Source organism: Azolla caroliniana, unplaced genomic scaffold, assembly GCF_043228905.1.
Source record: "Azolla caroliniana isolate FFs.n. ecotype wild unplaced genomic scaffold, voAzoCaro1.0.p SCAF_3, whole genome shotgun sequence".
In the NCBI taxonomy this organism is placed as follows: Eukaryota; Viridiplantae; Streptophyta; class Polypodiopsida; order Salviniales; family Salviniaceae; genus Azolla; species Azolla caroliniana.
Genome location: NW_028230438.1, coordinates 25,530,275 through 25,815,192, shown reverse-complemented (window position 1 = coordinate 25,815,192; position 284,918 = coordinate 25,530,275). Strand labels below are relative to the sequence as shown.

Below are 284,918 nucleotides of genomic sequence, written 5' to 3'. Positions count from 1 at the left end.
CATATTGATGTGAACCACCATTTGGAAGTTCAAACAGGGAGTTTTGCATATGTAATTTGCATTAAATAAGTCTGTTCTCAATGAGCTGGGATAAGGTGTGCATGCAAAATTATGGATTCCTTATCATTCTATGTTAGATTTGTTATTGGAAAATTGTATCAGAAGTGTGGATGAGTGTTCCAAATTGGTGCAAGAGTTTGAATATAAGTGTTTCTAGTTCTGACCTGTAAGATCGTACGATGTCTTTGCATGAAATAAGTTCTATTTTTAAATGAGCAATCGTAAAGTGTATGCTGTGCTTCTATAATAACAAAGCCAGTCATGTTACGTAAAAGCCACTCCAAAGGATTTGTTAGCATTCTGATGCTAATTTTGCACTAACGAATGTTATTTATATCAATAAAAGAATATTTTTTGAACGTTCTGGAGCTAGATTTGTGCTGAAGATGTGTATTCCTACAATAAAAACCAAATATGACAGAATAAGCTCATTGGATATGAAACTTATTTCTATACATAAAAGGGTTTGTTACCATTTCACACTGGGTTTCTATGGAAGAAAGTTAATGTATGGCAATAAGCACCATTTATGATTGCTATTACTGAAAGAGTTCACTTTAGTATTTATATCATTAACAAATGATTCGCTGTTTTGATTTGTCAGTAAACCCTAAACACCCCACAGAAATTGGTGTCGTTTGATTTTTAAATCATATATAGCATATGTAAAAAATGTGTGCATTTGAACTCACAAAGAATAGTTATGACATGAATTTGAAACATCAAAATAATAGAGCACAAATGTTATGGGAAACATGACAAAAATGAAAGAAATGAATCAGAAGTTGATGGCTCAATATTTTACTTATATAATTAATTGAGAGTGTTTGTAGAACCAAATTCTGAACCAATACAATAGGACCCTAGGTTATATGGTAAAGAGCCAAATTGCTAAGAAACTTTTGGAATTTATGAAGACGGAAAGCGAGTCAAACTTTGGGTAACTTGCTATACGGCAAATGTTGGATTATATGAAGAGAAGTCTAGAGTAGATGAAGAAGTGTTTCAAAAGCTTTGACAAAGTGTACAAGTCTCCAAAGTAGTTTTCTTTTATTGTAACTACGTATCAATAGACGAGCTAGAGTAGATATTATTGGCGAAATAAATGTTGCATAATGGTCGATGAAATCTTCCACACACATTTTACTCCTTATTTCCAAATGACTTTTTCAACTAGAAATCAGAATACATGTAATGTGAATTCTGGTTGGCCTTTATGGAGATATAGTCCAAGGAGTTTAAGATCCGTTATCATCCTTGTGGATCTTCACCAGGGTAAACTCCCTTTCTTCTATCCTCTCTCTAAGCCAAGGATGTCCTTCCATTAGTTACATAAAAAGGTCATAACGGCTACAACAATACAAAGTATTTTTTCCCCAAGCCCGTCTTGTGTAAGACAATGGCTGAGGAAACAAATCTACGTACTCCAAAGTAGAGAAAACAATCCACTAATGGGAAGCTATTCCATAGACACATTGCAAGCTATCCATATCCATAGACAACAACAAAAGTAGCTATATTCGGAAACAAGCACTTGCAGGTCATAGTTATGAACCATTTCAATACTTCTTCAACCTGCGGTTGTTCAACATAATCTTTATCCCAAAAACCGAATGCTACCACAAGCTTTCAAGGTAGATAATAGTGTATTCCATGCATGTACATCTTGGATTTGAAGGCGATCAAGTACGTTATCTGCTTTTTCAAGAAAACCACATTTCACATTCGTGAATGTAAACGCAACAAGTATGCTTTCTCTTTCTACATCAACCATCTTATCGGATTACCACCAACAAATTAAGTCAAGTGTCCTCCTCTCCTCATGAGTTTATGCTTCGGCCGCCACACCATCATCACTCATCCTTATAAAAAATATATAAATTGCTTCGTTAAATATTCATCAACCATCTCGTCGATTACCACCAAATTCCTGCACATAAACAATAAAATGAGTCTAGATTCCTCATCTTCTCATGAGAATAGGCTTCGGCCTCCACACCAACATCACTCATCCTTATCCAAAACATAAATTCTACTTCATTAAGTCCACATCAACCATCTCGCTGAATACCACCAAAATCTTGCACATACAACAATACAACGAGTCTTGTTTCCTCATCTCCTGGTGAGAATATGCTTCGCCCCCTACACCCTCATCACTCATCCTTATCCAAAAAACATACATGCTGCTTCATACCGCCAAAATCTTGTACATACGAACAACTATATGAGTCTAGTCTTCTCAAGAGACTATGCTTCAACCCCACACCACCATCACTCATCCTTATCAAAAACATGAATTGTGCTTCATTAATCCACATAAACCATCTCACCCTCGCTGATTTACCACCAATATCGTTTACCTACATAAACAAAATGACACTACTCTACTCTTCTCCTCATTAAATTATGTTATAGCCCTCAACACCATCATCACACATCCTTATCCAAAATCAGAAGATGCTTCATTTTCCCCATCCACCATCTCACCCCTATCACCTCACAAGACTACCCCTATCACATTTGCCTCTTTTATGTCCTTCCTGTCAACCTGTAAGTTAAAAAGGAAAGAAGAAGTTACTATATACCTCACAATTATCTTTGAAATAAGAGGTAGGAGGCATTCTTTGTAAGGTGGATGACACTTCGATTGTCACAATGCAGTCTGATAGTTCTTTTGTGGCTTCGACAACAACCATATACTCCACTTTTGTGGTCGATAGAGCCACAACCTTCTGCAACCTCGACTGCCAAGAGACCGCCCCCCTTGCATATGTCATCACGTATCCAGACGTGGACTGGCTGGTATCAACATAAGCCGACCGTCTGTAAACCCTTCCAACACGTGGTTACTTGAGCCTTATATATGGTGAGAGCCTTATTCGTCCTGTCTATGTGGGATATCTCATAATTTTCTCTTTTTCTTTCGCAACTTCTTACCCACATAAGTTGACACTTAGATGTCCGTTTCTTATGTAGTAAAGTGCACCTCTTCAAGATCTTCGTCTTTTATACTAAGATATTAAACTTACTTAGAATTAGTATATTCACTATTATTGTTTAAATGATTGACACTTGATTTTGAACGTTTTATGTGATTTTCACACCATTGCCGAAAATCTTCACGACAACGTTAGCTAGACGGTTACAACCTTATCTTTCTGAATTGATTCATGATTCTCAGATAGGTTTTATACAAGAGCAAAGTATTTTTGATAATATTATTCATTTTTGGGAAATGGTAGCTTTTGCTGAAGGGCAGAATCAAGAGTTGGCAATGCTATTTCTGGGTTTCGAAAAAGCTTATGACAGAGTGGATTGGAATTTCATGGAGGGTACTTTGCTTAAGATGGGTTTTCCAAACAAATGGATACGAGGAGTTTCAACATTATATCGTAATGCACATAGTTCGGTTTTATTTGCAGGGGATATTGGTAGGCGTTTCTCTATTTCAAGATCAGTAAGACAAGGATGTCCACTTGCTCCTTTTCTGTTTTTATTAGTATCTGAAGCGTTTTTTGTACACTTAAATTCTCAACATGTTAATATCAAAGGTCTAACATTTCCATTTGCAGATGTTGGTCTTGTTAATGAGTTTGCTGATGATACAACTCTTTATATTCACGCCTCACAATTTAACTTGTTGCAGGTTCAAAAAGCTGTGGATGACTTCGCAGATGCATCGGGTGCGTTGATCAATTGGGATAAATCATCAGGTTTTTGGGTGGCTTCGGGAAATCCTCCATTTAATGCTCCTAGCGCAGGTTTCACGTGGATTCCTAAAGGGCACTCCATTAGGTATTTAAGATGTAGAGTAGGGTTAGGATTAAAGGTAGATGATATGATTGCGCCCTTATTCTTAACATTAAGAAATAATCTAATATATTGGAATAAGGAAAAGTTATCCTTAGCAGGACGTGTAGTTGTTGCTAATTCTGTGCTTTTGTCCTCCATTTGATATATAACGTCTACATGGTTGTTTTCTAGATCAACAATGCTTAAAGTTCAACGACTAGTGTGAAATTTTATTTGGGAAAATGATACGGTACACAATACTATAGCAAAGGTAGCTTGGTCGGTTCTTATACAACCCAAACAAAAAGGAGGTTTAGGTTTGATTGATCCTTTTATGCAAAGTAAAGCATTACTTGTTAAACATGTTGTTAGGTGTTTATTGCTAGGACAGGACTTATGGAAAAAGTTTTGGATGTGTCATTTATATAAATTTAAACCATCGGTTGGTGGTCAATGGCATGATAGTCTTAGATGGTTCTTTAACTAAGATTTTCCGTTGTCTAAATTGACAGTTGGGTCTTTACGTTTTTTTAATGGAATTCTAAGGGCATGGGAAAGTATTCGTCGAGCACTTGTTTTCTTGCCACCAAAAACATATCATCAATTAATGCGTCAACTGTTGTTATGGCATCCTTTGTTTATTGATGAAGCGGCATGTGTTTTGGGTTTACGACCTAGGTTATCTTGGGCTGCAATGGATAACAGACCAACTCGTACGGTTGCGGATTGGATTAATTTCCTGCAGACTTCAGTGCAAGACCAAAAGACTAGGGTGTCTAATTTCAGAGGGGCAAACATTATGCTCTCTCAAGTGTCAACGGTGTACCAGGTAACACTACCAACTTTGCGTTTTGGTCATTTTCTGAATTGGTATGATATGTTTTCGAGACTGAATATACTTATAGGAGCTCTTTTTTATACTCAAAATGGCAACCTCTACTTTTATGAAGTTTTGGATAATGGTAGGTTGTTGTTAGTGGAGGGTGAGTCTTCAATTATGTCTTCTGCCAAGCAGCTGCCAGTGAGAGTAATTGCTAGGTTAGATAAAAAGATATTTATAGATCCTAATCCATTAATTGCTAAGTATTCATCTCATATGTGGGTTTTACACTCTAGACCAATTGCTGATCTGCAGTGGGATCCATTAGATTATGGTTGGAAGTTACCCATGTCTGACAATACGCAAGCGAAAGTTCTTCCATTTTTCGCATATTCTGTGTCATTGGGTAGAAAGGTTTTGTTAAATGAGATAGACTCAATTCTTGTGGGGAAAAAATATTAGGAGGAAGGTAATGTGTCATCTTCATATATGTTGAAGTTCTGGAAACAGTTTTGGTCACTTAAATGTATGAACAAGGTATTGCACTTTCGATGGTTAATGATTCATTATGCATTGCTAGTAGGAGCTTTATTGAGGGGAACAATACTTGATCGATCATGTGGTAGGTGTGGTTTTGCATCTGAGACATTGCATCATACTTTTTGGGAATGTGTTACGGCCAAATATTTTTGGTCTCGTATTCTTAGGCTTTTACGTCGTAAGTACAAGGCTACTAAATTCACGTGGGGTACAATGTTTTGGGGTACGTTGGCTCAAGAAACTATTTTTTATCATCATCATAATTCATCGTTGACTTTACCTGTGAAAAGTTTTCAGGTGTACATTACAAATAGCTCCTTGCAGGGAGTCAAGTTCTTTTCTAGGTGTTATGTTTGGAACATTATTTCCTTTTTGGCCTTATGGATTATTTGGAAAGCAAGGTGTTCTAAAACATATAATGATGAACAAACTAATGTTGTGGATCAAGTTAAATCTTTCTGGGAATTATTGGTAAATACGGTTAAAGGTGAATATGATAGCTATAAGGGTTTTGGAAATGTGTCTAACCGGAAAAGAAAGAGAATTAGAAGAGTCTGGTCAACTATTCCTATTTTCTTGGATGTAGCAGGTGAAGATGTAAAGTGGAATTATGTTCCACCTCGGTGGTTATTTTCGCCACCAATGCCATTTATATTGAATACAACATGATTAAATAGGAAGTCCACATTAATTTGTCATTAGGTCAGTAGTGCATTAAGTTTGTTTGTAGTCATGGAAGTATTTATAGTTGGTAAGGATGTGTTGAGAATCAAGCTCAACTTGGTCTAGTGTGTGAACTCACCTTGAGAGTGAAGAGACACTCCAACAGTCAAGAGTCACCATTATGTCACCACAGTCTTTGTATTCTAGCATTTAGTATGAGTCATAGAATCATATTCTATGACACATAACTTATGAGCTTTCACATTCCCCATGCTCCATGAGGCTTGTAGTTAATGAAGAGAGAGGGTGACTACATAAAGCACCCTCCTCCCACCTTGTATAATGTAGAGTCTTTCTCCTTTGCCAATATACTTTTAACCTTGTGTATACTTTGTGTCTCTCTCTCTTTCTCTCTCTATCTCACACACACACACAGTTCACACCTATTCCGCTTCACAAGAATCAATCTCTTGATTCTTTACATGGTATCAGAGCGATTTGGTAGCTCGATCTAGCCCATTCGCCTCATCGTGATCGTGTGTTGTGCTCTACGCCGACGACCAAGAACTGGCTCATAGCTATCGTAGCGTCGCTACATAGCTCGCATTCGAAGAGAGAAGAAGAATCAACATAATGAATACTCAAATGAGGAGCGCTCTCCCTACCGAGAAGTTGGTTCGAAACAACTTCGCATCTTGGGAATACAAGATGCACCAATACCTTGTCGGACAAGGCTATTGGAGCTACATCAAAGGAGTGCATGAAGACCGACCCGCCGAAGCGGCTCCCGGGTACGCGACATGGGAGCAAGCCGCAAACCGCGTGATGTATTGTTTGGTGACATGTGTTCACGACCACATGCTCGGTTACATTCGAGAAGCCAAGACGCCGAAGGAAGCGTGGAAAAATCTACGAAAGATTTTCGGCGCCAACACGACCGCGAGGAAGCTTCAACTCCGCCAAGAGTTGAACAACATTCAACAAAGGGACATGTCCATCACGACATACACCTTGAAGATCAAGGAGCTTTGCGACTCGCTCGGCTCAATAAACGTAAGTATAGATGATGATGAGATGGTTCAAATATGCCTCGGCGGCCTCGCACCACGGTTCGGCGCGATGTGAACCGCCGTTCTAGCACGGGAGAAATCTCCCTCCTTCTTCGAGCTCCAATCAATGCTATTGGTCGAAGAAAACCACGAGCGTACGAGGAGCAATGAGTCGGAAGGCCACATGCTCTACACGCACTCTAATGGAGGAAGAGGATGCGGACGAGCGAGAGGCCATTTCGGCCAAGGACACGACGGACGAGGTTCGACCTATGACAACAACTCCCAATTTCGGCCGCAAAACGGAGGCCAATGAGGAACCTTCGCAAGAAGGGGGAGCTTCCACTCCGGCCCGAGCCGTCAAAACGCAACCGAATGTGGATATTGCGGAAAGCTCGGCCACCACGAAGAAGAGTGTCGAAATAAGATGCGTGACTCGGCTTCCACAAGCTGACAACTCACGAATTACGCACACAATTCCGACTACGAAGAGTATAGCGGAATGTACGGGAACAACTCCGACTACGAAGATTGTGGCGGAATGTATGCACGCAACTCCGACCGTTGCGGAATGTTCATGATGAAACATAGAGCAAACTCTATGTCAGCCTCTACCTCAACTAGTGTCCTCAATCCGGAGGACGTATGGTTTGTAGACTCCGGAGCCTCAAACCATATGACATCCCATAAAGAATGGTTTCTCGAACTTCGAGAGCCGGAGCAACCCGGTTATGTCGAAACCAGAGATGACACTACGCACCCGATTCGGCACATCGACAATGTCCCGTTCGGCGAAAGAGGTAAGCAAACATACATTAAAAATGTCTTGCATGTTCCCACCATCACGAAGAATTTGGTCTCGGTCGTCCAAATGGTTGAGCAAGGGATGCAAGTACGATTCGATCAAGAAGGGTGCTTCATCGAAAAAGAAGGCCGAATCATCGCACACGGAAGAAGAGAGGGCCGAATGTTCATTCTCGATTCGCACGAGATGAAATCCGCCATGTTCGCGAAAAGCTCGAAAGCTGACTCCGACATAGAGCTATGGCATAAGCGAATCGGCCACATCAATCTAAACAAACTCAAAGCAATGAAATCGAAAGGAGTCGTCATTGGACTCTTGACATTCAAAGAGAAGGAGATTGAAGGTGTATGTGAAGCGTGCCAATTCGGCAAGCAACACCGACACCCATTTCTGAAGGAGCGGAACATGAGCAAAGGCGTACTCAACGTAATTCATTCCGATGTATGGGGTCCGGCCCAAACGACGACATTCGGCGGATGCCGATATTACGTGCTCTTCATCGACGACTTTTCTAGGCACATTTGGATCTATCCGATGCGGCAAAAGAGCGAAGTGTTCGGACACTTCCAAAAGTTCAAGAATGAAGTCGAGAAAGCCAGGGGCCGACATGTACGATGCCTTCGATCGGATGGCGGCAAGGAGTACTTCTCGGATGATTTCACGGCGTATCTCCGAAAGGAAGGAATTCGGCGAGAATTCACTTGTCGACACACTCCGCAACAAAATGGAGTAGCCGAGCGCAAAAATCGGCACATCCTCGAAGTAGCGCGGGCCATGATGAACAAGAAGCATATGCCCAAGTCATATTGGGCCGAAGCGGCAAATACGGTAGTCTACCTAATGAACCGGTGCACAACATCCGGCGTGCACGAGGTCACTCCGCACGAAAGATTCTTCGGAAAGAAGCCGAACCTATCACATGTTCGGATATTCGGCTCCATTGCGTACGTGCACATCCCCGACGAGAAGCGTCAAAAGCTCAACCCGAAGTCGGAGAAATGTATTCTCGTAGGATACTCACTGGAGCAAAAGGGGTACAAGTGCTACAACCCCTCAACTCGAAAATCTCGGGTAAGTCGAGACGTCGTTTTGACGAGTCCGCATCCTGGTACGCACCAGAGACAACTTCGCCTCCGACTCCGCTCGACCCGAAATCCACCGAACAAGAGATAGAGGATGAAGATCATCTTACGCGCATGTTCGAAGAAAGTCCGATCACGACCCGACTGAGCGGACCACAAAAGCCTTTGAGCGATCAAAGCACATCACGGCCTAACCCGAAGATGGACAAAGGCAAGGCGAAAATGGCGGAATATGAAGACGATCGCTTCGACGACAATGAATCGACTCACTCACTCGACAGTGAGTTCGGCGGTTTCGAGGTACCAATCGGAGCTAAGAAAGCCCTCATCTCTGCAAATGAAAAACTCTGCCGATCCACTCGTGAAAAGAACCCCGTAAGCCGATTCGGCTACAACGATTACATGGATTACCATTACGCCTTTATGATGAAGGTAACGATAGTATGGGAGTCGGAAACCTTTTAGGAAGCCGCGAAGGACCCGCGATGGATCGAAGCAATGAATGAGGAGATGCAGGCAGAACGGAAGAATGAGACGTGAGATCTCATTCTCAGCTCACCACACAAAAAGGCGATTGGATGCAGATGGATCTACAAGGTGAAGTATAACGTTGATGGCTCCGTAAACCGCTACAAAGCTCAAATCGTTGCGAAAGGATACGCTCAGACACATGGCGTCGACTACGAAGAGACCTTTGCCCCGATGGCAAAGATGACGATGGTGCGGACCGTAATTGCGATTGCCGCGGCGAAAGGGTGGCACCTCCATTAAATGGACGTCAAGAACGCCTTTCTACAAGGCGAATTAGAAGAGGAGGTGTACAGGATCCAACCACCCGGCTTCAACTCGAGCACTCATCCAAAAGCTGTATGCCGACTCAAGAAGCCACTCTACGGCCTCAAGCAAGCACCGCGTGCTTGGCATTCGAAGATAACGCAATATCTTCATCAAATCGGCTTCCGTATGTCAAAATCGGACAACTCCCTCTACATACGAAGCGATTCCGCAAGTCCGATCGTCATCATCTTATATGTGGATGACCTAGTAATTGGAGGTGAGCATCTCGTCGAAATCAATAAGGTCAAATCCCTCCTTTCCGACAAGTTCGAGATGACGGACATGAAGGAGCTCCACTACTTCCTCGGCATCGAGGTAATTCGGACTCCGGCCGGAATCATGATCTCTCAACGACACTACATCCTCAACCTGTTATACAAGTTCGGGATGGCTGAGTGCAAATCCGTGGCAACCCCACTCGATCATAATCTCAAACTAGATGCGCACTTTGGCACCAAAGCGTGTGAGCCGACTCAGTATCGACAACTCATCGGGAGTCTCATCTACCTCACGATCACTTGAGCCGATCTCAGTTATCCGGTCGGTCTCCTTAGAAAGCCAATTCATGCAAACACCGCGTGATACTCACTTGGATTGCGCTAAGCGAGTTCTACGATACGTGAGTGGCACAATGGATTGCGGCATCCTCTACAAGACTGCGATGCCAATACGACTCGAGGGGTACACCGACGCCGATTGGGCCGGCTACAAAGCCGATAGAAGATCAACCTCCGGATTTGTTTTCTCCCTCGGCAACGGAGCAATATCCTGGAGTAGTAAGAAGCAGCCTACCGTCGCTCTTTCGAGTACGGAGGCGGAATACAAGGGCGCAACCATAGCTGCGTGTGAAGCCGTATGGCTCAAGTGGATTTTGAAGGATCTGGGCGTACCCATCAAGGATCCGACTTCCCTTTACTGTGACAACATGAGCAGTATCTATCTGGCTCGGAACCCGGTGTTCCACGCGCGGACAAAGCACATCGAAGTGCACTATCACTTCATCCGAGAGCGCGTTCTGGCTGGCGATGTCGCCCTACAACACATTAGCACCAATCTTCAAACGACCGACATCTTCACTAAAGAAGCCTTAGGAGCCGACAAGCTATGGCAATTCATGACCGATCTCGGATTGACGATCCCTGACCTGCCAAGCTTGAGGGGGAGTACTAAAGACACTATGCAATAACGCGTGGATTCTGCAACCACGCAACGAAGTAGCGGAGAGCCGATCTACCGCGCAAAGCTGCGAAGAAAGACGCAAGCCGAAGCACAGACTTCGCAACTACGCACGCAAGCCGAAGCACAAACTTCGCACAACGCAAGTTGGAGCACGGATTCCGCAACTCCGCATAAAGCGAGCCGATGCGAGTCGAAGCGGATTTCGGATACCGTATGAAACCGACCCGACTTGAGCTTGAGGGGGCGTGTTGAGAATCAAGCTCAACTTGGTCTAGTGTGTGAACTCACCTTGAGAGTGAAGAGACACTCCAACAGTCAAGAGTCACCATTATGTCACCACTTTGTATTCTAGCATTTAATATGAGTCATAGAATCATATTCTATGACACATAACTTATGAGCTTTCCCATTCCCCATGCTCCATGAGGCTTGTAGTTAATGAAGAGAGAGGGTGACTACATAAAGCACCCTCCTCCCACCTTGTATAATGTTGAGTCTTTCTCCTTTGTCAATATACTTTTAACCTTGCGTATACTCTGTGTGTGTGTGTGTGTGTGAGATAGAGAGAGACACACACACACACAGTTCACACCTATTCCGCTTCACAAGAATCTATGTCTTGATTCTTTACAGGATGAATGATGGTGTTGACGGCGGGCTGAAGTACATTTTTAGGAGGGGATGCACACAATACATTTACGCTATTGTTGTTTGTACAGGTTTTAGGTGGTGAACGAACAGATGGTTGATGTAGAAATGAAGCACATTGTGGATGTGGAAAATGAAGGGGATTAGGAGTCATTACAGGTTTGAAATGGTATAAATCGAGATGGGTGATGAGGTATTGAAGCAATTTGTCTAGTTTTTAGAGACGAGAGAATCATGGTGGTGTTGCGGGCTAAAATAAGGTTTGATGCGGGGGCAAGTTGTATTTTCATTATGATGATTCATGATGGTAGTGAGAATTGAAGCATCATGTTTCTCGTGAAGAGAGGACAAGTGAAGATGGTGCGACGACAGAAGTATATCATGGTGGAGATGGGGAAATTATTTACACCTAAATTTTGTTGTTATTTTCTTACAGGCCCTTCATGGTAAGCGGTTAGATGTTTGATGGGACTGAATGAAGCAGTTTTTTATGTGATAAGGATGAGTGAAGATGGTGGGGTGGTCGAAGCAGAATAGCATGAGTAGGTGAGGAAACATTTACACTAATTTCTGTTGCTAATACAGGATTTTAGTGCACATTGGCAAATTGCTTAGTAGCAAGATGGTTGTGTAGACTGAATGAAGAAATTCATTTTTTTTATGATAAGGATGAGTGAAGATGGTGGGGGGGTCGAAACCGACTATGATGAGTGGGTGAGGAAACTTGTAAACTGTTTTTGTGTTGTTAATACAGGTTTTGCGTGGACATTGGCAAGATGCTAATCGACGAGATGGCTGATGTGGATTGAAGGAATAATTTTTATGAGATACGGATGAGTGAAGATGGTGGGGGGGTCGAAGCCGACTATCATGAGTGGGTGAGGAAACTTTTATACTAATTTCTGTTGATTATGCAGGATTTTAGTGGACATTGGCAAGAATCTGCAAGATGCTAATCGCTGAGATGGCTGATGTGGACTGTATGAAGAACTTTTCTGTTATAAGGATGACTGAAGATGGTGGGGGGGTCGAAGCATACTATCGTGAGTAGGTGAGGAAATCTTTAGACTAATTTCTTGATGTTAATACAGGATTTCCGTGGACATTGGCAACATGCCAAGATGGTATACAAAGAGTCTGACAAACAATCTCTACATGAATTCACCAAAAGGATGGGGTTTTATTTCAACTACATATAGATGGAAGTGTTTTTGTACCACATGGTGGAGTTGAGATGGGACAGGGATTGCATACCGAAATTGTATAGATTGCGATTACTTTATTTAGTAGTCCTTTGAGTTCACTGCTTATCTCTGAGACAAGCACATAAGGTTCCAAAGGCTTCTCCAACAACAGCTTCAGCAAGATCAGACTTGTATGGTCAGGCAGTTTTAAATGCATGTGAAGAAATAAAGTCTCGCAGGAAGATTGTGGCTGAGAAGGGAACGTTTTCATCAGTCGCAAAGTTGGCGAGTGCTTGATATTTCCAACGTATTGATCTGTCAGCTCATGGATTTTATGCTACTCCTGATATTGTATTTCTTTGGAGCATTGGCAAAGGAAAACCCTTCAACCAAAGGAAATGGTTCACTTGAAAATGGGTGGTAACAAGTAGCATGACTGAGGTGGAAAGAGGAAGCATTAGGTTTGTGTTTACAAACGTTGGAATTTGGTGGTAACCAAATGTGGAAAGAGGAAGCATTAGGTTTGTGTTTACAAACGTTGGAATTTGGTGGTAACCAAATGTGGAAAGAGGAAGTAGATGATTGATGTGTTTACAAACGTGCATAAGGAACGTGGTTGTCTTGAAGAAGCATAACATGGAATACATTGTTCTCTACCTTGGAAGCCATTTACAGAATAATTTTCAGATTGGTTGTTCTATTTATAGAATAATTTTCAAATTAGTTGTCTACCTTCGTCTATTTTGGAGTTCAAAGTTTTGTTTCCTCAACCATCGTCTTATAAAGATGAGTTGGGGAAAATTTTGTATGTTGTTTTTATGACTTTTCTGAAAACTAATGGAAGTATATTTCTTTTGGAAAAAAAAAATACGCAGAAAACCCCATGTGCTTTGATGGCCATAGGTTACCCATACTTTGCCTTGAATAAGTTGAAAAGCCATATAGTTGGATGCATTCCCCACTACATTAGCCATTCACGACCTAAATAAGTAGAAAACCCCATGTGAGGGCCTAGTGTGAATACACACACACACACACATACATACATACATACATACATACATACATATATACATACGTACGTACGTATGTACATACATACACGCACACATACACATACACATACACATACACATACACATACATATACATATACTGTTATACGTATATACTGTGGATACGGTTTAAAGTGATGAAAGCAGCTCACTAAATAAGACTCGGTCAGCTGGGTTGTCTTTTCTTGGTCTTCGGTTTGACTTTAGCAACACAGAGAGATGAGATATTCAAATTTCAGACAATATATCTGCACATCCAGAGTCCAGACATGCTATAAGTCCAAACACAGAGATTGTCTGAGATCCGATCCGATCCGATCAGACCACAGAATCAGAGAGAGGATAAGCGGCTGGGAGATTTTAGCCCCAGAAGACAAGAAGAATGCCTCGTGGAAAGCTCGAATTGTTGCTTGTGAGTGCTCGTGGTCTCATGTCCGCCGATTTCTTCTGTAAGATTTATCTATCTACCTGTATATCTTTCGTCTGTCTCTTTTCTTTTCCCTATCGTTATTGCCTTCCTTTTGTGTAATAAACCTATGGTTTTCTCTTCATACATTCACCACTACTGGTTTCTGCAGCCAAGTCGGATCCGTATGTCATCGTAAGCTGCGGGAACCAACGCAAGAAATCCAATGTTGCTAGTAGTAATTTCTTCTTCCCCTCTCTCTGTCAATATGTATATGTATACATAATATGCATATGTATAAGTATATATATGTGTGTGTACGTACACATACCTCTACATGAACCCATACATACCTATATGTGCACATATATGCATAAATACCTATACGTGTACATGTACCTACATATACGTATACACGCACACACAGACATGCATACGCATAGACATAGAGCATACACATAATCTTGAAGTATATCCTCAATGATTTGATGCACTTGTTCTATTTTTCCATTAGACTGATGCTGCATTGTCGAGCCTATGCTCAAGGTAGTTTCTAGTTCTTTTTAAAAGACTTCCATCGGTAACCGGAAATTTGGAGCAACTCAGTAATGAAATGGAAAGTCAAGTCTGAAGTCACAATCTATTAGTTTGCTTGTTTCTTTGTTCAGAAAGGCCACATTTTATACCTATTATTGGTTCTTTTCTACATCTGATCAATTTGTGCAGTAGTTAAAAGAAGTAATGGCGATTTTGAAACTATGATTTTGTGTTTGAGACAACCATATACTCTTTGAATTTTCTTTTTTGCATATGATATATTTATCTATTTGTTTGTTTTTTGTTGTTTTCTTTATTCAGAAATCCTATAGTTTTATCTGTTATGTTTTGCTCTTTTTTTTTCCAAATCATGCATTGAGTTCCCTTGCTCATTTTGATCCATGTCTTTGTTCATAAAGACCAGAAATGTATCGCTGTTTCTTTACAGATTCTATTGATTTTTGCATTATGACCTTTTATTCATCTTTTTTTGTTTACTTAATATCTATATTATTTTTCAGATCAAGGCAGTAATCCAACCTGGAATCAAAATTTTGAATTTCATGTGGATGAAGGGATCACTGAATTATTGCTTGAGGTCATGGATGAAGACTTTGGATCAGCAGATGATGAGCTCGGCCTAGTCACGTATGTCTCTTTTGTCTTCATCTTCTTCTTGTTTAATCTCGTCAACGATAATTTATATTCCTATTTTTCTACTCAAAACTACTGCTTCCTGATCTTTTCATTCAAATGTTTATGTCAATTTACTCACTTTCTTATTTCAAAAATTATTGTCTTCTTCGATAAGCTTAATGATCCAGTTTTTTGTTTTTTCAATCTCTCTTTCTAAGGACCAAAATATTCCTAATTTGAAATGTTTCATATGATTTTGTTTAAAAAATGTGCTGTTTCCTCTTAATAATCTTAAAGATCTTCTGTTTTATTTATTTTTAATCACTCTCCTGAAAATCTAAATATTGCTCTTTATATGCTAATCGGAATATTGTGTATGCTTTTATTTGAATTCTTAAGGGTTCCTTTGGATGAGGCCTTCAACTGTGGGAAGATCACATCAAAACCTTACGGTGTCGTCCTCAAGAATGGAAAGTTCAAAGGAGAGGTCAAGCTGTCTTTATCGTTCACTCCTGAGTAACAAGACTCGCTGTTCCGCCAATCCATGGAGAGGTTCTTCTTTGTTCTTTCCTTAAAAAGATTTCTGTAGAAATGCTAACATGTTAACCATTTCCTCAGGATCCCGTGTGCCTGTGTCTGCATATACCTAACTTAATCTTCGGTCATCATTCTTCATCTTCTTCTTGGATTATTGGCATTACATGTATATGTCCATTCTTATTACTTGTACCAGTATTATTTTTTCATTTTGTTGAGAAAGTATTTTTATGGGAGATTTGAATGTGTTTATGGATTGTATGCTACTTTGTACATATATGTAATGGCACCCTTGTTGAGTGCTTAGATTATATATGGCTCATCCTCGTAGTACGTAATATACTCGAATGCATTGGCAAACATTCTTATGTTTTATTTTACACTTTTTACCCTAACTTTCTTACCTTTAAAAATAAATTACCTTATAATAAATCATGAATACAAAAGTATGGTATTTACCATACTTCGAGGGTGTTTACCATACTCGAATGACTGAAACATTCTCGAATGCAAAGGCACATATGTTACTTATGGTTCATACTATGATATGGCTATTTTGATTGCCCGCTTAATTTGTATATGTAATTTGCACTCATATCATTTTGTTCGAGTCCATAGATTATATAGGTTTTGATTGCCATTCCAGAAAGGTTGTGACATTTTTAAGTCTGACATCTTTGAAGCTAATATTAAGGAAAATCCCCGAAATATACCTTGAGTGAGTTTCACATTATTTCCCCAAATACTCTTGTCTACAACCCTTGCAAAAGAGGAAAGCCGGTGTTTAACTAGCCATATTAATTGCTCAAAAACACATTATTGAGAGAAGGGCGATGGATTTACCAAGCAACTGCTCAAATAGCACGATAATCTTGTCAAATAGTTTTCAGTCTTCTCTTCTCTTCTCTTGGGTATGTAATATCCAAACATAACACACAACCAATGAGAATCATATTAAACCTTGAAATGGTGAATTAGATGTTCGAAATATTGAGAATTGATTACATAGGTATATAGAGTTCACCCATGCGCTCACACCTTAGAGCTTAGATGGGATCTGGACCATCTCACTACAAAATTAGTGGGGACTGATGATCAATCTGACCATTGTGTAAGAAAGTGGATTATATTCTATGTTTGGTCTGAGTATAACATTAAGTGTGGAAATCAGTTGATAGTAGTGGAGATATTCCTTTTTTGTCAACTCCCTAGACACAGGCTAGTGCTAGATAGTACTTATCTTGAAGTTAATGGCACATACTTCAAGATTATGTACATTGTAACTTGCCCACAAAATCTTCTAGTTGACCCGATTAGCCAATCCTATTACCTATTTCGCTCTTTCCATTGTGCCGTACGCATCTATGGTTTCCTAGATTAATACCTTATTGAGCCATTTGGTCAAGTTGTACACTAGCTGCTCCTCATTTGGGGCGATATCACAAAATGTGCACTCTAAGAGCACATATGTGGATATATTTACAACTTGGGGCTGATCATTGATTTTATCTAACATGCCACCTCAATGGTCAACTCATTGAGTTCACTTGGAATTGGGCAATTTTTTATGTCAAACAGTACTCAAGCTCCACACTTCTCATCATTTATTAGCTCCCACACATAGTGATATTGAATCTCTTTGTGTTTAGTTTTTGCATGAAATACAGGGTTCTTGGCAATGGCCATGCAACTCTGATTGTCACACCTCAATACCGTTCTCGTCCTTATTGGAACCGCCACATCCATAAGGATTCTTCTTAGCCAAACTACCTCACATTCTACTTTGTATTCTACCTCCGTTAAAGATAGTGCCATTGTTGGTTGTTTTTTACTACTCCTTGAAACAACTCTAGAGCCTATTGAAAAACAATATCCAGAAATTGATTTTCTGGAATCAGTATCTCCAGCCTAGTCAGAGTCGCAATACCCACTAAGGTACCCACAATTTACTTTAATACACGTAGTGCAGCTTTCCGATGAGTCTCCTTCGGCTTGTTGCTGAATGGACTCACCACACTGACTGCAAAACAAATATCCGGCCTAGCGTTGCATAAGAAAATTAGACTTCCTACTAGTTGTCTATATTTCCTTATGTCAACTATTGGTGACGAGACTTCTTGGGATAACTTGCAATTTGACTCCATTGGAGTCAACTTCGACTTGTTGTCCATCATCCCAAAGGTCTTCAAGAGCTTTGTTGCATACTTTCTTTGTGACATGAAGATGTCAACCGAGGTTTGCCAAACCTCAATTCCAAGGAAGTAGTGTAGAATCCCCAAGCCTGTCATTTCAAACTCAGTTTTCAAACACTCTTGTGTTTGGCCATTACAGTCTTCATGGTCACCAGTAAGTACTAGATTATCCTCGTAAATTATGATGATGACTTGTTTCCCATCCTTCATTTTGACATATATACTTGCATTTGGAGCACATTGCTTAAAGTCGATTGATCGTAAGAAGTTGTATATCCTCTTGTTCCAAGCTCTTGGTGTGTACTTTTTACCAATTTGCATATAGTGCCATATACTCGTTGTAGGCATAACGAGTGACTTGGGTCTTCACGTGTGATGAGCGGCGGAGTTTCTCGTTTGTCGATGTGAGTGCCTTCTTTACTCCGGGTGTCCTCATGATGGGTACACCGAACTCATTGTCTAGTGAGCGAGCCGAATCATACGAATCATGGTCGTCGGGGTGGTCGTCGACTTCATATTTGGGCATCTTACCTTTGCCTTTGTTCGATGTCGGACTTGGCCGCGACGTGTTTTCATCGCGTGGAGGTTCTTGTGGGCCAATTAGCTCGGTAGAGCTTGGATTGTCCTTCGGTGGACTTGGCTGAGTTTCGTCGTCCGAGTTGGCGTTCAACTCTTCCTCAATCGGGTCAGATGGAGTCGCATCGGGCTTATACCAAGATGCCGATTCGTCGAAAACAACGTCGCGACTTATCTACACCGCTTGGGTTGAAGGGTTGAAGCACTTGTACGCCTTTTTCGCGGACAAGTATCCTATGAGGATACATTCTTCCGACTTCGCGTTGGGTTTCTCTCGACTTTCGTTCGGGATGCGTACATTCGCAATGCTTTCGAACAACTTGAGATACAAGAGGATGGGCTTCCTTCCAACGAAGATCTCGTATGGAGTAAGCTCGTGGACTCCATTGGTGGTGCACCAGTTCATGAGATAGACGACCATGGATGCCGCTTCCGCCCAATAGAAGTTCGGCATGTGCTTCTCATGCATCATGGCGCGTGCTACCTCGAGAATTTGCCGATTCTTTCTCTCGGCTACTCTGTTTTGTTGGGGAGTGTGTCAGCATGAGAATTCTCTATGAATGCCTTCACCTTGGAGGTAGGAGGTGAACTCATCGGAAAAGTACTCCTTTCCTCCGTCCGATCGTAGGCATCGAATGTGCCGACCGGTTTCTTTCTCCACTTTGCTTTTGAGCCTTTGAAAGTGGGAGAGCACTTCACTCTTCTTCTTCATCGGGTATATCCACGCTGTCGTGATGTGGCATGTCTAGTGCGAGAAAAAGTAAAAAATTGAGGATCCACACACATTTCACGAATACTTGTAAAAATGAAAATAAATAAACCTAGGTCACAATGGCATTGAGTGCATGTAGAGGGTTGCAAGTAGGATTTGAACCTTGCACCTCTAAGATAAGAGGCAATTACCTTACCACTAAAGCTACTACTAAGTGCTTTAGATGTTCTATATTTCTTTCTCATATTCAGTATTCCATAGGAAACAAACGTACAAAACCATGTACACAAAACCACGGTTTTAAGCCCATGGTTTTTTGCATGTCACAAAGCAAAACTGTGTGCACAGAAACCATGGCTCCAAGCCCATGGTTTTGTGCATGGACAAACCTATAAAACCCCTAGTATGGCTTGTGTAAAGGGGGGGGCTCAATATGATATGACCATCATCATCACCATCAATAATATAAGCTTCTATTTCTTCTTCTTCGCATCTATCTTGTAATTATTTATCTACTTCTCAAAGTGTACAATCTTCAATCTTCTCAAGTGTAATAGGTCTTCCTCCAATCTTACATTCACATTGTCCTCTTCTCAATACCTTGACGGACATCCTCCTTGGTCCAAGACCCCGATGGTCCCGCTCAAGCGAAGCACGCTCGCACACGCATCTTCGCGACATTTTTGGTGAACCCGACGTGAAGAGCGGTAGGGGAGGATGAAGCTGGACCGATGAGGTTGGAGTACTTTTGTCGAGTGGTGGCTGAACCGATCTTCGAAGAGATTAAAGAGATTCAAAAAACTCACGATTCGTGGGTGTCCTTCAAAGAAGCTTTACGAGAATCATATGGTTACGAAGAGCAAAAGGGACGAGGTCTGTATGAGTTTCACGAATGGGTGTCATCGAGAAAGACCCACCAGAGTGCTATGCATGCATTCGTTGAGTTTGAGTATCGCTTCGCTCAACTCTCGAACCGGGATCGAAGATTGGTGGGGGTGAATAAAGTTCTGATGTTTGTAAAGTCAATCGATCAGAATGAAAGGAAGGCCATTGGAATCCAACTAGAGGATGACAATGGTGAAAATGGCCTCACTGAGGATTGGGCCAAAGTGGAAAGGGTATGCTGACAACACGATAAGAGGGAGCTGAGACTCTCATCGACAACAACACGACCCACAAGGGATGTTCAAAGGAGAATGGGATGTGGCAATAAAAACCCACTGAAGGAAGAAAGCTCGAAGAGGGAAGCTTCGATAGAACTCAACATAGAAGCCTTGATGAGAGAGGCATTAATGAACTTAAAGGCACAAGTCGAGGTTGACGAGAAGCTGAAAACAAAACCGAGGAAAAAGGTGATCGACGAAGAGGAGACCTCCCAACAAATGCAGACTAATGGTGTGGCCAATACGAAGGCCCAGGTTTGGTATGACAGTACCATGGGAGAAGGTGTGAAACAAACCACCTTCTCGACTTATGGAGGAACGACGGTCAAGAGAAAGGCCGAAGACTCGAGAGTAGGAAATGCTGCTTTAAGAGTGGACGAGCATTTCGGAACACATGTTGTGTCCGAAATATCGAGTAATGAAGGTGCAAGCATGAGGGAAGCTTGTGTGATCAAGGGATGTAAAGAGTGCAAGGTCGACGTGATTGAGGTGGTAGCCACGAGGAACGACATCGAGTCGCAGATGGCTAAGGAAGAGTCCACGGTGAATGACCGTGTCGAGACTTTCCCAACACTTGATCTAGAGACTTGGGCAGTTGCGTCCGAGAGCCAACATGAGACCCAAGAGACGGAAAGTGGTGGGGAAGAAAATATTGAAGACAATGTGAATAACAACATTGAGCGAAAGATGGCTACGGATGAGAAGACGGTGACCGATGGTGTCGAGGTTCTCCCCACAATTGTTCCTGAGACTTCGGCAGTTGTGCCCGAGTGTCAACGTGAGACCGGAGAGACGGAAGGTGGCGGCTGGAAATCGAAGGACCAAAACAACGATGAGGAAGATGGCCACAGACGACGGAATCCCTCCACACCGATTCTGGAGACTTTGGCAGTTGTGCCTGAGAGCGAACATAAGACCGAAGAGATGGAAGGTGGCGGCGAGGAGATGAGGGTCGACGCCAGCGCATACAGAGGAACGGTGGCCAACAAGGACGCCAAAAACAAAGCTACAATAGAGTTCGATGAAGAGCCAGATAGCGGCAAGAAAGGAAGAACCAGAATAGAATCCGGATGGAAGATGACGCGGTTGGTATTCCGACCCGAACGGAAGCCGACCCGAACGAGAGTTGATCAAACGGGCCCGACCCAACCGAAAACCGGATGGAAACTGACCCGGACGAAAGTCGATCGTCTGAGTCTGATTCGGCCGAATGTGAATCCGGAGGAAGGCTGACCAAGCTAGAAGCTGATTGGTCGAGACAGACAAAAGTTGAACCGGCCTAGGCGGAGGTCAAAGCAGACGAGTCGTGACACCCGGTTGAGGCTAGTGAGCATAAGGAAAGGCAAGCATGAGACGAGAAATGATGATAAAGGAAAGTTAGGTGACCAAGGAGATGGTCGAGATGAAGGTGGCACATGCATGAGGCATGAAGCGTTATGCTCGGGAGGAGCAAAGGGAGCCATGACAACTAGACATGGCAATAAAAAAGGTGAGCGAACGATATGGTGGATCGGATGGCAACGACAGTTCGAAGTATACGACAAAAAGACGGTGCGGACGAGGCACAAGAAAGGAGGAAATCAAACACCAACCACCTTTGACCCTTCCACATCACTCTTTTCTACTTGGCACATACCGGAGGATGTGCGGTTTGGTGGGGGTGGATGTCGTGATGTGGCATGTCTAGTGCGAGAAAAAGTAAAAAATTGAGGATCCACACACATTTCACGAATACTTGTAAAAATGAAAATAAATAAACCTAGGTCACAATGGCATTGAGTGCATGTAGAGGGTTGCAAGTAGGATTTGAACCTTGCACCTCTAAGATAAGAGGCAATTACCTTACCACTAAAGCTACTACTAAGTGCTTTAGATGTTCTATATTTCTTTCTCATATTCAGTATTCCATAGGAAACAAACGTACAAAACCATGTACACAAAACCACGGTTTTAAGCCCATGGTTTTTTGCATGTCACAAAGCAAAACTGTGTGCACAGAAACCATGGCTCCAAGCCCATGGTTTTGTGCATGGACAAACCTATAAAACCCCTAGTATGGCTTGTGTAAAGGGGGGGGCTCAATATGATATGACCATCATCATCACCATCAATAATATAAGCTTCTATTTCTTCTTCTTCGCATCTATCTTGTAATTATTTATCTACTTCTCAAAGTGTACAATCTTCAATCTTCTCAAGTGTAATAGGTCTTCCTCCAATCTTACATTCACATCGTCCTCTTCTCAATACCTTGACGGACATCCTCCTTGGTCCAAGACCCCGGTGGTCCCGCTCAAGCGAAGCACGCTCGCACGCGCATCTTCGCGACAATGCGTAGCGCGAGTGGTCTTCGATGAAGGTGACGTAGTAGCCGCATCCACCGAGCGTTGGCGTTTGAGTCGGTCCCCATACGTCCGAGTGGATTATGTCAAGGAGTCATTAGCTTGCAGAGCTCTCCTTCGGGAATGGGAGTCGATGTTGTTTGCCGAGTTAGCATGTTTCACACACTCGGTCGACTCGTTTCGATTTGAAGGTCGGAAGTCCGATTACGACTCCCTTTGATTGCATTCCGCGAAGCCGTTGGAGGTTTATGTGGCCAATTCGGTTGTGCCACAACTTGATGTTTGTCTTGGTCTTGAGACCTTTGGCGTACATGGCCGATTTTACCTCGTTCGAGTCGAGGATGAACAAGCGACTGTCTCTCCGTCCCTTAGCTATGAGTCGGTCGTCTTTCTTGATAAAGCAACCTTCATTGTTGAAGCGGACTTGCATGCCTTGCTCCACAATTTGGCCGACCGAGACCAAATTCTTTGTTATTGTGGGCACGTGCAAGACATTCTTGATGCAAGTTTGCTCGCCTTCTTTCCCGAATGGGACATCGCCGATGTGCCGAATGGGATGCAGAGTGTCGTCTCCAGTCTCTATGTAGCCGGGTCGATCTGGCGTTCGCAAGTCGCGAAACCACTCTTGGTGCGACGTCATGTGGTGTGAGGTGTCGGAGTCTACGAACCACGCGTGTTCGGAGTTGGAGGTGCTTGCGGAGTTTGCGGGATCGGAGGCCATCATAGAGTTCACTCTATGCCTCATCACGGAGAGTCCGCTGTAGTCCGCGTATTTTGCGTTCGCGACGTAATTTGTGAGTTGTCGGCTTGTTGAGGCCGACTCACTTCGTCTTTTTCGGCACTGCTCTTCGCGATGGACGATTTTGCCGCATTAATTGCACGTAGGTGGCCTCTTTCGCCGACCTTGTTCGGCGTGGAAGCTCCCCCTTCTTGTGAAGGTTCCTCAATGGCTTCCGTTTACTTGCCGAAATTGTGAATTCCCTTCTTGGGATAGGTCGAATTGACCTCTTCCGCTTCGACCTCGTCTATGGGTACCATCCGTATCGGAGAAGAGAATTTGTCTTTCCGATGTGTTGGTCTTCGATTGAACGTGGTTTTCTTCGACCAATAGCATTGATTGGAGGTTGAAAAACGAGCGAGGGGTATCTCTCGCCAAGATTGCCGTTCTCAACGTGTTGAATCGTTGTGTGAGGCTGCCCAAGCATACTTGCACCATCTCGTCCTCGTCGATGTTGACGTTGATGGAGCCAAGAGAGTCGCAAATGCTCTTGATCTTGGCAGTGTAGTTCGTCACGGACATTTCTTTTTGTCGTATGTTGTTCAACTCTTGCCGTAGTTGAAGCTTGCGCGCGATATGTCCGCGACGAAAATCTTCTTGAGATTTTCCCACGCCTCTTTGGGCGTCTTGGCGTCACGAATGTGGCTAAGCATGTGGTCGTTTACACATGTTGTCAAGCACTACATTACCCGACTTGCGCCTTGCTCCCACGTTGGGTAGTTGGCGTGTGTGATTTCGAGTTTGTTTTCTTGTGCGTCGTTAATGTAGCTCCAATACCCTTGGCCGACAAGGTATTTATTCATCTTGTACTCCCAAGATGAGTAGTTGCTTCAGTCCAGCTTTTCGCTAGGGAGTGAGCTTCCCATTTGTGTGTTCATGTTGATTGTTGTGTGTTTTGTTTTGTTTTTCTTCTCTTGGTCACGTACACGTCCTTCATAGCGGCGCTACGGTAGCGGATAACGGATAGTCGGGATTTTCGTCGGCGTCTCGAACACACAATCACGAATAAGCGGTGGGCTTAGTGGATTTCCTAAACCACGCGCTTTGATACCATGTTAAGTAATTATGTAATTAACTTGGGTTATTTACAGACTAATTATATGGTTACGTTAAGCAGCGGAAGATTAGTATGATATGCACGTGAGAGGGTGTGAGACGAAGAGAGAGAGAGAGAATGTTACAGTTATGAACACGAAGATAAATGGGGGATGATTGACTATATTGAAAAGTGTCATCAACATACAAAAATACCCACAATGAGGTATATATACAACCCATGTGCAAAGGTGCACATGTGTGGGTAGAACATAGGTACTTATGTGTAAGTCCTACATTAAATGTACTAAGGAGTGGAGGATCTAGAATATCCCACTTCAGTACAAGGTCCTATTTAAAGGCTTAAGGTCAACACATTAACTAGATTCGATCTAGGTAACTACTAAGTTACATGTGTTGACTAACTAGATTAAACTATTTGAGCTTGATATCTTAACACCCTTCAATTTGAGAGCATCCTTGCGCTACTAGGATGGCCTTAAATTTCTCCAAAGAACCATCAACTTTTTACTTTACTTTCCACACCTACTTGGTGCCTATCACCTTCTTCTTTGTTGGCCTCTCTACCAACTCCCGTGTCATTTTTCATGATGTTATCGTATTCTGATATCATAACCTCTTTCCACTTCGGATCGGCCATGGGTTCCTCCACCGAGCTCAGCTCACTCACTAAGCCTATGATGTCCACCATCAGAGCCATGTTGACAATGTGATCAAAGGTTCTCCCTTACTCATGTATTCTTCTTTATCTTCGTAACCCATCAGTTGAAATTTCAGGAGACTCAACTTTAGAAGTATGGTCATTGAAGAGTTGTTTAGCCCACTTAGGTATTTTCTTTACATGTGGCACTGACATAGGCTGAACTATCGAGCCACTACCATCAAATGGTTCAGCTTCCTTTTCTAGACAATGAATCAAGATTGGGTGGAATACTTCTTTGGTTGATGAGATAACTTGGGAATCGTTGTTCTCAGTTAGCTGTGGTCGTTCCACATCGAACACCACATCGCGGCTTGTCAAATGGTTCAACTTCCTTTTCTGGACAGTGGATCAGGATTGGGTGGAATATTTCTTCGGTTGATGAGATAACTTGAGAATCGTTGTTCTCAGCTAGTTGTGGTCGTTCCTCATCAAACACCACATCGCGGCTTTTCAAATGGTTCAGCTTCCTTTTCTGGACAGTGGATCAAGATTGGGTGGAATACTTCTTTGGTTGATGAAATAACTTGAGAATCGTTGTTCTCAGCTGGTTGTGGTCGTTCCTCATCGAACACCACATCATGGCTTGTCAATATCTTTCTTGCCTCTTGGTCGTAGAGTCGATAGGCCTTTGACTCTTCACTATATCTGAGAAAGATACACGTCTTACTTTTAGCATCCAACTTCTTTCTACTCACATCTAGAACATGTGCATATCACGCACACCCAAAGGTTCTGAAGTCTGAAGGTTTTACCTTGAAGTGCCTTCGTGTAGCTCTGATTGAGGATGTAAACTGTTGTATTCACTGCTTCAACCCAGAATGGGTCGGGCAACGCTTGTGCCTTCTACACCTAGCCATCTCGACAATGGTTCGGTTTCGATGTTCGACAACGCCATTTTGTTGTGGGGTGTAGGCAGTTGTAAGTTGGCGCTTAATTCCATGCTCTTTGCAATACTCACATAATTCTATTGATAAGAATTCTCCACCTCGATCAGAGCGTTGTCGCGGAGATCTGCGAGTATGTGTCAAAAGGGGCGTGACCACGAGGGTCTCGAATGAGGAAGAGATGGATGTCAGGAGACCGACCCTCTCCGGTCCTGACTGCACTGGTTGTGGCGCAAACCAGAACGATTCCGGACGCGTACTGGAGGCTATCTAACATGAGAGAGAGAGAGAGAGAGAGAGAGAGAGAGAGAGAGAGAGAGAGAATACGTGCAACACCGACTCATCGCACACTACCTATGTACAGAAAAGGAAAGAAGAAACTCTGAAGACGCAGACACAGACATAGATGCACATAATTTCTCTATATATGTACAAGGGCAAGATACAACTCCAGCTTCGAGCCGGACTAAGGGAGGTTAGGTTACAACAACAGTCTGTTGCCAAGCCGCCGATCGGGGAGCTCTCGGGCTCGTCGCATCGAGCAGGGTCTTGCACAGGAGAATGGCAAAAGCCTAAACCCCTTAGGACATACGAGCTCCTAACTAGACTAAACCCTAAACAAACACGAAGACTCAACCCACACGACGAAGAAGAAGAAGAACTCGAAGAACCCTAATAGAAAACAAGAAAGTAAGAAGAAGAAAGATTATCACACCTTGGACCTAATGGTATACCCTCCTAACTCAAAATGGGCAACCCTTTACAAGGGGCACTCCCTTCCTTTTATAGAACAAGGAGAGGGATGCGTGACAATGTGGGATAAATCCCGTTGTACATGGGATCCTCTGTCCCGAATTAACTCCTATTCGGCGCCATAAAGGGTAAGTGCACATGATGCACTTCGCCGATGCCAGTAACTTCTCTGGTTTTCTCACTATGGTCATGAATCTTCATGACAACGTAACTCATTCACTAACTTTCTAGACTCCCGCTCGACAAACTTATGCCATCTTTTGAGGATTTTAAAAGCTTTAGCCTTGTAAAGAATCGGATGGATTCTGTGCAACAGAAGAATTGTGTCTGTGTAGAGAGAGAGAGAGAGAGGGAAACATTACAAAAAGAAGGAGAAGGTGCCTATGTAGTCACCTTCTCTCTAGATTCTCTCACTAGAGTCACCTCTTGGGAAGAGGTTGAGTCTTAAGTACTTAAAGAATATGTGTCATAGAACATTAACTTCTATGACACACTAGTTACTATACAAGGAGGTGAGGTGTTCACACACTTGAGTATCCTAAAGTGTGTTCCCACACTCAAGAAGTTGAGTTTGATTCTCAACAAGCCTTCTCCTGAAGGAAGTAAACCCACATCTTTCTACTAAAGTCGTCAACTACTACCATGTAGTAGAGAGATCCACCCATTGCAAGAGTCACCATTTTTTCAGAGAGGTTGATGTGTATTAGTTGTAGAAGAGTCTTTGTCCGATTTTGACTATCTTTTAGAATGGGTGATCTTTGATGCTTGCCCATCATACAAGCATCACAAACATGTCTTAAGTCAAATAGGGTTGACAACCCAACTACCATATTCGACTTCTTCATCTACTTCAACACAACATTGAGATGCCCAAATCTCGCATGTCATTGCTTTGTATTAATACTTGTGTTGTGGTATGTAGAAATTGTAAACGCGCTCAGCTCATAAAGATTGTTGCACCTTACCCCTATTCCTACAACCTTGCCAGCAAAATCTGTTATTTCTACACCCAACTTCGTGAATCGAACATCAAGACCCTTGTCGGTTAGTGTAGAAATGGACAATAGATTCTTCTTGAGATCTGGTAGGTAGCAATGGGCCTGGTTCGGTTTGGTTTCTTGGACTTGAAATCAAACCAAACCATTTATTTATAATAAAAACCAAACCAACCCGTTTACAGAAAATTTAGAACCAAACCAAATTGGTTTATTAAAAATTAAAACCAAACCAAACCATTTTTTAAAGATATTGATTATCATACATATTATGAATTTGTGTGAGAAAATCATCATAAATTTGGTTATCACACTTATTATAAATTTGGTCATTATACTTGTCATAAATTTGGTCATCATACATATTATAAATTTGGTTATCATACTTATCATAAATTTGATAATCATACATCAAAAGGACACTCTACTTATAATGCTTATAAAATTTAATAAGTTAGAGCCTAGAGGTTTTTAATTAAAATTTGAAAGTTAGAACCTAGTGATAAAAATTTAAGAATATTTTTAGCTTATAAACCTTTAAACCGGACCACATAAACCGAAACCGATAAACCATGAAATTCAAAATCGAACCGAACCGAAACCAAACCAAATCATAACATTTGAAACCAAACCAAACGGTTTATTTATCTTTGAACCAATAAACCGTTCGGTTCAGTTTGAGTCGAAACCAGGCCCATTGTTACTGGCAAGTACACCATTTGAGAGAGATGCTTTGTCCCGTCGGTCGTTGTTTTGAGGGAGCTGGTTCTTGTTCCTTTGGATGGACATCAAGCATTGTTCTCGACCACAACATTGATGGGCTCTTGTAGAGGTGTCCAAGAGTTGTACCAGTCACGATTACTAGTCATATGTCAGGATGCTCCACTATTAAGAATCCAAGAGTCGTCGACAACTTGAGTGTCAACTGAAGAACACACTTCTTCAGTTGCAACCCATAACTCAAACTCATATACGACATTGTTGGCGGACTCGTGCTCTGTCCAAGAAGTCTTACTAGAACCATTCTTCTCATCCCCCATCTTCTTTCGACAAACCTTGATTGTGTGACCCTTCTTGTCACAGTAGAAACACGATCCATTCAACTTCTTCTTCTTTGGTATCTTATTCGCATTGTTTGAATTGGATGCCCCTTTACCCTTAGTCCTAGAGACAAATGCCGAATCTTCCCTTCCTTCTCTTGTTACAATGCCATCATACTTGGAAGGAAGTAATCGAATGCACCGTCGAGCTATATCCTCTCATCTTTGATACCATGTTAGAAATATTGAGAATCGATTAGATAGGTATATAGAGTTACAACCACAAAGATAGATATATGAAAACAAAACTTCTATTAAATATGAGAGTAGCCCACAATGGTAGTTTACCTATGCGCTCACACCTTACAGCTTAGGTGGGATCTGCAGCTCACTACAAAATTAGTGGGGACTGATGATCAATCCAACCATTGTGCAAGAAAGTGGATTATATTCTATGTTTGGTCTGAGTATAACATTAAATGTGCAAGTCACTTAATAGTAGTGGAGATATTCCTTTTCTATCAACTAACTTGTCATTTAATATGACCCAACTCCCTAAACACAGGCTAGTGCTAGATAATATTTATCTTGAAGTCAATAACACATACTTCAAGACTATGTACATTCTAACTTGCCCACAAAATATTCTAGTTGACATTATTAGCCAATCCTATTACCTATTTCGCTCTTTCCTAAATCCATTGTGTTGTACGCATCTATGGTTTCCTAGATTAACACCTTATCGACCCATATGGTCGAGTTGCACACTAGTCGCTCCTCATTTGGGGCACTATCACAAAATGTGGACTCTAAGAGCACATATGGGGATAGATTTACAACTTGGAGCTGATAATTGATTATATCTAACATTAGATGCATACACATGTACTAAAAGGTTAGCCTAAACTATTCAATTGATAAAGTTTAAGCCTAAGATGCGATAATAGATCAAACATGTTTCAATGATGTTAAAGGAGCATACATGGAGCACACATGAGGTTTTCTTGAGATGATAGCAAGTTTAAATAAAATTTTAAGGCTCTACGAGATGTATTTAGAGATGGCAACTTTGAATGAAATTTAAAGACCCTCAATTGTTAGAACAATAGCTAAAAAATAATGGTTTAGGTACCAAACATATAGATGGGTGTTGCCACATGAAGAGATTGGAAAATGTCTTTGTTGAATTAGGGATGTATGAGGCTCACGTTGAGGGTGTGCGGCTGAGTAATTGTATGCTCATTGGATGATGCAGTGATTATGAGTTTTTTGTCGATTCCTTTATATATATTGGTTTCTTTGTAGCCATGCAAGTTTGCCTGTAAGATATGAGTTGTATATTATCCTATGTACATAGACTTAACTAATGGAAGTAGTAATTTCTTTTGGAAAAAAAGAAAGAGTAATGCTTTAACCTTGAAAAGTTGAATTAGACACATGCACATATATTGTACTAAAAGATGTGTAACTATTGAATTGATAAAGTTAAGCCTAAGATGTGAGAGTACATTGAAAGTGTTTAAACGAAAATTTAGGAGTCCACTTTATGTTTTTTTAGATGAAAGCAACAAGGTTCAACGGAATTTGAGGCCACTATGATTAGAATGTAAATTTACTATAATGCTTGAATAGTGACAAGCGTCAAGAGACCTTGCAAAAACATAAATTACTTCCCTTACATAATTGGATTTGACGAGACATTTAGACATGTTCCTTACATCATTTTTGGATGGCTTCCCTTAGTACCTCCTTTCTTTTCTTTATTCGATCTACTAGAATCACGTGCATCGTCACTCTATTTGTTTTTCTTGAATCTAAGAAAATAAGCTTGGTAACGATGAGTTTGTACAAGTCTAGTCTACACTTATATTCCGTGCAAGGTGTGATTGGATGTCCTTGCCTTTGACTAAACAAAACACATGTACATACTTTCACACTTTTGGACATAAGAATAAAATACATGGTAACGAGAAATCCCCAATACATTTGTGTGGGAAGTAATCATGTGCATAATTTAATTGCACATACAAATAGCAACCCATGATAACATTTCTGAGAATTAATTCTCCATCACTCTCTATGTTTTTCTACCTTATCAACATCCTTGCAAAGAGCAAAAATGGCATTGCATGGTATGTTAAACAAATTCTTGGGTCTTCTAATCAATGATAACAAGATCATATTGGGAAGGGAAACATATGTCATTGTTTTTTCTTGAGGTTATTTTACAAATGGTTATCACACAAGAAGTTGGTGATTGTTTCGATAAAGATGTGTGTGAGACCATAATTATATGTTTGGAGTTTCATGTGAATTGTTTAATGTGACTAAAGTGCAAGATTGTAATAATTGTAACGAAGTAGAGAAAATGTGAAGAAATCAACTAGATATGCTTAGGATAATGTTATTGTCCAGTTTCCTTTTCATGCATGTAATATGATTTATGATTAGCTTTAGATCTTGGTGGAAACTTTTTATGCTTTCATCAAATTTTGTTTTCATTTTGCATTTCTTTAACCAATTAAAAATTTTTAAAACCGAACTATTTAAACCGTTAAGCCGTGGTTTCGTAGTTCGGTTCGGCTCAAACTGAACCGTTGTCGATTGTTACTCTCAAAGGAGGTTACATGTTCCATGTTACACATTTATTAATAAGTTTATTCGGTATATGGCACTCTCTTGTTACTCTTTGAATTTGAGGTAAGAAGACCCCAAACTTTTTGCACTTTGTCAAATCCACTCATATGATATGAGTCACCTTGAAGTAATATATTTGAATAAAATCAACTGTATCACTTTTATGATGTCAAACATCCATACACACTAGTACTCCAAAAAAAGCTTCCATTATGCAAGGACAAATAATGATAAACAGTTGCAAGAGTATGCTACAAAATGGTTTCGGATAATGACTAGATAAGCATTTTGACATACACATTGAGGAAATTTTACATATAACCAATATAATATAAAAATCTCTTCTCTTAACACATTCCAAAGCATATTGGTTCATCAATAATTGGAGTCATAATCACAAAGAAGGTGTTTGTTGTCATGCTTTGTGGCCCTTATAAAAGCTTGTTCACAAGTTGAGGGAGTGTCTCCGGATGTGATAACATTTTCTTTGGGTTTCAAGCTTGCAATGGCATAGAATCCATTGATAAAGGCCAAGAAATCCGTAGTCAGCCTGTAAAAGAGGGGTTTTTTTAAAACCAATGTTGTTGGTGGCAATTCCTTGCTTGATATGGATGCTAAATATGGATGGGTTGTTGAAGCTACATGAGTGTTCAACAATTTTCCAATTAAAGATGGTGCCTCGTGGACATCACTAATAACAAGATATGTAATATTCATTGTAATAGTGGACTATTTTGTATATTGCCTCTTCCTACCTTAATTTTAATACCAATGGAGGATATTTTTTAATATCAATAGTGTTGGTTGTCCTATAAATATGTAAATTGTGAATATTTCTTGTCTTCTTAATATATCACATGCTTGTGGATATGCAGTATGAGAGTGTAAGAGTCCAAACTCATTCTGGATGATGGTCTAAATTAACACTCATTACGATGCATCTTGTCATAATACATATTGACTTCGGAGAAGGACCATAATAAGTCTTTCTCTGGGACATCCACATAAATATGAAAGATTCTTTTAGATGTCTAAGTATCAAATGAGGGGCATCGTGTCTCCACGAATCGTCTTATTCCATTCTGATGTGATAACTATTGAAGAGGTGAATCAACCTCTATTGCTTCATTTTAGTGTTTGTAGAAGTCTTTCTGAAACTCTACCTTAGGTTTGCTATCAAATACAGGGGAATATATGTCCTCTTGGACACTCGTATATTCAGATGCCACTTATAAATACGGCTACAAATAAAGCTAATTGCCTACTTTGGTACTACATTCTCTAGGCATTAAATAGATTCCTTGCCATGTCATATATGCTAGTATTGGAAACTAATCACATTCAATGTATTGTTAGGTCATCAATGAGAAAGGATGCTTAATGGTGAGTAATAACATGTATCTTAAGGGTTAGTCTTCTCACGCAACGTATGCAGTGGTGTTTAACCATTTGTTGACTAAGTTTATGCGAGGAAATGAAGTTATTCCTGCAAATCGCCACGATGTTGTTCCAAGGCATTGTGATTATATACTCCTTTTAGGGCCCATGTTACTTGTTCCCTCGAGGGACTTACTTGTGTAAAACACAAATGTAGAAAGGTTGAGGCTATTGAATTATTGGTTTTAATAACTATCCTATGATATTGTGCGTCGTAATATACGAACTACCCGACATATCGGTGCCATTAATGTGTGTGGGACATGTTTACATTGCCTGCATTTTTTTAAAAGCTAATAAAACTTTTAGTTACAAAAAGCATCTTTCCTGACACTAAAGTACACGTTTCGTTCTCACAAGTTCCCTTTTCTTATCACGCGCCATAACCCATCATCATACAAACATAGAGGCATGCACACACACACAAATGTAAACTTGTATTCGTACATGTGCAATCAAACAAAAGGTGACAAGCCTAAACAGGAAAATTTAGCCATTATCGAGCCATGAACTTGCAAGAGTTGGATTTACATATGCTCAAACACATAAATGGATTAAGTTAAACATTTCCAAGTAGTTGGTGGAAATTTCTGGAGCTTGTCCTACATTGCATATACACATGAATATTTTGAAGTCTTACTTAGCAAATTCATCATAGGGTTTGGGGTTCCCCTTTCCAAATAACTGCAACACCGTAATTTTTGTTAAGTATCTATGTTTATCATTGATTGTTTAGGGAAACAATTAAATGCTACATAAGCTTTATATATCTAGTGGGCTATTATAGATAAATAGACCTAACATATATAAAATGAAATCGTTTTATTCATTGATACTACATTTATTGTAGCAACATTTTGAGACTTCAACTATTACGAGAGAATCCGACAATATATTTTACTCTTTCAGCTCTAAACTAACCTCATAATAATACTCTATGATAATAAAGAACCCCCAACAACAAAATGTTAGCAAGCAAATTGTTGTAAAGTGTTAGCAAAACAATATGTGAATAATGGCACTCAGATAATAAAGAGACTTCAACAATAAAGAGTTGGCAAATCATACATGCATTAAAGAAAGTGTTTGGAAAGCATAATATGGCATGTTCTTCTTGTGCTAGAAGTGTGAGCCATTTCGAGGACTCTATGTTGCACAAACATATCCATCTACATCTAGCCCATATTATTATGTCATGATATTTTGTGTGAGTGACGGTGAATCCACCTTTATCCTAGCAATGCATGCATAGTGCCCACCATATAGTATACTATCTTTTAGATTTTTCATTTACCAAGCAAATATGTAAAATAAAACATGGCTCTCAGACGGGCAACAACCAAATTTACAGCCTCTTTAGTCCTATGTTGGTCCAAGGTGCTAGGCTTGACTCCCCACCACTCAAGTTTACATGTTTTATGCTACATCACGTCTTCCTAGAGGTGTATGATCACTACATATTTTCTCGTCATCATTCTCCCACGAATATTTATTTCCAAAAGCAATGTTAGCATTCCAGTCAGAACATCTTTTGTTGAAATCATTTCCATTACATGTTTCACTTATTAGAACAAGAAAAGGTGAAAGTGTCACTATCTCGAAAGGTAGCCTTGATACTCGTGTTCTAAAATACCATTGAGCCGATAGGATTCGAGAATATCTACCGCACCGTATTCGAAACAAATGCTACAGATATGAAGAGGGGGGGAGCTTTTAAAAGCCTTGACTACTTGGCATCCGAAGTTTTCTATTTCTTTTTATGGGTCCCTCGAGATATTTCTAGGTCGTTTGGATTCAATACACACAACTGGAGTGGGTGGTAGGAGCACAACATGGGATGGAGGGGACCTTTATCGGTCATCCTATAGTTGATAAGAGATGAAGAAAGTAATATATTATGTAGTGAGCTAGATACACATAGAAAGGGAGTATGTAGTTGATTTTTTTGCTCCTCCATACAACAACAATAACAAGCAGCATTCAATGCACTCATGATGCACTTTCGGTTGCTTTACAACTGCTTCCTAGCCTTCCCTCCTACACTCTAGTCTGAACAGGAAAACACAACCCTTTTTATTTTAACCTTAGTGTATCAACTCAAATAATGAGACGATTGTGATGGAGTAGTTAGTTAACAAGGAAGAAATATTTTGATGGAGACAACACACACACACACACACACACACACACACACACACACACACACACATACATACATACAAATGGGATCTCTATAAATTCAAAGAGTATATAGTGACCATTTTATGAGCTAGAGTAAAACCCCAGTGTTCTATAGAGGCACCAATTTTTTGCAGCAGGAGCAGTAGAGCAGCAACAGAAGTATAGTGTAGGCTGCTACTTAGAAACATATTCTCTATACATGATGAAGAATATGGAGATGGTGGTGTTCCATCATTGTAAGATCAATGGATTATTTTTAAATGTAGGATTAATGGTGGTCATCATAATGTGCAACCCTTGCATAGTGGCTTTTAGCTCTACTAGTCCATTAGATGATGGTAGCCTGATGGTTAGTACCAATACTAGCTTTAGGACACCCTCGGGAGGTAGACGTCCCTCGGCAACATTCATATTCGGAGATTCACTTGTAGACGTGGGTATGAACAATCACCTCCCGGCATCGATTGCAAAGGCCAACTTCTTGCCCAATGGTATCGACTACCCAGGCCGCACTGCCACCGGCCGTTTTTGCAATGGTCGACTCATCTCCGACTTCCTTGGTAACATTTCCTATACCATTTAATGAATGAAATCTGATTTGCAATGTTTTTCACTACATTCTGTTTGTATAAGTCTTAAGATATTATCATTGTAAGTTTAGTCCATTAATATCCATGCGTCAATTGGCTTGTAATACTCGGCTCGTGTGGACATAATACTTATGTATAGGTGAACATTGGGGCATGGAGTCACCACTAGCTTATACTGATCCGGCCAACACCGGAGAAATGTTGCTGCGTGGGGCCAACTTCGCATCCGCAGGAGCCGGCATTCTCAACGACACCGGCTTTATCTTTGTATTGACTATAACCCAATTTATTTCGAGGCCAACTTAGCTTGATGGTTGAACTTACGAGGACAATCACATGCCATGTTTTGCTATATAGCTTCACAATGTCACCAAAAGCCTTCTGTCCAAACTTTAATAAAACACAACCAATTCCCATCCACATCTATATCATTTAGGTCTAAATATCCCACCCCTTATAAAGAAAATCACTATAACCAAAGATAAAATTCACTAACATCACTAATGGGCTCATCAGGGTTAACTATTCATGAGATGATATATGCAACACAATGTTGTTAGTGTTTAGTCGATCTAGCCACCATAACTTTTTATGCATCTAGTCATAATTCATGTTGTGAGGGCACCTAACGTGTGAACCTGCTCATGGTACCAATGAGCCCACATGCCAACACTAAATTCTTGGGAAAGTTCTGAGATGCGGTGGAAAGGGAAAACACTAGCCTTTAGGGCAAAGGTAGAAAGAAACCAAAGGTGTCTTGGTGTAGATAGAGAGTCATTTCTTACAAGGTTGGCTAATATGTAGGTAGATATGTAGTTATTTCTTCAATAGCTGGGTGTAGGTAGATGCACCTTAGTGATAAAGGATAAAGGCAACATAAGTGTACGTACTTAGAGCACAAATTGAGTGTCACCTTTTTTACTGAGCCCAATTTGTGTTTCCACCTCATCTCGATTGCTTGTTGTACACTTACCGGTTAAAGGTTTTCTTTTCTTCCAATATTCATATTTTTAATTAATAAGCTTTACAGGATTGTAGAAAGTAAAAATTCGTTAATGCAAACGGAAACTCTAGAGTTTTTAGTGCCATCGACCGAAGCTAAGTAGACATTATTACGTAGAACTCTATCCATCTCCTGGAATTAAAATGCATAAATCTGAGGTTAGAAAGCACGTGCATTGGATTAGTAGAGCAATGTTGATCGTGTTTTTCTCGGCAGACAAAGAATGTACGTGTATGTATATTTACAAAAAAACGTATGTAATTTATATAGGCATCGCTTTTACGACTTTGCTTTAGGGCGTGTTTTGTTTTTTTGCATAAACATCTGGATTCTTAGTTTTCATTTTTACTTACATGAGGCATGTGATGTCAAATTGTTTTTCATCTTGGGTATTCCATTATGTTGAGGGGTATATTGTAAAACTTTGTATGTATACTTATTGAATGTTATGTCTTTGCTAGATCCAACGTTTCCCAATGGCCAAGCAGGTGGAGTTAATGGGCGAGTATGTGGGGAAGTTACAAGCAATGGTGGGTGAGGCACAAGCATCAAACATCGTGCGCAATGGTTTTTTCTCCATCACCATTGGAGCGAATGATTTTCTTAGTAACTATTTTGTGCCTCCGGCCACCCCTCGCAAGCTTGAGTTTACACTTCCGGAATTCCACGATTTCCTTATTACCAAGCTTAGCCAACAAATCAAGGTACTAACTTTATAGGGATGATATTAATGTAAACATATCATTTCTTCTAGTTACAGTTCTCATGGTTTATCATGTAGATTGGTGTCATGATTAACAATCAATCTTGATTATAATTTCTTTCATGTGGTTAATCAATTAATAGGAAATATATGGATATGGAGCGCGCACCATTGTAGTTGTTGGATTAGGTCCGATCGGATGCATGCCTGTCATCATAGGCCAACGTTTCCTCGTCGATCCCAATGGCCAGTGTATTGACAACTTTCAACAGGTGCCCATTTATATGTTTACTTAAATGGACAATATTAATTATTATCATTTCCATCATTAATGCCTTTTGAATATTCTTCTAATAGGATTTCAATACTACCGAAACCTTACTTACAAGGACTAGCAATAGTTAGCTAGTTACAAATAGAAGCATGTAATGTTTGTTCATATCCCCCCATGTTTGTTCATATCCCCCCATGTAATCGTAGTGGAAAACATGTGAAAGCATTCTTAGGGTTGTGCAATGCCAACTTTTGTAGGATGGGTGCAAGTTCAAGCACACAAAGGCTCACCAACTACGAAAAGTGAAAACCTTAGAATGACACTGTAGAGATGATGACATAAGTTATGAAATGAAATCATTGGCCTCTTCGTAGTCATGATAGATGTTTTCAAGAAGATTCTTGTAATAATTTTGGCTATCATAATTTTGGACGTACTTCCCCTTGTGTTTCAATGCATTGCTAACCACACCTTCATATTTTTCACATTTACCACAACCTCCACTAGCATTGCTTTGGTTGATTTCACTATTGTTTTAAACTTTCACTATTTAAGATGTAAAGCAACAAATATTTTTTGCATATATTCTCATGTTTCACATGAATATTGAACCTTAATTTCCTAATAGGTGGCTATCACCTTCAACCAAAAACTCATATCAATGGCAAATGAGTTGCAACAAGAGCTTCCAGACTCCCTCTTTCTCTATTCTAATGCATTTGACGTAGCCATGGATATGATCCAGAATGCACCAAGCTTTGGTATGTAGTTAATATTCATTTTACAATCTTTAAATCTTATAATTAACAAAGAGACTAAAAAGGACATAAATATTTATGATGTTAATCAATATACATGAATATCGAAGATATATTTAACATATTCAACTAACTTAGTTATACAAATGGATTAATAATCAATAAATACACCTTGCTAAATACTAAAAAGTATGGCCTTGATTTAAGACTAATTAGCTATATGATATGAATTCAACCAACGATTTAAAGATAGGTGTGGTTAGTTAGTGATTATTTTATTAGAATCATGATCGATTCGGAATGAATGCAGGGTTCCAAAATGTGAACACAGCTTGTTGTGGACGAGGAACTCAATATAGGTCTCTTGTGCCTTGTAGACCCCAGATGAAAATTTGTGAGGATAGAGATTCATACATTTTTTGGGATCCATTTCATCCAACAGAACGCGTGAACAAAATCATCGCTCAACGCGCCCTTTTTGGTCCCCCTTCAGACATTAGCCCCATTAATCTCTCACAATTATACTCCTAAATACCAAATTGCAATGTCAATGTCCTTGTTTATTCATTATAATTTCACCACTATCCTTGATCAAATCTTTTTGGTACGATGCATTTCTACCAATGTGCACTACCTAGTGAGTGAAGTTATTCTTCCTAATGAAACTAATTTTGCTTTTCTAATTGTCAAATATCCATGTTGTGATTATGCTCACTTATACAATCACTCATATTCTTTATCCCCTCCCATGTTATCCAATGGGCAAATTAATGAGTTGTAACTCTTGAACAACAAGATCTTAATATAACCCCACAACAACTTTTAGGCAATTTAATTACAATGAATGAAATAATTCCTTGAACCCTATGTATGGCCATAAATAATAGCCATTAAACGCAATCAACCTCATCCAAAGGCCTTTGAAATAAAAAAATTGACCACATAAATAATTCATAGTGTTGTTTTTAATTTGAAGCTAAGGTCTAACCCCTACAAACCAAATTATTGGCCACATAAATTGTCTTTAAACCAATATTGTGGTTTAAAATACAGCTATGAGGCCCTCGATCACAAAATGTTGAATTGCTTGCTATGTATTGAAGGCCATACTATCCCAAGTAATAATTTCCAACACACACACACACACACACACACACACACACACTGACGGTAGGCATGTAAGGATTGCAACATGATTTTCACTTTGTCAGTTATCTTTGGGACGTGATCAGCATTGCAAGAAAGAAAACAACCATCATCATCATGGGAAAGAAAAGCAGCATAATGAATGCTTACAACAAACAGAAGTACAAAAATAAGGATTCATTAAAAATAACAATGCACTCTAGAGAACAAAAAATATGCATTAAATGAGGCTGATGCAGTCAGCAATATATTTCAATTAACCAATGATGAATTCCAATGTTTTCTCAAGTAGAAAGGGAGAACAATAAACCAAACATTCCAAACATGACATTTATATGTGGCAACCATCAGAACTTTGTCTTTTCCATTTAAATCCGAAAAAGTATACATGTTCCCATACAAAAGATATATATCTACATGCACACATGCACATATAGATATCTATTAACCACAAATTTTAAAAACATGTGTTCCAAACTGGCCATGATACCAACAATCTCATGGATATTACATGTATAATATCAACATAAACTTAATACTTGCTACATGAGACCATCTTCTCTTGGGAACCATTAACAAACTCCAAACCGCTTTTGTTCCAACTTCTAAAGCAAAGCAAGTCTAATGCTTAGACAGATATTAGCCAAGGCATACATATATCTATATTGCTACTACTTGTACATATGTGTATCTATCCACCCATTTATATACACTTTGGAGTTGCTTTCCATATGGTTATGAGAAGACATCTTGATTGTATCAAACATCACTTTCTGGACCAAAGTGAGAATGACTTGGTCTTTTCTAGCAACATGAGATCAAAATGGTACACCCCTAAAACTTAAAAAACAAGAGAATTATATATAAACTTTTAAAATTATGGTAGAAATAACAACTTATGAAGCTAAACTAAATTCTCCTTTTACACGCTTCATATAATCAAGAACGTGAGCACCAATGAAAAGTTTGCATGATCCAGATAGCAAACACCAGCGAAAACTTTGCAGAATGAAAAAGGAAAAAGTGAAGGAATGAGAAAAACCAAGATTTCAAGCTTACCATTGAGGGTGTTTCGCTTATCTACATCATCAAAATCAGCTACGGTTAGAACGTTGTGCAAGTGTACTTTTATTTTTATTTTTATTTTTATTTATTTTTAAGTCAAGATTCATCGTGGTATTAATGAAAAGATGCCCAAAGGCTACAAAGGCTACAAAGTATCCATACAATCTATTACAACCCTCCTACCCACATGAATGGACATGTCTAGTAGCCGAAACCCTCATACATGGTCTTTTTAAGACAGGGGGCGGAAAAAGCCATCTTGGTGGAGCATATCTCCATTTTATTCTGTCCCCAAAATAGGTGAAGACCTCTGCCTTTATCCAAAATTCTCGAAATTGTTGTTGCTTGCGAAACACAACATCAAGCTCACCATGTATTGCCTCATATTGACCTGTTAGAGTATGCACGAGCATCAACCATATCTCCTTGACTAACTCAACCGCATTTGGTTTGACATTCTGAAATACACACTTATATCTTGCCTTCCATAACATCCAAACTACTAAAGAAGATATAGTAGACCAAACCTTGTCTTCTTCCAAACAATGGATTTGGTGTAGTATAAGAGGCCTCCAACACATGTCTTCCATCAGAGAGGAGAAGAAAATCAACACATGTGCAAGGGTACTTTACTCCCCTCCTATATTGAAAAGCAACTAAATAAATCCATAAGCTATAAACATAAAGGAAATTGAAAGACAATAAGAGATCTATGGTGTTTGGACCGCCATTGAATGCATGTCAACTAAGTAAAACTTTCTTTTCCATAATACACTCTTGTTAATGGTGGTATTCTACTCAAACATAAGCATAAGCAGAAGGGGGGTGTTCTACTCATGGCTGTCAAATCTTAACGCACCAACAAACTCAAAAATCTTAAGGATGGAGATGAGGAGGAGTATTTCCAACAATTAATAACCAAGAAAATGTAAGGAAAATTAATGAACTGAAGGAGATGAGTAAACAAATTGAAATGGTATTGGCTATTAGCTAATAATATGACATTGATCAATCACATATATTTTATGATCATACTCCAATTTCTGACTTACCCTAGAAAGAAAGAAAGAAAAATATTATACGTATTAACGTCTTCTAAAGGCTATATAATACCAAAATTGGGCCTTCTTCATGGGTTAAAACTTAAAACAATTCTATTCAAATATGTACAATATCACAACAGAATAGGTGCTGCAGGAAGCCTGCGTCCACAACAGAACGGATCCATGAAATCGTGGAGTTTCTTCTTCCTCGGTTCTGCGCTAAGGGCGAGGTCATGAAGATCATGGCAGTACAGAGTCCAGACGCAGAGCAGATGACTCGTTCCAAGGCGTTCGTTGTTGTAGGGGGGACATCCATCAATGGACACTTCGTTGGCAAGGAGATTTGGCGACCGCCATTCGAGGCTCCATCACCATGTCCAAGCTCTCTGTTATCCCAATCCGTCGTGTATAGCCACTGTTCGGCTTGCCCCTTGCTGGGGTCTAAGATCTGCTCACCTCCTCTCGAGGATCCGCTAAGACTCTCTGCAATTTTGTCGAGGTACTTCCATCTCCCTCCTTTTCCCATCTCTTCTCTTTTCCCAACTGGCTATTCATCACTAGACCAAGCAAACGGCATCATCATGAGAGGTTGTATCACCAGATCAACAAAATGTTAGCATCATGAATGACATGAATAAGGATTTGATGATGATGATGATGATGATGATGATGATGATGATGATGATGGGTTTGATGCTATGAATCAACTTAAATGCTCAAATCATTCCTGCCAATTCTGTCTCAAGGCTGAAAACATACAAAGTCCCAAAGTATGAAAGATCTGAGGCGGGGTTCAGCAAGGTCTGTGGTTTTTAGTGAACATTATGCTTGTATGTGTATATGTACGGGCAGGGCAGTTATAGGAGACTCTTCCTATGTTAAGGTCACAATCATCTCCAATATGGGCACCATCTGGGATAATACCGGTTGCCATCCTCATCTTCTGCTGTAAAGTTTTTCCCGGGATTTTCTCTGGTAATGCCATATCAAATTTGTGGTATTTTCAGGCTTCAGCAACAGAGGCATCACACTCATGCCTCCTGGGCTCTATTGCTTTGGGTTTGTTCTCGTTGGTTGAGTATCTTTCTTGTGCGTGGCTCCTCAAACAGCCTCTTTGTTACAAGAATGTTTGCTTCAGATGGCAGGTACTAATATCTTTTTTTGTCTATTCTCCTGTCTTTCATTTTTTCTCTGTAGGCATTTTTGTTATTATCATCAATGGGCAAAGAAAAGAGCTTATGGAATATAATCCTTTTTCATAATCATGAATATTTATTTATTTATTTATTATGCCCAAACACTGTGTCACACTTCCTTTTATTTGTCACTGATATTTGGAATGAACAAGACAAAATGATGTGTTCATGGTTTATGTATCTATTTCTAAACAATGTATCAGCACTTTATTTAAATAATCTTTCCCATATTTATAATGAACAAGAGAATTTTGCCTATGAATTTTATTATGTCCAAACAATGTCACTTCCTTCGATTTGTCACTTATTTGGAACATGCTTTTTTTACCTAAATAAAATGCACCCTTTTGTTCCTATTCGTTCCAAATATACTTTCATTTTTATGTTATCCATTAGATGCAGCTGTGCTCATCTGAATTAGTTTATTATGATTCATTTCATTTGTAGGATGCTAGAGATGGCACTCTCGCAGTCAATACATTCCATGATGCATTGTGACTTTTTGTTGCAGTACCAATTACAACAATTATTGCTGGAACTGGAAATTCTATTGTCCTCTTTCATTTTCTCTCTCTCTCTCTCTCTCTCAAGATTCTCTACATTGAATCACTTTGTTCAAGTTTGGTCAACTTGGGTACTTTGTGATTTATCAGCAATTGTTTGCTACACCTCTCATATTCTCCATGTTTGGAACTTTTTCGATGATGATTTCCAAACATTCTTCATGGGAAGGAAAAAAAACTGCATCGAAAGAAACTAAAGCTATAGTAAATCACCAACTCCTTGATACAAAGAGAGATAGTACAGCATTTCCAGCCTCCTGATAACAGATGATCTCCCATGCTTATTGTGGTCAAACAAATCTGGGATGAAGCATGGTAAAACAGGAGGATAAATATATGTTATCTATAAAGCTGAAGCTAGCCATTTGATCTACAAAGCCCTGCATTACAGTCATAAGGACTGCTATGAAGTTAGTCAAAGTTTGGCATTGGGTGGTGGTGTTTCATGTACATATACCCCCATTATCAGCTGTTATTTTGAGGAAGCAGGTGCATTTGTCTTCTACTTAATAAAGATTATGAGGATTTGTAGGACGAGGATTGTTTTTAGCCCACAAACTTAGAGCAATAACGTGACTTGTCCACTATGAATAAAATTTAAGGATGCAATTTATTCAGTTTTCAGGAAAAGGATCTCTTGCAGTTCTCTTTGTCTATTGGCTAATGGGGGAGTAAATTTCTCATTAATTCATGTAATATGTGATCGAAACTTGTATCTTTTTCTGCATTGCCGTACTTCTCCTGCAATTCAAACTTTTTGTATCTCACAAATTTAGTGAATCATCTACCATGTACTGATATTCTTTTGGATGTCAACAATTTTGATTGTTTGGTAGGCACAATATTCTTTTCTTTGGGATGTGCAAATTTTGTTCTGTTTTTGCCTCTTTTAAAGAGGCACTATGAACATTCTTCACAGAGCAGCATAATAAGCCATTTCCAGGGTGCTTAAATTTAGACATAATAAACCATTTTAATGGTTAGAGACAGACAAACAGACATACCTACATACATAGACACATTAAATAATATATATATATATATATATGTGTGTGTGTGTGTGTTACTTATTGCGACACACATTGATGGTATGTAAGCAATGCAAGTAGCAATGTAGTTAACAATGTGTTTTGGTGTCGTGAAAGTATACCCTTACATTTATTTCTACGGTTTAATCATCTTCAAGCGGAGTCAAATATCTACTTTTGCAAGGATTGCTGAAAATCTGGCGTGGTCTTTAGAAAAGCAAATGACAAGTACCTCTCACTGAAAAGCAATGACAATAGCAATGTAGTTAACAATGTGTTTTGGTGTTGTGAAAGTATACCTGTACATTTATTTCTATGGTTTAATCATCTTCAAGCGGCCAAATATCTACTTTTGCAAGGATCTTGATACCTCTTGCCGAAAATCAGGCACGGTCTTTAGAAAAGCAAATGACAAGTATTCGTAGCCCTTTAAGTGATATTGCAAAGGAAAGATTATGGATCAAAACCATAATCAAAGAACTTGACACCCTAAAGCTCATTAGTAGAGAATTGTTTCAAAATCAATGTTGCTACATTACACTTCTACAACAATGTGGATGAACTTCTTAACTAAACCGGTGTCACATTAGAAACATCGGAACTATTGTAAATTGTTTTAGTATGTTACTTTAAGTTACTACTTTTAGGAAAATTAAATAACCCTTCACATGACAAGGTGAACACTTTTGTAACTTCTAAGAATCTACATCTTATCATCATTCTCCTTTCTCCACATTTGAGTGTAGGACATGTGCCAACCTAAAATGTTGATCAAGCAAGATTTTATTGAAATAATGGGCATTAAAATGTTAGATGAAGCAGGTCATGAGATTGTCGACAATGTTAAGGGGATAGTGGAAGACACTAGTGGAGGATGAGGTTGTGATCTTATGGCCATGGTTTATATATGAAGTGGATCCCACGCAAATTAAGGCAAATACAAAGGATATATCAAAGATGGACAATAAATCACACACACTGACACAAACATACACATCTCCAAAGAAAATGTCTCTTAGTGATATCATTTGGCAAATGCGGAACATCCTAATGTAATTGCTTACAATCTCCTCAATCATGGTTGCATATATATATATATATATATTCTTAAATGTCTGACCCGGAATATCCCGACTCAAGGTTTTTAAAGCCTTTGACAATGTGATCACAAGTGGGTCTTAAAATGCTTGGATGTTTTTGGACATTTTTAGTTTATATCTCTATTTTATTAAGAGTTTGTTTTTTGGTTACTTTGGTCATATTTCTCCTTTTCTTCTCCCCTATCATTGGTTGCATATAACCATTTGCCTTACAACATAGTCAACATCGTTCTATCCCTTTTGGGTTCTCAATAGTGATTTTGATCATGGATGCCCTCCCTATATTTGCGTCTTCATGGTACTCACCATTTTGTTACGTCTCTCAATTAATGTGTTCATGTTCATGGTGGCGGAAGATGAGGAAAAGCATTTTGGGTAGATGAACAAATTATTCAGTGGGAATTGATTGTCTATTGTTGGATGGTCAAATAATTGAGGATTCTTGTTACACATTAAAAGATTTGTTGTCATTCTTGTGTAGACAAGTCATGTGGTCTTGAATTTGGGGAGAGATCAAGGGTTGTCTTGTGAAATGAAACAAGGAATAAATTATTAGTTCCTATATGAAGGATCTTCCATTACCCTTAAAATTCCACAAAGAGTGATTCATAAATCCTAGTATATACATATATATAAACCGAACCCTAACAGTAGTTTTAGAAATTTAAAGTGTGATGGTAAAGCACTAACCCTATCTTTAGACACAACAAAAGGCTACTCTAACCTTGTCCATTTGTGAAGATAAAAAAACACTAGCCCTAACTCTTGTGCATAATCCCTTGGAAGATATCTCTTTGGCCTTTGAAGCAAGAGCCTTGAGTCGTGACCCTAACAAGTAAAACCTTAAAAAGATATCCAATGGTTCATAACCCTAAAATCTTATATTCAATCCCAACCAGAAACACACCCTACAAAATATGCTATATTGGTGTATTCTATTCTATTCTATTTTTTATTTTACTTTCGATGAATGGGTAAATACCCCGTTCTTGTTGTGAACCAATTGTCTCATGGGCCAATTTTGGTCTTAGAAGACATTAATATATCTTTCTTTCTTTCTATCATTATGAGCCATTGTTAATACCTCTACACCACCACATAGACACATAGACATGCCCATCTACATCTAGCTCTCATACCATCATGTGAGGATGTATTGTGTGAATGTCGATGAGGTCACGTTTGTCCTGCCAATATACATATGTAATCCGCATGCAAAATATTAACTGTTTTACACTTTTACCAAGCCAATATGTATGTGAAAGCAAACATGGCTTTGAGATGGCTATCACTAAATTCCTAACGTGCTAGTTACTACTCCTACTAGTTTACGTGTGGTACGTTAGGACGCGTCCTCCTGAATGATCAGAATCGAAATATATTAATCTTCTACCACGAATATTTATATCCAGAGCCAATGATGAAATTCTAGTTCAAATATCCTTGTCCAAATCATTGCTACTATAGCCGGTCTGGCCTCTTCCATATACTTTTAGGTCATTTTACACACAAATGGAGTGAAAGGTAGCGAAACCTGCTAACTTTATGTGAACAATATGTACAGTAGACATTCGGTTAAGTGCGCACTTTGAACGCAAGGGAAAAGTGCGCACTTAACCGAGCTGCGCATTTAGGGCTTTTTTAGTAATAATAAAAAAAATCCCAATTTTTTCTTTCCTGTTCTAATTTTGAGAGAGCCCAACCCCAACAGCCATCGTTGAGGCCCTCCTTGCTGCTATAATCGCTCCCACGTTGCTGCAATCCATGTCACTCACCACGTTTCTTTCTTATGTCTATTTTTTGGTGTCTATGCTATGAATACGAGAGAAAGATTCGGAAGAGAAGGGAGGTCTTGTGGATAGTTTAGATGGCCTGATTCTCTACATATTTTAGATTGTAATCGTTTAGAGATTGTGCGTGATGTCGTTAGTTTGAATTGTGGCATGTGGTTTAGGAGAAACGATCCACGTACTTGGTTGAGATAGTGCTACAAAAATACCTAAGAGTAGCGAGCTATCAATCGATTAATAGTTTTTCTTTTATGTGAGTCCACATAACAAGCTATTAATTGATTAATAGCTTTCCCTTCATGTGAGTCCACATAATGAGCTATTAATCGATTAATAGTTTTTGTTTTATGTGAACTCACATAAAAGAAAAACTATTAATCAATTAATAGCTTTCCAGTAATGTGAGTCCACATAATGAGCTTTTAATTGATTAATAGTTTTTCTTTTATGTAAGTCCAAATAACGAGCTATTAATCGATTAATAGTTTTCCCCTAATGTGAGTCCACATAACGAGCTATTAATCAATTAATAACTTTCCCCTAATGTGAGTCCACATAATGAGCTATTAATCGATTGATAGTTTTTCCTTTATGTGAGTTCACATAATGAGCTATTAATCGATTAATAGCTTTCCCCTAATGTGAATCCACATAATGAGCTATTAATTGATTAATAGCTTTCCCCTAATGTAAGTCCACATAATGAGCTATTAATCGATTAATAGTTTTTCTTTTATGTGAGCTCACATAATGAACTATTAATCGATTAATGGCTTTCCCTAATATGAGTCCACATAATGAGCTATTAATCGATTAATAGTTTTTCCTTTATGTGAGCTCACATAATGAGCGATTAATCAATTAATAGCTTTCCCCTAATATGAGTCCACATAATGAGCTATTAATTGATTAACCAATCGATAGTTTTCACTTCATTGACCCTCACCCAACCTATGCAATGGTAGGAATGCAAGATCTAAGTTCAATTCATTTTGTGGTTCACAACATCAATTTTATTAAATGTTGATCATTTTGTTGTTTTTTGAATGTTTAGAATATAGTTTCAATTTGGTTTTATGTAATTTCATCATGAAATAATGAAATTTTTATGATCTCTATTTTGACCTCTATAAAAAGCGCACTTAATAGAATGGCACATTTAAGTGGGCACGCACTTAACCGAATGTCTACTGTATATGATCCCAAGAGCTCATAACAGGTAAATAAAAAAGAAAAGCAAGGTATTATGTATCGGGTGAGGTAGATATACAGCTAAAATGAATTTTTAACTTATGATCATTTCTGCAGAACAACAAGAATTGAATGCACGCAGTATGTACTTTCGGACCCCGGTAGAAATCTGAGAAGAGAGAGAGAGAGAGAGAGAGAGAGAGAGAGAGAGAGGAAAGTATTAGCAAGAAATGCCATCCCTCTTTATTTTTGAACTTAAGTGAATCAACTCAAATAATTGTGAGACAATTGTCTTGGAGTTTTGTTAGCTAAATTCTACATACATGCATATACGCACATGCGATACATACATACATACATACATACATACATACAAATGGGAACTCTATTAATAGAAGAGTATATATAAATGACCATGTGAAGTGGAGTAAAAACCCATTAGTCTTAGAGATAGATAATAGTGGTAGTACTAGTAAATAGTATAGTGTAGTCTAGTGTATATAGTTAGTTACATACATATTTTTCTCTATGTCATGATTAACATGGAGAGGGAGTTCCATGGACGTGATAGGAGGGATTTGTTGTTTGGAAGTGTAGGATTAATGGTAGCCATGATAATGATAATGTGCAGTTCTTTCATTGTGGCTATTAGGTGTGCTGGTCCCTTGGATGATGATAGGATGGTTAGTACTAACAATAGAAACTATACAACACCCTCAGGTGGGAAACGTCCCACGGCCATTTTCATATTTGGGGACTCTCAAGTTGACGTGGGCATGAACAATCACCTCCCCAAAAGCATTGCAAAGGCCAACTTCTTGCCCAATGGTATCGACTTCCCGAGCCACACTGCCACCGGCCGTTTTAACAATGGTCGCCTCCTCTTCGACTTCCTCGGTAACTTGTTGTGAACTCTATTATAGTTTTTTTTTCAATCCATTCCTAGCATTCATTTTAGACTGTTACAATTGTTCATATGGATTATGAGAATTTGCAATTTATTGTCCGTTTAATCGAGTCTCAACTGTATGTCTATCGCATATATTATTACTTGGGTTTTACATCATTATATGATGGATTTCATCATAGGTGAGCATTGGGGCATGGAGTCACCACTAGCTTATACCGATCCCACCAACACCCACGAAATGTTGCTTCGTGGAGCCAATTTTGCATCGGCTGGAGCTGGCATCCTCAATGACACTGGCTTAATCTTTGTATTGACTAGAACCCAATTTTTACACATACTCAGAATATATTGGTGGTTTAACTTGGATAATCGCATGCCATTAGATACAATTTGCATTTGCATCCAATCACTTCCCTCAATCATAAATGTTTACGAAGACAATTTCATGTAAAGACCCCAAAGACCCCACCCAAAGTCCCTCTTACTTCCATTTATGACTTTAAAAACCCTAACAAAAATTAAGATTCACTCACATCACTAGTGGTTTAATGGTGGTTAACTATTCATGAGAGAGTATGCAGCAACATTAGGGTTTAGCCTTACTAACCACCATAATTTAAACACCTAATCATAATTCATATTGCAATTATGGGTGCACCTAACGTCTTGAACTTGTTCATATTCCCAATAACCCATATGCCAACCACTAGGAAGGTACAAACTTTTGGGATGTCCAAGATATGATGAAAAAGAAAACATTTGCCTTTTGGTATTAATATCAAAAGAACAGCGTCTTTGGTGTGGATAGATATTTAATACAAGGTTGGCTATAGGTAGATGGTTGTTATTTCTTAAAAGTTTGGCTATAGGTAGATAGATAATGGTAAGGTATGAAGGCCAACATCCGTACGTGATATGACCATTCCTTGACAAACCCAATATGTAGTTCCAAATCTCAAACCACTTTATCTCCATTGTTTGTTCAACCCTCACCATTTTAAAGTTTTCTTTTCGTCAAACATAGTTTAAAATTTTCTGTTCTTGGAACATTGTTATATATTTTGCCGTTCATCAGCTTTTCAACACTTGATTATGGAAAGCGAATTTGAAACTTGATTTTTTTTTTTAAGAGTTTCTAAGCATCATTCACCAAATCAAAGAAAACATACCAAAGGTTGCTTGGAACCCATCATTTGGAACTTAAATGCATTACCATAAGGTTAGGAAGCACAAGCTCTACTATTAGACATCAATTATAGTGTTTTGCTAGAGAGAGAGAATGAGGGCAAAGCATATATATACAGAAGTTCTTAATATCATTTATAAAGGCAATGCTTTCACATTGTGCTTGAGCATAAAATGTTTTGTTTGTGGCTATAAGATGTTCATTCTTAGTAGACATTGGTGCATAGCTACTTATGTAAGGCAAACAATGTCCGACTATTTTTTCTCTTAGCTACTCCATTAGTTTGAGGTGTATGCCACATAACCTTATAGGTAAACTTAGTGTACATTATGTCATGTCTAGATTCAATGTTTCCCAATGAGCAAGCAGATGCAATTAATGGGTGAGTACGTGGAGAAGTTACAAGCGATGGTGGGTGAGGGCAAGGCATCAAACATTATAAGAAATGCCTTTTTCTCCATTACGGTCGGAGCAAATGATTTTCTTAGCAACTATTTTCTGCCCCTAACCAACCCTCGCATGATCGAGTTCACAATTCCAGAATTCCAAGATTTCCTTATCTACAAGCTTAACGAACAAATCAAGGTAAAAGTTTATAAGGATTCTTTCGGATATTTTATGCTTAGGTTTGCAATATGGTTAATCATGTTAACTTGGATAATAATATTTTCTTTGGATTATAATTTATTTCATGTGGTTAATGAATTGATAGGTAATGTATGGATATGGAGCACGCAATGTATTGATTGTCGGATTAGGTCCAATTGGATGCATGCCTCATGTTATCAGCCGACATTTCCTTGGTGATACTACGGGCCAATGCATTGAAATGATGCAACAGGTGCCAAATTTTATGTTAAATAGGCAATATCAATTGGCATCATGGTCATTATTACTAACTTTTGAACCTCCTTGAATTAAGCTTTCAATATACTGTTAGATTTGAATCACCTCTCTATGTGCATTCAAATTGTAGTGAAAAACATGCCAATGATTTCCTCCAGCGTCAATATCCCAATTTTTGTATAATGGGTGTATGTTCTAGCATGTACAACTCACCAACCACGAAAAACCAAAAGGTTACAAAGTTCAATATTGTCCAAGGGTTATAACATAACATGAAATCATTGGCATCCTTTTCATGATAAAATATTTTCACCAAAGATTTGCATAGGTAGGTTGGCATTAAAACATTGCAAGGGATTCAGTGGACATGCACCGTTTTGCAAGCAAAGCGCACAAGAAGTGAGTGTCAATAATTCTTGAGAGTATCAAACCAACAATTCTGGGCTACCTAAGTGACTCCCTAATTTTATCATCCTTGCACAACTAATGAAGATAACAACAAGATTAACTTAAAAGATGACTTGACCCACACTTAAATTTAAAGAAAGCAACAAGAAATCATATATCAACTAATCATTGTGTTAATTCTGAACTAACCATGCTGATAATAATGGATCTTAAAACTTCCACTCAAAAGTGTTAAGCTAGGATTATCAGAAAGAGAAGATACCACAAGACACGAGTGACAAGCACTCTTGAGCATGTGCAAGTGAACCCCTTGATTGGCTCCTTCCTCAGCTAACAGAGATAATAAAGAGAGTAACTAAAGAGATGAGTTAAGCACTCCTGAATACTATAAGGGTGTACTTCCCCTAGTTAAAATTGCCATGCATTGATTACTTAACTTCAACATTTACCACTCGATTGAATATCATTGCTTTTGTAGATCTACTAGTGCTTCGGAAATTCACTATTTGAGACGGAAATCTATTGATATTTTTTGCATAAGATATCATGCTCACGTGAATTTTGAACCTTAATATCCTGGTAGGTGGCCATTACCTTCAACCAAAGACTAAAATCAATGGCAGAAGAGTTGCAACAAGAGCTTCCTGGTTCCGTCTTTCTCTATTCTAACGTGTTTGGCATAGCCATGGATTTGATCCAAAATCCATCAAACTTTGGTAAGTAGTACTTGATGTTCATTTGACAATGTTTTAATCCTACAATTAATAATGAACTCAAAGGATATGATTGAAACACTTATCGACTAAATAACATCTTATTGTTGTGAAACCAAATATCCTAATTGTGTTAAGCAATAGGATATTATAGATGAGATTACCATGTTTAATAGATTCATAAATGAAGAAAGAGGATTTACTAAAAACGAACTACTATATTTGGAACAATAAAAAAGGTAGAATTGAATCAAGACTCATTTGATAATGTCACAAATTGATTAAACTTTTAAATGGTTTAAAGGTATTTCTTTCATTAGATAGTGAAATTTTCGTTACTATCATGATCAATTGGGATTGAATGCAGGATTCAAAAATGTGAATACAGCTTGTTGTGGATCAGTAACTCGCTATAAGGGTTTCTGGCCTTGTCGACCCAAGACACCTGTATGTGAGGATCGAGATTCATACATTTTTTGGGACCCATTTCATCCTACAGAGCGAGTGCACAAGATCATCTCTCAACGCAGCCTTTTTGGTTCCCCTTCTGAAATTAGCCCCATCAATCTCTCCCAAATTTACTCATAAGCACTCAAATGCAATTTCAACATCCATGTTTTTTATTCATTATAATTCCATTACTCCTATGTGGAATCCTTGTCCATAATTGAGTGCACTACCTACGTAGTATCGTTAGTTTCTTCAGGGAAAAACTATCAAATTATCAAATATCAAAACTTCCAATTATTGATATAATCATTCATTTTCTCCCTTGTTAACCAACCTGCAAAATAATGAGCTCTAATTCTTGATCACCAATGTCTTGAATAGAATCTTAGCCATCTACTAAGGGGATGTCAGCCTACTACACATTGTCCACAATTTAGCCTGTTGAAGTCATCAGAATTCACACAATTCGATCACCAATGATGCACATTCACTTCAAGATCTTCACAAACATCACATAAATACATTGACATACCAAATTTTGATGCCCTTGGGCCACTCCCCGTGTTGCACCACAAAGTAGTATTTAAACTACCCACAAGAATCACAGAATAGTTTTCACTTTGCCAACTTCCATTGTAGTGTGATCAACATTGCAGGTAAGAGAAGCACCGTCATCATCATCATGGGAAGAAAGAGCAACGTGGTTACAATGAAGGAACATAATTAACGGTTAACAATGAAATAAGCATGTACCATGAGAAACAACACAATGCATGACCAAAAACAAATGCACCAACAAATATTGGGCATGGGATGTAATCTACTAGGACATCGTATTTTATGATTACAAATTACAAACACTAATGTTGTGTGTAATAAATTGGAACAAAATAAACCAAGTATTCTGAACATGATGAGACCAGGAGAAGACATGTCTTCGAGATTTTTCTGTGGCAAAGGTCTGGGAACTATCTTCTCCATTTCAATTAAAATTGTATATATGCTCTCGAGTCCCAATCAAAAGATATTTTATACATATATTCGCCTACTTGAAACCATAGTTCTAGCCATACGTCCCATTCGTGTCATACTCAAACGCCAATATTCGTATCATACTCATACGTGAAAAGGCACCAAGTATGATTGAAATCCATACGCGGTACATAGATATATTATATATACATATGGTGTACATAGTGTGTGTGTGTGTGAGGGGGAGAGAGAGAGAGAGAGAGAGAGCGTGTGTGGTCTAGAGAGAGAAGCCCTGTTTTGCATGTGTGAGGAGACAGTGATTGAGTGTATATCTAGACTCTAGAGAGAGAGAGAGGAGCTATGGGTTTTGTCTGTGTGAGGGAGTATGTAATATGTATATTAGATATCTAGATTTTGTAGAGAGAGAAAATCTGTCAGTTCTCGTGTGAGAGAGAGAGAGAGAGTGTGTATGTGTGTCAGATGTCACTTCTATTCACAAAATATTATGAATATCAAAAAAAAAAAAGCCAAAAAAAGTCAAAAAAAAAAAAGCCAAACGAATATCGCGTATCATACGCGTACGTTTGCAAACGTTCGCGTACGTCCAGTAAATTGGACGTACGCGAATATTAGGAACTACCATAGTTCCTAATATTCGCGTACGTCCAATTTACTGGACGTACGCGAACGTTTGCAAACGTACGCGTATGATACGCGATATTCGTTTGGTTTTTTTTTTTTTTTTTTGACTTTTTTTTGGTTTTTTTTTTTTTGATATTCATAATATTTTGTGAATAGAAGTGACATCTGACACACATACACACACACTCTCTCTCTCTCACACGAGAACTGACAGATTTTCTCTCTCTACAAAATCTAGATATCTAATATACATATTACATACTCCCTCACACAGACAAAACCCATAGCTCCTCTCTCTCTCTCTCTCTAGAGTCTAGATATACACTCAATCACTGTCTCCTCACACATGCAAAACAGGGCTTCTCTCTCTAGACCACACACGCTCTCTCTCTCTCTCTCTCTCTCTCTCTCTCCCCCTCACACACACACACTATGTACACCATATACACCATATGTATATATAATATATCTATGTACCGCGTATGGATTTCAATCATACTTGGAGCCTTTTCACGTATGAGTATGATACGAATATTGGCGTTTGAGTATGACACGAATGAGACGTATGGCTAGAACTATGCTTGAAACAACCATTCCAAAATGGTCATGATACCAATAATCTCATGTATATCAACATCAACTTAATACTTGCTACATGAGGCCATTTCTTCAGGGGGCCCCTAACAAACTTCAAACCACATATCTTCCAACTTCTAAAGCAAAGCAAGTCTAATGTTTAGACAGATTAGGCAGGGCATATATCTATATTAGTACTATGAGACATGTCTATATATATATATATATATATATATATATATATATATACACTTTGGAGCTGCTTCCCATTTTGTACAGGAAGACATCTTGATCATATCAAATCTCACTTTCTGCACAAAGGGTTTGCTCTTTTCAGAGCAACATGAGATCAAAATGATACACTCCTGAAACATTAAAAGACAGTATAATAAAAACCTTAAATTCTAGGACAAAAAAAATGAACACTTAATCATTCATTGCCATGGCATCAACTTACCATGCCCTTTCCCGATTCTTCTGAGTTGGGAAACGTAACTTGAGATCTTCTTTATATCATCAACCTGTAACACGAGTTCATTATTAGCAAACAAAAAATATATAAACATTATCAGTACAAGATTATCAGTAAATATATAACCTGAGGCTTTAAAAGCTCTACTTTAACAAAATCAGCTAACTGTGGATCACCAGCCACCTCAGCAACCTATTTGTGAACAGGCATTGCAACTTCAAAGATTATTCAAAGAATTCTGTACTACTTCAGACAAGATCAAGTACTAAGCTGAACACACAAATAGGAGGTACTACCTCATAAAAAGAATGCATACCTTATGAAGCTTAAGTAACTTCTTGTTCACAAGCTTCTCCATTGCTAAGGTGAGCTCCATTGCTAACACACATACAATCACGAACGTGAGCACCAATGAAAATTTTGAAGTGTGAAAAATAAAAAAGAAATGGAGAGAAATAACCAAGATTTCAAGCTTACCACTAAGGGCAACTCCCTTCTCTGCATCATCAAATTCCCTTATGGTTGGAAAGCTAATGTTGTTTAACTTAACCTTACCTCCCCTCGTATTCTGCAAAGAAACGAAATACATCTATTAGCTATAGACATGACACAAAACACTATAAGAATATAAGATCCATGGACTATTGTTGTGGTATTCTATTCAGACATAAGCATCCACTTATGGGCGCAAATAAACTCACAGAGTAAGTAGGGTTGGTGACATTGACCATCAGAGTTATCACCATATTCCACTCAAATATTCCACACACACTAAGGTGACATCAATTATCAGCATTCAGTTAGGTACAAATGCTGAAAATTGAATTCAGACACTAAAGACAAACAAATAATAACATCAAACAGCAATGATTTACTCAAACATCAACCACATGCATGATATAAGCCAAAAATAGTGATATTCAGGCAGGAGAGTAATAACAAATACTAAGGGATTAAATATAAAACCAGAAATTATACGAAGACATTAAAGGCAAATATTCACATTCTATTAAAATATTTTAAACATATAGACCTGATATTTCATTATCTTCTTGGCGTGTTCTCTTTCTTCGTCACTAGATTCCTTGAAGAACCTGGAATTGGTTAGTAAAACATTATCATACATGGTACGACAAAGAGGAAAAAAATAGAAATGTATGAAAACAAAGCAATGTTACTCACTTTGCAAATCCAGGAAGGCCAACATTGTCGCGATCGAAATAAGCAAAAAGATTATGGTAAAAATAAGACGCATTGTACTCAATACTGTGAAAATGAATTGCACTTTTAGAGGCATTTGATTGAAAGAGTGAAACATAAAGCGAGAAACTCAGGTTGCAAATGTAGGGGGGAAATGTAGATTTTGCAATAAAATGGAACAGTGAAAATACAAAAAACTTTAAAAACCTAAAATCAAAATACTGTAGAAAGAAACGGATGCTAAATGAAGGTATCTCTTAACATTTTAATGCATGAATGTAGTATAAAGAGAGAAACTTTGGTTTATAAAATTTGTTCGAACAGCAAATATTAATACTCTTGACCAGGTGTGTTTATTTGGGAGAAATAAAGCAGAACTTCAGAGTACTTCGGCGATTTTTCATTAAAACAAATGTAAAAATCAACGGAGAAGAGAACGTAAAGAGAGAACATACTTGATCTGTTCGTTAAGAGCAGATTCGCACGACTCGCTAAAGTTCTGGCGAGCTAAAGACACAGAAGAAGAGGACGGAACCATGACGAGATGATCTTGTATCTCCACAAAAGGCTGAAAAGTTACGCCTGTTAGAGTTTGCTTATCTTCTTGGAAATCAGAAGAAGTCGAGGATGAAAATATTGCAGCCATAGAAATGCCACTACGCATTGAAACGATCAGAGGTGAAATGGAGGATGGCGAAGAAGAAGAAGACGTAGAAACAGTGCAGTTTTTCTGGCTAAGGCGAAGGAGTATAGGGGAATGTGAATACAAGCTTTGGTGTGCAGAAGCGATGGAGGAAGGCTTGAGCAGAAGCATGGCGACGATGCAGAAAGAAGGAAGGAAGAAAAGTGATACTCTGACGAAACGCGAGAAGAAGACGAAGTAGAATTAGGGTTTGCAGAAGAAGGAGGGGTTAGGGTGCCTGCGAAGATACGCATGACACGCGCTTCTTTTCCGAGGAGCATGACGCCGTATGTGGCACCCGGGCGTAAATTATACTTACGTCTTTGTTATCATTATACGTATAAAATACGGTATGAACCTATGTACATATGTATATGGACGCGTATCGGCGTATGAGCACGTACGCGTATGTGTGTGCCCCGGCCACCAATCAGTCACTTAAACGTTCTTTTCCGAGGAGCATGACGCCATATGTGCCACCCATGAGTAAATTATACATATGTCTTTGTTATCATTATACATATAAAATACGGCTATGGTATGTACCTACATATGTATATGGACGCGTATCAGCGTATGGGCATGTACGTGTATGTGTGTGCTCTGGCCACCAATCAGTCACTTCCACGTTAACAAAGGGAAAGAAAGAGGTTTTGAATTTGTTTTTTATTTTCCTTTCTTTCTTTCCATTTCTTTTTTTTCTTTTTGTTTTTGGGTAAAAGCACACAATTATATTAATTGTATGTAAAATCCACTTAGTTACAACACTTCTTAGTCTCCTCTACCTATCATATGCCTATGTAGGGAGAGGGACGTTCTGTAATGCTACTAAAAAACCTGAATATGCATTTGAGGAAATGATCCCCACATGCTCTAACATCCAAAATTTCCACATAAGAATACCTTTAAGCTTCTTTATATAGGCTTTCACCCCATGTCTATTATCAAACATTAAAGCATTACGTATATTCCAATTGTGTTGTAGACCCCAATAACGTAAAAATTGGAACAATATCTCCATCTCATCATTTGATCCATTTTGAACATATTAAGAAAAAACCCATTGTTGAGGTCACAAACAACAACAGGTAAAACTTGTCAAATGTCCGATAAGTACTTCCAAATGGTACATGCTATAGGACATTTAATGAACCTATGTGTATTATCCTCCAATGGAACGGTGCAAAAGAAACAAGTGATAGACCCTAGTCCTCGTCGCTTTAAGGCCGAACCTAATGGGAGCCCACCAATCATGACTCTCCATATTAATACCTTTGCACGAAATGGTAGATGGGAATGCCAACCACGTTGTAATATTTTCCACCACCTTACATCTAACTTATATACATTCCACACATTCGTTGCTTTAGGAGATAGCCAAGATAATAATATCATCGCATTATAATACAATATATTTGTAGTGACCTGTAACAAGCGTGTGTCATCTTGTAACCGCCAATCTACCCAAGGTGCAAAATTGGTTTTCAATGGCAAAGATCCTTGCAACAATGGTTTATCATGTAATTTCTCCCAAATAAATCCATAATTTGGGGGAATACATAACCATCTCTTGGCATCTTCAAAATCCGACAACCTTTGAGATTCATTATCAACCATATCTTCTAAATGTACAATTCCCAATCAAAATAAACAATTGAATTGAGATCTCAACTTCTCTTTCCCATGCCAAAACAACACTCGAGAATAAACAAGCAATTCGTTTTGTAATGAATTACAATATTCTTGATCACTTGATGGTCCCCATTCAATAAGAGATAATGCATCTTGCCACGATCTTACCAAATGTTGTCCACATACAGAATGTCGAATCTTTAGAGGAATACTTCCATTTAGTAGTGACCACCATGATGCTTAAATCTTTGTTTTCCCATGCACCAATCCTTCATGCTCAATAAAATATTGCATCATAGATATCCATGGTTGATCTTGTTGACATATATCTCATAATAATGTAAATCTACGAGCCATCAAATGCCTTTCCAAATCCAATATTGCTGCACCACCTAACCTTTTAAGAGTAGCCAAATGGTCCCATGAAATCCATGTAACTCCCATCATTTCTCCCTTCCGCCACAACATGAACCGAATAATAGGTTGTAACATGCTTTGTAATGCCTTCTTAGTCCAAGAAAGTAAAGGCAACAAATATAATAACATGGGTATCAAGATACATTGCACCACTTTGAGTCATGCATGAAAGGGCCATAATTGAGGCTTCCAATACATAAATTTGTCCCTCAATTTACTACCAATCCAATCAATCAATTGAACATTTGTGACATCAATGCCTAATGGATAACCCAAATGTCGATAAATTGAACCTCGTGTAATCATTGACCCTCGCCATCCCAAACATTCCAAATCACTCTCGGTACAAGAAATAAGGCGAGACTTCCTCCAATTTATATACAACCTTGAAGCCAAAACAAATTGATCCCAAACTTGCATACTCCTTTTAAGATTTTCTTTTGAGGCTTGTAAAAACATAAAAGAATCATCTGTCAATGCTTGTGCCACCAATTGTCCACCAGAAGGAAGATGCAAACCCACAATATCACCATTGGTCGCAAGATGTGACAACATTACTAACAAAGGATGTGTAACAATATCAAATAACAATGGGCTTAGTGGACATCCTTGCCACACGAATCTAGTAAGAAACTCTTTCGGAGTGACTCCACCATTAAGCATCACACGGGAGGTTGCATTTTGCCCTAACAAAAAGATAAGTCAACACATACGAGGACCAAACCCCATATTATACATCACACCTGAGAGGAAAGACCAATTAGCATGATCATATGCTTTTTCCAAATCTAATTGCACCATAACCATTTCTTGATGTGTATGTCGAGTATAATTAGTCGCCATTTGAACATTCAAAACATTATGCAATATATTTTTACCTGTAATAAAACCATATTGAGATGGATGAATAAGTTGAGGTAAGAACTTCTTAAGTTTGTTGGATAATATATTTGCAAACACTTTGTACAACCCTCCCATCAATGAAATAGGCCTCCATTGATGAAATGACTCCGGAGATGGTACCTTTGGTATCAATTTGATTAACCCCACCTTCTAGCTCTCAGGCATGAAACCATAATCCCAACATCGTTGAAACATTTGTGTGAATGAACTCTTAAGCATGCTAGCATACTTCTTAAAAACTTCATTTGTAACACCATCCGAGCTAGGGCTTTTACCATTTGGAAGGTGTAACAATACATTTTCCACCTCAGCTTCTTCAAAATCAACATCCAATTCTTGACAAATATTTGTATTCACAACACTCCCAATTACGTTATAAAACTCTTGTCGTGCTTTCAAGACATCCTCATTAATAATTAACTCTGGCCCAATCAAATTCTTAAAATGAGTAATACATAACTCAATAACCTTGACTGGGTCTACAACAATGGCATCCCCTATCTTAATTTGTACCACATTTGAACGAGCATATGGTGGTCTTAATCCTTGAAAAAACATATGAGATTGTGATTGATTATCTATAAATCCCTCCTTTAATTGGCGTAGTCTTGTATGTTGATAACTTTGACAAGACAAATTCTTCACAATGTCATGTACTTGAACTTGAACATCCAAAAGCTCTTCATCATGTGGATTATTCATCAATAGTACATTGCATCACATAAGAATATATGAAAACTTATCAATCAATTTCCTACGTCTTTTAGCATTAGTCATACCATACATACGATGAATATCATTGATGTTTTGTAGTGTTGTATCCCATGCATGCCATCCTTTTGAAATAACTTGTTCTGAAAACATGCCAAAATTTTGTTGCATATAGGCATCAAATAAAGAATGTAATAATAAAGAAGAATTAAACCTCAAAGGAACTCGTTGAAGCAATGTTTTGTACATATCTACCCCATGTTTATTAAACTCAAAACATATGGGAAAATGATCTGATGTCACAACCTCTTGCATAATTGACATATTAAGCATCTCTGGCAAAAAGGACTCATCATGCATAACATACATTCTATCTAACCTACTCCATGTTTCTTTGTATTGCATAGACTGAAATGTAAACCCAACCTCATCTTGATACTTCAAAACCTCTGATGCCAATTTGTCCCAAACTGCTTGCTCAGGAGAATCCATCACTGAGAATCGCAAAGTAGATTGTGAAGCATCAACACACATATTAAAATCACCCATTAACAAACCAACATGTCCCACTAATAACCGTGGATACATTGAAGACCATAACTCAATGCGTTGATTAGCATTATTAGGTGCATAGATTCCAACCAACCATATCAAATCCTCAAAATACTTGACTTCCATCACCAAAAAACGTCCATATGGATCATTATAGACTATATGTGGACAAAACGAATCACAAATAATCATGACAACCCTTGAGTAATAATGTGATAATTGTCTTGGATAATATGTGGAATATCCACGCAAATGTAACATAGATCCTACTAAATCATGACACTTATGTTCAATTGCACATAAAACATCCCAATCTTTATCAAATAAAGTTTTCCATAATATATATTTCTTATGAGGAGAAGATGCCCCTCTCACATTCCATGATACAACTTTCATTTAACACCTTTGGTAAGAACTTGCTCTTTATGAGCAAGTGTATTCATGAATGTACTAACTACTTGTTCAAGAGCTGCATAAGGATTTGTGTGTACTGCATCCCCTCCACCAATATTAGGGTTTTGTTGTCTGGCTCCACGAGAATGAAGTCCTTGATTTAATTGAGGTCGTACCACCCTTCTTGAAGAATCGAATTGTAATTGGTTGGACAATATCTGATTTCGCACTTGTTTTTGCCAAGGATTTTTCTTAAACCCCTCCTTCAATCTCAAATTATCTTTTGGTAATGTCGTACAATAAGTATTTTTTCCCCCTTTGTATGGCAACACCCTTCCCTTTTATCTCATGCTTCACTTGATGCCACTCTCTATCTTCAACATTTGGGCCATCATTATTACATACTCCATTCTCCTCCCCAACACCTCTAACATGACCATGAACTTTAGGATCTCGCTCTAACCCATGAGATATTCCCTCATCCATGACCATATCAAAACAATATCCTTCTCAACATCTTCCTTGTTTTTCCCTTTGACATTATTTTTTGGGGATAGTTCACCATGATATTGGCTTTCAGCCATAAAATGCCCCAATTTACCACATTTAAAACAATGTCCTGCAAAAGTTTCCCATTGAAGCTTAAAACGAAATCAACCAAATCGAGATGTATCGATACTCAACCATCTTGGAAGTTTACAACTTGTATCCCATAACATGCAATATCTACATTTGTTCAACGAATTAACATGAGGAGCAACCAAAATGTTACCAATTTGGGACATCAATCCTGGTAGTAAATCCCAAAAGAATGAGTTACTACAATCAACGGTCACCCAAATTGGACATTGTTGTTTTAATAAATCTTTATAATCCACCGCTGGAACCCATTCCATCACATGCACTAATCTTCTATCAAAAAAGATTGGTACCTTTCCCATCAAAGCTGTACAGTGGTTTGACAATCGAAAAACTACATCATAGAAACCTCTTGGACCCACATACACATCCTCAACACAATTAGGCATTATGAATGAATTCAACCACTACTTAATCCATGATACCAAAGGAAGTTTACTAGTGAAATACAAAATAACACCACGATCATAGAACCTGTCAAAAGTTGCTAACATAGAGTTGGTCTCCATCACCACCTCAACAACATCCTCCTCCACACAATCTTTAGCATCTTTCTCTTTTTTTTCCATAAAATCGGAAAGCAAAGCCTTAACAAAATCACGATGACTGTCAATATCATAATCATCTCCAATAACATATTTCCCACCAAGAATAGCAGCATATGATGTTTTCTCATGTTTTGTAGAATCAATACACTTTTGCCTCTTGTAATTTTCATAACCATCATCACTACCACATCCATCAACAATCATCAACTCACTTCCTATTGTTGTGTCAGCCATCCTAATAGAGATTGAGAGAACTAACCTGAGACGATGACATTTTTGCTTGTATCTTCTTGTAATTATAATGAAACATAACGTCCAAATAATCCTTGGAAAGCCCTCTGAACGAGATTCGCAACGAGCCAAAAATCATAAAAATGGAGTTCTGAGGACAAAGTTACATCAGAAACATGTTTCAACACTATTCTTGAAATGTCGTCGCATTTTTCCTCTCTCCCTCTCTCTCTCTCTCTCTTTCCATTTCTTTTTCCTTTAATAAGCCATACATATGTATATATATCATATACGTATATACATAACTTCTACATTTTGAGGATCCATGCTCATGCCCACAAGAATGAGCGATCGAAGACGCAGTTTGGTTCGGCGAACCGTCGCCGACTATTAGTCCTAAGAATGGAGATTTTCAATCCAGAACAAGGGAAACATATCCTGGACCAAAAGAACATATCCTTCCATTAGTTTTAAAAAGCATATTAGCTACAAAATATAAAATAGATGGAAAGGACGCAACTATCCTTATCAAGCTCGTCTTGTGTAAGACAATGGCTAGCCATGAATCCTTCGTTTGATAGACTTGATAGTGCACTTCCTCAAATTTCCCATTCTCCGCATATCCTGCAATAAGTGCATTCCAAGAGATAACACGTTCGCGTTCACAAGTGGAAGGATCGCGCATAAATGGAAGGATAAGTGAAATTTTAGGGGTTTTTCAATGATTTTACAAAACACATTGATACCAGTATCATACAAGTTCAAACATACTATGAAAAAGGTTAAAAATCCACTATTTTCGTGATTTAGAAGTAACTAAAAAAAGACGAATTTCAAAAACATACATTCTCAATTTATATCACAAACTTTACAACCAATGTTATTTTATAAGAAACGATTTTTGGGAAATCATAAGAATTCAAAACACATGATTTTATATTACTCGATTTGTTACAAGCGGAATGTAGTTACACTTAATAGCCAAATATACATTCATGATCACTCCTTTACGGAGAATCACTACTATAACTAATATACAATGACGATTCCTCCTCATCATCCTCGGATGTACCAATCAGTGCATTATCTTCGTCATAAACCAAATGGTTTGACTCTAGATTATATGTAGCAGATCTCGTTTGCCTTTGACTCGAGCCACCTTGTAGACCTGGTAATTTTTCTTTTATTATATCTATTGTTGACTTCCTTAATCGTCCGGCTTTTGTAAGTGTGAAGTCGTACACGATGATATCCACATCAGAGATATCAAGGGTCGAGGTGTTACGAATGTTTCGCTTCCTCTTCCTACCTCCCCTTCTTGTTTGGCATTCAATCATCTCCAATGTATACTTACCTGTAAAAGCATTTGCACTTCTAGTGTTGTACCAATGAACATTTATAGACTTGATCGTGTTATCTATTTCATGCATTAGCACTTCTAGAATTTTACCAACCCAAAATTGGTGGCCATGTGAGTTCTCATCAGCCGGCGTTGCAATCAACATCCCCGCGGTGAGCTCATGCAAATTTCCTTGCCATCTAGCTTCGGCTGCTTTGGTCATCCTTGGTCCCACATAAATGTCTCTTTGTTGTGGATGGACCAAGCTGTCATTAATCGCATTTACTAGTCGCTCCGGACTTCTATTTACGCGATCATGTTGCAGCGACCATGTGAATGGCGTTTCCAAATTCCAATTATCAACAGATACACAATTGTCTATAATTTCTTTCTGATCACTATAAAATACATCCCACCATGACGTGTCTTGTTGTGTGGCATATTTCTTGGCGGCCTCAATATGTTTTCTTTTTTCTTCTAAGGCTTGGAGCCATGACCGTTTTTGTTCTAATACCAAGTCGCTCTGCAACTGTCCTTTCTTCTCAATTGGCATTTGCTTAGCTCCATGGACAATGTACTCGGCATACAAAGTAATAACTGGCAACCACCTTCAGGTTCCCATGTTGTAGAAGATGAATATTGTTTAGCATACAAAAGTGTAGAACCACTTATTCCATTTTTCTTTATCAAAAAAATGTGATTGAAACTTATATTGTTTAACTGAGCAAGCACTTTAACATTCCCACCACCCCCATCTAATATATATCTCTTAAAGTCATATACCTCCTTCAAGTGTAACACTTTTGGGCGTGGTGTATATGCATCACAAATGACATCAAATAGTTTAGGTAAAGTGAAAGCATCATGCCGAGACAACTGTCTGGAGAATGTGCTAAACATCTGATCTATATGGTCATGTGTGTGGCCAACCAAAAGGAAATTGACTTTCACTTTCCTAAACAATTCTAGGTTGACCAACATACTTAGATAGCCAAATACAGTTGAATTTTTGTTCTCTCTAGCAGTATTGTCCAATTGAATGTATAGAACAGGGGGGAAAGGTTGTCCCCAAGACATCAAAACTCGGTGAATCACTGTAACTGTTAGGTTAGGGTCATTGTGAACATTGGGGTAAGTAATGAAGACGTGAGGTCGAACAGACCTATTATAAGCCAAGCATCCCACCAAGTGCATTTGAACAAGGCACTCATCATTGACATCTTTGGGGAGCCTCCGCATATGCGGCAAGCATGTCTTCTTCTGGTCCATGCCATCTATCATTAAGCACATGTATTGTTCAGGCCTCTTCAAACACTTCTCTCTATGATGCATCGCCTTCCTTCGTTCTAAGGATTGTGCCTCACGATGCTCTTGTAGTAACTTCTTACTCGTATCCTTTTCCATTGATGTCTTTGCACCTTTAGCCAAACTTTTAAGATTTGCACAAATGGAGCAATAACCCATACGTACTTTACGAGGAATAATAACATTTGAAAACCGAGCTCTCCATAATCTTGTGAATTGGCTATAGGTGATAGACTTATTACGTGAGCCCAGCATTTCAGATCGATAGACATCATAAACTTCCCGACGGGTATAATTATCAGAAAGATGCATCCTACCTGTAGTGGGCATTACTTCACAATTTAACTGAAAGTAAGTTTTCATCCAGCCAATAGCTAGTCTTCCAATTGCACCTTTCATACTTGGAACCTCTTTACAATTGAGCATCTGATCCCCGCTAAGTAGACGTTGTTGTACTCTATGTAGCCGCATGTTACTAACACATAACACAATTTTGAATGCAACTCTACATATCTGTTGCGCATGGAAGATATAATACTCGAATGATACTTTGATCCCCGTACATTTGTCAGATACTAGTTGCATATGTGATCCGAGGTAAGTGTCTTGCTCATCACCGGTCATCGAAAAATAGTATCGCCTTAATTCTCGCAACTTTGATTTTCCAATCATAGACATACAACCACGGGCACAACATATTTTGTTGACATCAAATCCAATCTGTTTATCTGATGTCACCAAGCTAAATCTAGCCAGACGAATTCTTCGTGGGATTCTTCTAATATGCATAGGGCTCCCAGATTTCTCTTCCTGCATAGAGGTTGGTGTAACCTTGTTACAGTCTAATTCTCTGTTCTGACCATCGCCAATGTTATTCAATGTTTCCTGGGCACTTCCTTCATTCCCGGTATCTTTATTAATATCGTATTCTTCAATAGAGAACTCTTCACATGTGTCATTATTTGCATTCCCTGTAGATGAGCTCAGACAATATTCTTCGATAGAATATGGTGAGTCGGTCGAAAGACAATATTCTTCAATCGAATATGGTGACTCTGTTGATAAACAATACTCTTCAGTAGAAAACGATGGGTCTGATGACAAACAATATTCTTCAATCGAGAACGGTGAATCTTCACTCATGGCTTAAGGTCTAGATAGGGCTCTCTAAGTTATACTCCTCTCTAACCATATACTCCTCCCTAAACATAAACTTCTCTCTAAACAAAAGCCAAATCAATAGAATGTCTATATTATGTAATATTCTATTAAAATACAATACATCTAAAAATTATTTTTAATAAAGTAATTTAACTTAAATTATCAATCATTATATAAACTAGATCTAAATGATGTTAAATCAAGTAAAATATAAAACTAATCATTAACAAGCGTTGAATATGTTGGATTAATGTTAAAATCATTGGCTAATTAATGACACCCATTTTGATATAGAACGTCTCACTCATTGATTCTTTAATGCTCACCATTTTAAATGTTAGACTTATCAATCATTAGTTAATTCATGCCCACATCTTTAATACATAACTATTGAGAGTCATAAAAATTTTTGCTTTTAGTAATCAATCATTGGTACATTCATGAACCTCTATCATTGTCTCCTTCATAACCTTTGAAGTGATTGTAGGTTGTTATGAGTATAAAAGATTCATCAATATATTAGTTTGCCTTTGTAATCATTAATACAATCATAAGTTACTATAGTTAATGTGACTATGGTTACAAACTAACTATCCTCAAAGTTACCAACATTGGTTAAGATGACTATGGTTACTTTAACCATGGGTTCAATCCCTATAAATAGGAAGACCTCATCATATTTCACTCACCAGAGCGTACAGAGCGTACAGAGCACTCAGAGCACACAGAGCACACAGAGCACACAGAGCACTCAAGGCACAAAGCACGAAAGCGCGATCTCCGCCTCCACACAACACGATCAACCATGTCTTCCAAGAGAGTCGAGCGCGAGGAGTCCAGGTAGGCCTCTGACACTGTGGACATTTTTGTAAATATGTTTCGTTTCCCAAGAACTCGATACGGCGTATCGAGTTCATGTATACAATACAAATATTTATACACGAACTCGATACGCCGTATCGAGTTCGTGTATAAATATTTGTATTGTATACATGAACTCGATACGCCGTATCGAGTTCGTGTTTAAAGTATAGGTTTTAAACATGAACTCGATACGGCGTATCGAGTTCGTGTTCATGGTGTAGGTTTTAAACACGAACTCGATACGCCGTATCGAGTTCGTGTTTAAAGTGTAGGTTTTAAACACGAACTCGATACGTCGTATCGAGTTCGTGTTTAAAGTATAGGTTTTAAACACGAACTCGATACGGCGTATCGAGTTCGTAGTCATAGTGTAGGTTTTAAACACGAACTCGATACGCCGTATCGAGTTCGTGTTTAAAGGGTAGGTTTTAAACACGAACTCGATACGCCGTATCGAGTTCGTGTTTAAAGTATAGGTTTTAAACACGAACTCGATACGGCGTATCGAGTTCGTGTTTAAAGTTTGAATTTTAAACATGAACTCGATACGGCGTATCGAGTTCGTGTTTAAAACCTACACTTTAAACACGAACTCGATACGCCGTATCGAGTTCGTGTTTAAAGTGTAGCCTTTGAGAGAGAAAAATCGTTTACGGGGTGGAAATGTTATCAAATTGTCTGTCAAAATCAGTCTTTTTATTTTGAGTTTACTTACTTCTAAACAAATACATGCTCTAATTATAGGTGTTTTTTGACCTACTTTAGCTTAAAATAGTAGAAAATGATCTACAAATTGCATTCACTATGGCAAATTCTCATCAATATAGGTTTAGAATCTATGTAAGTCATACCTACTATTTAAAAGAATATATAACCCATTTTACTTATTACGATATATATTTTCTAGGTTGAATAGCCCTGCCTAGAATAGATTTTTGAATATGTTACTGCTCCTAGAAACTGTTCTTCATTATAATAACAACTTCAATCTACGTAACTGTCTAACTTATGTTTTTGCATATACTTTCTTAAATAGGTCGTTTGAGAATCTGTCAGACCGACCCGTGAAGAAAATTAAGCTTCGCATACAAGGTTCTCCAATCGAAGCCCAGACCAAGGTAACTCCGGAGACCATGAAGAGAGGAAAAAAGCTTCTCTTTAACGAAGAGACAAAATCTCAGCCCCATAGTGATGTAAGCCAAAAGAAAATTGTCGCCGCTACTGGAGGCGAAGACCTTCCTGACCGAGATCTAACGGACAAGGAATGGTGTATGCAATATGTTGACTCAAAGAAAAAAGTCGTATTGTATACAGCAAAGAAGAAGGGTGAGGGGCAGCTAGGAAAAGAAACTCCATTTATGTATGGCCGAATTCTACGATTTGACTACGAAGATGCAGATTCGGCCAACATACTGGTAATGATAGAGTGCTCCAAGGGGGTACGCAGGGTGTTCCTTTCAGAAGATCTTTTAGTAAAGGAATCTTGTGGGCCTGAAGTGTTCAAAAAAGCACTTGATAACTCACAAAACCTGATTGTTACCTTGAGGCCTTATATACAAGGCCATGTAACTCTACGAGATGAAGAGCCCTCCCACTTGAAGGCCACTAAAAAGGTATCCAAAGTCCAGTCAAGACCAGCCAAGAAGAAGACAACGAAAATGTCGGATACGGATTCGACAAGTGAAAATGAAGAAGAGGATAATAAGGGGACGCCAGGAGCCGAGCTGGCCTCGGGTGTTTTGTCATCCGAGCAGAATAAAATAAGAAGAGAGTTAATGCAACGGAAGCTGGTCAGGAAAGGGCAAGTATTTAATTTGCCTATAACACACATCCATCGGCCCCCTATTGATGAAAAAACAGGTCGAAGACCACTTGAGATTAGAGAGCCTCATCGCATGCATGTTCAAAATCTCAAGAAGAAAATGAAAATTAATCCTCATGCCACAGTGGTGCCTTTTATTGTTATGGTGGATCCTGAAGAATGTGAAACCATTGAAGATTTTGATATCAGAAAGCATGATCAATATAATTATTTTGTCATTGGTGGATCGCATTCAGCAGAGGCACGTCGACAACTTGTAAGAGAACATCCAACCACTTTCTTCTTCAAGTATGCCGAGTGCAAAATATATGTTGGGCTCACAACCGAAGAGGCTAAGCTGTTGGCATGGGACCATAATAATGATAATGACTATAGGCAGAAAATGTCGTCTATTGAGCGTATCCGGTTCTTCCACCACGAGTATTTAGATGTGAAACAAAAGTTTGGTGTGAAGTTACATCCAGGCCTTCGACGTCAATGTCTGCATGAAGTCGGCATTGTGGTAGATGATAATGTTAGGTCCGATGGTCTTCGAAAGTATGAATCTTGGTTTCAATTGGCGTTTAGAGATGGAGAAGTATGGGACCTCCAAGATCAAATCTTCTCAATGTGGGAGAATAAGGAGGTAAAGGGTCAACGACAAAAGAAATGTAGGGTTGACCCTCAACTAGAATTAAAGTCACAAGCCGCCAAGAAAATTGACTTGACAATTGAAGAAGCGGCAGACGACATGAAGCTGTCTCTATGGAGAGCGATGCAAGGTATTAAGGACGAGCAGCTTCTTGTGTCCGTTTTGTCAAGGGTTGTGGCGAAAGATTTAAGCCTTGAAGAAATGGTCACCGAGTTCAATAAGTAAGTCTTTCAAATACTGAAATTGTAGTCTATCTGGTGTAATTCAAAGTTCTAATCTTGATTTCTAATTTTACAGTCATAAGGTGTACATGAAGATCCAAGAAGTAATGATGAAACAACTTGGATGTATAACTTGGGAACAAGTGACCGAGGATTATCCTCTAACGTCTTCGTATAAGGCGTTATCAGAGTATTTTATTGCATTCAAGGATTGGGTTAGTATTGATATTTTTTCATTACCCTTTCATCATATGTAGAGCTTGTATAATAATACCTGATGTCCTATTGCTTCTATTAGAAACCGTGTCGAGGCAAGAAACAAGGAGAAGTTAAGGATATACACGATTTCCCTACATCCTTCCTTGCACATCTCGAGCGAGCCAGAAAAGAAAAGGATCGTCGCTTAGTCAAGGCGTACGAAATGGAGGAAGATGGCTCGTTTAAAAAATTTAGCCACAAGAAAGATATTACGAGAGATCTTTACTACAATGTGGTTTGCGGTGATGTCATCGACTTGATCCAGAAGGTGCCAAAGAAGGAATATACGCTAATGATTGCGGATATTCCTTACGGATTTCGAATGGCTGGGTCATCATACGACGATGAACCGTTTAGGTTTAAACAATTGGAGAAGATGGTCAAGGATTTCGCTGAGCTAACGACCGCATCCTTGTGGCGAATAGTTGTCTTTCATAGTATGGACCAAGGGTACTCGGTAGCTCAAGCTTTGAGATCTCGTTGCCATGGCATCGAGAACCTTGCATGGTAAGGATTATTTATAGGTGTCTTTCATTATATTGCAATTCTTAAGGTTGTTGAATCTATTTTTAACTCTATGAATTCTTTTTTATAGGATCAAGACCAATGTAAATAGAGGGCCAACTTTTCGGTTCGTTAATGCCATTGAATACATAACGGTTGGCTACTTCGATGAAATTAAAAAACAGAGAATCAAAGAGCATTCTAATGAAGTGGGAGGTTCAAATCTGTTGGTATATCCAGCAGTGACTCGGAAATTGCGACATGTCACCACGACAGAACGGGGACTTGTCAACCCATACCAAAAACCTCAACGACTTATGATGCGCTTGATCGAGATGTTTTCTGTCGAAGGAGACTGGATATTAGATCTCTTTTCTGGCACAGGTATTCCTCGAACTAGGGTAACGATCTTGAGATAACCAATCACTTTTTTCGTTTGACAACTAAATCTTCTTGTTACTTACATCATAGGAACTACGTCAGCATGTGCATTGAAGCTGTTTAGGAATACAGTTGCATTGGAGAAGGACGAGGACCAAGTTATATTTATTAATATGCGGATTAAGGCTTTGTGGGAGTACCCAGACCAGGATGAGGAGGTCGGTGCAAAGAACCTCGCCAATACAGAAAGGTTTCAACCCGCTTCGCGAGAGCCTATTCCTCCGTTAGCCGGCGAACCGGGAGAGCTAATAGAGCTTGATGATGAGCTTATAGAAGATATTTCGTTGGCCCGGCTAACAGGGGAAACCAATGCACGTATAGCCGAAGACAGTTCTACACAAGATGATGAAGAAAATGACGTAGATGAATTGATTGCTATGTAATAGACTCTATAAAGAATATGACACTAACGATTTGTTAAGATTTCACATTATTAATACAAATTTTGGGTTTTACCTAGTGGATTCTATTCTTTATAATCATCTATATGTTTCAATTTTATTTTTATATACCTCATTAGTAGATTTATGATATTGGTTTCACCGCGTGCATAGCTGACTACCAAACTTATGGAGAAACATGAACTAGCTTAAATGGAGGCTGATTTTGGTCCAAGCTAACCTTAACAGAACATGGCCCTATAATTATTGCCATGACTGTCCATGTTGTTATTATGGATCTTTGTCTTATATTGTTAAAACTATTATGTTTCTATTCCATTGCTGCTTAGATTGTGTAGTGTGTTGATAATGGTTCCAGTTGCGTTATCGTTCGGAGTTTGATCTTGTGTGAATCACCTAAGCAATAGAGTAGATCAATTTTAAATACAGGTATGAAAGCCTAATAGGTTTGTTATTTCCACGACATTATCCTAAAGTTCACTGCCTTACATTGTGCACAATTATATACACATATGGTTTGATCCCATATGAACAAACTGAGGAATAGATTAGATCAACTTTTAATATAAGTATTGAATACTTTAATAAGTTAGTTATTCCAATCACTTATCCTAATGTGCACTATCCTACATTTTCGACAATTACATACATGCACGTATGGGTCAAAGTATAAATTATATCTCATTTTATTAGTATGGATACAAGTACACCTCATAATTTTGTAAAACCTACCTAATTAATATAAGTCTTTAAGTTAGTGTTTCCCTTGTCGCACAATAGTGCCATATTGAGCCATAGTTGAACTTTATTTAGATACATTAACTTATCAACATGTCTAAACTTGCATGATTTCTAATGATCTCCACTCGTAGATCTATCATGTATTTTTATATTTGCAAATTCTTATCAAGTTGAGGAACATGTGTTACTAGTGCATCCAATTATTGTAGAGAGGGTGTATTTGCTTCGTTTTAAGAAGATTCTACAAGTGGAATGCGCAATCCTTCCACTTGTGAACGCGAACGTGTTAGATCCATTCCTGACTGAATGCCTGTAAAATACCACCTATGCCTCGGCAAGTGACCCACATTAAGCATACATATCTACTAATGTATTGCCAATGAAATAATCTCTTTCAACACCTTTTTGTACAATTTCCTTGTGAATTTCATTGCCTGCTAATGTAGCTCTAATGCTACCACATGCTTTTAGGCAATATTGCTGATAGGTGGTCAAACAACAAAAATTGTGGCATCCTTGTCAATTTACCTAATTGCATGCTTGTGGTTCATCACTAAAGGCATTTGTTTCATTATTTGTTTGGTGGATGGTGGGGGGGGCATTCCTTTGCCATGTCCTTGCACGCTGTAGTAATCGATTGCACTAGTCTTTCTTTGCATGACTTAATGCAACAAGGATCCGTTCCATAAAAATAATATTTCTCCAAGAAAGCATTCATTCCAATAAAGGCGGTGAGTTTGTTCTTAATCATGATATGTAAATATGTATGCAATACAAATCCAATAATACTAAACTGGGATGAATCTTAATCGCATATCAACCATATGATGGTGGGCCGACCATTGTCACACCCATGAAATGCAAGATTGTTGCTTTGAAGTTTGGAGGATTGTGTGCATGTATACATCAATAGATACCCATATATTATCACTTTGAAAGTGTATCAATGTGCATAATCCATCCTTACTTGGCAATCCATAAAGAAAAAGAAATTGACCTAGGAAATACTACTATGTTGCATAAATGAAGTAAGAAAAGCAAGTAGGAAAAAGAAACTTTTACAAGTGGTCACATGAAAAGGGACGTTTGCATCATCTATCGAAATTGGGTCTACATTGTGTTTGTGAGAAAACAAGACACGTAATTATATATTGAGTTCTTGATTATTCATATTTCGTAGTGCTCACTATTGAGTAAGCTCCCACTCTAGTAAATGAAGATAACATGATATCTTTTTATGTGGATGATCCGTGCCTTGTTTTATATAACTAGATACTAAATCATGATGGTATATTATCATTCTAGGGGGAGAAAGATTTAGATAAAGATGATTCTTGTTCAAAGTGGTCTAACATTTCCCTTGGGACGAACTTGAAACATTATGAGTTGAAATTTGACTCTTAGTATCTTAGAATTGTACTCTTAATGAATGACACAACTAAGAGTACATATTGGGGAAAATAGGGAAATGTGCGTATAGCAACAATTTTGTTTAAATGGTTTTGGTTTAAACTATTTTGGCTTAAACGTTTTGCGGTTCAATTTTGTTTACATTTGAAATTTTTAAAATGGTTTGAGTTTGAGATTCCCAAACTGAATCAGTCCCTATTGTTAGAAAGGAAGGCCAAACATGATCAAAGGTCCAACATTGCAGCAGCATGTGATGATTAGTTTTGATGAAAATCTTGCATACTCTATGAGTTTCCTCGTCGTGTCTTGATGCCTTGACTCAAACAAAAGAAATGTGAGCTTAGTCATTTGGAAGCAATAGCACAAGTTGGAGAGAGAGGGGTGGACTCTAACATGCATGAGCGATTACAGTTTACTAATTTAAAAAACGTGGTTTTGTAGCTTGGTGCAATATACACAATATGATGCATAAGCCTTAACCTCAACAACCCCAAGCTATAATGTATTAGCATTGCAAAAAGCCTTCAACCATCCAAGGATTATATTGAACACATCATAAAGGGATTCTAATCCATCTCAGCTTCGTCAAAACTACTTATTCATTGCTTGGATCCATCTAGAACTCGATCTCTTTGGTGTGTTTTTTGGGCTTTTGTAAATACTACTATGTGATTCTTAGAAATTGATGCAATCTATTTTCGTTTTCAAATTATATTCCACAATCCTCTCCATGGCCATGATCTCAGTTATTAAATAGGTTATTAGCAAAATACTAAGGTTAACTAGTCATGAGCATTGTTTGACCAAACATATTTTGGTATTGTTCAAAATTAAGACATATCATTGTTTCTCATATAGATACATTGAAAATAATGTTTTTGGTGAGTTGTGTATTTTATTGTCCTATTCAAGGTGATATATGAGCATGACTCTAAATCATGCCATTGAGTCATAGCTCCAACAAAGTTTGTAGATAGGATAGAAATAAAGTTGACTCAACCCTATGCAATATGATCAACGGTGTATATGAGTAGAAGTGGTAGGCTCTAGTTGATGCCACTTGCGAGGCAAAGACTAAGGGGGTGCCTCCTCAATAAAGTTTAGAATCTAGATATACAATAAATATGAGCTTGACTTGGTGGATAATATTGAGTGGACACCAGGAATTGGGTTTAGGGTTTAGGGTAATGTGGTTCCATGTGTGTAAGGATACCTATATCCCCACCCCCTATTTGGTGTATCAACTTTTGGTCCCATATAGATTTGAGGAATCCTGCGAACGTAATCACAACTTTATTTCTGAAGAAATGGAAAGTTTATGTTTGAAAGGAAGAAGCAAAGATATTTCTCAAGAAAGGGACAGAGCAAAGATGTTTATAAGGAGTGGATTCACACAACACAAACGATATATCACTAATAGAAAAAAAATAGGAAACTATTTATCTCCTACCAAAGACATGGATGTAATAATAAACCACACAAATCTCCACTAACAAATATGCCTCTTAGCAATATAATCACGGGAGTGGTGAACATCACAACATTTTTGCTTTCAATCCCTCTCATTGGAGGCGGGATATGGCTAGCTACGAGGCCAAGCACCGAGTGTATGCAGTTCCTCCAATGGTCAATCATTGGCCTTGGCCTCTTCATCCTCGTTATCTCTCTTCTTGGTTGCCTTGGTGCTTTCAATCGTGTAGTGTGGCTTCTCTACATCTACCTCTTCATTATGTTTTTCATCATTTTGCTACTTCTCTCATTTATTGTGTTTACGTTCATCGTGACAAAAGACGGACCAAGGGACTTGGTTGGACAAACAAATTATGAGGTGAAAGATTACTCGTGGTGGTTGCGTGAACAAGTCGAGAATTCGAAGAGTTGGGCCAAGATTGAGAGTTGTATCCAGGACACAAAAATATGCAAAGAGGTGAACCAAGATGTCAAAAGTATCTCCAATTTTTATGCCATAGATCTCTCATCTTTGCAGGTAAAAATCCTAAACTTGGCCCTACCCTTATTTGAAAATACATAGCATTAACTTGTAAACCAAGTGTATGTGTAAAAATCCCAAATTTAGCCCTACCCTTAGGTTTAAAAACCCAAGTGTGATGGTAGAACCAAAACAATACGTGTAGCCCAAGCCTAACATTAAGACTAGTTTTTAGAAACCCGAAGTAAAAGATATTCTGAGCCTTTAAGCCTTAAACGTGTTTGAGCCCCCCAACCTTAAAAGTTATTTGAAACTCAAAGTAGAACACTGAAGGTTTTTTAACCCTAAAAGATATCCAAAGCCTTTTGCCCCTACTAGTTTTTGAGCCCTAACCCTAAACGTTTTGAGCCCCAACAAAAAAACCCTAAGAAATTTTCAAGGAACATAAGGAAAACTTTGTGGAATGAAATCTATCTATAAAGGAGACTATGTATTACATTTGTTACTACCATTAATTCCATGTACACCAAATTTGTAATGTTAAATAAATCCAAAATTTAAAAGCATGTCCACCAAATTTGTTATGTTTAATATATCCAAATTTTAAAAACTTTTTACCATGTTGAAAAAAAAAAAAAAAAAAAAAACAATTTCTATTATTGTGTATGTGTGAAGCAAGTTCAAGGAATCACTAAATGAGTGAGACAAGACAAATGCTACCATGCATTGTGAGATGTATGCCTCCTAAACTAACTCGAAAGAAAAGAACAAAGTTTGTATCTAGAATTTGAATCAATATTAAGAATCATCGTTTGTGCCCCAACCTAGTAGCCCTTCATATGTCACTTTTCCGGCCATTTCACATGTCGAAGCATGCTTTGTTCATCATTTGACACCTATTTTCTACACAATTCTTTATCATTTAATTTTGCATCATGATTCATAAAGACCAAAGATATACACAGAAAAGAAAAAACTTGGAAGTTTTTGTCATGTTAAAAGGCAATAATTCGCATAAAAAGAGGGTGATTGCCAAATTTGTGCATTGATTTGAATAATATGTTTTGTGTAGCATGGATGTTGTATCCCACCAGAAATTTGTGGGTTCACAATAATGATCGAGCCAAACAACACTACCATGTGGACCAATCCAAGCAATAGCTTAGCTTCACCTGATTGTTCACGTTGGAGCAATGGTTTAACTGATTTGTGCTACGCTTGTGACTCGTGTCGAGCTAGTGTCCTAGCCAATGTGAAACAACCATGGAGGAAAATTGCCTTGCTAAGTGTGATCGTGTTAGTTGTGATCATCGTGGTTTACGTGATTGCTTGTTGTGCATTCCAAAATGCTCAAATAAATAAGCATCGCTTTCGTCGCAACACCGAAGGGTGGTATATGCATAATACATGGCGGTGAAACCATTCCAAAGGCGTAAGTGAGTCATTCCAATGTTCAAGTGGTCTAGCATATCCATGTGCACATTGGATTCCCCCAATAGTTAATACATGTAGGACTGATTATATTTTGTTGTGATTACTAAATTATGGAATAAATTGTTTTTCGTTGAGATCTATTATCATAGTGGTCAAATTTTAATGTTCATTATCTAGGACAGGGGTCATGACACATTGGAAGGCCTAAAAAAATGGAAAATTCTTACAATTTTATGCTCAGGACATTCTAATGGGCTCCAATGTTACCTAATGAAGGACACCATATTTGATAAGATAAAATTCAACCATGCTTGACTGCAGTTTTCAAAAGCAACAATATGGGATGAGAATGTCAAGGTCAATATCAAGTGTTACAAATTTACATTCATGCAATCGAGGGAGAAAATGAAGGGCATTTTGTAACCTTTAAAATTTCAAAATAGTTTTGGCATTGCCCTTTTAATGAATTATTTAAAAAAACTTTGTTACTCTTATTTATCATTATGGTTTTCTATGGATGTGTAGTTCAATGGGAGCTACTACTCATTAGGGGAATTGTAAGCTCGGTGAAGACATTGTTCTTTAATCATGTTGTGCACATGTGCATCCAAGTCAAACCTAGTCATATTTTTTCCAAAACAGAATATCCTTACATTAGTTATATAAAAAGGTCATAATGGCTACAACATACAAAGTATTTTTTCCCCAAGCCCGTCTTGTGTAAGACAATGGTTGAGGAAACAAATCTATGTACTCCAAAGCAAAGAAAACAATCCAGTAATTCAAGCAATTCCATTGACACATTGCAAGCTATCCATATCCATAGACAACAACAAAAGTAGCTCTATTCGGAAACAAGCCCTCGCAGGTCATAGTTATGAACCATTTCAATACTTCTTCAACTTGCTCTTGTTCAACATAATCTTTATCCAAAAAACTGAACACTACCACAAGCTTTCAAGGTAGATAACAATGTATTCCATGCATGTGCATCTCGGATTCGAAGGCAATCAACTATGTTATGTGCTTTTTTAAGAGAAGTTAGAACCACATTTCACCTTCGTGACTGTAAACTCAACAACTATGCTTCCTCTTTCCACATCAACCATCTCGCCGGATCACCACCAAATTCTTGTACATACAACAACAAATTAAGTCAAGTTTCCTCCTCTCCTTCTAAGCTTATTCTTCAGCCCCACACCTCATCACTCGTCCTTTAAAAACATAAAAACTTCTTTGTTAAGTCCTCATCAACCATCTCGTCAATTACCACCAAATTCCCGCACATAAACAATAAAATGAGTCTAAATCCTCATCTCCTCATGAGAATATGCTTCAACCTCCACACCATCATCACTCATCCTTATCCAAAACATAAAGTCTATTTCATTAAGTCCACATTAACCATCTCGTCGAATACCACCATAATCTTTCACACACAACAATACAATGAATCTTGTTTCCTCATCTCCTCGTGAGAATATGCTTCGGCCCCCAACACTCTCATCACTCATCCTTATCCAAAAACATACATTCTACTTCATCAACTCCACATCAAACATCTCGCCGATTATGCCAAAATCATGTACATACAAACAACTAAACGAGTCTAGTCTTCTCAAGAGATTATGCTTCAGGCCCCACACCACCATCGTAGCTCCATCAGCCATGCTCCATCCGAGTCTACGGTTGGCGTGTCCTTGACAGCTGTCCATACAAAATTTAAGCAGAACCGAAGAATGATCAGAGAACGAAGTGCCAGATATAATACCCACATATCCCCCATGATCCCAAAAAAAAGAATTTGCGTAAAACCTATCTATTCTGGGACAAATTGAGAGCAACACTTCTTCGATTGGAACGTGAATATAACAAGGAATCATGCATGCGAGAGAAAGTATATGCCACAAATAAGTAACTTCATATTGGAAAATTAGTTTCTCCCACTCACGCAATTCCAAACCCGAGATAGTAACAAAAGATCCACCTAATCTATTAGTAGGGCTTTCAATCATGTTCCAATCACCACACATACACCAATGTTGTGCCATAGGAAGATCTTGCAAAAACATATTCCACAAATGAATTCTTCCAGTAGAAGAATTTGGAGCATAGACATTCAAAAAACCAATCAATTTTCCAAAAATAAGAATAAGCATATATTGAACTCTACCACCGTGCAAGACTCCTTTAGCTTGCACATGAAATTGTCATTGTATTCTAAGAGCAATACAAAGGCCACCTTGAGTACCAAAGGGTCCAAAAGCCGAAACCCATTTGTAAATCCAACTACCACGTAGTAAATTGTTTCTAATCGACACCATTCTTCGCGAATTAAGATGGTGTTCTTGAAAACATAGCATATCAAGTCTACCTATAGAAGACAAAGATAGTTCTTGATTCAAGTTACAATTTACTCTATTACAACGACTCACACCTAATCCTTGAAGGTTCCAAGATAAAATGTTACATTGAAGGCCTCACAAATAAAAACTAAACACACTAGAGGGGCTTTGAAGCTTTAAAAAGAAAATATGGTTATATTGTGCATGAACTTGGCATTTGTTTGGAAAATGAATGATTGGCAAGATAATTTCCCATATTTAGTGAATCCGTTCCAAGCTATTTTTATTATTCCATCTAGCATTGTTGTTCAGGAGAGCGGGTTCTCTATGCAATTTGTCATTAAGGCGATGAAAATACTAAGTGGACGTAGAACATCTAGATGATCTTATGTGAGTATCATTGAATGGGCTAGAAATTCACGATATGCAAAGAGATCATGTGTTTGATATTACGAAAGATGCAAAGGACAAAATGGCTCAATAGATTGCCTGATTTGGTATGAGAAACCAATGCCTATGTTTGCTAGTTATATGTTCTATTTCGTAATACTTACAACAAAATTAGTTGTTGTTCGGGTAGTCTTGACTCTATATGAATGAATCAAGATCCTCCTACTCACTTGATTCTTTATCGTTGCTTGAATGTTCTATAATCTTTGCAAAATTATGAAAAAAGTCTTGCGAATGACCTATTGAGGTCCTTATAAAATTTCCAATTGGCCTATTTTTTCTTTTCTTAATATATAAATACACACATGGGCGCACACGCGCACACACACACATACATATGGGAGAGACTGAAAAACAAAGATACAAATCATTATTGAGTGATTCGGAAATTTCACTAATAAAAACTAAACACACGAGAGGGGCTGCCCCACCCCCCCCCCCCCCCCCAAAAAAAAAAAAATCCTAAAACGTGTGAGGCCTACTTTTGCACCTCAAGTGATATAAGAAGAAAAACAAATACATTGGTCCCATCAAAAAGACAGATTCGCTCCACCTATACTTGCTCCAATAGAGAGATGCCACTTTAAGGTTTCATTGGATGTAGAAAAATGCAAAACATAAGGTACAAAGCGATGAGATAAAGTATGCTACTTGTGTGTGAAATAACCATACCAGATTGTACTTAATGAACGTTTTGTTCAATAGTTGGTCCACAAACGGAGGAAGAGGGCTGAAGAAGTGAATGAATGGGTCTTCCTATATAATTGTGTGATAAGAGTTTTAGCTTAATGTTTGCTTGAGATACCTTTTATCTTCTTTGGTCAAATACAAAATTTTCAAATTGAAGCATGAGCAACGCATACATTTCTTTGAATTGAATGAATCACAAGATGTGCCAAGAATGTGATGGGCCATCTTGTATCGTAGTGCTACAGGAGTCTTGGATTACATTTTCTTGAATTCCCTTTGCTCTTCTTTAGTCAATCATTAATTTATCAAATTTCATCTTGAGTCATGCATGCATGTTTTCAGAATCACATGAAGTACTAAAAAAGTTATTACATTTTCTTGGATTCCCTTGGCTCTTCTTTGGTCAATTATGAATTTATCAAACTTCATCTTAAGTTAAACATACATTTCTTCAATTTGAATGAATCATAAGTGTTGGAAAAGTGATGGGTTTTAGTTACATTTTTTTTTATTCATTTTGTTGTTCTTTGGTTAATTGCTAATTGATCAATTTCATATTTAGTCATGCAAATGTTTCTTTTAATTGAATAAACGCAGGATCTATTGAAAAAGTGATAGACCTTTGTGAATCTTAGTGCAACGTGAGTCTTAGATTAGATTTTCTTGAAAAATGGATCAGTCTTCCTATATAGCAGTGCAACAAGTGTTGTAGATAAAATTTCTTGAATCTCCTTACCTATATAGCAGTGCAACAAGTGTTGTAGATAAAATTTCTTGAATCTCCTTACCCCTTCTTTTGTAAATTTCTAGCTTGTCAAAGTTCATTTCGAGTCGAGCACACATTTGATCAAATTGAAATGATGGCAAGAAATTTGTCACATTATTTCATAGAGAAGATCATAAAATAAGTTTCAAAACATAGTTCAAAGCTATAACTATTTCAAACATTTTCCAAAACATTATATAATCCAAAGGCAGAAAATGACTTAAGCATTACATTTTAAATCTAACTCAAATGTGATCAAATCAATTCCAAGAGTGATTTTTTCAATAATGGTAATTAGTCATTATGTTCAGAATACCCAAAAATGCACAGTTGAATTATACACATTACCTGATGAATGAATATTCATATAGTGACAAATATATACACTTTGATTCCATTAACCATATCTCTCTATACACAAATTTTCGGTTCCACCAAAGCTGAAGAATCCACAATAGTGCCTTCCACATATGATTTTTGGGGATCTGATGGATAAGTGTCTATTCGAATTTCCAAAGGTTTTGGTGCATGAAGCTCTACATGACCTTCCATAACCTTTTCTGAATAATCGTGATGAACAATTTCATTGTTACACACTTTAAGCCCATTGCCTTGAATGTTATTCATGCCATTTTCTTCAAAAATGGGCCTCGATGAGCCTTCTGGCAGAGCATGAGAAACTTTCTTTCTCTCGTAGAACTTACTATCTCGTATTTTATAAGCTTCTGAGGTTCGAACCTCTTGACAAAGAGAGCAAAGACTACAAAATAGCCATTGAGTGCAATCAGTCAAAGAAGCTTTACCAAAACACCATGTCTGAGGTGGTAACCCAAAGGCTTTTCGCATCTGAATCCTCCAAAATCCTCCATACAAAAGCCCAAACACACATAACAATATTCCACCATAGCTCATCCCACGACGAACATAATCATTATCCACATTTGTCGCAGCTAAGAAGAATATCCAATAAGGAGCAGTGCATAGTAGTATGAATGTAGCAATGTGAACAAATCGGTTACCAAAACCTAGTCGTTCCATATTGTAGCCAAACACACAAAACCCACAAAAAGTGGTCAATAGAGCTACTTTCGTATCCTTTTTAACCTCGAAAATCCCACCAATCCACTCAGGATTCTCCACCAGTGATCCATCTCGATCGGCAAATGTGAACTTTTTAGTTAGCTTGGCGATTTGACTGATCTTAATCGAGGGCTTTTGCTCAAGTACCTTCCTTTCTTTACTCTCAATTCTCTCCTGCTCTTCGTCTTCTTCGTAATTTTTCCCTAAAGAGCTCACACTAGTGTAAATTCCAGCTATGGTTGGAGCGCCAATAGCTACAGCTAAACACAAACCAACTCCAACTATGGGTCTATTGGATCTCTTATAGCCCCAATTCAATCCACACAAAGCATATTGACCAAAACAATTCAGATTCAACAAGCCCACAACGATAAGCATGTTAGACCATTCATGTGGCTTATATGTTCCATTTTTGCAATAGATTTTTCTGAGTTGTTTGATATCGTCGGGTTGCCACCGATAGAGAAAGTAAAGGTGAAGAATCCTTACTGGATGAAGGTAAAGACACATTAGGGTAAACAATGCATTCAAGATTTGGTTATTTATTTCAAACCAAGTATCTCTTTTGCTTTTCGGTTGTAGCGTTCCATCTAAAAACCCTACCATTATAAGGAAAAGCATAGCTCCTGAGATACCTACGGCTGTGCCCCATAGCAGCAATGCTAGATTTTTGGGGTTTCTCAGCCATGCTTTCACAGTTTTCTTCATATCTTCCCATTTGGTTTCACGAACAAGGGGTAGATCTATATCTGCTCGCAATGAGACAGGAGAAGAAGACGTTATAATAGATCTCTCTTCTCTTGCTTCTCTTAGGCAATGAAAAGCTCTGCACGGGGAAAATATGAAGTGTTTTAGCTTAAGTGTACCTGATGTTCTCAAGCATTCATATGATAACTTCTCTGGAACAAGGATTGAACGATGATTCGTATGATTCGCTTCACTCCGATGTTCCTCTTTCTTCTCCTTCTCTGAATTTTCTTTCGGTTGTGAAGGATTTGCTTGCCTAGTACTTTCTTCTCCTACTACTTCTGCTTCAGCGCCCTCCTCGTGTTGCTGCGACATTGTTCTCTGTTAATATATCTATCTTTCTTTTCTTTCTGTGAAAGGAGACAGGACCTTTTGTTCTTCTTTCAGATGGCAAGTTCTGCCATGGATTTCATACAAGAAGAAGAGGAAAGCAAAAAGGATATCCTTTAAACGCGCAAAGGTATAGAATAAAAATTACCATAAGCTTGTAAGTATACATGAAATAATACACATGAAAGGATAACAATTGGTCGGCACGGTCATAGGCCACATTTTGAATTTTAGATGGGAATTACTTGACTATAGGAATCATTGGAACAGCGCATTTAATTGAGAAAAAAAGTGGATGAATTGCGGACATGTATACATATATGTATGGATGTATGTATGTTTAATTGATCAAAGATTGCACATGTATTTGCTCAAGATGTGGCTGACCAAAAGGCATATGTAATGAGATATCGAAAACATAGGGACATTTGAGGGAATATAAACAAATCCTCGAGGATCCTTATTCCCAATTGATTAATAAAATGTTGACATAGCAACATCTACTTGATTAACAAAGTCTAGTAGAAGGAAACGGATGTGATGTTTGCTTCATCTTAAATTAAAAATAGCATTATTATGAACTTAAACTTCAGATATCGAGATCACTCCATAAACAATGTGCTAAAGTACAATGTGTTCCCTATACCATACTCAATCATTTAGTAATGTTTTCTAAGGCAAGGGTGAAACTACTCGTTTATGAATTCTTGACATCAGCTTGGTAAATTTTGTTAGATGGGAGTATACAAACATGACCGTGTACTATTAAAAAAAACTTGAAAGTGTTGGGTTGAAATTGTTTCTGAAATAAGCTTTTAATTAAAATAATGGCTTATTCAACATTTTCACAAATTGCTTGCATGCATGACCCCTCTTATTCATTCTTTAATTGCTTTTTGTTACAAAATAAAACATGAACTAATATTCTAAATGTTTTAGTTTATCATGAAATTTTATCATATGCAATACACACAATTGCTTAGCATTACTAAACCCAAAACCATCTTGTGAAATAACATAAAGAGAATCCGAACTAGCTAGCCTTGCTTCTTATTTCTTGCTCAATTTATAGTTGATACATAGGTACCCATTTGGGTTGGCTTGGCTACATGCATGCTAAAAGGGTGGGTCAAAGGAACAAATGTACATCACAACATGAAGGCATGTGCTTGCACCAAAGGGACACCACAATATAATAATAGTAGATAGTGGATATCTTCTTCTTCTTCTTTTCCAAAAAAGCACTACTTCGCATTGGTTAGCAAATAGATTACAACAGAGTTTACTCGAATCCACAATGGGATCAACATATACAACTTGGAGGAACAACTACAAAACTATCAAATAAAAATAGTCAAAACTCACCCGACCCTCAACTCCAACAAAACTGAAATAAACCCCTTTATACCCCAACTCTACATCTCCCAACTAACTCTTTTAGTTTGAATAATGTATTAAAGGAAGCATTTCTTAAGCTTAGCCTTAAAAAGGAGGGGTAATACCTATACAATTAATAGAAGAGTACAAGGTTTCCTATGTCTCATGTCTTTTGCCACATCTCATATGCATATATACAATGCCTTCATACTATATTCTAAATTACTAAAGACACAGACATTTTATTAGGATTTGCTAAATATATAATACATATCAATATAAATCTACCCCAGCACATCAAGGCATGTTTTACACCATGGAGAGCTTAGTTGAATAAAATGTTTAAGCTAATCAATTCATGCCAAACTGCAAATGGAAGATTAATGCCTTCACAATAGGCATTCAATGTACACTTAAATTGGCACTAAGATTTAGACTTCATAACCAGTGCACCCCCACATCCAGCAGCATGCCTGCAGCTATATATACATACAGGTGTAATATTATATTTTGTTATATTATACTAAGCATATACATATACAATAACCATTCGGTTAAGTTCGCACTTTGAACGCATGGGTGAGGTGCGCACTTAACAGAGCTGCGCATTTAGGGGTTTTCTGAAAATTTTTGGGGTTTTTAAAAAAAAATTAGGGTTTCTTGAAATTTTTTCCTTCTATGTTCGTATCATATGTTTCTTCATTACAAATTTGATCGATTAATGTGATATAAGTGACCTGAAATGTTTATGGTTTCAACATACTCTTGTTTGATATCACTTTTTCCCGATTTCATATTACCTTGAGTTTTTGCCTTTTTGTTAGGCCTACCTAATGAACTTCCTTAGATATGATGAGATTTTTCCTTGGATTCTCTTCCTAGTGGCAGGAGGTTTGAGGAATTGTCATACAGGTGGAGATGGAGGAGATCGGAAAAGAGAGAGGAGCAAGGGAGAAAGCATAGGTTGGAACAGAAATAAAATAAACGAGATGCACAGAAAGAGAAAGAGAGGGAGGAGAGAGGGAGGGAGGGAGGGAGAGAAAGAAAGAAGGAGAAAATTAAGAATGAACAAAGGCGGTGGCGGGTGGGGGCGGCGGCAGTGGCGGTGGCGGTGGCGGGAGAAGAGATGGAGAGAAAGAAAGAAAATTAAGAAAGTGAGGGAGGGAGAGAAAGAAAGAAAAATAGTTATGAATGAATGAATATGGAAAAGGAAAAGGATAATTGGGTTAAGTAGGAAAGTTTATTTTCTTTAACGAGAATCAAAATTACCGCCTCGCAGAAACACACACACACACATACAAAACATAACACACACAGACACCACGACTCGAGAGACCGATTCCGAAATTTGGTTCTTTTTTTCCTTGCATTTCTCTTTGTGCATTTCCAGGAGACCCCCACCCACCCACAACCATATTTATTTAAGTAGATATTATGTAAGGAAATATGTTTGAAGATGGACGAATGCCTAAAATTACAGAGATATTGAAAAAAATAAGGAAGATCTTACCAAAAACACTCAATATATATTTTGCTGTAACAGCAACATCTGCTCAAATATAGGCATTGGCATACACCTTTATACAGATAAGCAGTCTTACATAAGGAGAATATACCTCAGTGTCTTTAAGCATCAGCAATTACAAAAGTTATATCCATATACAATACTCGAACTCAATACTAGTTCTGAACAATTTGCAAGCATATAGCACACGAAAACAAAGTGAATCATGTTCACGACTCACTCATGGTGGTCCAGAGCTCTCTTCTGACGAGCTCTTCTCACTTGAGCTTTGTTTCTTCATAGAACGCTCTTTGACTTTGTATGCCCATTCAAGTCCACCACAATAATGAAGAGGTGGATTAAACCGTTCATCTAACATATCTGGTGGTAAAAATGCACCATTCTCTATGAGAAACCGAATTGCTTTCTTATTCTTCTCCTTCGCAGCATGATGAAGGGGAGTCCCTATATAAGTCGAGTCCAAGGAAACATAGAAATCAGAGCTTGCCTTCAAAGAAAAATAACCACAATTATTGGGAAAACAGAGAAATAAAGTTTATCACGAAAAACTTCCGAATAACCAAGTATTCCTCATATTCCCAACTGCTCCCATGCCTTCATTATATCACAAAGGACCCTGGTCAGGGGATCGAGAGAGAGAGAGGGATTGACCAGGAGCATTTAGAAAGATAAGGAATACTCAGGTATTTGTAGTTTTTCGTACTTAATTTTGCTAGCTTACATCCACAGCCAATTCTCGTCCGTGCATCAATATTGCCACCACGTTCCAACAGCTCGTCCATAACTTCAATATGCCCACCTGCAGCTGCAAGATGCAAGGGGGTAACCCCTGAGTCTTTACGGCCTGATGAGATTTCGTTCACATCCATACCAGAATTCACCAACCTCCGAACCTTCACATAAGGAAGAGCAATTTGAATCTAAAGTTTTGTAAAAAGCCATAAATCGCACCATAAACATTTACCTCTTTCTTCTAGATAATCACAGGAAAAGCACAAGCCAAAGAACTCACAAAAGATCAGCAATTAAGATGGTATAACCATAAAAAGAAAAGCTTTCCTAGTCTAAAGGCTCTTCCATACCAGAATTCACCAACCTCCAAACCTTCAAGTAAGGAAGAGCAATTTGAATCTAAAGATTTGTACAAAGAAATAAATCACACTATAAACATTACCTCTTTCTTCGAGATAATAAAAGAAAATGCACTAGCCAAAGAACTCACAAAAGCTCAACAATTAAGATGGTATAATCATAAAAAGCAAAGACTTATCCTCCAGACGTAGTATGTACAATGCCTAAGCAAAACACTATACGGTTGCAGAGCCTCTTTATGATTCAGTTTACAGGCTAAGTTTTAAACCACCGGCTGAAAGAGGAATCCCCTGATTAAAAACATTTACTTATTTCATTTTGAAAATTGTCCCACTCAATCTTCAAGATCTATGTTTCTTTCAAAAGGGCTAAAAGGACGAAGTAATTTTAACTTATCACTAGTTCAATCTCACATCAACGTTCAGGGTAGACATAAGTATTTTTTGGAGTCAATTACAAATTAATCAATTCCATTAAAACTGAACACCACACCGCAGACTTGATTGACAGATATGATCAACTTACTTGAAGTCATTCCCTTAAAATAGCTGTGTCACTTCCGTCACCAGCAAAGCATTGCTCCTATAATTATCTTAGTAGAAACAGGAGCTATCCAGATTTCCAATTTACTTATTTTCGTAAATAATGTAGATATTTTGAAATGTACCCTGGTATTTGCAGGATTGGCAAACCTCACTTTTGAAAGGGTTGGACTATTTCCCAAGGGCAAAGTTTAAACCTCAATGTCACTTGGAACAATGTTTAATAGTTGCACTAGCTTAATTCATCAAAACTTTCTCAAAATCTAAATGGACAAACACTGTGGTGTAGTTAAAAGGCTTGCACTTTGCATCGTGAGATTATGGATTCAAGCCTCAAGTAATGTATGACCAAACCTTGATGTTTTCCGTTTGAGATGATGCACACTGACAATGCTCCTAAAGGTATGCACTTTACAAATTCACTCAGACAAAGAGTTCAAAAACAATAGCATTCCCACGGGGATAGAGACATGGAAGCCTTACTTCTTCAATGTCGCCTCTCTTTGCTGCAACATGGAGAGGAGTCCAGCCCCGGTCATCTCTTCCCTCGTATTTCTTCAAGGACAGACTACGTCTTGAGGCACGGGTATGAGAAGACAAACACCGATGCAGACTCACCACATCTACACTCATCTTCCCTTTCTCTTCTACAAAGCTCATCAACCACAGTGCTAATGATTTACTTTCTGTATCAGTTTCAACGTCAACTTTTCAATTTCTGTTCTATATTTGAAGGATGAAGGTAATACTATAGTGGATGTTGTTCTTCCTTCTAAGGAGATTCCAAAATAGTCTGAACAAAAGCAATTTGAAAACAAAGCAAACGTTTAACAAACAGTATGATGAAATACAATCACAGTTATGGAATGAATGCTTAGTAAGATTGACATTAATGTATATTTTCCACTTCCAGAATCATCTTTTCTTTGTTCTAGGTAAAGCTCACCACCAAAGTTTCTTGTATAGTACATGCAGAACATATGTGTGTGCAGATTCACTGTATCGTTTGTTCTATGAGTACTCTTCAAGTTTCATAAAAATAATCGTGTGGAGTTCTCTCACTAGAACAACTTTCTGTGATGTTCTCTGACTGGATCAGTTCTCCTTGTCCTATGTTGCATATGTAGTTTCATTAACACCGCGTAAGTCATGCTTTCGTGATGAATCTATTTTTGTGCTTTTAATTCTATATTCTGAATAAGGATGCAAGATAGTTTAATGATTATGAAGTAAAAAAAGAGATATTCATTGCATACCTTCAAGATTCAATCAACACAGCTTCTATGATGATTTGTTGCTCGGATAGTTTCTTGTGATTTTTTATTTTATCGTAAGATACAGAAAAAATGGTGTATATACCTGATGAAGACAGATAAAGATAATTTATGGAGAGAAAACGAAGGGAGAGAGGCCAGGTCCAAGCACTCTGAGATTATGGCAAAGAGAATCGAAGCAAGCGATGGTGAAACGACGACAGAGTGAAGAAACCGGAGGCATCCCGATGGTGATTTTGTCTCGACGAAGAAGATTAAGAATCAACAGAGATTCTTGCTAAGACCCTGGTCTTCTGCAGAGATTAACGCACACGGATCTGATCTTATCTGGTCGAACCTAATCTGATCTATTGTGATCAGAAGATGAAGGATAGACCTTTGACATACAAGTCATTCATCGAATGTCTCTCTGTCTCTCTCTGCAAGAAATTAGGGTTTGAAGGAACAGGCGCGGAGAAAAGGATAACGAGGAAAGCAAGGTTAGGGTTTTCTGTGTTTGTGAGACACTTTTTAAGGGAATTTATAAATATGGACCTTTTGGTTTTAAAATCCAAAACATATTATGGTTTCGTTGAATGAGACTACTACTAGGCTCATATACATACATACAAATACAATACATTGAAACTATGCCGATTTGACGGGCATGAGACGGACGAGCTGCATTCCAAGTCAGAACACGCTCACTCAATCCTCACTTGTGCTTGATGAGCAAATATCAATCAATTAGATGAGCTGAACATCAGCATTTTTTCAAACCATCCAGCCAAGGAGGGATGATAACGAGAAACGCCAATGTTTGGTTAGGGATCGAAAACATTGTGGGCATGAATATATTTTATCAATTGGGTGTTTTGGATTTGAGCTAGGATTTCTTCAAATGGAAAAAGGAAAAGGGAACGAGACAATGTGCAACTTCGTGAACAACTGCCACTTTCTAATAGAATGAGCAAAGAATGTCGTGCAACTAAAATTTCTACAAGTGACCACCCACACCAATGATGCCCACAAACATGCCTAAAAGTTGTGCTTCAAATGTGGGTTCGACCCAACAATAAGCATCAAATGTCACATGTTTGCTCATTCACTCCACAAGTTCGTTGGTACAACTCCAAAAATGAGGAGCTAAAATTGGTTTGCCCCTTTACACCGAGGCATATGGTTGGCCATGAACACATTTTAGTGGTCACAATGTATAGCACCAAATGTATTGAAGTGGTAGCTCTCAAAACAAGGATCTGATGTGGCAATGAGTGAAGTTGTATTAAGTGATCTTATGCATATATGGAGTGATTAAGCATCCCAATTTAGTACACTGAATATGATTATGACACTAGCTTTAAATCATAACTAATAAGACTACGACCAAGAGTCCCGAAATACTACAAGACATTGCGTCCAAAACACAATATGAATGAACTTGTTTGTATCCAATGTATACGTGGATTACCCTTGCGAAAGAGATGTGTCTTCACTCAAACCCAATAAGCTTTGTTTTTTTATATATATTAGTAGTCGGAAACCTCAAAGTGAGGTATAACCTTTGTTTCTACCTTTGTTTCTACCTTCGTTTGTAAGTGGAACAATTTGTTAAAGACGTATGGACACGCATAGCGTAAACAAGCTTTTTCATATGCCAAGGCAAACTTAATAAAGCGAGGCATTCAAAATCACTTGAATAAACAAGAAAACATACCTTTTGCCATTAGATGTGATGCAATCAATTCAAAAAGCTCATGTAATTGCTTAAATAGGCATTGAACATACATAGTTTTGACTCACAGTGAGTGCTCACTATTTCCAATGCTTATAGGTGATAATGTCAAGATTCTCATCACATATCAAACTCGTAATCTAGTTTTTTTCCATCCAGAAAAGGAGCTATTTTCTCATTAGCTAGGAGATATTTTTATAGAAAGACTAGACAAGTATGTATATAAGTCAAGAATCACCCCCCCCCCCCCCACAGAGTTCAAGAATACGAGACTATGTACATATCCACTCTTACTTTCTACTTAATGTAAGTAGGTATCTAGAGCTTTAAACTAGTGGCAATCATCATCGTCCAGCACAAGCTCGGTTCGCCAACCTTCAACAGAAGGTGAGTAGGAAATAGCCAACGTGGGGGCTGGTAGTTCCACCTCGGGTTGTTTCCTCCTTGCATCACCATTGGTGCTTACTCTAGTTTTAATGTCAAGTCCATGCATGTGAATTGTGTTTATAATGTTAAAATATGTTTCATCGCATCATCAAATGGTGTTGCATTGCATAAAGTAGGATTTGCCCATATATTACGGAGTTACATGGTGAACCCATTAACACAAGATAATGTTGATATGTGAAAAATGAGCATCATTCCATTCTTAAGCACACCATAGCATAACATGTTTCATGGGTACCATTGTCATCATTCCCATATGAAACCTATGAATTATTCATCTCACACACACCTCTTCGAGTGTTGTAATGTAGACAATTTCCTACTCATAAAATAACATTGTCATTGTTGAGTTGTAGACAACTAGAGCTTTATTATCCTAACTACAAATTAAAGAGCTACAAGTTAATGGTGGTGGAGAGATGCTAATGGTAAGATGGTTTCTTTCTTTGACTACTCTGTAAATTTAGGTAGGGAATTCCAACAAAGGGGGGGTCTAGTTATGTCGGCTGCAGCTAAGGTATGGTTAAATAATAGTATGCATATGCATTCAGTATTGGCATTTTGGAAATGGTTGCGGGCTTTACAGATTCCTTGCAAAATCATTACATTTAGATGGTTGTGTGTACACTATGCACTTCCAGTCTTGGAATGGATGCATAGGGAAGAGGGAACCAAAACTTGCTATTTTTGTGGGCTTCACTTGGAATCAATGCAACATGCCTTATGGAACTGTATGGCTGCATGTTATGTTTGGAAACGTATGTTGCGTCTCATTGATGTTGCATATGGACCTAATGTGATTACATGGGGAAACGTCTTTTGGATGGATGTAAATGTGGATAAACATAATTATGAAAGGGAAAAGATATTGTTTACCCTTCTAACTATGGGAAGGCAAGTTAAAGATATACCATACTCAAGCCCAAATCGGTTGAATGTGGATGACACAGTATGGGCTACGATATTGTCGGTGGTTTTATGGAATATTTGGATAGGTCGATGCCAAAACGTGTTTCAGCCAATAAAGCAAAATCTTGTTCATTGTGTGAAGGAATTTTGGTTGATGCTTATCTCAATTCTAAACGGTCAATATGACTCCTTCATGGGTAATAATGAAGATATGATTTTTCTGAAACAACAATGCTTTTAAGGCAAATGGAAGGATTTGTTAGTTCTTGTGGAGAGAAATGACAAAATGGAATGGCAATATGTACCCCCACGATGGTTGTTCTCTCCATAGGTGGAGGTTGGTTTCAATTATGACATAATGGGGGATATCTTACCCGCCACTAAAATGTATCATTATAGGTTTGTATTTGCTTATTGCATTGGTAATGGAAGCTATGGTGTAGTTTATGTTTAAAAAAAAGGAAACAAGAAAAAAGAGAGCTAGAACCCATCACATGAAGGTTGTAACCTCATGGTTCGCTTATCAATTATAACGAGTTAACACCAAATGATTTATCTATGATGAAACTTGAATGTATCCACAAAACAAATGTAGCATTGTGTTCATGTATCTATGTTTCCGTAAATACATATATTTGTTATGTGCACACTTATATACATGTATGTTCAAATCCATGTATCTAAATGCATTGCACCTACTGCTTTGATGGGGATGTGCATGTTGTGCTCTAGCACAACAAGAAAATGTTCCAACCACAAGGTTCACAAAAGCATGGGTTGACTATATTTGTAACAAATTTTACGTAGTTTGATAATAAATAGAGACTAAAAGCTTTTTTTTTCTCGTGACATCAAGTAAGAAATGGCATATTGTACCCACCTCAACTTTCATCACACCAACCTTTATTTCCTTGTTCCCACTTGATGTGAATGTGTCATAAGGCTACTATATTCACATGATCACATGATGGTGCACAACATTGATAGAAATATGTTGAGTTCAAGTGGGAGTTGCCAATTATTGCGAAAACATCTCACATGTTGCTAAATATTGACATATAGACTCTCGTCCCTCTTCTCAATACACATTCTTTCTACTCCATCAACACAAACAATTAGTCAATATATTGACATATAAACTCTCATCTCCCTTCGCCTCAACACACATTCAATCTACTCCATCAACACGAACAATATGTGAAAACCAAGGACATTGTTTCTTCCATATTTGGGAATGAGATGGTGTGCGCCAATGAGTATTCATTCACCTAACATGACAATTCCATTGAAACACAAGAATGTTGACCAAATCGTGCACCACACTTATGTATGCCCACTCAATAGTGGACAAGTTAATATGATCTATCTATTCATATCTCACATTAAACCTCATTTATTTTGCCAACATAGAATCTTTTACCAAATCCAAATGTTTACTCTATCTCCAAGGCTCTTGCAACACCACCCAATAGTGTATTTCACCAAACATTGCACATTTCCAAGTAGAAGAAAACTACATACATGGTGTGCTAAATTTCTGAAATTTCCGTGTGTCACTATTTCTCATATTTCTTTATGTTATTGCACATCCTCCCTTATTTCTCAATACAATCAACCAACAAAATGTGGGATATATTCCACCTCTAAAAGGTTTTTCTATTGTGCGTACTCTCAAGGATGAAGAAGGGGCAGAAGTAGACAAGAAAAGAAGTAAAACTTCCCGTCGTCGCTTAGCGGGAAGGTGAGAGACTCATAAGTTCTTTTTGAGTGTACATACAAAAAGGTTTCTCCTTGTTTGTTCGTTTCCTTTGTTGAGTGAATGTCTATAAGAAGCGGGGGCAATGTCGTCCAAAGATGATGAATAATGAATGACGAGGTCATGTGGGAAGAGGCATATAAAAGACATTCATTCGTCAAGATGAAAAGAGCGGAGGAAGCGAGGGCCTATTGGGGAATGTATGTATGTATGTATATCAAAGAAGCCTTTTTTTTTGTGTGTTATTTGTTATTGAAGTGCATTTCGTTTGCGTCGATGGGGTCATGATTCATGAACTTGGGGATGGATTCTTGCACAAGAAGAATGGGAGCCAACAGAGAGCCAGCTCATCAGCCAATGAGAAACGTAGGTGCTCCAAAAAGCTTAGGTTTGCAGGGGGCGCCGCGCCACCGTCCGATGGCCAATTTGTAACGGACGGTGAGGATTGACCGCCTAACCAAAGGGCGAGGCTGCAAGAGGAGGGCCGTCCGATGCCAGATCCCACGGCCCAGATCTAAAGACGTACCAGAAATGGCAGGTCAAATCTGCCAGCCTGGCCACAGAGGTTAGAGAGAGAAAGAGAGGAGAGAGAATGGTAGAGACTGAAGAGAGAGGTGTTACTGTTCGCGGCTATGGCGACCCTTTCTGTCTGTCAAGGTTTTACAGTATGATCGTGAATCTGCATAGCTGGAGAGGCGAAGAAGAGAAACGAAGCAAGAAGAAGAAAGAAGAAAGAAGAAGTAAGAAAGAGAGAAAGACGAAGCTTCTTCGTGATACGACAGTTCATTCACAGCGATATCGAAATTCTCGTGCTGTTGTCCTGTTTTTTCTCTTCGTTTCCTTCTGCACGATCTTTCATCAGGATACGTCGTTTATCCGGGTCTCCCGTGTTCATCACCAGTATATCATGGCTTGAGGATCCCGTCGTCTCTACAGGTATTCCCTGAAAAGCAAAATTATTTCTCGAAGAAATATCTCTTCACTTATTTTGTCAATCTGTGCACTCAGATTGCAGTAAATTCCTTCTGTTTTCTTGAATCCTTCAAGCTTATCCTTCTTCTTTATAATAAGCTAGCTCATTTATGCATAACTATCGCTGAAGCCATCCAGGTCACAGTATAATTTCTCTTTCGTTCTGTGAAAAATTTATAAAAAAATGACCTTGCGAGTTTCTTCCTTTAATGAATATATCTGGCCTTGATGATCTCTAGCTACAAATAGTTTTTTGAGCGACTCTTTAAATAGAAAACCATTTCAGTTTTTGGAGTGAAGTTTCTTCCTTTTGTTATTCCCTTTGTGCTTCGGGTTGATATCTACAACTGTATATATATGACAAAAGTTTCATAATGTGAATAAGCTCCTTGATAGTAGTAATTCAGCGATTTTCATCAGAAGATGACATTACAAGTTTCCTGCTTTTGAAGGAGTATGTATTGGCTCCACAATCCCTTCCCACTAGGTAGATATTCAAGGTGATCTCCACACAATTGTGTCAAATTTCACAGCTTGAGGATACAGATCATATTGTTGTGCTGTAAATTATTCCTATCTTGCTTCCATTATGCCCACGACGCATCCATGCAAGCAAACGTTTCCATATAATTATGGCTGAAGCTCAAATTTCTCTGTTTCTTCCCTCAGTTTTTTCACCAGATAATGAAATTGAGTTTTTCATGCTCTCTACAGTTTACCTTACCTTGGGAATTCCTTTCACATAGGTTATTTTTGAAGAACAAATACATCAAATTAAGTCAATATTTGCAGTTATCCCGTGAAAATCTTTTCTTGCTGTAAATTATTCCTTTCTTGTTTCCATTGTGCTTGTTATGCATTTAGTCAACAACCAGTTTCACAACCAAAATTTCTTCTCGCTTCCTTGAAGTTCATCTGGAAACTTCCTTACAATTTCATGATTACTCACTTTTTGAAGGCTTTCTGCATGAAATCTTAGCAGTTTTCAATGTTTCTGTACTCAGAAAATCTTGTTTGCCTCAAATTCAAATTCTTCCTTTTTCAATTCCTTTATGCTTCCAGTTGTCTATACTAGAAATGATTTCTCTGTAACCATGGCCATTGCTTGGATTTATTATTTCTTTCTGCGAATTCTTTCATGAAATGACCATGTAAGTTTCATGCTTTCCATAGTCTATCTTTCCTCGAAAATACCTTCTTCGTGGTCTTCAAAACTGCTCTAGTTTTTAAACTTGCTGTGCTCAGGCCATCTTGTTTGTTCCTAATTCTTCCATTTTCTCTGATATTTTTATGGTTCCAGTTTTTCCATACAACAAATAGATGCAAACTGTGAGGAGAGAGAACAAGGTTTTCAGTGGTAGCTAGTGCACAATAGAATTTCCCTTTTCAAGATTCATGCTTTCTATAGTGTCCTTTAGCGTGATAACCTTGTCTATACAGGGAATGACAGCAGGTTACCGCATATGAATTCCCCATAGGTTGACAGCTGTAGATATCAATGACATCAGGCAGAGGCATATAAGAGCTGTAATGGGATAAGATTAATCTGAGCCAATCTCTCCTTGTTCCCCATCCATTGTAAGCTCTGGGGTCCTACTTCCATTTGTGTGTATTCTCTTGTAGTGATGTTTTTATCCTTATTGAATGCTTCTGATTGATAGGGTTACCATTTTCTTTTTGCATTTTTGTTCACTATGTTGAAGGTCTCTTTGTTCATTTCTGGTAGACATAAGTATGGCCTATTGTCTCATCACACTTCATTTCATTTCTATAAGTGGTGTTTGAAGACTCTCTCCTCTATGACAGGTTCTGTATTGTCAGTCTGGATCGGATAACATTGTCGGATTTGGAATTTAATAGTCAAATTTGAAGAGCCTGGGAGCTTCGGTTCAACTTTTCAGATTGCTCACCATAAGCTTGTGAAAATCATAAAAGCATGCACTATTTTTAGTAAACTTTCTTCAGCACTGCACGAGAGTGAGAAAAGATTTCATATTGTACAGCTACACAAGGCCCCATATATATGTAAGGAATGCCCCCTGACAATGTTTACTGCACACTATAGACAGACATGAAGGCAAGTGGTCTCTGCTTGCAAAAGTTTATTAAAGAATTTTGCTGTGGAGAACCATGTCGAGGCCAACTATTGCGGCCCAGTTCCATCAAAAGTCCAAGACACTGAATGGAAAATATGTGAGTATCAGTATATCTGCCATGCTCTCATCAATCATATGATAAGAGAAATGGATGAGTTTGTCTTTGAATAATAACAAGGTTTATCCCTACAAGGTAACAAACTAGAAATGAATGATGCTCATTTCATTTCCAGCTTTTGGGTGATGAGATTGGTAAAGGAGCATATGGAAGGGTATACAAGGGTCTGGATATGGAGAATGGAGATTTTGTGGCAATCAAGCAAGTATCGTTGGAGAATATATTTGCAGAGGATCTTGCAAGTATTATGGTATGATGTGTAGTCGCTAGCTGATCAGAGTACCGAACTTTGCATGATTTCTATCACTTTGCTCACTTCTAATTGCAGAATTTTTTTTCTTTTATGTCTCACTACGTAACTAATCAAACACATGTGGTTTTACATGTTACTGCAGCAAGAGATTGATCTGCTTAAGGTATGATTTCTTATTGGGCCAGTCGTCCTTTCTAATGAATTTCTGGCCATTGCCAGGTGGGACTGAATTTCTGTTTTGGATGCAGAATCTTAACCATAAAAACATAGTGAAATACTTGGGGTCTATCAAGACCAAGTCCCATCTCTACATTGTTCTTGAGTAAGGAACCTGCCTATTTCAATTACTACTTGGAATGTAATTGGCAATAAGCTGGCTGCTTACATTATATAACTGTGTATTCAGATATGTAGAAAATGGATCACTTGCAAGTATCATTAAGCCTAATAAGTTTGGAGCCTTTCCCGAGTCGTTAGTGGCTTTTTACATTGCACAGGTAAAATGCTTTTAAATCTCTTTTGAATTTCATGCTGACCTATGTTGTAAATGATGAAGTAGTAGATATTTCAACAGTTAAAGATAGGTTCTTCATGTGAATAATTACTTGTACGTAAAAGTGGTGTAATTCTTATGAGTTCTAGGTTCTGGAGGGATTGGTCTACTTGCATGAGCAAGGAGTCATTCATAGGGACATCAAGGGTGCTAATATTCTTACGACCAAAGAGGTATATTCAATCCTTGGTCTGTGTAGCTTTTGTCAAAAAGGAAAGCATGCTATCAAGTGTCTTGGAATTTCATGGGAAGTGTCATTTGCCTTTGTGAACTGTGTGAGCCAATTCAGGGGAAGCATTGTTTTGAAATTTTGTTTTGCCTCAATTGACAATGAAATGGAGTCTTATAATGAAGCATACCCACACATCTATAGATAAATGTACACATGCTTGTTAGTCCTATGATATTGTAATCATGTATGCGCTTCAATGATCCAATATTAATATAACCTAATGTCTAGAAACTTCATTTTTGACTTCTCCAGAAAGGTCCTTCATTTTTTGATTATGTGGCTTTTTTTTACCTCTGAAGGTTTTGCAACTCTTCTTAGTAAAACATTCCACCCACTTTTATAGAAATAGATCATATAGTGGTGACATTGTTTGAGGGATGGTTTGAGAATGATGCAATATATGTTTGTACAGATTTTCAAGTGCAGAAGTGTGTAAACCATGGAAACCCAGTGCACAAGATGTGAATTTTGTGTCACATAATTTAAATTCTTGTCCACATTTTAGCTGTATTTGGTTTTAAGCAGACATATATAGTCTGCAAGCATACTAAATTTTCTGGTATTGCCTGGAAAGTGAAGCTTGAGGTTGATCTCCCCCCTGACCCTAAATATAAGCATTGTCGATGAAAATATCAGCCAAATGATTGGTAAAAGAGTTTACATTGTGTGGTAGACAAGTCAAATATCAGGTTAATGAGGCTGGCAGATACATAGGAGTTTTTATGCAATATACAAAAATATTGATAATCTTGCTTACTGTGAGAGCTGATTGGCATTCTCATTTGAAGTTTTCAATCTGAACTTAACTCTCCCTCATTCCCATTTCTAAAAGTTGTCCATTTTGTTTTCTCCATATAGATGGCACTTAATGAGTTTATATAACAGAAACTCACACACAGTTTTCTATTTATTATATTTGCAGGGTCTAGTGAAACTTGCAGATTTTGGTGTAGCAACTAAACTTACAGAGGCAGACAATAATACAGATTCTGTAGTGGGAACTCCTTATTGGATGGCACCAGAGGTATGACCTTAATCTGGGAAGACTGTTTGTGTTACTTAGGGTTTCAGGTTTTTCTTTATATGTTGTAAATAAAACATTTGTCTGATTGTAAATTTAGGCTCCAAAGAAAGGAATACACGATACACACTGCATGCATTATAATATAATTTGCTTTCATTTCTCAGGTGATAGTGATGTCAGGTGTTAGTGCTGCTTCTGACATCTGGAGTATGGGCTGTACAGTTATAGAGCTCCTAACATGTATACCACCATATTACGATTTGCAGCCAATGGCTGCTCTGTACCGAATTGTTGAGGTGTGAGTTTCTATATGTCTGCTCTATTTTTTTAAAGATAAATAAACTTTGAGAGAGCTTTCAAAGAATTGCAATTTTTTTATTGATTTCTCTTTTGGATTAGAAGCCAAATTTTGAATGCCCTCAAATCACAGTGTAATAGTGTAAGACCCGTGTTTATAAAGATGGGAATGGGAAATGATTTATTCATAATGTGAGCTTGTAAAAGGATCTTCTTCATCAAAACTTTGTCAATGTGGTGTCAGGGTTGCTAAATTGAGTCAGATCATGTTGCTTAAATTGAAATGATGATTTCCCCTCTGGACATTCTTGAAAAATTATTGTCTTGTTTATCTTTATTCAGAGTGACAATTTGTAGGCTCACCATAGCTAGAACATTAAGACAATTGGCATCACACTTGTAATAATAATCTGACCTGGGAATGTGTTTTTTAAGTAGTATTGGGTTCCTGTTTCATGTTTACTTTCTCTTGATAGGATGTTCATAGTTTGATCCGAGTTAAACTATTGACAACAGTTTTAAAATAATTGAAGCACAAATAAAAACCATTATTTATGATATATACTTCAAGTATTTTCAGAAAAAAAGAATAGGACATAGTAAAAAGCTAGATGTATCGATTCTTATATCGGAAACAAGAAAAAACTCAAAGATTTCCATTTAGATTGTCTAATCCTGAATACTGACCAGCATGTTCTTAAAATCAGGAGAAAAATCCACCTATACCGGAGCACTTGTCACCACTGATCACTGACTTTTTGCATCAATGTTTTCGCAAGGTAAATAAACATAGATTCTACTCTCCTCATATTCTTTCCAAGGTTTATGGTACACACCTGTATTCTTTGCTCGTTACCTTGTGTAGGATGCAAAGCTGAGACCAGATGCCAAAACACTGCTCCAGCATCCCTGGATTCAGAATTCTCGGCGTGCACCATATTCATCAATACCTGATGAGAAACTGAAGTAAGTAGTGGTCAGTTTTTAGCGTCTAATACCATGAATGTATTCTCATGCTCCCAGACTGGAATTTAATATGAGCTTTCTTTAATGTACACATATATACCTATAAACCTATGCATCTGTATATGAGAAGCTGAATTAAGTGGTAATCAATTTTTAATATGTAATATCATGAATGTACTCTCATGCTATCAGACTAGAATTTAATGTTAACTTTCTTTAACATTTACATATACACATTTAAGGCTATACATATGTATGCACGTATACCAATAGCTATGCACACATATACATGTACATTATAATATATTATTACCTATTTTCTTGCATATAGATATATACTGATTGCATTTGTGTATTTACATCTTATAATTGAATATAGGGTTCACTGTTGATTAATTATTTAGAAATACAGTTAAGTTTCTAGAAATAGGAATAATGCACATGTGGAGATAGTACAGTTCTAGGATGCTTTAATACGAAAATCCGTCTATACAGACATCCAGTTCAAGACATTCAACTAAATGTTGAGAAAGTTGTTGAAGATGGAGTAGCTACAGACGAACCATCATCTAAGACTACAGGGGCATTTGTTTCTGTAAGTCATTTGGTCAGCTTCTTATTACTTCATTATTACATCATGAGACTCATTCCTTTTATTGAAAATTCAGTTGCAGTTAATGAACTGTATAATTTCTTTTTATAAATGAATTAACTTGACATTATTTTGAAACATAAGAAAATATTCAATTTATTTGATGCCAAGAATAAATATTTTGTGATAAATCATTGGAATCCGTCCTGTATTTGGAATGATGGATGAAATTTTGGTGCATGCTTTGCTGATCAGGATGATGATGTGAAGAATTTCTCTCCGTTAAGAAGCACAAATGAGGCAGACCATACTTCCAATCAAAACTTGACTATTGGTAAGAATATACCTATCCGTATTTCCCGCAGACTTGCAGAGCAATTGGCTAATAGCAAGGATGGAGTCACTATGTCCGAGTCTGAGGATGTTAGAGTTGGACTTGAGAAAACAGCTAATGTGAATGAATTTAGAAGTGTCTCGTCTATGTATTCCACTCCGGAGCAGGATTCGACTAGCTCTCTGACAGTAGCAGGAAATGGTTCTTCTCTGGAACGAGTGCAGAATGTTGAAATAATAACAAGTTTGAAGGCAGAAAGTTTCTCAGAGCAGGAGGTAGTGATTTCACAGTTTACTCTCTGAGCAAATAATTGTTCTAATATGATTTCTATCAGTTGTTTTTGCCATTTTAAACATCCCAAAATATGATGAAGGGGAATTTCCTTATATTTCTTTTCCCTTGTCTTGTACAGTCTAGGAAGTTCGTAGCAATAGCTTCAACAGGAGATCTTAGCAGATTCAGTGATACCCCTACAGATGGCATGCTGGATGATCTTTTTGAAAACCCTGTTGGCAAAAGTCCAAACCTGGTGACTAAGGATACCTCCTCTGATTCTGCATTTCGACCTAACCAGACACATTTTCAGAATGGAAATACTAACCTGGCTGCCACTCTCAAGGCTAAAATAGCTCAGAAAAAGGAAGTGGGGGAGATTTCTCATAGTGTGAAGAAAGGTGAAATGTTTCCATCAACAAGAGACTCTGGAGAAGAAATTGATGCTGGACTTGCAGACTTGGTAAATCTTACCTGTGCTTTGGATTTTAATTGGAATAATAAGCCTCACTCTCCAGCATAAGAACTCACTCTCGGCACTTTTAGTAATCACTGTCTAAAAGCAGCCATATTGCACATATAATTAAGTTCTTTTCTAATTTTTACCGTCAGAGTTCTTACACTTTTTTACTTACAAGTTTTATAGATGACCTTTCGAACTCAATGTGTGGAAATTACAAAGCTCATCAGTCTTTTGAAACCAGAGGAGTCTGAGGATTCTATATTAAAGACATGCCAGAGATTGATTTCTATATTCAGGGAGAACCCAGAACTGAAAACACATCTGATATCAAATCATGGTGTTATTCCATTCACAGATATGCTTGAAATGAAAAATAACCGGGTAATGATGCTGACCACCCATGCCCCAGTCTATATAAAATGCAGGATATATAGATTATTTTTTATAATAGCTTTTGTTATATATGCAGGTTGTTCATGCAGTTTTGCAGGTTATAAATCAATTAGCTAAGGATAATCCTAACTTCCAGGAAAATGCTTGTCTTGTTGGCTTGGTAAAAACTTCACTTTTGGTTAAATTATCAGCATCTGTTTTCAACCACAAAAACAAACATCTTTTTCTTGTTGCATATGTTGTTTGAAATTGTAATATTCAGGTTCCAGTTATTATGAGTTTTACTGGTTCGGAGTGCTCCAAAGAATTGCGAATACAAGCAGCTTATTTTGTGCAGCAGTTATGCCAAACAAGGTGAAACTATTCAGACTGTTCACTTTGTTGTGTCGTGTATAGCATTGAAGCACATTTGTAGTATACTTAACTTTAAATTTAAAGTGTACAATGGATTCCATAATATGCATAGACATCGGAGGCTTGTTTATTTTGTGTAATTTACACCAGTGAATGCAAATGATGATGTTTTCAATTGAGAGAGAACTCTCATCAACCTCTTTTCCTGCAATGGATTAAATTTAAATTTAAAGTGTACAATGGATTCCATAATATGCATAGACATCGGAGGCTTGTTTATTTTGTGTAATTTACACCAGTGAATGCAAATAATGATGTTTTCAATTGAGAGAGAACTCTGACCAACCTCTTTCCTGCAGTGCTTCAGCTTTACAAATGTTTATCGCTTGCCGTGGTCTTCCGGTTTTGGTAAATTTTTTGGAGGCTGACTATGCCAAATATAGGTAAGTCTTTTCTTTGAACTGCCATCCTACCACCCCAAAATGTTTTTTGGAATAACTAAATAAAGTGGGAGCTGTGTCTATTTATTTGCAGGGAGATGGTACATACAGGAATTGATGGCATGTGGCAAGTCTTTAATCTTCGAAGTCCAACACCTCGAAATGACTTTTGCCGCATATTTTCTAAAAATGGTGTGCTTATCAGGCTTGTAAACACACTACACAGTTTGAATGAAGCGGCACGTCTTGCTTCTACGATTAGTTCTGGAACTGAAGCAAAGACGGTGCATTCACGGTCTGGGCCTCTAGAATCATCTCATGTTATGTCTGGTCAAATGGAAGGTATAGGTTTCCATCCTCGTTCAGGTCAATTGGATATGGCTTATCTACATGCTAGCCATCTGGCAACTGATTCTACACGGCCCCAATCTGGTATTTCATTGAAGAATATCGTCAATCATGCTGAAACAAAGCAAAGTCCTGCACCAGTGGAGACGAGCATTGCGTTTCCCAATTTATTTGAGCAGGTTGCTGCAGACAGTGGATGGTCATCAGCAGGGCATCAAGGGAAGCCTCCTTTATTCAGAGTGGATAGAGAAAACTTTGATCTTGGTCCACCTGATGTAGGTCCTCTGGATGGAGATCAAACAAAGCCACTTTTGGGAATTGGTGATAATTTCAAACAGGCACAAGACCAGTCATGGTTGTCACTTGATGCTGCTCAGACTCGTGGGGATGGGCAGTTAGAATCACTTATAAGTCTTCTTGAAAAGAACCCTTCTTCAAGGCCGGTATCCGGACAACTTGAATACATTCGGCACCTCCATGGTGTGGAGAGACATGATAGTATCTTGCCTTTGCTTCACCATACGTCTGCAATCAGAAAAAACGTTGCTGAACTTGACTTACTCATGTCTGCATTTGATGGTAGGCCATCTTAATCATAAACTCAGGTTCCCTTAAATACATATAAATGTACACCCACATACATATATATTTGGGCACTTTGTACAAAATTTTTGTTGTTATGTATCTGGCAGGGAATGGGAAAGATGGTAATATGATCGAGCTTGCACAGTCAAATCTAGGTCCTAAATTGTCTACAAATTCCTCAAGGAGTGTGGCACAGGCACTTGGAGGATCGGGCTCATGTGATACTGCTGCATCTACTTCAGGCTTGATTTCACAATCAGCATCTGGGTTTCTTTCAGTTTCTGAGGCTTTCAATGGTAGACCAGCTAGTGTCACCTCCTCAGGTTTTATGTCGCATATGGTTTCAACACTTAATGCTGACGTTGCAAGAGCATATTTAGAGAAGGTTGCAGATCTATTATTAGAATTCTCTCGCGGGGATGCGGTGGTGAAGTCACATATGTGTAGTCTCAGTTTGCTGATTCGACTTTTTCAGATGCTTAACAAACTGGAGGCTCCTATTCTCCTGAAGGTAATAAACTGAGGTCAAAGTCCATCTGGATATATGCATTGCCTGAAACACTCTCAGCATTTCTCTTCACTTGCAGACATTAACATGCATAAAGGAGCTTTCGTCAGATCCTTCTACTCTCGAACATCTTCAGAGGGCCGATGCTATGAAGCATTTAGTTCCTTTTCTTGAGTTGCGTGAAGGTCTACTAGTAGCCCAAGTTCATAATGAAGTATGCACTTTTTTCCACTAGTAATCCAAGTTTTTATTGCTTCAATCTGCATCTTTTGCTTACTAATAATATTTTTCTTTTTGTATTTGAAGGTGTTAAATGCTCTTTACAACCTTTGTAAGATAAACAAGAGGAGACAGGAACGAGCAGCTGAGAGTGGAATTATTCCACATTTGATGCACTTCATTAAAATAAACTCTCCATTGAAAAGATTTTCTCTTCCTCTTCTATGTGATATGGCACATGCATCTCGTTATACTAGGGAGCAGCTTAGAGCAAATCAAGGAATTGAGCTTTACCTCAGCTTACTGGATGATGAAGATTGGGCTGTGACTGCGCTTGATTCTCTAGCAGTTTGTTTGGCTTCTGATAATGAACAAAGGAAAGTTGAACATGCTCTGCTCAAGGCTGAAGCTATTCATAAGCTTGTGGTCTTTTTTCAATCTTGTAGCGACCAATCGTTCGTGCATATTTTAGAGCCTTTTCTCAAGATTATCACGTAAGATTCTGTTTGTTTGTTTTATTCCTGTGAATGGTATTTCTTTTGCTGCACATTTATCTTTGTGATGGGTTGCAGAAAATCATCTCGAATCAATATCAGCTTAGCCACATCTGGACTGATTCCATTACTTGTGGCAAGGTTAGACCATCAAGATGCGATTGCGCGCCTCAATCTTCTTAAAATGATTAAGGTAGATTTATATTTCCCACCATTATTAAAAGATTTGGCTATTTCATGGTTTTTGGACAACGAAATGCTTAATTTGTGTGGGTAATTCTTTAGGCTATTTATGAACATCATGCTCAACCAAAGCAGCTTATTGTTGAATATGATCTCCAACAAAAGCTTCAAAGGTTGATCGAGGAGCGACGAGATGGTGAACACTCAGGTGGCCAAGTCTTAGTGAAGCAGATGGCAACATCTCTTCTGAAAGCTCTCCACTTCAACTGTGTGCTCTAATGTAATGATGGCATGCCGCAAAGTGTCTGTATTTTTATATTGAACCATTCTACTAGATGTATTGGTCTCCCCACAATGTTTTTACCCTCTTGCTGATGGTGCAAAGTTTTGACCCTTAAATCATGCTGCAAAGGAGCATGTATAGTTTTTCTTTTCTTTCAAAAGAGGATTGAATTTGTATACTCTGCATAAAACCCACTTCATTTTCATTCCAGACAAATGTCCTTCCGGCTTGTAAAAACGTTGAGCGTAGGGTTCAGTTCTATGATTTCACTGTGGCATTTAATGAAGTTGCCACATTTTTCATTGTAAAGAAATTCGAAATTATATTTATCACCTTTTTCTGTCATAATTCATGTTTCTTTGAAGTTTTCTAGTTGAAGAGTGTTGTGTGTTAATCTTTCCTAACAATTGTACTAGAAAGTAGTTTTATCTTAGGGGGTATATTACATGAAAACCTGTTATCAGTTTTTATGGATAATTGCAATGGCTTTGAAGATTAGTTTCATACATTCCTCCCAAACTTGATCTGCAAATTGGGGTCTTGTGACAAATTTATTTGTTTTAGGGTTTAGTTTTACTTGTCACAAGTGTGCTTGATTCTCTATTTCAGCTGTAGGTAATAGTACATTTCTGTTTGTTCGCTTCATAGCTATAATACGATATGTGACATGACTACAAGTATAACACATGAGGTGCATATACTTAACATAACGTTTCATTGCTATAATATCATGTGGCAAGACTAAATATAGCACATGAGGTGCATATATCAGACTGACATCAACATAGAAATATTGAGAGACTGCATTTTTCAAAAGATAATAGTACATTTCTGTTTGTTCACTTCATAGCTATAATACGATATGTGACATGACTACAAGTATAACACATGAGGTGCATATACTTAACATGACGTTTCATTGCTATAATATCATATGTGGCAAGACTAAATATAGCATATGAGGTGCATATATCAGACTGACATCAACATAGAAATATTGAGAGACTGCATTTTTCAAAAGATAATGTTATGCCAGATGTTTGATTTATAATCTGCAACTTTGAAATACAAAACAATTCTTACAATTCGTCTTGAGACATAATCAATCCATTTCATCATTTGCAACATATTTAATTCAGTCATTTGATCTCACTGTTACTCTTATCAAGCAAGGGGCAATAGGTCAATCGGGCATTACACATAACCTTTGAAGGATGTGCACAATTTCAGATAGAACTAGGATTACACATGTGGATATTTTTGAATCTAGGATAAGATAAGTTGTGGATAATTGAATCAAGGGATGAGGCCAGTATGCAAACTCCACTAGTTTAAAGTCACTGGATACATCGTGGTCGGCACAAAAAACTCTTTGCTATCAATGAAATAGCACAATCACCCTTTAACTGTGAGTTGCATATATATAACCCACCGAAATGTGAGCTGATAATATTGTATGATAAATCAGATATAATTACTGAGGATGTCCAGGGAATTATTCTTTAGATCAAACCAGCTTTTGCAAGCTTTGCCATGTATCCCCGAAAAAACTCCAATCCTTCACCAGTCTTAGAACTTACCATAATCTGCCAAAACAACGCAATTCATAAAGAAAAATAAAAAATAAAAAGAGATCACGGCAATGGGAAATTGTTAATAGTCAGGTTATTAAACTTACCATAATCAGCAAAAAAACAATTAATAACAGAAAAAAACATTATATAGCAAGAGATCACACTGTTGCAACATTAACACCACATTAAATAGGAAGTACAAAATATCAAACAGCAGTTTGTATTTAACCAATTATTTTCAATGGTGTGCATTCATAGACAATAAATTTTGTGCAATGATTCTTTGTGGAAGTGGCATGAATTAACTTTTGAAATCAGTGAAAGCGAATAATAATAATCAAAATAAGTGCTATTTCCTATTATATTTCCTAAAGACAGGAATTCCTATTATACACAGAAATTCAAACCTATTAACCATTCAAGTCATAAGTTTCTGATTCATGAATTAAACAATTAATCTAGGCATGATTGAAACATCCAAGTAAAAACAATTAAGAGCAACAATCAAGAAGTTCTATTTCCATACCGTTGGCAGGACAAGTGACTTGTTCTTCTTCAAGAGCTAATGAAGCAAAAACAAAACACAGTCAAGGACTAAAATAACTAGAGAAAGCAAGAAACTAATAAGCTAGACAGCAATATACAATCAATACCTCCTGAATCTGGGTGGCGCGGCGACCCAGGTCTAAAGGTGAAACAGTATCACTCTTGGTTAACACAATTTGGTACTTTGTTCCAGCCCTGTTAAAATAAAAATATCTGATAAATTAAGTAGATGCTGTCACAATCCGGTTACACAGAAGATACATGTTTTTTTTCTTTATTTCACCAAACTTCTATAAGATTCATATGGATGTAACTTCTGGTCTAATAGGGCAGTCCAGCCTTCCAACGAAAATAATATAACATTTTATTTCACAAGACTATTTTGATTTTTGGAAGATCATGCATTTATCATAATACCTTTCCATCAGTTCAATAAGTTCCTCATCTCTTAACTTCAGGCCCCATTTCGCATCCACCAATAAATACACCCTTTTCAAGCCAACTCTTGTTGTAACAAATTCTCTGACCTATAAAAGAACTAAATGAAATATGAACCAGTGCAACAAATCTCTTAAGCAGTTTGATTAATCAAAGGCATCACAGAAACTCACAAGCTCCTCCCATGATTCTTTCTTTTCTTCTTTGGCATAAGCAAAGCCATATCCTGGGAGATCAACAAGACAGATTCGTCCTCCAAGGCGAAAAAAGTTGATACTCTGTGAAGGATTGGGATCCACATGTTTAGAAACATCTTGGAACATTCAGTTGCATTTTGCTGTAACTTCGTTACCTTTCTCATGAACTACACTATGAGAAGCCATATATGCAAAGAAAGTTTAACTTCCCCATTCCGATGTTTGTTAAATGGTTGACCTCTTCCAGAATAAGGTTAATTGTATTAGAGTTATGGAAGTTATGAGATCTGTTCAAACTGAAGTTATGGGATCTAGTTCCAGTTTCCCTTAAAGTTTCCATAATCTAGAAATTTCCAATGCTCATTTCTATTCAAATATCCAATGCTCATTTCTATTCAAGTTTCAAATATCCAATGCTCATTTCTATTCAAGTTTCCTTGACAGGTGACAGGCTTTGCTCTAGCATGATTGCAAGAAACGAAATAAAATGTCATATTAACGTCTTTACAAGCTTAAAATCACCTATGACACCAGAAGGTATACCCATGAGAATCTTATAGAATTGTCTGAAAATAAAAAAACATTCAATTCTATCTAAACTAGTTAACCATCAATGCAACTAGGTTTGTGTGTGAGGGAGAGGCCAAGATGAGATTGTGACCATGGAATGCAAAATCCAAATATACACCATGACAATGTTCAATTTCTATTGCAGAAAAACTTCCTTGAGAACGTTTGTCAACATTAATGCAGGACCTTCCAATATTTTCTACATGATATTAACCATCCTTGCTCATAATTTTACAGTTATCATCCTTTGGTATATGCCTCTGAGCCTTATATGTTACACTTTGGTATATGCCTCTGATCCTTATATGTTACACTTTGGCCTTGCTTTGGTATATGCCTCTGAGCCTTATATGTTACACTTTTGACAGATAGAAGGAATAAAACGAATTGTAAAGTGATTAATCAGTAAACGAAAATAAAGCAAGCAACCTTTGCATCTATTCCTTCTGAACCTATATTTACCTATGCCTTTTTGTCTCAAACTATGTCTCAAATCGAGCATGCAGTGGAAATTCTGTATACTGCATTAATCATACAGGCCATAATGCTCTTCCATTGATCATCAAAATCTGCACAATGTACAATCTAAGGTAACAAATATGTTACCTGAGTAAGTCCAGGTTTATCTGATGTGCGAGCCACACCCCATTGCCTGGTCAAAGCATTGATGAGTGATGATTTTCCCACATTTGATCTTCCTGTATGCAATATTACTGATTTAGAGTTTGTAATATCCACAGAAACATGTTTTAAGCTCAATTTCCAGAAATAAAAAGTTCCAAAAGTTGACCTGCAAATGCTACCTCTGGAATTTCACATGGTGGGAAGGAAGATGCAACTTTTGCAGAAGCTGTAAATCTTAACTTGTGCCTAAAAACCTTACATAACAAGATGAAACATGCTCTTAAATCATAATTACATCATAGCAGGATGGAGTCAAACATTTAAAGCAATATTAAATTATTTCAATTAATGTTAAGGCAGTTGTGGACTCAATCAAAATATTAAGGGACAAGGTCATGAAAATAATGTCAATGAACGAAATTCCCACCAGCATTTTCGAACAAAGGACACTGGCTAACAGATTGAAAGCTATTACAAATAAGTACCAAAGAGGGACTATATATACATATATATTTGCCTATCTATCTATATATTGGCTTAATTAAAATTCTCTCTTTTATATGGTGCCAAAATAGTTCCTGTAGAGATAAAGTGTTTAGAGCAATAGTATCTACCATTATAGATAAATGCTTAAAATATTCTATTTGTATGCATTCACTTAAACCCATAAAACCTATTTCTTAAGCAGAGCATATATCAAGCCCGCCAAACAATATTTGTTTAAACCACAGCAAGTTAAGAGTATCATATTTAGACACACTTCTTGGGTAACATAAGTTGACAGCACATTTTCCATTAGTTTTACAAAGCAGAAACACAAACCTACTTCCTCTTGTGTAGGCTGTCGTTCTCCCTTCTTTGAGTAAGGGACGTTGTCAAGGGGAGCAGGTGTTATGTTCAAGTCATAGCCTGCCCTTTGTAGCTCAGATGGACGTCTACGGCCAATTAACTAGAAACACAAATGATTATATAAGTTGATGATTAGAATTTTGTTAGGCTCAAGAACTACAATGTAAACATACATATTTCTCAATATGTTGCATTAACTTTGCTTGAGGTATAATTGCTCGAAATTGTGCTCGCCCTTTAACTTCAACACTTTTTTCTTCTACATCTACATCTGCTCATCAGAAAATAAATCTTAGTATTTAAAGATTGCATATAAACCCTGAATAAAAGAAGTAAAACATCAAAATTATTCCTTTCAACTGACTGTTTTTCATGACAAGATTCTGATACTACTTAACAAGTGCCTCGACTATCTGTTTCTTATAAATAGAAAGCATTATTCAGCTTGGCACACTCTACAACATATACTCTTACAAAGAAGCTTAATTACATAGTAATAGAAGCTTCCAAACATGCTGAGGAAACTATCAGTTCTCGAATCATGGATATTGAGGAAGACATCATTAATTGTCAAATAATGAAGGCCAAAACAAAATTATGAATTCAAAACATCATGAGAGGCTGTTACCTTCTTCTCCAGGACATGGATAGCCACGAGAAAACCTTTTAGATGTATTGTCTTTCGGATCAAGTCGCATTACTCTCTTTCCTCTCTTCCGGGACTCATTCGAATTTTGTTCTGTATTCACCTTGCCTTTTACTTGGCTCTGCAACTTGTTCGTCGACTTCTTATCTTTCCTTGAGAAATCTAATGGTTCTGTACTTGTTACAGGATTTCTACTTGGCTGATACTCATGTTTTCCTGCTAAGCTTTGTTTTCCCCTATGAGAATCCAATCTGGATGAAGTTTCTTCATCACTAAAATTTCCTTCAGATCTTAAAGCTCTGCTCAATCTCTCACCTATAACTTTCTGTGAAGAATGACGTATCGGACCTTGTTTCCTTGATGATTCTGTATTCCTTACAAGCCTACCAGGTTGTTCCCCATATTTGGCTGATCTTGAAGGTCTGTTTGATCTCTCCCCAGTCAACTTTAGAGAAGCATGTGGTACTGAACCTGGCCTCCTTGACGCTCTTTCTTTCTGTGATTTATCTATATAAGCACAAAAGACAAGATCATGGACAGAAACGAGATATTCACAATGCTCACAAACAGGCATGCACCTTAAGCACCTTAAAAGAATGGAAATATTTACTTAAACGCATTGGTTTCCTAAAAACGTAATACATAACAATAAAACCGGAGGTAATTGATGGGTACTTTATTTTCATGATTGACAATTTAGCACTGTCGATAATCATATGTCATGAAGATACATATAATGCAACAGTTTTCAAAAGAAAATGAAGTTGTTGTTCATTTTCAAGAAAACATGATCAGCATTTGGTGTTCGGCATTATGGTTTTGGCTAATATCTGAAATCAGTCAACAGTGACAATGACATCATAGAAATGCCACCAAAATACGTTCATGTAGTGACAGTGTACATGGAAGAAAATGCTTACTTGAATCCCCATGGAAGCAAACCAAACGAGGTTTAAATAGATTATAGTGCTCTATGTCTCTAATTGGTCTGTTAAACTATGCATTGGTGTGTTTACATGTATGATTTCAGGTTACAAGCTACAAGGACCATGATGCTTACATATAGGAACGTGTCCATACATATAGAAAAAACTTTATTCTATAAGTAGGCATCGTCAATCATGTATAATTTCACTACATTCACTTGCTTTAGCTATATAATGGCGTGGTTCTGCAAGAATGAATATTTTCCCATGTATAACATGGAAAAAGATGCCTATCTGCGGAAACACATCAGTGATGGAAGTATATACCAACATATGGAAATTCGTGAGAAAGCATAGACAAAACACCTTTACATAATGAAACCATAGGGTGAAGACAATGCTTATGAATAGAAGATGCATGACAATGCTTATTCATTCTCCCCATCGAGATGGAGAACACACTTAAATTATGCTTATGTCGTGAAAAGAAAACATGGCCATATACGGTTAGAAATACATTTATTTAGTGAAGTTAGGCATACAATAAGATATCTACTTACGGAAACATAATAATGGATAAACAACATGTTCATTACATGAAATTATACATGGAACAAGACCCGCACTTTCAGAATCATTTGAATACATTTCCATGAGGAAATTTTTCATGTACGTAGGGATAAAATATATTTATTTCGAGAAATTATACATGGAAAAAGGTGCAACTTATGGGAACAAATAGAATATAAATAGTAAAGACACAACTTGTGGACAGAAATAAGTGCTTACTTAAGCTTCCGATCCTGGCACTCAACAACTTTGTCGAGTATTTTCTGACGAAATGAGAACTGAAAGAGGAGAAGCTTCTTGTGCTGACCGAGCATTCCGATACATGAGGCAGGAGTCTGAGATGGAGATGGTGAGCAAAACCATTGAAGAAGGAGGCGGCATGGAGCGAACGGACAAGCATCATCTTCTTGTTCTGCCGAACAAGAGGAAGAAACGTGGTCCTCTAAAACCCTACTCCACTCCACTGTGTTATTGACAGTGTGACTAGTAAAAAAATACGCGTATTAAGTAAGAACCAAAGCGAAACTCTTATCCACGGTCTACAGATAAAATGGTCTCGTGCGATTTCACACTGCCTACATATACATATTTGTAGTTAATAAAGTATGATATTACAGTTTGAGTGCACCTTCTGGTCTAACCCAACCCCCCTTGAGACTTATTGCGCTAGTGTGTGTGTGTGTGTGTGTGTGTGTGTGTGTGTGTGTGTGTGTTTGTTTGTTTACGCTAAACATGTTCATTTGTGATTGAATTTATTGTTTGTGTTCTTCCATTGGTGGGCTAAATTAAACCACCCTATAGTATTGGTAGGTCTCAAAAAACTTGGGTTGCTATTTGTTATTATCGTCACGGGTATGCACCACAATTTTCTCTCTACACTTGTGCATTTAAAGAAAAAGTTCATTGAATTGCTTTAGCCATCCATGTTTCATAATTGTATGGGTTCTCAAATGTTTCTGTAATATTAAACAACAATATTGTCCCTAAACTTTGCACACTTAACGAAGAAGTTCACCTAATTGGTTCAACCATCCACGCTCCATAATTGTATGGGTTCAACTGTTTAGGCTACGTCCTCGCGTTTGGCACCAAACATGCCCCCTTCCACATATTGTTCTCAACAAGATTACTAGTGCACAATGGGTGACATAAGCTGTATCTAATTGTGCATAACTAAGAGGCAATTCAAAGGTTATCAAAATGTTCGGAAGGGTATTCAAAGTTACCTCATTGGTTCAACTATCTAGAGCCCAAACCATCAAGGTGTTATAGAACCCTTATCCATCTAAGTTAGAGGAATGTCATTGCATATGTTCCTTTTCATGCATTTCATTCACTTCAATAACATTTCAACTATGGAAAGAACCAAATAATACCAAATAGTTGGTAAATGGGTATAATTATATGCATATCCTTGACATATGTATATGTATGTATGATGCCACTTTTATTTATTGTTGATGATCAGAGTGTTAAGATGGTAGTTGTGGTCATGGCAAGATTACTCCAGTCAATATTGTGTTTGGTTGTCCAATCTAAAAAAACAGGTTGTATATAACGCAAGAGTTAACCCCAAAAAAATGTATTATTTATTTTGTAGCATGGGTTTGGTGAGAAACAATATTATATACTATGTCAGTTCTCTGAAAATAATCAGTAAAATAAATTTTAGCTTTATGGTATACTATGGCTGTGTCGTTTCTGATGTGTATTCTAACAACAGTTACATTTTTACAGACCTAAGAAGAGCATTCATAACCAATGGCTAGCATAAAATAATAAAGGGGAATGCTGTTCTTAAGCAAAGCAGGCTTCTAAGGAGGATTCCGCAAGCCAGAGTAGAACTGGATCATCCCTCTTCAAGACAAGACAATCACCTTCGCTCCCATCATTATTTGCTTCTGCTGAAAATCCAACTGCATGAAGAACTTCCAGTGCACCTGGCAAAATATATATTGTTACCAATATGAGTTCAGATACATAAAGTCAGGACAGGAGAAAATTTAATCACTTAAGTCTCTTTACAGCCCTTAATGTTCATTATCCTTGGGGAGAAAAGCTTTTAAGGTATTAAAAGCATACCCAAGAGTTTTGCTTTAATAGATATTTTCAATTAATTTATAAGATATAACAACTAGAGTGCATACCCCTGAATTTTGCAATCTTTTGGCGGAAGGTTGATGTTTCCTATGAAAGAAACAGAAAAGAATCATTGGTATCATAGTGGTGCAGCTTAAAAGAGTTCTATACAAGAGGAATTTTGTACAAACAATAAAAAGGGAACTCTGAACGCATCAAAATCTGATTTGAAAGGGTACTAGCTGAAACTATCAGGAAAGATATTAGAGTTTTATCAGCTTTATCAAACATATAAAGAAACACCTTCAGGAGTTCACTTCAAATATATTATAAAGAAAAATTAAACAATATATGCAACTAGAATGAAGAATACTCTCAACAAATAGTTACAGAAATCAGCAAGCTGTTTATAGAAGAGGATTGCAGATTTAGAAATACTAAACAATGTTAGTTTCAAATCATTACTTTCAATAAGGTGCTTGAAGCATATGATCTTATGAGAAAAAAGCTTAAATTATTTCAGCATTAGATGCTTGCAAACCTAAACACCATGACAGAAGAAAAGCAAATCATTTCGTCAAAAATTAATGTGTACAAATGTTGATATCACAAACAAACAATCTGGCAACATTGAAATGTGCAAATATTGCATGCAAAATTTGATGCATCACTTCATCAAAAAATAATGCATGCAAAGGTTAACATCATGATGCAATATCTCTATTAATTCAACTTTCAAGAAATTCCAAATCTTGATCTGATTTAATAATAAGGAAAGAAAATTCTAAGTTACCTTTTTCAGACATCTGAACTTTGCCTCATTCGGATGCTGCTTGATATTCCTGTTTTCATTATATATACACCTGATAAGGCTTACGAAAGAAAGGTCGATTTCCAATACACAATAAGCTCAAAAATATACCTCACAATTCGAGACAGTATCTGAATAGTAGCTATGGCTTCAGATTGTGTTGCTTCTCGCTTAAGCAATATTATTGCATCCTGTATGCGCTGAGAGAGGATCTCTGTATTCTCCTGAACAGCCTTAAGATCCCTATCTTCAATATTGGAGCTGAATTCAGCCTCACTTAAATAATTCCCTTCCAATAAAATAGATGAAGCGTTCATTATATCTGTTTCCTTCTTCTCAGAGTTGTCTGCTGCAAATGCTGTCTCAACATTGCTGTTTGATTTTTCTTGATTGATACCTTCTTGGCACCTTGCCGAATCAAGTAATCCTGATGCTTGTATTTCCTTGTTATTAAGGCCAACTTGGATCTGGTGCTTCAAAGATTCATTTTCCTTTAGAAAAATGGAACTCTCATCAACTTCCATGGAGACCGCCTTATCGAGATCAGGATCAGGTTCAGTCATTAAAATAGAACTACTGACAAACTTTTCCCTTACATTGATTTTGTTGGAGATCATGTCAGAAATTTCACCTAAATTCTCATCTAAAATCTTGATATTTTTAACAATTTCATCAGTTTCTTTGTGGATCTTGTTGGAGATCATGTCAGAAATTTCACCTAAATTCTCATCTAAAATCTTGATATTTTCAACGATTTCATCAGTTTCTTTGTGGATCTTTATAGGAATATCACCCATATTCTCATCTAAAACCCTGATAGTATGAACACCTCCACTGGTTTCTGTGTGGATATTTTCAGTGAGACGAGACAGGGCAGCTTGTGCAGCAGCCGAACGAGCACCAAGATGACTATATTCATTATTTCCTCCAAGCTTTTGTCCATTGCTTGCATTTATAGATTTCTCTTCATAATTTACTTCTTCTAAAAACTTAGCTCCTCCTAAATTGTGGCCTGTCGACTTTGTCCAATCCAAAGCATTTGCTTCTTCATTTAACTGCACTAAATCAACCAATTACACTTTTAAAATCAGAAACATAATGCTACAAAATTTACGAAAAAAAGTCAGAAATACATCTAAGTTTTTCTATTTCCTCAAATGCCTCTGTTGAATCCTCGAAAGAGAAAAATACAACAGATTCACCATCTGATTGCTCCAGAGGTTGATGATGAGCATGTAGGAAACAATGACAGGCTAGGGACATTTGAGGAATTAACGCAGAACTCAGGGATATTTCGGAGTTATTATCAAAATTAAATTGAAATTGGAGCCCTCAAATATTGCTCATCAATGTGAAAGGATCTTTGACCTGTTTATCTAAAGCATGGAAGTTGGCATCGTGATTAGAATGAACCATGTGAGCCTGAAATACGAAAAGATATTGGTAAGTAATTTGGTCACTTAATCTTTTTAAAGATGTACTAGAGGAGAAGAATTCTCACAAGTTCATGCAGCAGTGTTTTCTTAATACTCTCATATTTGCGGAAACCTTTCAAGTCATCAGTTCGAAGACGTAGAGATATCTCTTCTCCTTTATTCTATAGTAGGGAAATTTGACAGAAGAATCACATTAGTTTCTGTCTCTCTACAAAAGAATTGGGAGGATTAAATCAATATAAAGTACTTCCTACAACCCTCGAGGAAAGGAATGAACTAGATATTTCATGGGGAATGAGGTTCATGTCAACCCACATGAATACATAGGACACAGCTTATTTCTACGTTTCTTATTGTAAAGGAGTTGTGCAAACTCGAATACATAACCTTCAGCTATAGGCACATATACTTCAGTTGATTGATCATTAAGTAACCTTATGTAAGGATGGATATATCTTATAATACATCCCCAATTTTCAGTTAGAAACAGCAACACCACCTTCTATGTTCTTTGGAACTCATACCCTTTGGATGGTGATTCTTTTGATCTCCCTCTCATTTTGGTATTTTGGACAACTAGAGCATAAATACATCATTATCATGCGTAAACCAATGTAAATACACTTGCATACCTGATATACCTACGTACCTTGTTATACCCTAGGATGCATTCAGGGCTGATTCCTACATAACCCTCAGGTGCCATTTCTGTCATTAACCCAACTGTCCAACGATGCTGAAATTAATGGAAATCCAAGGTCAACCAGAGTATGAACATCCATATTCAATTCATGCATTTGAAATATTAGAAAATTAAGCTACACCACAATAGCTAAAGTGTGTTACCTTGTTCATAATGGCAACAATGCCAGGATCACTGGCAAGCTTATGCATTATTTCTAGAGCCTTTTCAGCTGGAGGGTGAAGCTGCATAATGTTTATTCAATACAAGAACTACATCAGCAACAAGAAATAGAAGGAATAATTTTAAGGCTGGAAAGTGCCAAATGAATTCTTTTACAATGATCAATATCACTATGGTCTCATTACAATTTATTACCTGAATACCTGGTAACTCTAAAGTCTTGAAATCACAAAAGATGTAATTTCCTTTAGGAAGTTGAATGATATTGTTGGCTCTGAATATTGCACGTTGCTTGGCACGTTTGTCCTCTTCATCAAAACCAATAATTCCCCTCTCATATTTGTGAATAGCTTCTTGAGACACTTGTTCAATTTCTCCAGTCAGTGCTCCCATTACCCTTATGGATCGGCCCTATGAAATTTTTGGAAATTTGACGATGATTCTTCCATTCTTTTCTTGCACAAACCCATATATACACTATACATGCAGCGTATTCATATATGCCAACACACACATACACACACAAGAAAACTCCTTCCTTCTTCTATTGTATTGGGACTACATGTTAAGTATTCAGCTGACATCTCACTTTCAATGCTCCAGTCCAGGGATACACTCAAGAATCCTACAAAGAGTAGAGAGAGGAAGAGAGTCACATTGTAAATGGGTTATAGAAGTAGTATCTATAACCTTTCATATCCTGAGAGTGAAAGGGACATAGTTGTAATTTAGTTAATGAAGGGTTCTTCCTCATTCTAACAATCTCTCAAGAGCTAAATAAAAGCATCTCTCTCTCTTCTCTCCCTCCCCCCCAATCATTCTCCCAATTGAATTATCAAAACTTCTTATTACTTGAGTGTTCTTCCTCATTCTAACAATCTCCTGAGAGCCAAATAAATCTCTCTCTCTCTCTCTCTCAACTCAATAATCAACCACTGTTTCTTGCGAGAGATAAATGATGTAATAATCCTTAACATTAAGGTAATTGCATGTGAGCACTATTCTAGTGTGTGCGACATAAACTATGATAATTTTTGTTGAATTAAACATGGTGATAGGACCCAGTTTCATAGTCCAACAAGCACATTCACTTGGACTAATGTCTGGAGTAATTACACCTGTCAGAGAGGGAAGATCCGATTTACTTTTGAAGTAGAAGGGTATGAGCCCATGTGTTAATTTTTAAAGTGGACATTAACTATTAAGAGATTCATAAAAGTTTGACACCTCATAATGTCTAGAGAACATCATGCTAGAGAAATTGCTTTTGTTGGGAGTTTAAGTGGGTACAGCAGAATTGGAACTGGAATTCTGGAATGGTTTCGTCACCAGTCAATCTTAGTGCCTGAGCTATGTCTTTATGCTCTCTTTTGCCTAAAATGTTTACGAGACAGGCCTAAGTCAAAGAGATGATGGAATTGGTTCCATTAATCTAATTTAAGCATTTCCTCTTCCAGTCACAGAAACGGAATAAAAATTCTAAAAAGTCAACAAAGAGGGAGGTAATCACAGGTTATATGTTCTTCCATAGTCCCAGAGCAGAAGTATGTGTATCTGTATATCAGACACCTCCCTCTCCACCAACATGATATTAGGGAGAATAATCATTACATAGATAACTGGTTAGCCTGTTCACCATAGGAGGTTTCCTTACCAAGCACGCCCATATTCAGATAGGTCAGATAGATAGATAAACCATGCTTGCTTCATATAGATGATATATACAGAGATCCATATGAAGTGTAGGTAGCCCATCCACTACTTGATCAGTTCTCCCTAACTTTCCAGGGTAGCTTTACAGCAGCATTTTATCTTTAGCTATCTGTCATTACCCAAAGGGCATATTCTCTTGAGCATGGTTTTTTTCGAAGGCCAGTTTTCGCTCATTTGGAAGTGAACATGGTTTTAGGAATCGGCAATTAGGTCAGTTTGGTTCAAGAGTTCAAATCAGCCTAATGGGTTTGCAGTCTATCGCAGCTTAATGCCTTAATGGTTTTGGGGAATATATTAATTATTTATGTAATACATATAACGAACTTTGAACTTTGAACCCTAACAATCTCTTTAAGTTTTGGTCTTTTTATGAGATTTTAAAAAATAACCCTTTCTTGTAAGGTAGAACATTGATTATACAATTGCCAATAATTGAGTTTGAACCAGAACTGAACTGCAGAACCACAGTTTAACAGATTGGGTGAAAGGTTTAGGTTTTTGGTTTGGTTTCAGTTTCAAACTCTTCGAACAGTTTTGAGGATGAGACTCCCAACCTTGCTGATTACTAGTTTCTTTTGTTCTAGATACCCAAAGGACACATACACTCGTGCATGGCCAGTGGCATAGACCAAACAGGGGTATAAATATAGCATAATCAGCCAAATTCTTCTAGCACCTATTCCAAAATGGAAGTTTCTTTCTTCCTTTCTAGATTTCAGACATAAAAAAGCAGGCAATCAAATCAATATACAAATCAATCAATAAAACAAACCTCTGAAATGCCACTGTGTCCAAGCAGAACCGATTGATCCTGATCAGAGAATGGAAGTAAAGCTCGAGAGCGAGGTAAAAGAAGACGAAGAGTACAAGGAACCACACCGGTTAAAACCTGTAGTTTCTGTCCAAGCTCAAGCAATGTCGAATCAGAAGGCATACATATCTGAAATGACTTGTTTCTGTACAAGAAAGAAAGGTCCATGACTTTTTGAGAGGATTCATCATCAAAAGTAGTTTCCATGGCTGTGTTCTGTAAAGAATATTTTTGCAGGGATGGAAAACGTCAGAGTTTGTTCTATATCTGTGAGGATGGACAAATCCTTCTCTGTGAATATGGAACACTCTACAGATTCTCTCTGAGGAGGGATCTTGCCGAAACGGAGAATTTCCGATTGTCCTTATTACAATCGCAGGAAAGCAGCCAAATTTTGAAGACTGGCGGAAATTGGACTCTCAGTGAGTGAGTGAGTGAGAGAGAGAGAGAGAGAGAGAGAGAGAGAGAGAGAGAGAGAGAGAGAGAGAGAGAGAGATTGTCGTTGGCAGATGTGGAGAAATTCAAAGAACTGTTCTTTCAGTGGCTGATATCTCGAAGTTGTGGCAGTCTATAAAAAGTAAAAAGTATTTTCGTTCGTCCTTTCTTCTTCTTCTTCTTCTTCTTCTTCTTCTTCTTCTTATGGCAACTCTTTCTCAATCGTGAAGGATCCTGAGGCAGTGGAAAAGAAGCTCAGATATGTTGTCTGCAGAAGGATGTGATTCTGGTGAGGAAGAAAATGGAAGGAAGAAGATATGGTCCGATCGATCGATCGATCGATTCTTTTTCTCTCTGTGTGTCTATTTGTCTGTTGATCTCAAAACGATCGCACCAAAAAAGATCCCATTCTTCTCTGTGTCTGTCGCCCCTGTTCTATTTATATTATTCAGTGCATATGTACATACATACATATGTAATCGACTACGTGTGGTTGGGGCGATGACGTGGCACCTTCTAGACTCTTCCATTTCCTTTCTCTCCCTTTCCAAATCCGATTCAATGAAGAAATCAGAAAACCCATGTCTCTCTCATTCGCTCGCTCTCTCTCTCTCTCTCTCGGAGTCTCCTCCCATACCCGACTTTACTTCTTCGTTACGTTTTGAAACAGTTTCTGTGATCGATCGTGAAGAAAAATCCCTCTTATCATTATCAATCCCTCCCATTCAATCAGGTGCTTATCTCCTCCAAGACCCGACTTTACTTCGTCGTTACATTTTGAAACAGTTTTTGTGATCGATCGAGAAGAAAAACCCCTATTATCAATCTCCCCCCATTCAATCAGGTGCTTATCTTGCCCTTGCCCTACTATACATAGCTACATCCTTCTCGCAAATGAAGTCATCACACACATAGCCATGCGATGTGGTCTAGGGTTTTGGGTTTTGCATTTTGTCTTTTTATCGTGCATCTAATTGTTCATCTTCTTCTCTAGATTCAACCCTCGTTTAACTTCACTCACGAAAATAGACTTAGGGCCAAGGTCTTAACCTTGGTCATGCAAAACTCTCCATCTCTAGGGGATCTCTTTGTCCACATTTACCCAATGCCATTTGTCTATATAGAAGGGCTTTAAGTTGCATGGTAGCATTTTTTTTACATGTTAGTTCTAAGTGACATCAATTTGCACTCAAAAGACATTGAATAATCAACACTGCACAAATGAAAAGGGTGTAAATTATGTAAACTCCCCTTCAAGTTCCATTTCCATTTCATCGTTTGAGTGGTGTGTTTTAGTTCATTAATTCATTTCACTTTTCAATCCCTCTTAATGAAATATATTGACTTCCATGTTTGGACAAATAATCAAATTTCAATGACCAACATGAAGTTTACTGCAATGTATCCTACGTTTGCCATGAATGAACCCCATAGAGTCACCGATGTATTCATTTTCTTTCTTAAGAACAATGCTAACATAAGAGTAAATGTTTATAACATTTTTGTCACTAAAAACACATTGACAATATATCTTTTTTCGGGCTCCATGACCATTCATTGGTTTTTTCATTAACTATGTAGGTTACAACATTTCCATTGACATTGTTAACGTTCAATGATTCCATAAGTTACAACATCCACAAGATTCCATTTAGATTATGAGCAAAAACATTTCTACCAACAATATTCACAAAAATGGCAGTTCCGCGCAAGCAAGTTTCCAAACTCAAGCTTAGTAAACTGGAATTTAACAAGAGGAATAAATCCACCCATTATCAATTCAGTATTGTTATAGACATCATTGAAATAGTACATACAATGCCTTTTTAAAATGCAATTAGTGATTACAAACCCACGTCTTGACCATCCATCCACAAGAACACATTTTATCCATCCCTTGAGAATTCAACCCATTTACTCCAACAAAAACTCTATTCAATTTTATATTCCTCTCCTCTAGAAGCACATCAAAATTTTCTGAATGGTGATATACTAGTGAAGTTTTCATCACATCTCTGCAAAAATAACTCTTACTTTACACTATGACCAGCTTTCTGTCCTGACACTTCAACCCCATATGTTCATGAAGACCATGTTGAAGAAAACCCTACCCTATGCCATATTCTCGCTCTGGCATATCAATAAAGAAGTGCAATGAAAATATGAAATATACTAGTGACATTTCATCACACTTACGTAAGCATATACTAGTATAAGCATATTTTACCAAAAACGGAAGGAAATGAAAACAAAAAATTACAATATGTAAGTCTACATAGAAGATCCACTGCGATAGTGGACAGAAGGGGCAGAACCTTCCTCGAATAAATCATTCAGAATAGTTTCCAAATCTTCAGCAGTGTATTTTAGATATTTCTCAGAATGTTTTTCTGAGTCAACATATTTTTTAAATCGCCCAAGAAAAGATCTATATGCTGGTAACATCATTTCTATAATAGAAATGCGAAGATCAGCACACAACTTCAAATCAGAGACTATCCAAGTTTGTTGGCTTTTCACCACCTCTTCAAACGAAGTATTGAATGCTCTGAACCTTTCTTTCAATATTGTTCTCGAAACACTACTAGATGAGAAAGAACTACCACTTGAATGTATTCCTTCATCTCTTAGGCAATGTAAGACCCTTTGCCATGACGCTCTTAGGTAGCCATTGTGAGATTGCCTCACTTTGCTCATTTGTTTCCTTAACCAATCATCACTCAACAATGACCGAACCTCAGAAGATTTCACCTTGTGAACAATATACTGATGATTGTTCATTAGAAAGAGAAATGCTTGGGCAGAATCTTTGTAAAGCTTGGATTTCGCTTCCAAATTCTCTTCTAGTAGATCCATAAGAACACAAGTTTGGACGGAAAAAGGTGACTCATATCTCCCATGTACGCTAATGCTATCCTCACAGGTGGATACTTGGTTACTACCTTGATTAATGCGAGGTTGTAAGCCAATGATTCTTTGATTACCTAAGATCTCATCTAGGGTGCTTGAGAAACACACGAGCAATCTAAGATAATTCATTACATATTTTGTTAACGGATGAACAGCTCCTCCAACAACAGGGTTCTTAGCAGGATCTTTCCTTATGGCATTAGCACACTCAGCAAATGTTCCTCGTGCAGCTTCTCTGAGTCTTTGCAATACTCCTGATACTTCTGACCTTAGATTCTCACAACATTGACCCGAGAATATGGAATTTATGTCATCAAGATCATCTCTAAGTTCTTCATACATATCTAGAATCCTCGGTAGTTTCTCTGGAGACCTTCTACATATAGCCACAGCTTCTGCAAAGTTGAGAAGTTGTATCATTGAACCTTTTGCTAATTCAGCAAAGCACCATTCTGCAACAGAAGATAAATCCGAATAATAGATCTGTTCACAGAGCTTCTTCTCACTAGGGAAGAGAACTCCAACAGAGACCTTGACAGCATTTATCCATTTCACAATCTCTGCTTCCAAGCTTTTCCATTGCAATTTCTGCACATCCTCGATGCTGAATTTCTCTATTCCTAATCTGAACAAGCTTTCTTCGAGCGTCTGTTTTCTTATCTGAATATAAGCATGGCAACATTCCGTTTTATAGCCCGAATTAATCATCCGAGATGCTATCTCCGATAGATCAGACACAATCTCTAAGGGTAACATATCCACATGCATCTTCATGTTAGAAATTGAGTGTGAAGTAGCCACTTCTTCTTCTCCTTCACCATAATCTTCACTTGGAGGAGCAAAGTGAGAGCTATTCCCCTCAGAGATGGAGCCAAATGATGGATTAGCTACTGGATCAAACAACCACTCAGGATCAACAGATCCGCTGTTTTGCTCAAGCAAATTCCTAAATTCTTCCTCCATTCGATACATAGCTAGTTGCATAACACTGTGTGAATCGTTCAAAGTACATTGATTTCGATGATCATGAGCCTCTAAAGACATGGAATCAATGAGACTCTGAACCATGTCTATGGCCTCCAAGAAAGATGTAGAAACTGCACTATCAGATCCCATCAAAGTCCTCTCAGCTTGATCTAGGAGAGATGGGTTTTCGGGAAACGATGACATTGCCATAGTTGGAAATTCCATATAAACGGCTTATCAGTTGATGATTGATGATGATGCTGATGGATAGTGATGGCCAAGCAATGAGGCCAAGTATCTACAACAGAAATCCAAGACTTTGTTCTGATCTTTCGCAGGCTTTCAAAGAGACTTTGTTCTGATCTGTCTCAGGTTCTCATTCAAACTGTGTTGGTCTTTCCAGGATTTTGAATCAGAATTTTGTCTGATTTTATCAGATATTGAAAGAATATCCTCTGTTATCTTTCTCAGGATTTAGGTAGGACTTCTTCTTATCTTTTGTCGGAAAAATATCAGAAACGAGAGTTTGATGTGATCCTTTTGTAAGGAAATAAACAGAAATGAGACTTCGATCTGATTTTTTCTCAGGTTTTCGCTGAGAATTTACTCTGAATTTTTTCTTCAGGTTTTCAATTGAGAAATTGCTCTGATCTTCTATTAAGTTTTCCACGACACTTTTCTCCAATATTTCTAAAGTTTTCCATAGCCACCACAAATCACATGATGAAGAATGGATCCATAGAGCTCAAAACGAGATGCTATTCCTTCTCAGGTGATTGTTATCAAGACGAAATCACATACGCAGAAGAAAGAAAAACTGGAGAAAAGAAATCATCCAAAAAAATTGCAAAATTCAAGAAAACGCTCAACCTGGAGAATCAGAGAGACAAATAGAAGTTTTCTTTCTTTCCGTCTATCTTGCTTCTTTCTTCTTTCTGCGTTTCGTCCTTTCTTCTCTGTACAGATCTTCTGCTCCACTTTTAGATCTTATCTCTGAATTTCATTCTCTCTCTCCTTACTTCTCTTCACTGATCCTATGCTCCACTGTTAGTCCTCGCAGCTCGATCTTAGTTCCTGAGAATCTCTTTCAAACCCTAATTTCGCAGAGAGGCATCGGGGGAAAAAAATATTCAACAGAAAAAGAAAAACTATTTTCGAGGCGAATCTGCTGGAACGAAGGGGATTAAAAACACGTACATTTTGACAGAGAGCTGCTTCTTGTATCTAGAAGTTCCCCGTGTCATCATCCAAACGGAATTAGAATTAGAACCAGAAAACACAGTAGGAATTAAAATCAGAAACAGAAATAGAAAGGAAGAACAGCCAAGATGACCTTGCCACAGAGAGAGAGAGAGAGAGAGAGAGAGAGAGAGAGAGAGAGAGAGAGAGAGAGAGAGACCTGCCGTAACCCTAATTTCGCAGAGAAGTACGTCTAGCTGTTGTCTGGAAGGTTGCCATATCCAAAACAGTCTAAAGTCTACCATTACATACACTTACTTACTTACTTCGTCGTCGTATTTTTAAACTTTTCATTTTCGTCGTCTTTCTTTAAGCTTCTGCTTCTCGATGAAAATGGTCTCTCGAAAATACAGACATACCATACCATACATACTACCACACTCGAATTTATGAAAATTACAATCCTACCCTTCACGTAATCATTCACAATACATATATGTACATATACATGCATATGCTTCTTTCTCAAAATTACTTATTCACCATCTGCACTCCCCGTCCTCTTCGGATAATGTGTGCTTTGGTTCGGACATTACCACCCGTTCTCACTTTCGTATCTCTTCGTCCATGTGCTTCCATACCAAGAGAGGGAAACGAGCGCGTGAAACCCTCTTAAGGCTTGGTGCCTGGCTTTCAAGAATTCTGCATCAAGGTGGGGTGCAAGCTTTTGTGAATCATAAACAAATTCTAGTTTTAATATGATTTCTCCTTCCAGAAGGGGGTGTATTATATTAGTGTCCCTCAACACACACGCACACGCACACACACACACATCATTAAAATATATACAAGCAATTTTCCAAAATATTGGCATGTTGTTGACATGGCAGCAATCGATGTGTTGCAAAAGAGTACAATCTTCCGAATAACTTGGGTGTTCAAGTATTATTTTAGTACATTTATGAAAATGTCACAATTCAAGTATTATGAATGGAGCTTTGGGTTTAGAAATTTCTCCTTTGCCTCAATTCAAGCATCAAATTTTCTAACCTTGGGTTTAGAAAAGGAGCACTATGAATGGAGCATGGGCATTGTATTGACAAGGTAACAATTCATTAGTTACATAAAAAAGGGATGGATGGTACCTCGGGCGTAAAGGCCAATGTATATTGGTGACATGGTGGCAATTTTTTGAATAACAAACAAAGGGAGGGATGGTATATCCAAATTAAAGGACCATAGTTTAAAATAGCACCATGGCCATGATTTGTTGCGTGTCATAGCATATGATGGTTAGTTCAATCTAGAAAGTGGTACCATATGCAATGATACCATTGTTTTGATTGTGAAAGTGGTATTGACACGAAGACAACTTATTGCTTGCAAAACATAAAGAATCAAGATAAAACATAGACAATAACATAGCCTTACATAGTCATGGTGCTATGGTAGAAACGATTCATTAGTTCCAAAAAAAGTAAGGATGGTAGGGGCTTGATTCTTTATGGCAGCTTTTGTTCAATTACTGTACTAGACAAATTATTAAGCGTCATCTATGCAACAAATTTTCTTACTGCTATGCGTAGAAATATATTCCTATTATGGTCTTAAATCCATCTAATAGAATGTAAAGGCTAGTCAATACATGCTTGACTCTTTATGTCAGCTTTTGTTCAATTATTGCACTAGATCAACCATCATCTATGCAACAAATTTTCTTATATGCTATGTGTAGAAATATATTCCAATTATGGTCTTAAATCCACCTAATAGAATGTAAAGGCTAGTCAATACTTTCTATGTAGTATACTGACAATATTAGAGATGTGTCAAGCAAACATTCCAACATTAATCAATCAATTGCATTCATGTTGAATGGCACTTTCATTTGTTAATCAACAAAATGAAGTTGATCAATGCCACATTCTTCTATTAAGTTCCAATTCTGTATCATTGTTACCCATTATTGGTTTCATATCTTTGTTTTGTGATCGTCAATTCTTGTTTGTTGTTGTAATTCTCGGTCCAATGCACGTAAATACACGTGTGCCAAAGGGAAGGCTTCAATTGTTTTTCTCATTATGGGAGTTTTCATTCATGAGATGTTATAAAGAATTGTTTGAACATACTTGGATCAATATATTATTCTTATGATAACATTAAATAAAGGGATGACAAATGAATAATATAAATCCAACACACAAGGTTTATTGTCACCTTGATTATGTCCTTGTGTAGAAATTGATAGGAATGTTCTTTTCTACGTGTACCAATCATAAATCTTGGGTTGTGCAGTTTATAGAAGATATTCATCGATATATGAAAGTGTCTTAAAAATATGAATAAATTGATTGTCATGAAATCCAGGGTACACATTTAGATTCTTCGGGGTTTGTGGTGAAGTCCATGGTGTTCATTGCTCCTAATTTTATAAATATTAGGAATTGTTTGATCACCACGAACATTGTAACACTACGTAATTTAGTCACATCGGTACGGATAATTGTCCTATGGACAAACTGTCATGCATCCTAGATATCTTGCATCTAATGATTAGGTGCCACATCAAGACAAATTCCACTTGATGCATTAATACCATAGTTTCTCAATGAAGGTTATGATATGCATGTAAGAAACTATCTTGTGATTGGTACTATTTTAACAAGAAGCTATATAGATGTAAGAAATGATGTAGTATAAATTATTGGGATAAGGTGTTTGACAATCATGTTGCTCACCATGATCACATTTAACACTTCATCATTATATGTATTTTATTTGCTTTGTCGGTTCCTCCTCAATACAACTCTGAATTTTGATTTCAACAAAAATAAATCCCAAGTGGAAAACCTCATATGTGATATGTAGTCTCCTGAAGCCATGTGGGAACATAGGTGAAAATATTCGAGCAATTGTATTATGGATTGTGGGTCTCTAGTAGCCCCTTAACCTCAAGGAATAAAATTTGAAGGTTCTATATCATACTTAGTTCTCATGAAAGCATAATATTTTACCGTCCTTTAAATAGGGGAATTATGAGAATTTGAAAAGGCCTTGTAATAGTTTATAAACCCTTGGAATAAATTTTGAAGGTTCTATATCATACTTTGTTCTCATGCAAGCATAATATTTTATCGTCCTTTAAATAGAGGAATTATGAGAATTTGAAAAGGCCTTGTAATAATTTATCAACTTTTAGATAAACTAATAGCCCTATAAAATCCCTTGCTTTCTTGGTTTCTAAGCAATGTTTTCAATCTTTATGGGCAAAAAGATCTCCTATACGATCTTCTCAAAATAGGGTAATTTGTCTAGCATCAAACGTATCATAATGAGACTATTTACATATTTTACTTGAGGAGAACATGTAATCTATGTAAGAAATTAGGAAAGACAAGTTTTTATAATAGATATCCATTCAGTACACATTATTCTCGAGGCAACAGAGGAAAGATTTGGAATGAACTAGAAAAGGATGAAAACCTTCCCTTTCTCTTAACATTGTCAACATGTCTTCTTTCCAATCACAAAAAACATATGGTCAACACCGTGTTGTCCATTGCTAAAATCGACTCATAGTCCTCCATCAATATGCCCTTCCATAACCATGACTGTATCTATACAATCTATATTGATCCAGTGCAAATTAAATTAAATTAAATTCAGGAGTAAAAATAATGTACAATATCACACGGCATGATTGGCAATTGCAATGCACAACCTCAACATGCCAATCACACCTCGCGATAGGATACCTCATGCCAGCCACATCATAGAATTATTTCTTTAACTAATAAGGATAAAATAAAGTCCAGTTGTATGCCTAGGGTTAAGATTAGAGCTACAAAAGGTCATCAACACGACAACCCATTCTACAATAGGCCATGTATGAATAACAGATAGATATAGATACACCAGTATAGGAGGTTGTTTGGGGTTTTGAAATATGTGATTATAGTTGACACTTTCCAAGTCTTAAAATCGCCAAATCAAAACATATATGATATAACAATGAAAGATATACCAAAAGCATAGCCAGATATTATTCTATATAGTTGTTGCTCATCCATTGTTATCTCTCAAAATCTTGATAAAAATGGGACTATGTAACCTTACTGGTTCTATCTCTACTTCATATCAATCCACTTCCAATTGCATTATAAGCAGAGAGATGGAATGATGACAATGATGATATTTCAACATCCTTAGAAGGCCACAAAGAGAGAGAGAGAGAGAGAGAGAGAGATACATCTAATATACACTTCAAATCATTAAAGATTTTTAGGGATACACCTGTCAGGAAAAAGACGTTACGTTGGAATTCTCGAGATTTACTTCAAGAAGACCCTATTAATACTTCTTCTAGTTCTCGGAATCCTTGATACAAAGGTTCAACGACATTCGGTGCAAGTGGCAGCCTTCGGACTTCAGTCATATACCTAACCAAAAAAAGGAAGTTTTCATATCTACTGAAGAAAGTTCAAAGAAAGTTAAAATTCAGAAAATAAAACAAAATAGCCTGAAGTATTTAGTACAGAATCTCAAAATATTTAGTACAGAATCTACTCCTACATAAGGATGTTCTGGTGAATATTGAAACCTTAGTGGCATTTTGGTGTTTTACTCTTAAATCCTAAATACTTATTAAAAAGTCCTTTAGAGCATGTTTCCGTCATGTACCCAAATAATAGAAAAAGAGTTTCTAATATTTTTATATCTACAAATAAAAGCTCGCAGCAAAGTGAAGTTTTAGAAAATAAAACACAAAAATACCCCTTGAAGATTTCTCAGATTGCCCCTTGAAGATCTGATAATACAAAATCTACTACTACATAGGTTGCTCTGGCAATATGAAAAGCATTACTGGTATTTTGTTGTTTTGCTTTTAATACCCAAACCATTTATGAAAAGGTCTCAGGTATTACAAAATTATAGAATCTATAGAGTGAATAAACTTACTAAAGTCATTAAAATATAAGAGCATGAGTGAGACAATATTTAAAATTTTTAATGTAAATCTATTAGAATGTAGGGGACTCAATTACAGGTCACAACATGAGAGAAAAGCACAGAATCACGTCAGGAGTGTGAGACATTCTATCATTACAAAAGATTTAAGCTATTTTAACATCAAACTGAGACGAGTGAAAGATAATGTTTTGGGTTTTAACATGGTGCGTAGTTGGGTGATCTGGGTCTTAATAACACAACACACATGTGTCAGAGCTTGAATCACATAACAGAGATAACAGCACACAATGTGTATGTGTGTATATGTATGTATGCATGTGTGTGTATAAAATAAAACACACAATGTATATACCGTATGTACCTGTTTGCGGCAGTAGTAAGCTTGTCCTTGACAGCTTGATTAGAAGAAATAGTTCTTGCGAAGCCAGGTGTGCCTTTGAATGCTAAAGCCGAGCTGCCTATAGTGGTACCAAAGACGGAGAGTGACCACTCTCTCATCACAGTAAGTGCTGAACGGAGTATCCGAAGCCGCAGATATGTCGATGGCAAAACGGCTCCTCCTGTGGCTAGAAGCCTATCATATACCCTATGGACAACTTCATACGTATCCTTGCAAGCAGCAATAAGTGCTCTCGGGATATCTTCATCTCCCACAACCTCTTTACCAGACGCCACTCGATCCTAGATTTACAAAGAATCGTGACCCCACAAATCCACAAAAGTATCCACTTTTCATACCAAGTATCCAAAACAAAAAGAAGAAATGTAATGAAAAGGTAAAAAATACACTGGGTATTTTTCTAAACGTAATTACATTATGGTCTCTTATTCATATTTCCTGAAAGAAGTACCTCAGCAGCCTTTTCAAGGTGTAGGCAGATTGAATCCAGAGGCAAACTGCCACCATCACCAGGGAAAAACCTTGGGCCGACTCGTCTTAGCACGGTGCACCCTTCCGCAATCCCTCCAGCAAGCAAAGCATGTTCTATAAGCCTTGTCCACGTGTCTTTCATAAGATTGCTCTGAGCATCCCGTGAATAGTTTGAAAAATCCAAAATCTCCAAGCAAATCTGAAAAGATAACCGTCATAGTACGATATCCGGATATAATAGGTACTAGATAAGACACAAGCCAGAAACTCACTATGAAACACGAAAAAATGTCTGCAAAGAACTCACACTTGATTTCTCATTAGCAAATATTTGTACATATTGTGTCAGGGTTTTGCACACATTTGGATACAAGCATTAGAGACATGTGTAAAATATCATTTGGTTCCACAGTAAAACAGAGAACTTGAACCTACAACATGCAAGGTTTTTGGCCCTTTCTCTTAGTCATCTGGTATTTTCTTGGTCGATATGTTGACTCCACAACTAGTTGTGATCCCTCTGATTGTTCAAAACAAACTCATGTATATAATCAATTTATTGCATTTGCTACACACGGTGTTGAAAACTTGATTCATTGTATTTCAGTGTATCTATAAAACCTCATATCATATTCTCACATCCCTATAGCTGCTTCCACTATTGTACAGCGGTGTGGCCTTTCACGAGCTATATAAGCCTTTCTAATTACAATCACATGTTTTAGATTGGGATCATTTAAGTACTTGTCTACTCGTATGCCCATTGATATGTTTGTCATTGGTAAACACTACGCCTTTCATATTGAAATCAATTATTGCAAAGGTCTATAAAGAAAACTTGACAAATGTGAAACAACTATCAATGTCTTAAGGTACATGTTAGAGATTGTGCTCACCTCCCAAATCTCATAAGGGACTGCAAAATCATTGTAAAGTTGTGATATACTCTTTGGATCTTTTTGTATGTCTTCTAGTTTCTCCTTCGCAGCAACAAGAGCAGCCTCCTCTGCCAGCACCATACTTCCGGGAAAAGAATCTTTCATCAGCGTGTCGCTAAGATCGCCAGTATGGTTTCCTTCACTTCTACGAACCAGAAGTTCCAACTCCTCCTTGATCCTGATCTGAAATCTTAATACAGCAAGCTTTCCTTCCAAAAGCTCCAACAAACAACCATCGCCAATATCACTGCTCATTGTGCCTATGCTCGCACTCTTTGCTTGAAGAACCGCATTACTAAGATACTGAAATCTACTTGTTTTTACACATAAGAACAAAAAACTCTAAGATACAGGTTTACATTTTATTGGATATTGGAACAATGAGAATTGTGTACATACCTTTGCTCCAGAGTTAAAACACCTACTCCCTCCACCTGCCTTCTTTCAGCAAGGCGCAAAAGAACATGTGCAGCGAGCAGGTGTTGCCTGTGATGAACATAATAACGTGCTAAAAGCTCGAGGTATTTGGCTTGTTCGGCAGATACCGGTTGCCGAGAATGCTGAACAGAGGTTACTGTAGATGGCATCTCAAGTTTTTTCCCAATCACTCCAGTCTGTAAGCATTCCACACACCATGTTGTTATGAAATAGAGACATGAAATATGAATTGTCATGATTGTTTTATGCTCAAACAAGAGCCTTTGGTTTTGGAAGAAAACAGGACCCTTTGATTGTTTTGTATTCAAACGGGAGAAATACAATATTCCATATATGAGATGGAAATTACAAATCCAATAATTAATTAAGTGATGTCTAAATTTCCATGAATCGTATACTCTTTCACGCATGTTAAAATCTACATACACAAGCAGGGCCTTAAATCTTAAGAGTTTCAAATATAGACATAAATATTCCATAAACAATTTACATTGAACTTCCATGTAGGTTAAACCTATGTATACAACTCCAGTTTATGTAAAATTTCAATTCATCAGAGCCCCAACACTCGCGAACAGTGCTTTTAAACCGACGCTGAGAATAATAATGTATGAATATAAATCACCTTTGAAATTTGCCTACTTCCAGCATTTTGTAAAAATGGAACCAAATCTGGGCCAGCCAGTTCAAGAAGTTCTGACTCTAGCCCAACTTCCATCATGGTTTGATATAGGTATTCATGGAAAGCTTGATCAGGACACCTCATGCTCAACTGAATAATCTGCCTTATATACTTGTCCCGTAAAGCTGCATCTGAAACCAGATTCTGGCCCGAAACAAAACCTGACCGCACACTTGATTGAGTACTTGCATCTTTCAGATGTCGCAAGGCATTTCCCACAATCTCATAGCATTGCCTTCGAGCCAAAAGGGCCATCTCACGCCTATTCTCATCAATATGCTCATTGAAAGCATCTTCATTTGGATCCAAAACCTTTGCTTTACAGAGTGGCAATTCAACCACTGCTTCATAAAACCTGTATGCACAACAATTAGATAAATAAGATAAGGAAATGCTATGTAAAACTTTCATCCAAAACTCTTGAGTGGCAAATTTTTTAATCCTCTGAATTCAGAAAATATACTTAGCATCCACCTTACATACACAAAATGACAGTGAAAAATCTCCTATTACTTGCACTGAGTAATGACAGATTAGCCATACCTAACTTCCTCGAACCTTTGACAAACACTAAGCAGATCTGCTGATTCAGGAACTTTGACAAGAAGTACAAGTGCCTCTCTTGCAAACTTCTCTCTTTGTTCCACATCAACTGACTCTCTCGCCTTCTTGAGAAACTCCACAGCTTGGTAAAATGTGTAATCAGCCTCCTGATAAAAGCTTGGGCATCCATCTCTCAATTTTATACTAATGTCATCGACTGCGCCTTGCCCATCTAGCCCTACATAATACTGCCAGAAAAACAAAAACCTCCTGAAAACATAAGCCAGAAAAAAAAATTAGGTAAAGGTGTACTGCCACAATACCTCCATCAATGCTGCCACAAGCCGTGTTGCAATTTTTTCACCATCTTCTGAGCAGACTAGTTGGTGGAAAGTCAGATGAACTAGTTTATGACGCATACTGCTGTCAAAGGCCTGGACTAATCTTGCTATATGATGTTGAGACAAAAGCTGTAGAAGTAGAAGTGCTTCGCCCGACCTCCGAAGGAGTCTTCGTATAAGTTCCATACTCCTCACCTTGAAAAGACAAGGGCTTAGGTGAGTTCAAGAATCCCGTTTACAAATGGAAACCAAGAAAAATCAAACTCCCTATGAATCATGTCAGATAATACGAACACAAAACATATAACAAATCATCTACCTCCATAACCGACAACTCAACAGGGCTGTATGGAACCCTTTGCCTCTTAGGTGTAGGTCCTTGCGTGATTGGCCCCCTAGGCGCATCAAACAAGTTTTTGGAAACTGACTCCAAACTGCCACCACTGAAAAATCCAGGCACATCACCAACTCCAAATATCCGTCCATAGTGTCCTCTTCGCTGATTTCGCCTTGCTCTAAGGAATTGTTCCAATGCTCTTAATTTTTCTTCCAGTGCTTGCATTGCATCTATGGATATTCTACAAGAAGCCACACCACCATCCTTATCATCTGGATTCGAATCACCCTTCATCACCATCACAGGAAGTTCCCACACAGGCAGTAACAAACGACCCGTACACAAGCAAAGGCCTTCATGGGCACCAGAATAAATTGGTATGGCTTCTTGTACAACTTGGCCCATGTTAAACCCCATAGCAGATGAGCCAACTGGACTTGTTGTAGCAGCACTTCCTTGCATCTGAGGTAGGCCAACAAGCCTAGGATCTTCAAATGCCTCAGCTGCCCTCTCAGCAACAGCAGATGAAACAGAGTTCTCTTCCGTTGGAATCAATCTAGCTGCAAGAAGTAAACACATAGCAGCAGCCTCTCCACCTCCATACCGTTGGAAAAAATCTTCTAGTAGTGAGTGGGGCATCCTATTATCAAGGATTTTGTGTAACAGGTCAACAGGTCTGTTAAAGACAAGCTCCATCAATCCCATATTAGTGAAGACGACAAATCGCCTCCTAGGTACAGTATGTTGTATCGAAAGGTCTCCGCGAGCCCAAAGCCGCCGCGCTTTAGTCATTTCCCCTCCAATACTAGTTCTATCAGATGCCTCCCAAACTGCAGCCTCCACTGTGGATGTATACTCTGCTGGTGGAAGAACATCAGTGATGGTAAGGGTTCTTCCATCAACAGTTAAGACAGAAAGAGTTTCCCTTAATGCCTGGAAGTTTCTCCCCGATGACGCAGTAAGATTGAGCCCTCCAGCTAGTGTAATGAAGTCTCGTGTTGCCAATAACAGCCTCGACATGGTTGCAGGACACGAATCGGCGAGTAGGAGAAAACCACTAGAATAACATCCAGCTTCAATCTTTAAGACAAGGCTTTCAGGTTGTGGTGCATTGCTAAATGTTATGTTACTGAGAGACCCAACCCCAGCTCCAATCGAAGGAGCTGGCCTACTCATTATAAGTTTCAATGTCACTGGCCTTTGAGCATTATTGGTTGAAACAGAAAGTCCTCTGCTACCAACAGAAGTTGAAGTGGACAAATACATCCTCCTACCATCAGATGTTACAGCTACCAAATGCAAGCTCTTAGACTCGGCTGGAGATATAGTACATATCGAGACTATTGGAGACTTGTGAGCACGAGATGTAGATCTCCTTCCAGAGCGTCCATCCCTATGCTCCCCCAAATTCCTTTCTTCGGCAACCTTTTTAGGTGCACTATCTCCCGCTTTCCCAAGATCAAACACTTGGATCTTGGACTCATGAGTGCGCGAATAAAGGATGTTTCTTTCATCATCAATCACCATCTCCACCACTGGGTCTACAGTACTGAACGTGAAAGCATTCGGTATAACCCACCTAATGCATCAAACATGCATGTATGTGTCAGTCAACCATGACCATATCCCCAGTTATATCGGCATATACATTCTAACTCTGGGAAATACCCATTAGAAAAGACATTGAAAACACCTTACCTTGTCAAAAGGCTGCCAAGACCACCAGTATGACATACTTTGCGACATCGGCTTTTCCAGCCTGATCCTGAACTATAAAGCAATTCATATATATGACCATCTCGACCTGCAAGGAATATGCGTCCTTTATCTGTGCTTTGTATGCAAGTCATTGTAACCCCGTCTGAAGGAACAGTGTACTCATGTAGTGGCTGCATTGATAACTCAGCATACGGATCAGAACCATCACCATTTGAAGAGCAGCATACACCGAGCAACACAATCTGTCACATGTATAAATGTGAGGTAAACTCAAGGCTAATAATATTTATGCAACAGCATCCATCAGCAACTTATCAAGTCTGCATTATTATATACTTAGTTCACTTGCACATGACCTTACCTCTACAGGTGTAGCAAGGATCAAAACGTGGCGAATGGCTTCAACAAATATCCCAGGTTTGGCCATTGAAAGACCAACTGCGCATAGAGCTTGCTCCTCGCCATTGTACTCTGGACATTGCCCATCCCTGACACAATCTAACTCTTTGTTAAACTGCATTGTTGCAGAATGTCAATTCATCCAATCACATATATTTAAAATCACCATTTATCAAATCTCCATAGGAATAGGCTGTTGTCAACAGTTGCCCAAGCACGACGTATGCTTGGGAAAATACCACATAATGCAGTTCCTTGCCCTCCTGCTGCATTGTATCTTTCAATCAGCACGGGAGGGAGTTCTCTGTTACTTGCCACGTCAATGATCGATGGCCACTGCATGCCGATGATAGCAGGAAAAATATGAAATTATACAATCTTCCCAAGTGTAAACACTGCTGATAATATGCTATTCAAAGAATCTTAAACCAATTTTGAGTAATGTATATTGCACAATGATATTCCTTGCAAGAAACTATATAAGGACATATAACCAGCAATTGGAAAGTAAAACCCCACATTTAGGAATGGAAATGGCACCACAATCAAGGGGGGTGCTAACTCTGTGGCTTTCAGTAACTTTCAAGCATAAGACCCTCCATTAAAGTTTCAAGGTGATGTATGCTTATGGGATCTATATAAATACTTCACTGAGACACAATAAACAGAATTAATGATCTAGATTCATAACTTAAACCTGACATTTAAATTACAAAACAACACCCATCATGAATCATTTCTGATACAATACGATGTGGGTATAACAATTTAAAATTGTCTGTTTCTCTTGTTCGGTTATATTTTCCAAAGCAAAAATAAAAACCAGCCAAACTTTACACAATGTGTCGTAAATAATATGATTCACAAGTGGAAACCACAATAACAAGAATTTAACATCATAAAAGGAACAGACATGTTTTACCAGCCACTTCAACAAACCCTTAAAACCATAATAATAAGTATGTGAGATCATACAAAAGCCAAAATCCACAAAAACGTTCAGGTAAGTATTAATGGACAAACTTGAAATGGGATATGCTGCACATATTAGCTAACTAAAAAAAGGACAAACCCCTAAAACCTTAGAACCATAAAAACCTAATATCACTAGATAATAACAGTCAAACAACAAAAATATGAATTTGAAAACTTTAAATGGGCTATGTTGCAAAATAGTATGAAATTGTCACAACAAAAGTCTTACAAACTATAAGCGGCATATACAGCAAAATAGTATGAAATCTTCGAACTCAACCCCTAACAGGCATATATGGCAAACCTATTCTAACTGGGGTTTATGATGTGCAAACCCTACATTCCAGAACCTAAATGGTATAGAACACTGTATACCCTAAAATACAAACTCTAAAATTTCCAAACACGAAATGGGATCCATATTAGTGACTATTCATGAAGAACACCTAAAGGAAAAAAGTTCAAAACCCTTGAATACATGTATCAAACCTCTAATTGGAATATATGATGCATAAAAACATCAATTCAAACAGTAAAATAGGACATATGATACCTTAAAACCTATAATTCAAATCATAAATGGTATGCATACACTACCGACCACCCCAAAAACTCCAATCCAAAACCTTCAATAAGGATATACAACGCAAAATTCGAGACTAGACATAAAAAGACCTCTAAATAGAAAAAACATCAAAACCCTAAAGAAATTTTTAAAAGACTCTAGAAATGCATATACTGATTACAAAGGATAAACATAATGTTAATGCAATAATAAACTGAGACTAGGTAAGAAATAGTCGAATAAAGAGTGCGTCTGTTTTCTGCTTCTTACTAACAAACCTCTTTAGGCGGCGAAGAGTAAGGAGTACTGGAGTATCGAGAAGCTTCAAGGGCATCATAGAGGTCAGGAGTAGCGAGGTCTCTCGATATTGTTTCTGTTATCAGTCTCCCAGCTGCTGCTACATCGGGTCCGATAGTTTCATCTTCCCAACTCATCTTCCCCGTTCCTTCTCTCTCTCTCTCTCTCTCTCTCTCTCTCTCTCTCTCTCTCTCTCTCTCTCTCTCTGCTTCTGATTTCTTCTGGTTTAGCTCTCTCCTTCTTGCTTCCCTGTTCTAGTCTGTTCCTTCTTCTGTCGTCTGCCTTCTTTGCTTTGTTTTAGCTCTCCTGTTTCTTCCTCCCTCCCCTGTTTCTTCGCTTGAGAGAGACAGAGAGAGACAGAGAGAGCTCCCACTCTAACGTTTACAATGCTAGCTAGTATAAAAAAATAACACAATGAGAAAAAACAGTAAGCTATGTAGTATATGTGTTACACAATATGTATGTACATACATAATATGTCAAATGTATATATTACAACATTTATAAAAATACAAAATACATTGAGAAATTCTGGCAAAAAACACCTAAATATTTTACAAACAAGCTGAAAAATAAACACAAAGTCAATGAAGGAAAATTCTATTGACAAATGTATGCAAAAAAAAAAAAAAAAAAAACATTCGAGTTTTTGGAAAAACAAAAGACATTGAGTGTTGGGTATTAGAGAAATATTAGAAACCATAGCCACGCCTAGGGTTGTGATCATATGTGGAATGCCCCTTCCCTCCATCCCTTATTGGCTCCTCAAAGTACCTCTTCCATCGGCCAAACTAGGAAGGATTGCTAGAGACAAAGACAAAGACGGAGAGGTTGATGATGTTTGTTGTTATTAATGTGACGATGATGTTTAGAATATCCTCAAAGGGCAATTGAAGTCTTTCATAGAGTATTCTATCTTATCAATTAGTAAGAAGTTCCCATACGCATGGTATGGAAAGGTAAAAACAAAAAATAAATCACATGCGTGGCGATGCATCAAAGGTTATACATGCTTTACGTCCTTTTGAACGATTGTTATGTCTAGGTAGCCCATTTCCCTTTAATGTGGGTCCACGCATCTCCTTCTTCAACTCTATTTGAGTTGGTTGGGCACTTGGCTCTTCCTCGATCCATCGCAAGGCGACTTTGAGTGTGTTAGATTGGTACTAGGAACTAGGCTCAATATTTTTTATGAAGGAGATAATAAATCATGCACTAAACCATGCTACGCTTGCATTATGCAAGATGCAAGTGAAGAACACAAGGATGATCTACTTGTATCAATCAAATGTCATCATGAGTTAATATCGAAAGAGATATTATGATGGAGTTCTTGTAAAGGTTTTGGGATTTCTCGACAAAGAGATCTAGAGGATTTATTGCAATAGAATTTCATCCCATACAATTTGCTCATCACTATTGCAATTTCATGATTTCAATGATCTATCACAATACCTTAGTAATTAACAAACATGCAAAATCAACTATTAAAAGCTTCACTTTATCAACAATTCTTATGAGAAAAGGAGGGTCGCATAAGTATGTTTTCAACAACATTTAAATGTTTCTTTGGGGATGTCAACCTTATTGTGCTCATACTCAATCACCGTTGAAAATCACTAGTATCACTGGTCCCCATAGCTCTCCTTCTTGATTCTACAGTCAAAGGTTATTGCAAGGGGCTCTTATTTATTCATAGATTTGCATATAACTAAGTTTACAAAGGTTTAAAAAAACAAAAGAAACACATTTAGTAGTATTATATCAACGATCTTCATGAGAGTAGTTGAAGCATGAAGCGAAGGGGATCAAAGTGCAAAATATGTGCATGTAAAAGCATTTTATTTTAGTGTTTTACCATTAGGGTGCATCTACTAATAGAAAGAGTACTACAAGGAAATGGAGGTCAATTTCTTTTCAAATCACTCATTACAATATATTTCCAAACGAATGCTAAGATTTAGCTAGGGGAAGACTATCATTGAGCTCTCAAAGATGCTCCAAGATGGTAGCATAAAAATAGAAGTACTTCACAAATAGTGCCAACTTCTAATTAGATTTAACCATGGACGATATCAAACTCTCACAAAAAACAAAAAGCAAACAGGAGCAACTCTCGAACAATTCTAGTGAGTTGTATGAAACTTACGAAACAAAAGAGAATTTGAGTGCTGGTCTGATGAGTCAATCCAAAAGATTTTTATATCAAACCTTAATAATACAATTACAAGAAAACAACTCATAAAAATGAATGGAAGACTTCAAAATATTGTATTCATTAATATTTAACCAATCCTTCATTCATTAGTTAAGCCAAAACATGATGCACATTTTTGTTCATACATCCTAAGCAACATAGACAGACAATGACATTTGTTTAAGGCCCACTCTCCAAACATAGAAATGCAGATTCGTTTGTCGAGTTCATTTCTTGTAGCATTAATATCTACATGTGGCTGTAGAACGCATGACACTGGCGCCGACAGAATTACATGTTTGGCTTTCCATGTATTTGAGTTAATCTAAGGATGTTAGATCTAATCAACATATGGCTATAAACAATCCCAAATAAGCATACCACTCTTATTTCTACAAAAGGTGGATTTTTATGATTCCTTATAAACAGAATCCAGATTAGACCTACATAATTTTCCAAGAGACTAGCATTCATCCGAGAATCAAAAGTGCCATTGCGAGTGTAAAGAAATACAACAGAATGTCGACGCGTTTATAAACAATATCTTCACATTCCCAGAAGGGCGTTTGAACTTTTTAAAAGGGCTCTCAAAACTATCAAACAATTGTCTTTAAAATAATACATTCGCACTCTTGAAAGCACCTTCGAACTTGTAAAAGGACCTCTCAAACTATCAACTCAAAAATAGCAAAACCTACTTATACTACTTTGGCAACTTTGCGTGGCTCTTTTTGGTTTGTTATTGGACACATCATCTCTTGCCAGCTTACAGGAACCATTTTAGCACCTACATCGAGGAAAAAATATATGTTTGATAAGAATGAAAAATGTTTATAACCCATGTGTCAATAGAAAATATAAATCTTTCTTTAATGATAATAGGTCACCAGATATACTAGTTGCCGAAACTACGCCAAGATCATTCTTGGCAGTTGTCAGTATATAAGATCTTGCATCTCCCAATGATAGCTTAAAAATACCAAAACAAAAGTTAATATGAAAACATCAAAGTACTGATTCAAGTTAGAGGTTGGAATAAAAATCAGAGAGAAAATAATCTCTCTAAATGGTAGTTGTAAGTACTAAATAATCAAAACCCTGACCCTCACGAGTCACAAGCATATAATGTTTACTCATTGTTTTAGGTATCCAAATGTAAATTTTACCAGACATAAACAATGGTGTACAACAGACATAAGCAATGGCCGGTTAACGGCAGATTTTACCAGAACAAAAATTATAAGTTCATAATTACTATAATCAGTATATGATAGTGAATTCAGACGAGAAAAATATGTGATACTAAAGGAAATGTGAATGGAAGAGGAATAATTTCCCAACCAAGCATCATAATACACATATGGGCAAACAAAGAGAAGTTTGGTTTCTCCAAACCTTTTGAACCAAATAATTGGAAGTGAACAACTAAACAGATAGAGACCATGTCTATATCGCAAACAAGCAGAAGAATGAAATGAAATAGAAGGAGATTTCCAACGAAAACTATCAAAAAAGTTGTTTGAACTTACCACTTGTGCTTTGATGATGTCTCCTGGACGAAAAGAAGAATACATTTCGACTTTATCAATCTCGGTTGCACGAACATCTTGCTGTCTGATAAAAAACAGATATAATATATTCCTTATTTGTTTAGTATTTACAAAAGGAAACCTGACTCTCCAATATTTTCAGCTACCCAAAAGAAACAAGCTATATAGCACATAAGAACAAATAAGTCAATATATATACCTCACTATTCCTGAGAATTTTTCTCTTACTGATCTCGAACCTACACAAACTATATCAACCTGAGCCATTTTGGAAGTAACCTTTCCTACCTGTATTAAGGAGTAGAGAAACTTTCATGACCTGCCCAGGAATCCACTTTGTTGTCATAAACATATTCACACCCAATGTTTTTGTAATTTTGTTTGAATTTTATTTCCTAAATTTGATGCCTTCCTTGGATTTTATCATAGGAAAGAGATGGAATAATGTGAATACATTGGTTAAGTAAGTGAATCTAATCAGCATTATGAGCAAACCATATCTACCTAATAAGAGCAAAGACAGAACTTTTGTGAATGATGTCATCATACTTGTACTATCAACAAGACCACTATATAGTTTTTATATAAATGGAAATGGTAACCCTTGTCAGTATATATGTATATGCTTACAAGTTACACTCTGTGTGTAAGACTTATTCTATTAAATGAAAATGATCATATTTGCTTATGCAATTCAGGAGAATATTACTATACATATTCCTGTTGAATGGAAATAATAACTAGTACATACATATGCATGTATCATAATTCATTACCAAGAAGAAAATTAGCTTTGAAATACATCAGAGATTAGAATACCTTAGCAGTGACTATAAGACCTGGAGATGGCATGGCCCCGTGTTTTTTCTCACTTATAACCTCGATAACAGGTTTCTATGAAAGGAATCCACCCATTTGCATTAATGAAAGAAATAGTTGAAAAGAAAAAACATGAAAATAAGGTCCAAAACTCCGTAAAATACCCCTCACATTTTGGGTGTTCAACAGAATGCCTCTAAAATTCCAAAAATTACCAAAATACCCCTCTGTACTTGTAGAACGTTGTACAGGATCTGATTAGCAAGATGCATTGTACATAGTCGATATCAAATACTAGCCATGATACAACATTTGTTATTTACCCATGACTCAATAGACAGCTGACACAGGAATTTCTATGAATATAGCATTAGAGCACTAGCCCATCTGCCACCATATGTATGAGCTCCCCTTAATAGAATAATCTTCTATATAAGAATTTCTATCCAAAGGAGTATATTCTGGTGAATTTTGAGATTTAAAGGTTGTTCTGGTGAATATTCAACAAAAGTAGGGTATTTATGGTGTTTTCCTCAAAAATAATGACAGCGATAAGAATGGGGAAAACCCCCTAAAGAACCCTGCATTTTCTCTGATTTCCCCAATGCCCACATGTTCATGTTATTTCCACAAAATGCCTCCTATAGGGAAATTACATGAGCTATTTGGGCTATAAAATGGGGTAATTCCTCTCCTTTTATCTCAGTTCTATGTGCTATTTAACCGATTATATCCTTGATTAATTCCCTTCAGGAGATATGGATGGGGCATTCAAGAAAAACTCAGGGGTCCTTGGGACTTCTTCTTTAATTCTTCCAAAGAAAAATAGCAATCTAAAATCGAAGGAAAAACCATATTTGAAGCGTTTGTTTGTTTACCTTGTCTTCAGAGGACGATGCTGAGGAAGGATGAGAGATTTTCTCGGTGCCCACGACAGATGCATAGATTTTGTTATTCCAAGCATAGGTTCCATGGCCAGCGATATACTCTGAAGCTCGCCCAAGTACCTCTCCAGGTGTCCTTATTGTCGATGTTTCCATGATGACAGGGGTTTTCAAAGAAAGAAGAACAGATGAATGAATATACCTCATACATAAAAACCTCTCCCTGTGTGTGTAGGTTTAGGCTATTTCACAAAATACCCTTTTTGTGTTTCTTTGTATCATGAGGGTACTCTAGTAAATATTTCGACTAGAAATATGTGAGTGAAACTCAAAGGTTTTTCGGAATGTTCCGGAGACTCGAGTGTATTTTGTTGGTCAATGCCCTTTTGTGTTCTTTGCATGAAGAAGCTGAAGGCTGGGTGGGTATTCTAGTAAATATGATGATACTCTGCCAAATATCTCGACCAAAAACAATGTGAGTGTAACTTGAGGGTGTTTCTGTAAGTTTTGGAGACTCGTGAGTATTCTTGATAATGTTTGGCCAAATCGCAAGGGCAGAAGTTTGGGAACTCAAAAGATATTTTGCCAAACATCTTTTTGTACTGTTTTTTCACAAAATATCCCTAACCTCTGAGGATTGAGAAACTCAATGATGATCTCATAAGTTTGGGAATCTTAGGGGTACTTTGATAACTATTTTCGTAATGCGTATGGGTGTTCTGCTAAGTTTGGCCAAACCAAAGACTACTCATTCAGGTAACTTTTTTTGGTGAAGTTAAGGGTGCACCGTGCTCCACTAGGTTCAAAAAATGAAGTTATTCTAGTAAATATTTCAGCAAAGCTAAAGGGTGTTTTGCATACATTGGGATACTCAAGGATTTTTCTATACATATTTATTCAAATGCCCCCATGTTTTTCACTCAGGCCCCTGGCCAAGTACTTAACTCTTGGCGTACTTCTTGGCTAAATATGTCTCAACATATTGGATGTTTAGCAATATGTAGGCCAACAAGAGAACATTACCCTCATATTCATTTTTAAGACAACAACTTAAGCATTCCAAACTGCATATTTTAGATGTTACACATGTATTATAGACAAAACGGTTGGGACATAAACCAAATGTGGTATTTATTTTACCATTATGTGCATTGCAAGTAATCAATAAACAATGACTTCTTCTTTTTTGCCAAGAAAGATATTGCATTAGTATTAAGAAACGCCCTAACATTGTACATATAGGTAATGACCTCCATGGTAAGTTCTAAGTGGCACCTTAAATAAATACTTCGATGTAGGGCATAACTACTCAACCTTGTCTAAAATCCTGCTATAAAATTTTCCTTTGTCCTATATGGCATGAAACTCAAATCATTGTAAATTTGCTTGTTGTATAATACTTTTTATGTTATCCAAAGAAGATTTGAGGTTATGCACAATCTCTATCCAAGTCTTAACAATTATATAGTCAAGCGTTTCAGTAACATTTTGTAATAGCTTCCAACGTTCAGCCTTCTAAACATACCAATTTTTGTTACTACTTACCAATTGCCATATTTCAGGTTTACCAATCTTTATTTGTGGATTCAATGGTATAATAAGAAAATGGAATGTTATGTCTTCATGCACTGGGATGGGCGCCCTTTAGTGCATGAATTCGTGGGAATGGCACTCAACAAGAGTATGACCCTCTTAACACAACACATTTTTAATTGGTGGAACATTTCACGAGCATATCATACATAAATGTTTGTTATTATTCATTCATCAAGTGATTGTCACTCTGGCACGACGGCTCTACGCAAAATAGGCACACTATAGTGTGGTGTGGGTTAATGTTATGGGTTTGATGGCACATTGGCAATGTTTATATTATTTGTCATTGACTTCTATGTTTGAGGTTAAGTTAAATCTATTGTTATCATATTCACACCCCACACAATAAATGTATTGTCCTTAATACTCATGCATTCGGTAATTGTAAAACATAGTACTGCAAAAACAAATTTACAAATTTATTTATTTTTCAAAACAAAACATCCTTCCATTAGTTTTAAAAATGGCATATCAGCCACAAACTATAAAATAGATGGAAAAGAAACGGCTATCCTTCCCAAGCCCGTCTTGTGTAAGACAATGGCTAGCCATGGATCCTTCATTTAACTGAGATCCATCTCAAAATCTAATTTCATTTCGGTATGTACTACCAATTCTCCCATGTTGCCACATGCTTTCAACATACCAGAAAACAAATTTACAAACTTGAGTTTATTGTGAAATACCTATCCAAAAAGATTACCAACATGTTGAGTGTGCAATGATTATCTTTAGGTACATGGTAATCAATGTGAGTGAGACATGAAATTGTTTGCATTGTATAAGGGGAGTCATTTTATTTTCAAGATATTAACATGTAGTTTTTTTCACGCGATGATCTTGAACAAAGCCTAGAATAAAATATTTGGTAGATTATAAGGCGAGGCTTTTACTATCAAGGCATCAACCTTTATCGGGGGCATTCCTTTTTGTACGAAAGAACAAACAAATATATCTAACAATACCCTTTTAACATTAAATGGAGAACTCCCCCCAAGTAGTAATCGATTGTAATGGAACCTTGGAAATAGACAATGAGCCAAAATTAGTTGAAACGATATTTTCCTTGATGCCTCTTATCATCTCGTATATGTAATGTATAACTGGCTTTGGAAAATGTTGGATCTAGCATGCTACTTTAACATGAACATGTGCTCAATTACAAAGTTTGATATTTACACACCTACATTGATCCTAGGAATATGGAATTACATTAGTGTCATGGGGATTGCGGTATTTATCACTTGAATGTTGCATAGCATTGATTGATGTTTCTAATGAACATTTCACTTACAAAAGACAATACACAATTGATAAATCATAACTCAAGTAGCTTTTAATTGTGGTCGATTTGCGAATTGTTGATTTATTTGATTATATGCAATTGAGCGAGTTGCCTTGACCTTAAGGCAGTTGATGGTTTGGTTATGTTAAGTGATACGTAACTATGCTTGCAACACTAAACTACATGTGTGCATGATCTCAAACAAAAAATGTGAAGATTTTTTTATCATTGAGCTATAACCCCTCAAATTCTCTATCACAAGGTTCACAACATTGTCATGTTCATATGTTGATAATATATACAATGTAACTTGTTAGACGAGAATGTTTAAAGCCTCTAACATTAGTTATATAAATGCATCACTCTTAGTAACTTGTTTTGGTTATGACGGCGAGCGCAATTTGTCTCCACACATACTTCCATATTGTTAAACAAAGTATAATATCATTAGCATTGTCTCTGTAGAGAGGCTATGAAACGTTTAATAAGCCCGCTTTGCGAGCTAATTGTAAAGCCTATATTTCAACATGGAAAGTACTTATATATTTCTATGGTCATGGATCCACTAGAGAGTGTTTTGGATGTGGAATGGGCATTAAAAAGGTCAAGAATTTGCAATTAACGATGCATGGCATATCGTGTGTGAATCAAAGTATCACATACCCAACATCGATGACAATATTATGTTACCAGTTATTTTACAAAAAATACAAATCTCAACCCTAGAAGGGATTTCTTAATTGAAATTGTGCGAAACTATGACTTTGGATGATACACATACCATAGTTTTGTTTTTTAGGCATCATTTATGGATACATGATGTGTTGTGGTTATTAATTTCTAGAAATATTACAGATAGACTGTCACACCAACCGGTGTATTTATATTGATACCTGCCCAAAGAGGGGCCATCTACATTCTTGCTTGACCTCCATCAATTAATGTATAAAGTGTAAACACACATAGACATATATTTATATGGTTTGATTCTTTGTGTCAATACTCTTCATAGGGTCTTTATTATAGGTAACCAATCACATCTACCTCTTTTATTTTTGCATTATGTATAGTGCTAAGGTATGCTTCATGGGGTTGAATGAGATTTCCAAGTTAGGTGTCTTACACTATCTTTTCTTAAAATAGGGCATCTCTAGACAGCACACACTACAACTTTTGCACTATTCCAACATCTTTGCCACTATATTTGATCCACCAACTGCCAAAGGGGAACAACCAAATTATTACTCGATTATCCTAAGTCATTGAATGTATAAAGTGAGAACTTCAAAAGCGCATCATTTGTTCATGCTTGTACTCCATCATGAGGCATTTATTAGACATCACCAATCACATCCACCAAATATGCTACACTTAATTTTGCAACATATGGGGTTGAGTGAAGAAAAAGGTGCAACTATCCCGTTTGATTTCCACGTCATGCATGCCCATACTTTGCCAAATATGTCATTACTCTTTCTAAAGTCCACAAGCCTGGTGGATTTGTGTCAAATGAGTTTATATGTCGCCTATCAACTTTTCGAATGATAATGTTGTGAATGACTGAAAATTCCAAAAACACACCCTCTACTTGTTGTTATTGTCTCATTAGAGGGGTTTATCACGTGTTATTGTCAACCAGATCTGCTAAACATGTAATTCTTAAATTGTTTAAATTAAATGCATTGTGCTTCATACCGACGAGTAGAATTCCAAAAGCGTGGTATTCCACCTTCCACCTACCTTATAAGTAATTGGCGAGGCTTTGAATCAAAGACGCATGTGCTTCATGTGTTAAAAACTAAAATACATTACATAGAAGCTAGATTGAATCCATATTCCTCATGGGCAGCATCAACAAGCTGACATATATGCTCTCATGAGGTAGATAAATTTATGAAGTGCCCATAGTCTCAAACTCATAGATAGTTCCGTTGTCACTTGGGGATGATTTGATGTAATTCGCATGAATTGTTAGTAAGTATTATGTTATTAAACTCTACATTTTGGTACAACAATCGTTTTTGTGATGACATTGCATCACATTTCATGTTTGCGATATGTAGTACTTGTGTGATAAATGGTGCACAAATGTTGTGATGCTTCTAAAATATAGCAATCTCTTACTTTTTACGAATTGATGTATTGTTTATTTTGAAGGATAAAATCACGAAAATTGAGGCAATGTTTCTTCTCATGGCAATGAAGTCATAGAATTGGTTGATGGCCATTTGAATACACACCATTCATATATGTTACCAACTTTTAGTGATTTTAAGAGAGATAGATAGATAGATTTCAATATCCTTCTTGGATGTCGAATAGGACAATGGGAGAAAAAACAGAACATTTACATGTAATGTTTGGAGTTAAGTAGCGAGTCTCGAGAATTCACCAAGAGAAGAGGAAATAAATTGAAATTGACACATGTGCTTGAACATAGAACATTCATGTGCACGATCACTTATTAAGGCTACCTAAAGTCTAATGCCCTTAGCTAGTATACTCCTAAGTTTTATTGTGTATTAGAGAAACCTATCTACGTAGAGATGAAAACGAATCTATTGCTTTGAGAAGCCTAGGTTTGAAAATTTGTTTGTAAACCCTTGTTTTGAGGATGAGAAACTTGTCATGCCAATCATGTTCGTATTGATATAATTACCTCCAAAAACATATTTGTAAAAGCTTATTTTAGTAAAACAAAATGCACATCTTTATCGGAAATCATTAATGCTCTACTGATTAGGGAAACTGTTACTCAAAGGACAACAATGGAGAAATGGATAGGCCACTAGGAGGAGGGATCTTTGATCCTGAGAGGTAGGGGAACACCAGACAGGATCGAAGGCTCTGAATTGCAAGACACTAAGACACCAACATAGAATAACGCAATTCAAGTACTCGCGTATACTGGTCATAAATGGATTGTAGATCTTGATCCGATCAAAGTACGACCCGATTGGCACATATGTACTCATGAAAACACATGGCTACGTAAGGTCAGTTGGGACCCCCTTTGCAATGGACATGGCGTGATCCTTACACGGGGCAAGGAAGCAAACCCATCCCTTTCTTCCAATTCATAACTAGATTGGGTCGCCACATTCTAACTGCTCAAACCGCCTGAGAGCCGACAGGTGCGAAGGTCTGGCACACATTTCAAGTTCCTCCCACAATCATCACCAAGTTTTGGCAGAAAATCTAGAAACAACAACACGCAAGGCGAATTACCACGTTCTAATGGCTATTAATACATAAGTCCCTACCGGTGGGAGCATGGCAATGTGGGAACCTTAGCTCTCCTAATTGTGTAGAGTGCCCAAATGCAATAGATTCAATACGACACGCTTTGTGGGACTGCCCAATGTCCCATCGAATATGGCAGGGCGTTGGCTGCTTGTTGCAATTATGCCAGGTGCAAGGCTCAATCAAGTGGGGAAATATATGTTGGCTATCATGGCAGACCCCAGTTGGCAGATACGAGCATCAGGAGGAGGGGATGACTTTGGTGATAAAAGCACAAGAGGTTTTTTTCTCCACCAACGGTAATGTCCACTCAACTCCTCTTAATGACAAATCTCAAGTTGTGTTGGAATTGGTCAGCCCAATAACTCTTTGGATTCTATGGAAACAATGGTGTAGACGGGTCTTCTCCAACCAAACCGCACATCAAACAAAGTTATTGCAAGAGATATGGAGTGAGATTGTAGTCACTCTAAAGAGCTAATATGATGGCCTCAAGGGCGGCTCCGATGGAGCTGAAAGACAACGAATAGCCTTCATTCAACAATGGTCGTCCTCTCCCTTTCTTGAGTCAGTGGGCATCCACATAAGATGGAACTATTGCATCCCTACAGGGATTTGTACATAATCGTCTCATTTGTAAAATTTTATAACTAATGGAAGGAGTTTTTTTTGGAAAAATAAATAAATAAAAATGCACATCTTTAAAGTGATTTAGTTTGATACATTTGTCATGCATTAATCCACATCTATAAATAATGACTCATGGAACTACTTTACGTTCCCTTTGTCAAATGTTTTTGTTGTCTAGAGAAACAATCATCCAATGGTTACAATCAATCTAATCCATGCAACCATTGTCATATAATTGCCACAATCCTTAAACATGTTTTTTTTCACTCACATATATAGTGTAGGGGTTATGATTTCACTACATCCTATAATTAATTGCAACGTTTTTTACATTGTTGCACTTGATAATCCAACCTTTGCGAGATATTTTTTATTAACGCAAACAACTAGAGTAGAGTGAAGTGAGGCAATCCTATTTCTTGAAATGCATTGATGTTTTGTGTTGGTGCATGTCACATTGACCAATTCTATATCATGGGTTATTAAATTATTTTTCGTGTTTCTATTCAAATGTACAGCCTTAATTATTTCACCTACCAATAACATTGCTTCATCATTAGATGTAATGCGCTTATTTGACTTGTTTAAAATGTCGGGTAAGGAAAAGTGAATTTGAAAAACACATTTTAAGCACGAATATTTGAATAAGCACATTTTCATGGTAAAAAGTCAATTAACTAGAAAAACTTCTCATATGAATATTGAATTTGCAACCATTGATGATGTGTATATCTCACGACAACAACAATATCGTGTGTGGACAAATCTAGAGTGAATGCATAAGGGGCTCATTTTTTTGTCCACACTTCCTACAAGTGGCCGGAGTGCATTTCCTTGATAGTAAAAATGTTCTAATAAGGTTTCACCACTATTCCCATTAGACATCATTAGAGCAATATATTCAATAGAAGGCAATGAGTTCTTCCACAAACCTATTGACTTGCCATTTCCAATGGCCGGTGTCTATTGCATATGTCACATAACATTACAGATTGTAGTTCCCACGACTCAACTCCCAACAACGCAAAACATTTTTGGGAAGACAAAGCCAACTACAACCATTCTCTTTGGCCAAGCTTAATCAAACAACAAATGCAATAGAGTAACATTCAAAATAAGTTGTTGAATCCCATACTATAAGCAAATGTGATGGATACGAAGACCATGGCTTTTCTAGCATCTGGGGAAAGATTCCCAACATCAACACGGGTACATCTACTATGTATCCGTATATACATGCAATAAAATAAATCTTACAAGACGGCTCTACTTCTGCTTTATGAGTATTGGAAAACGATATCCTGTTAAGTAGCTTTACGACTCGTAAAATTATTGTGAATATTGGTCCATCATAACAAAAGATTTTGTCCATTTTTCCAATCAATCAAGTTGAATTCAATAATATTGTGGTCAACAATGTCACTCCTCATCAACATTGTCCAATTCCCAATATGTTTTTGTCGAAATAATGTTGTGCAAAGCAACTAACACGTGCATTGAAGTTGATTTTTGAGCCAATACACAAATATATGTTGTGTGTGTGTGTATATATATCTATATATATATATTGTCCCTCATGCACTCGACGCATAATGGAGTGTTCCCTTTTTCATTAGCATTTAGATTGCCAAACTGTTAAAAGGATATGGTACACGAATTTTATAGATGATCCCTTGTCGAGGCAATGAACTACAATGATTTAAGAATATAAATTGTAAGTAGTGATTGCATTGATCATAGGCATGGATGCATATGCATGAACCAAGTCACCAAATTCAAATGTCATTGCTTACTTTTAATCTTTTCAAGTATGCAAATTGTTTGATTTTTTTTTTCCAAAAAATAATATACTCCATTGGTTAAAATATACACAACTTCGATCCCTTTGTCGGGTAGGCCTTGCCTAAACTATCCTATCATTCACCAGTGATCTCGCTTATTTATCTTACACTTTCGCATGTGTCTCTAGCCAACCTTTCATACACATCACATGCATTCAATATCTCACATGACATCTCGTTCACTCCCCTCTTTTAACTAATGGGAGGGGGGAACAACCATCATTTGATTTCTAGTTGAGTTATCCAACATGGCTAGAGGATACATTGAAATGCCATGCAATGTGATTAAGAAAGAAAACATTGTCCTGATATGTGACAACGGAAGAATTGTTGTTATTACTAAAATCCTAAACAATATAATTTAAATGTACTAGATTAGTTCTCAATCTCGTGAACAAGGCCAAAAAGTTATGTCATTATCGTTCAGAAATCCAACGTATTTTTTGTTTAAAAAAAACTCGTCAATATATACAAAGACCAAAGAAATTGTTTCACATGACAAAATTTACACCTTGCAATGGGGCATACTCTAAATATATTTTCCATACAAAGCAATAAGAGGTTAGAAACAATCACGCATAACAAAACACCAATGATCCAAGCTTGCTTGCTTGATCCTTGCAAATGTGAAATAGTCATCGGTTGAGAACCTTCAAAAATAAAATATACCAAAATTGTACATGTATGTATACCACCTAATTTTCTAATAGAAATTGCAATGATATCTCAATGAACATGTGAAAGGTCGCCTCCATATATAGTTTTATAATAAGCAACTCTCGAGAGGTGTCTCCCTTACAAATGTAGCATTTGCAAAATAACATGTATAATATTTGCGGATGCAAGCAATGCACACACATATATCATATGTATTTTATTTTTCGTAAACAATATTGTATTAATCACAATGGAATGTCAAAGAGGATAAAAAAAAATCTTTAGACCTACAAAACTATAATATATAATGGCCAACACAATTGGTGAATATGTTTTCTTACCAAAAAATACATTTGAAGCTCCTTAGGAGATAACAATCCCAAAGTTTCTACATAGTGAACATGAAAGTGATGGGGCAAAATTCAAAATGGTAGCCTTTGCCAAGGACATTGGTAGAGTCTCAACCCTTAGGTCTACGGATCGTTGTTCATAAAAAAAATATGAAGTTTGTAAAACTTCCCCATTGTTACTTGAAGAGATAAACTCCTGGATCATCCAACGGAGACACCTCCCAATGTCTTAACCCATTTTGAGCTACTCATCATTCCTTTGTAATAAAAGCTCCTTCCAACCCATCTTTCGTGCATGCACACACACACACACACACACACACACACACACACACACAAGCTTTCTCTCTAGTCACTATGCCCATTTTTCATGCTTATGTTGTCCATACATTATTAACCTTCAAGCACTTTTTAAGCACATTCTCTCACGATGACAATCTTGTACATTGGCACTCTTTGAGTCATCCTTTTGGTTTCACCTAACTTTGAGGTTTAAAACTAGTAGGTTGGTAGGCAAGAGACTTCACCTTTTAGAGTAATGGGGACAACCTTTCTTTTGCTTTTTTGTTTGGTTCAAGAAATACAATTTCCACCTAAATAATAAATCATGCTCAAATGATTTACTAAAATAATACTTAGATATATGTACATATTATAACGTTCCTTAAAAGCTTTAGAATCTACATAAATTACTACAAATATGATTAAATAGATCATAATGCATATATGTCCGAGGAGAAGGCATACCCACCCACCCACATGCATTTTTGTTCATTCAAAGACAAATCCTATTTTTGTTCATTCAAAGACAAACCCTAATTATACTATTTAAGCATTAATCACTTTTTAATTAGCAAGTACAAAAGTTATAATCAAGATAATGACAAGTCTAATTTCCTAGTTGCACTTGTAATGTCATAACTTTGTTGTGTAATTAGATTAGAAGCTCAATTTGGATTCATTAATTTCTCTTTGGATTTTGTTTATGAGAACAAACTCTCCATTGTTGAAATGGGAAGTAAGCCTTGTACGCATGTAATGAGGTGATTGATCACAATGGATAATGTTTATGCTTAGTGTTAAAGTTCCAGTAGGCGAATGAATGTAGGGCCATATTATGTAGTTTTTTTTGAAATCTAACTAGGCATAACAACAATGCACACATGTATGTTTGTACTACCAAAGTTCATGGGCCAAATTTGACCTTAGAAAACATTAATATATCTTTCTTTCTCTCATTGTGTTCAGGATCTAGACTAGGAAAGAAGGATTGCACATTTGGTGGGATGTGGCTGGCCACACATGCTGTATTATGAATGCAAGAGGATCGACGACATAGAGTCATGGGCATGACCGATGCATACATACATACATCACATGCATGCATACATTCACAATTGTGTGTCTGATGTATGTGTGTATACACACATAGATGTGTATGTGTGAGAGATAAAAGGGAATGTTTAAAATGCAGCAGGTGTTATTAGCAAGGGAAAGCCCTTTTATCATTATATTAATTATTAATTATCCACATACATATACATACATATGTATATTATGAACTTGCATAGTACGAACCATACGTACCATACGAGCATTCGCAATCGAAAATGCCTCAAACATTCGAGTATGGTAAACACAGTCGAAGTATGGTAAATACCATACTTTTTGTATTCATTAAAAAAATGTTTTAAGGTAAAAAAGTGTAAGAAAAACAAAAACATAAGAATGTGTTGATAACATACGCATTCGTTTTAATTCGTATGGAAAAGAATGTTTTCCATCCGATATGTAATGTATGTACGTAATATACATGCATTATATGTATACATTTCTTTAGCTGTAAGAAAATACAGAAAATATGAGTCCTGGAAATTAATTAATATGCATAATGCGCGCGCGCGCACGTACATACACACACACACACACACACAGAGCAATAAAACAAACAAATAAATAAAATAAATAAAATAAATAAAATAAATAAAATAAATAAAATAAATAAAATAAATAAAATAAATAAAATAAAATAAATAAATAAAATAAATAAATAAAATAAATAAAACAAATAAAAATTTAACATATATAAACAAATAAAAATAAAAATAAAAATAAAAAATATATATTGGGAGACCTTCACTTTCTCTTCTTGGCGAGTCGCCGACGAGAGAGAGAGAGAGAGAGAGAGAGAGAGAGAGAGAGAGAGAGAGAATTCATCTTCTTCTTCATCTTCTTCTTCTTCTTCTTCTTCATCATCGATATCCATTTCTGAGAGAGCAGAGCAGCTATGGGGTCGATCCCCCCGATCTGATACAGTAAGACAACACCATAAACACAGACAAACATAAAAAGACACACACACACACACACACACACACACACACACACACACACACACACACACACAGAGTTGCCTTCTTCTACCTCCCTCCATTTCTTCTTCTGACTCTTCTTCTGAGATAAGACTTCAATGTATCCCGAAGATCCTTTCTCGATCTGACAAGACAAAGGAAAAAAAAAAAAAACATAAAGATAGACAGACTGACAGAGAAATTTCTTCTTCTACCCCCTTGCTTGTACTCCTTCTTCATCTGAGAGAAGATTTGTTTAATTGGAGGTCGATGTGGGTTTCCATCTGACAGAGAGAGAGAGACAGGCATACAGAAAACGAGAGACAAAGACAGACTTGTTTCTCAAGCTTGATCACGAGAGAGAGAGAGAGACAGACAGAAAAAAGATCGTGAGAGAGAGGCTTTGAAGCGTCAAGGTTGATTCTGATATAACGGCAAATATAAAGAGAGGAATTTGGATAAAGCGAGAAATGTTGTTGCTGCGAGCTTGATCAGGAGAGATACGCATTCGTCTTCTTCTTCTTTTTATTCATCATCATCTCTGATAGAAAACAAAGGTTTGCCTCTGTTCTGGCAGTGAAAGAAACATAGAGAAAGAAAGCAATGACAAGAAGCTAGAGATATACAATTAGAAGACAGAGAGACCTAATAATCGTCTCTTAGAGAATTAAGGTTCCTTCTTAAATGACAGAGAAATACAAATAAACAAAGAGAGAAACAAAGAAATAAAACAAAAAGAAATACTTAGAAATAAAGGAAATATACAAAGAGCAATGGGAAGAAGCTATGGTCCTTTCATTGCCGCCTACACTGCTGCGAGTGTGTGTAGTTTGGCATGGAGGATCAAATCTTCCTTTCCCAAACCTTATCATTCTTTATCAGAAGAAGTGGTAGCTGCTTCTGGTCTCTTCAGACATCTCTTTCAATCCTCCCTCAACACCGTGGTCATGCTTAACATCATTCTCAACTTCTTCATCCTTGCTAGTCTCATCACAAAGGCAAGTTCTCGTATTCCCTTCTGCTCAAGTTGTATTCGTACAATTGCATAGCACTAGGATCTTGTTTTTGTTAGTTTGTCTATTGTTTTTCATTTCCTGTCATGGCGTATATCTTGTTCGTATCATCCCAGAGGCAAGTTTTTCTACTTGTTGTTCTTTCCTTCCTGTTAGTTCATCTCTATAAAATTTGCCTCGTTTTCTCTCGTTGATGTCATGATATTTCTTGCCACACTTATCACAAACGTAAGTACTTGTGCTTTTTTTATCGTAAATTTAATTTTAATGTTCTTTCAAGTCTCACTACAAACACGTTTTTAATCGTCTCTTGGGTTTGTAGCAGTCCTATAATGAAGGCAATTTCATGTTCTTTGTTGTAATTCTATCTCTATAGCAGCATCTTTTTGTTTCACAGACTTCTCTGTAGATCTTGTGCTTATGAAGTATAGGTTCTTTTTCTTTTCTTTGTTTTTCCATATATTTATATCTTAGCGAAATTGATTCCGATTTTCCTATTTCAGACAATTTATTGAGAAGACTAATCCGTTTGTGGAGGATTCTCCAAATAATCTAATAGCCTCTTTTTGTGGCTTACGGAAATTTGTGATTTTTACTGTTGTTTCTTTCCATGTATTATGGCTCAGGGAAATTGTTTTCTTTTTTTGTATTGTGTTTGACTAGTCATGCATCATCAGTATTTAATTAGTCAACTTCACTCTCTAATTGACAGAGAGAACTTAAACTGAAACCATCTTTATGTTTGAAGGAAAGTGATACCTTTGTGTGGTATATTCAACTGATCAGGCAACTTCATTCATCACTGTTTGAAGAGAAAAACAGAATCTGATTATGATTTTGTGGAGGGCTTTCCAGATAATCTAATTAACTGCTTGGTTTTCTTTACCACGTTATTTATGGCTTGTGAAACTTCACTCACTCACTGCTTATAATTCCCTGGAGGGTTCTGCAGATAATCTTAAAAGCTTCTCGATTTTCTTCTCCATATTTTTACAGATTTGGGAGATTATAATCTCTTTAAGATAACATTTTTTTTCCAGGAAACCTTGCCTGTTAAATATTAAGGGAAAATGTAACCGATTATGATGTTGTGGATGATGTTATCAAAATTTCCACGATTTTGATTTGGGAACATACTTATTTTAGCAATAATGTTGTATTTCAAGGCAACCTCACTCACTAATTCTGTTTTTATGGAGGATTCTCCTGAGGACATAACAAATAGCTAAGAGCAAGTAATACTTTTGTTGAATGCTGTCTTTTTCTGCAAAGTCACTTACTAATTGAAGAGAAAAGAAACGAAACTAATTATGATTCTGTTGAGATTATCCAGCTAATCTAAGAAACGGCTTAGGGAATGTAATTACTTTTGCGACATTTCTTTTCAGGCAATTTCGGCCATTAACAAAGAGAAAAATTAACTGGTAATGACTCTGTGGAGGATTTTCCAGGTAATCTGGGGAACTCCAGCAATTATAGATGTACAGATGACCTTGTGCAGACGCTTCAACGTAATGATTGAGCATTAACAGATGGTGATTATGTACATGAACTGCTTCGTGTACTGATTTGATTTCACTAGATGTATAAAGATGATTGAATGGAGTGGAATAGAAGAAATGTATCTAGTGCAGCCTAGTGTATCTCCTAATAAATCTAACTTATGAAGACTAGTGCATCACGTTCACTTAAATGCAGATCTAGTGCAACTATGAAAAAGGTGCCGTTTTTATGTGTCTTCTGCAAATTTAGTTTTGTGTTGCATAGCTTAAATATGATTTGATCAATTCATACTGTGTTCTATCATTCAGCTTCTATATTTTCAAGTATGGGATTTAGAATAAATGAAGATCTAGGTACTGATTATCATACGGGGATTAAAACTTATTTCATGAAGATTAGTGGGACGTCCATAAAGTATGTTCTAGCATATGTCCATGCAATGCATAAAGCGGTTCATAGTATTCTATACTGATGGGCAACTGGATATATATCTCATGTGCTTTATCACCTCTCACTGAACCATGAAGCCGAAACACAACATTGACACACATTATGCTTTAACGTTTATAATCTGATATTATTATTTGACATCTTGAACTTCAATTGAATTACTGAATAAGGTTCGATATTGGAATTAAAGAATTCCTATTTATTTGAATTATGGACTCATTTCTAGTAGATGTCCTTCACAGGTGCTCATTTATTTAGATTTTATACTCTTTAAGAACTGCCCTCTATTTTCTATTTCTTTAGTTTTTCTTCTGATCTAGAAATGTTTTTTATTATGTTCTTGCTGCGCAGTCATATTGTTTTTTGACTTAGAGTGAGAAAAATAATTTTTTCATTACACTTGCTATAGTTGTCAAGATTAATATTTCCAAAATCTCTCATCTAGGAACAAATATCAAGTTTATCATGTCTGTTGATATCTTAGGAGTATAAATATTGAAAGTTTTAAGTGCTAGCCATGATGGATTGCAGTTAAATGCATTTCATTCTGATTCTTCCAACAACCTGTGAAGAAATATTAGACATTTTTCTTTTCACTCTATTCCTCCCCCTCTCTGTATTTAGTGTCCCACTTCATGTTTCAAGATAACATGAATAATTCTTTGTAGTATTAAAGTTTCAAATGTTCTGTTTTCTTTTCTAGTAGCATTATTGTATGTTTGAATTATTAGCAGTAGTGGAAAACTTATCTTAAAATGTCATATGGGTCCTAGATGACTCATAAATTTCAATTAGAATCCACTAATAAAGGTACTGATAACTAACAAAAGCTGAAATGTTTTGCAGGCAATATTTTTTGGGACGCTTTCAATTATGGAAGTCCAAAAGCTAGTTGAGCGGCTGATAAACTATGTGATCTTCAAAGTACGCCAGATGAGCTTCAATTTGAAATACTGGCATAAAAATGTTAATTTTTCAGTAGTGAGATTTCAATCGTGTTAGCATAAAAAGGTAGCGAGGTGTAATGAATCTCTCCTATGATTGTGAATGGAGTTTTATTGGGAATAACATCACTGTCAAGACCAGTATTTAGCTAGAACATATGTTTGGGAGTATGTCTCTCATTTGCTATTTTTGCTGCATACGCTAATTCAAAGTTGTAAAAATATTGTAGAGATTGTCACTCTAAAAGAGGATTATATTTTCCTAATTTTCGTCACTATTTTCTCTTTTCTTCTCATCAACTTAGTCCAGGAGGACATTAGCACTCTGAATATTTTTACAATTGCATTTTGTGAGTATTCTATCCTATCATGGGTGATAATAGAGACGATTAACCATATACAAGGTAGGAAACACACTCTTGGCCCTTGGGTTTTTGAGAGACTGCCTTGTTCCATGTCACTTCCAGAAGTTGTCAGTGGCTGATTATTCTGCATTGTTCTATGTCACTTCCTCTAGTGACCATTGCATGATTATCATTATCATTCTAGGCTACGTCTTGGCTTTTTATATCTCATGAAGTAAAGATATTTTGTTAATTGTCTCCATCTCCTTATAAAATAACTGTACCTTTAACCTCCACAATAAATTTGATTGAACCTTGTTACCATGAGAGATTCTCCTGTGAGAGTAATAATTCCTTTTCTGTTTTACTCGGTATAGCATTTTTGTAAAGTTTGTAGCATGATAAATAAAGTATAGATAGATATGCAATAAAGTTTCTGATATATGTATACTCTTGTCAGAGAAGATTTTGCAAGTTTTAAACAAAAACCATTGCTAAATCTTAGGCCATGCAAAAGTAAAAAATAAACCAGTGATTATACAGTGTTAAGGTGATCATTTTGAATTTCAGGGTCTCTTTTTGGCATTGGTGGCTCAACCAGATACAATGCAGATAGCTTTATGGCTTGTTTGGTTTGCAGTTCTAGGATTTTTGAAGGTAAATGAGGAATGCATCTATGTTGTTATAATGAGTGTTATGTACCATATTTTCTGAAGGTAAGCTAACTTACCAACTTTGTCAGTATATCTATGACTCACATGTTTATCACATGATGTATAATGTTTTTTGAAAGTGATAAATCTTTTAGAAACTATATAGTGGTTCTTCAATTTAGAGAACCTGTGAAACTTCACATGAGTCATTTGCCTTTTTAATTTTGTTTATCAGAATATTGTGCTTCACATTGTTCATTTGGTTGTCTTCCCTTAACGAAATGTCTTCCATTGCTTTGTTCATTGAACCAGGTGTTCCAGGGGTTAGCAAAGGACCGATTAGAGAGATTAAATGCGTCTCCTACAGCCACTCTGTTTGAGCATGGCCGTGTTTTTGCAGTATTGGTTCTTGTATTATTTGCTGACTTATTCTGGTAAATCCTCTTGTTTCACTACCTAATGTGCATCAACATTCATCCATATGTTTTATACATTGATGCTAGAGGAGACATTGAAATAATTTGGCACTCATGCTTCAGGATTCAACTCTGCATCTATATATTTAAAAGCTCTGGTATCAATACTCTACTGTTACTATTATTTGAGCCCTTCAGCATTGTGTTTGATACACTTCAGGTTGCTTCCTTTCTTATATGATTGTTAAACATGTTGTATATTATGAATCACTCAGAAACCCTCTTTGAATGGATTAGGCTGTGTTGGTACATGGAATGCAACTTCAGGATACTTGGTATCGTCAAACCAGGGATATGGCATCAGAATGTGCATACCCACAACCATCACAGAGGTCTGCAGCAGGCAAGTGTTTTATGGGTTTTCACCTTACATTCAGCTTTTAGTTCTGGAAACTTGATCTGAACATATAGTGGTAACATTGGTTTTGTTTAAAGTCAACAATAAAAATATTTTATAATATTTGTTCCTTATCAGATGAGACTGTCTTTTTATCAATAACTAAATCAACAAAGATGCCCCCTCAGATGTAAGCAACAGCTGCATACCTGATAATATGTGTTACAGTGAAATGTGAAGCTTATCTTGAGCTCTTGTAGTCAAACATGACGCAAATTTTATTTCTCCTCTTTTGATTTGTGGTTAACTGGTATAGCTATTATCACATGACTTTATGCCATTTACTAGAGCTGCTAGACTTGCGTTTTGTATTCCCATCTCTTGACTGTAGTTGCTTACCAGCTACAGAACATCAGAACTTACAAAGTATTGGTTAATATCTGGAAGAAAACAGCAAATCTCTTTCGGAATTGGAAACAAATAAGCTTGTATACATTGGAAGACTCTGGAATAATCTTCACGCTACACTTGCATCTGTTGTTGAGGTTCAGGACTATAACATAATAACTGTACTTGGATGGCTAAAGGAACTGTTGATTCTGTATATTAAGCAATGGCCCTTTATCTACTTCAATTATTGTTTTGTAAGGTGATACATAGGGCACCATAATCACATAATAACTGATACATATTGTTGACCAGCTACATCTAAACAAACCCAGTGCAATTAAAACACAGTTCAAACATCTGACAGATGTTTCCCTCAAGAAAGCCTGCATGTAATGCTTCTAAGGTGTTCCCACTTGCCATAGAACAAAAGGGAGCAAATCAGCCTCATCAGCAGAAATGACTCTCTATTTGTTCTAATGCTGAACCTTTTGAGCTCCTACATCCAAAGATATCTGTTTGAATTAGGCGAGTATTGTATATTCTGCCAAGTATCACCTTTATAGATATAACTCAGAAGAAAAACAAACCTGTACTGAAATGGATCTCGAAATACTGATCAGATGCTTAGGAAACTGTTGTCTTGTTTTATTCCTTAGCATTTGTAATTTCAGGTACGATGCTGAGCAATGGTTTGGATTAGAGTTTTAGCTTTGGGCATTGCCATAGAATATTGGGACGAGCATTTCTAGCTGTTCAGAATTGCATTTTCGAATACACCATTTTATTTTGTCTACTATCTATAATTTTTATACTTCTCTCTGAATTTGCAGCTGCTGCCTGGGAATGGAGGGGCATGATGGTACAAAATTGTAGCTTTATAATGGATGTTGTAAGTTTGCTGCTTTCCTTAGGCCATTGCCTGCATATATGGTGGCTGCGGGGTTTGGCTTTCAAAGTTGTAGACGGTGTCCTTTTCCTGAATTTACGTGTATGTATTATGTTCATGAACTTCAGCTAACATTTGAATATCTGATTCTAAATTGCTCTAAGGTGAAAGTTGTTAACTCTCTTGTAGACAATCCTCAGTGCAATTCTGAAACGAATCAAAGGCTTTTTGCGGATTAGAGCTGCATTGAGTACATTGCAAGGTGCTCTCCCTGATGCAACGGAGGAAGAGCTCCTTGCATATGATGATGATTGTGCTATCTGTAAGGCAAGTTCATCTTCTACTTGCTTTTGGCTGTTAAATAATTGGCTGGATTACTGAAAGAAAAATATTTGGTTTTTGGATTCTTTTGGATAATGGTTTTCTGTTTGTATTACAGGAGCCAATGGCACGAGCAAAACAACTTCCATGTACACATTTATTCCACCTACCATGTTTAAGATCCTGGTAACCATTTTATGTTAGCTATAGTTGTCAAATTTAAGAGTTGCATAACATTTTCGAGATTAGAAATTCATAGTCAGGCTTTCCAAATAATTTATGGGTTTTGTTTTGAAGGCTTGACCAAGGCCTTGCTGAAGCATATTCCTGTCCGACCTGTCGGAGGCCTTTATTCATGGGTAGGACATGTCCTTCGTCAACTTCTCGAAGAAGGCAACTGTTAGATGATGGAGGTAATCTGACAATAAGGACACCTACTGATGATGGAGGTTCTGGAACAGAAGATATGCAAACACTTGACGACATCTCCCAAAGAGGTGTATCTAATGCTGGTATCCGTCCTTTTATGGATCAACAGTGGAATACTTCTCTCCAACACAATAATTGGAGGTTGTTTTTTTTTATATAGGTTTTTATTTGTTTATGGAAATAGATGTGGTTTATACTATAGTATAGCCCGTGCATGTCCTTTGTAATCTGTGGAGTGTAATCTCTCATCTATTCATAAACAGTGTCATCCTTTTACTTTCTACTCTGTGAGTTTGTAATCCAAACTACTTGTTTTGTTGGTCCAGTGATTCAGAAGGACAATTTAGATGGACAGATCCGTTTCATCGGGGAACCTCATTGAGAGAGGACCCCTTGTCTACAGGAGCAAGGCAGGCTGGGCCAATGCAGACCATAATGCAGCGGATTACTGGACAACAAAGAGGTCACTCTCACAGTGGTTCCAGTGAAGCAAGTTGGAGTTGGTGGCCTTTTCCACATCGAATTACTCAAGTATCCTCTTCCGTTGATGAACACGTTCAAGATATTGCCGAATCTCCCTATCAGAATGTGCGGCAAGGCCTTCAAGTTAACTTTCAAATGCGTGCCATGGTCAACACTGTAAGGGAAGTTCTACCAGATACACCCGAGGAGATAATTCTTCAGGTATGTGTTTTGATTCTTGATGAAGCAATGACATACAGTCTTTATGAAAGAACAGGAATATAAATTTAATTGGGTGCCAATCTCGTATTGTTGCTAGGCTGCCTCTGTTGTCGAGGTCTATTTCACTTGAGTTCTTCAGTTCTGTAGGTTTGAGATAAAATATAATTAGAAAACTAGTCAGCTACTAAGGTAGCTTAGATAGCCATTGAGCAAAAGATCAGGACATTTAGTGTATAGTAAACCTAGAGACCTAGGATTTCAGATGAAAAATTGGTGGAAAGTTTGGTTAGCCAAGGTATTTAGAAGGGCGTTTGGGTCAAGGGACAAGGCATGTATATTTTAGAATATTGTGATTATGCGTATCCATACAATGTGAAGAGTTGCATCAATGTTCTGATTCGTTTCTTTTAGTAGATAGATTGAATATGCATAGGATTCTGTTGGGGTGATTGTTTGAATTACATTCATCAAGATCGGGATGTTTTATACATGTTTTGATCAGAGTACCTAATGGTCCTTTTGACGCACAGGACTTACTAAGGACAAATTCGGTTACAACAACGGTCAACAATCTTCTATAGAACTGTTCGTCAAGCTTGTTAGTTGTGGATTATAAAGTCTGGCTCAAGATTCCAGTGAGTGTTTTTTGCTTCATTCGAATGGCATCTCAAGCTGAATGCACCTTATAAACGTTTCAATGCATACATGACCTACAATTGTTTTCACAATGATGGAAGTCGCAGTATGTTATAGAAAGTGCATACATACATAAATATAGAGTTGAGAGAGAAAGACAGTCTTCCAAGACTCTACTACAGCTTTCCCCAGATAGAAATGCGTGCTAGGGAGTGACCAATCATATCAATCGTTCAACTGAAATGAGACATTCTGTACAGGTGTACATTCTCTCTATATCCTGTAAATGGTCTCAATTATGCAAATTGATGAAATGTAAGGCTCTTAATTGTTCTATTTTTATGAGTGAAAAACTTGTACAGAGAGGTCTTTTCACTTGTGCAACACAATCAAAAAAGAAAAAAGAAGTCTGGAGAAAATATGAAGTTCTGTGGGTTGTGTATAAACCAAACTTGAACTGAAACTGATGATTATTTGGATATGTCATATCAATATTTCTTGATGATCTGATGTAATTGCAGAATAATAACTTCTTGGAATAAATACCGCATTTTTTAAGAGCCCTTTATGATACTGGTTTTAACTGTTTAAGAGTGTACACACTGGTATTACAGTTGAAGTTTAGTTAATACAGTTTCAAATTAAATTGATATTGTTTTGAGTGGTTACAACTAGTATGGATAACAAATAGCATGCATTGTTTTGTGAACTTGTTTTTCCTTGGAAGATGTGAGGGCTGGTTTAAACGTGAGAAATGCACATTAGTTGTCTTTTTTGTAGCATATCATGTATGAGCAGAAAACATAATCAAACCCCAATAATAAATAGGCGTTTTGCTAAACAGTAAATAACAATAGAATTCAATAAATAGATTTGGCTTTAATCCTAGCAGTGTTCTTGTGCTTAGAACTTGAGAATATGATATAATGTGAGACAGTGTGTCTAAGTGTAGTCACAGTAAATGGGTTTTACGGATGGAATAAGAGTTTCCCTTGATGTTCTATGTTCTATGAATAGGGAGGGAGTGGTGTTTCTTGCTTGTTGATGGTGCATAAATCAAAATAATGGGTTATCTACCCATAAGATAGTCATGGTGAATGATATATTTCCGCACATGTATATACATAAACTACCATGAGAAATATATGTCTAGTAAAAAGTGACCAGTTTGTTTTCTCACTCATCATTGTAGCATAAAATGCATCGTGGGTTTTGTGTAATTATAAGTGAGGATTGTTAGCCAACGGTAGTATTTATACATGCAAATATTTATATTTCTCAATTCAACCGTCGTTTCTATTTATATTCCTTTGCAGCACGTGTGGCTTGCATAATTCTTGTATTCTTTGCATGATTAAATATCAGGTTTTAATTGTCTAGTGAAGCACACATTGTTTCGTATGTTTTGTCATGTAGGGTTTAGCTGTCTAGTAGGCTTTTTATGCTGTTTGTTTCATAATTTAATTGTTAACATTAGTTAAGTTCTTTAGATGTCTGTTACAGTCTCTACTCTCTTTCTTTGTTTTTGGTCGGTTAAAAGAGAGATTGTTCAAAATATGTTACGTTCTTGTCTGGTAGAGCCTTGCTTCATTTTGGACGTGTTCAATTAGAGCTCTTGTATTTGCTGCAGCTTATAGGGGGGTAGTTGAATCAGTGGAAGTGGTGGACAAAAAAGAGAACATTACCCAACTGATAGTACAGAAAGATTTTGACACTCAAGAGGATATGTAACTCTTGTTTTTGTGACCACCACTGCTTGTCATTACTATTAGATTGTTAATGCCGTTAAGCAAATATTTTCTGTACATGCCCCCTAACAATATTCAGTGCTATTGGAGGTGAGCTTGAAGTATTATGGTAAAAAACGAGCAATTATTACAAAAAATTGTGTCATGTGCGATAGTTTGGTAAAACACTCTTTGGATGGATGGTTTGTGTATGATGGAACAGTGCCTTTAAGTTTTAATGAGTACTGATCATTGGCGAACAAATTCCGAAAGTTCCAAACAAAACTGATTGATAAGATGAGAGGCGAATGATCATATAAACGAAATCTTGTTGACATGGAAGGCATAAACAGAACCACTTCCTGATTTTCCGTTTTCAGGATTAATGTAACTAACTGATAAGATGAGAGGCGGATGATCATAAAAACGAAATCTTGTTGACATGGAAGGCATATACAGAACCACTTCCTGATTTGCCGTTTACAGGACTGATGTAACTATGTACAACGCCATGGTCTTAGTATACTACAGGGTTCACCCGTTTGAGAGGTGTGAAATGCAAGAGTTCTCATCCATAGAAGTATGGATTAATAAAGACAATTATGACCATTTATCAAGTTCTTTTCTCAAACTATAGTATGATTACACGCCTTCCTAACTGGAAAGTGTCCTCTATAGATATATGCAAAGACAATATATGAATAACTAGTCCAATTTGTCGTAGACAATCTTCTTCTTTACAATACTCTCCTCGTAGCTCATATTTTAAGGAAACAAACAAGCCTTCTTTAATGCTTCCCCCTTGACTCTTAAATATGCTCTCAAGCCTTACGAATATCCTTGGGATGAGTCTGAACCAGGGAAGACAGACTTGGGGGGTGTCATCGCATCTCCCAACATAGGAAATAATTTATGCACCTCCAGAAAGCGCAGGAATCTGTGTTAAACAACCTCCAGTAATTGTGCCCTTGCTTGACAAGCAAATTATTATGTATTGTTTTTTAATAAACCCTTTTAATGAGCATTTAGCGAGCCTAAAAACCTGTCTGAATGGTTTATTAAAAGACAATACAAATTGCATTTATGGGAGCCTACAAGACGGGAGGTATTAATGAAGTAAAAAAGAATGTGTGATTAAACGAAACTGTTTCAGGTCCAAAGGTTAAAATTTAAATATGAATATTTTGCATCTTCTAATCTATACTACTGCCCACCTCTTATTAATGTTCTTGAAATACATTAAAAGATTATAATAGAAGACAAATTAGAAGTACATGGTTTCGAGTCCAAAGGTTGGATATGAATATTTTGCATCTTCTAATCTACACTCCATCTCTTATTTCTATTCTTGAAATACATCAAAAACTTATACAAGAATGCGGGGCATGGGATTAGGTATCACTTCTTAATTAGTTATTAACTATATTTCAAGAGTACAAAACAAATAAAAAGTAATAAAATTTATTTACATATGGAGCATGGTACATTCTATTTACATATATTTCAAGGGTACAAAAATGTAGGAGTGATATAATATTTACAACATGGGATTACATTCACGATACAAGTGTATAAACTTATTATTCACTTTCTTGATTCTATGTATAACTATATTTACAACATAAGTTCATTTACATGTTTCATACTAACCTTACATAGTTCTACAACATGCTATTATCAGACATAATTTAACATTCTATTCTGGAATCCTAGACAATCTGAACAATGCAGCCTGACCTTTTCTATGCGTAATTTCCATACTGTGAGCAACCAAAACGTATAATGGTTTTGAATGATACCCCAAATATTCTTAGATCATATTAACGTTAAGAACATTAGAATCCAAGGTCTTGTCATCATAAACATTCCACCATCTTTGTACCAACAACTTGATGTCTTCTCTTTTCATATTCTCTTCCTTCCCTGTATATTGCCATGGTTTGGAACCCTAGAAGAGAGGTTAAGAAACACCATTTTGATAAGATCAGTAGGGTGCAGAAATTTTAGTGTTTCACATAGAAAAAAAGAACAGAAATTAGATAAACACAGGAAAAAAAAATAACACTTGTCATATTGTAGATAGAGCATGAAGATTATATGTTTGAAGACTCCATATGAAATTCGTGTTACTTCTTTGTCACAGTGCAATAACGTACATATATTCAGCAACATCGGAACAAATATAGCTTCAAATATTTTAGAGAAATATTCTATTTGTTCCTTACCGCGGCACAATAGTGTATTACTTTCACTTTCGCCAAATCTACCTTTTCGGGATGTCGCCATAGCATGGCCATAACTAGATTATACACAAGAGGAACTGGACAAAAGATTTTCTGAAAGAAGGCATTAAGGAAATCCTGCAAGTCACAAGTGAGAAAACTCAATATCGAAGGATTTTCACAATGATCATAAAAAATGTATCAAAGTGAAAGTTCAGTCCTGAGCTTGAATTATTTCGAGCTGAATATACAACAACAATCTGCAACATTACGCTAGCAATTAAAATGACTTCTTGATGCAATATTATATAACTTCAATAAACATGGATAACTTTAAGAAGAGCTAGAGTGACTAGATTAACAAAATATGCACCATACCATGGAAGAGTTTAAGGACAAGGACTAGTATAAAAGTCGTAGTAAAGAGCAGCACCAAAATCCCCTAACTTAATACATTGTACCATCTTTTCTTAAAATTCCCGTAAGTGTACAATTTTTTTATACTAGGGGTTCTCTGGTAATCATCCAAAACTAATTGATTAGGGGCATTCTAGTGTATGGCCCTAGAAATTTCAGTCATACCTGCTCGGCGAAAGGTGTCAAGGGACTGGACCTCAAGGCAACCATCAATTGTTTAAAGGTTTCCTTATTTGGCTCATGCACGAACATCCCTGCATTGAAATACTTAGCAGGTGGGTCGCCAAGGATGGGTTTTGGCCACGGGTTCCTGTCAGGACATTGCTGACAATACTTTACCTTGTACTGTAGAGAGTGTGACCATGTTGGCTCGCAAAAGCAATCCATGACAGCATAAAAACGCCCATTGGGAAGATCGAAGAGCTCGTCAATGTTGTCAAAAACCATCATGTCTGCGTCCAAGTAGACTATCTTTTCGTATTCTTCAAACTATCATTGGAAAGCAATTCACATACATTTTTAGCACATCTAGTTGCAAATTCAAATTGTCAAGGGATCTTCAACTAAAGACTACAAACCTTTCATGACAAACAACCTATATGTTAAATATTTATGTCCACAGATTAGTATCTATGGCCACTAAGAATAGCTAAGATGATACATCATACTATGATAAGAATTATCATGATTAATTAAGATTGGAAACTCATAATATACATTGAATAGGAGTAAAGAAACTAGCAACATTACCACGTTTATATAATTACACAAGAAGCCTGACGTGACTACCAATAATACCAAACTACAAAAGCATCAAGGGCCTAATGAAATCGTACACTCACGAAAATAAGTATTGAGTTCTCACGAAAATATTAATTAAGCTATCTAACAATTCGACTTCAAAGCATGGAATATGAAATAATTGCATAATAAAGTGTGGACAGATGCACTTACTCCGCAGCCATCAACCCAACCTTAGTTATTTAGCTAAGGTGCTAAATATAGAGATGGATAGTACAGCTTGTAACAAGCACATCGATATATAACAAGAGAAGAGGAATTAACTGACATTTGGAAGCCGTGAAATAGTATGAAGAATCGAAATTTTCAGCCATCGGGTGAATCCCGTTATTATATAGGACTAAGGACACCACGATGCTTATATGAATTTATAGAGATGTAATCTTTTCAGCAATAAATAATAATAATATAACTCTGAGAATCCTAAGTATAGAGTACTCACAGTCCAGATACGGAGCTTCGAATAGTTGATGACATAGTAAGGCATGGCGAAGATACATTTGTCACAACCATCAGGTCGAACAGGATTGATCTGACGAACGATACATTCGTGCGCCCGCAAGATCTCTCGATGTTCATGAGGAACATCATCGAGCACAGCAACAACAAGTGGGTAGACAGATCTCACTTTCCGTAGGCTTTTCACAAGCCCAATGACACCTTGGATGTAGTCACCACATCCGGCTAGGAATGTCACAAAAGCACGTCGTTTGTGGGCAGTGGTAAGGATATCCATGATATTGATGCTGTAAAAGGTGAGCTTACACTTCTTAGTCTGTCACATAGTCAGTTAGTATGCCAGGATTATTGCACCGTTAGGGTTTAGGGGTTTATACATATGTATATATATGTAGATAGATGAATGAAAGCTTAATTCTGGACAATATTATGTTTCCAGAAAGAGCACAAGACATTTTGAGGATCTAGGGTTTCTCCACAAACAAGACCAAAAGCATGTCGACTTGTCTGTGTAAATGATGTAAAACATAACAAATGATTGGAAGCTTTGACGAATAAATTACTTGATTATTTATAATGGCTGAAGGAATGAGCTCAATAAGGCTTTTTTAGCACATGAAATCTCTGTTTAAACATCAACATTAGAGAATGCAAAGATGTCGCTCGAATGAATTACGACAATTCCGGTAATTGTAGCAGGTACGCGTCACTAAGCAATGACATGAACACTAGAGAAACATACATGGAATAGTACACAGAGATTTATCTCCACCACTAAACGGGAAAGAAATCGAGGGAGGTTCTAAAGAAGGATTGTGTTGATATATAGTAGAATGTTGAACGAAAGAAGAAGAAGAAGAAGAAGAAGAAGAAGAAGAAGAAATCGCCCAGAAGCGTCGTCTTCTTCTTCCAGAAGCTTTTGCCAACTTCTTTCATCTCTGCATTATCAATCACTCACTGCTTATTTTTTCCTTTCTATTCTGGGTTTTGCAACACCTTTCACACTCAAAACAGAAAACAAAACCGAAAGGGACAGACCGGATCAGTTCCATTCCGTTCGAATCGGATCGGATCGGTTCCGTTCCATTCGAATCGAGCGGATTTGATTCAAGCAACACTAACTAGTCTCCGGTCTCTAGCCGTGGAGCCCAGAATATGTGCTTATGCCTCACGTTACTAAACTGGCCAATGTGCATCATCGTGATCTCCAAGGTCCAGAGAAGTACAAGCAATGCGGTTCATCGCAAGGGAGTATCCTATCCGGAGTTTGTAGAATCGAAACATCACAGATGAGCTCTTGTGTGCATTGTTTCATGAACATGTATTATTGTGATCATGGGTTCTGCACTGATCCAACGATAAATTTGTTTGCTTGGGATCTTATGTGAGCAACCCTATCAAATTTGTTTGCTTGGGATCATATTCTCAAACGATTTGAGCAACCCTATCAAATTTCTACTTGAGAGAACAAGTCTGGTGTGTGTTGTCATGATCACTTGCTAAGATGGAGTTGGTGGTTTTCATGTTGAGTATCATAATTACATCTATTTTTTTAGTACTAGTCTTGGACGTAACACCCATGTATATGCCATGATTTGGCCAATGTTGTTTTACGTAGATGTCCCCGACATTGTGTCTACATTGTTGTTACCTTTAGGTAAGGTAGTCTATGAGGTAGCATAAACAAACCCAACAAACAAGAGAATTGTCACAATGTTCATAAGCCACCCCTAATATCAATGACTAGTCATTGCCCACAATTGTCCTTGTATCTCTTAATCATTGTGTAGGGACGTTTCAGAATATGATCACAAATGTAGTGACTAGTCATTGCCCACACTTGTCCTTGTATCACTTAATCATTGCGTGGGAACATTTCAGAATATGATCACAAATGTTGTTACAGACATGTTACATCAATTATATTTCGTTTTGGTGCTCCACAATATAATTTAATGCCCAACCATTAGATTCAGTAGTTGGCCAACATTTATGACCAAACATGGTAAGTGTTGTAAGCACATAGAAAGTACCATGTAGAATGACACTTTAGAAACATGTGCCTACGCGCTACAAGACATGGATACCTCATTGAAGAGGTGTAGCCTAATTTTTAAACAAATCAATTCAACAAGTACCTAATGCTTGAGAATTAACCAAATTCAATTCGTTCTCAACAAAATGAGACAGTGATTAATTTAGAAGTTCAATGTTATGATCTATGATCAACGTCTCTCTAGTTCAAATTTGTTATCATGGTCAACAAAATGAGATAGTGATAAATTTAGAAGTTCAATGTTATGATCTATGATCAACCTCTCCCTAGTTCAAATTTGTTATCATGGTCAACAAAATGAGATAGTGATTAAATTAGAAGTTCAATGTTATTATCTATGATCAACCTCTCTCGAGTTCAAATTTGTTATCATGGTGAAAGCTCAAAAAAACGGCTAAGACAAACCTCAAGAATGGGACAACAAATAAATTAACTTAAAACGAGGCATTGTAGTGCAAGCCAAATGTAACAACCTTGCCAAAATCCAACCATTCAAACATCAAGAAGCATTAAGTTACTCTTTGACATGCAATGTTCACAATAAGTTGTGCTCAAATTTGCTATCAAAACTCAAAATCATGGAAACTAGCCATATGGTGGAATAGAAAACACAAACTTTAACATTCTTTAAAAGATATTGCGAATACACCATGTAAGCTAAATCATAGCAATGACAATCACTTGAATTACCCTTCAAAGATGCTACTAATGAAAGGCATAATAACAATGTCCCAAAAGGTACTCAACAGCCTTCCGGCAATGATGATTGGCTCATCTCATTTCTGTTCCCACTCCATACGAAAACCATACTTTCAATCTCACAGCCTAGTATATTCAGGTGCATTCCCAGTCTCACATATACATATGAGATAGACGTTATAACCCATAACTATTTTAGAGATACCAAATGTTTTTCTTTTACCTTTTCCTATGAAACTGACTAGATATACCTTCTACGATATAACTGAGTTAATGCCGAACCATAATATTGTTTTAGTTAACATATGTTTTTCTTTTATTTTTTGCCTATTAAACCAACTAGATGCCCAAAACACAATAAGTCTCATCCGACTTCCACAACCATATGAAATTTTGACCATCCACATTCAGATATTTGAATAATTTCACAATAAACAGAGACAGAAGAATTGGATAGAAATTAACAAGAGCTTTGAATATCATCTGAAATTGACAAGAGCTTTGAATATAATTCAACCACCTCTGTTATTTAGAAGATATGTTGAACAATTGTGATAATTTCAACAGAGGGAATGATAAAAAAAACCCTTTCAAACATAATACATTATGAATAACATATATATCACCAGTTGCTATATCAAATTTTAATAGACAAAAGAAAGAACTAAATAAAGTACAAGTACAAGACAGTACAAGCAAAATAGAAAACTGAATAAGACAACATAATAAACATGTAAAAATGATTATAATAATGGAAATGGAACATCATAGGCAGAAGATATTAGTAATTTTGATTATAATAATGGAAATAGAGTAAGTCTAAATAGATCGAGTGAAGGTACGACAGAAGATATTAGTAATTTTGATTCAGCACAAAGTCAAGTTTTATCATTCTTGTTAAAATGTGTTAAAGAAGTTCACTTCTGAAGCCTTAAAACAGAAATATTTTTGAAAATGAATAATGGCAGATCCTCTCTCAAGATCCAAACTTTTAATAACAGGCATGTGCAACATTGCTTTGAATTCTTGTTGTGGCAGAATTGGATGTATGTATCATGAAGTGTTATACAATGCGTTCCAATTCCCTTGCATAACCTAAGGTCTGATTTATGAGTTGTAATGAAGGAATCTCTTTGTGCACAACCTCTTTCACTTTCTGAAAATATACCGAACCATTCTGAATTTCCCATTCAGGGTGTTCCTGCATATGAAAGTAGAATATTAAAAAAATGGCCCCTTCGAAAACCAAAATATAGATGATATGGCTGTCTAAGAGCACCACATTTAGACAAAAATATATATATCAAAAAGCCCATGATAAATTCTGATTATATGACCAAACAAATCAATGTAGGGGTCAAACTCCCGATGAGTTAAAATAGGGAAAGAAATTACGGTGAATCTCTCACTGTTACATTGAGCTATAGATGGACACCTTCATGTGTTTCAGTAACAGGCCTGCTTGGAAAGTAACAATGGAGAACCAGGTATTGCACATCTAACCATACACTTTTAGTCGAACAATCTTTGTTCAGGAAAACAAGCCTGGTCTATTAGCCCTTCTAATTCCACAATCTAAATCAGGAACAGAAAGGCAAATGTACCTCTTCAGCATATGTCAAGAGCTCTTGATCAGAAGAAAACATCAACATTTTCTTAGCATCAGCAAAAGATAAATAGTCATACACCTTTTCACTGCATCCTGCAATTTCATCCCTACAGTATCCAAAACATACGGTTAGTTTTTTTGGAACAAAAAACATAAGGTTAGCATCTATAATCCACACGTGAACAAATTTATAAAGATATATAAGGTATACCTGACTGTTTTAGCTAGAAGATCCATGAAATATTCATATGTTTTATGAGGAACAGCTTGTCGTGCGCTCAAGACACGATTATATGCACCCTCCATGAATGACTGCTCTAGCTCAACAGCATACTTGATGCAAGGGTTTTCCAATGCCTCAGAAGAAAGAAGTTCTAGCTCTGTATGGAACTCAGCAATCCTGTTCTGCACTAGTAATCTCAACAAGTTGAGGCCAAGGATTGGATATTCTTCTGAAGATAAAGGAATCAGGCTTCTGCAAAAATAATTAAAGGAAGGTTTGTTACAATAGAGAACTGACATCATTTAAGACAGCATAAATAGAATTTATCTGATGGCATTAAGGAAGTTTTATACACAAGTGGTAAGAGCATCAATCCACACTTCAAACAAATTCCACAAGTTTCTATGGGTTATTGGACTGGGCTTTACAACCATCTTTTTCCAATGAGGAAGGAAGTAAAAAAACAACATGAATCAACACAAAGTGTAATAATAAGGCTGGGGAATTGTCAGAAATCTTGAATTTTTAAAGTAGATGGACATCATGAGGACAATTTTACGACATATATTACAGTTATGACTAACAGTTCCACACCAATCACAGACCTTGCATCACAATAAAATGGTTTGAGCTGTAGAAAGTGTCTTTCAAAGGCTTCCTGATCTTCAGTCATTATACTCAATACAACCGCATGTTCCAAGATGCTCCCTAACACACCCTGAATAGTTAGCAGAAAGTCGATATACACAACTACGGAAAAACAAATAAAAATAACCCCTACTGGCAAGAACAAGCTCTTGCACTGCTGTTGGTGTCTGCCTGAACAATGGAGGAAGACTTTGAAATTCGGTAAGTTTAACCTGAAAAATAATATTAAAATATATTATTAGCAAAAAATAATGAATAGGGATGTCAAAGTGAGAAAGGAAGATATGGAAATTGCTGAAGACTTCCATTGCTACATCCTTCCAAAAGAGAGAGAGAAAGAGACAATGAGACACAGACTACATATTCAGAGTCCTATCAGATGCCTCTAATTCATAGGTTTCTCATACGTAAACCATTTGACAAGTGATAGGGGTATGAAAAAGTATGGACTGATCTTCTGACCCCAGAAAATACCTTTTAGCCAAAGAAAATGTCATCATCCATAGAGACAAATCCCTTGATGTTTATTCTTTTGATACCTTGATGTCATCATCCAAGAAAGAGTTAAGTGACTTGTTTTTAATGAAAACTTCCACCATGGTGATCATATACATGCTAAGCCTCACGACCCAAACATACTCCAATTTCATTATTCAGTTTGCCCCATTTCCAATCACTGATACAATTTGCCTCTGTTTCAATCTACAGTTTCTCCAATTCCATTTTTTTGCAAATTTCAAGCCAGATATCACCCGAATCTGAATTCCTCTGCCTCCATGTCTTGATATTGGATTAGCAAATAACTCAACCCCAAATTTGCTGCTCATAGGACTGGTGCTCCCTCTTGTTATGATAGGTTTGCCCATCATCGAGCAGGACAACAACTTTGAGTTCACTCATGTTGAATTCAAGTTCTTTTCATGTGATGACATAGCAAAAAAGCATTTATGCTAAGCATTCACAAAAATCGAAGGCAATACTTGGCCATTCAGAAACGGCACCAGCAGATACAAATGAAATTTGATTTCCAACATCTGCAGATGCTTTCACTTTCAGAGGTGTAGGCAGCCAATCCAAGCATTTCTTTAAAAACTATGCTCTGGAGTGCATCCTTCGTGTGATGAAGCTAAAGGGAAGTCATTTTAACAATTGTATATAATAAATTCCAAGATCATAGCAGGCCAGATGATTCCTTCAAGAAACCTAATCAGAATACAGGTTCTAGATAGGACTCGATCACACATTATACCAGTCCATTAAACAATTATCTTCTTATGATTTACAATAACTAAATATAAAGCACCATTCCTCAACGGGTTATTCTTCTTTTTCATATCCAAGAACTGAGATCAAACACCAAATCTGGATAATCAAAGATTCTCTTTTCCATATTACCAAACCTATGTATAAGAAGATAATTCCTATCCTTTTGATTGCCAATGCTGAATTGAGTATCCTATCAAATGCCTTTTCCCAGCTTCTTTGTATTTCCAAGAACTGATATATTCCTCGAATAATTTCCACCTCTTTCCATTTCCAAGAACTGAACTAATCTTCATTGCCTATGCTATTCGAGGTATTTCGTTCTTTTGATTTACAGGAATTGAAATACTCGATCGTAGACGTTCTCGTTTGTTGATTTCCGATAGCTGAAATGACATTAGCTAACGGGAGGAACCGGTGCATAAACGGGAGCGAGGAAGGGAAGAGGAGGAGGAAACTGTGTAAACAAAACTCACCTTAAGCTGAGAGAGCAACGTACAACAAGTTTCGAAGTCCTTGCGATTGAACGAAGCTTTGAACTTCTCGAAGAGGACCTGCGTCTGTTCGATCTTCGACTCCATCGCCGCGCAGAAGAAGAAGAAGAAGAAGAAGCAGAAGCAGATCGGAAATAGAAAAGGAACGTAGAGAAAAGAGATGAAATCTTGTGCGTGAAGTATCAGCTTCTTTCTGTCTTCTGTGAATAAAACTGGTACACTGTGCAGAGAATCAACGGTCTAAATTGGTGGGGTCTGCGAGAATCGACGGCTCAGATTGGGTTTTATTTGTAGTGTGTGTTCCGAGAGTATTATTTGTAGCATGTATGACCTTTTTAGGGTAAAAAGGATGCAGCCCAAAACGCCTTTCTTTTTCAAATTTGTCTAACAAGAAACCAATTAATTGGTAATGGTGTGAAAAGCCAAACCAATATGCATCACATCGACCATAACTAGGAGTCTGTAGTTCACCTATTATTTGATAACAATGATTCAATCAACGATATGAAAGTTACTAGCAATATATATATAGATATAGATATCTTTTTAACATCCAACAAGAATAACATACTGCAAGGGTTGATTGTTGATGGTGTGGAAAACCAAACCAATATGCATCTCATCAACTATTACCAAGAGTATGTTGTTTGCCTATTATTTGATAACCATAAGTCAATCAACGATGTGGAAGTTGCTAGCAATATATATAAATAGATATCTTTTTAACGTCCAACGGGAGTGACCTACATAGAAGTTCAAATTTTTTCAACATAAAGTGAAGGTAGACACCGTGAAAGTGATGGAAAAAGTTGAAGATATATTATATCATCACGTGCAATGATGACATCAACAATTGGTAAAGCATCTTCAAGGCGTGTGATAGAATTTGACATGGCTATCATGGGGAGGCATAGAAGTGATATTCTTGGTGATCAAAGCAAAAGAAAAGTTGAGAGCACGTGGAAGACATATTGGTTGTTTCTTGGTAAGTTTTTGTAGGACTACATTGCAAAAAGAAGAACAAGAGAAACATCGATCCTCTCCATTTTTACATACGTTTTGCATGGGAGGTACATTCAATATAGTATATATGTTTGATTTCAAAAAAGGTTTGTGAATAATATGATTTTGCGTATCTAGAATGGGAGAAACCTACATTAGATATTTGTTATCATGAACATCAGAGGTTCATAGAGAACCCTCGTGCACTCTACAAACAATGAGGTTTGAACATTTATCGTCTCTCATAAGGTTATCGAGATGATATAACAAGCACTTAGGTACAAAATGAAGACAAAAATATGTCATTGTGAATGAACAACCGTAGGCTATGTGCATAAGCACGAGACCAACATGAGTCGATTGCATGCAGTACATAATATAGCCTCCTGCCCTCACTTCTTCCTCTACGATATCAAGGATGGGAAAAATAAATATATGTTCCTATCGTGCATAAACAAGAAGAACGGTAAATGTGAGGATATATCATACATAACCTCGATAGGGCAACCCCAAAGCCCTAGAAGCAAGAAAATTCATAGCCTACCATATAGGAATCGATCTCAAGCGGATGAAAACCATGAGCCTGCTCCTGCATGCCACAATAGGTCGAGAGCAATTCCATCAGTATGATGGGCCACTAGCCCAGATAATAGCCACAGGTCATTGGACCCGATAATTGAATCGTCGTGCCATGGATGTGAAGGTTGGTGGCAAGCAGAGAGGCAATGCTACTATCATTACCAACCATGCAAAGAGATAGAACTAAAAAGAGGAAGAGAGGTATGTATGTACATATGATGCGAGAACGAATGAATGATACGTGGAGTGACACCTTCTCCTTCTTCTCTTTGAATGTGTGACTTACATATATTTGTCCCACATACAAACACGATGTAGACCTCGTCTTATAAAAACCAAATGTAGGCCTGTATGCAATCTCATCGGGATGGCGTGGGTTGAGCACAGAGCGAACTATTCTTTCGCCTTTTACTAAAGAATACCGTGTGCTCCTCCTGCAACAAACGCCCTAACCCTAATTTTTAGAAGTGGGAGGCTCCTCTGTACCCCAGATGGAGCTTCCCACCATACAAATGCCAATACAAATACCTCAATGTAGCTAAAATCTTCCCTACAGTTTGTGTAGATCATCCCATCCCATCCTACAGTTTGTATAATCATGTTGACCGCTAATTTCGACCAGGAAGATTTCTATTGCTGTCGTTCTCTCGTTCGCCATGTCAAAATTACTAAGAAACTTTGCTGTGAAACGACACAAGTGCATAACAAAGCCCCTCTACTTCTGAATCTGCTACAATTCGATCACGTTCTGGATATATAACTCTAAACTCACAGCCTTGCGGGTTTTGCCTTTCAGCAAAATAAATTGAAGTAGAAGATAGATGAAGGATAGTTTCCAGGAAGTTTCAAAAGAGACTACACATGACGACCATTCAATGGTAGCCTTGATGTATGTCTAATCTATATATCTCTGATAGCTCCTCAACGAGACAATGTTTGAGACCTCATGATTCTAATATCTTTCATCATATCTCCACAGAAGTTGGAAAGGAACCTAAATCCAAGACAATGTTTGAGACCTCATGATTCTAATATCTTTAATCATATCTCCACAGAAGTTGGAAAGGAACCTCTTCCCAATTTAACCACCGCTGAAGAGACTCCACAAGGTGGTTCATTCATCTATATCTGTACGCCTTTGGAACTGAAAAATACAAAGGATTTTCTGCAGGCCTGAATAAACGAACTCAAATGTCGAGTTTTACCGTCAGAAGTCGGACTACGAAAACATACTATAAGCCTGATAATGAAACTACATTATGCAGACCTGAATAAACGAACTAAGATGTCGAGTTTTCACCAGAGTCAGACTACGAAAACTTACTATAAGCCTGATAATGGAACTACATTATCAAGTTCTACAGCTCTGTGGCATTTTGTTTGTTAAGCATTTGTATGGTGGGAAGCTCCATTGAGGTATTTGTATTGGCATTTGTATGGTGGGAAGCTCCATCTGGGGTACAGAGGAGCCTCCCACTTCTAAAAATTAGGGTTAGGGCATTTGTTGTAGGAGGAACACACGGTATTCTTTAGTAAAAGGCGAAAGAATAGTTCGCTCTGTGCTCAACCCACGCCATCCCGATGAGATTGCCTGCAGCCCTACATTTGGTTTTTATAAGACGAGGTCTACATCGCGTTTGTATGTGGGATATATAATACCACGATTTTGTTTGTTAAGATCGCCCGCGTTATGTATGACAATCCATCATCATCATCAAGAAAGGATAAGAGTAGGGAATGACAATTGATAGAGTGACTACATAAACCTCACAATCCATCATCATCAAGAAAGGATAAGAAGGGAATGACAATTGATAGAGTGAACACATCAACCGATTCCATGCAATCAGGGATAGTTAACCTTGTGCTTTTATGCACACATGTAAGATGAATGAATATATACTTACTTGTTTATACACACAATTAAGAAAGAATGTTGTCCTTGACAACCATACATAACTCCCAATGAACTTTAGCAAGTGATGATGGTTTGTAGATTCTACAAAGCAGATTGCATTCTTTGATTAAGTTGGATACACCAATGTGAAATCTCGGGCCTATGGAGACTACCAACTAAATAGTTTACGAGGGGGTGTCAATGGAATAAGTGAACGAATAAATAAATAACAAGTATTTGACATAAACATGCGTACTTCTCATATACGCCCAAAAAAAGTGACTTCCATGTGATTTATATGTATGCTAAATGTGGTTGCCCAACCACATAGAAAACATTTAGAACAATTATGGTTTCAAATATTGTCTCATGGAATACACTCGTAAGAGGCTATAGAAACCATGGATAGGCCCAGGAGGTGTTGTATGATTTTTTAATAGATGCAAGACAAAGGAATCCTTCAGAATGCTTTGACATATTCACACAACCTAAAACCTTGTTTTGATTTAGGAAGATCATATGAGGGTCAGTGCATTTATGCTGAAATTGTGAAGAAAAGGCTAGAAGATGAGGGCTTACTAGGAAACATGTTGGTTAATATGTATGTGAAGTATGGTTCTTTACAAATAGCTGAAGAAGTTTTTGTATATTGCCTCTTGCCACTTTAATTTTAACACCAATGGAGGATATATTTTCAGGGAAAATAATAAAAAGTGACTTGCATGAAATTTAGCCACCCCCCAAAAAAACTTTTCCACAAATGACTCCATGAGGATCACTTGCATGGAGTTTGCACTTTCATGTAATTGTTTGACGACTACGATTGGTATTCTAATTAACCATCACAAAATTGTATGTTCTAACTCAATGTTAACAATCTTGGAGACCACTCAACTTGGGTCAAAATACTCCATCCCCCACTTTGCATCACTTTTTCCACTTCCAAGGTATCCTCGTCTTCTCCCTATCGAGGTCATATTCCAATGAGTATTGTAGTCCTCGTGAATATCCATAGGCAACATTTTAGATATAAATTAGGGAAAAGTACCAGGATACCCTTGGAAGTTCGTCTATTTACCAGAATGCCCCTTGAAATTCCAAATTTACCAAACTACCCCTATGTCCAAAAAATTACACCCTACTCACCAAAGATGGAAGAAATGGACCCGAACAAGCCCTATTTACCAAATGTTTGAGTGTAATAATTACTTTATAAGGTGTAATTGTTTGGACATAGGGATAGTTTGGTAAATTTGGAACTTCCAGGGGTATCCTGGTACTTTCCCCTATAAATTATCATTGAACCACTTCAAACGTTGTTGCTAACTAATACCTAGTTGCAATGCCTAGCTTTCATATGTATGAAATATTTAAAATTTTCGTGCACCCGTATGTAAATACAAGTTAAGGTTAAAGCAATCATTGAATGCTCATCAAATAGATTCGACAGCCTAAAAGCTTGATGCATTTTATATTTATGATCTATAATAGTGTATATTTATAATATTCCATTTACGTATATAGGTTGTCAAAGTGTGAACACCACAAAATCTCTTCATAGTCTCGTTAAACAATTGTACCATTGTCTTTTAGTAATAAAAAGGTAGATCGTCGTGATCAGGACATTTTGTGGTGGAGTATCCTACATCGTTTAGCAACGAAGCTCTTGCTCATTTGCCTTGTTAGTGGTCACAAGCATTTTGATACGTGATTGATTTGTAAACTTGATAAGTTTTTGTAAGTCACAATACTTTCCTTGGATAAAGAAAATGTGTTTCACCAAACATTTTGTTCCCATTTTGATTTGTTGTTTGCATAAGGATATTGTGTAGAATGAGTGTCATGTAAAAAAGGAAGAAATATAGTATGATTTATGTTATCATTTCTCTTGTTATTATTGTCATACGGTTAAGACACATTTTTTTGCTATGCCTCATTATCTTTGCTCATATATTGTGATCCCAACACTCTCTCGTTTCAATTTTTATTTTTGAGCTATTATTTTGATTCCATAACTTCTAAGTTCTTGCAAGGATGCAAAACATTAGGCGATCACATGATCAAAAGTTTGATAATGAAAAGTATAAACATTGTTGCTTACGTGACAAACGTATGCCATTATCAATGTCTCTCCCCATAAATGAGATGTCGTTGAAAAGAAATGTTACCTTGCCTTGAGCTATGCAATACCTTTAGGTACATGATCATCAACAATCTTGTTTAATAGCAATGTCATGACGATGATAATTGTCAATCCCATGAAGTATTTCATGGATTGTAGGCCTCCCATGTACATTGAATGTCACAGTTATTAACATCAATGGCAACTCCATAACAAACCCTTCATTAGTTATCGATAATTATATTCAACGTTTTACAACTTCTACGTCAACAATGCTCTATCGACCTATTTGGAGGAAAATACGAGAGACTCCTTCAAGCTTGTAATCTTTATATAATACAAATTTCAAAGGGGGGGGGGGGGGAATTCACTATGGAAGGGATACATGAGTGACATGCTCGTATCCAAGTGTAAGTCTCCTGGTTAATAATAAATTTGAACCATTTTTTTTCAATTGATTCACGTTCTCTAGTCTACATGTGTGTTTTTCCTGTTTTGATCTACTTCCACTCTCAAATAGAGGCTAAGTTGCTTTTTCTTTTTCCTTTGGATACGAGGGGAGACAAATACCATTAACGGGTGGGCAGTATACAATTTTTGTGAAAAAATAAATAAAAACATTTTGTTTGAAGGTGTGGTGGTTTCTTGGGACACCATAACGCTACCACCTCATCAATTCATGTATGGATGCAAAAATAGCTTTTCATTATTCAAGCTCCAACCACTTTTGTGCTGATTTTTCCCATATAAGTAGCAACTTTGGCTGAGTATGTTATGTATCACATACAACATACCTTTATCATTTATGATGATATTTCTAAGCAAGCCCATACTCATCATCAAATGTCTCTCTTGTTGAGAAGACCACCAGATTGAGAAACATATATGGGTACCCCAAAGTTCTAGGGGGGGGTGGGGCTCGAGCAATCATACTCAATTCGGAAGATTACATTACATGGTTACTTGAAGATCAACATCTTCAAATGTATGCATGGAGGAACTCAACTTTGCGTAGAGGCACGTTGTTTTGAAGAGAAAGATAGTATATACCATGGGAAAACCACTTCATAGGTGGCATGATGTTAATGATGCTCGATAATTTAAACGTCAAGATTGATTATGGTTCAACATTCAACGTTCTTCTAAAAATAAAGACTGAGATTGGTCAAGTGGCAACCACCTTAGCTTAGCAAACTATGCAAAATGCTATTTTAGAGTCACATTGGGAGATCATTTGACACATATAATGTTGATGTTTGTTGAATGCAATATGACAACCTCATATTCCATGTCATGCAAAAGTCATACTTCCTTTAGCGGGTCATATTTCCTTCGGCAGTGGTTTCAAAACAATGATACATTCTAGATGGAACATTATTTTCATTTGTAAGATGATCGAGGAGAATGACAAAGAACAATTTCCAAACTCGTCTTGTTGTTAAAGCCATTCATGTCATAATTATGTCACATTGTCAAGCATTGTTGATGAATAGAAAGTTTCCAAACCCTTTTTTTGCGGCGTTTTGATCCAAGGAGCCACAACAAATGCCATCCACATCATATAAGGGTGTGTATGAATAATGAAGGCATGGTGATTAGTGGTACGATCAAAGCAATACAAATGGGTTCTCGTTTGACGGTCTCCACATAAGCGTGTACCACACAAGGTATGTAATGTCAAGCTTAGGCGGGCGGAATGGAGAATCGACTGGCGGTCTTTTGCAACTAAGCAAGGTATGGGGGTGCCTTGTCTACGAAGGAGGTGCCCTTGTGTGTCAATTCAAGTCTTACGAGCTTTAGATGGCCATAAGATCAACACTATTGCATTGACAACAATTGTGGTGTTCTTACTTCTCTTCTACTTGTGTTGTTTTACTACACACACTACTTTTAGTTAGGGGAGGAGAGAGTTCTTTTTAAAGGAGGGGGATTAAATTGGTAAATTTGACAAACGTGAGGAGTGTGATTTTGAACTTGTAAGTTGTGTGTCTTTCTTTCTCACAGTTCTTTGTTTTCAAAGAAAGAAAGGAAGACAGGAAGAAGGAAAGAAAGAAAGAAAGAAAGAAACAGGAAGAGAGAAGAATGGCAGAGATGGCGATGGGGGCCAGACGATGGGAGGAAGGCATACTCGTTGCCCTGGGTTTCATCCTCCACGCTCTCTACATGCTCAGTATCTTCGATATCTACTTCAAGACCCCCATCGTCCATGGCATGGACCCTGTTCAACCTCTCACCCACGCCCCTGCCAAACGCCTCGTTCTCTTTATAGGTATGGCTCTATTCCTAAACTTCCATGTCTCATGGTGGATTTCTAAAAACCTAAACCCTAAACCTTAAACCTTAAACCTTACATCTGCACATCAATATTTTCCTTGTTTCTCATCCCTTTTTCTTCTTCATTTTCATTCTCTCATTCTCTCATTCTCTCTCTCTCTCTCTCTTTATATATATATATATATATAGATTAGCATTGCGAATTCTTGCACATCGATCATTCTTTTGTATCTGTTCTCCCTTTTTCTACTTTTTTTGTCATCACCTATACATATATGTATGCATTGCGAGCTTCTACAGATCGGCTCTTTCTTTAATTCTTTGCGCTGTTCCTACTTTTTTTTATTCCATCTCCTACATTGCATGTGAGTTCTGCGATATCGATTCTTACCACTTGTGTTTGTATGTACTGATGAAAATTGCTATCAGGAAGCTAAGATTTCTTTCTCTGTCAGATCAGAAAAAGCTTCTGAAAATCTCATTTCTTAAGATGCATTATTCTTCTGCTTACGTTATTGGTCAGAAAATACCTCTGAATCACCATTCATGCAGTGACCTCCTTTCTACAATGGCGTTGCCAATTTCACAAATGCAACATTCTTTTCTGTGTTTCTTTCCCATTCTTACTTAATCAGGAAGATCTTCTGGATTTCGAATTTGGTTGTACTTTGTACCTGGCGTGCTGACTTTTTGGAGATGTAATATGATTTCTGCTTGCTTTGGCTTTCTTGTGCAGAACAAGGTGTAGTTGCTACTTGGCATTCTTTAATCCTTTTTTGCTAAGGAAATTTGCAAATTTCTATCATTGTAGTGTCTTCTACATGGCGTGGTGTGATGAGTTTGGACATCAATTCTTGGCCTTGTTATCTTTCTGGTCTGCACCTGTTCCATTTTGATAATTTCTTAGTCAGAAGATAGGCTGAATCTCCATTCTTTTAGTGTTTTCCATACAGCGTGGTAAGTTCATATACAGAGCCTTGGCCTTATTCTCTTCGTAGAACTATCTGTTTCATTTTTTCCTTCCTTATAATGGAGGCAAAATTTGCCGAGAATATCTTCAGCTGCAGATTGATTCTGGTCAGTTGTTGCATTTCATGCAAAATTATCAGATTACTTGATGGCATACTTAAGACAAATGACATATCTGGAGATTTCCGCAAGCTTTCTTTAGAGTCATCCCGTGATTTTGTCACAAGTCCCAGGATATGTAGAAAAAACAGTTTTCTTTTAGAAGTATGATGTGATTTCACCACAGAAGCCATAAAAGTATAAACTAACTGCAATCTGTATCTGTTGCTTAGTACAGCTTTAATAAGGATTCAAATCTATAGGATAACATAATGTAGTGAGCACATGTTCTGAGCTCATCAGAAGCTTTTCTTGAACAGATGATGTGATTTCACCACCGGAACCATAAAAAGACAGCTTTTCCTTGAATATTTCTTGAAAAAATATTTCTCTTATAATTGTTTATTCCAAACCTATATGGTTATTCTGCAATAAATCTCTAATTTGTACGTAAAACATATCCCAAACGTTTTGTTATCATATTTAATGCAGTTCAGTTTCTACTTTAGTTTTCTTATACTCTCCTTTATCTCTTTCTCTGTCTAGTCCTGACATTCCCATTTGGTGTGTCATGGATGACCTGTTCATAGTAATCAAGTTTTTTACTTTCTTTAATTTCAATGTAAACATGGATTTATTTACAACTTAGATGTAAAGACACTTCTTAAAGAACTATTTGTTACCTTCTGTTATTTTTGGTTTGTGATTGATTGTAATGAATCCATCTTTATTGTATGTAGCTGATGGATTGCGAGCTGATAAATTTTATGAGATGGATGCAAATGGGAGATTCAGGGCCCCATTCTTAAGAAGTATAATTCAAACTAAAGGACGCTGGGGAGTTTCTCATGCTCGGCCTCCTACAGAGTCTCGCCCAGGGCATGTTGCAATTATTGCTGGATTCTATGAGGACCCTAGTGCAGTTACAAAGGGTGAGTGGTTTTATCTGTAAAACTGATTTTTCAAGCTCTAACAAAATTTAATGAAAAGCGCATGGATATTTTTCTCAACTTAACAGTTAAGGCTTCCATTTCTATACATGGACTGAAGCCCATGTTTAAAGAGGCTTAGTATTTGTGGTGTTGATGATTACGGCCTCCTATATTTTTTATTGGTATGATTAGACTCCAGAGGTATACATTTGGCTAAAAGTTGTAATTAGCATGATGTTGTAGGTTGGAAAGCAAACCCAGTGGAATTCGACTCTATTTTCAACAGAAGTACACATACATTTGCTTATGGAAGTCCAGATATTGTACCAATGTTTTGTGGCCATTTGTCAAATGCCCATTGGAAAGTGTATCCACACGAATATGAAGATTTTGCTGCAGGTTTTTAATCTTATCTTGAATGGATGATGCATTTGTAAACTTCACATAATTCAATTATGAGACTTTCATTATTGAATTTGCACTCTGATATGCAGATGCATCTTTTTTGGATGAATGGTCATTTCAACGAGTGGGTGAGCTCCTGAACCAGTCTAATGAAGACCCGGAGGTTTATAAGTTTTTGCATGGAGATAAAGTGGTGATCTTTTTGCATCTCCTTGGTTGTGATACGAATGGTCATGCTCATCGGCCATTTTCACCCATCTATCTGAGTAACATAGAAGTTGTAGATTCTGGTGTTAAAGCGACTGTTGAACTAGTAGAAAAATTGTTTCCGGATCAGCGGACAGCTTACATATTCACTGCAGACCATGGAATGAGTGAGAAAGGTATGTGTCTTACAGCTTGCTGGTTTATAACTCTAAAATTAAGGAAAAACTCACAAATACCTGAGTTTTCATTATGTCATCAATTGCTCTGTCAACCCCTGAAAGAGTGCAAACAAGGATAAATTTGATGATACAATTGCATGCTGCAACATATAGCTTGAACTCTTGGGAGTTGATCAAGGGCATCTCAGGGAATAATGAAAACTGAAGGGCATTCGGGCATATAATGAAACTTAGGAATATTTCAGAGTTTTACCCTAATATCAATGATAATTTCTTGAATCCAATATGGTTCACCCAAAAATATTATTACACAATCCCAGGAAGCCACGGGGATGGCCATCCGACAAATACAGAGACACCACTCGTGGTTTGGGGAGCTGGTATTCAGAAGCCAAGCCCAGCCAGTCCAGAAGATTATGGAGATGATGAGGCCATGTTTGTTGACCAACATGAACATCATCCTCTGACGCCTTCTGGGTGGGGTCTTGGAGATTTTGAACGTGTCGATGTCAATCAGGGTGATATCGCACCTCTTATGGTGATGGGCTCTTGATCTATTATCTGAGTACTCTCCTTACCACAAGATTTGTCACAAACTTTTAAATGTGTCATGACCTTTAGTTTGTTGTTCCTATATTCTCATTAAAGCTTTCCATTTTTGTTGGCAGTCAACCCTTTTAGGTCTTCCATGTCCATTGAATTCTGTTGGGGCTTTGCCCATTGACTACTTGGATATTAGTCAGGTAAAGAAGAAATTAGTGTTTAAATAGTAGTGGCATTAATGTGCTGTATACCTAACAGTTTTATGTTGGGTTATTTTGGTGTTTTTCACATACTTTTATATGCTTCCTCTTTTTTAAAAATAATTTACGAAATATTTGCTGTATACCTAACAGTTTTATGTTCGGGTTATTTTGGTGTTTTCACATACTTTTATATGCTTCCTCTTTTTAATAGATAATTGACCAGATGTTTATCTTACATTATGTTTTGTCTTATAGATAGAGAAGGCTGAAGCTGTTTATGCAAATGCAAAGCAGATACTGAATCAATTCCTTCAGAAATCTCGTATCCAATCATATTAACAATGAAATTATTGAATTGCAATCTGAGTATGACCTCATAATATCTGTGTCTTCCTTAGCTTCTATTTCCTACATGAACACAGGTTTAAAACAAACCACGTCTCTGAATTTTAAACCATTTATTCCCCTTGCTGGATATGAGGAAGATGTGAAGGAAATAAGGGCGTTGATTGATGAGCATCAGTATGAAGAAGCTATCAAGTTGGCTCAAGAGCTTATCACCCTCTCAATTTCAGGGCTGCATTATTTTCAGACCTATGATTGGTTCTTTTTGATGGGTACAGTCACAATGGGTTATCTAGGGTGGATGGTGTACATACTTTTGTATGTCATTAAGAACTATACATCGTTTTTGTTTAGTCCCTTCAAATCAGTAATGAAGTCGCCTGTACGAAAGAGAAGAGTTATTGTAAGTGCTCGTATAGTTACTTCTGTTCTGTGTAAATTTTTATATGAAAGAAGGGACAGTTACAAAATATCATTATCTAGTTTAAGTCTCTCATGTATATACTAGCATCTATCAAAAAAGCAGGGATTAAAATCCTTTTCCCATTTTAAATACATAAATACTGAATCATGGAACCTTGGCCCATTATTGGGGATTAAAATCTTTTTCCCCTGGTAAATACATAGATACTCAATCGTGGAACCCTGGCCCACATGATTGATGGGGAGTCTTTACTAATTGCTTGTGTGTTCGGTTATTCTTTTTTTCCCTTACTATTCCTCTTATGATGATAAGTAATGCAGTGCTTTGTTTCTATAAAACTAAATAAGCATACATGTCAAAACAATTTATTTTGCATAAATCACACTTAAACTGTGGATATGGTTGCATTAGGTGCGTATATGTGGATCTGTCATAATGGGAATCTGCTCCACTGTTCTTTTGGTAGAACATGCACCACTGCTATACCATTTGTACCTTGGGCTTGCATTGTTGTTTTGGACAGAGATCATTAGTGATGCAAATATTCTGAACAATATCTGGAATGCAATACGGACATCAAAAATTCTCTTCTTCATCAGGACGTCCTATGCTGTAGGGGTGTCACTTCTGGTGCTAGAAATGCTGGTATACTTCCATCCTAGGATTTTTTGTTTTATCTTAATTCCCTATATTTCAGGAAAAATTCTGAAGTACTCCTGACTGTTTTTCTTTATTCCCCCAATTGCCATCAGTCAGCTTCGTGTCAAGCAATCACATGTTCTGTTTGATCAATTTATCCACTTTTTCTCAATTTTTATTGCTGTTTGAGCTATTTAAATGTAATCTCATCCCTTTTCTGTCTGTTTCGGGATTGACCAGGGGCAGTTGGACTAACCAATCTGGAAATAAGTAAAATTGAGGATCTTTTAGAATTTTTGTATTTATTTTATTTTTAAGTATACGATTATGCTCCATAATATAAGGATAAGTAAGAACAACTTCCTTTTTTATAGGTTTTGAGCTTTTTCAAAAGAGAGGTCTATACTGGGGTCTTTCTGGCAGCTGGAGTTGTAGGTGCAGTCATGATCTCATGCAACACGCCAGGATTGTCGATGGTTCCAAGTTTTGTATGGGCTTCTTGCTGGATGCTCTCAGGATTTACTCTCATGCCTGTCCATATTGCAGACAACACTGTCCTTGTGTGAGTTCTTTATGTGCATACATTCACAAGAAATAAGGTCTAAGTCATTGAACCACTGACTTTTTAAGCTGTTATGCAACCTCTGACCTTTTTCTTTATTTCCCAAATATCGTCAAGTTTTTTATATCTCATTAAAGTCATTTGGCAATCCCCCATTGATCAATTATATGTGGTCTTTGAGCAGTTATATGGTCTATTCATCCCCTTTTTTGGCTATTTTTGGTAACTAAAAGGAAACTATGAAGTTGATACATTGAATTCTGTTCTTGATTGATCTAACTTTGCCATATTTCATATACTGTTGTTTGGTATGAGGCAATAGGAGTCTATTAAATAAGCAGAACACCCCAATGACAATGTGGTCCGCATGATGTTTTTGAGTTATTCTTGTTTCACACATTGCATTATTTTGATTTTAATTCATTTGAAGTCCGCTAAGCAGAAAACCTAGATGCTCAATTAGAAAGTCTGCTTTCTGAAAATATGAAATCAGGATCACAAGAATGTCTCTGATGGTGCCTTTCTAAATTTATATTGCAGCGTTGGAAGTGGAATTATTGTGATCTTTCTTGCTTTTTGGAGTCAATGGTTGAATTATTATTCTCTTCCAAGTAATCAAACGTGGAGGTCCATTCTGCGTGAGCAAACAAGAAAATCGAAGAAACTGAGTAGAGTATTTTTACTCCAGGTACTTTGATCTGAAATAAGTCTTTTAAAGTGAAGTATTTGTAGCATATATATGTATAGAGGGAGTCAGCACAAAGTTGCCTTCTGATTCACGGTTTTTGTTTGTTACAGATTTCTCTTGTAACGATTTCCACAGTCATGGTTTGGATTTCTACCTCTCTCCGGGCTCAAAATAGAGGACTACCCATGCATATTCGGATCATAAATTGGGTTCTTGCAGGTATGTTTATTCTCCTTACACTGATTGCTCTTGAACAATATAATGCTTAGTGTAATATATAAAATTGAAAAATATTCTGTTAACCTTTTCTATTTGAAAGTATGTTTTTGATAATCTTCTTTAATGCAACAGGCTTGCCCATTGTAGTGCCAGTATTTTCACCTCCAGATATTTTAAGCAGATTAACATCCATTTTCTTAGGGTTCGCGCCAACATTTTTGCTTCTATCAATAGGGTAAGATTGCAACTTATTAGAACTGGAAAGAGTGATCTATGTCTTGGTTTTCGTAAGAGATGAAGAATAGTGTATCAAAGGAAGGATTTTGACTTCCTGATGTCCGAGCTAGTATTTAGGTATAGAGAAGCCTTTGGGTTTTACTTAAATGAACAAGGTCCAGTCATGGATTTTTAGTTTATAGAATCCTGCCCAAACGTTAGCATGTTAAACACATGTTCATGGACAACATCACCTTGCAAATTATTCATGAACTTAAATAGAAGGCTCTGTTCTTTTTTATGTTATGGGTCTGCTGACAAAGGATAAATGATCTCCATTTCTATGCTTGTTTACAGGTACGAAGCGTTATTCTATAGTGCTTTGGCTCTGGTACTGCTGGCCTGGATTGTAGTAGAAGCTGTGCTCATGAACTCTACAGTCATCACAGATAACTATGATTTTTCATTGGACACTGTGACCTTCGATCTATCTGTACCATCTCCATCGAAAGGAAACAGGGCTCTGAAGCTTGCTGATATGAGAGTTCCTCTTTGCTTTGTAAGTTCATCTGGTCTATCATTGACTTAAGGTACACCAAACCATTTTTATCACCATCTGTTCCCTACCTTGCACTATCCCCATACCTTGTGGGCAAGGTAATAATATTTCACATAACCGGCATCGTCCTCAGTTATAGTGGTAATGGCAGTATTGCAGTTACATTTACTAAATGGAAGGCAAGGCGTTTGCGGATGTTATTTGTGTAATGGAAAGTTCCAATATATATGACATGAGTGCATAACCACAAAAATTCCTAGACTTTTAACCTTTGGTTTGGAAAGCTATCGGAAATCTAGAAACATGTGAACATATGATCCTATATGGTTATTTTTTGTATTCAGATAGTACTAATCAATGTGGCTTTCTTTGGGACTGGAAATGTTGCAAGCCTTGCAAGTTTTGAGATCTCTTCGGTTTATCGGTTCATCACGGTTTTCAGTGTATGGCTCAGTTCCAATTTAACTTTCTTGTTTTTGTGAGCACATCATCGATATACAATTATCTTTACACCTCTTTTGCCCCATTTCACAGCCATTCACCATGGCGTCCCTCTTGGTTTGGAAGTTGCTGATACCATTCATTCTTGTCACGTGAGCTTATTGTCATTTCATCTATATTGAGGTTCTTATATACTTACCTTACTAATAAGAAAGTAATTTTCTTGTTGAGCTTTCCAGGTGTGCCTTTAGTGCTGTTATGAAGCTTCTCAATCTGCCAAGGTTAGGCTGCTTCTTTGTAGTGATGCTCTTCTCAGATGTGATGACAATCCATTTCTTCTTCCTTGTAAGTTCCTTATTGTGCTTTGCTTCTTTAACACACATATTTAGGTACTTGAAATTTCCAGTTTCCAATATCTTCTCTTTTTTAAAAGGTCCGAAATACTGGAAGCTGGTTAGAAATTGGGCAGAGCATCAGTCATTTTGGTATCATGAGTGCACAGGTGGTGTTTGTATTACTTCTCTTTGCCATAACAAATATTTTCACACGAGATCTTGTTGTTCTCCACCAAGAACAAACAAAGTCAGTGTAATTATGGGCTTAGCCATATTGTACAATTTTGACAAAGAATTCTTTATTCTTTGTGGCCATCAAGATTCAGGAATGGTTGTCTAAATGGGCCTCATCGTGTTAATTTACTGAGGTCATTTATGCCATGATTTTAATGAATTTCAGTACCTTGGGAAACTCCCTCCCCTCCCATTAGCTGAATCAAGTGATGTAGTAAAGAGATGTTGTCATTGAATGTGTGTTCCTTTATAACAATAAATTTTTTCCATTTTCTCTGCCTATGATATTTAAATATTTTAGGAAAGGAGTTCAAACAACAAATGGTATTTTTAACATCTTCAGAAATGCTCTTGGGATTTATGAGGTGTGTTTGAATGGTCATAAGAGTTGCCAGGACATTTTTAGTGTGACGGGGTTGATATATTCTCATGCCTAGAGGATGCCAATCATCCTTTGAGCTCTAGTTTTCTCAAAATCACAAGCTCTTTATGTGGTGTAAAGGCCAATCTTGGGGTGTGGAACTGCAAAATGTGATTATTTGGTATGTTGTGGCAAAGATGTATGATGAGGGACATGTGGATAGAGAAATCAAAAGTCGAGTATTTGTATCTTCTTACATCTAGGTTCTGACAACCAGCTGAATCCTGGCATGCTAAAAATACTCCTTCCACGTGTCGCTCTTTGCTAGATGTGAACAGTATGGACCTAATGGAACCGAGTTTGAGACAACTGCAGTGGCATATTGGAAGTAGAATCTAACAAGCTATTGTTTGACAGATGCGAAATTGTAATGGAATTGTTTATGCAGTATGAAATGAATCGACTTCAAGTTCAGTGAGACCAATTACACCAAGTTCAGTGACTCTTACATGTAATCAATTCTACCAAGATGACTGTTATTTTAGGACAATATAATAATGTCCAGTTACATTTCTAAGAATCTATGAAGCTGGTAATGCAATATAAGAAATAAAATAGTAAATAATGGAAAATCTAAAGTTGGAATTAAATGACATAACATTCCAAGCATTGCTGAACACAAGGAACAGTTTTTTAGCCCATAACTGGTTGAAGCCATTTGTGAAAAAGAAATGCATTGGTTTGGTAATCTATGTGGGTTTTGAAGTCACGAACTCAGACATACATGATGTTCTACATTAGATTCCAATAGGATTTTCTTAAAACACATTGAAACACAAGCAAACGGGCCATTAGGATTTGCAAAAGGTGTCATCAGCTTAGAAAGATTTGCCTAGCATTATGCTACACTTTATTCTCGTGAGATGTTGATTATTTATATGTTAAGGTTATACAATTTATACTTCCTATGAATGATGTCAAGAGAAGAAGAAGAAGAAGAATAAGACGAAGAAACAAATGTGGTTCATGAGGTGGAAGACGCCAAGAGTTGGAGTACAGCTGTGGTGTCAGGAAGTGCAGGGATTGCACCGCGAAGAGTGGTAGTGATGGCACCACAAGCATTAGCGAAGTGGAGTGCATCCCTAAGCTGGGCCTCATCTTCCAACAACCCCATGTCCTCGGACAACTTCTTGAGAAGGCCACCCACAAATGCATCTCCAGCACCCGTAGTATCGACCACGGCCCCCTCGGGGAGCGCAATTCCAGCTACATGGCCCTCGGAGAATGGCGTGAAGTAGTGGCAACCATCTGCCCCAAGGGTGACCACCAGAAGCCTGAGTCGGGGGTGCATCAATTTGCGGGCAGCATTGTAGATCTCCGAGGTGTCCCTTGTGGACATGTCCACATCCTCTATGGTCGGGTCACGGGCTAAGAACCATATCTCTTCCTCGCTCACCTTGATGATATCAGCCTCCTCCCAGAGGCTTAGTATCCCAGAGTGTGCTTCATTAGCGGATGGCCAAAGCGGGAGCCGAAGATTGGGGTCATATGAGAGGATGGCGCCCGCGGCCCGTGCAAGCTTAACTGCAGCGATTTGAGCTCCCCGGCATGGTTGTGCGATCAAACCAATGGAACCGAAGTGGAATATACAGGCATGCTCGATCGACCCCGAGTCTAGCTCACTCTCCATCAACATCATGTCCGCGCTAGGGTTGCGGAAGAACATAAACTCCCTCTCGCCCGCGAGTGTGAGGGTGACGAATGCGAGGGCAGTGCGCGCGTGCGGGTCGAAGCGGAGGCCACGTGTCATGACCCCATTGGTGGAGAGGACGGAGGCGAGCATCCGGCCAAACTTGTCGTCGCCGACTTTCCCGATGAAGGAGGCGGTGCCCCCAAGACGTGAGACGGCGACGGCTACATTGGCGGGGGCACCGCCGGGGGCCTTTTGGAAAGCCAGGGTGTCAGCCAACGAGAGGCCCGAGACGGTGGGGACGAAGTCGATCAATAGCTCTCCCATACACACCACGTCAATCGATGCCTCATTGCTATTGGTATAATTGGTATTGGTATTGGTGGTGGTGGAGGAGAGATTGGTGGCAGAAGGAGAAGGTTCCATTGGGAGTATGAGGGCGTTTTGTATCTATTTATTTATTTATTTATTTTAGGCTGATTTATAACACCTCTATATTATTGCAAAAATACAACATACACATGAACTCCCCCCAATTCCATGCATTTATATAGGGAATTTTTATTTAATTGATTTATTTATAGTTTTATTTATTTTTATTATTGCAATTTGCAAAACACATATACATATCATACATGCATCCCCCCCCCCCCCCCGATTCCATATATTTGTATATGGATTTTTTTAATTTAATTGATTTGTTTAGAGTTTTATTTATTCTTACTTCTTTATTCTTGCAAAACACATACATATGTATATGCGCCCCTCCCCCCAATTCCATTATATGGATTTTTATTTATTATTTTTAATTAATTAATTAATTAATTTAGAGTTTTCTTTTTCTTTTTCTTTCTTTTACGTAGTTTATATATTTAATTGTATTTTGATTTGTAGTTATATCTATGTACATATGTGTTACAATTGAGTCAGTTTTTTTTATTTCTATTCTTAGTTTTATTTCAGGTGATTTTCTAATAAATTAATTAGCTATAATTTTCTGGTTTTTTATCTTCATTGTTTCTCTATCTAAGTACGTGTGTGTGCACTTTGTATATACATATCTTTCTTTCTGTACTATATACTCTATAAATGCCCACATCTTCTTGTTAGGTGACCTTCTTATTTTCTTCCCGATTCCTATGCACACACACACACACACACACACACACACACACACACACACACACACTACCAACGCACTAAACTAAGCTAAAAATCACAAAACAGCCAGAGCAAACAAAAAGAAACTACCTTTGCACATGTCATTTTGCACTTTCACACTGCTTTGTTTCTGGACTCGTTTCTAACCTCGTGAATGGAGATTGATCATTCTTCGTCGATCCTTGCCATTCAACTATACGAGGTCCCAAGAAATAGTATATCTTCTACAATCTCACCTTAGACAAGGTTTAAATGAGTGTGTACAAGCATGGTCTACGTCACATGTTGGATTTTCTACGCCCCTCATGGTTGCTACATGTGTATTCAAGCGTGTCTACCCTTCCAATAGTCTCGCTTTGATTTATTTTTCTACCCCTTGTAGTTGTACATGTGAATTCACACACTTTCAAAACTCTCCGCTTGTGGTTGTTTCGATCCTCTCTTTTCTAAGCTAGATTCAAGCATGCCTACCCTTTCCATAGACTTGTTTTGATCCTTTTTCTTACCCTCATGGTTCTACATGTGAATTTGCACACATTCAACCTTTCCCATGTGATTGTTTCGATCATTTCGTTTCTAAAGCAAATAATTTACCCTGTGAATATTGGAATTTTCTTTGCCACAACATTATCAAAATTATTGACACTTGTGTAGAATGTCCAAAATATCAAAGCTTCCTTGATATTGCTCATATTCTCGACATTACCTTAGTGCTAATATTTCTAGCATTTCATAAGATTTTTGTCAAGAATATCCACACTCATGAGTATTGCATATATAATTCTTTTACATAAACATTGTTGCAAAAACTATTGCTACTTACATAATGCTAGAACTTTAAACACTTCTTGGAAAATGATGGAAGTTCTATCATGAATGAAAAAATGTAGTTATAGAACTTGTTTTTGGGATTTCTTACCCTTTTTAGTATTCATCTAAATATGAATAGAAAAGCCCATTTTATAGTAACAAGTAGTTAAGTAAGCCAACAAAGTGCATGCCTAGTGTCATTGACAATGGTTTTAGCCTTGTTAAGAGTTCTTGAACACTTTAAAAAATTTATAGAAATTCTTGGTAATCATGCATCATTGATGTCCTCACATATGAAGCTTCGCAACATGATATGTCTCCTATTTTCAATGTGTGAGAGTGGATGCACATCAAGGTGATGGCACATCTTATTCTCTCGGCCATGGTTGCTCATATCCAATCTTAGGTTTTGATTAATCAATTGCCCAACATATGTTTTTTTTGTCGTCTTTTCTTGACATGTCTTGGATTAACTCTTCTAATTGGTCAATAATGGAAAGATTAAACACAGTGGATTGTTTCACTCCAATGGGTGCTAATATTGTCTCTAGATAAGCTTTGTTAGACCTCAACTTGCAATTTTTTTGGTGGTGTAAATTTATGACTTTGATTCAAACATAATAGAGATGATAATGTAAAAGTGTGTGTAAAGTTCATGAGGGCATAGTTGATATGAGACCATATGACTATATCTACTATTTGGAGATCATGAAGTTGCTAGTCTAATACATAGTTGTGGCTTGTAGCATAGCGAAGGGATATGCGGTGTAACAAAGATTCATATCAATATAAGGAGTTTAATGAAGATATTGTATGTCTATCGAGCCAAATATATGAGAGAAATACAATTAGAAAGTTTAGCATCTACCAAGAGTACAATCATGGCCCAAGGATCCTAAATAGACAAAATACATGTCATCGTATTTGATCCCATAGGTCAACTTTGTTCTCCTCGTGGACAATAAAAAAACTATTTCTATTCTCAAAGCCCTTACACTCAATCACACAGTTGGGTATTGCCATTGCATTGTGTCATCAAAATACATCATGTAACATATCACCTTGTACATGAATCCTTCCTAAGAAGGAGGGTTGCTAAATATGTAGAAAAATCTCTTTATGAGGAAATAATGCACAAATAAATATATGTGTTTGCCCTTCTTCATGGAAAATTGAGTATGGCATTTAAATTATCATCCACATCTAACAAATCATGATAAGTGTTGAGAATTACTGTCTATGTTTTTGAGCATGAGAGAAATGACTATTCATCCTCCACCAAGGTTTCATCACATCCCTTGCATATCTTCGCACTCGTGTGATGATGCATGCTATGATAGTATCTCAACACCTAGGTTATGTGAGAAAGTTCAAAGTAAGTGTTTGAAGGTCTTTCTAAGGGCCAAGAATCACGTGAAGCCAAGGCATTGAGCTTGATAATAGGCTAGCGATATACATGGCGGAACAAGGTTCTAGATGGGAACCTAAGAAGATCCCTGTTCATACATACATACATACATACAAGCTAATGAAGTAGAAGTAAAAGTGAGTGAGAAGAGAGACATTGCATTACATTACATATATACATGGTGGAACAAGGGTCTAGATGGGAACCTAAGAAGACCTCACTCAACTTGAGAAAGAAGTTCATATATACATATATTCATACATACATACATACAAATACATACATAGATACATACATACATGCTAATGAAGTAGAAGTAAAAGTGAGTGAGAAGAGAGACATTGCATTACATTACATATATACATGGTGGAACAAGGGTCTAGATGGGAACCTAAGAAGACCTCATTGAGCTTGAGAAAGAAGTTCATATATACATATATTCATACATACATACATACAAATACATACAAATACATACAAATACATACAAATACATACATACAAATACATACAAATACATACAAATACATACATACAAATACATACAAATACATACATACATACATACATACATACATACAAATACAGGCTAATGAAGTAGAAGTAAAAGTGAGTGAGAAGAGAGACATTGTATTATGTACATACAATGTATTTATTAGACAGGATCATGAAGTAAGGCCCGAGTGGAGTGGGCTGTGGAGAGACAGTTTTTCTCCTTACATTCTGAAGTTTTGAACAGGAGGCTCGAATGGACGGGAGGCAGAAGCGAGCTCCTCCTGCTCATGCCCTGTCTCTCCTCACCGATGATGTTCTCCTCACACTCTTCTCCTTCCTCTCTCCCTATGATTTGGCTCGCATCTCCACCCTCTGCAAGTCCTGGTATTGTAAACATCTCTCCGCACATTCGTCCATTCTGCATCCGTTACAGTGTGTTCTAATCTTGTGTTGTAAAAATTTCAAAATGTCTCTCCGGTCGTTTTTGTTAAGGTATCGATCGACACAGCGAATTTTGAAAAATGAAAAACAAACATTGGTCGAATTTAGGGAAAATTATTCAGTGTATCCTGGCATTGTATTTTTTATGGGTAATATTGAGGCTAACCCCTTGGCAATTTTGAGAGGGAAAAGAACAAAGATTAGTCGAAATAAGAGAAAATAATCAAAATTCTCCTCGTATTTTAAGGGCAATCTCAAGACTACTCCTGTGTTGGTATACACAGGTATTGAGAAAAACAAAGCATAAATCCTTCCCGTTTGTTCAAATTTACGAAAATATTCAAAATTCCCCTCGGTCGGAATTTTAAGGGTAATCTTTGAGGCTATCCCTTATGCGAGTTTAATAAAGAAACGATCAATTCCACCCTCCCTAAAAAGGATAATGCAACATAATGTAGCTCAATGATAATCTCTCCGTGATTAATCAAATCGAGAAATACACTAAAATGCCCTAAACTTAGTGAATATTGAGCAGAATATTCCTACTGCCTCCTTTATGTTTTAGAAACTGAGGGATATTCTGATATACACAATTAATTAATTGGAAATATTTATGGCAACCGTATAGAGATCCATTGAAGCAAATTTACGCTCATGTGTGGTTATTGTAACAGGAATGTGATCGTAACACACTCTTCACTGTGGAAAGATATTTATGAGAAATCAAGGAAAACCTTAATAGCAAAGCTTACGCACAAGGATGAGAATATGGAAAGCCTAAAGTTTTTGAGAAGGGAAATTGGAGCAGTAGCTGATTGGAAGGCTCAATTTGTCAAAGAACACCATAAAGTGTTGGTTGTGCTTGGTTCAGTTCTTGTTAGAGAATGTAAAGGGCATTCTACCAGGTAACCTCATTATAATATTCCCTTCACAATGCATATCTTATGTGTACATTGAAAACTATATATATGGTTTGCGTCTATGATAACAAAAAATTCCTTTGACTACAGTACCTTATATCTAATACATCCATCCATGTTACATACTTAATTCATTCAGTTTCTATTACCTCATGTTATACTGTATATCGATGCATGAATTGGAAAAGTATATATCTCATATTGACACATAGTACCCATTAATTCATGCAAATCACATATTTTTTATTAATATAGATGCATCTAACGTGTTTCCTCGTTTGCATGTGTAGAGTTGAATGTTGCAGATTTAAAATGGAGATAATTATGACAGGATCGAGTGATGGGGTAATCCTATCCTAGTTCTTTTTTGGCAACCATGTGGTTTCTTTTGGACTATTCTATTCATTTTTTTGTTCCATATTTGCAAAAGTATGTACCACTATATTTTAATAATATTTTGTTTCTTTCATGATTCAGATGGTGCATGCGTGGTCCACCAGAGATTTACATTGTGTTGAGAGTTATTCGGTGCCCAACAAGCTAAAAGTGATTGATTTAGATTTTGATGAAAACAAGGTTATAACCTACCAATTAAGTTATCCCTGGAGGCTACTCAAATATTTGATTCGATTGAGTATTTTTGGAATTATGGATGCCAAAACTAACTCTAATAGTGCTCTATTTTGATTCCATTAGAGTATTAAAATATATTTGCCAAAGTAACTCTAGAATATCTCTCTATATGCAACAGGTCCTGGTGGTATGTACAACTGAAATATATGTTTGGAATCGCAGAAAAGGACAGCTACTTCGTCACATCAAGGCAAACAATTGGCCTGTACATTCAATGTGGTACATAAGGAATATGAGGCTATGCCATATACTAATGTTCTAGTAATGTTGAAACTATTCAATTTTGAGGGTTGCAAACATGATCTTATGTTGTGATCCGCAAGAGGAGAAAATGTAATGATAAGAAGTGTAAAGGATAGAATACTTTGATGTACACCTTGTTACTTTTCTAATGATAGCAAATTATATTAAATTTTATGTTATGCTAAATGCCCTCTCCTAAAAGGAGAAAAATTCTATCATGTACAGTTATGTGGATCCTGAAGTGTTTGTTGGTTGTGCTGATGGAACCATAAGGGTGTTTGATATGTACAGTGGTCGCTGCTCACGAATTTTCAGGTATTCATCATTTTTGACAAATTTCGTTTGAATAAGTGATTTAATTTTTTTCTACCCATCCTTGTACTGGTTTGCCACATGGCCACTTGTTGAGTATATAGGCATCTGTGTATTGGATTTTTTATGCTCTCTTACATCATAGATTTTGCTGATTGATATGGTTTCCCTGACTTACATGTCATCCTTCTGTCTTTTTCTATCTATCTGTTTACATATCTATCTATAAATGGCCTAGTTGCCTGCTGTGTGTCAAAAGATAAAGACGATCCATGCATTATGCATACTTTCTATGAGTGAAAAGATAAAGATGAGCATATATATGCTCTCTATCTTGTCTTCTTAGACATTGTCTGCTGCTAATTTCATTGGAATCATTTTTTGTGGGTTTCCACTGAGGAATATATTATGTGCAAAACATTAACTATAGGAGTGTTATTGGCAGACAGCATTCAGATCGTGTGACATGTATTGCAGCTCATATTAATTCTTCCCTTTTAGCAAGTGGATCTGCAGATGGCAATGTGCATTTGTGTGACATGATGACAGGAGAGAAGTTGAACTGTCTTCTCCCATCTTCACCACCTAGAGGTATGTATGTGGAACACTCACAACTGCATCTGAATTACTGAAAGGACGCTATACTTAAGGTTTCGTTTATATTAATTTTGATGTTCTGAATCAAATTTCCAGCTTGTACTGAAAGTGTTCTTTGTCACTAAGTATCTCTGGCTGTTGATTCTATGGTTTACACCATACTTTAATTATAGTGTTTTCTATAGGTGAAGTCTATAACCCTTCATAAAATAATAATACTTTTGTAGACTCATATAGTTAACATGTATCTCATATGATGTATTTTTCATGCGGACAATAGGATGTAGAACAATCGAAAGAAAATGAGTATTTACCAGACTCTCCAAACACTGGAACCTAAAAGGTTTAAAATTTCCAGGTGTTGTTTGCCTGCATGTTTGTAGTGAAGAAAACATGCTTTTAGCTGGTACCACAACAGGAGGTGTTCATGCATGGAATCTGAGGTACTCGAAGGGTCTATATATGTAAATCATTTTTTAAAATTTTCACTCAAATCCATTAATTACCTAGTAATCTATGTCTTTATAACATTATCACATGAATTTTGTCAATGCATTACCATGGTTATTATTATTGTCAGGACTAAACAGTCACTTTGGAGTGTCCGGGTAGCACCCAGCTCGATCACGTCTCTTCATATGGCATCCTATGATGCAACCACGCTCTATGTAGGGAGTATTAATGGCATCATCACTCTCCTAGATTCAGAGTCTGGCTCTATGCTGAAGCATTGTGCTGTGACTCGAAGAGGAAAGGATTGTGTCCTCCGGAAAGAAATACGAGCAGAGGGATCATTATCATTTAAATCATTTGCGGGTGATAATGGGCTAGTGGATGTGAACTTAGACACACTTCTAGAGAAAATACCTGGAGAACAACGGCTCCCAATACTTTGTTTAAGAGCCGGGATGACAAGATTCGTGACCACTCATCCCGATGGTAGTATACGGCTATGGCATTTTCAGTTCTAGAAGTATGAGTTTGCCCTTCGAGAGACTAAAGTCTCATTTATGTACATATATGTATATATATTCTTTGTAATTCTAAATTTCTACAAAAATTAATCGTGGTTGCCATCATTTCGTACTGGAAAGTTCTAGAAAGGGCCATGCCACTGGCATTTCTGTTCTTCACAGTGAATAAGTAAAATACTACTGGCAAAGCAACTTCATTAATGTTTCTCTATTCATCATTTTTATTTTATATATCATTATGGTGATGATGATGGATTCCAATATTAAGATAACTCATGGCAATCTGAGATTGTACCTTTTTGGAAACTTGTTAATGATCATCAGCACGTAGATTATAAATTAGCACACGGTAAATAGCTGAACTTAAAATTCTTGGAAGCTTTCTCATTTTGATCCAAAATTTCGTTGCATTGGACCTAAACCATTCTTTTGTCTTCCATGGTGTTGTAAGGAACCTAAAGTAGGTTGTGAGTAATTGATTAGATTATGGCTGAAGAGATGGATTTGATTCAATTTTATAAGTTATATTCTCTTGATCCATAAATATGCTTTCCCTGTTCTAAATATTCACTTTATTCCAAAACCTCAGTTTTGCCGATCCAGTTGATGCATTTGATATTCTTGATTTTCTAGAGTATTAGAGGTTATTTTGATCTAGAACAATACATAATGATGAACTGATAGTCTAATTTATGTACTGAAGCTTTGTCTATGTCCCTTTAGTACTTTCTACTTCAAGTGATTAAATAGAAGGCATATTAGCAATTTTGCTCAATCAAATGACTTAGTTAGATGGTTAATGAAAGGGGTTCATTAATTAATTGAACAAACACCAATATATCGTTACACTCTTGCTATGCTTATTTTAAATTACGTGACTACCCCCTAACCATTCAGCAATTTTAAAAATATCCCTGCTTTTTACATATGTTTCCTACAAATAGAGTAAAAAAGTTATGCCTAATATGGGACCCATACTTTATTTAGTAAAGAAATTCACGTGACACAATATAGTTGATTTGTCTATAATTTGGAAAACTAATAACTTTGATAACTAATTAAGGTTAAAAGATCAAGTACAATTACTAAAGGGACTAATTGGCTGTAGGTATCGAAATCAACAAGGGAACGAATCCCTCTAACTAATAAAGCTAGTTAGTCATCCTTAACATTGGATGAATTAATCAGATTAGGATCAATATGAATATTTGTGTTAGCCATAATAAGTAGTCATTATGATATCGATTATGATGCTAATTGTATTAGCAAGGAAGTAGGAGTACGTGAGCTAATTACGAAGTAATACAAGGTTAGATGAATTAGCAATAAAAAGACGGACTATTTCGAGTGTAATTGACTATAAAGAAGTAAATGGCTGATTTAGCAATTCGATATAAATAAAAGGAAAACAAAAGTAGCAGCAGTAACAACCAAGTATTAACAAATAAACATACATAAATTCAATAAATCAATAAATCAATAAATTTGTTAGACAATATAATTCAATGAAGAAGAGTCCAGACATTATCTAATCGTGAAGGGAGGGGAAGGCGGACTAGACAGACCTCTTTCCTTGATCGGTTCTTTCTTCACCTTTGATGGCGATGGCACCGCCCATTTCTTCTTCTTCTCCTCCTTCTTCTTCTTCCGCAACCTCTCCCTTCCTCTACAGCACGCCCTGTCTCCCCAGTAGCAGAACGTGTAGTCTGTGGAGTCATCATACAAGCCATCTCCTGTTCTCTGCACATCCTCATCACCGGCAGGAAGTCAAATGTCATGAGAGAAGAAGGAACGGAGTGTTGCCTACTTGGGGGAGCGCTTTGAAAACCAAAGTCTCTGATATGAGCAGAAAAGGTGAGGATCCTGAACTATTCCTCCATGCGTAATGTAAGCATCTTCCTGTATTCAAAAACATTATAAAGGTTATGCTGTTTAAAAATTCCATTCAAAAAGATTTTCTTCGTGAAAGATTCTGTTGTGCAACATATGGCTGTACACGTTGAGTTAGATTCTATTGTAATTGTAATCTAAGGTTTTGCAAGATAACGTTGCATGTGTCTTGTGCGATGTAAGGTTCTATGTGCAAACTTAAATTATATATGTAAGATTAGATTTTGTCTTATAGGAAATAAATTATATAGGTAAGATATGTAATTCATGACAAAGATATAATCGAAACTGGTAGATTTATGTACAATTCTGCCCTTTTTTGTATTATCACAGAAGAATGCTAATATGTATATATCCGTGACATTCAGTGTAGAAACAAGATGCATGAACAATTTTTATATGTTGTCTTAAGGAGAAAGATACTGATTTGTGTGTGACATTAAAAGCATATATGATTTCTTTACTTTTATTATCAGCTCCGAAAGGCCTTTTTCCACCGGAGCCCGAAAAATACAATGGACCTAAGTTGAAAGTTGCTATAATCGGAGCTGGTCTGGCTGGTATGTCCACAGCTGTTGAGCTTTTGGATCAAGGGCATGAGGTTAGTTTTCTTACTTCAACAACGAACTTCCTTTTTCTCGTGCATGTTAAAATATTAGCAAATTGTGAGAAAACACCCCAAATATGTGGGGCATGGGGTTAGTAATCTTATCAACGATGACCTCATCAAGGCAAACAGCATAGCTAGAGTTTCCAGGCTAAAGTTTATTCACTTATCAAGAGAGGTTCATGTTTTCATGTATGAAGTCTATAAGAGTTAAATAGAAAATTTGTATTTTGGAGGGCACAAGGCGAGTTACTTTATTAACAAAATCGTCTGATCAAGACAACGGTATTTGGGGAAACATTTCTTCACTGATCAGACCCAGTTTCCTTATTTCATCAATGAAATTATGAGAAATACCAAAACGTTATGTGAAATTCGTTTCCTGGGCATGATGTTAGTCAAGCCATCAATAAGGGCATTTACCTAGACTCTTGTCCTGCATGAAATTGGTCCCAAAAGATTTTATTTACTAATATCAATTTATTGTTAATAGTTCTTTTCATGCCTAAATAATAGGGAATTATGAGAAAATGCTGGAATTCCATAAGCATTATGTAAATTTTTGACACAAGGGTGGGCTTGAGGTTAGTTATCCTAGTACCAAGTGATCTGACCAAAACAGCTAGTGGTGTTGGGCAAACTTTATGAACTCATTTATCCACATTCCCGTTTTCATCAATGAAATAATAGCACATTTAGAGAAAATACTCCAAATGTGTGGGCATTTAGTAGAAAGTTTATAATCTGGATGAAGACCGCTGGACCATAAATTCTTTAATAATATAGCAGGAGATGTTTTTAGTGGTTCAAGGGCATGAGTTTAGTGGTCTTAATACCTGGTCGATTTTCCCATTTTTTGTGCTGATACTATGGAAACTATGAAAATGTACCACATATGTTGTCAATTTATTGTGAATTGATCATGGGAAGTAGGTTTACAGTTATGATGCTATATTTACAGGTTGACATCTACGATTCAAGATCTTTTATTGGTGGAAAAGTTGGTTCTTTTGTTGACAAAGATGGAAATCATATTGAGATGGGGCTACATGTCTTTTTTGGATGCTACAATAATCTGTTCCGGCTTATGTCTAAGGTCTTTACAAAACATCGCTTTTGTTTTGTTACATTCTTTTCTAGACATGAACTCCTGAAATATTTACAAACGAAATATGATATCCATTTCTAGGTTGGGGCAGATAATAATCTCCTGATCAAGGATCATGTACATACTTTTGTTAACAAAGGTGGAGATATTGGTGGTGAGTTGGCCCCATCTAATCTTGAATATAAGCTTTTGCTGAAGGATGGCTTTAGATTTTTACATGGATTATTTTTCAACAGAGCTTGATTTTCACAGAGCTTGATTTTCGATTCTTCACTGGAGCACCTTTGCATGGCATCAAAGCTTTTTTGACAACAAATCAGCTATCTGTGAGGAAATTCTGCAAAACTATTGTGATGATTTCATTAAGTTCTCATGCTGCTTGGAATTTGGGCTCATTTAATATGTGCTCTATATAAATCTTGGCTACTTTTCAGACAGTTGACAAAGCATTTAATGCTGTTGCATTGGCCACAAGTCCTGTTGTGCGTGCACTAGTTGATCCAGACGGTGCTATGAATGTCATACGTGATTTGGATAAGGTATGTTAAGACTTATTTAAAGTAGTCTGATACATGTTTTTAATGTTGTGTGAAAATTTAGAGATAATAGAGTAAACGTAGTCTACGCTGAAAAGGAAAGCTTTTTTAAACTTCCATGCAAAGGAAGCACGAAATGGATAGACAATATTGTGAATGTTCAGAAGTGTTAACCACATAGAGGTGAGCTTCTAGATCGTTCCATATGTAGTCTAGGTTAAAAAGAAAAGGATTCGTAAACTTCCAAGCAAAGGACACAAAAACAGATGGACAATATGGTAAATGCTCAGAATTACTAACCGCAGAGAGTAGATAGGCAGAAACTCTGTGATATTGTAGGAAAGAGGATTTACAATGATGCGAGTATATTTCTTTCCATTGTCATTCAATTTTATTCAGACAAAAGCTTGGATACTTAAAAAGCTTATCATAAACTCTGGGGAGACATTATAAGTTATTGCATTCTCTATAGATACAAAATAAAAATATCAATTCAAAGTCTATTCCTTCTGCAGGATATCTGGTCTCTTTATGTACTGCTACAGATAATGGTGTTAATACCAGCCCTAAACTATGCAGTGACCTTCATACATGCATATGTATTTTATGGGTGGTTACACATACACATAATACATTGTAGGTGTTTGCTATGTTGCATGGATGTATTTTATGCATATGTATTTTATGTCTGTGACTCCTTCCTAAGAAGGGCGTTACTACTCCATTGTATAGAGAGATAGATGGATAGATATCATCTTCGGAGGTCAAAGATGAGCTATGAGACCAAAAATATTATATTTCATGTGATACATGTAAAAGTGACTAGCGACTCTCGATGAGAGAGAGAGACAGAGAGAGAGAGAGGCAAATATTGACCCATAGGACCTAAGTACAAAAGTTATCTTGATGGTGTCTCCTTCCCAAGAACGGATATTCATACTTTGAAGCACCAAGTCTCAGTGTGCGAATAAGTAAAAAGCAAGGAATATTCATCCTCTACTAAGCCTTCCTTGCATACCTTACATGTCTTTATATTTGGTTTATTTTGATTCCATAATGCAACTTCAGGTTAGCTTTTCAGAGTGGTTCATATCCCACGGAGGAACCCGGATGAGCATCAAGAGGATGTGGGATCCAGTTGCCTATGCTCTAGGATTCATTGATTGCGATAATATAAGCGCTCGTTGCATGCTTACCATTTTCACCTTATTTGCAATTAAGACAGAGGCCTCATTGCTTCGAATGTTGAATGGCTCACCTGATGTTCGGTTGAGTGGTCCCATCAGCAAATATATAACTGATAGGGGTGGGAGGTGGGGATCAACATTTCTTTGTTCAAAGAACTAGGGTTCTGCCTACAGTGTTAATGCATTGATTCTTCATATGCTATGTCCTTTCAGGTTTCATTTGAGATGGGGCTGCCGAGAAATTTTGCATGATCGTTTATCAGATGGTGTACCATATGTGTCTGGATTAGTAATGTCAAAGGTAAATAAAGAAAACTTCAGTTTCCAGTTTCCTGTTTGAAAGCGAGGGTTACTAGCAGCAGAGTCTGTTCTTCCCCCTCCCTTGGATTTTATTGATTTCAATGTAGTCTACACGCTTTCCACTTTGAAGCTTATAATTCTTTGCAAGTGTTGAGTTCTCCTTTCTTAAATCGCAGGCAAACAAGAAGGAAGTAATCAAGGCTGATGTTTATGTGGCAGGTATCAAGTTACATTTTGGGCTTATAGATAGACCTTTGGCAAAGCCCATTTTAATCCATCTTCATTATGTTTTTCTTTTGCAGCTTGTGATGTTCCTGGTATAAAGAGGCTATTGCCGGAAGAATGGAAAGAATATGACACATTTAATAATATCTACAAACTCGTGGGTGTACCTGTCATTACAGTTCAGCTTAGGTATAATGGGTGGGTCACTGAGATGCAGGATATTGAGAGGTCTAGGCAGCTCAAGCAAGCATCAGGGATGGATAACCTTCTATATACAGGAGATGCTGATTTCTCTTGCTTTGCAGATCTCGCTCTTACATCTCCAGAGGACTATTATAAGCCAGGAGAAGGCTCACTCCTACAGTATGTTTGGATGTTTCAATGCTGTTCTACTAAGTTCTCCTGAATTGTGGTTTAAGATCCTTATTTGTTTTGATTGCTTGTCCATTTCAGGGTTGTTTTGACCCCGGGAGAACCTTATATGCCTCTTCAAAATGATGAAATTGTCCGCAAAGTGAAGCAACAGGTACTTGTTTGGTTAAGACCACTTTCTCCCGGTCACGTAATTAACCAAATGAACATGTAGAAGACTAGAGTTTTAGTATATTAAGAATGTATTAATTAGAAATGACCGCAAAGTGAAGCAACAGGTACTTGTTTGGTTAGGACCACTTTCTCCGGTCACATAATTAACCTAATGAACATGTAGAAGACGAGAGGCTTTGTATATTAAGAGTGTATTAATTAGAAATGACTGCAATGTGAAGCAACAGGTACTTGTTTGGTTAGGACCACTCTCTCCCGGTCACATAATTAACCTAATGAACATGTAGAAGACTAGAGTCTTAGTATATTAAGAGTGTGTATTAATTAGAAATGACCAGACTACAATGCCAAGCCATCATGACGAGTGCGCAAGGGAAGTTAGCCATCCATATTGTGGTGGCGAAAGGCCCATTGCTAGCTAATAGACCATGTAAACAATGAAATAGAGAGTGCACAAGTGAAGCTAGTCATCCATATTGTGGCGCCCGTTTTAGCTAGTAGACCAAGTAATAATGAAAAACAGTGTGCAAGGGAAGCTAGCCATATATTTTGTGGCAGACAAAAGCCCGTCGTCAGCTAATAGGCCAAGTAATAATTGAAAAGAGAGTATGCAAGGGAAGCTAGACATCCATATTGTGCTGGCCAAGGCCTGTCGTTAGCTGATTGTTCATGTGTTGGGATTTGGTGTGAGTACTCCGAATTTTCTCTGATTTTTAAAACTGCCTTTTTGGAGGTAGGTGATATCACTATTTCCATCTGCTGAAGGTCTGGAGGTTACATGGTCTTCAGTTGTAAAACTTGGGCAATCCTTATATCGTGAAGCACCTGGGCTGGATCCATATCGGCCTGATCAGAAAACTCCTATTTCTAACTTCTTTTTGGCAGGATCATATACCAAACAGGTAAGATGTTTGGATTAACAAATCTTATCACATATACATAATGCAAAATAAGACTTGGGTCATACAGCTTTGGCATTATTACAAGTCATAATGCTATTCTCAAATTTTCTATTTGGTAGTTATCACAAAAGTATGGTTTCTGCTCATCTCTAGGCAAGGGATAGAAACCCATGAATCTTGAAAATTCATCTGGTGGGCATTTATATGAATCCAAACCAGTGTGTTGGTTTACACTCCTGTTGGTCTTATTTTATTTTATTTTATTTTAGTTGCTTTTGGATTATTCTCTAGGTTGATCCATGCATTAGATAGGATTGTGTTTTTTACTTGGTCACCGATATTATGTATAGTCTTTCGTGTCTTTTTCCAGAATGTTTACTGTAATCTCTCTCATGGGTGCATACGTACAAATGTATATAAAGATGGACTACATATATAAATGTATACATGCCTACCTACATATATAGATGTATACATACCTACCTCATATACTGCATACATGTATATTGCTTTGGATTGTTTAACCTTTGTGCAATTTTGTAACTAATTCATGTTTGTTCCATGCATCACAGGATTATATTGACAGCATGGAGGGGGCTACTTTGTCTGGGAGACAAGCTGCTGGATTCATTTGTGAGGCTGGGAGCCGTTTGGGTGAACTCAGGAGCAAAATACTGGCTTTGGACCTTTCCACTGTTTAGGACCCGAAGTTGTGGTTGGTACTAAATTGATGACTATGTCTGACTGACCCTATTTGAATATCTCTATCAGATGAACTTATGAGAATTTTGTTGTCTATAGCTAAGCTTCTTTTATGATAGCTTAACAAACCTGTGTATTATGATTAAATCATTCCCTATTCGATCAAACTTGTGTATTACTATCAAATTGAATTCTATGTCTGACTGACCCTATTCGAACGACTATCAGATGAATTTATGAGAATTGTTTTTATGTCTATAGCCACAATTTTCATATGGTCATTCTATACTTTAAACTTTTGATGCATATGTAAACATAGCAGATATTAGGGAGAGTGGCAAAAGGAATCAGTGCAAATGGCAACATGGTCCATCTGTCAAAAGGTGAAATGGTACTGTTTGCTGCCACAAAGCATCTAATGTTTTCATTACTTAGCATATAATCAACCTCATTTGAGAATGGATTGGTGTGAGATCACATCCTTCATTAATACCTTGGACTTCAGCATTTGTGAGATTCAAACAAGCATGCATGATGCACATGCTAACATGCCATGATAGATTAACCTTTGTGTGTAACAAGTTTACTCCAAGTGCCTAGATGCATGCATACAGAACGTCACTTGATGATAATTAATAAACAATAAGGGAACAAGTGATTCAGTGCTAATGGAGCTTAAATGAACACTCAATCGTCATAGACACATACACTCCACAACGGGTTGATTGAATATATAACCTAGTGTGAAAGTTCAATATATATACACAACCCATGCTAGAGTTAATTGGCTTTTGACAACCTAGTGTTGAGAGCGATGATGTTGCGTTTTTTATTATTAAGTAATGGTTTAGTCACCATTTACATAATATGTATTTAGAGCTAAGTTGCTAACCTAGAATGCATGAATCTTGACAATCTACACTGTAATGTATGGATGGCATTATATTTGCCTTCAAAGCTAATCATAAATGTGACAAACATGTTTGGAGCAACCTAGAATGCATGCGATTCCAATTATTTAATTAGAAGGTATGTCTCCCTTCCAAGGGAGCCATAAATGCTAGGAATAGAGCTTCTAAAAATGAAACTTTGATTAGAAATTCGTTATTTCGCTCAATTTACTCTATCTTGGGGGCACATGGCATATCTTTGCCTTGTCAACTATAATTTACCCTATATTGTATTGACATATCTATATTAAGATTAAACCGAAGTTACACATGGCTTGTAAGGTCAAGCACCAAGTCACATGTTAATAGTATGGATGACCCTATCTTAAGCAAGTCCCTCACATGGATGGCCCTTATTTATTTCCTCCTATATTTGCATTGCATACTAGCCATAAATGTGAGGGACTAAAATAGTACGCAAAATGTGAGCAATAAGTAAAACATGGTCCTACATTTTGCCTTGCAAACTTATACAAAGCGTGGGGGAATAAATGGCACATTACAAACAATAACAAACATCAACATAATATTGGAATTGTGATGACTTATCATGTTTCTAAACGCTCAGTATAGAAATATCATGTTTAGGCATCATTCATGATAAGTTGTAAAGCGTTCTTGGGTGCAAATGCAAGTGCATCCTACAGTGGCCACATGGAAAGGTTCCACACTTGTGCTAAGAGTGATGTTTCCTTCCATCATTTGTTCATACAAGGGAGGGACGAGGGGTTGCAAAAGATAGATATATTGTGAATGTCCACAAGAAACTAATAATGATCTATGAGACAGGGTTTAGCCCAGGGCAAGGATTGAACTGTGTGTGTATGTAAAAAAGGCATGTTTCATATAAACGTATGTACACACAGGTGGGGGTGTATCTTGTTGATGAGCTGAATAAAAGCATTATCAAGAGAGAATAATTTCCTCACGATGGTTTTTGCATAAAGGCGAAACTAGGCATGCCTTTTCAGCCAACAATATATACATACTTATAAGTTATACCGACACACACATGTGTCCACCATAATAATAAACCAACATATACAAAAGAGACACACTCGTACACCATCACAAGCCACCAAACCAATGTATACATGGAAACCAAACCAACACACACACACACACACACACAATCACAACCAAACCAACATATCCAAAGATACACATGCGCGTGCACATACACCATTGCAAACAAACCACATATCCAAAGACATGCACGCACCATCACAATCACAATCACAACCAACCAAACATATTCAAAGATACACACCCATGCATGCACACATCACATACACATAGATATACACGCACATCACAACCAAACCAATGTATACGAATATATATGTGTATATACACATCACCACCAAAACCAAGATACACAAAGATATACACACAACACAACCAATCCAACATTTAGAGAGAGAGAGAGAGAGAGAGAGAGATTCACACAACATATACAACATATACGAGAAGGATCAAGATGCAGACGGACACCATGACAATCAGACTAATACACACACACACACACACACACCCAAGCAAAGCAAAGAGAAGAAGAGGTGGTATGGATGGATGGATGGATGGATGGATGGATGCATGGAGTCCAAGAGTCAATGGATGGACCCCATGTATGTATACATACATACATACATACATACATACATACATACATGGGGGCCCATACTCAGAAATTGAGTTCTTTTTGGAGGCCGTTGGGTGGCCGTTGATTTCTCTGATGTTTTTGTGCTGCTTCTTCTTCTTCTTCATTTTTACTTAATTTATATATATAGCCAGCCCCCTGTCCTTTTTGAACGTTGAGAGAAAAACAAACAGCCATTTCATTTCAAGAATCTGTTGGAGACTGAAGAAGAAGAAGAAGAAGAAGAAGAAGAAGAAGAAACAGGTGGAGGAGAAGAAGCAGACACAGACACAGTCGCAGACGCAGACGCAGACGCAGAAGAAAAGGAAGGGGATGATGGATCCGATCACAAGAGAATGAAGTTAGGGTTTGAAGAGACGCAGCAGACAAGACAAACGGATTCAAGAAAATAAAAGCAGAACTTGAAGCTCAAGGGACCGAAGAAGTAGATCGAATCACGCCATCAGAAAGTCGAGCATTACCTTCCTGTCTCCTTTCTGTGTATCCAACAAAGCTTTCTATCTCAGAAAGACGTAAAGAAGCGACACTCCTTCTTAGAAAGAGGAGGCGAAGACACACAAGAGTAGAGTAAGCGTGAATTTTGCCTTCTCCCTTAGAAACTAACTAAAAAGATCAAAACTATGGCGGCTTTCTTCTCTTCCTTGGCCTCTCGTCTGAGGCAACCATGGTCATCTCCGGCGTCTCCGTCCTCCCCTCCCCCATCGTCATCGCTGAGCTCCGATCATGATCTCGGACAAGTGTCAGTAGACGAAACACTTCTCTGTGTGTTCAGACTTCTGGACCAGAACAACGATGGCTTTGTGAGCGTGAAAGAATTCTGTGAGGGTCTTCACAAACTTGGCGTGCACATACCCCACCATCAAATGTTTGAGCTTCTCAAGTTTAACTCGTCTTCTGGTCTTCTTTCATTCCATCAGTTCCAGGCGTTGTATGTGTCTCTATGTACAAATCCCGCAGAACCAGACCTGAGTGATGAACAGGAAGACGAAGATGAAGGAGAACGAGAACGAGAAGATGGATTGGGGAGTCGTGGGAATCTTGGAGATAAAACTGAATTTCGTGAATACAATGGTAAATATCCTGGAAGCAAAGACAAACTCGCGGCAAATGAAGGTAAACTTGATTCAAAGAATGTCAAGTTCCATGGAAAGGAAAGCAATTTTAGAAGAACGGAAGACACGATCAATGACAATAAAGAGAATTTGCATGTGAATGAAAAAATATCAGCCAATTTGCTGGGAAATGGTAACAATTTCCATGCAAATAAAAAAGATTCTAGTGTAAATGAAGTGAAATTCCTTGGGAGTGAAGGCAACGTCGATGGAAAATCTCACTTTCCCCACCATAATCCTGGGAATATTGAGCCAATGAACATTCCGAAATCTGATTCGAATCCTAACCCTCAACCTGACAATAGTTATGGTGATGACGAAGAAGATATGGTTCTTCTAGAAGCTTTTAACGTGTATGATAGGAACGCAGATGGATTCATCTCTCTGACGGAATTGCAAAGTGTTCTCTGTAGCCTCGGCTTCTCGCAGTGCAGAGATACTTCCTTCTGCCTTCAGATCATGAAGAAAGTTGATTCAAATGGAGATGGTCTTCTCGATTTCTCCGAGTTCAAGAACATGATGGTCCACGAATATAAAAACACAGCCATTTGCAACATCTAGGGTTTTCTTGTTTCTTTTTTCTTTCCTACCTCTTTCTTCCTGTCATTAAGCCCTAAACTCTAAACGCCGTTCAATCTTTCTCGTCTGATATTTCTCATCGCTTCATTTCTCTAACAGAAATTAGCGGAGACGCTCTAGCGTTCTCACATATTTGGTGCCTCCGCCCTTCTCTTCCTTTCCATTCTATTGTCTCGTAGAAAATCAGAGAAGTGTTTTTTGTTTCCATGTCATTCTGATAGATATCGCTAATAGTGAAGCTGCCTCCTGTTTTCTTATAGAAATCAGAGAGGTTTTGTTTGCACTTGCCATTCTCATTTGCATTTGTTTTTCATATACGTCTCATACAAATCATAGAAGGCTGCCTCGTTTCCTCATATAGCAATCATAGGCATCTCGCTCTCCCCTTCTCTTATCTCTCATAGATTTTAGAGAGGCTTATACCTTTATGTTGTATTAGGGCTTTGCAGGTTTTCAAAAATAATGTGTAAATTTTTACCCTAGCTTTCCAAGGTATTTCTGCAGTAATAAGCCACATTTGTATTCGAAGTAGTAAATTCTGTCGCGTTTTTAGTTTTCTCAAACTCCCGTTATCAATAATATCCCTAATACTTTATGATATCCGTTTTTAATCTTCTTTTGTCTGTATGTTTTATAACTTGGTGCTTGGAACACATCCTTGATTCGGCAAACAAGGGGCAACGACAACGCATGCAAAAGGCATGGAATTTTAATTCTCCTCTGCCTAAGGTGATTTGCAATTCATTGTATCGTGTTTTTTACACCATGCCTCTGTCATAGACTCGTTGATGTCTATCGTTATGGTGAGCTTCAGCATGTGATGACTTTTTCTTCAAATGCGTGGAAATTTCCATCTACCTACATAAATAAACTCATTTGTAAAGAAAAATAAGTAATATTTCCTGCATGAAAGTTAGATTTGTGCGGCAAACTTGTCTCCCATGTGTTAAGTAATGATAGATTTGGATTGGTCAACATGTTTTCCTGTCCCATGGATTAAGTGATGGTAGATTTGGGTTGGTAATGCCTGGAGTATTTGGGGTCAGGAAATCATGATTTTGTTGAAATGTTTCCTGTAGGGTAGTTAACCTACTTTCCTCTATTTATGTACTCTTCCATAGATGAAATTTAGAAACCTAATTTGTGATGGGAATTTAAATGGAGAAAGCTATGCCGTTATATATGGAATAATCAACAATGACTTTTCTGCCCACTAATTGGAATAACGACTTGTGTTGCACACACTTTGTACGGTAAAATATATGTGCAACATAACTTTTCCAATCGATGACAATATATATAAATATGCATATACGTACATACCAGGTAGCAACTCTTTCTGCACATGTTTTACCATTATACATTACTAGAAAAGTTACTTGTCAACCATCCCATTTGATCATCACTCATATGCGCTCTGTATAAACAAACTATCAGCACTATCACCCTATTCTGGTACTATTAATGTTTTATAATACAATCGATTCTGCTATTTTTACTCTTTCGTGGGTAGTAAAGAAAACGCAATTCTGTCATGGATACTTTGCTCTCTGTATAAACAAACTGTCAGCACTATCACTCTACTCCGGTGCTATTAATATGTTATAATACAATCGATTCTGCTATTTCTTTCTCATCTTTCGTGGGTAGTAAAGAAAACGCCAACTTACAGAGTATGCATGCATGGGTTTTGTTTTTAATGGAAGATTTTGGGAACAACAGAGTGAGAACAAACTCACTATCACTCTACTCCGGTGCTATTAATATGTTATAATACAATCGATTCTGCTATTTCTTTCTCATCTTTCGTGGGTAGTAAAGAAAACGCCAACTTACAGAGTATGCATGCATGGGTTTTGTTTTTAATGGAAGATTTTGGGAACAACAGAGTGAGAACAAACTGACTAGATGTAAACATAAAATTAGATATGGATTGACAAAACAATACAGATAAGATTAACAAAACTCAATGGCGATTGAATGAGCTTCCTTAAAGCAGTCAACTCACACAATTGACTGTCTTCAATTGAAAAAGTTTGGGGACATACTAATGTGAGGCGAACAATTTGCTCGGATTTCACTAGTTCGAAACATATTTTTAAGATAAGAACACCACAAAGTCTGCATGAACTAGATCCTAATATGTGATAAATTAGTCCCTAATGTGGAAGGTTAAGGGATTGTACATGTAAATTTTAATAAAAGGCTGTCTTAAATCTCTGATAAGGTTCCATGACAATAATCCAATGAACTATATACAAGGAATCTCTCAAATGAAACATTTTACATGATGTCTCCAATAATAGATTTCAACTAGAGAACCTCCAAGCAAGGGGGTTGGCTCGTAGTGGTTTGGGTTAAAGCCCTATGATCCATTGGTTTGGAGTTCACAAATCCCATCCACGTTCCTTAGTTGCCAAAAATGGCAATCTACTGCACCCTCCCTTAAGCATTAAAGAGGGGAAAAACACACGAGGACCCCCAAACACAGAAGGAAAATATAAATAGAGGACATCCAAAATAGAGGGAAAATATAGATAAGAGGATACTCAAAATGGAGGGTAAAAGCTAGAGAACCTCCAAAAGCAGAGGATCCCCTGCTGCCATGTACTTCATTACATGAAGAAGTTCGTGTTGATCTGTTGCCTTCAGAGGGGTAACAATATGAGCTTCAGGCATATAAGTTACGGAATTCGAATCGATCCCATACACAACATGACTAAAAGCCTCAGTATCATAGTTGTCAATATGTTCCATAGACAAGAAAAACAATGGAATTGCCAACTCTTGATGAAGTTTTGCTTGTAGCCCTAATGCAACAAGATCAACAAAGTCTCCCACTAATCGTCGAGGAACATAGAAAACATCAGACTTGCTTACTATATAATGACTATCGTCAATGTTTTCTCGATAAGTAACACGGAAATGGACGGGCAAACTTTTCACCATATTTTTCACAGTTCTTTTAACGCTGCTCTTCTGATACCATGCAGTTCCATTTTCCTTGTGACTGACAACATTCCATGCTTGGCTCACCTGAAAATAAAATTTCTTTGATTTACTCATTCATGGACACATTATTGGCTTTAGCTACGACTATGCGGACTTCGAATGTGAATAAAACCTTACAATTAGAATACGAAACATGGTGTAAGAATATATGGAAGTTAGTTGTGTAAAAACTCACTTTTTGCAGGTTCCAAGGTTTGGTTTTGTCAGCTTGTAGCAAGTTCCAGTAGTTCAATATAGTGTGGTCTTTTATATAGAGGAAGCCATCTGCCTTTGCATATCGCTCAAAGATGTCTGGTAACACTCTGAAAAAAACGGCAAAAAGACAACCTTAACTTGATGGAAAGCTTAACTTATTGGTGTCATCTGCAGTTAACATAAATAACAGGTTTTTATCACAGTAAAAATAAAAACTCTGTTTTTTCTTTCTTTCTTTTCTCAAGTGCAAAGTTGTCATTTCTCTTTAATGAATTCTTTTTTGCAGCCGAGGCCTGAATCCTAAAACCTATAACAGGAAGGGTCAAAATCTACAACTTCCTCCTTTTATTATTCATCACCTTGATGTTATAAACTGGATTTAAGTTTGTCTTCAAGTTTCCACAGCTTCATGCATAAAAAAAGAAAATCTTAAATTTGGAGAAGAACCATGTCAGAATTTCTTTCATCTAAAGACATGAAGAAGCAGATAAATTAACACGATCTAAACATCCTCCAAGATTGGAAGTCGTCATGAGTTAATAATACATACAGCTTAGTGCGTGTCAATGTTAACAGTCACATGACAACACTGTAACTTGGAAGTTGGATTGTTGGACATTAGTAGTATAAATCAAATGATTTCCTAGATACAAATAACGTATTTTATGGTCCTATCTTCATATGAGGGAAGACCTTATTAAAACCCCATCCATGATTATGAGCACACCTTGTACACTCATAATGTTCGTTAATCAAGGATTGGGATTAGTATTACGTTTCCTTCCTTTTTGCTTTAAGTTGAATTAGACTAGCACAATGTTTATCATCAATCACCTCTAGCTGAGAAAGGGAGGTAATCTAGAGACTATGTAGATAATTAATTTATTTGATCTGTAAGCTCATTCAGCTTGGTCTGGGGTGCTATATATAAGCTCCTTCCAACAATGGGCATTGTCACACCCTCACGTCTTTTAGTACTTGTGATAGAAATGAATGGCATTTCTTTCATTGTGCACACAAAAATCCGCACTGGAGGTCCATGTAATGTTAAGAATTCCTATAAATAGGACAGCCATAACCTTCATTTGGAAGCATGAAAAAAAAAACTCTTGCCCTTGGATGCCTTACCATTAGTGCTTATCAGGCTTGGGGTAAGATTCATGGTTCTCCGTATGGTAGTCAATGTGAATTTAACCATGCATGGAGCATAACTGCCTTATCCGTGATGTTTAAGTGGAGAATAAGATTCAAGTCTTCTACATGAATTAGTTATTGAGTTACTTAAGCAGTTATCAGGATAGGATCTTAAGATTCGCGATACACATACAGGATGAGATCCTGGTAGGCACTATCACATAGAGATATCTATTGCAATGATCACATCATTTTGCATGCCATTGATGGCATATAATAGCTAGGTACAAGTCTATAACTCTGACACTAAGTTGCAATTATAAACACTAAGTCTATAACTCTGACAAATAATTATGTGCAGAGGACAATGGTATGCATTATCTCTTATTTGTAAACAACCTTTACAACTTTTAGATAAGAACTATAAATATGATTAATTAAAATAGAGCATGAAATATTAATTAAAATAAATAAAAGTGTAATGACAATAGAGTCTCAAGCATATCATATCTAGAGGAAATCTGTTTTATATTACTTACTTGTATGACTGCCAATCTTCACTTGCGATGACCCCAAAACGAGCATCACTCTGGCTAGACAAAAGCACCACATTCCTGAAAACTCGACCATAGAGCATTCTCCAAGCAAGAGCTGTCTGATTAACAGGCCATGTGCATTCCATTATCAAAACAATATTTCCGTAGAATCTCTTCCATCTCAGTAGGTTTCCTATCTCAAATCCCACAGTAGATGTGTCCTGAACACCAAGATGTGCTGAAGGCAGAGCAAGAGGCACAAATTCAAATTGGTCTAATTGATTTACTTCCTCAAGTGCAGATAATGTGGGTTCGGAATAGCCCACAGACAAAAGGTCTTGAAGCCAATCAGCCGTATATGACACATCTAAAGATGTCCAAAATCCTGCTTCTGCCATTGAATGGCTAAGATCAAGCACTCTTTCGAAAAACGACCCTTTTATCGAGGTCCATCCAACAAGGAAATCAACTAATCTGCCCACCTTTTCATGCAAATCATTCTCCTCTTCAAAAGAATTTGATTTTTTTGTATCTTCCCTATATACAGAAGGTGGGTAGAAAGCCACATAACCACCGATTTCCCACAAAAGCCTTTGTGCCCAATAGCCTCTGAACACATCTGAAACGCGAGAGTTTACTGAGATTGGAAGCATGAGCCCCCAAAATGCCACTGAATGAAATAAAGTATTGAGGTTATTAATAGGAGCCATAGTGCCTTTTGGAAGAGCTACTGGAAGAGCATGAGCATCAAAGCTTATATCAAATGACTCTGAAACTGATTTTCTCGTATTATAGAAGATCAAATCAACATCTGGAAACCCATTAGCAAGTCCTTGTTGAATGAATTGTTTACCACTCAAGACATGACCATAGTATATCTCAGCATTTATATTGCTTATAGTCTCCAATGGAAGACCTCGAGGCCACACCGACCTCTGCCCAAAGTGAATATAAGGGTTCAAAGTAGTCCTATTGCCGGAAGGTAAATATTCCAAAAGTGTCTTTCTCCCTGATTTTGGTGATAAATCTACGTCAAAAATTTTACTGATATCACTCTCAAGGAAAGAAGCATTTTCATCACCATCATAAATCATCTTGGCACCATGCTGGATTGCAAAGAGATACCCAACACATTTCCTCACATAAGAATTATATGGAAGATGTGACAATATGCGAAAACCGAGAGCTGCTTGTTGTTCAACCGATAAGAAAACCGCTCCTTTCACATCCCAATCATTAGGGGTTTCACTGTCACCAACAATGAGTAATTGCCATCCTTGCATTTTAACCATAGCTTTGATTTTTTCACTAGGAGCGTTAGAGGTAGCCAATATAACCCATTTCAATGCCTTTACTACACGAAATTTTCCTTTATCTTTCAATGTTGTAACTTTCCCAAAGTCAATATTAGGGTAAGGATTAGGGTTATCATATACTCTGTTTCTTGTGTCCGTACAAAGGAGAGCTGAGGAGTCTCCTCTGTTCTTCACAACAAAGAGTATGAAAACACTGATGAAGATGAGTCCCAATATGACTACTTTCGATGGATTCTCTGAAAAATAAGTTAGAAGAGTACCTTTCTTGTTGAACCTTCCTGGATCTTTTTTCAAGAGCTGAGATCTGAAGAACCCTGTTCTGAAATCTATCTGCATCGGGTGTTGATCTTCATTGCTTACTCCATTAGAGTTATCTGGATCTTTCTGGACCAGCATAGCTGCAAATCTGAATTATCTCTCTCTGTCACACACACACATACATACACACACACCGTAGTCCTCTGTAGACACCTCTCTTTCTCTCTCTGTGTGTGTGATCTGGTATTTCTTCTTTTTCTTGTTTCCTTCTCAAGATCTGGTTACTCTTTTTCTTGTTTTTCTGTCTGAGAGAGAGAGAGAGAGAGAGAGACTCTGTGTGTGTGTGTGTGTGTGTGTGTGTATGTTCAGTGAGATGTAACAATCAAAACGTTGCCATCGCCCAATGTCTTGGCCCACCCTCCAAATTCCCTTTTCCTTCCTTTTTACATACTTCTTCCTTTCCACATATGCAGTTTGCTAAAGCAGCGTCGGTGATTCAAACAAGTACATATGCAGAGAACAGGGGAAAGGACAGTTCATATATGTATGTACATATATGTACATACACATACACATATACATACACATATGCCTATACATATACATACAGACACATATGCATATACATATATGATATACATACACACACAATTGCCGCCAAGATCTGGCTATCCAATTTCTCTTGCTCATGCATGAATGAGTCTGTCTTGCTTAATGCACTCCCTCACACATGCTCTGTGGCATTCATTGTTCGATCCACGATGGAGAGCCTTCGATTCGGAAGAGTCTTCTTATCACCGATGATGAGGCGTGACCAACTCTGGTTTGTTACTACTGTAGTAGTTTACACATCCAGCTCACTGCTCCTTTTCCGTGTGAGTTAATGTGGTTGATGATGTTATTGCTATGTAAGGTAGTACCACTGATGGTCTTCTTGCTATTTTGTGCTAATGAAATGGCTAGTCGGTTCACAGATTTTGCTTGTATGCATATTATTTGGCAACCAGATACTTGGGTAATGGCCACTTATGGAAACACTTTTCATTACTTCATACTCCACATATCTTTTAGCTAAAAAAGAGGTTTCTCTTTTCCTATTTCGATATTTATATTGATTTCCATGGTTCCATTTTACATTGTATTAAGCATATATCTCAATGTTGTTTTCAGGAGGGGTTGAATCATATTCATATGCATTGGATATCTTTCCTCTTTGTCCAAGTTATGCAGCATGCTTCCAACATCTACCCTAATTCTTCACACATTTGGGTCATTCTTATAGGTTGTCTTCCTGTACAATATAATTCTCTAAAAAACAATGAAACCCTTCTTTTTTTGCATTGAACAAGTGACTCTGTTGTTTGATTTGGGGGATCTTCTTGAAGGTGAGCTAAAAGAAGATACATTTGTGACTGATGAAATGCACCTTACTTTGCCAAGAGAAACAAATACTACACTTGAAAGACGTGATACAAGTTTATTCCAAAGAGTTCCGGTGTGAAAATACTCATGGGATGGGTCCTTCCATAGTTTATGATTACGAAGGTCTCTCAATCTTTTCAAAAGTCCATGTTGCAGTGAACATGGGTTTAGGTATTCAATTGCAACCAAGCTTTTTGTTTGTTTGGTTCATTAGGTTATGCTTAGAGCTTCTCAAAAGATCTCGAACCACTAGAGCTCATTCAAAACACTATAGAGAAGCACGATGAAGTGGAATGGACAACAATAAATGGTTGTTAAACTTGTGCAACAGTATTAATCCCTATAGAGGATATTGTAAGGTTATTGTAGCAATACTCACAAAGGTATCATACAAGAATCGGTTTGTACAAGGTGAGATTTGGAGACACCTTGGAGATCTTCCTCTCATCCCATACCAATGTGTTAACGAAAAGGATAACCCATTTTTAAGGGACGGTTCATAATCTTCTAGACAATAATTTGGATAATGTAAAAGAAATCAAGAAAATGCAATTTAAAGATTTGGCAACCCTTGTCGAGTTGGAGCAAAGAGGGTATGAGGTGGAGATGGATCAAGTTATTCAAAGGCCAAAGTTGGTTAATGTGTCTTCTTTGAAAGAGTAAAGAGAACCAACCATATTGCTACATAAATCATTCAATACAAAAGAAAATAATGACTAATATTTTATTCAATCATATCCTTCTAGGGTAATTTTATCATGTACAAAAACAAATAAAATACTTTTTCTTCAGAGATCAAATATGAGTTGAGATTATAAATATAATGTTTTCACCTAATATACATATATGAAAGTGAGTAGCGATTGAGAGTGCACATTGTGATTGTGAGAAAATCTCTTGGAAATATTGGGTTGGGTGAAAGATGTGTGGAAAGCATTATTGAATGTGATTTAAGGCAGAGCATAGTATCAAAGCATGAAACTCACACTAACACACTATGTTTGCTGGAGATTGAAATTGTTTCGTGAAACTAATATTGATTACCCATATGGTTGAAAGTTAGGCACCTACAAATGTTCCTTGCTTTTAATCATTCTTTCACATAATTTGGAAAATGTTTTGGTTCTAGATATGTGAAGTGCTCATCTTTCCTCATTCTCTAGTAACTTGAAGGAAATGTTGAGTAGGCCTATTCATTTGCGAGCACTATGGGACATGTAGACGTCAATCGATCTATATATGGATCCATTCTCTTAAATGTTCACGAAATGAATTTTGTAAGAGTTGTGATAGTTCTTGTTGTAGTACCTTGTTTCTTTCATCAATTTGTGGAAGTGTATAATATTGAAAGAGTGGCAAGTTCGCAATACCATTTTTGAACCACTTCTTTAGCTACAAGTACCATCATCATTCTGTTAATGAGGTTCACTATATGGAGTTATGCTTCTTTCATCATGGGGGGTGATATCGATTAAGCACATATGACTGCATGTGGGGTGGTGATTTGATATGTAAAATTTGTAACATCGTGACCAATCAACTCTCTATTTGTGTCAACAAGTAATGGTCGTGACACACATTTGTCTTCTTTATCACTCATTCAACAAACTAATGCAATGTTTTGAAAGAGGAATGTTATGACATATTGTTACACATAAGCAAAATTGAGGTGAAGACATGAGAAAATGATAGGAATATTAACCAAACTAGGCAAATGCGAGGGTTTTTCAAACATGATGTGAGGACATGAGAAGATGATAGGATCTGACGCTTGATATTGCTTTAACTTTTGCTTCTAATCTTTTGACATTCACATAATGCGTAAAAGTGAAAAAATACATAAATTGGTCAAGAATTTTACATGAGATAGATTATGTGATCTCTAGCTAGATAATTCTATCCAAAATCAATATTGATCATCGCATTCAAGACTTCAAGATGTTCCCGTTGGTTTTTGTTGATGGCCAGATTTCAAAGAAAATTAAATCAGAGTGATTTCTTTCACATCCCTATTGTTCATTTTAACACATTATCAAGTAAGCCCTCTTTTTCCTCACCTTTGAGAGTTGCGTCTTTGTCTTTGAACTTCATGATTTTCTTTCTGAATTTTCATCTCGCGTTTAACTAAACAGGGTGATTGCTTCACTAGATATTTTATTGGGCAAAATAAGGGTGAATTCACTTCAACCCTCATATATTTTAAGAAAGTGAAGAAGTTCATCTTAAGTAGTGAGCAACAACCACACTAGTCCCTTCATATATTGTAGTATCTCAGAGCCACCAAGTTTTGATATACCATAGACTTGATCCACAAATGTGATAGGCACTTGGCAATAATATAAATAATCAAAGACAAATCAAGCAAAATTTTCCCGAAGAATACCCTTAACTTAGTGATCTCTTGCTTGCAAATCAAGAAGATCCTCATCATTGGTGTAGAAGATCAATCAAGTTTAGCTAATTAGGCCACATTTGGATTGACGAATTTGCCCCACCCATGTCACTTTGTGTGTATATGAGCGTTTATGTGTAAGCACGTGATAATGGCAATGAGTGTATGAGAGAAATAAGATTGGGAAATGAGTGACAAATTAGACGATAATATTTGTGAATGTTTAGCAAGAGGATGAGTGGAGGTGTGTATGAATAATAAATATATGCAAACGAGAGAGAGAGAGAGAGAGAGAGAGAGAGAGAGAGAGAGAGAGAGAGAGAGAGAGAGAGATTCAACAAGAAGATATTTAGTAGACTTTTCACTAGCCAAGCTACCATCCCATTAGTGTATGTGTAGCCTTCCAAACAGACAAAGGTTCCCCTTTTGTAGAAGGTGTTGTCTATGTGATCTCATTAACGTGCCACATCACCAACTTAGTAGACTCCAAGTGCACATCTAGATGTGTTTGTATAGACTTTGTAGATCCCTCAATAATTGATGGCCCTCAATGTGGTTGAGGTGGGATGAGTTCCCATGTCTCGATGTCTCTTTGTTGGAGGTATGTCGTGAATTTAGGGTTCACATAATGTACACGTCACAAGGTTTGAGACTCTTGCATCTTCCCACACCGAATGACAACGTAGTCGCATGAACATTAGAATCGAGGTAAATGAAGAAGTGTTTGCAACTTCTATTTTGTGTCAAAATCTCAAAACGATATATATTGAACATGGAGAGAGGTTGAGACATCTTCATTAGAAGTGCCCAATAAACACACAAAAAGGAATTATGGCAGTAAACCTGGCTTTTAATAAAACATCTCTGTATGTGGATGGTTTTGAGCCCAGAATGCTTTGATAACAACTCGTTTTATTAAGTAGCTTAAAAGTAATCTCTTATGCATGCGGGTGGTTTTGAACCCAAATAGTGTGCTTCACTTGAGGAAGCAATATGAAGAACTAAAATGGTGGATGATGGAAAAGAGAAAGGTCTAGATTTGTAAATTATGTAAACAATATGCCTAGAAATAAATATACAAGTATATAAACAAAACTAGGGAAAAGTACCAGGATACCCCTGGAAGTTCGTCTATTTACCAGAATGCCCTTGGAAGTTCCAAATTTACCAAACTACCCTTATGTCCAAAGATGGAAGAAATGAACCCGAACTAGCCCTATTTACCAAAGATTTGAGTGTATAATTACTTTATAAATTGTAATTTTTTGGATATAGGGGTAGTTTGGTAAATTTGAAACTTCCAGGGGCATTCTGGTAAATAGACAAACTTTCCAGGGGTATCCTTGTACTTTTCCATATAAACTATTTGTCACAAGAAATGGAGCTTCGCAGGTTTCGAACCCAAACCTCTTCTTCTTCTTCTTCTTCTTCTTCTTCTTCTTCTTCGGGCTTTCCATCGATCGATCCGACAAGAGGCTGAGGGAGACAGGGAAGAGATATAGAAGAGACCATGGTGGTTCTAAATAAGAAAGGAGACGCTGATGCCAACGACGCCTCTTTTCCTCGCTACCTCAAAACCCTAATTCCTGCTACTGGTGCTGCGGTAACCTATGGAGTATCTCTGCACGCAGCTCAGGCAAGAAAAAGTAAAAAAAAAGAAAATGAAATGAAAAATGAAAAGGGGAAAAAGAAAAAACAGACAATGAAAAAGAAATAGGAACATGGAAAAGATGGGGAAAATGGGAACAAAAACACACACAGAAAACCCAGTTCATTTATTTGAACTGTACATATATGTCCGTCTTTCTCTCCAGCTTCTCCTATTTGGATTTTTTTGTAATGAAGTAATGCGTGAGATGCTCCTATTTTAGATTGCAGGGAGGTTTTGCCATGTTTCATGTGCAACGTTTGGATGGAGCTCGTTGCTAGGATGCCTTGCTGTCTCTAGCAGCTCTCTCGCTGCTGGCCAGGTACCTTTTTTTCACATCGGAGATCAATGAGAGTATTTGAGTGCTTGTATCTAATAATGCAAGAGCAATTTTGATGCAGAAGATGTACTTTAAGAGTTTTGTTTCTAAGAAAGCATACACAATGTGGATGTCAGTGAACTAGAATTCACATGTTGTTAGCGTGTCTATGTGTTGATGAACATATTGTTTAGGAGAGAGAGCATAAGCAATGTCAATATGTGTAAAGCAGAATCCATTGATAGATGAAGATTTTATTTATAAAAAAGGAAAACATTAGTATATCTTCAATGTCAAATTTATGAGATCTTTGTATGGTGATATATCTGAGAATTTGAACTCTTGGATTTAATAATGTGAGAACAAATTAATGCTGATGAGGAGATATTGATGAAAATGTTGTTTTATGAAAGAATAAACAATCCAGAAGATATTTCTAGATTTTGGTGAAGAAATTGATTATTGGAGAGCATAAACAGTCTAGCTTGAAGAAATTTGTTCATAAAACAGCATAAAGTACGTTCATAAAACAGCATAAACTCGTATTAAAATGGATTCGTTTTTATGAGAGATCATAAACAGGCTGATGTAAACAAGTAGATTATGTGTGAGAAAATAATATAGATATTGGTGAAGCAGAATCTGCATCCAGATGAATAGATTGTTTATAAGAGAACATGAACAATGCAAGATTTCCCCAACCAGATTGCAGAGATTGTTTATTAAAGAGTATAAACAATCTAGAAGTCATTGAAGCAGAATATACGTCTGGTTGAATGAATTATATATGAGAAAGCATAAATAATCTCGAGTTGATGTAACAGAATTTGGAGTTTTTTTCGATGATTTTAATATAAATGGATATGCTTAAATCCCATAAGAACTTTAGTAGGACTCAAGAAAGTGTACATGATGGGATACTCAAAACAAAAACAACATTAATGGAGTAAACTGTTAAGCTAAAGTTTACTTCAATTTGTTAAAATCCATGGATTTAATACCAAGCATCTATTCCAATGTGCCATAAAACAAATGCACATGTTGAAGAAGGTTTGCTCTATCCACATGTGTATATATGAACTCAGCACAGTTTCATGGTGATGCTTGCAATGATCTCTTTACAAACTTTTAGCTTTATAAGCAGATAAATGTAATTGGCATTCCAGACAGTTACTTTCTTGTGTCTTCATTGTATGCAGGTATCCTATGCCATCCAAAAGTATTTGGCACATGGTCCAAACAGGCTTGAAGACTTTATAATCCCAAAAGATGATGCAGCTTTTTCGATAATTTCTGGTTTGGTTGCCTTTAAGGTATGGCACCATCATATTGCAACAGTTGATTCTTTGCCACTTGTGCTTCAAAGATGATCCACGAGATAATAACCATATAATGTGGCTTATTGAATAAAAGAATCACTCCATTTATTGCTGTGGATACTTTTGCATACTCCATTTTATCAATGAAGCCCTGTGTGATTTATTACTGAATGAAATCTAGCCAGCATTCACAACTTGAAAATGAATCCAGGCTTGATCAATGTCACCCAAATGCATAGTACTGCAATCATCCTAGGATCCAAGGTTGGAAACACGTCATAAGGAACCTTTTTAGGATTCGTCTGAATGTCCTTTTCTAAAGGAATTTTCAAAACATCTGTGTGTACATTGGCCTCCATACTCATAGGACATGCCAGTTTGAAGCAGATGCCTTCTTGAGAATTACATTTTTCTCTATTTTGGCCTCACGGATTTCTTTTTTGATTTTTATTTGTTTATTTATTATTTTATCGTTTTATTTTGCTGGAAAACATGCATTTTCAGAAGAAGGAAAATACCTGATGGAAGATTTACTCAGGTTCTTGGTGGAAGATTTTGCAACCTGATGCCCAGTGATGTTTGCCGGCGTGGGGCACTTTCCAACTTTTCAATCCCTGGTAAAAGTTTTAGTCCTTAGATTTTCTTCTCATGTCTCATTACTTTCGTTGAGTAAAAATGGTTTTTATAGCTGCTGGACCAAATCAAGCTTCTCAATCTCAGTATAAACAACTGAATGAAGCTTTCCGGCAAGATGGTTGTCACCATTGTGGTAGGAGATCTGGGAAAAGGTATTGCCGTCATAAATGATGCGGAGCTTGCTTTGTAGGAACCTAAAAGTCAAAGACTCATTGTATCAATGATTGATATCTTATATAAAATGGAAACCCTATATAATAAAAATGTTGGGATTTGATTTTTCAGTTTTCCATAACATTTTCGACTAGCTTCTAAGTATTAGTTCCTTTTTTACCTTGGGTTACTTTTACCAGGGTTGGTTAGTTTCTGACGTTTCATGAGATTGTCATTAATTCTTAGTGAATATTACAAGTTCTTGAAGAGTTATAAATTTGGCCAAATTTCTGAAAATGTCCATAAAATAGATAGCTAAAAGTTTCTGAAATCCTTGGTTTGCCACTTTTTATTTTTCTTGTTTTTTCTCAAGCATACATCTCATCAGCCTTGTCTTTTCATTTTTCAGCATTGCTGATCATATACCTCCAAGTGTAATAGTAAAGTCGCTACAGCAAAAACAGCGAACACGAGATTTTTGGGTCTCATTGTTTCATGTCCCAAAGAATACAGCCCAGCGATTCTATCCGCAATGTGTTAGTTGTATGAGAAAGCAGAGTGCATTCCTACTTAATGGGAAAAATCGATTTGTCTATCACTTCAAACGGGGTTTGCCAAAGGTATGATATACACGATCCTTATGCAAAATAACCCTCTTCTTTCCTAGGGATCTAGATTTTGATTTTTTTTCAAGTGTTATAAAAGTGCCACTCATTTCTTTTGGTTTGTTAGTCAAAATGCCACAGTTTTTGTCTTAAAATAATTTATACTAAATTTTTTGGAGTATTTTGTTTTTCTATTACAGCCACCTTTTCTTGCCGGGTTTCTTGTGGGAGCGTTTTGTCCTTATTCTGATGATTCAAAGAACAAGCACTGAGGTTTTCTGGATAATCTTTCAGCCAACCATGCTATCATAGGTTACTAAATCAATTACAAAACCACAAAGTTATATTGAAGGATGATTTTGGCTCCCTCTGGATATCTTATCCTGGGGTTTACCAGAAGCTCAACATTGAAAATTCATGATTGACCAACCTCTTAGGCTTGAAGTACCAAATAGACAATTTTTTGTATGTGAAGAAAGGCACCAACCACCATGTTCATTAGGGGGTGAAAAGTTTAGCAATTTACTTCATCATCACAGACCAAGAAGCATTATTCCATGGTTCAGTGAAAGGGGCTAAGTTCAATAAGTTTACTATGTGATCATTGCCTTATCAGGAGGCTCTGTTTTGTGTTCCAGAATTGCCCCATCCATAGAAAAAGAAGATATTGGCAGCATCCAATGACTCTTTTGACACCTTTGTAATATATATTTTTATCCACATTTTTTGGACAAGACATTGTTCAAATTAAATATATTAAAAATGGGGAACCCACACTGTGTGAGTACCTTGCCAATCAAATGGGGAGATTTTTCTAACGAACAATACCACTTTAAAGATTACTAACCTTCTGTGACCTAAATGGTTCTAGTATCGTTTACTTTTGATTGCTGATAGTGATACATGGAACAGCTATGCTAACAACAAAGTTGGATTCACATGTACCCATTGTTACAAAGAGCACTTGTAAAAACACATTTTGACGGCCTACAGCAGCATTGCTGACTACATGTGTCAGAGTTTGGTTGAAACGAGGTTTTCAATTGAACCCAATGATAACCAGCCACAACAATTTTATTTTGTTTTAGAAATTTTATTGAATTCATATCTATTGATTGTGTGTTGTACCAGCTATAAAAGTCCATCATGCCCAACAACCTTTCTACCTTTAATGATAGATGAGTGAACCTAGACTAAGGTTATAATGGCATATTGCATTAATGGAAATTGGTACCAACCAACAAATGAAATCACACAACTAAAGTGTAAGGTTGAGGCAAAAGTGGGCCTTGATTAGTGACATGAACCTAAATATTAAAATGGTGAAATTGTTGCCTCATCATGTGATAGTCTTCATTTCTTGTGGTTTGCTCAAGGAAACCTATTGTTAAGTGTAAGCACCTATGAATGGGGTGGCACTTGAATCTTCGCATGCTTGCGTGTAAAACATTAATTGTTTTAAGATTTGTGATGCAACTTCGTTGATCTTGCAAATTGCCCTGTCATGAGAGGCCCAGACCCTTCTAAACTTCGTTGGAATCACATGGCCACACATCTTGAAAACGTTGCCTCGTATTGTAGTTTTTCCAATAGACTATAGTTAATGACCCACCATACCATTTGGATCATTTTTAATGATCAAATGAACATGAGATTCGAGTCATATTAGTTGATCCAAATGTTTTTGCTAATCTTTTGATTAAACTTATTTGTAGAATATGGACCAAATCAACAAATAACAAACTTATGTATACTATTATGCTTACTGTGTAAGATGTCATAGAACAACACCGAATCACCTTCTTCTACCTTCTTGGGATATGATGTTTGTATAAAAAATGTTTGTCATTTCTTGATCAAGCTTCTTGCAATCATATGCTAAATCCCTCCCAACCCCATCTTCCAATGGCCTTGCTTCACAAAGGAACTAGTGCATCCATGTGTTGCACAAGTACCATAGATGAACAAAACTGACATGGACACCAACACATCTTCTCTGTCATCCCTATCCTTGTCTGGTTTTGAGTTCTACACAACCTTGTAATTAGCAAATATGCATGGTTTAAGGATTTCCATTACTATGTCTCAAACTTATTGGCAACCTTCCACCATGAATATTTCTTAATGATTTAACGGTATGAGTTTATAATTGTTTCTTCAATTACTTGCTAACTTGTGCCTACCTCTCGACTCGTATGCCTTAAAGTAATCGAGGGGTGACCACCATATATTGAATGGAAATTCATTTCTTGTTCATAAGTAAAATATTACAAGGAAAAATACAAAAACACCCTCGACCATATTCATTGCCATGATAATAACCAAGATGACACAAACTACCTCCCTTTGTAAGGAATTACACTTCACTATTCTAGATTGTGGTAACCTCTCAAATAAAGAGAGGACTTCTTGCCATGATACAATTAATTCTTGATCCTATTATTATTATTATTATTTAAACAAAACTACACCATAGTTTCCATTACCAATCCAATAAGTGCATACAAAGCATATAATGATACAATCTAGTGGAGGGTAAAATAAGAGAGAAAAGGTATATCCCCCACTATGTCATAATTGAAACCAAACTCCACCTATGGAGGAAACAACCATCGAGGGGTTACATATCGCCAAACCCTTTGGTCATTCTCTCCACAAATACGAACAAATCCTTCCACTTGCCTTTAAAGGATTGTTGTTTCAGAAAAATGGTATCTTCATACCAATGAAGGAGTCATATTGACCTTTTAAAATTGAAATAAGCATCGACCTAATTTCCTTCACACAATGAACAAGAGTTTGCCTTATTTCTTGAAACAACATTTTCGCATCGATCTGTCCAAATATTCCATAAAACCACCGATGATATCGTCGCCCATATTGCGGCATCCACATTCAACCTAGGAGAGGTTATACCAGCCAAAAATAGGGTGTCATTCATCCAAGGCATTGAGCTAGCAATGATTGTGAAAGTCAATACATAGGGACATTAAAAATACACCCAAAGTAAAACAAGCTTTAACTCCCCTTTTTGTCATTCCATGTGCTCAAGATTGCAATTTTGATTATAAATGTGGAGTACCTTTTTTATAGCAAATTCCTCATCCTATTGCTACTTGATCAATTTTACATATCAAACTAGCAACCATAGATGGGTATTCCCACTATGTATGTCCAACATGCTAGAAAAATATTATTACTCCATTGTGGACTTGACATTTGGTCATTGTAGGCATTGATCATTCTCATGACTCTAGTGCCTCTTCCATTTATCTCTCTCTATGTCTGACGAGGCTTTGGATTCTCTTGTCTTTTTGAAAGGGCAACCATTTCCAAGGAAGTTCACACTACTTTCAACCTAGAGGGTTAATTCTCTTTATGCCTTGTTTTTTTCGTATATCTACTTTCTCTTGGCATGTTCATTACAATATCATCTTATTCCTAATTGGATAATAGATGTTGTGTTGTATCCAATGAAGATAGATCTCCCATTCTTGGTGTGTAACTTTATACTATACAAGGTATGGACGTGCAAAAGTGTGCCTCACAATGAATCTTATTTCTAGATATTTTATAATTATAATGTTATATGATATATCCAAAGAAAGTTTTAGCTCCTATTGACATCCAACTTTGCACTACACTTGTTACAAGACATGCACATAATTTATGTATATTTGTTGTAAACAGTTTCTTACATGAATTTGCAATGTGCATTCATCACAATAATCTTCTCCAAGGCCAATATAAATGTTGTTTGAAGATGTACATTAGGAAAATTTTGTGTTGTCTTAGAAGTCCTTTAAGAATAGAGAGTTGATACAACACGTTCAATAAGAAAAAGGAGGTGACTATTACATGATAAAATAAAAATTGTGAGACATTTGCTTAAATTTTTATCTCATTTATATTCATGGAACTCTTTATTTATTTATTTATTTTATTTTTAAAAAGAAGGTTCGCCTTGGTATTAATGGAAAGATGCCGAAAGGCTACAACGAATTCATACATTATATTACAACCCTCATATCCACATCAACCAGCATGTCAAGTATCAAAAGCCCTCATGTAGGGTTGTTCCAAGACGGGGGGTGGAAAAAGCCATCTTTGTGGAGCATATCTCCACTTTATTCTTTCTCCAAAAGAGGTGAAGACCTCAGCGTCTTGCCAAATTTCGCAAAATTGTTGTTGTTTATGAATCACAACCTCAGGCTCACCAGCTATTGCATATTTATTTATTTATTTATTAACTAATGCCTCTACATTTAACTACTAAAATGGTTTTATACCATGGTCCATACGTATACGTATATGAAATATTTTGGAAACATATTTTTTAGATCCTTATTGTCAAATCTAAAATGATACCAACCATAAAATGTATTCTCTACACAAATTTGGTTGAATCTTGGATTACCAATGTGTAAGAATATGCCACAAATCTTGTCGATGAATTTCGACGCATCTTAATAAAATGTCAAGAGGGATTAAAATAGCAAAACCAAGCTTTAAATGGGTGCACACAGTTTGATGTGTGGGGAAGATTACCTATTGCTCATGCTAAACAACATACACAGCCATTTCAAGGCATTTCTTTACCATTTTGATTCCTGTCCATTTCAAAATACAAAGTTCTTAGGGGAGTTTTGGTTGTCTAGATGCATTGGTGATGTGTTCAATTGCTAATAAATGTCAAATATAGCATGCATACATAGAATAAAGTATATATTCATGATACTCTGTGTAATTTTACAATTGTAACTTTTGCACCAAATTGATATTGTTTATCAGTCAACTAGGTGAGCGGACAATGGGTGATATTTTGTGTGATAGCCAGTAGCTATACATATAAATCTTATATTTTTAATTTTCTAAAAAACAGAATCCCAAATATGTGATAAAGCAATTCAATAAAAGTTCCAATTTTTTCTTAAATTAGTTAAAGGTTGCATCATAAACCCTCAAAACTTTTGATCCAACCCAATTTTATTCACAAGGAATCTCCACATTTTCTAAAACGAGACATCATGAAATTTATATCGATGGGCCATCAAAACGAGTTGTTTTGCCCTAACTTTTTGTTTGTTTCAAAACATACATCAATGTTTCACCCTATGATATTTGCAGTTACGAAAAACGTTTTTTAAACTACTCTACTAATAAACAATGGCGTTCCTCTTTAGACCTTACGGTAATAAAAAAGGGCAATCATGTTTTGTGTCACTACAGTTAACGATAATCGCGGCAATGTTTGGTTCCATACTTTGTTTCCTTTTATTGTCATGAATAATCCATACATAACCTATGAAGATGAACCATTCTAGTTCATCCATATTTTTTCTCTAGTATTCCTATGCTAGAAAAGTTTTACGAATGCAACATTAATTGTCAAAGAAATGTATTAATATGCATTGAATTATTGAGAACGATAAGCTATGCCGTATTTAAGGATTATCCCATTTTAAATCTCATGCCCATTGCCAACTTACATTATCTCAAGGAGTTGAAAGGTGCATAAAGTAAAAGCCATAATATTAAGGCTAGGCCTCTTTTTTACGGACTTGAAAGTACCCTAGCATTAAACATTGTCTTTGTCTCTCCCTATCTCCCTCTCACATTTGTCTTCCTCCTCTTAGAACTAATTTCTCCTCCTATCCTTTTCGCATGGGCCTTTTTATCCACCCCTCGCACTATCTTGTCCGATTGTTGTTTTTTGGACTTTTTGTCTGTTACTAATTTTGCACCAATGAAAACTTAGGACCTTTACTTTCATGGTTATTTTGCTTCATGTCAAAACTTTTTATTTTGAACTAGTACTTTTAGTTTCCAATCGTGACATTGTTTTGTTCAATGCGATAACCACATTGGTGCATTCAAGATCGTCTCCCGTGCATCATAAACTCCACTTTCCTTGTCGTCATTTAAAAGTTATGCAACCTTTAAATCCCTACAGTAGGTGTTTTGTCAATACCCTCGAAGAATGTCAATAAGTTTGCAACAGAAATATGAACTTCGTGGATGATATATGCCCCTTGTGCATTGTTATATCATATCATATCAATATGCATCTTGTTGTTGCCGACTATGATTAGTTATGAAAAATGTATCTAGTACAAAAACTAGTGCATAAATATAGTATGTCACGACCTTTGGTTCCTCTTAATACATGAAACCACAGTCCATCATAAACAACTTTAACCTATGCTCAATGATTGTGGTGTGTGGGTATAGTTGATGATAGACCTCTCCTATTTCTCTATTTTGTTAAATGGGTCATCATATAAAAAGTTGCAATTACATTGACACATCACATGTGTAAATACAATAAATGGGTGTATGATATTATTCTCCCAATTTGCTCGAATAATTGGTCCATGGTTAGTCTCCAATCTTGCATCATATATTCTTGAACACGGTGAAATGTGTTGGGGTGAAACACACAAAACATTCCTTGAATTAAACACCTTCTATGAACAACAAAGCCGTTGCCAATGTTACATTCTACACTTAACTCATATGATGTTGCTCTGTGTTCATGCCGAGTTATTATGTTACAACACTAGATATGCAATGTGGAAAAGAGTATGATCCATCATCATAATGCAAATTGTAAACTATTGCCACCTTCTCCTCCATTCAATATCATCCTTATTTGGCAAATGCATCCCTCTCGATGAACTTAAAGTGAACACAATCGTCTATACTTGTACAAACATCCTCATAATGCATGGCTCATTTCATTTTGAAATATCCCATGGATAATTAGGTGTATGTTTATTGCAATGAAAGGCACTCTCACCTTTTTGTCTTCTATCTATTTGTGTGTTTTCCTCCCTATCCCTCTTTTGTCTTCTTTGATATTAAGTAGCTCTCTCAACTTGAGATGTGTATGTTGTAGGTTTTCTTACCGCTTACTTGATAAGGTTTTTTGACAAAAAAACCTTACATTTGTTCAATCCCTACATTCTGTTACCTGTAGTGACATCTAGTAAAGTAGTGACATCAATGAGCTTCTTGGAACCCTAATGTGTGTGAGAGAGAGTATTAACATGTGATCAATGGGACACATGTTCCCTCAATTTCATTTTATTTTTTTACTACGCCATAGTTTCCATTACCAATCTAAAAAGCATTTACAAGACATATAATGATACAATCTAGTGGCGGGTAAGGTATCCCCCATTATGTCATTATTGAAACCAACCTCCACCTATGGAGGAAACAACCATTGCGGGGGTACACATTGCCAATCCATTTTGTCATTTATCTCCACAAAAACTAACAAATCCTTCCATTTATCTTTAAAGGATTGTTGTTTTAGAAAAATCATATCTTCATTACCCGTGAAGGAGTCATATTGAACTTTTAAAATTGAGATAAGCATCAACCAAATTTCCTTCACACAATGAACAGAATTTTGCTTTACTTGCTGAAACACATTTTTGCATCGATCTATCCAAATATTCCATAGAACCACCAATGATATCGTAGCCCATATTGTGGCATCCACATTCAACCGATTTGAGCTTGAGTATGGTATGTCCTTAACTTGCCTTCCCCTCAAATTTATAACCTATAGTGAAATAACAACAATGCCCTAACCACGAGTAACTATTCCATTCGGAGATTTGGAATTTAACAAAGATAAGATCAACTCTATGAAACCAAAAGTGCGCATACAATTATCAGAATCCGATCATACTCGATAGTTGGCTAAGTTCCAAGATAATTTTGATCGGGACAAGGGAGCAAATATTTATGCCTTCTCTTTTAGGCCACATCGTTGCAAACACAATGAGGTTCTCCTGAATGCCATTACTTGTCTCTATAGGGTGGCGATAGTGGAAATATGTATGGTAAATGAGATAAAGTCATTCTATGAAGGTCTCTCTCTCTTTTCTTGTAATTAGCTTACCCTAATGGTAAGTTGTTATCACTACAAGCATTTTCTCACCTCTCTATTATATACTTCATATATATCTTTTCTTTCACTAGATGCCAATGTGGAATGTAGGGGTTGAACCCATGACCACCTGGTCTCCATTGGGCAACCTTACCAACTGAGCTACATCCATCTAGGCTGGGCCTATACACACACTTACAAATTCTCTCTCTTTCTCTTTCACAATTACATCAATGACAATGAGTGAACGAACCAATGGACGAGGTTATTGTGTACATCACCTCGATTGCATTGGTATAGTGACTACACTATGAAGCGAATGAGGTGGTGAGTTTGCGCACTTTCAGGGAGAGGCGAGGCGGACTTGCCGACGGCAAGTTATAGTTAGTTCCGTGTGCCATTCATTTCTTTGTTACAATATTACAAATGCCCTCTTTGTGTGTGTGTGTGTGTGTGTGAGAGAGAGAGAGAGAGAGAGAGAGATATTAAATGATGGAGGAGAGTGAGTCATAAGGGTAGATCAATGTAATTCATTCATTTATACACACACACACACACACACTCACACACAATACATACATTAACATACACAAAATCCTCTGCCTCTTCTTCTTCTTCTTCTTCTTCTTCTTCTTAATTCAACTCCCCTATCTGTATGTATGTACTCTGTTCCTCACACAGCTCTAACCCTCAACAAACTCTAATTCTTAATTTTGAAACCCTAACACATACCCCTCAAACCCCCACCCTACCACATTCTTTATAATCCTCGCCTTCACCCTTTTCCCTAACCCTAATCATTGCCACAATCCTAAACCTTCAACCCCCCAAAAAACCCTAAACCCTAAACCTAAACCTAAACCATGAAGATACGCTGTGGCTCCATCGATGACGTCCACCCTTACGAAAGAATCCATCGCCAGCGAAACCCTAACTCTAACCAGAACCTTAATTCGTTTGCCCTTGACCATCACACCTCCCCCCGCCAATTAGGGCAGCACAAGGACAAGAAGAAGAAGAAGAAGGAGGAGAAGCTATCAGAAACCAAAATGTGCGAGCAAATCATGGTGTCTCAACAAGAGAGACAACATGGATTGGCATCGGCGGTAACTGGCGAGATCGGAGTGGCCGAGCCAAAGGTTTCCCAGAGAGGAAAGGAGGAGCATGTTTTCCAAAGAGGGAAGGAGGTTCAACAACACCACATGCCTATTTCAAGGAAGTTAGGGCTTGTTGAGATCTTCATGGGCTATCATTCTTTGCTTCAAGCCACACCTGCAGGATTAGGGCACTTGTCGCGGAGAAGGGAGATCTATCCTACAATAGGGTTTTCTCAAGATCCACACATTGGGTAAACAAGAGATGGAGATGGATTTGGTTCCCAATTGGAAGGGGTATGGGGAAATGATCCATGATGATGATATATATGAATTGAAGAAATATGTAACTCTACATTGTGTTAAGCCAGCATATCCTCATGTTTTGTATCTAAACCAAAAGATGTAAAAGAAAATTGAAAAGCAAATCTATTTTGCTTTTGTTGTTGTTGTTGTGATGTTATCTTCTGGGAGGGTTAAGCTAAAGTTTAAGCATTTTTCTTATTTTTTTTTCGCAAAAGGCATTCAATTCTCTCTGAATCCTTAGCTATATCAAGCAAATTGTAGCTTAAAAACACTTCGGCCTTGTCCGAGAAGTTTTCGTGGTAATGAAGAACTTAGCTTCGAAGCATTTGTATCGTATTTTTGCTATTGCTTATGATGATCATACACTGATGAAAAGCTTTGCTTCTAAGCAATCTTTACAAGCCGAAGTGCACTTGGCCCGCACCAACATTCGTTAACAATCGAGTCCCATAAAAGAGAGAGCTTGGAATTTGCCCTAATTCTCATTTACAGAGCTTTCTAAGCTAGATATAGGTATAGAGTGTGTATCTTTTCCTTTCTAATTCCTCCTTGTGTTGTTTTTTGCCCAAAGAGAGCTGAACAAGCAACACATCATGACCAGCATTCAGATCCCAAAGGAGCCAATGGCCATGTTCATCACTTTGCTCACTTTCTTATGCATTACTACTACTAGCATCAAGGAAGCTAACTCCCTGTCTTTAGAATACTCACACTTAGCTTCTTCCGAGAATCCTAGGCCAGAAGAAGTGACATCTCTCTTCTTGTCGTGGCTCAAACGGCATCGCCGGCCTTACGATAGCGAAGTCTCGTCTCATTCTTTCGAGAAGCTCCATAGGTTTGCCATATTCGCTGACAACTTTCGCCATGTCTTCGAACACAACAAACGGGCAGAAGAACATGGGTATTGGTTGGATATCAATGGCTTTGCGGACCTTACCCATGATGAGTTCAAAGCCACTTACCTATGGAAGCCAGCTCACCGTGTGAGCGCATCTCAACTACATCGGGCAGGTCGTAGAAAAGATTGATGCTTGTTCAACTTCGAATAACTATCCATAAATGCCTGATGAGTGTTGTTATTAGCATTGACTATTGTGTGTGCTAAAAGATGGAATGAGTGTTCAACCTTAAATAACTATTCATAAATGCTTGATGAATTTTGTTATTAACATCACCCCTATGGTACTTATTATTCTATACATGCATCACTTGATCGTGTTCCATACTTCAACATGACTCCCTTTATTTTTTCTTTCACATTTTTTTCTACTTCATTAATGTTGTGTGTTGGTGGTTTTAAGTTTATATGCATAGGTGTATCATAGGTCTTGTCCACTAAGTAATGGTTCATTCATATGTAGAATTACAATGTGTATTGGTTTACACATGCGTAACTACATTGGCTCCTTTTTGCATCATTTTCGTTACTATGCAAGGGCCCAAACCACTAGGCCAACTCCATAATTCTAAATATAAGTTTCTTTTCAATTGGTTAACTAGTCTTAATTTGTGGGAACCAGGTCACCACCACCACCCCAATCACAATCACCGCAATGATGGCCATGATGACTCGGGAGGACAAGTGCCAACATCCGTAGACTGGAGACAACGTGGGGCGGTCACTCCCGTGAAGAATCAAGGGCAATGTGGTAGTTGTTGGGCTTTCTCCACTGTCGCGGCCGTGGAAGGGATAAACCAAATCGTCACTGGAAACCTTGTCTCTTTGTCTGAGCAACAACTCATCGATTGCAATGTTGATGGTAATAATGGATGCAATGGAGGCTCCATGCCTATGGCATTTGACTTCCTCGTTAAAAACGGAGGCCTAGACACTGAAGAACACTACCCGTACACAGCCAAGGAAGGACAATGTGCATCCTCCATCGAGGTAAGGAAACCACAAAACATTTCTTCTTCTTCTTGGGCTTGGTTGACATTTTTAACAAGAGTTGAAGAGGCCCACCTTGTCATCTTGGTCCACGTGACAAATCTTATCTTTAGTTCAACTTTTTTATCTCTAGTTTTCAAATTTTGTCTGTTCTTAGTAATATTCAATGACGATATGATTTAGCATTCTGCGAGCATTGATGGCTACACTCAAGTAGAGGTGAGCAATGAGGATGCCCTTTTGAGAGCAGTCGCGAAGCAACCTGTGAGCGTGGGCATTGAAGCGAGCCATCGAGATTTCCAATTTTATGCTGGGGTATGCTATGATCTTCTACTTTGGATATTGAATACTTGGAATCACAAGGTCTAGTTACATGCACAAACTTTGTAAGCATTCTACATGAGTTCAAGAAGAGGTATATCTTTTAGACAAAACTTAGTGAGATCCTTAAGGAAGTATCCATATTTGTAAGAAGAAAATGGCACATGAAGGTATTTCCATTGGCATTGAGCTTACATAATATAGATGTACTATATATATATATATATATATATATATATATATATATATATTGATCCTAGATGTGGTTACAACATTGACGTATTTACATGTTAATTTGAATGCATATATATGGTTTATAGGGAGTGTATGATGGAAATTGCGGCACAGAATTAGATCACGGTGTGGCCATAGTGGGCTATGGCACAGATGCCACAACTGGCAATGATTATTGGATTGTGAAGAACTCATGGGGACCAGAGTGGGGTGATGAGGGTTTCATTCTCATGAGGCGTGTTGGGCAACTCCAAGCCGAAGGCAAGTGTGGCATCAACACCATGGCCTCCTTCCCCAACAAAATCAACACAACCACCCCATCCATTAACAAGCATACAGAATTATGAGGACAAAATATGGCAAAATAATCCGTGAATAATTGGATTTATGTGTGATTCCAATGCACGAATCTAACCCAATATTGTGGATTATTTGGTAAAATTTCTAAATGATTTATTACATCCGTTGAAAGACTTTTTCATGTTTTATATATTAATTGTCCTTTGTGCCCATCTTATGCATCATTGAGAGTAAACAACAAAGTTGAAAATTCAGGCATGACTTGATCATTAAAGGCGTCTTTATGTCGATCAACTTAATTGATTACAAACTCATTAATAAAGACAATGAGAGAAAATGGAGATTCATGCATAATTCCCTCTTCGATTGCCAACTTAAAGTTTCAAATCCAAAAATAAATGTTGGCCCATGTTTCAAGCTTGATATCTACTCTTTACTTTCTTCTTTTATTGCCTTTTTCCTCTGATTTCTCTTATTTGTCTCTATCAAACACATCCTTAGCGTGGCCATTTGAAATATTACATCAATCAACATGCACAACTGTAGTCATGTTAGAATTATTGAGCTACATCGTGTATGGCCATAATACCCTCAAGTTTGACTTTAATCCTTAACCAATGAGTGACTTTACTGATTGAGTGGATTTAACATTTGTCCTCCTCGTTGAAATGATTTGACATGCTTGCTTATAATTTTGAGGCCATGGTCCACAATCGTTACATACATAATTAAGTACGAGGAAGTCGATAAAATAGTTATGAATTAGCCTTCATAATAGTGGTAGCACAAATATTAGTTTTGAAAGACAGTGGAATGTGGTAGTCTCTTTTCAAATACTCCATAAATTAATTTTACATTACTATAAAACACAAATTCACAAAGAGATTGAAGTTTCATAGGCATGAATTCGAGACGGTATAATTGGAATTTGGTAATTCTCTCACTTAAACTATTAAGTTGTATTTTGTGCCTCACACAAGAAAGAAATATTGTTGCGGTGTGGCAACAATTGGTGAGGAATTGTAGTTTGCATAAAGTGAAGCTACTTGTGATTAGCGTGAAGGATTATGCACAAGCTCCGGAAATCTTTTAATATGCTTGATAATTGCGAAAACCGTATTCCATTCTTACATCCTTATTTATATGAACAAAATTTGAATGTTGAAAAGTGGTCCCCTCATTTGAATGATTGTGGAATGTGACAAAGGTGGAGATGTGATTGAACATTGGAAATGCGAGACTTTTACATATTTTCTCTACGCAAGTTTTGGCCTTTTAGTTTTGGTATTTAGTATACACTAATGGCTAGATAGTTGAATGGAGAAACCTTTAGATAATACGACACTTGCTTGTGGATGGCAATATATGAGTGAGAGACGTGGCTAAGGAGGGCCAGAGGATGTTTTGATAGATCATGTGAATATTTGTAAAAGGGGCTAAATACTTTTTCTTTTCATTCAAGAGCTACATACTAACAAGAATATCGATGGATATGAAATGGTTTAAGTAGGGTTGTATGGCATCACACTTTTGTCAAGATTGAACATGGGTAATGCCAAAATGGTTAGAAAAAGTTCATTGTTAGACAAACCAACCATTAAAGAACTTTTCATGTCATATAATAGGAGTATTTTAGAGATAGTGATGTTTAAATATTGAATGACATAACCTACATTGAGATGAAGCAAGCTTGGCGCACTCTTGTGAACAAAGTAGTGTCACATTTTGTGACATTGCGGAAAATAACAAAAAGGATAAGTGTTGTACAATCGAGGCGACAATTCTCAATGGACTCCTCAATGACGAAGTTAGAGTATTGCTCCATGATGAAGTTAAAGCACTCCAGAAAATGTTCACAATGTTAATATTATTTTTTAAAGTTAGAACTTCAAGTTGCACCTAACAAAACATAAAACATGGGTATAAATGAAGTGAAAGAGACAATTAAGAGCAAGAAATTATGTGCAAAAGCATAGGCAGAAAGTGCTATCTTGATAAATCCTTTAAAGTTTATAGTTACAATTTACAAATAAGATGACGGTGGAGTGCTAGTGAATACTTTATGGCTTGTAGCACATAGGTTGAAAATACATTTGCCTTGTGTACAATATGTCATACTTTGAAGCACAACATGAAAGCATTATGGTTGACAAATCAACACCTACAAAGATCAATAGTAACATTGCTAACATTCTAAATTTCACAGTAATAGTGTGATAGTAAAGCTTGTACCATGCAATTGAAGATTGTGATTTCACATCTCTAGCCATGTGCTTGGTAAGGCATTTATGATAAAAACTCATGATATCTTCAAGGTGATATCATGTACACTACCACACGCTCTTGTCTACGCCCTCCTCAAGTGTGGCAAGAGTTAATAAAAAAGCAAAGTTGTGCCACACTTGAGGAGGGCGTAGACAAGAGCACGTGAGTTAATAAAAAAGTTCATAGCTGACTCGTGTGATATGGGATTTTCATGTTCAAACATGCGAATCAAAGCTAACGACGCTAGCTATGATAAGCACTAAAGTGAATCATTTCAAATCTCATATGGTTGATGTTTACTAGTTACAGAAATTTGACGGTGAGGGCCCCAACCGTGGCCGTAAGAACCTAATGGTAAAGGCAAAATTTAATAAAGACAATGGGTTTGATAAATTGGAAATCGAGGATAGTAAGCTCTGGGACACATTGTCATTTCAAAGACTAAGGAGTTCAACAACGTAAAGGGGACTACCTATCCCCCTTTTACATGGCATCTCAAATGAAGAGGATATGTGGAATAATGCTCGGCCACAACCGAGTCTTTGATCTCTTTCTTGAGAATTACAATCATAGAAATGGGAATGTGGAGATAGATGCACGTATACACAAAACACTGAAAGAGAGTACACAATATGTTTACGTGGAAAAACCCTAATAGGGGAAAAAACCACGGGAGCCCACAAACTCCAAACTATCACTATGTAAAGATTACAGTAATAAGTCACAGAGGCAACGACCTCATGCTCTCAATCTTCGCCAACAGGCGGTTACAACAGAGATTGTTCAAGGTCTCTCTCTCTCTCTCTCTCTCTCTCTCTCTCTCTCTCTCTCTCTTTGTCTCTCTCTATTACGCTCTGTACAGTAGTTACACCAAAAAAATAAATAATAATCACCATTCTGTTTGCCCTAGGTCATATTTATACTAATATGACTTTCAAGCTATTTACAAATATAGCCACAATGGGCTAACATAAACATATTTACATATATGTCCCTTCATCCGGTGAGAGGTTCTCACCGGGCCTGCGTCATCCGGTTCTCACCGGGTCTTCCGTTGCCGGGTACTCATATCCCATCCGAAGGAACCGAAATCCTAACAACCTCCCCCTTCACTCCGGCATGGGATGCCTCATCAATCTGATCCTCTTCCTGCATGCATCTAGCTTGTCGGGTGTCAGCACTTTGGTCAGCATATCCGACCCATTCTCCTCCATGCGGATCTTCATCAACGCGAACTCTCGATCTTCAACTCGCTCCCGGATCCAGTGGTACCTGCGTTGGATGTGCTTTGTCCTGGAATGATATGCAACTTTCTTTGCAAGGTGGATGACACTCTCACTATCGCAGTAGAACCAGTATTCCTCTTGCTAGATTCCTAGCTCTCTGGTGAAGTCCTTCATCCACAGTATTTCCTTGCCGGCTTCCACAACTGCCATGTACTCCGCTTCCGTTGTCGACAATGCAACGGTCTTCTGCAGCCTCGACTGCCATGATACAACTCCCCCTGCATAAGTCATTACATATCCGAATGTAGATCGGATGGTATCCGCATCAGCTGACATATCCGAATTTGTGAATCCATCAAGTTGGGGAGTACCGGAGCCAAACTGGAGGCACATACTCGAAGTGCCTTTTAGATACCGAAGTATCCACTTGACCGCGTTCCAATGTTCTCTATCGGGATTGGTCATGAACCGGCTCACCACTCCGATTGCATATCCAATATCCAGTCGGGTATACACCATTACGTACATCAAGATCCCGAGGGCAGAGGCATATGGTATCTTCATCATATCCGTCTTCTCCGCCTTTGTCCTCGGGCTTTGCTTTCTGGATAGCTTGCAGTTTGCTAGAAGTGTCGATCCGACCGGTTTCGAATCCGACATGTTGAACCACTGAAGCACCTTCGTCACGTACTTTTCCTGTGACAGCCACAATAGCTTCTTCGACCGGTCCCGGATGATATGCATCCCCAGTATCTGTCTTGATGGACCCAAGTCTTTCATTGAGAAGGTCTGGTTCAAAGCCTTCTTCAACATCCGTATCTTGACTTGGTCTCGTCCGAAGATCAACATGTCGTTCACGTACAGGAGGAGTATCAGGAAGTCTCCACCTTCGAACTTCTTCACAAATATGTAGTGATCGGCTTGCATCTTGTGGTACCCTTCATCGGTCATGAAGGGGTCGAACTTCCAGTACCATTGCCGGGGAGCATGCTTCAAACCGCAGAGGCTCTTCTTCAGCCGGCATACCAGGTGCTCCTTCCCTTTCTCCACAAATCCCTCCGGTTGCTGCATGTAGATCTCCTCTTCGAGGTCACCGTGAAGGAATGTCGTCTTCACGTCTAGCTGCTCTACCTCAAGGTCCATGCTTGCTGCTATACTCAGCACCGTCCGGATGGAGGTCATCTTTACTATCGGGGCAAATATCTCGTCGAAGTCCATGCCCTTCTTCTGCTTGAACCCCTTCACCACGATCCTGGCTTTGTATCTCGGGGGGTTGCCGGCATCTCCCGGTTTCAACTTGTACACCCACTTGTTTCGGAGTGCCCGCTTTCCTTTCGGCAACTCCACCAATTCGTACATATGGTTCTCATGCAGGGAATCCATCTCCTCCTTCATGGCACTTAACCACTTGCGGTTATGGGTGTCCTCCCTCGCTTCTTCGAAGCTCCCGGGCTCCTCCTCATCGGTTAGCAACACGTGCTCTGGATCCGGAAATCTCTGGGGGGCCTTCTCTCTCTAAGAGGATATCACCGACTTCGGTTATCGGTAACCGACTCCTGTGTCTGTTCTTCATCCGAATCCGTTTCAGGATCATGGCCGGTTCTGGTTCCAGCTTCCTCTTCTTCTTCTTCTGCCGGTTCGGTATCCTCACCGTAACCGGCCGATTCTTCGAGTGTCAACCGGCTCTTAGATAGGTAGGTTCGAATATCATCGAATCAATCCTTACTGGTCGACTCAGAGTTCATTATCTTCTTCTCTGATTCCCAGTTGGAAAGGGTCTTGTCCTCCATGAAGATAATATCTCGACTCCGGAGCACCTTCTTGTCGAAGGGGTCCCACACTTAGTAACCAAACTCATCATCGCCGTATCCGAGGAATATGCAAGGCCGAGACTTTGGATCCAACTTTGCTCTCCGATCCTTTGCCACATGCACGTAAGCGAGACACCCGAACACCTTAAGATGCCAGTAAGACACTTCCTTACCGGTCCACACTCTCTACGGCGTGTTCCGTCCAAGGGTACTGAGGGTGATTTGTTTATCACGTACGTCGTTGTCGTCAACGCCTCAGCCCAAAACGTCTTGGGTAACTTGGCATGTGCTAGCATACTCCATACCCTCTCCATTATGGTCTGATTCATCCTCTTGGCCAACCCATTGAGTTCCAGCGTCTTCGACACGGTAAATTCGAGTCGGATTCCCTTCGAGCGGTAGTACTCCTCGAACTGCCCCCGGTATTCTCCTCCGTTATCTGCTTGAACCACCTTCAGCTTCCGGCCGGTTTCTCTTTCCACTCTTGCGTGGAGCCCCTTGAAGACAGATACCACTTGATCCTTCGTCTTCAGCAACGAGACACACAGCTTCCGACTGTGGTCATTTATGAACGTCACAAAGTACTGCGATCAGGCATGTGACTTCGTGTCCACTTGACACACATCGGTATGCATCAACTCTAGTGGTGCATTCTGTCTCATCGGTGGTCTTGATCGGAAGAAGGTTCTGTTTTGCTTGCCGGCCAAGCAATCAGTGCACTTCTCAAGTTGCACGTCCTTCACCGGAATGAGGTTGTCTTCGGCAATCCTCTTCATCCCCTTCTCATTCATGTGACACAGTCTTTTGTGCCACAGCTCACCGGCTGTGTTGGATGCTATGTTCACTTTTGACGGGAACTGCACGCTCCCTATATGCAACGCTCGGCCACAACCGAGCTTAGAATCATACACAGAAAACGGGAAATAAATGCACGACACGAAGAAGAGAAGAGTACGCATGATGTTTACGTGGAAAACCCGAACTAAGGGAAAAAACCACGGCAGCCCACAGGCTGCAAACTATCACTATGTTAGAATGTACAACAGTGGGTTCATGGAGGCAATGACCTCGTGCTCACGATCCTCGCCGCAGGCGGCGGTTACAACAGAGGCAACAACCTCTTTCTCTCTCTCTCTCTCTCTCTGTACACAGTTACGCGCTCTCTCCTTTCTTGCACCAACAAAAAGTTTGCCCTAAACCACAACTAAAAGTTTGCCCTAAGTCATATTTATACTAATATGACTTTTTGGCTATTTACAAATATAGCCATGATGGACTCTCAGAAACATATTTACAAATATGTCTCTTCATCCGGTGAGCACTTCTCACCGGGTTTGAACCATCCGGCTCTCCGTAGCCGGGTACTCCTCATCCGATGAGCACTTCTCACTGGGTCTGCACCATCCGGCTCTCCGTAGCCGGGTACTCCTCATCTGGTTCTCACCGGGTCTGCACCATCTGACTCTCCGTAGCCGGGTGCTCCTCATCCGGTTCTCACCGGGTCTGCACCATCCGGCTCTCCGTAGCCGGGTACTCCTCATCTCCCCCTTCACTCCGGCATGGGGTGTCTTACTAGTCCGATCCTCTTCCGACATGCATCCAGCTTGTCGGGTATCAGCACTTTGGTCGGCATATCTGACCCGTTCTCGGCCGTGTGGATCTTCGTCAGTGCGAACTCCTGGTCATCTACTCTTTCCCGGATCCAGTGATATCTTCGTTGGATATGCTTCGTCCGGGAATGGTAGGCCGCATTCTTAGCAAGATGGATGGCACTTTGACTGTCGCAATAGAGCCGGTATTCATCTTGCCGGATACCGAGCTCTCCGATGAAGTCCTTCATCCATAAGATTTCCTTGCCGGCTTCCACAGCTGCCATGTACTCTGCCTCCGTGGTTGACAATGCAACCGTCTTCTGCAGTCTTGACTACCACGAAACAGCTCCCCCTGCATATGTCATTACATACCCGGATGTAGACCGGCTGGTATCCACATCAGCCGACATGTCCGAATCGGTAAAACCGTCGAGTTGAGGTTTTCCGGAGCCGAATCGGAGACACATATTTGAGGTGCCCTTCAAGTACCAGAGTATCCATTTGACCACGCTCCAGTGCTCCTTGCCGAGATTGCTCATAAACTGACTCACCACTCCGACTGCGTATCCTATATCCGGTCGGGTACACACCATTGCGTACATCAAGCTCCCGACGGCAGAGGCATATGGAATCTTCATCATATCCGCCTTCTCTGCTTTCGTCTTCGGGCTTTGCTTGCCGGATAACCTGCAGTTTGCCGGAAGTGTCGATCCGACCGGTTTCACATCTGACATGTTGAACCGGTGAAGCACCTTTGTCACGTACTTCTCTTGTGACAGCCATAATTGCTTCTTTGACCGGTCCCGAATGATGTGCATCCCTAGCATCTGTCTTGTCAGACCCAAGTCTTTCATTGAGAAGGTCCGGTTGAGAGCCTTCTTCAGCATCCATATTTTGACTTGGTCCCGTTCGACGATCAACATGTCATCCACGTACAGAAGGAGTATCAGGAAGTCGCCTCCTTCGAACTTCTTCACAAACACGCAGTGATCGGCCTACGTCTTGTGGTACCCTTGATCGGTCATGAAGGAATCGAACTTCCAGTACCATTGTCGGGGAGCCTGCTTTAGTCCGTACAAGCTCTTCTTCAGCCGGCATACCAGGTGCTCCTTCCCTTTCTCCACAAATCCCTCCGGTTGCTGCATGTAGATCTCCTCTTTGAGGTCACCGTGAAGGAATGTCGTCTTCACGTCTAGCTGCTCTACCTCGAGGTCCATGCTTGCCGCTATACTCAGCACCATCCGGATGGAGGTCATCTTTACTACCGGGGCAAATATCTCGTCGAAGTCCACGTCCTTCTTCTGCTGGAACCCCTTCACCACGATCCTGGCTTTGTATCTCGGGGGGTTGCCAGCATCTCCCGGTTTCAACTTGTACACCCACTTGTTTCGGAGTGCCCGCTTTCCTTTCGGCAACTCCACCAATTCGTACGTATGGTTCTCATGCAGGGAATCCATCTCATCATGCATGGCACTTAACCATTTACGGTTGTGGGTGTCATCCTTCGCTTCTTCGAAGCTTTCCGGCTCCCCCTCATCGGTCAGCAGCACATGCTCTGCATCCGGAAATCTCTGGGGGGCCCTTCTCTCTCTGAGAGGATATCTCCGTCTTCGGGCTTCGGTAACCGGCTCCTCCATTTGCTCTTCATCCGAATCCGATTCGGGGTCTTGGTCGGTTCCGGATTCGGCTTCCTCTACTTCTTCTTCAGCCTGTTCAGTATCCTCACCGTAACCGGCTGGTTCCTCGAGTGCTAATCGGTCTCTTGCCGGTTGGGTTTGTTCATCGTAGAGTCGATCCTTACCGGTCGACTCAGAGTTCATTATCTTCTTCTCCGACTCCCAGTCGGCGAGCGTCTTGTCCTCCATGAAGATAATATCTCGACTCCGGAATACCTTCTTGTCGACCAGGTCCCACACTCGGTAGCCGAACTCATCGTCACCGTAACCGAGGAATATGCATGGCCGGGTCTTTGGATCTAACTTTCCTCTTCGTTCCTTAACTACATGAACGTACGCGAGACACCCGAACACCTTTAGATGCCGGTAGGATACTTCCTTACCGGTCCACACTCTCTGTGGCGTGTCTCCGTCCAAGGGTACTGAGGGTGATCTATTTATCACATATGTCGTCGTCGACAGTGCCTCATCCCAAAACTTCTTGGGTAGTTTTGCATGCACTAGCATACTCCGGATCCTCTCCATTATGGTCCGGTTCATCCTCTCGGCCAGTCCGTTTAGTTCCGGCGTCTTCGGCACGGTAAATTCGAGTCGGATTCCCTTCGAGCGGTAGTACTCCTCGAACTGCCCCCGGTATTCTCCTCCGTTATCTGCTCGAACCGCCTTCAGCTTCCGGCCGGTTTCTCTTTCCATTCTCGCGTGGAGCTGTTTGAAGACGGATAGCACCTGATCCTTCGCGTGGAGCTGTGGTCATCTATGAATGTCACGAAGAGGATATGCGGAATAATGCTCGGCCACAACCGAGTCTTCGATCTCTTTCTTGAGAATTACAATCATAGAAATTGGAATGTGGAGATAGATGGACGTATACACAAAACACTGAAAGAGAGTACATAGTATGTTTACGTGGAAAAACCCTAATAGGGGAAAAAACCACGGGAGCCCACAAACTCCAAACTATCACTATGTAAAGATTACAGTAATAAGTCACAGAGGCAACGACCTCATGCTCTCAATCTTCGCCAACAAGCAGTTACAATAGAGACAGTTCAAGGTCTCTCTCTCTCTCTCTCTCTCTCTCTCTCAGTGTGTTACGCTCTGTACAGTAGTTACACCAAAAAAAAAAAAAAAAATCACCATTCTGTTTGCCCTAGGTCATATTTATACCAATATGACTTTCGGGCTATTTACAAATATAGCCACAATGGGCTAACAGAAACATATTTACATATATGTCCCTTCATCCGGTGAGAGGTTCTCACCGGGCCTGTGTCATCCGGTTCTCACCGGGTCTTCCGTTGTCGGGTACTCATATCCCATCCGGAGGGACCGAAATGCTAACATCAAAGACGTTGCTAAGATGTTTTGAGGATTCAAATTTATAGTTGTCTAGAACTATGTGTGACGGTGCTTAGGAAAAAGAGTAGGTTCTTAAATCTAAGTTCATTGATTTTGGTTTGCTATTACAAGAATGCACTTTTTCGAAAACAAGGGAGTATGTTACACGAGTAGTCTTAATGACCAATGGTAAAGGCTAAAATTAAATGGCTTGTACAACAATATAAGTGGTTGAGTTGATTCTCCTCTTACTTGGGACAACCCATAACAAGCTAAGATGTGTGGTGATGTAGGAGCCTAAGGAGATCAATTATATAAGGGGATGAGCTACGCCCTTTGAAATGAAATCTTAGAGACAAAATCGGGACTTTGTCAGCGACATATATCCTTTGTATCGTGAATATATCATTAGATGACATTTGACATATAATACAAGGCCATATTTGGTGGCATGGGGATAGTTATAGGATTCTATATTCGTCTCCTTGCCTTTGCTTTGGGGTCGTTAAGCATCCTTAATCCATTCCTTTTGTTTAGTTTATTGTCATTAGTCTTAAACAAATTATTGTGCTTGATTCAAATAGTACAGGTCTCCCAATCAATGTCTCCAAGATAGATATCAAGTTTCTTCTCAAAGAGCTGGATTGACATGGAAATATTATGTCTACGAGAAGCGAAGGCTTCCCATAATGTTAGTTTCTCCTAAAATTCGACACTTAACAAGGGCTAGTTTCCTCGCTCAAAATAATAAAGCATTGTAATCATAATAGGAAGTGTCTTAAAATTTTGATCGCATTGCTTGGATAAACTTGAACGAGAAGAAAAAGTTGAAACAATGCCATGTTATTGAGAATAACAAGCATCATAAGGAGAGTATTCAGAATCCTCATTAGATTGCATGTGTGTCCATCGAAAGATTGAAGTCTAGAGTTCAAGCTATTAAGTCTCGGCTCTCGATTAGATTGCATTTGCGTTTAATAAGATAGGTAACACTAATATTGAGCATATGCAATTAAGAATACAACGATCTTGATTAGAAGTAAAAAGAAAAATTTAATTAATACTAATGCTGAGCATATGCAATTAAGAATATAGCGATCTTGATTCTCGATTAGAAGTAAAAAGGAAATTTTGATTAATACTAATACTGAACATTTTCAATTAAGAATATAGTGAGCTTGATTCTTGATTAGAGGTAAAGAAAAATTTAATTAATGCTAATAGCGAGCATATGCAATTAAGAATATGATTATCTTGATCAGAACTTAGAAAGTAAAGAAAATCAAATATATTATTTCTACCCTTCCCTTATCAGAATCGAAATCGCAGAGAGTTTTCTCCTGATCTATATCAGTCATCATCATCATCATCATCATCATCATCATGCAGCTTCTTCTGATTCTTCCGCCTCCATCTTTTCTGAAGATTTCTTCTTTCCTTCACCCCAGAAACATCAACAGCAACCATGACACCAAAGCTTTCCGACTTCGTAAATTCAACCTCACCGTAAACTTCCAATCCGTTTCTTCTTTGCCAAACGTGAGGTTTGACACGCCGAACGTGCTGGTGGCAAAAGCACAGATCAATATTTCTTCCTGTGGTGTCATAAAAGAAGAGGATGAAGAAAATGTTGCTCCAGAGAGGTGCCAAAAGACCAGTGTGATTGAAGATGATGATCAAGAGCAGGTTGTTGTTCGAGGGAAACCCAAAACCATTCGAGAAATCTGTAAGGACATGCTTCCAGAGCTTTTTCTGCAGAGGTACATGGTCATCTTCTCCTTGTTTCTTTTCAGTTAAAATAAAATGATTATTTTCCTCTCTATTTTGAACTCTTTGTACATAATATTTTCTTTGTTTTATTTTAAAGTTACATATCTCAAGCGATTGTTTTTTGCTGTTTCGTTTTTAATCATTACCGTGTTTCTTTAAGCCAAAATCAATCAGTGTGCTTTATTTTCTGTGAGCTCAAATGACGTGAGTATTTTCACAATCTTATTTGCAGTGAGGTGAAGTGATTATCTTCACAAAGTTGGAAGTGACTATTTTCACAATGTTGTTCATCATAGTTTCCTTATTTAAGTTAAATATAAACCGATCATTTTCACAATTTTTTCCTTGTTTCTCTATGTTAAATTCCAAACAATTATTTCAATTCATTTTTTAAGTTTCTGCAAAGTCCTATCATCCTTTCATTGTTTCTTCGAGTTAAACTCGAGCTGATGTTTCAACTTTAGCGAAACCCTATATGTAGGTCCATCATCTTTACTTGTTTCTCAAAGTTAATGAACATTATTTTCATTTTCACCAAGCATCTTTTCCGGTGTTGGGTTTCTTGTTTTCTTCAAGTTAAATACCAACTTTTTTTGGTCTATTTTTGCAAAGAAAAATCATTTTTCTCTTCTAAGTATCAAGCAATTATTTTTCACTTTCGCAAAGCTCCATCAGTTTTTTCTTGGTTCTCTAGGTTAAATATCACGGGATCATTTTCACCGTCACAAAATTATTTTTCCCTTTTGAAAAACCGGTGGCAGCTTTTGCTTGTTTCGCCAAGTTGGTTTGAAATGATTAATTTCAATGTTAACATATTTTTATGCCTACTTTTTGGCATTTCTGTAGGGCGGAGCAGTTAGGGTTTGTATATTCTACTGAAGCACAAGCTGAAGCTTTGCCAGTCTTGCTATCCGGCAGAGATTGTTTACTGCATTCTCAGGTAGATTTCAACCTTTACGTATGGTTTATAGAGATTGTGTTGCATTTTGAGGGAAATGAATGATGCATAATATGGATCATAGGATTGCGTAAATTGCTTATATGCAAAGTTTTTAGATTGTTAAATGCAAGAGATATAAGATATATGCTTTGATAAATTGGTATGATGCATACACCATTGCATTTTGTAGAATATGTCCTGCAACCCATATGAAAAACAAAAGATCAAGATACTGTGGGTGTGAATGAAGGTTGGATGGATTGCTCTGAAAGATACTTCAAGGATGAGTATGACAAAACGTTAAGGCTTTAAACTGGTATTTTTCCAGTATTATGCATAGGGAACATAGAAAAATGTAAGAAGAGATCAAATTGTGAAAATCCTTTTTTTGTGTGCAACATCCAAAGTGCACTGGGCCACTGTGATTTTCCATGCCGCCCCTCTTAAGGCAATGTGACCGTCATTCTTGCTGATTTAAATCACTCCTTCATGTTTTTAACTGCAGACAGGATCTGGAAAGACACTTTGCTATCTTCTTGCCATATTAGCAAAACTTAATCCTACAAGAGCTGCAGTTCAAGCCCTTGTGGTAGTTCCTACCAGAGAATTGGGAATGCAGGTCTAGATTCAAGACTTTGAATTTTCGTTATCAACTGTTCTAAATAACATTCTAATGGGAAGCTATTTATTCTACAGGTGGTAAAAGAGGCGCGAAAATTAGGCAAAATTCTGGATATGCAAAACATTGATAAACCTGGTGGTGGTGGGAGCTTCGATGTTATGGCCCTACTTGATGGTGGATCGCTAACTAGACAAAAGATCTGGCTTAAGGTACTTGTATGTTAGACTTTTTTAACATAGGTCTCCAAAATTCAAAAATGCCTCAGCATCACTATAACTTGTTACATTAAATAAGAGAAACAAAAAGTGTGAAAAAAACTTCTTATGATGTGTGAGGGGTGCTCATAGGACCCTAGTGGTAGAGATGTCTGGAGAAATTAGATGTGTGTTCTAGTATTCAAGTAGCCATGTGTTAATGCTCGCTGTTTGTTTGTGATTTATGATACTCTTAGAGAATATCTTCGATTCATCTTCTTTGTCCTCTGCAAAGGCATAGTACATCGATACGAATTCCTGACTATATTTATTCTTTGTATTATTGTATCACACTATAATCTAAGAACATTTCTTTGGACCCATGAATATTCTTATGCCGATGTCTCCTTATTACTAATATAACCCTATGTTGAGATATACTATGTGTAAAGAGATTTCAAAAAGAGTTTTAGTATTGCAACTATGAGAGGGGCTATCAACATAGTCTTTCTTCTATAGAGTGATTGTTGGAGCTACTGCCACAAACTTATGTGTTGGTTGTTTTATCAGGGGAAAGCATTCTAGTTTACACAGTACGACCCACACACTTGTTTGCTGACCCTCTATAAGGTGGTTGTTTCCATGATCAGTTCTTGGCTGAAGCCACATCTCCCAGATCTTATTAATGGTTCTCAGATTGGTTTTGTCTATATTTTCTGGCCGTTGCAGGAATGAAGATAGAGAAATGCATAAGAATGAAATTTTCTCAGTTTCAGGTTTTTCAATATCCAAAGCAATGCAACCTCAACTATATATAAATATCTCTCCTTCTTTTCACACCCACACCCACATCTCTGAATTACCAAAATAATCCTCTAGAATTTCTTCCTTTTAACTTCTAGCATATTCCCAAAATACTCCTCTAAGGTAACAAGGTTGGAATGTTAGAAAGAAGTATTTGGGAATCGAAAAATTAAAAGGGACTCTTCGGGTATAATTGGGAATTTTGTAACAATTAGGGGTATTTTGCTACATTGCCCTATATATATGAAGCTCCAATATAATATCCTGAATGAATGAGAAAGAGAGAGTGTTAAATAAAAGAGAGTCCACCAGGTCTATGAGATGATTGTACAACATATTCATCACTATAAAAAGTATGTCTAGTTCAATATCAGACAAGATCACATTAGTCTCCTCTAGCTCCATCTCCTTTACATTTTAAAAGTTAGCCTATATTCAAATATACAACAGAAAGAAGGAAAGAAAATATTGACATCTTTTAAGAGGCCAAAATGGCCTATAAGGTCAAACAGGTCTATGAGATGATTGTACAATATATTCATCACTATAAAAAGTATGTCTAGTTCAATATCATACAAGATCACATTAGTCTCCTCTAGCTCCATCTCCTTTACATTTTAAAAGTTAGCCTATATTCGAATATACAACAGAAAGAAGGAAAGAAGATATTGACATCTTTTAAGAGGCCAAAATGGCCTATAAGATCAAACAGGAGATTACATCGTAAAATTTTGTCTCATCTCTGAGCACAGCAAACCAAACTAAACGTAACTAAGTAAAAAAGTAAATAGAAATAGAATGAAGGCATGACAAAAGAATATTGTCATCTATAAATGTAAGATTCTGAAGTCAGATATATTTACTTTTTGTCTTTGAAGCAAGGGAAGCACTTTCAATGGTGGGAGATAATGACCTTTTTCTATCTATGACAGGGGTGGTGAGATTGTGATCCACGAGGCCACGGCCTACATGCACGACAAATTGCTATTACCCCATCTATTGTAACCCCTTTGCTCTGTCCTGGTTGGGGCACATTTATGTAGCTCTTGATTGACTTGTAGCATGAGTAGGAGCAATGGGGCTAAACAAAGTTGTGATTGTTCTTTGTTGACGAGCTTTTGTGGCTGTGTCGTCCTTCAACTTCTCCCTGTGTCTCTTGAATTCTAACAAGAAAAGCCCAAGCACTGTTGGTCCTCATATTTCATTGTGTTGCGTAGTGGGCCAAAGCCTTGCTCCTCTGATTTCATAAAAAGACTGTACAATGACAAACATAGTGCTCTTCAAGGTCTACTCTCTAACAACACAATTGGCAAAGTCATTCTTCTACAGAGAGAGAGAGAATAAAATAGAACTTTTATCGTCCATGATGGGGCCAAACCAATGTATCATCTTGTCTGTGATTCCTGCCTAAGAAGGGGGTTACTACTCCATTGTAGAGAGAGATAGATGGATAGATAGATACTATTATCATCGTCGGAGGTCAAATATGAGCTATGAGACCAAAAATATTACATTTCATGTGATACATGTAAAAGTGACTAATGACTCTCGATGTTCAAGAACTTCACATCACAACATAGTCGTGCCTCCACTCAACTCACATCCCCCACAAGGGTTGAGAGAGAGAGAGAGAGAGAGAGAGTATGTGCATGCAGGCAGATCCACCAGGAGTAGTTATTGGGACTATAGCATGTGTATGCAAGATGATTGAACTGAAAAAACTGAAGGTGAACGCTGTGAACACCATTGTTATTGATGAGGTAATATATTGTAGAAGATAATCAATTAGCATTTCACTGCTTTCACAGGATTTCCCTTTTTGTTGTCCTGTCAGCTACTTAATTATCATGATTTCAATGTGCAGAATTGAAAGTGCAAGTCCTTTCCCACTCCTTTCAGGTTGATGCCATGTTTGGACAAACACAGCATATTGCACTTTTACGAAAACTTTTGACCTCGTGTACTCTAGCTCGAAATCGTCAGACTATTTTTGCAAGTGCGACCATTCCACAACACAACCAATTTATTCAGAAGTGTATTGCTGAGAAATGGGTAAAGGTAAGTAAATTTATTGCTGGCAGTGGAGTTCACAGTGCTATTAAGATAAATATGGATGTTGGACCTTAGGATCAGACTTGGAATGATTGATCCCTTCTGTATAATATTGCCATGATTACTTTTTATAAACAGGTAGAATGGTCTCTAGACAAAGAGCTATATGTTATTAATACTCCTGCATTTTGTAACATGGCAATGAAATTATAATGTTTTCTGGAATGCTATTTCTTATTTATGAAACTAAGTTTTTCGAAGTAAAACATTACAAACTTTATGGAGTGTTTAATGAGATTTTTTTAGTGTAAAGGTTTTTCTCTAATTTGAAGAAAGATGGAACTTACATATGACCTGTTTTGTGATTCCCTAAGCTTCCAGTAAAAAATGAAAAATCAATTTCAGCTATGATAATTATCATGTGTACAGTAACAATGCAAATTGGATGAAAAATGAAAAGCACTAACAACAATTAATAATTATTCGTTTTTTTGTATACAGGAAAATTTTATCCATGTCCAAGTTAATCATACAAACAAAATGCCATGGAATCTTATCCATCGTCATGTGGTATTGTATTATTCTCAACAATTTAATTTTCCAAATGCACCATTACATTTAGTCTCGTTTGTTGCTGTCTGATGGAGAGAGTGCTTCAAATTGTTTAATTATAAATCTTGTCTAATTCTTTTATGTTATCCAAATCCACGTAGAAAGTGGCTGTACCTTTACATCAAGTGAATATTCTAATATCGGTTCTTCTGAAATAGATATGCGAGAGGGACGAGAAGCTCAAGATACTGAACACAATGTTACGAGCAGACAAGCCCAATGCAGCTATCATATTTGTTAATGAGCAGGTAAAACCTTTTTGGGATATTATCTCCTGAAATCCTGAGAACTATTTCTCAAATTCTATTAGTAGATGCAATCCTGTTTTGCCTCATCTTTATGGATCCTGAGAACACTTACATTTGATCAAAGTTTCCAAACAGTAGATAGAATATTCATTGCATGACAGACTTCTATTCGCCAAATACTTAAACTACTTCGAAGGCTTTTAATAATCCAATATGGATTCAACTCTTTTTTTTCCCACGATTTGTGGGAGAAGATGGGGAAATGGTACATTGTGGGGTTCAAACTTTTGTCAGTCTAAAGAGGGTGTCTCCCTTCCATCCAACATAGTACATTCCCCCTCTCTTATGCGTTTTCCTCCCTTTTCTGCATATTTCTGATTCCTTATACTGGTTGAAATTTTATCCCTAAATATTTTGTTTTCTATCTTTAGTCATTGGTATGAAAATGGTAAGTCTGGACTCTGGATAGTGTTTCATTAAGTTGAAATCTAAAGCTGTTATGTCTGGATGTAATATGATATTTTGTTGTGGTTTAATCTCATAATTAAAATGCATAGATTTAACTATAAGATATTTCCACATATTTCACATTCTGTAATTTTACTCCCATATTTCATCATTTCTGTGGTTGTCTATTAAATGTAGAAGTGTTTTCTCTTTCGCAAACACTGCATTTATTTACCATATTCCCAATACCAAGTCTCATGGCAGCATTGCTGTTATTATACCTCTGGCCTGGGGTCCTAATAGAACTGCCTATCTGGCATTGTTGTGATTTTAGCCTTCGCGATCTTCCTCACTACCAAATAAAACATCATGAGTTGCCAATAATTGCTTTGTGCCCTGCTCAATTATTGTGGTATCACAAATGTAAGATTATTGCCCTCTATGAATGTATACCCTATGATAATTAATGTCAAAATTTTATTTCAGATTTTACTTGCATTTATGTTGCTTAGAGTTTATTTTATAACAAAAATCATGAATTTCAGATGATATTGGTATTTTTCTTGTTCTTTGCAGTCGTGGAAATCCAAAAGAAAAGGTACAGTACCATCTACCATCTTGATTGCTGAAATGCTGTCATCAACTCATCGTGATGATGGTGATTTTAGCCCATGCAAGTCACTGGTTCTTGATGAAGATTCAAATGTCAATGCACGATCATGCATTTTAGATGTGAGTGTCATTATTTCTATACTTTCATGCAAATGAAGTTGAGAAGAAATATATTTTATCCTAAATAATCAATGTGATATTGGCATGCCGGAATGTTGTGCCTTCCCTACAGTGCACCAAAATGTTGTATATGTTCTTCCATATGTCTCGACTATCGTCACAAAGAATCAAGAATCTTGTGTAGCGTCCGCCTTCACATGGTTTCACTTGTTGAAAAAAATGTTAATGTCTGCTCAATTTAACCCTCATCAGGCTATGTCATCATCATGCAAGATACACCGCTAGTCTCTTTTATATCTTTTATCCTTCATGTCTTGTTACATATTATCTCTTAAATATATATACATTTCAGGAAGATATTCTCTATTCATATGACAACAGGAAAAGTTGACTTTATTTTGTTCATGATACAGGAATTTCCAAGTGAAAATCACATTCTTATTGCAACTGATCTAGCAAGTAGAGGTTTAGACATACCCGAGGTTAGCCATGTTTACAACTTTGATATTCCTCCAGCAGCAACTACATACATTCACCGGGGTGGAAGAACAGCACGAAAGCCTTTGGATTCTAGTTATGATAGTTTAGTAACAACCTTTCTTACAAAGGAAGAGTTATTTGTCTACCAAAGGTACCAAAATGAAATAAAATTTCCAAGCACCCAAATTGACATTGATAAGTTAATGCAAATTGGAGCTTAGTATATATAAAAAATGTGACCACTGATTTTAAAGACACTTTCCAATGATATGGGAGGATCTACAAAACTATCTGCGATTGATTTGAGTGATCTAAGAAATTATATATGTAACATATATGCAGTCTTTCACCAAACACTGTTCTCGAAAAACTGTCTCTGGAACTTGGTGTGACTTGGTCATTTCTTCATGAGTTACTAGGAAATTGTGTTGGAAGGAATGTTATATGACATAGTTCGTAAGTATTGATATAGATCCAATATCTTCTTACTTGGTAATTTCTTCATGAGTTATTAGGATTTTTTTTTGAAAGGAATGTAATATGCCATAGTTTGTAAGCATTGAAATAGATCCAATGATATGGGAGTATCTACAAAACTGTCTAAGATTGATTCGAAAAGAAATTATATATGTAACATATATGCAGTCTTTCACTAAACAGGGTTCTTGAAAAACTATCTCTGGAACTTGGTGTGACTTGGTCATTTCTTCACGAGTTACTAGAAATTTGTGTTAAAAGGAATGTGTATGACATAGTTTGTAAGTATTAAAATAGATCCAATATCTAAGTCGCCCTTTTCCAACCAGGATAACGCTGAAACCTAAGTTGGATTTTTTCCACCAACATAACCTTAAAAAGATAATTTCCTAAACACTTTATTTTGAAACAGTTTATATGTTTGATCTGTGCCAGCACTGTATATTACAACAATTTATTATGTTAACAAGATGTTCCAAAACATTTTGCTCACAAACTGGGCAGATAAATTTGCTTTAACATAATGCATCAAATGGATTGTTGACAATTATCTCATCAGATGTTCATCTTTCCACAGCATTTTGCTGGTTGTTTGTCCCAGCATGTGATAGAAGTCAAATTCGTTTTCAACACAGATGCATGTATTTTTTAGTTAAGAGGATTTAAACCTGATTCATAGCCTATTAGTACATATAGTTACCATCAAGCCTTTCTTTAAAATATCACAAGCAATATATGTACAATTCTCACTAAATAAAGTGATGGTCTGTTTGACTTGGGAATGTATGTAGCAAAACCAAAATGAAAGTCATTTTGCAGATTTCCTTTGAACATCATACAAAGCACATAAAGCACCTCTGCCACCAACGAGTTAAACTGCAAAAGTGTTTCAATGGCCAAAAAATACATACACCTCTCAAAATTGCTAACCTAAACTCCTTGAGCCCATATATATATATATATATACAAGTGCCAGAGAAAGAGACAACTTTCAAATCTATCAAGACATCCATGTAAAGCTTTGAGTGCACTGGTGTTATCAAATGACCTTGGAGTTCAATCTGGATATTCCAACTGAAGGCCATGATCTTGTACTGCAAGGCGGAACAGCTTCACTCGTTTCCAATGCAGTGTACCCCGTCTATAATATTTCACTTTTGTTATGCCTTGCCTTTGGCATTCCATTGCTACCTCTCTACCGAGTTTCTGGGCAGAATCCTGGAAACATTATCCTTAATGTCAGGTAAAGGTCTCTTACATTCTATATCATTTCATATAGTGGGCATGATTCCCATGAGAAATGCACAACGAAAGCAACATTACAGAGTTCTAGAATCGCAATCTAATGAAAGAGTTAGAACCTTTTAAGATGGGATTACTCTTATCGCTTCCTACAAAGTTTTAAAATGCGTATAATGCTCCTGATAGGATTATTGTCACGAGCCATTCTCACCGTCTATATTTAAATGTTTGAAACAAAAACAATGCAACGAGAATATTCTCCAACTAATAGAAGTACTAATGAAAGTAGAAGAGAAAACAATGAGACAGAGCCATACTAAGATAGGAGAATAGGATTCAGATTCGTTGTTGGTCGAAGAAACTAAGAGTTGTGAAGTGCATGCTGATAAAAGAGTGGCCTTCTTAGAGTCGTCGATGACTTGGGCATAGAGATGCTTGTCTGAACAAAACACCAAAAGCCGTGGCTTCTCACTAGTCCCCGTGAGCTAGAAATAGAAAGAAAAAGAAAGGAGATAAATTTTCCAAGAAGCCACCCATTTTATCATCATCCACAAGCAAAACACAATATAGATTGAAAAAATAACGTTTCTAGACCTCATCTATGAGATGGTCTCATCTAAGGTCCTTGCATATACTAATAGAACATGAAATATTTTAAAACCATGCCTTCCATTACTTAAATCCCTGTTCTTTTTAAAATATAGCGTTCATGCCAGGATTAATACATAAGCAAAGCAAGTTTAACCCTGGCATTTGAGATAGGCTTAAGTCTTCTAAGATCCACACATCTGCTTATGCATCATTGAGATGGCCCATAGAGTAGCAAATAAAATATAAGACGGTAGAATATATATGCACCATTTATGTATGAGACAGTCTCATTCCAATGTGCCCTAATATGCCTGCATAGTGAAAAAAATATCTATACAAAGGATCTTTCTACCTCTCTATGTATAAGTGTATCATTCCAACGTACCCTAACATGTCCTACATGTGTTATATATATATATACCAACAATGGTTTGCTTGTTGCTGCTCCCACCTTGATCTAGTGTGTATCTACCCATCTATTTACATATCAAATTATCTATCTATTAGTTCTACATTCCACTATAACATAATGTGTTCTCCATAAAGAGAGAAACCTACCTTTTTTCGAGCTCGCAGATTGAGCACTTTGTGGCTCTCTGTGCGGGGCACTCGCTTCTTGCCTGCACCTGCTTCGATCCTCAGTAGTCGTGATGGCGGCAACATTACTTGAGAAGCTCCTGCATCATTATCATCATAGTACCGGCATTAGTGCAAATTCATCATCATCGTATGGACATTGTACCATCATCACTCATAGTCATCATCCTTCATTGTTTCTGTTTTCATCTTCATCATATTATCAACATCATCACCGCCACATTATTATCATGTCATCGCATCATACCATCGCCTAATCCTTGTCATGAGTATACTATCGATCCAATCCACACAGAGAGAGAAGAATCTTAAAGAGAGAGAGAGGGGAATCTTACCTCTTGTAACAGGGGCCAAGATTTGGAGAGATGCCCATGATGAGAAATGGGCAATGGACGCGACATCACGATGAAGCATAACTTGTTCTTGTTTGGAGAGAAGAGACAGACAGACTGCAATACAGATAGAGACAGAGAGAAGAAATGCTAAAATTATGAAAATGGGCCCCATCTTTGTTTTAAGGAATTCCCAAAATACCCCCCACCCCAAAGTTTAGAGGGCCTTGCCAATGTAAGTCAAGTCATTAACAAACCCTAGACCATGTAAACACTTGGTAATGGGTTGTTCGGAGACACCGCTAAACTTAGCACCTCCTTGTTTAACATCGGACCCTAGTGATCATCTCTCGTTGATTAAGAGATTTGGTATTAGGCTGCCATTGTTTGTACTCACTGCCTCCATGTCACCTTGGCTTAATTATGTGTAATTATGTGGTTACATACTCCTTGCTTATCGTCATGTGTTTGTTTTTCAGCTGTGATCGAGCATTGTGGTTCCTAATTGAGTTTATGATCACTCTTAAGTGTTCATTACTCTATCGTTACTTATTTGAAAAGGTTGTTTTGGGCGATTAACTACTTCGCTTATGTAGTGAGTTTGCATCAACAACCACTAATCCCTGTATTTCATGAGTCTAGGTAGTGTGACTATCCCTCCTTGAAGGTTCAAACTTTCATAGTTGGTCATCTCCTAATTGATTCAATTGACTAGTCAAATTGGAAGACTCTCGTCTAGAATAAGCAAGCACATTGAATTCCATTTCCTTAAATCCATTATGGTCGTAAATGTCAGAGATATATTCTAATGTATGCAGGAAAATCAGGAAATTAATAAGAAAATCATGACATGGAGAGAGAAAGAAAGCTGCCGATCCACCCAAGCGAATGGATAAAGAAGAAGTTGAGCCTTAAGCAATGTCCCATAAGCATCATTATGGGCTTCGAGTTGTACTTGGTATTGGCACACGCTCACCACAAGAGTCTTCTCATCACAATATCTCAATCTTGATGTTGTCAAATGATGCCCTAATGAGGTTAATTGGGCCTCGTAGTGCCTAAGCCAAGCCCCCCTGCCAAGTTCACACTTGACATTAAGGGTTATCTCAATCCTTGGGATTAAAAGTAATAATCCCTTCATTACATTATTGATTAACCCTCCGACTCTCATCCTCTTGTGTAGAAGATTGTCATACAAACTATCCTGGGATAAGTTATGGGTCCACTTGTAACTGTAAATGAGTTTATGTGGATCTTTTAGGGATATATTGCACCATATATCATGTGTTAAGATATGAAAATTTAGCAAAATACGGCCACGTATATTGTAAATTGAAAAAACAAGCTAATCATTATAACATTATTTATGTATTTATATACGAGGTTTGGTTCATATTCACTTGGAACAAGATTAAGTGCATTGTTATACCTTTTAACACGACAGTAGAGAATGATGAAGTTTTAATTATCATGACAAAGTAAGAAGACGTGCTACTTTAATCACTAGACATATGCACTCATATGAATGTTTTGCAGGAACGGCCATATCATAGTCGTAACTTGTGAATCGTGCTTCTAATTCTAGAGTTGTGATGTTCTAATCGACAGAGTTTTAAAGCTGAAACCTGTGTTTTTGTCCCTAATCACAATCTTTAGTAGGTGTTTAACATGTAACTATGATCAAACGTCGACCAAACATAGTCATTGAGTTTCAATACATATACATATATAATATGTACATATACATATACTGTATACATATACATATACAGAAAGACATATACATATACATACAATACATATACAGAAAGACATACATATACATATACACATACAGAAACAGAGACAGAGATAGAGAGGAGAGGAGACAGAAGCAGAGGAGAGAAAGAGGAGATCAGAGATGGCGAGTGGGCTAACCTCCTTCCCTATTATAATAACACAGCAGGGCCCAGATGGTTAGAAAGAGAAGACCAGACCCCCCCCCCCCCCCCCCCCAGAAAGCCGAAGAGCGATGTCCAGCAGGCCGAGCTCTCTAACATCAGGCGAAAAGAGAGCTTTTGGTCTCCTAGAGAAGTGAGAAAGCAAGAAGCGGACAGTGGAGGATAAGGATGGAGAGCGGGCTGAACTCTCTCACAGCAGGGCCTGAGGGAAAGAAGAGGGTAGTGTCCTACTTCTATGACCCAGCTGTTGGCAACTACTACTATGGCCAAGGTCACCCAATGAAACCTCACCGAATCAGAATGGCTCACTCCCTCATCGTCCACTATGATCTTCATCACAAACTTGATATGTTCCGACCTTATCCTGCTCATCAAGAAGACCTTTGTATCTATCACTCAAATGATTACATCTCATTCTTGAGTTCGCTCCGTTCTTCCGAAACACAACATCAACAGCATGAACATGGTTCAGATACACAAAATCAACAACAATACCGGCAACGTCTACGGATACTGAGGAGGTTCAATGTAGCTGAAGATTGCCCTGTCTTCAATGGGCTGTATGAATTTTGTCAGAGCTATGCTGGAGGATCGATTGGTGCAGCTGTGAAGCTTAATCAGAGGAAGAGCGATATAGCCATTAATTGGTCTGGTGGACTCCATCATGCCAAGAAATGTGAGGCATCCGGGTTTTGTTATGTCAATGACATCGTGCTCGCGATTCTAGAGCTGCTCAAATGTCATGAAGTAAGGAGATTATTGTTATTACTAGAACTGGTCACCATCTCTCTAAAAGAAAATCCTTTTGTTTCAAGAAGCTTACTTTGAAAACCTATTAATACTGCGTAGGTTTAATTAGTGATTTAAAACACACATTGAGAAGCCTTATTTGAAAATTTATGCGTAAAATCCACGTCTAAGAGGATTGATTTGAAAAACCTAGATTGAAAAGTCATTTGTGATACCTAAATGTAAGCCTTTTTTAATACATATGGTGTGAAGGAAAAAATAAGAAAAGTTTGTTGATACATATTTTGCGCTGAACACAGTGAGATTCGTTTATATGGTGAAGGAGACTTATATAGCTCACCCAAATCACCTCTTCAGAGCATAATATTTATATAATTTACGAAATCAAGACAAATATATGTTCTCTGGCTACATTGGGACGTTCAGCTTGATTTGTATGGAAAGTTTATCATATGGATTTTCTTGGATCAGTAAGCATTCTTAGGAACCAAGAAATCATTCTTTCTATTCAAATGAAAAAGAGGCAGTCATATAGCTGATTAATGAAACAAATAGGTTCTCTTGGATTGCTGAGCATGACAATTTAGGTTAGATTTTCTACTTACAAAATGAAGAGGAAACGTGAAAGAAGTGCCAATACTTTATGCTTAAAATGTTGTAAGCCTTCGTTAGAATCTTTTCCATAAAATTAGTCTTCTTACTCTTATTGGGTCTTTTGTAGCGGGTTCTTTACATCGACATTGATATTCACCATGGTGATGGAGTTGAAGAAGCATTCTACACAACTGATCGAGTTATGACAGTTTCCTTTCACAAATTCGGTGATTATTTCCCTGGTACTGGTGACCTTCGAGACCTGGGCTATGGAAAAGGGAAATATTACTCTGTGAATGTACCACTGCATGAGGGCATCGATGATGATAGCTATCAATCACTCTTTAAGCCAATAATATCGAAAGTGATGGAGGTGTATCAACCAGGAGCAATCGTCTTGCAATGTGGGGCAGATTCCCTTACAGGCGATAGACTTGGTTGCTTCAACTTATCTGTGAAAGGCCATGCAGAATGTGTTAGATTTGTACGTTCTTTTAATGTACCTCTATTACTTTTGGGAGGTGGTGGCTACACAATTAGAAATGTTGCAAGATGTTGGTGCTATGAGGTATTTTCTTTCTGTCTGTCTGTCTGTCTACCCTTTATTACTCATATGTTGGCCTTCTGTAGACATTAATATAACAGTTAATTACCTTTCATTTCTTGTTTCTCATATTTGTAAGCATGATTTCACGCATAGGCCAAATTTGGTCTCTAGTAGACCTTAATATAGATTTCATTCTTCTCTTTCTTTCTCCCTCTTTAGTGTGAAGGTCCAGGCTTGGGAGGCCAGCAACAAAATTGACAAAATAAAAGCAAAATTATCTTTTCTGACCAGGCAATATAAAAAGATTTAAGAGATGGAATATGAGCAAATTACTTGAGCTATCCACTAAATATAATGGGACTGTTGAGATTGGCAAATTGCAAATATTGCATCACATATTACTACAAGAAATAGTGTCATCCTCTCACTCTTCTCTGCACTCGATTCTTATGATCTTGAAATATAAATTGGAGCATGGAGACTTCTAGCAAGAGCAGTTCCCATTTTCACACTTTGTCCAAAACTTAGAGCTCAAGGATGAGGGAATACCTAACGCTACAGCGCGAAGCATTCAGGGCCATTTGAGTCCTGACAACTCGTATCATCATTGACCATGAATGCACAGACATCTCACTCGATTCTTATGGTCTTGAAATATAAACTGGAGTGTGGAGACTTCTAGCAAGACCAGTCCCCATTTTCACACTTTGTCCAAAACTTAGAGCTCAAGGATGAGGGAATACCTAATGCTACAGCGCGAAGCATTCAGGGCCATTTGAGTCCTGACAACTTGTATCATCATTGACCATGAATGCACAAACATCTCACAATATCTTCAACCTAGACACACTCATTCCCTTCTGGGCACATATGTATGCTCTCAACATATTCACACGAGCAACCACAGTAGAGGAGACTCTCTTGTGATGATTTCTCAGTTCAATAGGTCATGCTACTGCCATCGTTGAATGATAATATATCATCATCTCCATCTTTACTATTGAAGACTTAATATTGGCCGAATTCTCTTAAGAAATTCCATTGTAGTTTGCATAGTATGGAACTCCAAATCATCAGTTTTTCATTTCATTTGTATGTAAAATTCATAGTATGGAATTCTTAATCATTACTTGTTATCTAGGCCTCTTTTAGCTCTTGGGAATGTTATTATACTTTGTTCGATTTCGTTTACATTATGAATAGCACACAAACCTTTTTGTGATAGGAAATATGTTTTTTGTGGCTGCAATTTGGCTAGAGACTTTTGAATATTGTGCTACAATGAATGCTTTCAAGCCCTATGGAATTTCCTTGATCATCCATCTCCTTCTCCAACAGACTATCAAGCTATAACCTGGGCAGCAGGCAGTGCACTGATTTTAGTGTCCACTTAATTTATGAGGCTCATGAAATCCATGGTTCTTTCAAATAATCCATTCAACCAAGAAATGCTTTTGTGATTATGCTTTTGATTGCAATATAATAGTCATAAGCATTAAGAATATATTGCAATAAAAACTTGAGTGTGGGGTTGTCCATCTCAGGTCATATTAACAATCATATTTGCAAAAAGTAGACTTGGAAAGCAAGAGTTCACATGAATGCATTTTATATGCTGTGTTGCAATGGAATAAAAATGTTATTCTTTTATGAGAAGCATTTGCATGCTATTTTTTGAGAAATATATACAACATGAGGGAATTAATTTATATTTCATCTGCATAGCATTTAAAATCAGCTGATTCTTAGTGACACATTTTGTATTGCATGAGCAACTTACAAATATATCGTGGATTCAATGCACCACTTTCTTAAAGGATTTAAACATAATCTGATCGGTATAACTGTATCTGGAATGATTGCTAGGTGCCCTCATGTTAAACTTCTTGAGAAAGTGAATATACTTCCGTGTAGAGGCTACAGTGTTCTCTGTTTCACAGTCACTACAAACTGATTAGTTTAAGTTATGATATAAGTTGGTAGCTGAAGTAGTTTAATTCATGGAATATTTCGATTTTTTTGCTGAGTGTATGACTTGCTATGCTTTTCTAGTCTCTTGTTTATGTTTTCTTTAAGAATAATTTGTGCATGATCATCTACCTAAACTCTAGCATGGGAGTCATTGAAGAACTTTGAATTAGAGTTCACACCACCAACTAGAATAAAAAGTGTTGATCTATAAACATTATGTTAATGATTAGTCATAATAAGTTTTCTGTCTCTTTTGATTAACCTCTTATTCACAAAGATTTTTCATGACAGACTGCTATTGCTGTTGGTGTTGAGATTGATGATAAAATGCCGTACAATGAGTATTTCGAGTACTTTGGTCCTGAGTATAACCTTCACATAGCTCCGACCAGCATGGCAAACAAAAACCATAAGAGTTATCTAGACTCCATAAGGTTCACTTATTCAACTTTTGGGTTCTGTTCTTTTGTATTTTTTATTTGATCTCATTCATTCTTTCATCCACTAGGGAAATATTACTTGAAAATCTATCGAAGCTACAGCATGTTCCTAGTGTTCAATTCCAAGAAAGACCACCAGACACAGAACTTCTTGATGAGGTATCCCTCTTTTCTTTTTTCATATTTGGGATGTAGTGCACTGGTAAAACCAACATTGCATTGTAGTACAACCTGAGACTACATCTTCCTTTCACCAACATAAACAGTTGGAATGTTTGTCAGTTAACATAATTGTAATCAAAAGTTATATTCCAAAAAACAAGACAAATTTGTTAAACATTAGAAAATCCATCATGAATTGTCTTCTACAAAATGTCAATAGATCATTGTTTTTTCTCTTTCACGGCTTATACTCTATCTCATATGTTGAAAACATTTTTGCTTCACACGTCTCTTAGACAACCTTACAAGTTTTAAATCTTTGGTTTGGTCCTACATGACATTAAGCCTGTCTTATGTGGCACGGAAGTCCGTATGTATGTAGATATGAAATTTATGTATGTATGTCGTTATTTCTGGAAACTTGAAAGTTATACAGCCTTATTACGAAGATTATATAATGCAGCATTGTTTGTGTCTTGTTATAGACACAAGTACAAGTAAAGAGACAATACTAACTACATAGAAAATTGTGGCACCAAATATTAAAAACAAGGGGGATCTACCAAAAACTCCCTCTTTCTTTCTTGAAACACCCTCTGTCTTTTCAAAGTTCTCAACATACTCCTGTATTTACAGCTTCACTCTCAACAACTTCTCTCGTCCCTCCTCTTTCTATTTCTGCCATACATTTTGGATATGCACACTGCGCTTGTAAACCATCTCCAAAATTAGTCCTTCACATGTATTAAAATCATGATCATGGAGCTTTCGGAAACCTAGAGCATTTATTTTTGTTTCAATATGGATAAAATGAATTCAACCATATTTGTAATTGTGATTTGTCTCACACTGATTTTGGCCTCTAGTAGACATTAATCACACAAATACACTCTCTCTCAAGAGATAATGATGATATTCTAGTGTCTCCAGGGGACCAAAATTGCAAAGCATGATGTTTAAATGGTTGAACAAAAAGTGAACTAGAAATTTTGAAAAGTGGGGGTTATTGTGGGGTCTGAAAATACTGGGGATATTTCTCAAATTCACTAAAGAAGAGATATATTTTGGTTCATTTCCCTTAAAGTTGTCTTGTGAAGGCTGTTGGGAAATGGTTAATTTATGAGTCCATTTTTTCTCCATTGCAGATGGAAGAAGCTTATGATACACGACCAAAGGCTAGGTTATGGGATGGGGAATATTCTGATTCAGACACTGAAGAAGGGGAACCACCAAAGGAATGGAACCAGAGCATTGATATTACTGAACCGAGTCCGTCTTTAAAGTAGAATTTTCTGACATAAAAAAAACCTGAAAGTTATATAGATGCTTCTTGATGCTTGACTAGATAGAATCTGCCTGCACAGGAGTTTTAAATAGTCACAAATTTCAGGAGCTATGGTTTTCTTATCTTTTTATGTTCTGGGTTTGAGTAACTTGAATGGAGGTTCTTACTACTATTGGCTTTTTAATGCAGACAGCTTTTCGACCCACTAACAGGGAAACGTTTTACAAAGGTTGAGCGAAACTCAATTGGAGCAATACCTATGGTATTTATTAAGGCTAAAATCTTATTTTGCATGCCCTGTTTTTTTCCTTGTCATGAATTTGATGCATCTCAACAGAATGAGCAACAGGGTGGTGTGGCTGTGACTTCTGACAATAATTTAGAGACTATGGAACACCTGACAACACCATCAGATGCTTTTCGGAGTTTCAGAACACGAACAAGGGATCAGAAAGTGATTTTGGCCTTACCATGCACACCATACACACGGTTTAATAAGGATAACAAGGGATCATGAAATCCATTAAGGTTCATGCTTAAAATGTAGTAAAAAGACAATACAAACTACAATGTTTACACATTTGTTTATTTTCCCATGAGTAATAATACATTGAATCATTCTTATCATAACTCAGCCAATTGTAGTAAATGCTTCGAATGGGATATAGGATTATCAAAAAGATGGAGATACACTGCTGGTCTGTCTGCTTACCAGTTAGAGGATGTACAATTAATTGTAAATTATAATAGCCCTGAACATGAGTTTCTCACAAAGAGTTAATGTATTATGTGCATCGGCTTTTAAATTTTAAATGTTGTCTTTCTTCTATCTTATTGTTATACTTTTTGCTAGATTTGCACTGAGTTTATTCTGTATAGAGGTTGACGTAGACCCACTTACCGAGTGGTTACTATGATGGTAGTGTAAAAGCATTTATAGCTTTCCACTCTTAATGTCAAATATTGAAAAGTTGGTATCACTTCCAAACCAACTTCAGTTGATGTTTTGCATGATGTTTTCTAGCAAGTGAAGGGAATGAAACGATTCTGTTTTTGATGATCTTCCAAGGATAGTGATTAACTAATTAAAATATGAAGACACGAATAATTAATATTTCTATCCCATATACAGTAAGACCTGGGTCTCTCTATTGCTTGCTGGCCCAAGGCAAATACAATCTACAACTCGTATGTTAGGAAGGTTCTTTATGTGAGGTCTATTGATGAACTCTAAGGATGCAAGTTTTATGCTTACCAGTACCTATGGGCCTGGTTTGGTTTGGTTTCTATAAAAAACAAAAACCAAACCAAATCGTTTATGAATTCTCAAACTATATAGTTTCACTCGCATTAGCAACTCACATAATTGAAGCCAAGGAGAAGCTTCACTCGCATTAGCAACTGTTAATGGATGTCAGCCCCTGAAGGAGAGTATGCAGAGATGTGCTTACACGTTGATTCTTACAATCACAGTCACATCCCTCATAATATATGTCTATTTCACACCAGTAACAACATTTTAATCAATTAAAGCTACCAGTAATTCGTGGAACTAACTATATTTTACCAGGAGCTGAAATGAATATTTAAGACAAATAAAACAATCCAGTGATGCAAACATTCCTCCAAATGTAACATGGTATTAAATCATTGCGATTTTATAGAATACATGGTACATTGCCATCCCTAAGTCATGGGCAAAGTCTTTGATGTGTTCCACTACATAAACAATTAATGATCGTAATATTTATATCCCACAAGTATGATTGATGAAATTTTTGTGAAGAACATTAGTTCCACCACTATCAAAGTGAGAAACAAGTATCCTTATAAGGGGATAATGCCAGGGAGAAAGCCCGTGAAAGTGTCAATTTAACAATAAAATATAATAATCCACTGTGCGCATTAATGAATGAACATAGAAGAGCCCATGCCAAAATCATGGTACACATTGATATGCAAAAGAGAAGTTCAAGATCTCTCCTTATAATCACTTCTCGAGCATCATACTTTCCATCTTTATACCACTCGGACAATAACCCTTCTGCATTGGAAGAAGGCAATCATGGCTTTAATCTATACTTGGCCTCGACTACCTCAGTTATTTCCTGTTCCAAATCATCATTTAATCCACATAGTTTCAAATCCAGAAACATTGGTGGATTTCCTTCCTCCTGCATGGAATAATAAAACAAAATTTACTGACACAATCAATAGTAGATAGATACTCTGTAAATATAATTTTTGAATGCCACCAAATTATAAGAAATTTATTTCCCTGGTTTTGTTATCAACAAAAATGTTCAATCAATATTAATACTATCATATATATTAACTAGGACACCTTACATACAATATGAACTAACACATCGTAAATATATGCACTATATCAGTGTGAGCCAACTCATTGTTAGTCACAGCAAATGTGTATGGCAAACAAGCTCCCGGGCATTGTGAAGGCTCAATATGAGGTAAGTTTGAAAAGGTTCATGAGGTGTAACATACCATAGACTCTTGGAGGATTGCTCCACCATTCATGCCAATGGAAGGATTTCCTGACAAATCAAGATGCATCAATGGAGGACGACAGCTGCTTATTAGCCCCCGTAAAGATGTTGCAGTTTCTTCTCCAAGTCGACAATTTCCAAGCACCAATTTCTGAATACAAAACATATAAGGCTTTCATTTAGCTTCCTCTTTCCCATAAGTGACTGAATCTATCTCCTCTAGACTAAAGAAAAAGTAAAACAATTTACAAAAGATGTGATATTTCATATCATTAACAAATTTTGTCCCTAAAGATTATCTTTGCAAGATTAAGTGACTGAATCTTTCTGCACCAAACTAAAGAAAAAAAGTAAAACAATGTACAAAAGATGTGATACTTCATATCATTAGCAAATTTTGTCCATAAACTGAAATATTTGCTCCACAACTCATAATTAGCAATTGCCTGCATCTAGGATGGTCTCATTATTATTATTTATTCTAAGCATATCAAGAAGCTACAGAAATACCTGTAAAGATGTGTTCAGGAGCAAAGAATCAATAATAGCACATCCACCTTCATCTTCCAATTTGTTATACCCAATATCCATATAGGTGAGGACACCATTACTTTTCAGAGCCTCTGCTAATGCCTTCGCACCTGCAGCCATGAAGAGGCCTTTTACAATTTTATAAAAATGTATTTTCTTCCATCAAGAGAAAGGATTGAAATATAAGCATTCCATAAGAGGAAATTTAATAAGACATTTGCACTGTACTCATGCTTTCATTTATGTATATGATAATCAGTCATCACTCACAAACATATGGAGAGACTAGACTAGTCTCAGCTGACATCAGCCCAAGTACAAAATGGCATATGAAAAACACCATATAGTCATCCTATGGACTCTGTCATAGGCCTCCATCTGATTCTGATGGCACCTACTGTCTTGGTCAGGAGAGGTCGTGCATGTTAGTTATTGATGATCTTCAAAGTACGCATAGATATCTGGAATTAAAGTCATATCGCCACATACATTGGATGATAGATGACCAATGCAGTGCTCAAGCTTCTGAGGTTATGTTTTATGTTGAAAATAATTGTTCCAAACTGTCTTAAAGACAACACCTTCTGCATGAGAATCTATGTACCATAGATATCTGGAGCCAAGGACGTATAGCCACATACATGGGGTAATAGACAGCTGTGTGCACTGCTATGTCCAAGTTTAGAAAGGTATGATCAAAATAATAATTCCAAACAGGCTTAAAGCGCATAGGGCCTGCATTGTTATGCCTGATCACTGGCTACCATGTTTGTCTAATCAGTCTCTGGCAAATGTTCACATATCTTTCTTTTTTCCTACTATCATGTTGCCAACATTTTTGCCAGCTTTTGTCACTCTAGGATATGAAGCACATGTTGTCTTTTACGCTGCAAGTCTAATGGTCTTGATTTCAATGCCTGTAAATTTAAAAATCATCGTTCGTGGACATTTGTGTTTTAATTTAAAGCTCTTCTTGAAGAGAATTTTCTAAGTAGGAAATCATATCAAAACTTTTCTTATATCAAAGAGCATAATGCGCCTCAATTGAAAGTTAAAACAAAAGAGAACATTACTACTAGCCAAATAGTAGATATGGGTAAATCTAATATGAAAAAGGGATTCTTCCCCTCAAAATGAGAAAGATTATGTGTATTTACAGATATGACATATCATGGTTACAGTTTTGCCAAGGAAGAGAAGTATGTGTACAGCAAAAAAATCTGATGTCATGGTTATAAAACTAACCCTGCGTCGAGAAATAGTTGTTACTAAGTTTGACACCAACAAGAAAGCAAACTTCAGAAACCAGATACTGTGCCAGCTCTGTGATGCCTGCATCTCCTATTCGGTTGTGAGAGAAATTCACTTGTAATAAAATTGGATTTTTCATCATTCCTTTCAACAATATTTTGGTCTGCATTTATATGTTCATAGTATTCAGTCTCAAGCTAGTTTCATGTCCTTTAACAACCAAAGCGTTCAAACTACAAATATGCTTTCACCTTCTCATCATCAAGAAGGTTGAATGAGAGATCCAAATCAGTCAGAGTTGTACTGATAGAAAGAGAAGAAGAGAACGCAAGACAATCAGAAATCTTCATTCCAAACTTCTCAGGGTGATAATTCATCTTAGCTTTTCTCCATCCGTACTCCAACTTTAGTGAGGTGAGCTGTCTAATGTACGAAGATATTGAAGTAGAGAATAAAGAAAATACATTGTGATGCATTGATGCTTCATGTTTTATACAGCTGATGGAACATATTACACAATACACAGTGAGGCATTGCACGATCTACACTCTGTAACATTGAACATGTAGGTTGTTCCCAGTAACTGTTATCTCTGTAGGTGCACATAATTTCACCTCATAAAAACAAAAGGCAACTATGTGTGTTCATCCGTACAGCTCAGGGGGCATTAAGAAACCATCAACAATAGGCCAAAAATCTCCACCATTTATTCATTAAGAAGCCACATTTCCAGAATAACCATACCTCCAAGAGTAATAGTGATCTTGCATATCACTATCTTGATTTCAATCATTGCAGAATTTCAAAAGAATATTCTTCTTAAATAAATGCCCCAGCCTTTCCCAATAACTCATTCAAATCAATCAAATAGGCTAGATGATCCTAGTCTTCAATTGATTGGGTATCTGTTACTCAGATCAGAAAAATTGATCCTGATCACATTAGGGCTACTATGGGGTATGCAAGTGTTTTTGGTCCAGCTGGTGTACCTGGGCTAATCATTTTCTAAGGTACAAATATCCTACTAATGTTACAAATTTCCTACCAAGGCCATGTTGAACATGTCTGCAAGGATAGAGGGAACTACAAATACTCCATACATGAGGTTACCCTTGTAGTCTTGTGTGGTTAAATCATCATCCATGTTGAAAGCCCTAGTTGGCTTGCTCAACCTCGTAGAGGTGAAGGATGGGGTAGAAGGGCAATGTTCTAACAGTTGTGGTGGGGTTGGTGAAGGACATGATACAAGATTTCACCATAAGAATGCCATAGTTGTGGATCCTCGATCAGAGTGGGGGTATCATGTTAGGCGGTAGCAGAATCTTTGCTCTTGAAGAGGTGGTATGAATCCTAATATTTTGCTTCCTCTTAAGAGTGCTGTTTAAACACACAACGGTTACATTTGCTTGCATCTGTGTGTAAATATATAGATCGAAAAGCGCAACTTGTGAGGCATATCGATATTTTATGTATCTTCTTTTTTTAATATATATGGAGGAAAAAGCACACGTGATGTGTATTGACATACTAGGATTCATTCATATATTTGGATTGATTCATGTTATACGGCCACTACATCATATTTTACTTTAGCACTAAGTTGTTCATACACCTCTTTAAATTCCTCATTGTACCAATGATTTTGGGGCATATTGCGAGGAGTGTGGTGTATGGAGAGTGTGTGGTAAGGAAAACTATTGATAGTAAAGAGTTGGAAAAAAACAATGTGATTTATGGTAACATGTTGACTATAAGTTCCTACGAGTTCATTGATGAAGTGGGTGATTGTGTGTAGGGGCAAGGTTGGTGATGAAATAGAAGATGATTGAAATGGTGTGCTGTTGGCAAGGTTATGAAAATGTAAGTGTGGGCGGCACCAATTGGGGTGGGACGGGATGCTGAAGTTTTTTATAATTTTGGTGGCTTCCCTTGTACCAAGGATATAATCACGGTTTTGGTGGCTTCTCCTTTCTCGAGGATATAATCAAACTATGCTCCAATTGTCTCCTAGTTGGGAACATGTAACACCATTGGAGTTTGTCCATGAGTTCATCTCATTGTTAACAATCAGGTAGTGTCAAGACTCTAGCTGTAACAGAAGTTTCCCATAACCTATGTTGTTTGGTCTTGAGTGAGCTGACCTCTTACACCTTCGTAAGTCCTCCAAAGATATTGAGTGCATCATCTCTGAGTCTTCCAAAACATAGGTACCACATTGTCTATTTTGCAAATTGCCATTGAAGTTTCCCACAAGGAATACTTCATCTAGACCTGAATACCACATAATCCTCTAAAATAGGAAACTATAGAGTGATTAAATTGCAATATGACAACTCGAGCCTTAGTTCACGAGGGATGCGAAATATCAAAATGAAGCAAGTCATTGTATATACACTTCATTCTGGTAGGCCTCAATCATCCTCCATGAAAATTTGTTTTTAGCATGTTATGCCCGTTCTTAGCGTGTACATCCTTTTGGCATCCATCCTTCAAACTATGCTGCTTAGAAATGTCATTGAGCACCTCAGCATATTCATGTCAAGCCTGTGCTGGGTTGTATGTCATTACACATTTTCCCTGCCCTTTTACTTTCTTCTACTCAGAACAATCAGAACCAGATATGATTTCTTCTTCTTCTTCATGAGGTGTCAAAGGTTGCTCTTGCTTGTTTATGTGTACAAATCTCCAGGGTCACCTTATTTTGCAAGCATCCCATTGCATCACAAAACTTCACATGGCAACTATTTAGTATGGCTCTACCATATAATGGCGTGTTGCTAGCTGTGGTGAGGGGGGAGGCATTTGTCGCTGCATAATGCAATGACTTTAATAACCATTCTGTGGTTTACTTTAGGGAAGTGAAAAGATCGAAATAGGGACATGAAAATATCTAAATGAGGCAAGTTGTTGTATATACACTTCACTATGGTAGACATAAATCGTCCTCCGTGAAAATTTGTTTTTAGTGTGTTAACCCTGTTCTACATCCTTTTGCCGCTCATCCTTCACCTTAGAACATGGATATACATTATTTGCTGCCAGCAAATATGTCTACTAGAGATAGTGGATTTTGTTATCTCCGGTAGAAGGGATGGGAGACCCCATCACGAAGTTGATTGTGCTTGCACCTCCCTTCGGTTCCAACATGTCAACCCAACAGATCTTGACTATTCTTGACTATATACAAATTCATTTGCCCTGCCAACGGCTACAATTTTTCTTTTCCATATCCTATTAATTAAATCATATCTTGAGCTCATCATTTTAGGCAAACTTCTGCTGCTATGAATTTTCTTTACATGGGGGCTTCTACTATATATATATATATATATATATATATATATATATAGAGAGAGAGAGAGAGAGAGAGAGAGAGAGAAACGTGAGCTGCTGTATTAGAGAATACTATGAAACATGGATTTCAAATGCCCTCATATGAAAGTATGATATCAAAAGTGAAATGGGATGATATCGAGAAAATCTTGGCGTAATGGAAACATGGAGTTATTCACAAACATACCTGCCCAATGAATGCAGAATCAAAGCCGGATTAAGATGTGAAGGCAATTGGCAAACCATGAGATTATGGACAAATGGTTTGCTTGTATCCAAAAGCTTCTTCAACTCAACTATGTCTTCCACAGTAGGATCAAAGCTTCAAAAGGAATAAAATTTTATATATTAAGAATAATAATACTTCTTCAAGGTACAGTCATGCAACTCTCTTTTATCTCGACGTAATAGAACAAACTACACTATATATAATATGGATGGCAATGAGGTTGAACTAACTTTTCAAGGGCATCAGCAAGGTTGCACTCAAAGAAAAGTTGTTTCCAAGAGCGTCCATGGCAAGAAAGATCACAAGTCTCCCACTTGAGCATAGATCTACGTTTCCAGTATTCTTCATTATCTATGATAAACTGAAAATTAAGCAAAAAACAACTGTGAGAATGTTTTCCTTAGGAACAATCTAGCCAAAAGCAATCCCAATTTATGCCATCGTTGATGAAGAAAAGCAAAACAAATGTAAAACAAAGGTTCATTTGGAGAGAATACTTTTATCTATCACGTCACAGAGAAAGCAATTTGTGAATCAAATAGGTTATCATCTATCTATATGCAAAAACAAATGGCAAAGTGTGATTCTAAAATACTATGCCAATCTATGTAAGAAAGAAAAAAGGTGACCCCAATAGTTTCTTATTTGCATAAACTACAAAAGACAATCTGAGATCCTAATTTGTGAAACAACAAAATATGAACTTTACCTCCACTAGGTTTTCATCTACAGAATGTGATCTTATAAAGTGTCATCTATGCAAGAATTTTTTTATTGAAGCAAAATGTGATTCCAATAGAATTTCGTCCAGAAAAAATAGTGTCATATATATAAAGAAAAGCAAGTTATGATTCCAAAATATAGTGTCATTAAACCAAAAAGAAGCAACACATGAAATCTCAACATTCTACCATACACCGCAATTCGCAAAAGAACAAAACTATTATATTGAAAGAACATATTTAAAACAGAATAAAAATGAAAAAAAATAGAAGTAACACAGTTTAATTTAAAAAGTATCTATTTTAGAAAAAATGTTACCCCTTCTTTATCCATCGTCCATGAGAACCTTTGGAAGGAAAACAGTCAGAAAAAAAAAAGAAAACATATTGCGATAAAGAAAAGATAAAAATGAAAGGAAAAGAAAATTAAGAAACAGACAAAACCCAAAAAATAAAGGCAAGGCATAAACCAACAGAAAAACTATATAAAAATAGAAATAATTAGATAAAACCCTAACCTGAGCGCAGAGATCGAGGGGGAGATGAACAGGAAGATGGGCGATGACGAGCGATCGGATGGAGGAAGGAATGGAAGCGAGGATGCAGAGAACATCAGGAAACGTGGCGATTATAGGTACACAAAGCTCCACGAGACTTGGGCGAAGACGAAACGGAGGAACCACCATGGCGGGAAACCCTAGTTCCGGGAACCAGAACCCTAACCCTAACCCTAACGATGGAACAGAAGAAGGCGTGGGTACACATAACCGTTGGAAGATTGAATAATACTAACTAATGCTGATTTTGGAAATTTCCTAAAATACCCCTGCCCTTCTTCCTTTATTTCTCTAAATGCCCCTTGTGCCAACAAGAGGCAAGAAACACCTTTGTCCATGTATTATTGACACATGCATATAGGAAACAGGGCGATAAAATTCATCGTCTGATTATTGAAACTTGGAACCTATGATTTCTTCCCCTTCTCCGCGATACTAACCAGAGGGGCATTTTCAGGAATATAATGACATGTAGGTGCACTTCGGGGGGGGAACAGAAAACTGTTCAGAAGTATTTCCTTGCAACGACATTTGAAACATTTGTAAACATAGGCCTGATATCATGTGCCGATGAAGTTTGCTTTGCATATAATGTATGAAATGTTATATTCTTCGCATGTTTCAACCACAAAAGGTAAATTGCCCATCTTTACAACATCAATATACATTTAGATGTGAACATATGTGATTTACAACATTTGCTCTCACGATGAAGTAGCACAATAATTACTCAAATGAAAATATGTGCCACCCTAGCTTATACATGAAGTAACTTTAGGTGGCTTGCATTTAATGTGTGGAATTACATCCGTACATGATATAGTGACATAAACAAATGTCACCAAGTGTTCATTTAGCACCACACACTAATGAGATGCGGCATTTTATGGTTGTTGCCTTGCTAGTTTGAGGGATCTAAGGTTTGGTAAACAAGAATAAGACGATATCCATCTTTATGTTCTAATCAATTTAAATCTAACTAGTTGACTATCAATCAGTATGTTGATTAAGATCCTAACAACAACATTC

The 284,918-nt window shown here is 37.3% G+C and overlaps 29 protein-coding genes, 1 long non-coding RNA gene and 3 pseudogenes across 43 annotated transcripts in view; 17 read left to right on the top strand and 16 right to left on the bottom strand.

Annotated features, from left to right (window-relative positions):
• The window catches only part of LOC147866890 (MND1-interacting protein 1-like), a 4,614-nt gene extending 4,389 nt beyond the window's left edge, over window positions 1-225 (top strand). For all 4 annotated transcript variants that reach the window (XM_087317407.1, XM_087317406.1, XM_087317405.1 and 1 more), the window contains one exon: window positions 1-225. This exon is cut by the window's left edge and continues 597 nt beyond it. The gene's annotated coding sequence lies outside the window, so the exon portion shown is untranslated.
• A 3,073-nt stretch (window positions 226-3,298) lies between these two features.
• On the top strand, window positions 3,299-5,884 carry LOC147866889 (uncharacterized). Its single transcript, XM_087316785.1, has 3 exons — window positions 3,299-3,824; window positions 4,368-5,089; window positions 5,186-5,884. Exons 1-3 carry the CDS (start codon window positions 3,299-3,301, stop codon window positions 5,882-5,884), a joined length of 1,947 nt encoding a protein of 648 aa, XP_087172911.1.
• Window positions 5,885-14,012: 8,128 nt separating this feature from the next.
• LOC147866888 (16 kDa phloem protein 2-like) lies at window positions 14,013-16,071 on the top strand. 4 transcript variants are annotated; one of them, XM_087317402.1, is made up of 5 exons: window positions 14,018-14,166; window positions 14,296-14,361; window positions 15,182-15,308; window positions 15,696-15,848; window positions 15,915-16,071. In XM_087317402.1, exons 1-4 carry the CDS (start codon window positions 14,100-14,102, stop codon window positions 15,814-15,816), a joined length of 381 nt encoding a protein of 126 aa, XP_087173528.1. In that variant the 5' UTR covers window positions 14,018-14,099; the 3' UTR covers window positions 15,817-15,848; window positions 15,915-16,071. The 4 variants fall into 4 exon arrangements, with proteins under 4 accessions (XP_087173530.1, XP_087173529.1, XP_087173528.1 ...); XM_087317403.1 differs by having other exon boundaries at window positions 14,015-14,166; window positions 14,296-14,358; window positions 15,696-16,071; XM_087317401.1 differs by having other exon boundaries at window positions 15,696-16,071.
• Window positions 16,072-35,409: 19,338 nt separating this feature from the next.
• On the top strand, window positions 35,410-39,294 carry LOC147866887 (GDSL esterase/lipase At5g33370-like). Its single transcript, XM_087317399.1, has 6 exons — window positions 35,410-35,842; window positions 36,012-36,139; window positions 37,337-37,579; window positions 37,722-37,850; window positions 38,481-38,613; window positions 38,921-39,294. Exons 1-6 carry the CDS (start codon window positions 35,482-35,484, stop codon window positions 39,139-39,141), a joined length of 1,215 nt encoding a protein of 404 aa, XP_087173525.1. The 5' UTR covers window positions 35,410-35,481; the 3' UTR covers window positions 39,142-39,294.
• Window positions 39,295-49,218: 9,924 nt separating this feature from the next.
• On the top strand, window positions 49,219-53,503 carry LOC147866886 (GDSL esterase/lipase At5g33370-like). Its single transcript, XM_087317398.1, has 6 exons — window positions 49,219-49,629; window positions 49,822-49,949; window positions 51,171-51,413; window positions 51,541-51,669; window positions 52,666-52,798; window positions 53,163-53,503. Exons 1-6 carry the CDS (start codon window positions 49,266-49,268, stop codon window positions 53,381-53,383), a joined length of 1,218 nt encoding a protein of 405 aa, XP_087173524.1. The 5' UTR covers window positions 49,219-49,265; the 3' UTR covers window positions 53,384-53,503.
• Window positions 53,282-54,295, bottom strand: LOC147866885 (uncharacterized). The gene is made up of 2 exons (XR_015529536.1): window positions 53,778-54,295; window positions 53,282-53,683 (listed from the first exon to the last, which is right to left on the bottom strand). It is a non-coding gene; the product is annotated as an uncharacterized LOC147866885 (long non-coding RNA).
• Window positions 54,296-55,445: 1,150 nt separating this feature from the next.
• Window positions 55,446-58,057, bottom strand: LOC147866884 (ferritin-2, chloroplastic-like). The gene is made up of 8 exons (XM_087317397.1): window positions 57,563-58,057; window positions 57,090-57,173; window positions 56,941-57,001; window positions 56,385-56,475; window positions 56,224-56,285; window positions 56,034-56,099; window positions 55,893-55,956; window positions 55,446-55,800 (listed from the first exon to the last, which is right to left on the bottom strand). Exons 1-8 carry the CDS (start codon window positions 57,919-57,921, stop codon window positions 55,769-55,771), a joined length of 819 nt encoding a protein of 272 aa, XP_087173523.1. The 5' UTR covers window positions 57,922-58,057; the 3' UTR covers window positions 55,446-55,768.
• Window positions 58,058-76,290: 18,233 nt separating this feature from the next.
• Window positions 76,291-78,531, top strand: LOC147866883 (tetraspanin-8-like). The gene is made up of 2 exons (XM_087317396.1): window positions 76,291-76,900; window positions 77,916-78,531. The coding sequence occupies exons 1-2, from the start codon at window positions 76,412-76,414 to the stop codon at window positions 78,258-78,260; spliced, it is 834 nt and encodes a 277-aa protein (XP_087173522.1). The 5' UTR covers window positions 76,291-76,411; the 3' UTR covers window positions 78,261-78,531.
• Window positions 78,532-82,841: 4,310 nt separating this feature from the next.
• Window positions 82,842-84,688, bottom strand: LOC147866882 (uncharacterized). Its single transcript, XM_087317395.1, has one exon. It carries the CDS (start codon window positions 84,668-84,670, stop codon window positions 82,940-82,942), a length of 1,731 nt encoding a protein of 576 aa, XP_087173521.1. The 5' UTR covers window positions 84,671-84,688; the 3' UTR covers window positions 82,842-82,939.
• A 2,884-nt stretch (window positions 84,689-87,572) lies between these two features.
• On the bottom strand, window positions 87,573-90,979 carry LOC147866881 (phytochrome-interacting ankyrin-repeat protein 2-like). Its single transcript, XM_087317394.1, has 3 exons — window positions 89,705-90,979; window positions 88,309-88,480; window positions 87,573-88,031 (listed from the first exon to the last, which is right to left on the bottom strand). The coding sequence occupies exons 1-3, from the start codon at window positions 89,879-89,881 to the stop codon at window positions 87,808-87,810; spliced, it is 573 nt and encodes a 190-aa protein (XP_087173520.1). The 5' UTR covers window positions 89,882-90,979; the 3' UTR covers window positions 87,573-87,807.
• Window positions 90,980-95,900: 4,921 nt separating this feature from the next.
• On the top strand, window positions 95,901-107,642 carry LOC147866880 (MAP3K epsilon protein kinase 1-like). Its single transcript, XM_087317393.1, has 24 exons — window positions 95,901-96,257; window positions 98,100-98,486; window positions 98,623-98,757; window positions 98,903-98,923; window positions 99,009-99,082; window positions 99,167-99,257; window positions 99,403-99,486; window positions 100,468-100,569; window positions 100,734-100,865; window positions 101,574-101,645; window positions 101,732-101,832; window positions 102,328-102,427; window positions 102,680-103,033; window positions 103,171-103,494; window positions 103,678-103,875; window positions 103,964-104,047; window positions 104,150-104,241; window positions 104,601-104,684; window positions 104,776-105,608; window positions 105,722-106,125; window positions 106,202-106,336; window positions 106,429-106,835; window positions 106,914-107,028; window positions 107,121-107,642. Exons 2-24 carry the CDS (start codon window positions 98,424-98,426, stop codon window positions 107,295-107,297), a joined length of 4,182 nt encoding a protein of 1,393 aa, XP_087173519.1. The 5' UTR covers window positions 95,901-96,257; window positions 98,100-98,423; the 3' UTR covers window positions 107,298-107,642.
• A 794-nt stretch (window positions 107,643-108,436) lies between these two features.
• LOC147866879 (P-loop containing nucleoside triphosphate hydrolases superfamily protein) lies at window positions 108,437-114,727 on the bottom strand. Of its 2 annotated transcripts, XM_087317391.1 has the most exons (11): window positions 114,461-114,726; window positions 112,728-113,252; window positions 112,273-112,370; window positions 112,077-112,199; window positions 111,417-111,504; window positions 111,233-111,324; window positions 110,033-110,137; window positions 109,839-109,948; window positions 109,529-109,616; window positions 109,402-109,437; window positions 108,444-108,887 (listed from the first exon to the last, which is right to left on the bottom strand). In XM_087317391.1, exons 1-11 carry the CDS (start codon window positions 114,642-114,644, stop codon window positions 108,804-108,806), a joined length of 1,533 nt encoding a protein of 510 aa, XP_087173517.1. In that variant the 5' UTR covers window positions 114,645-114,726; the 3' UTR covers window positions 108,444-108,803. The 2 variants fall into 2 exon arrangements, with proteins under 2 accessions (XP_087173518.1, XP_087173517.1); XM_087317392.1 differs by lacking the exon at window positions 109,402-109,437 and having other exon boundaries at window positions 108,437-108,887; window positions 114,461-114,727.
• A 1,080-nt stretch (window positions 114,728-115,807) lies between these two features.
• On the bottom strand, window positions 115,808-122,362 carry LOC147866878 (zinc metalloproteinase-like protein). 2 transcript variants are annotated; one of them, XM_087317390.1, is made up of 11 exons: window positions 121,918-122,360; window positions 119,628-119,843; window positions 119,414-119,494; window positions 119,217-119,303; window positions 118,633-118,728; window positions 118,500-118,553; window positions 117,850-118,186; window positions 117,243-117,762; window positions 117,114-117,162; window positions 116,389-116,428; window positions 115,808-116,181 (listed from the first exon to the last, which is right to left on the bottom strand). In XM_087317390.1, the coding sequence occupies exons 1-11, from the start codon at window positions 122,161-122,163 to the stop codon at window positions 116,039-116,041; spliced, it is 1,869 nt and encodes a 622-aa protein (XP_087173516.1). In that variant the 5' UTR covers window positions 122,164-122,360; the 3' UTR covers window positions 115,808-116,038. The 2 variants fall into 2 exon arrangements, with proteins under 2 accessions (XP_087173516.1, XP_087173515.1); XM_087317389.1 differs by having other exon boundaries at window positions 117,243-118,186; window positions 121,918-122,362.
• Window positions 122,363-124,630: 2,268 nt separating this feature from the next.
• LOC147866877 (exocyst complex component EXO70B1-like) lies at window positions 124,631-127,784 on the bottom strand. 2 transcript variants are annotated; one of them, XM_087317386.1, is made up of 2 exons: window positions 127,667-127,784; window positions 124,631-127,491 (listed from the first exon to the last, which is right to left on the bottom strand). In XM_087317386.1, the coding sequence occupies exon 2, from the start codon at window positions 126,490-126,492 to the stop codon at window positions 124,663-124,665; it is 1,830 nt and encodes a 609-aa protein (XP_087173512.1). In that variant the 5' UTR covers window positions 126,493-127,491; window positions 127,667-127,784; the 3' UTR covers window positions 124,631-124,662. The 2 variants fall into 2 exon arrangements, with proteins under 2 accessions (XP_087173512.1, XP_087173513.1); XM_087317387.1 differs by having other exon boundaries at window positions 124,631-127,478; window positions 127,667-127,776.
• A 3,683-nt stretch (window positions 127,785-131,467) lies between these two features.
• Window positions 131,468-140,703, bottom strand: NUP155 (nucleoporin 155). Its single transcript, XM_087317385.1, has 13 exons — window positions 140,504-140,703; window positions 138,852-139,021; window positions 138,648-138,774; window positions 138,266-138,528; window positions 136,550-138,146; window positions 136,213-136,425; window positions 135,890-136,137; window positions 135,290-135,701; window positions 134,626-134,840; window positions 134,185-134,536; window positions 133,269-133,487; window positions 132,779-133,098; window positions 131,468-131,885 (listed from the first exon to the last, which is right to left on the bottom strand). The coding sequence occupies exons 1-13, from the start codon at window positions 140,657-140,659 to the stop codon at window positions 131,783-131,785; spliced, it is 4,395 nt and encodes a 1,464-aa protein (XP_087173511.1). The 5' UTR covers window positions 140,660-140,703; the 3' UTR covers window positions 131,468-131,782.
• A 2,489-nt stretch (window positions 140,704-143,192) lies between these two features.
• On the bottom strand, window positions 143,193-146,148 carry LOC147866875 (Nucleic acid-binding, OB-fold-like protein). The gene is made up of 6 exons (XM_087317384.1): window positions 145,967-146,148; window positions 145,089-145,163; window positions 144,469-144,557; window positions 144,249-144,333; window positions 143,607-143,688; window positions 143,193-143,506 (listed from the first exon to the last, which is right to left on the bottom strand). The coding sequence occupies exons 1-6, from the start codon at window positions 146,126-146,128 to the stop codon at window positions 143,418-143,420; spliced, it is 582 nt and encodes a 193-aa protein (XP_087173510.1). The 5' UTR covers window positions 146,129-146,148; the 3' UTR covers window positions 143,193-143,417.
• A 12,128-nt stretch (window positions 146,149-158,276) lies between these two features.
• Window positions 158,277-167,549, top strand: RIN2 (RPM1 interacting protein 2). The gene is made up of 12 exons (XM_087317383.1): window positions 158,277-158,923; window positions 161,738-161,815; window positions 162,750-162,836; window positions 163,145-163,266; window positions 163,372-163,468; window positions 163,546-163,651; window positions 164,866-165,023; window positions 165,111-165,248; window positions 165,361-165,428; window positions 165,540-165,812; window positions 165,998-166,355; window positions 166,886-167,549. Exons 1-12 carry the CDS (start codon window positions 158,699-158,701, stop codon window positions 166,934-166,936), a joined length of 1,761 nt encoding a protein of 586 aa, XP_087173509.1. The 5' UTR covers window positions 158,277-158,698; the 3' UTR covers window positions 166,937-167,549.
• Window positions 167,550-170,464: 2,915 nt separating this feature from the next.
• Window positions 170,465-172,932, bottom strand: LOC147866873 (galactinol synthase 1-like). The gene is made up of 4 exons (XM_087317382.1): window positions 172,601-172,932; window positions 171,523-171,846; window positions 170,944-171,078; window positions 170,465-170,666 (listed from the first exon to the last, which is right to left on the bottom strand). Exons 1-4 carry the CDS (start codon window positions 172,892-172,894, stop codon window positions 170,529-170,531), a joined length of 891 nt encoding a protein of 296 aa, XP_087173508.1. The 5' UTR covers window positions 172,895-172,932; the 3' UTR covers window positions 170,465-170,528.
• Window positions 172,933-176,181: 3,249 nt separating this feature from the next.
• On the bottom strand, window positions 176,182-179,746 carry RPN12A (regulatory particle non-ATPase 12A). The gene is made up of 6 exons (XM_087317381.1): window positions 179,592-179,746; window positions 177,986-178,064; window positions 177,810-177,912; window positions 177,193-177,456; window positions 176,977-177,088; window positions 176,182-176,573 (listed from the first exon to the last, which is right to left on the bottom strand). The coding sequence occupies exons 1-6, from the start codon at window positions 179,694-179,696 to the stop codon at window positions 176,436-176,438; spliced, it is 801 nt and encodes a 266-aa protein (XP_087173507.1). The 5' UTR covers window positions 179,697-179,746; the 3' UTR covers window positions 176,182-176,435.
• A 1,811-nt stretch (window positions 179,747-181,557) lies between these two features.
• On the top strand, window positions 181,558-181,672 carry LOC147866871 (U5 spliceosomal RNA; annotated as a pseudogene).
• A 980-nt stretch (window positions 181,673-182,652) lies between these two features.
• LOC147866870 (U5 spliceosomal RNA) lies at window positions 182,653-182,767 on the bottom strand (annotated as a pseudogene).
• A 4,500-nt stretch (window positions 182,768-187,267) lies between these two features.
• On the top strand, window positions 187,268-195,789 carry LOC147866869 (sulfatase and phosphatidylinositolglycan class N domain-containing protein). 2 transcript variants are annotated; one of them, XM_087317378.1, is made up of 18 exons: window positions 187,268-187,478; window positions 189,292-189,483; window positions 189,727-189,882; window positions 189,978-190,271; window positions 190,595-190,812; window positions 190,943-191,017; window positions 191,276-191,342; window positions 191,443-191,768; window positions 192,201-192,434; window positions 192,803-192,990; window positions 193,531-193,678; window positions 193,789-193,897; window positions 194,030-194,132; window positions 194,471-194,672; window positions 195,017-195,115; window positions 195,207-195,265; window positions 195,353-195,458; window positions 195,547-195,789. In XM_087317378.1, exons 1-18 carry the CDS (start codon window positions 187,292-187,294, stop codon window positions 195,703-195,705), a joined length of 2,922 nt encoding a protein of 973 aa, XP_087173504.1. In that variant the 5' UTR covers window positions 187,268-187,291; the 3' UTR covers window positions 195,706-195,789. The 2 variants fall into 2 exon arrangements, with proteins under 2 accessions (XP_087173504.1, XP_087173505.1); XM_087317379.1 differs by having other exon boundaries at window positions 189,714-189,882.
• A 1,278-nt stretch (window positions 195,790-197,067) lies between these two features.
• LOC147866868 (putative fructokinase-6, chloroplastic pseudogene) lies at window positions 197,068-198,084 on the bottom strand (annotated as a pseudogene).
• A 3,740-nt stretch (window positions 198,085-201,824) lies between these two features.
• On the top strand, window positions 201,825-205,928 carry LOC147866867 (F-box family protein with WD40/YVTN repeat doamin). Its single transcript, XM_087317377.1, has 9 exons — window positions 201,825-201,991; window positions 202,723-202,953; window positions 203,259-203,313; window positions 203,446-203,544; window positions 203,720-203,820; window positions 204,070-204,159; window positions 204,602-204,747; window positions 205,112-205,196; window positions 205,334-205,928. Exons 1-9 carry the CDS (start codon window positions 201,861-201,863, stop codon window positions 205,722-205,724), a joined length of 1,329 nt encoding a protein of 442 aa, XP_087173503.1. The 5' UTR covers window positions 201,825-201,860; the 3' UTR covers window positions 205,725-205,928.
• Window positions 205,929-207,294: 1,366 nt separating this feature from the next.
• On the top strand, window positions 207,295-213,982 carry ZDS (zeta-carotene desaturase). The gene is made up of 13 exons (XM_087317376.1): window positions 207,295-207,581; window positions 208,094-208,218; window positions 209,186-209,320; window positions 209,414-209,486; window positions 209,585-209,658; window positions 209,767-209,871; window positions 210,937-211,181; window positions 211,269-211,356; window positions 211,532-211,574; window positions 211,658-211,943; window positions 212,034-212,106; window positions 212,864-213,028; window positions 213,601-213,982. Exons 1-13 carry the CDS (start codon window positions 207,326-207,328, stop codon window positions 213,727-213,729), a joined length of 1,797 nt encoding a protein of 598 aa, XP_087173502.1. The 5' UTR covers window positions 207,295-207,325; the 3' UTR covers window positions 213,730-213,982.
• A 2,919-nt stretch (window positions 213,983-216,901) lies between these two features.
• LOC147866865 (uncharacterized) lies at window positions 216,902-218,312 on the top strand. Its single transcript, XM_087317375.1, has 2 exons — window positions 216,902-218,222; window positions 218,266-218,312. The coding sequence occupies exon 1, from the start codon at window positions 216,961-216,963 to the stop codon at window positions 218,011-218,013; it is 1,053 nt and encodes a 350-aa protein (XP_087173501.1). The 5' UTR covers window positions 216,902-216,960; the 3' UTR covers window positions 218,014-218,222; window positions 218,266-218,312.
• Window positions 218,313-220,316: 2,004 nt separating this feature from the next.
• Window positions 220,317-224,844, bottom strand: LOC147866864 (putative glycosyltransferase STELLO1). The gene is made up of 3 exons (XM_087317374.1): window positions 222,912-224,844; window positions 221,219-221,345; window positions 220,317-221,067 (listed from the first exon to the last, which is right to left on the bottom strand). The coding sequence occupies exons 1-3, from the start codon at window positions 224,618-224,620 to the stop codon at window positions 220,600-220,602; spliced, it is 2,304 nt and encodes a 767-aa protein (XP_087173500.1). The 5' UTR covers window positions 224,621-224,844; the 3' UTR covers window positions 220,317-220,599.
• Window positions 224,845-229,782: 4,938 nt separating this feature from the next.
• LOC147866863 (uncharacterized) lies at window positions 229,783-233,867 on the top strand. Of its 2 annotated transcripts, none has more exons than XM_087317373.1 (7): window positions 229,783-229,932; window positions 230,168-230,266; window positions 231,463-231,576; window positions 232,121-232,199; window positions 232,289-232,370; window positions 232,781-232,991; window positions 233,177-233,867. In XM_087317373.1, the coding sequence occupies exons 1-7, from the start codon at window positions 229,807-229,809 to the stop codon at window positions 233,246-233,248; spliced, it is 783 nt and encodes a 260-aa protein (XP_087173499.1). In that variant the 5' UTR covers window positions 229,783-229,806; the 3' UTR covers window positions 233,249-233,867. The 2 variants fall into 2 exon arrangements, with proteins under 2 accessions (XP_087173499.1, XP_087173498.1); XM_087317372.1 differs by having other exon boundaries at window positions 229,785-229,932; window positions 232,271-232,370.
• An 8,905-nt stretch (window positions 233,868-242,772) lies between these two features.
• On the top strand, window positions 242,773-245,212 carry LOC147866862 (cysteine protease XCP2-like). Its single transcript, XM_087317371.1, has 4 exons — window positions 242,773-243,290; window positions 243,800-244,167; window positions 244,351-244,482; window positions 244,809-245,212. The coding sequence occupies exons 1-4, from the start codon at window positions 242,873-242,875 to the stop codon at window positions 245,067-245,069; spliced, it is 1,179 nt and encodes a 392-aa protein (XP_087173497.1). The 5' UTR covers window positions 242,773-242,872; the 3' UTR covers window positions 245,070-245,212.
• Window positions 245,213-256,214: 11,002 nt separating this feature from the next.
• On the top strand, window positions 256,215-264,206 carry LOC147866861 (P-loop containing nucleoside triphosphate hydrolases superfamily protein). Its single transcript, XM_087317370.1, has 10 exons — window positions 256,215-256,690; window positions 257,547-257,640; window positions 258,146-258,259; window positions 258,337-258,471; window positions 260,916-261,020; window positions 261,160-261,318; window positions 261,814-261,882; window positions 262,083-262,172; window positions 263,196-263,351; window positions 263,765-264,206. Exons 1-10 carry the CDS (start codon window positions 256,314-256,316, stop codon window positions 264,050-264,052), a joined length of 1,587 nt encoding a protein of 528 aa, XP_087173496.1. The 5' UTR covers window positions 256,215-256,313; the 3' UTR covers window positions 264,053-264,206.
• An 890-nt stretch (window positions 264,207-265,096) lies between these two features.
• On the bottom strand, window positions 265,097-267,192 carry LOC147866860 (uncharacterized). Its single transcript, XM_087317369.1, has 4 exons — window positions 267,074-267,192; window positions 266,700-266,818; window positions 265,868-266,035; window positions 265,097-265,526 (listed from the first exon to the last, which is right to left on the bottom strand). Exons 1-4 carry the CDS (start codon window positions 267,150-267,152, stop codon window positions 265,365-265,367), a joined length of 528 nt encoding a protein of 175 aa, XP_087173495.1. The 5' UTR covers window positions 267,153-267,192; the 3' UTR covers window positions 265,097-265,364.
• Window positions 267,193-268,967: 1,775 nt separating this feature from the next.
• LOC147866859 (histone deacetylase 6-like) lies at window positions 268,968-275,551 on the top strand. Of its 2 annotated transcripts, none has more exons than XR_015529535.1 (7): window positions 268,968-269,757; window positions 270,482-270,922; window positions 273,164-273,306; window positions 273,381-273,471; window positions 274,620-274,756; window positions 274,953-275,021; window positions 275,097-275,337. XR_015529535.1 is itself a non-coding variant. In XM_087317367.1 (7 exons), the coding sequence occupies exons 1-7, from the start codon at window positions 269,179-269,181 to the stop codon at window positions 275,274-275,276; spliced, it is 1,644 nt and encodes a 547-aa protein (XP_087173493.1). In that variant the 5' UTR covers window positions 269,078-269,178; the 3' UTR covers window positions 275,277-275,551. The 2 variants fall into 2 exon arrangements, 1 of the variants encoding a protein (XP_087173493.1); XM_087317367.1 differs by having other exon boundaries at window positions 269,078-269,757; window positions 274,949-275,021; window positions 275,097-275,551.
• An 870-nt stretch (window positions 275,552-276,421) lies between these two features.
• Window positions 276,422-284,111, bottom strand: LOC147866858 (uncharacterized). 2 transcript variants are annotated; one of them, XM_087317365.1, is made up of 8 exons: window positions 283,851-284,111; window positions 282,841-282,971; window positions 282,569-282,703; window positions 279,300-279,471; window positions 279,043-279,211; window positions 277,777-277,907; window positions 277,265-277,417; window positions 276,428-276,933 (listed from the first exon to the last, which is right to left on the bottom strand). In XM_087317365.1, the coding sequence occupies exons 1-8, from the start codon at window positions 284,016-284,018 to the stop codon at window positions 276,823-276,825; spliced, it is 1,170 nt and encodes a 389-aa protein (XP_087173491.1). In that variant the 5' UTR covers window positions 284,019-284,111; the 3' UTR covers window positions 276,428-276,822. The 2 variants fall into 2 exon arrangements, with proteins under 2 accessions (XP_087173492.1, XP_087173491.1); XM_087317366.1 differs by lacking the exon at window positions 282,841-282,971 and having other exon boundaries at window positions 276,422-276,933; window positions 283,851-284,094.
• Between the last annotated feature and the right edge of the window lie 807 nt (window positions 284,112-284,918).

Coding starts and splice junctions, on each gene's coding strand:
- LOC147866865 (XM_087317375.1), top strand. CDS start 216,961: ATGGCGGCTTTCTTCTCTTCCTTGGCCTCTCGTCTGAGGCAACCATGG.
- LOC147866877 (XM_087317386.1), bottom strand. CDS start 126,492: ATGGAATTTCCAACTATGGCAATGTCATCGTTTCCCGAAAACCCATCT.
- NUP155 (XM_087317385.1), bottom strand. CDS start 140,659: ATGAGTTGGGAAGATGAAACTATCGGACCCGATGTAGCAGCAGCTGGG. Junction 139,022..140,503: donor ACTCTTCGCCGCCTAAAGAG/GTTTGTTAGTAA, acceptor ATCGGCATGCAG/TGGCCATCGATCATTGACGT. Junction 138,775..138,851: donor CTATGGAGATTTGATAAATG/GTGATTTTAAAT, acceptor AGATTGTGTCAG/GGATGGGCAATGTCCAGAGT.
- LOC147866883 (XM_087317396.1), top strand. CDS start 76,412: ATGCCTCTTAGCAATATAATCACGGGAGTGGTGAACATCACAACATTT. Junction 76,901..77,915: donor TAGATCTCTCATCTTTGCAG/GTAAAAATCCTA, acceptor TGTTTTGTGTAG/CATGGATGTTGTATCCCACC.
- LOC147866858 (XM_087317365.1), bottom strand. CDS start 284,018: ATGGTGGTTCCTCCGTTTCGTCTTCGCCCAAGTCTCGTGGAGCTTTGT. Junction 279,212..279,299: donor ACCTTCTTGATGATGAGAAG/GTGAAAGCATAT, acceptor ATATAAATGCAG/ACCAAAATATTGTTGAAAGG. Junction 277,908..279,042: donor CAACTATTTCTCGACGCAGG/GTTAGTTTTATA, acceptor TCATGGCTGCAG/GTGCGAAGGCATTAGCAGAG.
- LOC147866881 (XM_087317394.1), bottom strand. CDS start 89,881: ATGAGCTTTGTAGAAGAGAAAGGGAAGATGAGTGTAGATGTGGTGAGT. Junction 88,481..89,704: donor AGAGAGGCGACATTGAAGAA/GTAAGGCTTCCA, acceptor CCTTATGTGAAG/GTTCGGAGGTTGGTGAATTC. Junction 88,032..88,308: donor GACGAGAATTGGCTGTGGAT/GTAAGCTAGCAA, acceptor CGACTTATATAG/GGACTCCCCTTCATCATGCT.
- LOC147866862 (XM_087317371.1), top strand. CDS start 242,873: ATGACCAGCATTCAGATCCCAAAGGAGCCAATGGCCATGTTCATCACT. Junction 243,291..243,799: donor ATCTCAACTACATCGGGCAG/GTCGTAGAAAAG, acceptor TGTGGGAACCAG/GTCACCACCACCACCCCAAT. Junction 244,483..244,808: donor ATTTCCAATTTTATGCTGGG/GTATGCTATGAT, acceptor TATGGTTTATAG/GGAGTGTATGATGGAAATTG.
- LOC147866873 (XM_087317382.1), bottom strand. CDS start 172,894: ATGGATATCCTTACCACTGCCCACAAACGACGTGCTTTTGTGACATTC. Junction 171,847..172,600: donor CGAAGCTCCGTATCTGGACT/GTGAGTACTCTA, acceptor TTCCAATGATAG/TTTGAAGAATACGAAAAGAT. Junction 170,667..170,943: donor TAATACACTATTGTGCCGCG/GTAAGGAACAAA, acceptor CCTCTCTTCTAG/GGTTCCAAACCATGGCAATA.
- LOC147866864 (XM_087317374.1), bottom strand. CDS start 224,620: ATGCTGGTCCAGAAAGATCCAGATAACTCTAATGGAGTAAGCAATGAA. Junction 221,346..222,911: donor GAAGATTGGCAGTCATACAA/GTAAGTAATATA, acceptor CGTTTTTTTCAG/AGTGTTACCAGACATCTTTG. Junction 221,068..221,218: donor AACCTTGGAACCTGCAAAAA/GTGAGTTTTTAC, acceptor TTTTATTTTCAG/GTGAGCCAAGCATGGAATGT.
- LOC147866884 (XM_087317397.1), bottom strand. CDS start 57,921: ATGCTTCTGCTCAAGCCTTCCTCCATCGCTTCTGCACACCAAAGCTTG. Junction 55,957..56,033: donor TAGAGCTTTTAAAGCCTCAG/GTTATATATTTA, acceptor CTCGTGTTACAG/GTTGATGATATAAAGAAGAT. Junction 55,801..55,892: donor AAGAATCGGGAAAGGGCATG/GTAAGTTGATGC, acceptor TTAATGTTTCAG/GAGTGTATCATTTTGATCTC.
- LOC147866860 (XM_087317369.1), bottom strand. CDS start 267,152: ATGCTTCATCGTGATGTCGCGTCCATTGCCCATTTCTCATCATGGGCA. Junction 266,819..267,073: donor CTTGGCCCCTGTTACAAGAG/GTAAGATTCCCC, acceptor ATAATGATGCAG/GAGCTTCTCAAGTAATGTTG. Junction 265,527..265,867: donor AATCCTATTCTCCTATCTTA/GTATGGCTCTGT, acceptor TAATGTTTCCAG/GATTCTGCCCAGAAACTCGG.
- LOC147866879 (XM_087317391.1), bottom strand. CDS start 114,644: ATGATGCTTGTCCGTTCGCTCCATGCCGCCTCCTTCTTCAATGGTTTT. Junction 112,200..112,272: donor TGCAACATATTGAGAAATAT/GTATGTTTACAT, acceptor TTGTGTTTCTAG/TTAATTGGCCGTAGACGTCC. Junction 111,325..111,416: donor TCCAGAGGTAGCATTTGCAG/GTCAACTTTTGG, acceptor TATTGCATACAG/GAAGATCAAATGTGGGAAAA.
- LOC147866882 (XM_087317395.1), bottom strand. CDS start 84,670: ATGTCGCAGCAACACGAGGAGGGCGCTGAAGCAGAAGTAGTAGGAGAA.
- LOC147866859 (XM_087317367.1), top strand. CDS start 269,179: ATGGAGAGCGGGCTGAACTCTCTCACAGCAGGGCCTGAGGGAAAGAAG. Junction 270,923..273,163: donor CAAGATGTTGGTGCTATGAG/GTATTTTCTTTC, acceptor TTTTCATGACAG/ACTGCTATTGCTGTTGGTGT. Junction 273,307..273,380: donor AGTTATCTAGACTCCATAAG/GTTCACTTATTC, acceptor TTCATCCACTAG/GGAAATATTACTTGAAAATC.
- ZDS (XM_087317376.1), top strand. CDS start 207,326: ATGGCGATGGCACCGCCCATTTCTTCTTCTTCTCCTCCTTCTTCTTCT. Junction 209,659..209,766: donor TGACAACAAATCAGCTATCT/GTGAGGAAATTC, acceptor GCTACTTTTCAG/ACAGTTGACAAAGCATTTAA. Junction 211,357..211,531: donor CTGGATTAGTAATGTCAAAG/GTAAATAAAGAA, acceptor CTTAAATCGCAG/GCAAACAAGAAGGAAGTAAT.
- LOC147866863 (XM_087317372.1), top strand. CDS start 229,807: ATGGTGGTTCTAAATAAGAAAGGAGACGCTGATGCCAACGACGCCTCT. Junction 230,267..231,462: donor GCTCTCTCGCTGCTGGCCAG/GTACCTTTTTTT, acceptor CATTGTATGCAG/GTATCCTATGCCATCCAAAA. Junction 232,371..232,780: donor GGTAGGAGATCTGGGAAAAG/GTATTGCCGTCA, acceptor TTCATTTTTCAG/CATTGCTGATCATATACCTC.
- LOC147866880 (XM_087317393.1), top strand. CDS start 98,424: ATGTCGAGGCCAACTATTGCGGCCCAGTTCCATCAAAAGTCCAAGACA. Junction 98,487..98,622: donor AGACACTGAATGGAAAATAT/GTGAGTATCAGT, acceptor TTTCATTTCCAG/CTTTTGGGTGATGAGATTGG. Junction 101,646..101,731: donor TGCATCAATGTTTTCGCAAG/GTAAATAAACAT, acceptor TACCTTGTGTAG/GATGCAAAGCTGAGACCAGA.
- RIN2 (XM_087317383.1), top strand. CDS start 158,699: ATGGGAAGAAGCTATGGTCCTTTCATTGCCGCCTACACTGCTGCGAGT. Junction 158,924..161,737: donor TTGCTAGTCTCATCACAAAG/GCAAGTTCTCGT, acceptor AATGTTTTGCAG/GCAATATTTTTTGGGACGCT. Junction 166,356..166,885: donor CCGAGGAGATAATTCTTCAG/GTATGTGTTTTG, acceptor TTTGACGCACAG/GACTTACTAAGGACAAATTC.
- LOC147866869 (XM_087317378.1), top strand. CDS start 187,292: ATGGCAGAGATGGCGATGGGGGCCAGACGATGGGAGGAAGGCATACTC. Junction 193,679..193,788: donor GTAGAGTATTTTTACTCCAG/GTACTTTGATCT, acceptor TGTTTGTTACAG/ATTTCTCTTGTAACGATTTC. Junction 195,116..195,206: donor GGTTCATCACGGTTTTCAGT/GTATGGCTCAGT, acceptor CCCATTTCACAG/CCATTCACCATGGCGTCCCT.
- LOC147866889 (XM_087316785.1), top strand. CDS start 3,299: ATGGTAGCTTTTGCTGAAGGGCAGAATCAAGAGTTGGCAATGCTATTT. Junction 3,825..4,367: donor ATTTAATGCTCCTAGCGCAG/GTTTCACGTGGA, acceptor CTAAATTGACAG/TTGGGTCTTTACGTTTTTTT. Junction 5,090..5,185: donor CTGTGTCATTGGGTAGAAAG/GTTTTGTTAAAT, acceptor TTCTGGAAACAG/TTTTGGTCACTTAAATGTAT.
- LOC147866861 (XM_087317370.1), top strand. CDS start 256,314: ATGCAGCTTCTTCTGATTCTTCCGCCTCCATCTTTTCTGAAGATTTCT. Junction 262,173..263,195: donor TCATATTTGTTAATGAGCAG/GTAAAACCTTTT, acceptor TGTTCTTTGCAG/TCGTGGAAATCCAAAAGAAA. Junction 263,352..263,764: donor CACGATCATGCATTTTAGAT/GTGAGTGTCATT, acceptor TTCATGATACAG/GAATTTCCAAGTGAAAATCA.
- RPN12A (XM_087317381.1), bottom strand. CDS start 179,696: ATGGAGTCGAAGATCGAACAGACGCAGGTCCTCTTCGAGAAGTTCAAA. Junction 177,913..177,985: donor GCAAGAGCTTGTTCTTGCCA/GTAGGGGTTATT, acceptor AGGGTGTGTTAG/GGAGCATCTTGGAACATGCG. Junction 177,089..177,192: donor CTTCTAGCTAAAACAGTCAG/GTATACCTTATA, acceptor TGGATACTGTAG/GGATGAAATTGCAGGATGCA.
- LOC147866875 (XM_087317384.1), bottom strand. CDS start 146,128: ATGGAAACATCGACAATAAGGACACCTGGAGAGGTACTTGGGCGAGCT. Junction 144,334..144,468: donor AAATTCTCAGGAATAGTGAG/GTATATATATTG, acceptor GTTTTTTATCAG/ACAGCAAGATGTTCGTGCAA. Junction 143,689..144,248: donor ACATCATCAAAGCACAAGTG/GTAAGTTCAAAC, acceptor GGTATTTTTAAG/CTATCATTGGGAGATGCAAG.
- LOC147866878 (XM_087317389.1), bottom strand. CDS start 122,163: ATGGAAACTACTTTTGATGATGAATCCTCTCAAAAAGTCATGGACCTT. Junction 116,429..117,113: donor AGTTCAGATGTCTGAAAAAG/GTAACTTAGAAT, acceptor TTTCTTTCATAG/GAAACATCAACCTTCCGCCA. Junction 116,182..116,388: donor AAAGATTGCAAAATTCAGGG/GTATGCACTCTA, acceptor ATATTTTGCCAG/GTGCACTGGAAGTTCTTCAT.
- LOC147866886 (XM_087317398.1), top strand. CDS start 49,266: ATGATTAACATGGAGAGGGAGTTCCATGGACGTGATAGGAGGGATTTG. Junction 49,950..51,170: donor ATGACACTGGCTTAATCTTT/GTATTGACTAGA, acceptor TGTCATGTCTAG/ATTCAATGTTTCCCAATGAG. Junction 51,670..52,665: donor GCATTGAAATGATGCAACAG/GTGCCAAATTTT, acceptor ATATCCTGGTAG/GTGGCCATTACCTTCAACCA.
- LOC147866888 (XM_087317402.1), top strand. CDS start 14,100: ATGCCTCGTGGAAAGCTCGAATTGTTGCTTGTGAGTGCTCGTGGTCTC. Junction 14,167..14,295: donor CATGTCCGCCGATTTCTTCT/GTAAGATTTATC, acceptor TGGTTTCTGCAG/CCAAGTCGGATCCGTATGTC. Junction 14,362..15,181: donor GAAATCCAATGTTGCTAGTA/GTAATTTCTTCT, acceptor ATTATTTTTCAG/ATCAAGGCAGTAATCCAACC.
- LOC147866867 (XM_087317377.1), top strand. CDS start 201,861: ATGGACGGGAGGCAGAAGCGAGCTCCTCCTGCTCATGCCCTGTCTCTC. Junction 203,545..203,719: donor TAGATTTTGATGAAAACAAG/GTTATAACCTAC, acceptor TATATGCAACAG/GTCCTGGTGGTATGTACAAC. Junction 204,160..204,601: donor CGCTGCTCACGAATTTTCAG/GTATTCATCATT, acceptor TGTTATTGGCAG/ACAGCATTCAGATCGTGTGA.
- LOC147866887 (XM_087317399.1), top strand. CDS start 35,482: ATGATGAAGAATATGGAGATGGTGGTGTTCCATCATTGTAAGATCAAT. Junction 35,843..36,011: donor ACTCATCTCCGACTTCCTTG/GTAACATTTCCT, acceptor ACTTATGTATAG/GTGAACATTGGGGCATGGAG. Junction 36,140..37,336: donor ACGACACCGGCTTTATCTTT/GTATTGACTATA, acceptor TGTCTTTGCTAG/ATCCAACGTTTCCCAATGGC.